At 40.4% G+C, this 229,922-nt stretch overlaps 1 protein-coding gene across 2 annotated transcripts; it reads right to left on the reverse strand.

Annotated features, from left to right (window-relative positions):
- Window positions 1–26,144: 26,144 nt before the first annotated feature.
- On the reverse strand, window positions 26,145–153,459 carry Stim2 (stromal interaction molecule 2). Of its 2 annotated transcripts, XM_041671467.1 has the most exons (13): window positions 152,842–153,459; window positions 103,250–103,380; window positions 80,329–80,443; window positions 50,330–50,441; window positions 49,243–49,358; window positions 44,760–44,937; window positions 43,942–44,119; window positions 37,634–37,801; window positions 37,370–37,393; window positions 36,867–36,967; window positions 36,389–36,627; window positions 32,391–32,664; window positions 26,145–27,991 (listed from the first exon to the last, which is right to left on the reverse strand). In XM_041671467.1, exons 1-13 carry the CDS (start codon window positions 153,188–153,190, stop codon window positions 27,514–27,516), a joined length of 2,463 nt encoding a protein of 820 aa, XP_041527401.1. In that variant the 5' UTR covers window positions 153,191–153,459; the 3' UTR covers window positions 26,145–27,513. The 2 variants fall into 2 exon arrangements, with proteins under 2 accessions (XP_041527401.1, XP_041527403.1); XM_041671469.1 differs by lacking the exon at window positions 37,370–37,393 and having other exon boundaries at window positions 26,146–27,991; window positions 152,842–153,458.
- Window positions 153,460–229,922: the final 76,463 nt, after the last annotated feature.

Here is a 229,922-nt window from a genome sequence, read left to right on the forward strand (position 1 = left end):
CCAGAAGCGAATCTCCAAGCAGCCTCCGACTGTGAGCCCTGCTCAGCTCAGCGGTGCGTCTATCATCCCATGCTCTCAGGCAAGAACTGTGCCTTCCTCTGCATTTTATTTTGAGCCAAATACACTTCAAGCAATCCTGAAAAGAGGGGATTATTAACTGTTCCCACCCCAACGATGCCTTGTGGCTTAATTAAGGACAATGGTGGCTCTGGGGGTGCTGAAAATATGTTGGGACACCAAGCCAGTCGTCACAGAACAGATCCCCTGCTCCACGCAGAAATCAGGGAAAAACGAAGAGAAAACAAGACAAGCCAGAAGGTCACCAAACCGTGCCAAAGGTGCCTGCTCTCTAGTTCTAAAAAGTTCTTGCAGAGAAAGCAAGAGTGAGCAGCTGCTCACCTACAGAGCTGTGTGTACACATGGCAAAGGAAACAGACACACGCTACTCACACGTCAGCCACAGGATCAGCAGGATGGACCCAAATCATGTTATGTGTGTAAAATAGTTAAACTTCACACAGGTGCACACACTCACACACAGCACACACATACATATGTTCACACACACATGTGCATGCATACAAAACACACACATAAACACATGCACACACAGGCAGGCACACACGCGCGCGCGCACACACATAAACACATTCACACACACATGAAGACACACACATATTCACACACACGTGCACCCAACACATAAATACATAAACACATGCACACACACACAGGCGCACACACACATACACATGCACACTCACCCACACACATCACAAAGATTTTGTTGAGAGGGATGTCCAGGAATAGAGAGATAAGTCTCTTGCCAGCAAACTCACAGCCCTCTGACCCCATGCACTGAAGGCGTCTAGAGCTAATCTGAGCGAACACAATCAAGCCCTGTCAGGTTACAATGTGTGCCAGCTGCCTTGGGCAGACTTTCTGCTCTCCACTGATAAACAGTTACACGCAGCCACTTCACTTAGCATGCCGAGCGTCAGAATCCCCAGGGTCCTCAAAATTCCCCTCGCCATCTATCACGGATCCCACCATAGTAAAGCGAACATAATAGGTCTGATTCACATCAACTGCACAATTGGGAGACAGTTTTAAATTTTATTCCATAATGAGGGTGGCTTTATTGTTGCAGGCGCTGGAGGAATACAAATCAGGAGATTTTTCCGTCCATAAAAAGGCCAGTGTTTAGAGTCTGGAGGAATCTGAAGTTGAGAAGAGGGATTCTTCCCGAGATTTATGTGTAAATAAAATGAGAGCTTACAAAGCGAGGGAAGACGACTCTTTAATGTGGCTTCTCCTCTAGAAATATTTATACAGGCCTGTGAGCCAAGCCCAATAATTCAGTCGATGTGGGAGGTGTTCACAAAAACATATCAAATATTAAAACTCCCATTTTGCAGGAAAATGCTTCATGTGTTATATAGGCAGAGTAGAATTTAGGCAAGCTTCCCTTTGTTTTCCACCAAGACAGATCTGAGCTCTGCTCCTCCACTACACACACACACACCTTTACACAGTCTAGGAAGAAACACGTTGTCCTTTGTTGGAGAAAAGAACCCTCTATAGGACCTCCGCAACTACAAAGTGACTGAGCTCCAGCCTGGCCTTCAACAGACACAGAGATGCGGAGTGTCCAACAGTCCTGTAGAGGTGGCCGAGGCAGAGGCTAGGGTGCAGCTCAATGGTAGAGGGCGTCCCTAGCACATGTGAAGCCCCCAGGCCAATCCTGAGCACAGACCAAAAGGGAAAGGGAAGGAGTGAGGGAATGGAGGGAGGAGACTGAGGGAGAGGAAGGAGAAAGAAGGTGAAAGAGGAGAAAAGAGAGGCAGGGAGGGAGGGAGGAAGAGAGGATGGGGGAGAGCAGCCGTTGCCACAGGTACTGAGATCAGGAGCGTGCTGCAGAGGTGGCTGACAGTCTGGAAGCAAAGTCATCACTAGGTGGGTGGCTGCTGGGCTCGCCACACCTGTGCACATGCTCTATCCTCTGCTGAGAATGCTAATCTCTCTTTCCTCAGCTCAGAAAACATCTGTGCCGCCCTCACAGATCTCCAAGTCTGTACTCAGGCGTTCTCCTACCCCACTTACCTCTCAGCCTGGATCCCTCTTCCTGTTCCAAGTCACACAGCCTCTGCTAATGCTGCCCACGACAGCACAGGTGTTTGACCGGGGAGCTGGGTTTGACACAAGACTTCTAGACTTGAGCAGAGGCACAATTGTCCTAAGGTGGAAATACGTATCTGCTGCTTCTCCTAACAAGATCTCTCAGCCAAAGGTGACAGAATTGACAATATACACCGTGTATAAAAAAAAGTCTTGAAATTTTTCGTGAAACTAGAAAGATTGTCAAACTAAAGAGCTCCAAGTAGGTGGATATTTATTTGCTCTCACATTCCATTTAGGGCAGCAGCAGCAGCAGAGACTCTGGAAACGTGGCAAATGCATAGGTCCCTCTCCTGTTAGGGGGTCATTTTAATTACCTCCAAGGGGGTGAAGCTCAATTCTGGAAGACTTTGGGTTGGGAAAAAACAAAAAAAAAAAACAAAAAAAACCTCTGTTAAGATAAAGGTGACCCAGAAAGACCTTAGCAAAGATCCCTAGGAGACAACAGGAAGAGAATGCTGGAAAGGAGGTGAAAAGGTCAGATGCACGGTCAGGAACATTGTGTCCCCAGGCAGGGGGGTGAAGGTGGGCTGCCCTTCTGCCTCTGAGAGGTATGATCCTGCTCACGCTGCCAGGGGGGTGTGAGAGAGCAGAAGGCAGAGCTCACACAACCAAGGTTCACTTTGAACCAGAGCTACCTACCTTCCCAGCAGGCTGAGGTGAGCAACAAGGGGACAATGGTTCTGAGATTCAGGGCAGAGGAGTTAAGACCCCAGATGAGCAAAGATGCCTTTCTCGCAATCCAAGAGCAAAATAGAAGGACCCTTCTGTGGGTTATTTGGTGTAGACTCACAGGAGTGTCTTCTTTGTACCATTATTGACATCTGGGGACTTGTGGAGGAAAATCTCAAACCCCCACTCCCCACAGGAGACCTCAAGCTGCACAGCCCCGCCCACCTGCCTGCCTGTCTTTTGTGTTGTTTGTTTGCCTTCACTCATTGTGAGGGAAAACCCGCATCAGGAGGCCATCATCATGTTGACACAATGTCACACATATCATTCCCATCCCTGACCAAGTTCCTGTAGGACCAGAGAACAGCCTGTAGGGACACCGAAAGGCAGAGACCTCTAACTAGCAAGGACATAAGGATCTAAACACACAAAAGGCTCAAGTCCGCTTTAGACATCCAAGTTGTGACTTGAGATCTGCAGAGTCCTGTCCCACCCTCAACTGTCAAGCAGAGTAACCAGGACAGAAGGAGACCAGCCCAAACCACCAGAACTGAGGAATTAAATCTCTAAAATATTAGTGAGTTATGCTTGACGATAAAATTGAATACTTGATATTTGTCTGTTGCCTACCAAAACAAATTGCACAAAATAACTCAAAATGAAATATTCAATTAGCTCCTCTGAAACGGATTTGTTTTCAAGTCATTAATCTAATTAACACAGCCAGCTTCCCCGTGCAGTACTGGCCTTGTTCATATGAAGCCGGCATAGAGCTCATCTTTGTCTACTCATGTACATGGCTATCTCTAAGGGCCTCCCCCTTGTTGCGCAGACTATTTTCTGCTCCCTTGCTTCCTGTATTTGTGGGTAGCATTCATTATGAACAAAACAAAATAAAGAAACTGCTCTAAATGAGAAGCATTTGATGTTTCGAACTGTACAAGGAACGGGCTATTTATCCAATGTGCAGCACAGATGCGGCAGCTGGATGCACGCGCACATGCAAACCAAATGATCAGCCCGCATAATCGTGACAATTATACGTTGCAATATGCTCCCTTTTCACTATTAACTCCGGAAGCTCCAAGGAAGAAGGGGGTGGGGGGAATAACCCTCATTTTGTTCTTTTAAATTTTGCAGATTTGTGGACTCTACCTGCTTACCAATAAATTTAGGAGTATTGAAAATATGCTGTAATAAATTTACGAGCAAAAATTATTCCCACTGAAAAATTATATAATGAACAATTTGGAGGCATCTAGAGTAGAGAATAACTGAGAAGAAAATGCCGGTGCAATATTGCCCTCTACAGGAAATAGTGAAGAACTACACAAAGGTTCATTTTTTTTTATTATTATTATTATTATTATTTTTCCGGTTTGGTTTCCACCAAGAGAGTAAAGAAAGCATCACAGCGAGGTGCAGTGTGTATATTATATGAATAGAGAAAGTAGACTCTGGATTTTTAAATGATCCAAACTCAAAACCACAGATATTCTAATTTTTCTTCACTTCTCTGGACCCTGAAGAGTTGGAGAGATTGAGCAAGGCATGCTGACCAGGAGGAAAATTAGAACTGAGGAATTCCGACCTCAGCTTCCGCTCCAGAAGGACTGTGCAGCCCTAGCCTTTGAATGGTCTTTCTGTAGGCTCCCAATCCAGCTTGTTTGGGTATGGTCTGAATGTCAAATCCAAACAGGCTTGAATGATCTGCTTGGTACCCAGCTGGTGGCACTGTAAGAGAAAGGGATGGAGAGTTTGGGAAGTGGGGTCCGGCTAGAGGACGTAAGTTCACTGGGGGCGTACACTTGACCTAGATCTGCTATCCTGTCCACCCCTGAGCCCCTTGTTTATCGTGAGACGAAACAGCCCTTCTATGACATAACTTCTGCTTCTGTGAAGTTCTGCCCAATTGCCTGGGTCAACCACCCATGGGCTGAAGTCTTTAACACAGGTAGAATAAACCTTTCATTCTCAAACTGGGCATTGGCCACAGAGACAGAAACGTAACCAATAAAAGTTATTTAAAAAAGCAGAAATATTGCACATGTGTGTGAAATCTCCAGATATCTTACCCTGTGGTCTGAACAAAGCACGTTCGAGGCTTTGGCTCAGAACAACAACTATCCTGTGACATTTGGGGTCTATTACATAGGTGGACGTTTATCAAGTGAGATCTTGTGCCATGCGCTGAAACGCCAGCCTAGTCAGATAAAAGATCTTCCTTCTCTAATCCAGAAAGCTCTGTGGTGCAGGCCTTCATGAAAAGGTACACAACTTACTAGATGCAAATGCACTAAGCTACCCCCCCCCCAGTCTCACCACATACTCTAAGTCTACACCTGAAAATTGCCCAACATGAATTGTGAATGGCACAATGGAAGAGAATGGAACGGGGGGAAAGCAAGAACCAAAAAGCGAGAAAAATGAAACAAATAATCCTAGATTAGAAACTGTCCCATAGGAAAAGGGGGAGGTTGTTGTAATTCTGATTTCAGGATCGTCATCAAGAACAAGGAAAAATATCAAAACTAACAACGCCTATAACTCTAAATAACCAAGAGAAGTTAAGAAAAAGCTACACAGAAAGCTGCAACGTTCTCCATGTGTCTATTAACCAAATACACTGTTTCAGATAACAAAATACCAGGCCATCTGACACGGACCAATTACTTCCTGACTAGACAGCTGCAGATTCATATTATCACAGAACAGAGGGATCGAGAGCGCACATATTAGAATTCATTGTGCTGACTCATGCATGCTTCTTAGTTGTTTCCTCAAATTCATTTTTAAAACATTTTTAATTAAAATACATCATTCTCCATTTGCATGTTTTGTTTCCTCCAATTAATTTTTTAAAAAAAATTTTGAAGATGGATGGTGGTGGCGCACGCCTTTAATCCCAGCACTCGGGAGCCAGTGGCAGGCGGATCTCTATGAGTTCGAGGATAGTTTGATCTACAAGAGCTGGTTCCAGGACAGGCCTCAAAGCTACAGAGAAACCCTGTCTCAAAACAAAGCAAAATTTGAAATTAAAATACATCATTCTGTTCCGTTTTCTCCTTCCAAGTTTGCTATGTACCCCTATCTTCCTCTCTAGATTAAATTCATAGTTTATAGCCTCTTTTTCTTCAACTAATGTTACACATACTCTCTCTCTCTCTCTCTCTCTCTCTTTCTCTCTCTCTCTAACACACACACACACACACACACACACACACTCACTCCAACATATAAATACAACCTGCTTGGTCTGTGTGTTATTTGTATTATACGGGTTCAAGGCTGACCTATTTGGTATTGGTTAACCAAGTGGAGGGTTTGTCCTTGGATAAAACCATCTTCTCCAGCTCTCGGCTTTCTTCAGTTGCCTGCAGTGCTTTGTCTACGGATGAGGTTCTATGAGTTTCCTTCTTCCATATTAGCTGGTCTATTGGTGTCATCCTTGGTTAGGTCTTGTTTAGGCAGCCATGATGTTGAGACTTCTTGGGTAGAGCCTCCCTGACACTTCTAAAAGATGTGACTTCACAGAAGACATGCAGTTTCTTCTCTTACTTCTTATAATCTTGCTGACCCCTCTTCTATCAAGGTTTATGTTGGGGTTAAGCCGCACTAAACCTCTCAGGATTCAGAAGGATCGCTATAGCAGGTGAAAACCTGACTAATAAGGTCTGAGGGTAAATGAAATAAACTATCTCACGCAAGTCTTTTTTATCATGTCTAATTTATGCCTTCCATGTTCTCTCTAATGCTCTCTTGATGTAACCCTTTCAATGTCCCTCACTGTTTTCCCCACCCCACAAGGATTCCAGTTTATATAACCACATAGACATAGTTAACTGTTTTCTGTTAAATAACAATAATACAAAGCAAGCATTTCTTAGGGATAACGGGATGGATAAAAGACTGAGGAGGTGGGTACCTTATGTCTCAGAAGGGACATGGCTGTGAAGCTCCCAGGCAGATACCGGGAGGATTAGGATGGTGATTGGCCCCCAGGGTGCTATATCCACTGGCACCCATGTGAGAAGGAATTTCTTTCTCTGGGACTGATTTAGCAACTCAAGCTCTTTTCTGATATATTTTAGGGGTAAAGATACAAACAGTTAATATCCTAGACTCAGACCTTGTGTCAAATGAAAGGTGAAGTTAATTACAGAATATTATAGTTTGTTAGGTTAGAGCAAAAGCCAGTAGGTTATGCTCTCCTGAATTGGCTGTTAGGAAATTCAGGGCCACCCAAACCTGTTTGTCAGTAGGAGCAAACATACTGTCTCTCCTGTTTAGGGCCTCTTGCTCAAGGCTCCTTTCTTGTCAATGATTCCTGTCAATAAGGATACTTGTTGGGGATTAGCTTTAAGTATATTTGACTATGAGAACAAAGGTTTGGCTGAGGGAATGTTTTCACACCAGGGCCCCAAGATATGGGTGGGGTCATTCAGTTGCCTGTACAGGAAGAAGTGACCTCAATGAATGATTTATACACTGCTGGGTTATTTCGGGAGAAATCCCATTATGGAAGGGAGAAGAGCCATGGTTTCACAAAATTTCTATGGAATTGACAGCGACTATTCAGAAGACAGGTGTTCCCAAAGCTCTGCAAATCGGGCTCCTCACTGGATGGAATGCACTCCATGAGTTTGTCTAGTGATCTGTCAGCTGTACTTTTACTGTATAATGCTTGTGACTCACAGCACTCTTCCACAATGCTCCCTGAACCTTGAGTGCAGAAGTTATGTTGTCAGTTGGAGTTGGCAATCAGGTTCTCTGCATTTTGTTTGGTTGTGGGGTGGTTTTGTTTGTTTGTTTGTTTGCTTGTTTTGTTTTTGTGATAACCATCTGTTGCAAAGAGGAATTTGTTGAGGGGCGACAACTACACTTATCTGTGGGTAAAGGGAAATTTAGAATGCAGTTAAAACTATAATGGTGGGCTGTGGAATAATCCCCTTATACACTGTGAAGATTTGTTGCTGTGGTTGGGTTAATATAGAAGCTGATTGGCTAATAGCTGAAGAGGATTAAAGTTAGAAGAGAACCAAACTGAGAATGCTGGGAGAAAGAAGAATGGAGTCTGAGGAGTTGCTAGCAGAAGCAGGAGAAGCAAGATGGGCATGCCTTACTGAGAAAAGATACCAAGCCAAATGGCAAAGCAGAGATAAGAAATATGAGTTAGTTTAAATGCAAGAGTTAGCTATTAATAAGCCTGAGCTATTGATCAAGCATTTAAAATTACTGTTAAGACTCTGAATGGTTATTTGGGAGCAGGCAGGCAGAACAGAAACTTCTACCTACACTGGTGTAATAAAATGGCAGTTTTAGGTTCTCCCTCAAGATCCATGACCTCACTAGCTCCAGGTTGTTGGTGAGGTTTCTAGTACCAAGCATGATTTTCCTCTTGTTGAATTGGCATTAAATCCAGTTAGAAAGCTTTTAGTTACTGACAAGGCATGAGTGCCAATACCCTTGGGGATTACCTTGTGTTTCTTATAAGAAGAATAATAAAGGACATTTCAAATTACATATGGAATAGAGGTAAATCGAGACCACTTGTTCATTTCCTGACTGCTCAGACCCAAATAATGACACAAAAAAAACTGTTAATTACAACACTGCTTGGCTAATGGCTTAAGTGTCTTTCTAGCTAGCTCTTACATCTTACATTAACCCATTTCTATTAATCTGTGTATTACCACGAGGCTGTGGCCTATTGGTAAGTTTCCAGGATCCTTTTGCTTCAGCAGCTACATGGTATCTCCCTGATTCTGCCTACTCTGATTTCCCTCCTGGCTTTGTTCTGCTAAGCCTTTGACCCTAACAGCTTTATTCATCAACCAACACATATACAGAATGACATCCCACATTAGAGAGACTCAGGTCACAATCGTCAGTTTCATTTTTTGTCTTATTGGTCTTTTGCCTGTTTGTTTTGATTTTCACTTTTATGTTTTTGTGGTGTTTGTTTTGTCTATTGCTTTTTGTTTGCTTGCTTATTTCTTGTTGTTTTGAGATGGGGGGAGAGGGAGAAAAAGAGAAAGAACATAAATCTGGGTGGGTAGAGGGGGGAAGATCTGGGAGGAGATAGAAGAGAGGAAATATGATTAAAATACATTTTACGAAAATATAGTAAACAGAAAACCAGTAGGCCACTAGGGACAGACATTTGATCCCTGACTCAACGCTGCACTATCTCCTTTCTGACCCACACCATCTAAACAGCTGCTGACCCTTGTGCTTCTGCTGCCATGGACAGAGCCACTCTGCCATCATAGCTGCAATAAATGCACTTTCTTCCAGTAAATTCTTTCTGTCGGAGATTTAGTCACAGAAACACGAAAGTAACTAGCATATAAAACTGGCTCGTGGAGTTAGGTTACTGCCATAACTAAAACTGCCTGTGTAGGTCTTCAGCTTAGGAACTGGTTTGTAGGAAGAACGTAGATTCGAGTGCCACCTAGTAGCTGATTCTAGCAAGTCTAGGAGACCAGAGAGTGGATAGTAGAGGGAGCTTGCGCCACACGGCTCCGGAAGGCAGCAGGAACTTCACTGGGAATTAGGCTAGCGGACTTACTTACCTGTTACCTCCTAGAAAGACTCTGGTTCTGAATATCTGGGTGAGGCTGAACTAACTTACTTGACAGGAAATTTCCAGCCAGCAAGAAATTCAGGATGCGGCATCATTATTGTTTGCTGCTGTTAACTTGTTAGCACTTGGGTGCTAAATGGAATAGAGGGAGTGGTGACCTCAGGGCAAGACTCTACCCAGCTAAGCTTCTAACCTGTGAAAAGGAATTAAAGGAAAGCTTAAGCAGTGAAGGAACCAACAACAGAAAGCTGATGTAAATCTAATTTGAAGAGTGGGCTGAAAAAAGCAAGTAGTTTTGGGCCAAGAATATAAGAATATAATCTGGCTTTAGAGTCAAGAATGTAAGAAAGGGGTTGTGGAATCTCCCTCCATGACCAAGAAAAGCCATTGAGGCCAAAAGTTCATAATGGCTATTGCATGAAGCTATTAAGGAGAAACCTAGGTTATGTTGGAGACCCCCAAGAAGCTGAAGATGCTGGAGTTGCGGGACACCTGCCAAAGAAAGCTGTAGACTGCATTTGGGACGAGCCCAGGAAAGAGAAGTAAGTTGCAGTCAACAAAGCTAAAAGAAATTGGAGATCTGAAAAGTGCTTTGACATCAGACAAGGAGATGCAAAAGTCTGAGTTACCCTGCTGGGTTTTGAACTTGCTTTGGTCCAGTTTCCCCACTAAGCTCCCTTTCTTCTCTTTTGGAATGGTAATGTATATTCTGTACACTGTATGTTAGAAGGATGGGATCTGCTTTTTAATTTTGATTTTACAGGAGTTTATAATTAAAAATTGTCATGAGTCTCAGAAACTTTAAACTTTCTTATTTATTTATATTTATTTATATTTTATATGCATTGGCTTTTTGCCTGCATGTTATATGCATTGGGTTTTTTTTTTGTTTTGTTTTGCTTTTGTTTTTGCCTGCACATATGTCTGTATGATGGTACCAGACTCCCTGAAACTATAGAGTGTCAGATAGAGTGTAAATGGACATGCGGATGCTGGGAATTGAACCAGGGTCCTCAGAAAGAACAGCCAGTGTTCTTACCATCCAAGCTATCTCTCCCACCCCAGAACTTTGGACTTTTTAAAATATTGAGACTGTGGTAGACAATGGGAATTTCTGAAGTTGGACTGAATACATCTTTTGCAGTATGGTATTACTACAAACCAATGGGAGCCAGACAGTGGAATGTAGTTGTTTAGATAAGAATGGCCCCCATAAGTTCATATATTTGAATGCTTAGTTACCAGTGAGTGGAACTTGTTGATAGGATTAGAAGGATTAGAAAGTGTGGCATTGTTGGCAGAAGTGTATGGCTGGGGTTGGGTGGGCTTTGAGGTTTTCAAAAGCCCTCACACAGTCCAATGTTCTATCTCCCTCCCTCCCTCCCTCCCTCCCTATCTATCTATCTATCTATCTATCTATCTATGGATCAGGATGTAACTCTCAGCTACTCCTCCAGCATCATGCATACCACCGTGCTCCCCACAACAATGATGGACTAAACCTCTGAAACCGTAAGCAAGTCCCCAGTTAAATGCTTTCTTTTTATGAGTTGCCTTGGTCTCTTCACAGCAATGAAATAGTTACTAAGACACCACCAAGAGTGCTTATTAAAAGTATCTGGGACCAGTCTTACTCTTTTTTTTAAATTTACTTATTTATTATGTATACACCAGAAAGTGGCACTGGAATGCATTATAGATGGTTAGCCATCATGTGGGTGCTGGGAATTGAACTCATAACCTCTGGAAGAGCAGCCAATGCTCTTAACCTCTGAGCCATCTCTCCAGCCCCGAGCAGTGGTACTCCTAAATGAATTCTTTATATTCAATTCACCTTAAGTAGTGAATATGACTGATGTCATTTCTCTCTCTTTTTTCTTTGGGGGGGGGATCTGGAACAGTCTGCTTCATGGGGTGTTTCTTACCCCCTCCTCCCATACTTGTTGGCTTTTTAAGTTAATAAAATTTTCAGAATTTCATGTCTTCCACTGAGGTCTTACCTGTATATTATTTTTGCAGTGGTTCCTAACACCACACCTGGAGTTAATATTGTACTACATATCAATGAAAGGTGTTTGCAAAAAATGCACTATATATCTCCTATGCTTAACATTGACATTTATTTCATTCTACACATTATAAATTCTGACATAGTTGCTATCTGTAGTGGCTTTTATGAGGCTCCATGGATCTGAATTTCTGACAGGATCCCTTACACTAGAACAACTTACAGCATTTCTTATAGCACACGTCTCCTAACAACAAACTATTCTACCTTTCATCTAAAGAAGTCTTTGTCCAGCGTAATTTTGGCAGTTGGGCGCCCCTCCAGCATCGCTGGGGTGTCCTAGGTTGTTTTCTGTTGTTTCCCCTCAGAAGTCGGTTGGCATATGCATCGCTGCTTTCACACAGACCCTGAGTGCTTTTGTTTGTTTTCTGTTTTTCTCATGGCTTGCTTTCAAGATTTTATCTTTATCTCCCGTTAGGATGGTATTTGTTGTACACTGGTATTCTTTGTAATGTTCCATTTTCATATGCGCATTTACTGAAATTCTTTCTCTTCTTTTTTGACCTATCTTTTACTTATACTTAGTGATCATTAAACTATAGTCTAGGGCTTCATCAAGGTCACTATGAGATAGATCTAGCTGTTAGCAAGCAAACTCCAGGAATGCCCAATATTTTCATAATGCCTATGTTTGCTTTCGGGATATAAATGGCAGATGTGAACACATTTTGCACCAGAGATCCATGGTCTTTTGCAAGAAAAGCTTGCTAACCCATTTTAGAAAGTTCTTTTGCAAAAGTGAAATCATATATCAGTGATACTTTGTTCTCACTGACCCTTCAAATTCAGGAACAAATACTTTTTAAACTAAGTCTCTTAGACATTAAACATGATTATCTTTTTTATTGTTATGTCTATGGATGCTTTGCCTGCACATATGTCTGTGTACCACGTGTGCAGTTCCTGTAGATACTAGAACATAGAATAGCCCTGAGACTGGAGTCATGGATGGTGTCTTGCTGGAGATAGTGCAGTGTTCTGTTTATGTCCCCCACTTCTCAATGCACTTAAGACCCTGAGTGTACAAAGTGTGAAAGCTCAGGAACATGGAATAACTTGCTCAGCTTACAGGCCACAAAAGCAGGTGTAGTCACTAAAATTTCTAGGATATTCCATTAAAATACAACCAGAAATTCTAAAATACTAGCAAAATAATATGGCACTTGATTGGCCTGAGTTCTGCACCAACATAGAATGGTAAGGAGGGCAAGAAGTTCCAACTTCAGCTGCCCCAGCATATACACCATCTACCCAGCAGACACCAACTTCAGAGCGCCCAGACCAAGTAGACCAATTGCTACTCTAGCAATTCACATTTGGATCAGTTTGTATCTTTCGCGTCCTGTTTTTCCTCTTAGTTTTAGTATTTAGACTATTTTTTTTAATTTATTTATTTATTAAAGATTTCTGTCTCTTCCCCGCCACCGCCTCCCATTTCCCTCTCCCTCCCCCAATTAAGTCCCCCCCCCCTCAGCCCGAAGAGCAATCAGGGTTCCTGCCCTGTGGGAAGTCCAAGGAACCCCCACCTCCATCCAGGTCTAGTAAGTTGAGCATCCAAACTGCCTAGGCTCCCACAAAGCCAGTACGTGCAGTAGGATCAGAAACCCAAATCAAGACAACTTTAAGATACCATCTTACACCTGCCAGAATGGCTAAAATAAAAAACACCAATGATAGCCTTTGCTGGAGAGGTTGTGGAGAAAGGGGTACACTCATCCATTGCTGGGGGGAATGCAAACTTGTGCAACCACTTTGGAAAGCAGTGTGGCGGTTTCTCAGGAAATTTGGGATCAACTTACCCCTGAACCCAGCAATACCACTCTGGGGAATATACCCAAGAGAGGCCTTATCATACAACAAAAGTATATGCTCTACGATGTTCATAGCAGCATTGTTTGTAATAGCCAGAACCTGGAAACAACCTAGATGCCCTTCAATGGAAGAATGGATGAAGAAAGTATTTAGACTATTTTTTAAAGTTTTCATTTATTCATTTCACATTTATATAATTTCATTTATGCATTGTATTGTGACATTTTATCTCTTATCTTTTTCTCATCTAAACATTCTTTTCCATTTGTTTCTAGTCTTTTTTAATTTTATATCTTGGTTTCCCTTCCTGTTCCTGCAATAAAACACTCTAGCAAAAGTGGCTTTAAGAAAGGGGTTTTATTTGGCTCACAGTCCCAGTTTTAGAGTCCATCACTGCAGAGAAGCCAAGGCAGCAGGAATCTGAAGTAGCTGGTCACATTCATAGTCAAGAGCAGAGAGGACAAATGTGTTTTCTCTCTTTTATAGTCAGGACCCAAACCCAGGGAATGCTCTTGTCCTCTTTAATGGCAGGTTTTCCCACATCAATGGGTGTAACCAAAACAACCCCAACAGACCTGCCCACAACCAACCTAATCCAGACCATTCCTATTTAAATCTCCCTTCCAGAGTAATTCTATTTTGTCCTGACAATTAAAACTAACAGCATCACTTTGTTTCTCCTTTCCCTTTCCCACATCCATTTTCTTTCTTTCTTTTCTCTCTTTCTTTCTTTTTTTCTTTTTCTTTTGCTTTTATATTAATTTTTGTCATTTTCTGCTTTGTTATCATTGATGATATTATTAGTCCACTTTAACATAATTTCGAGGGTATTTTTATATCTTTTTTTTTGGTTTGTTTATGTTTCTGCTAGAGAAATTTGGTTTTGTACCAGGCAGTAGTAGTGCATGACTTATCCTAGTACTCAGAAGGCAGAGGCAGGCAGATCTCTGTGAGTTCAATGTCAACTGAGCTACAGAGCAAGTTCCAGGACAGTTAGGACTGTAACACAGAGAAACCCTGTCTCAACACAAAGCAAAACAAAAATTAAAAGAATGATTTCTACTATTTGTGTGGTACTGAGGATTAGGCTTTAAAAACTGGGCTGCTCATTAAGAAAACCCTGAAATAAAACTGAAGGAAATATTCAAACCAACAAATGCATAAGTCCTAAAAGACACAGAAGAAATGTGAAAAAGGCAGCACAATGTCCTCAATGACCACAAATCTTCAATTCCAAAATTAAAGACTTTGAAGTGGTTACCATGGCAGACAATTCAAGAGTCTACTTATAAAAATGATAATGACCTGGGCACTGATGACACACGCCTTTATTCCCAGCACTTGGGAGACAGAATCAAGCAAATCTCTGAGTTGAAGCCAACCCGCTCTACAGAGCTAGTTCCAGGACAGCCAGGGCCACATAGAGAAATACTGCCTCAAGTTTAACTTTGGTCAAAGAAAGTTCTTTTTGTAGTGAGCAGTGATTAATGCAAGACTCTAAAACCATATAACTGACAATGAGTGTTCAGATAGAAGAACAAATGAAAGAAAGGGAAGGAAAAGGGGAAAAGGGGAAGAACAAGAAGAAGAGGAAGAAGGAAAGAAGAGACAGCAGGAAGGGGGAACACCAAGTGAACAAACCATTAAAATAAGTGAAAATGATAGAAATCAGAAAATCTCTGTCAGTAATTACTCTAAATATAAATGGTCTTGCTTCTTCAATTAAAAGATGAGGGCAAGCTGACTGAATTTAGAACAAGCACCATTAATTATCTAATAGGAACACATTTCACTGGCAAAACCATATATAGACCAAAGTTAAGTGAATACATAAACATAAAGCAGAGAAGGAACTACCACTAAATTGAAGCACACTGCAAACCAAAATTGGTTTGCAGCCATAAGGAGAATCACCAAATTAATATAAGGTGATCACCAAATTAATAAGGTGTCATCTACTAAGATGACAGAATAATCATAAATATATATACATCTAACATTGATACATCCAATTTCATAACCATTACTGAACATAAAGGGACAGACAGTCCAAATATATTAATAATGAATAACTTTAATTCCCCACTCTCATTAACAGATCTATCATCCAGCCTCCCCAATAAAAAGATCAAAGAAACTTCAGAGTTAAATTCATCCACAGAGTAAATGAATTTAATATCTACAGAGTATTCTATCCTATAGATGTGTAAATTTTTCTTTTAAATGATCATACTTTAGGACATATATTTAGGCAACTCTGTTTGAAATAATATTTAAAACAGTAATTTTTTGTATCTTATTAGACTATAGATGGAGCAGAACTGGAAGTCAAGAGCAAATGAAACAACAAAAACTACTCAAATACATGTAGATAGAATAGTATACTCTTGATTGATCAATGAATCACTGAAGAAACCAAAAAGCAAAAAATTTTAGAATCAATTAAAAATAAAAAGTGAAAAAAATCAGAATATTTGGGGCACAGCAAAGGCAGTTCTAAAAGGAAAGTTTACATTTATGAGTGTTTAAGTTTAGAAAAATAATCACAAATATCTCAAATAAATAATTTAATTGTGCACACTTCAAGGTCTTAGAAAAACAAAACCCTAGATAAATAGAAAAAAATAATAATAAGTAGAGTATAAATTAATTAAATGGATACTAAAAGGAACAATAAAATCACTGAAACAAAGAGTTGTTCTTTGAAAAGACAGATACAATAAACAAACCCTCAGCCAAACTAAACAAAGGAAACTTTAGTTAATAAAGTTAGAGCTGAAAGGGCAGCTTACAATACACACCATAAAAACAGAGGACCACTAGAGAATACTTTGAAATTTTCCCAAAGATGGGTATTTAGAAGGAATCGATAAGTTCCTAGATACAATGACCTACCAAATTGAAATTAAGAAGTTACGCACAGCTTAAACAAATATCCTAGCAAAGAAAAGCGTAGGACTGATGGACTCATTATAAGTTCCACAAGACTGTAAAGAACAACCTCCAGGAAAAAAAAAGAGGGAACACTTCCAAATTCATATGAAGCCAGCATTACCCTGAAACTAAAACCAGATAAACATATAATAAAAGTAGAAAACTATGCAACCTCAGCAGCTCTCTGAGATACAAACTGTGACTGCACAGAGCAGACCAAGAAAAAAAATAAATTGAGGAAATAATTAAATTTAGGGCTGAAATCAGTAAAATAGAAACAAAGAAAACAATACAAAGAATTAATGAAACAAAGAGCTGGTTATTTGAGAAAATCAACAGGATAGATAAACCCTTATCTAAACTAACCAAAAGGCAGAAAGAGAATATCCCAATTAACAAAATCAGAAATGAAGGGGGGACATAGCCACGGACACCAAGGAAATCCAGAGAATCATTAGGTCATACTTTAAAAGGCTGGACTCAAAATTAGAAAATCTAAAAGAAATGGTTCTGGATAGGTATAACATACCAAAATTAAATCAAGAACTGATGAAAATTGAAATAGACCTTCTAAGGAAATAGAAGCAGTCATCAAAAGTCTCCCAAACAAAAAAGCCCTTGACCAGATGGTTTCAGCACAGAATTCTACCAGAACTTCAAACAAGAGCTAATACCTATACTTCTCAAAATGTTCCACACAAAGGAAACAGAAGAAACATTGCCACTCTTTTTACGAGGCTACAGTTACCCTGATACCCAAACCACACAAAGACTCAACTAAGAAAAAGAATTACAGACCAGTCTCCCTCATGAATATTGATGCAAAACTACCAATAAAATACTGGCAAACTGAACCCAAAGACACATTAAAAAAAATCAGGAAGTAGAGGCAAGTCAAGGAGAACAGGAGAATTCTGGGAAGAGGACACAGTCCAACCCAGTCACAGAAGCACGATGTGACTGCCTTGCTGAATAAGGTACCGAGCCAATAAAAATAATGGGCTAATATAAGTTATAAGAGTTAATAAGAAGCTTGAGCTAATGAGCTAATCAGTTTATAGTTAATGTAGACTTCTGTGTGATTTCTTTGGGAGTTAACGACTATGGGAACCTAGCAGGACAGAAAACTCACACTACAGAATGGCGTGCCAACATGGGGCTGACCAAATCTACATAAAAGCCTGAGAGAGCTTGGAAAGTTATTATATATAAAGTTAAACATGGCTTCTTAATAGCAGCATTTTCTCAGGTGGTCTCTGCTTGCTAGAGGTAAATGTATCTCATTTAAGAGAAGCTTCCTGACTCAGCTTTTGCTGCAAAACCTTGCAGCTCTTTTAAGAGGTCCTGCCACAAAGCACTTAAATGGTGTTGATGAAGAGCTGACCACATGCTTTTTGGTTTTCAGCTGTAGCAGGAAAAAAGTTGTGCCATTTTAAAATGCTGGCTTTCTAGGCCATCCTGCCAATGCAAACTCTGACTCTTTCAGGTAGGATGTCTGGCTACAGAGCATTTGAATGTGGTTTGTGAGCAGACTGCTGCAGCTTGCTTGCTGGGAGGGACCTTGAAATGCCATAGAGTTGTGGCAATAAACATGGCTACATCCAGTACCTCCACCATGAGGCTGGAAACTCAGAAAGCTAAGGAATGGACTGGATCTAGCCGTCAAAGCCATGGCTTTAATCCTACCCATATTGCTTAGCAAATTAAAGACTCATGAGAACAGAGTGATATATATTAAGATAGATTCAAAGATGGAAAAAATACCTCTAAATAGTTTACTGTGTGTTCAAAAATATATGTAGACCTGGGAGAAAAGAAAAAAGAAAAAAGAGAGTAGTTGGGTGTGGTGGCACACGCCTTTAATCCCAACTCTTAGGAGACAGAGGTAGACAGACCTCTGTGAGTTCAAGGTATGGTGGGATATACCTTTAATCCCAGCACTTGGGAGGCAGAGATAGGTGGATCTCTGTTTGTTCAAGGACAGCCAGGTCTATAGAAGGAGTTCCAGGACAGCCGAAGATACACAGAGAACCTGTCTCAAAAAGCCAAAAATTAAAAGTAAAAATAAAAGAAGTAGAGGTTAAAACAAAGCCACGTAAAGATGAAAAATACATAGAGTCTGGATACTGTATGTTATTATGTTCTCTTTGAATTGTTTGAATGCTGATGAAGGAGCAACAGCTGCTAATAGATATTTGTTTATAAATGCTGCTGAATTAATTCAAGATAGGTATTTTGAAAATACCTTGACTTCAAAATTGAAGTGGAAAGGTATGTTACTTTGGAGAAGAGGTTTTGCTTTTGTTTCCACAGAAAATGAGAGGCTATGGATTTATTTTGAGTTAAGAAAAATCAGGTTTGATCAAGGAAGACCACCTGAGAAATCTCTGGTAGAAACAGATGGCCCAGATGTCTGAGTTCTACATCCAGAACAGATTCAAGACTGCTGCCTGAGATGATCAAGCCTCACAGGATACTCCAGTCAGTAAGAACTTGATAATAATTCTAAATTTTCTTTAGGTCCCCATAAGGTTATCAGTGCCCCAAACCAGCAGGAAGTAGCCTGGGAAACTACACCCAAATCCCCCCAAATTGGACTTTGGATAATGGTCAAAAGAAAAGCTAAACAAAGGATATTAGATTCAGAGTTCTTGTTTTTTGTTTTTTTAAAGAGGGGGAAGTGGTGTGGGAAAATGATCTGTATTCTGTCAATTATATTTTAAATAAACACTGCTTGGCCAGTAGCCAGGCAGGAAGTATAGGCGAGACAACCAGACAGGAAGTAGAGGCAGGTCAAGGAGAACAGGAGAATTCTGGGAAGAGTATACAGTCCGATCCAGCCACTGAAGAAGCAAGATGTGACCACCTCGCTGAATAAGGTACCAAGCCACGTGGCTAACATAGACAAAAATAATGGGATAATATAAATTATAAGAGTAAATAAGAAGCCTGAGCTAATGGGCTGATCAGTTTATAGTAAAAAAAAAAAATCATCCACCATGATCAAGTAGGCTTCATCCCAGAGATACAAGGATGGTTCAACATATGAAAATCTGTCAATGTAATCCACCATATAAATAAACTGAAAGGAAAAAATATATGACAAAATCCAGCATCCCTTCATGATAAAGGTCTTGGAGAGAGCAGGAATACAAGGAACACATCTAAACATAATAAAAAGCAATATACAGCAATCTGACAGCCAATATCAAATTAAATGGAGAGAAACTCAAAGTGATTCCACTAAGACAAGAGAAGACTGCCCACTCTTTCCATATATATTCAACATAGTGCTTGAAGTTCTAGCTAGACTAATCAGACAACAAAAGGAGATCAAGGGAATACAAATTAAAAAGGGAGAAGTTAAACTTTCACTATTCACAGATGATATGATAGTTTACATAAGTGACCCCAAGAATTCTACCAGGGAACTCCAACAGCAGATAAACACCTTCAGTAATGTGGCGGAATACAAGACCAACTCCAACAAAGCAGTAGCCCTCCAATAGCTGAGAAAGAAATCAGAGAAACATCACCATTCACAATAACCACAAAAAAATATAAAATATAAAATATCTTGGGGTAACACTAATCAAACAAGTGAAAGATCTGTTCAACAAGAACTTTAAGTCTTTGAAGAAAGAAATGAAGAAGATAACAGAAAATCAAAAGACCTCCATTCTCTTGGATAGGTAGGATCAACATAAAAAAAATGGCAATCCTACGAAATGTAATCTATAGATTCAATGCAATGCCCATCAAAATCCCAATACGATTCTTCACAGACCTTGAAAAGAACAATACTCAACTTCATACGGAAAAGCAAAAACCCAGGAGAGCCAAAACAATCCTGTGTAGATGGTTTTGATTCAGTAAAAACTTCACTAGGGTGCTTCAAAATCCAGCAGCAAGGATTATGTAACTCTGAAGAGGATGCTTGGGATTGACCACAATCTGGTCATACAAAGAAAGCAGTATCTAAAATGAGGTTGCTTTACAATGTTGCATCTGAGTTTGCAGTGGATATGATCTTCTAGAGGCTTCTTAGAACTTAGAGAGAACTCCAGGAAAGCCCAATCTTAGGACAAAGATGAAATTCTTAATCTTGGTCTGAAGTCCAATGGACCCTAATTCATTCACAATCAGCTTACACCTACTCAGGTATCTCTCAAGGCTGGTGTCTTTCAGCATTCTAGCCCATAATGGCTGGTGGGGGAAACAGCTTTTATTCAGTACCATACTGTGTTTTGGACAATTCACCCTCATTGCTGTTAAATGTTTTGCTGGAATTCAGTAAATACAAGCTCATTTGCTGCAGAAGTCACACTAATGAGAGAGCTAAAACTAACTTGCCCTTGGTTCTATGGTAGCACCATAGCCAATCCTTCCATGTCTTTGACAAAGAGTACCACTGAATTATTTTTAATTTATTGAAGCTATGAAATACATACTTGCTCTCTCCATGAGTCTCTACCTCCTCAACAGTCACTATATAGTTCTAGCACATGAAGTTTTTCGTCTTATCTCCTATTACATATTAGGTTCCTTTACAGCAAGCACCTGCAATATCAGTGTTCACATGTTTGGGGCTTCTCACAATGTGTAGTGTAAGGTAAACCATTAAATGTTAGTTGAAGGAATTAAGATGACCCTAGGGGCTAAGGAGATGGTTCACTGGGTAAAATGTTTTCTGTGCAAGCATGAATTTGAGTTCAGCCTCCCAGCATCCATGTAAAACATTGGAAGCAGCAGTGCAAGCCTGTAATTCCAGTGCATGGGGGCCAGAGACAGCAGATTCCTGGTGCTCAGTGACCAGACTGCTAAACCTGTATACTTCAGGTTCAATGGTAAAGTCTGTCTCAAAAAATAAGGTAGAACATGATGTATGAAGACACCTGACAATAATTTCTGCCTCCTGCATATATGTTGTGCACATGAAGGAGCACCCAACACCCCGCCCCTATTTCAACAGAGTGGCACCCAACGCGGGGCTAAATCCACTTAAAAACCTGAGAGAGCTTAATTTTAAACAGAGAAAAAACAGAGTTTAACACAGAGTTTTGCTCTTTGTTGGTGGCATGCCGTAGAGAGATTTCCTGATTCAGCAACAGCAGCAGAAAAAAAGCTGCGTCATTTTAAAGCGTGAACTCTGGCTTTAAAGCATTTCAATGGCTTTTATGGGACTGGATGTTTGTGTTCCCGCTTGGGATAGGAAGGAGAGTGCTCTGAGACCATGCTGATGGCTCAGCGCTCCCTGCTTGCACCTGGGCAGAAGGCCAAATCAGGCTTAGGCAGGCGGAAGGGCATGGTGTGTTTTCAGAATGTGCAGTGCTCTGCATGTCAGATTTGGCTGTAACTTGGATGAAAAGAATTTCTGTGCTGCATGCTCAGTCTCAGAAATAAACTGCTGAGTGCCGCTCCTACCTGGTGGCCCCAGAGCTAGCACAAAACGGTACGTCCTCCATTCTGAAATTTTCCTGACTCAGCAGCAGGAAAAAACTGGCTGTTTTAAAATGCCGGCTTTCTAGGCTGTCCCACCATCGCGATCTCTGTCTGGATCCTGCAGGAGACAGAGCTTTTGAATGGAGCATTTGAAGTAATGTGCTACAATTTGTTTGATGGCAACTAGACTGCTGTGTGCCTAAAAGGGGGACATTGCATGACGCAGCTCAGAGGCACAAGCAGCTCCGCCATGCTAGTGGTGCAATGTGCAAGGATCAGAGGCACAAGCAGCTCCGCCATGTTGGACTGGGCGGGGCCAGCAGGCAGTACCTGTTTTTGACCTAGGAATGTCACAGCTTAGATTCTTAAGTGCCTAGTGATTTAAAGGTGCAAATCAAAAGTTCTTCTGGATAGTAAAAAATTGCAGATTCACAATAGGACAGATTCAGACCACTAAATGAGTCACACTGTTGGATGAATGTACATAGGCTTGGGAGAGAAAAGAAAAAGAATATAGAGAATAAAGTTAATGGTTAAAAAAAAGGTAAAGTCTTTAAAAGAGACAGAGTACAGACAGTTAAGAGATTAAAAGAAATAAAGAAAAATAAGCCACGTAAAAATGGAATATTCACAGAGAGTCTGAATTATATACATTGTGTTTTCTTTAAAATTTTTGACTGTGAAGGAGCTAAGTACAGAGAGACATTTCATTACATGAGCTGCCAAGCTAAACCAGAATGGATATAAGGGTATTATGATTTCAAAATTTGGGTCTAAGGATATGATGCTTTGGAGAGGGTCTTCTTTTGTTTTCACAGAGGACCAGACCCTGTGGATTGCATCTATCCCAATATGGTATGATAGACCACAACCTCCCGAAAAGTTCCTGTGAACACCCTCAAAAAATTACTTCACTCAACTGCCAACTGAGATAAACCTGGCACACAGGTTACACCCTAAATGACCTGATTAACAGTGCCCCCATTCAGCAGGAAGCAGTTTGGAGAGAAAAAAACTGCGCCCATGTTCCCAAATATGGTTTATAAACGTTCTTTAACATTTAAAGGGGGATATGATATAGATATGAATAATTTGTATTAGTATAGATTTTGCTTTATTGATAGAGATTTAAGGTCAATTTTGTTATATGTATATGCATATTTCTGCTATTGATTAAGATTTTGTGATTGTGTAGTTCATTAAAAAATGTAATGTATAATTAAGAAATAGGTTAATGGATAATCATTAGTAATGGTCAAGCTTGTAGTCATGTTAATTAGATTTTCTAGATATATAGAGATACATTTCAGTTAGATAGACATTCTTCATATCTTTCAAAGACTGCAGAATATGGCATTTAATGTTTTAATAACTTAGGGTTTTTCATGACAATGAGACACTCTGCTCCTGGCAGCACCAATCTACTTCAAGAAGAAGATGGGCATCGAAGAGGATCCTTATGGAGTTTGATAGCCATTTGGGCAAGAAACTGTTCTTGCCTGGACTGTTGCATAAACTGGACAAAGAGAACCCGCAGAGACAAGACTGCTGAACTTGCCTAAAGGTGAGATGGTCTTTCGGGGTTCCTGATTCTTGAAAGCGTCTGCGAGACATTCTGCAGGACACAGCAGAAAGTGACTGAACTGTCTTTGGAATTTCCTGCTTGATGAAAATGTCTGCTGGATACTATGGGCCTGAAGGCTGAAGATGGATGCCCCAACGGTACAAAAGAACTTTGGGTGACTGTACAGGCAGCAAGATGTCTCTGTCATTTCTAGAGTTTTCTTATTTCTTGTTTACTTAGGTAGTATTATATCCTTCTGGAGTCTTTGATGGAGTTGAAGAATGAATAGATAGTTATAGTTTTCCTTAGTTATGATAAATGATAAAATAGATATAAATATTGTAACTGTAATTCTTGCTTGATAACTGTTTTGCTATATGTAATTTGGCTATGTTAAAGTTAAAGCCTTCCTTTTTTTGTTTAAACAGAAAAAGGGGAAGTGATGTGGGAGTGTCATATATCAATCTGTTGATTTCATTGGTTAAGCAATAAAGAAACTGCTTGGCCTTCATAGGTTAAAACATAGGTGGGAGGAGTAAACAGAACAGAATGCTGGGAGAAAGAAGCTGAGTTGAGGAGTCGCCATGATTCTCCCACTCCAGGCAGATGTAGGTTAAGATCTTTCCTGGTAAGCCAGCTCTTGGGCTACATAGATTATTAGAAATGGGCTAGTCCAGGTGCAAGAGTTAGCCAAGAAAAGGCTAGATATAATGGGCCAAGCGGTGTTTAAAAGAATACAGTTTCCGTGTAATTATTTCAGGTAAAGCTAGCCGTGCGGGCAGTGGGGTGCTGGGGACGCAGCCCTGCTGCTCCTATTTCAACAATTGTTGTCTTCATATTCTTGTTTGCTTATAGCACTGAGGGGAAAATCCACCTCGGCTATAGAAACCAAGTTAAGATTCTAAAGAGAAGATCAGCCAGACTAAAACTTAAACTTGCTTTTTTTCTTTCACGTACTTTTAAAATAACAATATATCTACATTAAACAAAAACTTAGCTCTATTGTTAAACAAAACAATAGCTGTGATAACCATGTTTGGAGGACTCAGTGCAGAAGATTTAGAAAAACACTAGATCCTTAAGAACTTAATGAGGAAAGAAGGCATGAACAGCAATTCACTAACATAAAAAACACAGGCTAACAAACCAGTAAAAACTGCTCTCTCTAGACATTCTTTTCCTACAAAATTAGTGAAGCTTTAACAAAATAGCAATTCAGAAATCAATGTAGTCAAAGGGTACTCACACTCAGTATCTTGGGGAGAAGATGTGAACATGGCTCTAGGGCAAAGAAACCTTAAAAAGGTTACCCCCCAAATACATGTGAGACAAGTCTACATATGCACATGTATGTAGATGTAAACTAAAATATCTTCACGTTTTTCCTTTACACGTCCTTAAAGTACACTATATGAAATCTGTATTGATGAGAATTTACACAGTATTATTTAGACATTAAGAGCAGTACTCTCTACCACTAACTGCATGTCCTTAACAACCCACTAATGTTCTGGGCTTTCCAGTCTTTGGGAAACCGTGACTAAATGCTGCTGCTGCTAATGTAGTTATTTTACAGGTTGGTATAAAAATTAGACCATGTACTACAGTTTAAAACAGTGCCTGGTATAGAGAAAACTCAACAAGTGTTTTAAATGTTTTACAGGTAATAAATTTGGCAGCAGTCTAATGTTTACTGGCAGGCTGTTTTAATGATAAAATATATTATGTTAAATGACAGATCAGTGTTTTAAATAATAATATATTATATATTATAGTACTAAATGACAGGATTTCTTAAAAGATAGTAAATCCATACAATGCCATACTATTAGTCATTAGAATGTTATTTGCAAATAATTTTTAATATTGGAGAAATGTTTGAGCTAAAATTGAAAAGGCATGATATAAAAATGATTTCAACTATGTAAAATATATAACTATTTTTAAAAAGTATCTAGCAGAAGGCACCTCAAATACTAAGAGCAATTCAGATAGCAGAATTTAACCTGCATGCTGTGGTTTTCTTCTTCATCCTTCTCTACCAGTAATCTTTTTCTTTTTCCCAAAAGGAAAAACCAGGAAAACATCATAATTTTGAAAGGCTAAAGGGACAAATGTATATAAAATTTATAGAAATGCCCAACATTTTATGTGTGATGTAATACAGAAATGTCTGTGGTTTTCCAAAACTAAATTCTTTTCTGTGGAATTTCCAAATACTGTTATTAGTGCAATAAATATCTCAACATCCATCAGTGAATATCCCTTGGTCGGATCTGTTTATAAATGTGTAATCCAGTGTGCACGATGTACTCTTTTCCTAAAACCGCTGACATTCTCAGGCCAATCTCCCCAAGTCTCTACCAGGTTCTGGCCTAGAACGTCCTATCAGCAATATTGCAGGACAAGCCTTCTAACAACACACCATGCTCCAGTAGCTTTGACCTTTTCTATCCAACAAACCAAAAAGCTCTTATCTCTGCTGCAATTATCAACGAGAACTTCTTCTGTCCAGTCAAGAGAAAGACAAAGCAATCCTATTCACTCCGAGAGCTTCCAGAACTTTCTAATTCTTTGAGCCCTTTCAGTAGAGCTCCAGAGCTGTTTCTGAACTCCATCTTTCATATCACCTTGCCTTATCTGCACAAAGTATCTTCATTGCAGACAGCCAACTTCTGTTCCTAGGAGCAGATATGTAACCATGTAAGCATCAGCCTCTGTGGATACCATCTAAGACCCTGACAATGTTACCAACAGGACCAATGGAAATAATCACAAGCCACGGGAGATCATGATATTCAGCTTCTTAACAAAGCATTCCTCAAAAGAACACCTCACTTATCTACCAACATCCCCATATATACAGCACTGAGTTAGGTATTATATTAGCCACCGCCAAAAACATTCTAGTTAACACGTATCAGATTTCACCCAAGCACACATCCTCATTGCATTTCCAGATAATTCTGAGTGAGGTTCTAAGAGCTGAGAAAGAGGAAACTGAAGATGTTCACGTGCGGTTGTTCGATGTGACACTGCTCTCAGGCTGGTCTTTCACACTTTACAAACTGATACAACGCAATCTAAATGCACCATAAATATATATTTGTTAATCTTGATATTAGAACATTTAAACATTTCAAACTACATAAAAATATGACAAACAATATAAAACAAAGAAATTTGTTGACAACTTAATTCCAAAACATCACTATTATACTGCAATTAAGCAACAGGACAGCTTACATAGCTATTCAAAGAACAGTGTTTTTACTGGAGTGTTATCAACAAAAATCAGCACAATCCCACATAATAATGTCTCCAATTTATTATCGTTTCCACAGTATAAATTTTTCAAACCATAAATCCTTTGCATTTATTCAAAGTCTGTAAACAAGTGCCTGACTCCCCACCCTTGCCTCAGTTTAAGCATGTGAATGTTTTAAGTCCTTCGATCAAGTTTTAACTCTTCCACTTGTATAAGGAATCAAGAGCCTTCTCCTTTACATTATTTATATTTTATCATACAGCCTGCAGTGCAGTAAATCACAGTGAAAGCCCTGGGGAAAACAAAACAACATGATCTTTACAGCAGGACTTGAAACTTTATAATAATAAATGCATTTGAAGAAGCGTCCCATAACAAAAGTGTGGGTTTTCATTTCCAGAAAGCAAGTCAATTAGAAACTCTAGTTTCTACTTAAAAACCCATTTTGATCTAAAAGTGAAAACAGTCCCCTATCCACAGTCATTTTATAAACTCTATACAGTTTTACTTGCAGAGATTTTTTTTTTCCAGTCTGGAAAACAGTAGTGCAATTAGTTTTACTTCTTTTAAGTTATTTAGTCCATGATGGAAACAGCTCTGTGGAAAGATAAGAAGATATTCTGGTAAACAAGAAATTTTTGCAAGCCCATGCTGGCTTACAGTCCATTAAAGCTTGTAAGTCCATAGCGGCTTTCAACAGAATGCTGTGTATACATCACTAACATCAATGCAGAAATAAATAGGTGGAAATAACTGTAAACTGTCTCCTCTTGATGACTCTTCAGTAATGTCTGACTTGATGAATTGATGGTATAGTTTGTTAAATCAGCAGACAGTAGACAGTTGCCCTTACGGACATTTCCACTATAGTATCAACTCTGGAAAGCCCCAATGGAATTACATTCCTAAAATTAAAATAAAAACGGAGTGGAGGGTGGGAGATAGAGTTCACAGATGCCACTTGAATGGAATTCCATCAAGTCATTGAGTCACTTAGACTTCTTCTTGAAAAGGCTTTTGATTTTTGATGGCTTTTTGCTTTTCTCGCCATTGTGACAAAGGTCATGTGGGATGCTGCTGATTCTGGAAACATTCGAGACTTCCTGAACTGGCTTGCTGTCATTGCCAGCTGAGGAACATGATGTGTGTCGAGGTTTAGGCACCGGGATGCCACTAGAAAGTTGGTTCATGCTACAGGATTTCTCCAAGATGCCATTGTACACTTTGCTGGCAGGACTGAAGATCATGCTCTTGGTTTCTGTCAGACCCACACACTCAGGGGAGCCCCGGGAGACATCTGCTGTTACTGGCGAATCTCCCCTGGAGGAATCCTCCAGGGAAAGCTCATCTCTTGATACCTTTCGAGAAGACAATGTTTGGTATATCTCAAGGCTTGAAGGGGGAGACTGTTTCCTCCCAATGGAGGAGTTTAAGGAGTCACACTCTGAAGCTGTGTCCTGTACTTCCCTGAAGAAGACAAAGGGAGAACACTTAGATCAAGATGTTCATAAGAGTAACAGTGAACATTCTAGTCAAGTCAACTTCCATTCACTAAAATCCAATTACTAAAGGAGATATGCTATAATTATATGTAGAGATAAAATTGAAAAGTTTTCTTGTACTATAGCATATTATTTCCATGTGCATATGTGTGTGTAACAAAGAGAAACAGAGAAAGAGAGAGGAGACACACACACACACACACACACACATATATGTATTTGTGTCGATATCTGCATGTGTGCATGTGTGCATGTGTGGACTACAGACCAACATGGACTATCTTTCTTGACTGCCATCATGTTATTTTTTGAGACAAGATCTCTCACCAAATCTGGAACTCATTAATTCAGGTGGGCTGACTGGCGAATAGACTAGAGATCTGCTTGCTCCCATCTCTATCCTGCTGGAGTTAGACAAAGTGTGGCATGTACCTTACATTTACACAGGTTACAGGGACCCAAACTCGGCTTCTAATGCTCATTAGCAGACACTGCATGCATTGACTGATCCTCTCCCTAGCCCCAAACTTGTTTAGTTTTGAGATAAATTATAACAATCAAACAACATAATTTAATTAAATTATGCCTTCTAACATGTGAATTTTGAGTTTTCCTAAGCCCTTCTGACTTTTGCTTTCCTTCAATACTCTTTTTCCTTCTGAATCATAGAACTGAAGTATATGTTTGAAAGATGGAGTTTTAATCACTATTTTAGTGTTTAGTTATGAACTTGAGGAAATATAACTTTCTGAGGAAGTAAAACATGAACACAGCACTAAAATAAAAGCTCTACCAAGTTTCGTGGAGACAATCTGCTAAGGTACACTGGAACGGATAGGAGATAAAAGGCAAACATATGATGCTATTTTCCAAGAAGGGACATTGAGTAAGTTTTTACAGAATAATCTGTGAATGTTTCCCCACTTTGTCTATAGTAAAAAAGAAGATAAATAAAACAGAACACTAAAGTTCCTAAGAGTCACCATCAAGACGACTAGCCTCCTCTGAAATATCACAAAGCCATGTTCCTTGTTAGAACCACCACAAACTTGCCCTAAATGACTCCATGACTTCCTCATTAGCTTCTCGGCTTCTATTCTGGTGTCTCCCTTTCAGCAACTTTTCTATACAGCCACTGAAGTAACCCTAAAAGCTCAGTCACCACATCACTCACTTGCTCATGACTTTCCACTGTGCTCCCTCAGATATAATCCAAAGGCCCTGCACATCTATCGAGCCCCTGGCTATCTCTCCAACCATACTCCCTCCCTCTGTTCCAGAACACCCTTCCTGTTCCTTCACCACACCAACCTGCAGACTTCCTCAGGACTCTGCACTGTTTCTTCTGCTCGAATATAACCCTCCCATTGCTCTGACTGGCTTCTTCCTATACTTTAGATAACTACTACCCACCCAGAGAGGCCTTCCCTAACTATCCTATATAAAATTATAAAATGACATTTCCTTTGCTTATCATCTATCATGGCCTAGTAGCAAAAATGGTATTTTCTACTAACTTCAAAAGAAAAAACCCTATTAAGTCTAGGAGATCTTATTAATAATTGTATTCTCTGCATTGTAATTCATGGCAACCCCACAGTGAGATCACTAAACATGTACTGAATGAAGAATGAATGAAATCCTGAAGAAGAGGAACTATTTCTAATTGGTTTCTGCATGCACTTAGTAGAACTCCATTAAAGAGTTCTTTAAGAATAAAAGGAAAAGTCAAGGTAAAATTGAGGAAACAAAATCAGAAAAAAACAGGGCTAAAGACAGAACAGCAAAGTAAAACCTCACAGGATAATGATCTTCCAGCTGGAGCTAGCCTAGGGTCATCTTACTTGCCTTGGGAGCTCAAGGTATCAAGTATACAAGACACAGCAAGGACTAAACTCATTATTTATAGAATTAAACAATCTCTTACAGTGACTGGTCTATGACTACTACCATTTTCATATTTATACTTGCTTACTTCTGACAATTATTCAATTGTCAGAATTATTTCAATTATTTTAGATATACATTGGATTGCTGAACTTACATACTTTTTATTTTACTCATACTATATATGTAAAGGGTATATTGTATGTATGTACATTTATTTATTTTATATATACATATATCCATGGCTCAAATGTGGAGGTCAGAGAACAGCTTACAGGACTTGTTTTTTTATAAACAGTGTGGATCCTGGGAAGTGAATCAAGGCAACCAGGCTAGGCAGCAAGTGCCTTTACCTTCTGAACTATCTTACTAACCTTAAAGATTTTCTTCATACAACCTTCCATAAGAAACATTATCTCCTAGCCTCATAAAGGTGTAATGTGAAAAGAACCACCAATCTCAGGAGACGTGGCTCCTCCCTCCTCCCCTAGTCCTGTTGTTTTCAGTTGTCAACTTCACACAAATCATCTATTTTCTCTAGGTCTCAGTTTTCTTATATGCTAAAGTAAGAGATTTTAATTTATCTTTAATGTTCTATCTACTTCTATCATTCTAATTCAAAAATGAGCACTAATCAAATATACTGCTTCTTCCACACAACTGATCAGATCTGCACCCAGGTACTGCACAAATTAAAAATAATGTATTTTTAAATGCATATTCTTTGTAGCACATGTTTCCTTTGGAATTGAACTTAACCTATATACCATTTACATGAATTTTTAAAATAATTTTCCCTGTGGTAACATGTAAGCAAACACATGTATGTTTTATGAAAAGATATATGTTTAAAAAGAAAAAAAAGACATCCGTGGGTGAGGGCTAGCTGGGTGTGCATGTGTATACTGTGTAGAAGGCTGGCTTCACAGCAGACAGCCATCATGAATAAAGCAGCCCAGGTGTTCTGACGTCAGATTCCTCTCATACTTAGGAGGCAGCTGTGAAGTTTTGACATGGCATGTGAAACAAGAGCCTAGCATTCCCAAGGTGGAAAGGTTCTGTGGGGCAGGACAGCTCCCCACACTTTCCAGAAGCCACAGAAAAATCTGAGAGTGAAGTCACACTGTTTGTGACTGTGCTTATACTAAAGACACATAAAATGCTAATTATAACAGGCTCCTCAGGGAAAGGAGCACTGAATTCTCTACTGGAAACTTCTAACCCTAATTATTTCCTTAGGAACAAGCTTCAGAGATTATCTACTAATTAAAAAATAACTTTTACTAGGCAGCGAAATGATGATGAGTGACAAGTGATCTGACGGTAATATCACCATGTGATAGCTAGGAACCACCCTGACCACCATGATCGGTGCTGACATATGGCAAAATCAGCAGTTTTTCTGTCACAAGCAGTACTGCTTGTGAAGAGGAATACAGATTAGAAGTGAGCTCCCCACAGTAACAGACCTCATGGCATGCTGGTGCCCTTAAGACAGAATGGAATGCATGCAGCTATACTCACTGTGGCAGAGAAATTAAGTAATGAATTTAATTTACTTTTATCATTCTCTCCATTAAGTTCTCAACATCTTTCTGAGCACTGAGATTACGATACTGCCTACATGCTAGTAAGCAACAAATTATTTTGAAATTTCAATCATATTGATGTCTCTTTATATGCAGGTTTACTCAAGTCCAAGATGTCATATTTTACATACATATTTTCACTTGACAAGTCTATGGTTGGAGACCCGAGCCGACTGCATTTGTTAGCATCAATGCAGTTACACCTCAAAAAGCTCCGGCAGCCCAGTGACAAGAGAGCATCTCCACTGAGTTCTGGAACTTCACAGGTCACCCAGGGGTCCGAAGATGAAACACATACTAAGGCACCAGAGTCACTAATATTCATAAAGATTATTATTCAGGCAAGCAGCTCAGCAAAGGCAGGAAATACACAAGGCAAGTGTCTGCTACCAGCATTAAATATTAGGTCACCCAATAAGGACAGGTGGGTGGTCTTTAGAAACTGAAAGCAACCAGATCCTGTGCTTAGAACAACACAGAAACAAGACCTTAGCAAGATACCCACAAACTGAATTCTGCCACAAACACATGAGATTCAAAGGGCACTCCAGATTCCACATGAGAAAGAACTTAGGCCAGCCAGCACCTTGACTTTAGCCTCTGATAGCCCGAGCAGGAAACCAGTCAGCCTAGACGTGCACTTCAGATGTACAGAACTGGAGTGTCCATAAATAGGTGTCATGTGAAGCCACTGAGTCTGTGAAAGCTTGCGTAACACAGGATACACTGCAGCACTGCTGCCATTACCATACGCTTAGCCCCACCCTCCGCAGTTATTAACAGCCAATACCATTATCATACGCTTAGCCCCATCCTCCGCAGTTATTAACAGCCAATACCACTATCATACGCTTAGCCCCATCCTCCGCAGTTATTAACAGCCAATACCATTGCTTTTCAGCAGTGAAGTAGATGGCCTCCTCCTCCTCTTCGTTCCGATACAGAGCAGGGCAACTTGACACGGACAGGATGTCTGGATCTGGGGAAGGTAATGAGTGCTGGGGATGCTGGGCATGGTGAGGAAGCCGAGGGTGGGATACCAGCGGAGCATGGGGAGGAAGCTGAGCTCGCTGGGACTGTGGGGAGGATGGCACAACGCTGCGACGAGAGCGGCATAAACTACTGCTTCGGGCTAAAGACCCAGCAGGTTTAGACACGGTCCCTGAAAAACATAAGCAAATGGAAACACTCATAACCACCAATGTCCCTTGCCCCTTAACTGTCTTCTTACAAATATGTACACAAGAACTAATACAGTAAAATATCAGATTTAATGTTTATTCATGTAACTATATAACAACTGCCATTCTCTACCACCTATGGAAAAATTAAACAACAAAAAAATTAATGCAAATATAATAAAAATGATAACAGGTAAAACTAAAATAAAATGCACATTAATGTAGTCTTACTGTAAAAATCTGATACTACTAAAAACAAAGACTTAAAAAACTTTATTCAAAATAACATTTAAATTTAAAATCAACATAGCCTCTTTATAAGGAATGATAAACTATTTGTGAACACTATACTGAAGCAGAAGGAAAAAATAGTATAAAGTATCAATGGATAGTCTTTGACATATCACATGTTTGACCTTTAAGAAGGTTTAAATAAAGATTGTACAGACAGTCTCTCAGCTGAAACCAAAGCTTGCTTCCTAAACACAGATCCTCAAGGACTAAGTCTCTGTCTTAGATCTCCCTGCGTTTACCGCAAGCTAGACCCTTGCATGTGGAGCAAACAGATTCGTTCCGTTTCTTTCCCTATGCTAAAGCTGCCCAAGAACACCTTTGTGCACATTACATTCCTCAGTGACAGCAGCAGGACAGAAGGTGCTGGCTGGCATACTTTATGCCTGCACCCTTTATAAAATGGGTTCTTTCTGAAGCTCATGCTATTAGACAATCGAATCCTCAGACTGCATGCCAATGCTTTCTTCCCTGTCAGTCATTCTTGCTCTAGCCAAACCACCCACTCATCATCAATGTGAATCATTTCACTTCTAAGACTCATCTGCCCCTTGACCAATCAAGAGTTTTGACCTCTTCTTTGCCTTCCTGTATATTCTGATATCTTGACTTGCCAATCATATTATGGTAAGCCACAGAACAAGAAATGAAATAATTCTCCTAGTATCAGAAATTATATATTATCTAAACAGAAACTCTTACAATTTGATTGAGGACAAACTTCTCACCAACAACCTCAAAGCACAATGGAGAAAATAAGGAATCAAACTGTTATCTAGTTAAACTATTATTTCCCAGGAAACGTTCAGACACTTTCTGCCAAAGACAGAATTTCTCACTTCTAATTTGCTTAACAAAATACTAATCAATACTATGCTTTCAAGAAAGAGCAAAAAGGAGAAAAGAAAAATAAAAAAAAATGATAAACAGAGACGTATATTTAAATTAAGGCCAAAAAGATAACAAAAGTGAAGATTCTGACAGTTTGCACTTCAGAGGGCACCAGAGAGCACTAACATGCAAATGACGAGTCACTGAAGTTCAAGTTATGGGGCACCCTGGTTGTCCAGAGGGAGAGAGAAGGGGGAGGGGAGAGGAGAAGAGTGTAAAAACAAAGCACAATTAAGAGTCCTGGGATAAAATAGATCAACAGGCAGGTTCAATATCTGCACTAAATATCCCCAAAATATAAAGGAAATAATACCACACAATTCCCAAATTTACTTCTGAAGGAGGAGGAGTAATTCTATTCTCTATTCTTCTACTCACAATAAATGTATCAACTAACAGTTTCTGAATTTTCCTCAGAATTACAAAGATTCACGTATTAGAATCTTTTACTTTGCTCTTTTCATACAACAAGCATACTTCCAGAAATAATAATTTCAAACACAACTAACACAAAATAGAGACCACCAAAGAGGTATCTAAAGGAAGCACCTTCATCCTACCTTAGACGCCATTCTTATGGCATCTAATAAACACAGCCTTTGTTTTTACAAGGTCCAGAATTTAGGAGCTTTTAACAAAGCAAAATGGAGTTCCACTGTGTGGCCACTAGGTGGAGGCACAGCTCTCTAAACCTATCAGCAATCAGATTAATTTCTAAAACTTTCTGTTAAATTTCAAACCAGCTCTCGTACGTTTTCATATTTATAATTATAAATGTCCACGTATAATATCACATTATTTAAAACATATGCAAATTATTCACACTTAGTATAAGTATTTTCTTTTAATGAAACAAAAAGTTTTGCCACGTCAAAACTCTTAAGTGTTTCTAAAACAGGCAATAACAACAACAAAAATTATAATAATTAATAGTGGATCATCATCAAGTACAATATTATTCATAAAAATTACATATTTTAAAGAAAAGCTATTTTAATAGGTTTAGTATTTAAATAAATACATATATTATTTATGAATCAGTGTTATATTAGGGCATATATACATACAAATAAACAAATAAATAGAATAAACTAATTCAAATCACAAGTCCGATGCAGCTGCAGCTATCAACACCTCGCAGCCCAACTGTTCCTCTCACCCGCTCTGCTCTAATCATGACTACTGCTTCCTCACTTCACTGCACCATAAACAGGATTAAAGGCAGAGAAATGACAGAAGCATGGTCAATGGCTGAGAGTTAGCTGGCAAATCAAAGTTTGGTTTGGTAGAAAGTGTTTTACTCAATCAGAACTATTCCAGCAGTTTCAGGAAAGCTGTAACAGTTAAACAGAAAAAGTCAAAACTAAACTTACGTAGGCACGATGACTCGATTGCTCTCAAAACGTAAAATTTTAAGTTTTCAGTTAAGCAAGGACTAAACTAATACACTTGTCCATTTTTCAAAACTTTGTTCTATTGACACTGTAAAAAGTCACAAATACTGGGAAAATGGACCAGGCAAGAAGTAATAAGAATAAAGAATTTAACAAATAATTTCTAATATAAAAATTGCAAATTAAAAACATCTGTAGCTTTGCAGAAAAGTCAAAAGTTAAAGCATTCAAATTTTATCTTACCAAAATGTTTTTTCATAAAGTAAAACTCAAAAACATAACATACAACTAAGCAATCTAATACAAACAAAAGCTTCCTTTGGAAAGAGCTACATTCTAGCAAAGAAACATGCTTGCACACATATATAATCCTAATACTCAGAGGGGTAGAGCTCGAGGCCACCCTGAGTCATCTTAAAACAACTAGAAAACGTCTTACTTATTTATATGTATATACAATGTCTTATATAAATGTATATACATATCACATCTAAGTTTTATAAACAAGCACAGTTTTTGTTAAAGGCAAATAAATTCAGTACTTCATGATATAAACAGAGCAGGGTAACACTACTAATAAAAGAACACATTGAAAAGCAAAACAAAAATACTTACAAAAAAAGTCTTGGGAATGGAACAAATCATAAGCTGACCAAAGAGTCAAGAGCTGACTATAGCAGAGTTAGCACTCAAACCCAGGCTTCCAAAACCTTGCCTTACTCTTTCTTTCTACTGTAGTTTTCTATCCAAGTTCAGCATTTCATTTACATAACCACTGGCAGTCATTGTTGTATCCAATCCTTTTTATGTAATTCTCCCATTTCAATTTAATGATTAGTAATGGTTTAAAAGCAAAATCCTACAATGAGTTCTATATGACAACTGCTGAAATAAAAATATGTGCTAAAATATGCAAATTAATCAACTAGTCATGCTTCTTGATAATGTGTATTTCTAAAATAGAATACATACCACATATATAACGAATACATATGAGAATATATAGTATTCTCAAAGAGTAAAATAAATATTAAAAAGAAGTAAAAAAGAGTACATTTCCCCCATAGACTTCAAAGTACATCATTCCTAAAAAAAGCATGTTAGTAACTTCTTTGCTGAACTCACATACCTGGGAACTGTGACACTATTGGGGGTGTGTCTTCATCTAAGTCATCCACGCCTCCAGCAATAGGGTAGGGTGGAATGGAGACTCTAGGCATCACCACCCAGCTGTGGTCAGAGTACAGAGAGGAGGTGAGACTGGGGAGCCCAGAGTTGTGAGCTATCTGAAAGCCACAGATCTTCTCAATCTGCTGCCAACGAAAAAGCCGCTCTCGCAAACACGTTGTCAGCTCAGAGAGTGCTTTCCTGAAAGGTCAATAGATAAATTACTTATTGCACTGAAGTCTTGAATATGACATTGAAATAAAGGCAATGACAGGAAGAAACCCATGGAAATTGGCTGATCTCAAGAAAAAATCATCCAGTTTCAGAATTAGTCTAAGTTATGCCACTGTGTCTGCTTCTCTAATTAAATATACATTATCTACACAGTACACAGCTCAACACTGTAGACGGACAGACAGACTGGTAAAGAGCATTCTCACTTGGCTTCCAGAATCTTGTGGTCTACTTCATCCAGGGAGGAGCTATGTGCAACATGCAGGGTCCCAAAGACTGTGCTTCTCTTCTTTTTAATTTTTTCTGCCTGAAAACCCAAAAGGATAAAAATGAAGCTAGGTTTAGGAAAATTACTATTTACAAACTAATAAAGTTGATTTTGGTTTTGACTGTATTAATAATCATAAAACCAGTAGAAAGTTATTAGCCAAGATACAGACATATTTTCAAAATAAGAAAACAGATGAGAAAGAAAGCATGCTTTCCTAAGTCAAAGACATTTAAAGCTTTGTTCTAGAGTACTGTTTCTCTTATTTCTATAGCTGAGAAAAAACAGAATCTTCTATTAGAACTAATAAAGAACATTAACCAAACCCTATTGCAATGAAGGTTAGTGAGAACTATGCACTTTTCCAGAATTCAGATTAAGGCTTACTCTTATTCCACACAATTTAATAACAGCAAACACGAGTGTCTAGGAACTACTAACCTGCATCAGATAGGAGGCAGCAACCTGGAGGAGAAAAGCTCTGTATAAAACGTTTACAATAGTGACAGCAATGACAATTTCTCAAGGACACTAAGATAATTTTGCAAGCTATCCATGCACTTCTCTAGAGAGAATAATTTTACTTTAAATTATTTAATTACAAGAATTTATTTATATGGCAAACTCTAATTTTAAAAAAAGAACCTTCAAGAAGGCTTCTACTGAAGTTTTAGTATTCCAATTAATCATGAAATCAGATAATACCTCATCCTTAGCAATGGCTAGCTGCATCTCAGCATTCTGTCTCTTAATATTGTAGTACTGTACTTCAACTTCATGTGTTAGCTGAAGCCATTTCTGAAGCGCATCGGGAACAGACCAGCTGCTTCTCATCTCAAACTCCTTTTCAGCCTTTTTTAGAGCCATGCGGACCTGGAAGGACAAAGGGAAAAAAGCCACAAAGGAAGAAAAGACTGAAATAAATGTTGATACCAAAACAAAAAGAAAAACCAATTCAATTATGGATTTTACAAAAACCTTTTAAAGTCACTGAATCTAAATGTACTTTTTATATCAAAACTGTAACTGGCTTTAATGGCATTCTAAATTTACTAAGCAAAGCTAAAAAGTCACAAGTTAGATAAGGGCAGGAGTCCACACACATATAAAAAGTTGAAATATTTAGTTTTTGTATTTTATAGCTGTCAAGTTAAAAGAAATAAGGCACAGAGGAAAAAAATCTAGGGATTATACAAATTACTGATCACACTTTCCTCACAACGCATTTTTTTTTTTTTTTGTTACCTAGGATAGGAAGCAATGCCTGGAACCCAGTGGACTTCCTACTTCTCATTTCCTGATACTGTCTGTTATCTCTCGCGCTTCTCCTACTGTGGTTTGCTCCACCCTTTCTATCTCCACCACTGTCCCCAGACAGCAAGCAGAGGTTGACATGAATAGACTGTGAAAACGTCAAGAGAATCAGTTCTGGTCAAGAATATACTTGATTTTCCCTATGAGAAATTATGTATTGCCTACCCTGTAAGTATGAAGTATTTCTCCCACATGCCATTTAAGGGGGCCAGCCAATTAAACAACAATGACAATAAACATAATAAGATGTCTGAGGTATTAAGTATAATAAAAGCTAAGGAAGAAGTATCTAAAGAAAAGCCTCACTAACAAAGTGACACAGAAGGAAGAGAATCTGTTCTTAGAACTTACTTGTAAATCTAGACAGTGTACAAACTAGAAGATGTGAGGTGACCTATGGTGGGACTGGTGTGTGTAACTGAAAGCAGTCCCACAAAGCCGTGGGTGCACTGTGGAGCACGGGGCTTCTGGTACCCGACCCATAGCTGCAGGGCAAATGCTCTCACAAGCTAACTAAGGTAACTGAAGCTCCAATTCCTAAACTAAAGTGCAGAGGAATGTTTGATCTGAACAAACCCAACTTATTTAAATAAACTTTTCTGTTTGCCAGAATAAACTAAGAAGAGGACTACACAAACTTTTGATAAAGAAATAGAACAGCTGTTCAGCAGTGTGGAAAAATATTTTAAAACTCCAAAATTAAAAAGAAATCACAACATGACACAAGTCTATAAGTAAAAAAAAAAATTAAAATTAAAAAAACTGAAAGAGTTGTAATGTAGGACTTTAAAAAAAGGCTTTTTCAGTAGGAGCAACTTCTAAGGCAACACTCGCCTGGCGTGATTCATTGTGTAACATATATGGGACAATGTGAACTTAGTAAGAAGGTCGGCTAAGCTGTGTGGCGTCCCTGCTAATCTCTCAGGAAGAAAGAACTCAAGGCCAGGCCCTGCAACACGTGATCCTGCAAAACACCATAAGCAGACTGCAGCAGGTCTTTCCTCTCACAAGACTTTGAAACTAAAAATCCAGTGTAATTTAAATGTTCAGGATATTAAACACAGAATTTTTCTTCATGATATTCTATATAATACTATATTTCTCATAAGTTTATTTCTCTTATTTTAGCTCCATGATTTTGCACCGAAACTATGTATTTTGGGCATAAATTGAGGCTGAGCAATGCTCAAATTAACTGTTAATGTCTCAGTGAAATTTATGACCATCCAATATTAGCAACTGTTCAACAGCTATTATTCATAACTTTGTTATTTGATTGAAATCTTAACCTTCAGTTTGAGTTACATTGTTAGCCATGAGGATGGTCAAAGTCAAATTAGCTAAGAGCGTTTACAAATGAATCACAGATCTGAAAACTCTGCAATTCTGGCACATTAGAAACTAAAGAGCAGGAAGTAGAAACATGTCAGAAATAAACAGCCCATACACTTCAAACCTGGCTTCTAGACCGGATTTGACTGTATAAGTCTATGAAGCTTTGGCAAGATTCACACTTCTGAGGCTCACTCACTGTCTGCGACTTAGCCTGATAACATGAGATTTTTAGGAGCAAAAAAAAACCACGATGTGGAAACTATTTTAATCACATAAAATATAAAGTGGTAATATTAGTTAATCAAAAGTCTTCATTTAGAAAAATAATAGCATATGATCACTTTTGAAAGTATCTTCATTAGGAAAAAAATATGTTTCAAACTATATGGGATTGTAGGGTAACATATGTAATGTATATACATACATTAATTTCCCACTTTAATTACCTCAGTAAATGAAGCACTGAACAGCAGTATAGGAAAATACAGACTTGGAATAGGACACACAAAATCTTGCCTTTGCTGAATAACAGCTGTGTGACATAAGCTACTTAACCTCCCTAATATAAACTTCTCTATGCAGCACAACACAAGGGTTAATGCTCAGATAGCATTAACTGCTAAAAGTTAAAGCCACTGATAGCATAACCAAGAGCTTCTATACACTGAATACTCATAAGGTGGTATTTCTTATCAATAAAATCATGTTGGGCAGAGTTCTTCCTCAAAGACCTACTGCTTTCCTTGAAGGCATCTTTGACTCAGGATGACATGAGGATTATGTTTATACAAGCACAACTGGTACATCAAATTGCAGTGACCTTAGGGTATACAAAAAGCATGAAAAGCTCCCTGTATCCAAACCAGAGATAAAATGAAAGGCAGTTACTTATCAAACACTATTATTAAGGCAGTTAATGTTCATTTAGGGAAGAAAAGACATTTTCTTTAGTCTTTTGACATTTCTTTAGCGGCCACTGCTAAGTCCATGCTTCTGTAAATACTCCCCCATCAAGGACTCTATAAAGGAGTGGAATACAACTCATGGATCATTAAAATAAATAAGTGAAAAGACATGAAAGCAGAAGGACTAGATGGGAAGAAGGGATCAGTAGGAGAGGAACAGAAGTGGGGAGGAATGTGACAAAGGGGAAATAGACAAGATGACCTGAGAAAATTGGGAGCATTGGGGGGGGGGCAGAAGGGAAGGGGGAGCGGAAAAGGGGAGTGGGGAGGAAAACATGAGAGAACTGGATGATCAAGATGGGGAAAGGATAAAGAGGGGAAGCAAGGAAAGAGATATCTTCACTGAGGGAGCCATTATGGGGCTAGCGTAAAACAAGGCACTAGGGAAATTGCCAGGAATCCACAAGGATGACCCCAGCTAAGACCCTAAGCAATAGTGAAGAAGGTGCCTTAACTGGCCTTCCCCTGTAATCAGATTGATGACTACCTTAACTGTCATCATAGAACCTTCATCCAGCAACTGATGGAAGCAGATGCAGAGATTCACAGCTAAGCACTGGGCCGAGCTTCCGGAGACCAGTCCAAGAGAGGGTGGAGGCATAATACAAGCAAAGGGGTCAAGACCATGATGGTGACACCCACAGAAACAGCTGACCTGAGCTAGTAGGAGATCACTGACTCTGGACTGACAGCAGGGGAACCTGCATAGGACCAAACTAGGCTCTCTAAATGTGGGTGACAGATGTGTGGTTGGGGCAGTCTTTGCAGCTACTGGCAATGGGACCAGGATTTATCCCTAGTGATTGAACGGGCTTTCTGGAGCCCATTCTTTTTGGAGGGATACTGATGTGGGAGTGTCATATATCAAGCTGTTGATTTCATTGGTTAAGCAATAAAGAAACTGCTTGGCCCTCATAGGTTAAAACATAGGTGGGTGGAGTAAACAGAACAGAATGCTGGGAGAAAGAAGCCGAGTCAGTGAGTCGCCATGATTCTCCCACTCCTGGCAGACGCAGGTTAAGATCATTCCTGGTAAGCCAGCTCGTGGGCTACACAGATTATAAGAAATGGGCTAGTCCAGGTGCAAGAGTTAGCCAAGAAAAGGCTAGATATAATGGGCCAAGCGGTGTTTAAAAGAATACAGTTTCCGTGTAATTATTTCGGGGCATAAGCTAGAGCTAGCCATGTGGGCAGCTGGGTGCCGGGGACGCAGCCCCGCCGCTCCTATTACAACAGGATACCTTGCTCAGCCTAAATATAGAGGGGAGGGGCTTGGGCCTGCCTCAAAAGGATGTGTCAGATTTTGTTGACTTCCCATGGGAAGCCTTCCTTACCCTGAGGAGTGGATGGGGGATGGGTAGGTGGAAGAAGGGGAGCAGGAGGAGGGGAGAGAGTGGGACTGGGATAGGTATATAAAATGAGAAAAAGATTGTTTCAAAAAAATGATTTAAAATAAAAATATGTTATATCTGTATGAGAATGCCATAATGAAATCTACTGTTGAGAGTAATTAATATAAGCTAATAAAAAGAAAAATTATTATTATTTGTTTTTTTTTTTTTGGATTAGTTATTTCTTACAGGCAAAGTTAGATAATTAGCTAATAAGTTTTCGGTCATCCTAGAACAAGCCGAAAGTCAGATATCTTGGTGGGGTCAGGCCAGGAGTTCTCAAAAGAAACTGAAGGGCATACCCAGTTCTTGGACACACTATAATTTTGTTTAGGCCTTTACTGTTAACTTCTTGACTCTTTCCTATATCCTGTACAGAAAAGATTTGCCAGGAAGCTGGACATAACTACAAAGTATGTCTACGAGTCAATTTTAGCAGTTTTAAAGTATATTTTAATAAATTTTATTATATAAAAACTTACAAATAAAAAAATCATATACCAAAATTAACCAGACCCAAACTTAATGAACTTAAGTCAAAGAGAATTAAAATGTTTTTTCAAGAGAGAAGTATAATCAATGGCAGAAAAAAGTTCAGTCAAATTCTCCAAGAGAAGAAAACAGTGATATTCAATGTACACTTACTTAGCCATAGATTGATTAAGACTTATCATATGATTCTGATCTTTTACTTGACAATTGAATGAGAGAAAGCAGCACACATGGTATGCAAAGTGAGAGGTAGAATACTTAGGTTCATGTCCCTGCTTTGTAATTGAATAATTCTAAACAAGTCTCCCAATCCTCATTTTGTTTCTTAGTTTTTCAATCAATAAATGGCCAAGTCAGAAAAATGATATGGCATTATAGACATAGAGGTTAGCAGAATGTGTTCTCAAGGTGAAGGAAGGGCCACAGAACAAGAAATTCATGGCCTCTAGAATGGAAAAGGAAAAGAAACAGATCCTCCATACCGGCTCCACTAGAATAAGGCTTCAGACATTGTAGAGTAATAATAAATCTACATTTCATTATGCCACCAAGCTTGTAGTAATTTATCTCTGCGTGTCTTAGATAGAGTTTCTATTGCTGTGAAGAGACACCAAGACCATAGCAACTCTTATAAAGGAAAACATTTCATTGGGGCTGGCTTACAGCTTCAGAGGTTCAGTCCATTATCAACACAGCAGGACATGGTGGCATGCAGGCAGACATAAAGCTGGAGAAGGAGCTAAGAATTCTACATCTTGACCCATTGGCAACAGGAAGTGAGCTGTCTCACTGTGCATAGCTTGAGAACAGGAGACCTCCAACTCCACTGCCACAGTGACACACTCTCTAACAAAGTCACACCTCCTAATAGTGCCACTCACTATAAGCTTATGGGGATCAATTACATTCAAACTACCATACTGCAGGAAGAGGAAACTGATACACATGCATGCCATGAGATTTTTCTACAACCCTCTCTTCTCCAAAGAACTGTGAAATGTCTGAAAGCCTACTCTATCCTATTTTGAGTACCTGAGTGGAGGAAGCAGACATCATAAAGGACACCTTGGTAGATAAATTTGAAAATTTTTAGTAGATTGTATTCTAACAATCTACTAAGCCATCTAACAGGTTTCAAAGGAATGACTAATTGAAATCCTTAACATCTGCAGTCCTTGACTTTACAGAAGCCCAAAACTAGATGTCCTGTCTCTTACTGGGTGATATTAGAAACTCAGACTTACTATGGATATTAAATAAACACCTCAAGTAAACTCTAGGCAACAAACCTAACATGACCTTATGTTGTATGGAAAAAGAAACATGCTGGCATCTTCACTTTTCAGTTACCATTTTGTTATTTTTAAAATATGAATTCACCAATGCTGAAAAAAAATATTAGCTGAGGAAGTATACAATGAAAATAAATGCAGATACAGAAGATGGGACAAAAGAAAAAGAAAATGTTGGCCCTACACCTCGAGTAGCAATAGAAACCCTTTCTCAAGAACAGTACCTGCTCCAGCTCCTGTTCTGCATACTGGCGTCTGCTCAGCTCACACTCTGCGCCTTCCCTCAGCTCTCTCAGCCGACAGGCCTCCTCCTTGGCATAGTTGATTTCATCCATCATTTTTCGCTCTAGATTTTGCTTTTCTACAGCAACAGTTCTGTTTTCTTCCTGTGCCTTTTCAAGTCTTAGAGAACAATAACTTTTTTTTAAAAAATGCCTCATATAAGTACCCCAAATTTCACTTTTATGAAAAAAGAAACATTGCTTCAAAAAATATCATATTTTTAAAAATCAGAATTTTTAATAGTATTTCTATTGATCTTAAATTAGGGTATATATCAGGATATTTTCTGTTATTTTGGGCTCGAAGGACAAAGATTGCAGAAAACAGTTTCTGCAAAGATAATGTCCAAAAACATAAATATTTAAATATCTTTGAAAGTAAAATTCAACTACATTCTACCTATATCTGATTTACGTCTCTGATCTTCTACACATTTATTCCCAAACTGTAATTCTCTGAAAATACAAAATGCAATGAGCATTTATACCTAATATGAATGCTAATCTAAAATAAGTGGTTACATATACACTCAGGTAACATTTTTATAAGACATTTGTTTATGTGTATAACAAGAATTAAGACTGGTTTTAGTAATAAATTTTGTCTTACTTGGTTTTTTTGAGACAAGTTCTTAAGTAGCACAAGCTGACCTTGAAGTCACTAGCTATACAGTCAAAGATGCTCCTGAGAGGATCATCTTAGCGCTCCCTCTGAAGTGCTAGGATTCTCACACCCAGGCTGAGTGAGATGGTTTAGTTACCTCTCTTGTAAGTCCATGAGACTTTGCTCTGCAGTTTGTAAACTCTCTAGGTCTTTCATCATTTTTGCAATATGTTCCTTTGATGTCTTATTTTGTGTGTAAGCAAACCAACACCCTCCAACACCAATTACTATGGAAATAGTGAGAATAAAATCCTTCATCCAGTTATGAGGTGGGCCTACAAAAACAAAAGCAGATAGTTAACTTTTGAGTGTAACATAATATAAATATACAGAAAAGTAGATATCCAAAGTAAACAAAACTAAATATCTCCTTTCCCCAGATACAAATTCTAGCTTAATGAAATGAAAACTCTCCTTCAAAAATCAGTAGGCTTACCTTCCAACAATCAGTATACTAACTAGTATATGGGACCTGCAAAAAGGCAGTGAAAGTGGACATGGCCATATCAGCTCATTTTCTAATGCCCTGCGGGGAGAAGTCCCCACAGAGTAAAGAGAGCCCATGACTTGCTTCCATTTCCTTCAGTCAGGTCAGGTCACTACCATTGAGACACAAATTGGATAACCAATCATTCACCAAAAGGCACTTCCCCAAGCATGCAGTTATACAATAAATTACACTCATCAGCAGTCCGTTACCTTGGGGGATATACTACCCACCAAGCAGACATGACAATATTTTGTTAACCCACAGGGAAGTTACTTGCACCTCAAGAGTAGAGATCAGGAATATCCGAGCACCCATCAACTGGCAGAAAGCCTCTTCTCCCATACCCTCTACTAGTAACAAAGATTATCCACTACTCCACCATGTACACAGCTGAGAAGTCCTGCGTGTACATAGTTAGTGATGTGGGTCAAGTGGCCATTTGTTTGAAATACAGGGGTTAGGATAAGGGAAAGTGCAGGACCTTATTCCCTAGCCTACCAAAGAATAATGTCAACCCAGCACTGCAATATAAGGCAAAAGGCACCAGGGCTGTCTTCAGGAATATATAAAAGAAAAACCTCTAGTCAAATACCATTTTAACCTCGCCCTGACTGTCAATGCACACTAACTTTATAGGGACTAATCAGAAGAGAGATAGAGAGGGCTGGAGAGATGGCTCAGAGCCTTAGAGCACTGGCAACTCTTCCAGAGGTCCTGAGTTCAGTTCCCAGCAACCACGTAGTGGCTCACAACCATCTGTAATGAGATCTGGTGCCTCTTCTGGCATGGAGCTGTACAAGCAGGAGGAACATTGTATGCATAACAAATAAATAATCTTAAAAAAAGAGAGATAGATATATGATTTCTAATAAAATATAATGTAGTGTTTCAATGTTCCAAAGAAATACAATTTATAGTGGTAAATTGCCTGTCCTGGCTAGTTTTATGTCATCTTGACACAAGTTAAGTCATCTGAAAGGAAGGAACCTCAATTAAGAAAATTCCTTCATAAGATCAGGCTATAAACAAGTCTGTATGGCATTTACTTAATTAGCAATTAATTGATTTGGGGTCATCCCTGGGCTGGTTATCCTGTGTTCCATAAGAAAGCAAGATGAGCAAGCCATGAAAAGCAAGCCATGAAGAGCAAGCCAGGAGCAGCACTCCTCCATAGCCTGTTTGTCAGCTCATAGCTCCAGGTTCCTGCCCTGCTTGAGCTCCTGTCCTGACTTCCTTCAGTGATGAACAGTGATATGGAAGCATAAGCTGAATAAACACTGTCCTCCCCAGTTGCTTTGGTCATAGTGTTTCATCACAGCAATAATAACTAACGAAGTCATTGCCTAAACACTTAGTGCTCCTGCCACAAGACATTCTGCATGCTTCCTATGGAGAAACATAACAGAAACCTCAAGTTGCTAGCAAATCCATGGTTCATTCATGCCTGTCTCTATGCTAGAAAGTCTCAGTGCTTCATATTTCCAAAGCACACACCCTCACCTGCAATGCAAAACATGCACTGCAGGAAGCTACAGTCTCAAAAGGGATTGCTTGTAGTTCTGCTTCCAATTGGGAGGTTCAGCTCAGGTTTCATTTCAACCATAGCCCTATTCTGACTCTGTCTGAAATATAATCTCCAGGAATAACAATACGCAGATTGACCAGTCCCAAATTCCAAAGCATTACACACTGGAAAGGAGTTAAGTGAAAACTTCTTTAAAATGTATATTTTCATTTGACAACATGAATTATTATACAAAATCTAGCTTGGGCATTACACTATGGTACTTGCTCAGTCAAATGATAATTCCAGAACAAAAAAAATATTTAAAAGATAATACATCATTAATTTCTTAGCTGGTTTGCTTATTAAAGTGCACATTTAACAATATTTTAAAAACAATTTGATAATACCATATTCTCTGGATTATGAAGTAGCCTGTTCCTATGTAGACAAAAATCTCTACCTTTAATTCCTGTTTTTACTAATCAGCTCCTAGGAAAAAGACAAAATTTCACACAAAACAATCATGTAGTGGATTCAGTCAAGGACTTAGGGCAAGGAGCAAAGTTCAGGGATCCTGGGCATTTTTAGCAGGGCTCTCTACTTCCTCTTTTGTAATGCCCACCAGCTCACAAAGGAATTCTGGTTGTTTTAACAACTGCTCACTTAGCTCCAGCCAAAACAGAATCATGATCAGTCAGGTGATCACTGAACCATTCCCTTCAGCCTTCAGTATAAGAGCCCATCTCAATCAGTGTTAACAGGTACACTCCAGGATCCAGGGAGAAATAACGTTAGTTTCCTAATCTGTATTCTGTAAAATGCCATACTCTTGTATTAATTTTGTTATTCCTTTTAGGATTCTGAAACAATAAAACAGAATTCTTCTAAAATATATACTGTTCAAACACTTCCTCCAAACATTTTTAGAAAATTTTTATTAAATAAACATATTAAACTTCCCTTCTGGGAAAAAAATATTCCTGTCCAACTTAAAATTTTTAAATAAAAATATGTCATAACAGTTTCCTACACATTCCTTTTCAGATCAATCAAATAACAGTGTCCACCTGGTGTTCCTACTAGACTTGTGTTCCTTCTACAGCTTCAAGGGATCTCTGCGTCTCATCTACATCTTCAAAATTCTTTTCCTGGTGGCTAGTGACACTGTTAGGACTTACTACTGGTGTCATCAGAATAGTTAAACTGCCATATTCTTAAGGGTGAACATCCAGCTGAATTAACTTCAACAGTCACAATACTCCAACATTTTTAATATAGAAATCTAAATTATCACCTAGCCAGTTTCACAGATTTTTCCATTAGTAACTACTTTTTTATATTCTATTATCATTTTATTTCAAATTAACAGGGTATAAAGTTCCAACATTTTCTTCTCTTAGAGAAGTTGATAAAGTAAATAATGTTAAAGTCAAGTTAGATATGCAATTAGTTCCTGATTGATTTCTTTCCATGTAATTATCTGGAGTGGGAGATCCAGAACATTTACCAAATAATAAAATGCTCACTAAGTTGAATGAATTATAAAATTAAAGAGAATACAATCTGATTCCAAAGCATCACAAATTTATTATACAAATGTCTTGAACATTCCGCTAAAGAGGAAAGCACAGTCAGAAGGCCCAGGGAGAGCCCCAGGTGATACTGTTGCTCACAATCTAAGATCACACTTGAAGAACAAGTACAGTCTACCCGTTACAGGCCTTCCATGAGCTCCCAAGGTCCAAATGAAGAGCAGAAGGAGGGAGAACATGAACAAGGAAGTCAGGATCACGAGGGGTGCATCCACCCACAGAGACCGTGGGACTGATCTAATGGGAGCTCACCAAGGCCAGCTGGACTGGGACTGATGGAGCATGTGATCAAACCGGACTCTCTGAACATGGCAGACAATGAGGGCTGATGAGAAACCAAGGACAATGGGACTGGGTTTTGATCCTACTGCATGTACTGACTTTGTGGGAGCCTAGCCAGTTTGGATGTTCATCTTCCTAGACCTGGATGGAGGGGGGAGGACCTTGGACTTCCCACAGGGCAGGGAACCCTGACTGCTCTTAGGACTAGAGAGGGAGAAGTAGGGGGTGTTGGGGGAGGGGGAAGTAAATGGAGGAGGGAGAGGAGGAAGAAATTTTTAATAAATAAAATTTAAAAAAAAAAAGAACCAAGAACTTCATATCCCAAAAAAAGATAGGCATGACCCTCTTTTGGTGTTTAGCAGTAAACACAAGTCCACAAAGCAAGCTAATAATGAAATTAGCATTTGTATAAAAGATCCATCATCATTGCTAGCTCAGCTGTGATGTTTCCTAAAGGCCTTCTGCACACTGCTTTCTTGGAAAGAACATGTATAACTACTGAGAAAATTTTAAAATTACTTTTACTTAGTAACTACTTTTGAAAATTCATGTTTTTATGGCAGAAAAGCTCATCCTATGAGCCATATTTCCTTCACAGTCAGCAAGTGGCTCTTCTTGTTGATCTGCGCTTCTCCATTCTGTTTTCTTCCTCAACACAGGGATAGGCAGACTACACTACTGGATCACACTGAATGAAAGAGATACTAACGTGTCAAAGGCCCGAACAAAACCACATCTAGTGCTTTGAGTTGAAGTTTCTGTCGGTGACTCCGGTCGCTGATTTTCAACTGGGAAATCATAAATGAAGTTTCATGAACTGCTATCCTGTACACAGAAAAAAGTTCATGTAATAAACAAAGTATTTCTAATATACAAATTTCAATACACAAGCAACAATATTTACTACTTCACAGCCTGGTGATCACTGTTGAGAGTTCATCTGAATCAAGAGTTCATCTGTATGAAGCACACCACACTTCAGAAACCCTTTCATAAAACTTAGCTACTGGAAGCCTTCCTTGGGGTGATAATTGGGTTGCTATAATGATGAGCTGCTCTTTTCTAAAGTTACTTTCTATTATAACTTACTGCAATTGAGAAATTTATGAAATGCAGTATTTCATAATAATTACCTAATGGTGGCATTTTCACAAAGAAAAATAAAATAGTTATGGGACTTATTAAACATTTTTAGCAGATGTTAAACAGTTCTTACTTTAAGAGCTTTTAGTTAGCAGTAGTTGAAAAAGCTCCCGCTATACTCTTAGTGCTTAACTTCTTAAGATGAAAACCTAAATGGAAGATAAGAAGCCTTCTTGGGTAGGTTGAGGGGTGGAGGGATTCATGCAATATGCAATCCTTCAGTGAGTTAGGAGGAACAGGCAAGAGACACTTGAACTTAGAAATAAAGAAGGTGGAGAAGGAAAAGTTTAAGTCATGTATACTCAGAAGCTTGGGAGCCAGCTAACCTGATATGCACAAACACTGATAACAAAGAGGCCCTGTCTTAAACAAGGTCAAGTTACAGAACACCATCTAAGGTCGTTCTCTAACTTCTACACACATGTGCCATCTACATGTACCCACACTCATGCCCCAAATACACATACATATATATGAATGCACAAAGAATAAAACTATAACAAGAAAATAGATAAAATACTTAAAACAGATATATTTATAGTATTTCTTTTATGCCATCAGCCCCAGAATTATCTGCAGGTTCAGAACTGAAAATTGGCGTCATCTAAAATATACTTCTCAATGTGTGAAAAAGCAATCTGGGTACCACTGACCTGGGAAGTGTTGTTCCCTTCACATTATTATCCCTAAAATTCTTCTCATATTGCGGAAGTTCAACAAATTCTACCAACCACTGCAGGGTATCCTCAACTGTCCAATTATGAACTGCAAGACAGAAAGGAGGTATATTTTAAAGCACACTGTTCTCAAAATTAAAAGCTGTACACATCTATATAACTTTAGGGGAAGCAACGATGGAATATTAAATTTTCAATTAAATTCAATAAACAGTACTAAAATAATATCTAGCACTCTATGGTAAACTCAAAATAATGAGACCTCTACTTGTTTTCCTAAAAACAGAATCTAAAACAGAATAAAAACATATAAAACATATAAAAACAATTAAGGCAAATAGCAGTAAAACTAGTTCTAAAATAAGTATCAATACAGAGCTTTTTTTTTATATTTATTTATTTATTATGTATACAATATTCTGTCTGTGTGTATGCCTGCAGGCCAGAAGAGGGCACCAGACCTCATTACAGATGGTTGTGAGCCACCATGAGGTTGCTGGGAGTTGAACTCAGGACCTTTGGAAGAGCAGGCAATGCTCTTAACCACTGAGCCATCTCTCCAGCCCCAATACAGAGCTTTTAAAGGATGAAATAATCCATTTTTCTGGGTATAGATAACTTAACAGATACAGATTTGACTGACACGTCACCTAGCCCATTAATGCATACAATACTATGAAATGCCCTCAAAAAACCAGGTCCAACCTAAGCATCACAGCATATGGTTGTGAACAAGATGTGGGAAACCTTTGCCCCTGTGGAAGCTAAAATCCAAAGACTCCGGTAGGACAACTTAGAAATAAAGGATGGGGAGGAAAAGTTTAAATTATGTTAGTCATTAAGGAAAATGGGGAAGGGAGAAATCTCATGTGCATACACACAGAAAAAGGGTGGAGTGATAAGCCCTCGGAGTTGACTATATCAACTAAAACCTAAAATAAAAACTCATAGAAATTCTGAAGATCTGAAAGAAAAATACCCCAACCAGAGAGAAATGCTAACATCAAAGTCCTGCTGGGTTTTTTTTTTTTGTTTTGCTTTGCTTTTTTTTTTTTTTGGTTTTTGTTTTTTTGGGGGGTGTTTGTTTTGTTGTATTGTGTTTTTTTGAGAAATAGGCAGGAAGTCAGAACACATTAGGAAAGGCTGGATTTGAACACAGACGAACTAACCATAAACTCTGTACTTCATTGAAAATAACAACTAAGAGCAAAGATATAAAGAAGTCAAAAGCCCTAAGAATCAAGTCAGAGGCTTTTGTCTGCTTGCAGTGTGTAATGGGCTACAATGAGTTTATTATCCAAGGGAAGGCTGTGAGTGTGCTTGAGAAATGGAGAGTTGCATATTATGTGCATTTAATCTGAGGATTTGGTGTTTACAGACCACACAGGAGGGCAAATGGGGCTGAAGGCAACAAGGAAGCACTGAGCACAGCGCTGTGAATCCATCTGTGCACAAACGGATCTAGGAAAAGAGCATTCTCATAAATTACAGAAAATTCTGAATTCATATTTGCATGCAATTTTTTTTCACAGTATGCCTTTTACAATGTGTTCTTTAAAGAAAAAACCTGAACGAATCATAATTAACAATAAAAACTTTATTTTAAAACTGTATTGCTAAGTGGCGATTTTATACTGAGACACAGCTGTTTCTCATGTTCTCCTCTTGATAGAGCTCTGTCATAATGCCTGTATATGGGCCTGAGGCTGCTGGATCCATGGAGCCAAACAAAGGAGGCTACCAGCCAAGGAGCTCAGGCCTGGATGCCTCCTGCTGAATCTAATCCAGTCAAAGTAGGCTTTTTACACGAAGGCTTCTTCCTTCTGGGATGACTACATGGAGAACTGCCCCATCTGACTGCCAAGAAACCCACAGCACAGCTGCACTGCACACACCCACACAAACTCAAAGCCAGGAAAACAAGAGAAGATTCTCTTTGACTTTTAATTTTTCAATAGGAAAAGTCCTGATCAAGCGATCCAGCATATCAAATACTGCCACAATTTCCATGGAGGCCAGATTCAAAGGAAGAAAATCAAATAAAGAAGGGACGAAATCGCTACTACTCTACTTGAGTAGACAGTTGTGCTGATTCTAAAGTAGCTTTGTTTGTAGAACTAGTTTTCTTTTGAACGTATCTTTAAAATAAGACAAAATTACTCGAGGAGAAAACTTACTTTGCCACTTGCTCTCTGGGTTCCTTGAAGATGCCTCGCAAATACCCTTTCATTTCTTCTCATGACCAGGACTTGGGTCTTGTATTAGTTTACTCTGCTCCAAAGACTCATTCTTACCCATTTTATCCTATCATCGCCTGTATTTTGTTGAACCTTCCTTTCTTAGCTAAAACTTCACCTCTTCATAAATCATTCTGGACTTCTTTTCTCACAGAACTTAATAAGTTACAATTATCTATAAGAAAAGGAATTCTTTCAGTATCTGCTTATCCCACTAAAAAACAGGTAGGTCCCTTGCTGAGCACTCTATGCTAAGCATGCATGCAGCAATTATTGTAAATTTAGTGCTATGTAAACGGAAGCAGATCAGACTTAAAGGGTAAGTACTACAAAATCTATTCACATTTCAATGAGGAAACTAACAAAAGTTTGTTTGCATAAGAAATCCTCAATGTTAAAGAGCTCTCTGAGGCTACCCTGTCCCTTCTGCCCACCTGTAACTGAGCTTCTTCAAGCTACGCGGCTGACGTGTACCTACACCAGAGGGCAAGCAGTGAAAGGCACATTTTTAAAAATGCACTTAGCAATTTATTCAGAGTTTGGAACTGCTAACAAAATATTTTTGCTCTAAATTGTGGCAAGTGCTATAGATTGTTGTTTCAGTGATGTCTGCAACTAGTTCCAACACTAATGAGGAGAACTCTGGGATGGGAAGAGACGTATCAGGCTGCACTGTACAGCCAGTCACAGCACCATTACAGATGAACTCTTTAATTCAGGTTCACTTTTTAAATAAGCACACCAACAAATTGATCTATGCTAGCTTTAAAACCCTGTCTTTACAACTCCATTATAAAAAAAGAGGGCTGCTATCTGAAGCACCACAAATTAAATAGTCAACCAAGAACACTTCATTACAGAATGCTGACAGGGAAAATCAAATTCTAAAAGCAGCCAGGACACCAATAAAAACTGCTGCTAACATTAACTATCTACTACATCCCAGATTTATGAATGTTATTTCACACAGACACTGAAGCAACTCTGTAGTGAGCACTTTTATTCCCACGCTGAGCCTATGCTTGTCTCAAAGTAAATAAAGCTCTTAATTAGGTATAACAAATTAGTAAATGGCCACAGTAGGTTCCGGACTAAGCTGTTTCAAGCACTGCTGACCACTGTGCAGCAGCATCCCCTATGGCCCTCACGATCTGCAGCTTTTTAAATGTGCTGTGTCCTCTATCTCCTGCCACTCTTCAACTCAGAACAGCTTTCCTTTCTTCCGTCGTCCTTAACTCTTAATGGCTCAAATTAGGAAATCCTTCCTGCAGACATTTTGCCTACCACCCACTCCAATATTATAGCTATCGTCCTTTGTGTTCTTTCGTCATCTATACACGCGTCTACCAGGAGACTAACCAAACGCACATGCGATTGTCCTCAACCAACTTGCTCTCTGGATGAGGAGTGCTAAGAGACTAGGAACTTACTCTTTTTTAAAAAAAGTGTTTGTACTATTTACTGTATGTGTGTGTACACGTGTGCAAATAAGTGTGCATGTGTGTGTGTGTGTTTTAGATGTGGAGGTAAAGAACAATTTTCAAGAGTCAGTTACCTCCTTCTACCTGTGGGTTTCAGGAATAAAAGTCAGACTTGGCAGCAATTCCCTTTACGCGCTTTGCCAACTTGTCAGCCTAGAAACTTATTCTTTTATTAAAATGCCATTCCTTTGATTAAGGAATTTTTGTTTAATATGCACCTACTCATCCATTTTTACTTGTACCCTATAATGACAGTGAAATGTAGCTGTCTCTAGATTCCGTAACAAGACACCTGGCCAAGCAATCACACATATGGTCACACAAGTCTATCAACTGACACGTGTGAAACATGCTCATAACTGTTGTACAATATTATTCAACTATGCAAAGGAGTGCTACATTTGTTTATGATGCAGAATATAACTGTGCAAAGTTGTATTACTTTTGTTTATGCTGCATTTGTTTAATTGTGAAAAGATGTGCTGTATTTGTTTCACCTTGCCTGCCTAAGGCACCTGAGAGGTCAAATAAAGAGCTAAATGGCCAAAAGCTAGGCAGAGAAAGGATAGGTGGGACTACAGGCAGGGAGAATAAATAGAAGGAGAAAACTAGGCTCAAAAAAGAAGAACCAGGAAGAAGAAGAAAAGGAGAGAATAAGGGAGATGCCCAGAGCAAGAAGCCAGGCAAAGGTCAGCCAGACACAGAGAAGCAGTGAAAGGACAATATACCGAAGAAACATAGGAAAGCCCAAGGCTAAAGGTAGATAAAGAAATACAGGTTAATTTAAAAGAGCTAGCCAGAAATGTCCCTAAGCTAGGCTGAGCATTCAAAACTAATAATGGGAGCTGGTTGGTGACCAAAAAGAAAAATCCTGGTACTACCAACATGAGATATTTTTTTCTTAGAAATTTAGGATTAATAGCATACAAGCACAGAATGTTATCAACAAGTAATCTACTACAAGTGGTTGCCTCAGTGGACTTGTGGCTCTCTATGAGACGTCAATTATACATGGGGCTACTGAAGTTGGAGGGAGCAATAGTGATGTGAATTTTTCATGATAGAAAATATGACTGTGCATGGGAAGAAACACTCTAACAACCTGAAAATAATATTTCAAAGAGCCAATACATTTTATACATTTTCTTCCCTTTTTTTCTTGGTGACACCGTGTTTCTCTTCCAGAACTTACTAGTAGAACACGTTGGCCTCATACTCACAGAGATCCGCCTGCCTCTGCCTCCTGAGTACTGGGATTAAAGGTGTGCACCACACTTGGTGAGGGTTCTGAAGTGCAAGAATGGTAGGAAAAAGGATGCTGAGTAGAATCAGAACTTCAGGAAAGATGAGGCTCTAGTATAAGATGTGGAAGGCCAGACAACTGGAAATTAAAAAACAACTCTTTTTTGCTAACAGGACAATTTCTATAGTTCCTCAGCTTGAAAAAAGAAAAGAACTTTGTTGCTGCAGTCCCCTTCTACTCTACTTGCCAATCCTACCATACAAAGCTTTTTTTAGAACAGCTCATGATAAAGATGAAAACCAGGCCTAAAAGCAAAAGCTTTCTCAAAGTGCAAGGTTCAAGAAATGAGAATTAAGAGATAGGAAGTGGTAGATACATTCACCAACAGAGGCCATATTGCCCCGACTGAAACAGCCTTCTAAGAAAGACATGAACAATACATAGGGACACAGGCAGGTTACAACTAGGTTAGAACTGGATGAAATGCTCTAGCTGGCAGAGATCTCTACCCCTGAATTTCTATGGTATTTATTGTTTCTACAAAATGGCATAGCATATGAGCTGCCTTATTTTGCTAACTTCCTGCTAACATCTCATGTCATACTATATTGAGCTTCCATACCACACAAGATACTATTATATTCCTACATAAAATTACCATTTAAGTATTTAATGAGTGTGTAACATCCTTCCTTTAAAAGGAATCAGTTTTAGTTTGAATTATATACTTGTGACCCAGGAGTGGTAATAAAAATAAACAATACTGCTCTCAGAGTATCTCATCTCTGATGAAAGCAGCACTACAGAATCCTTGGTTCTAGAAAAGATCCCACCTAGAACATAATGGGGCACAAATGTACAGTTGTTGGTTGAAAGGAGTATAAGAAAAGGCTTTTGTGCTTTTGGTCCATTTCCTAGCTTAAGTACACCTGATATACCAATCAGTATGCTGTGAAATCAAAACTACAAGAATGAACTATATAAATAATTTGTTCCTTTCATCCACAAAAGACAATCTTATAAAGCCAACACAGTCAGTACTCTTAGTCACACTTACATTACATTACAGTCCTAAAAAAGTTTATAGTTTATTGAATATAAATATTAAGTTAAAATTTCCATTCATGCTAGTTCTCTAAATCTTAAAGATGTTCATAAAATCACCAAAATACTAATAAAAATATCATCTAACCATAAAGCATATCTGTGTCTAAAGATATGTTGGTAATTGCCAATATGTTAACCTAAAAGATTCCCATGACTTAATTCATGAAATTAAACAATACTAAGACATAATATTATAGTATATATGATGTGGGAGTGTCATATATCAATCTGTTGATTTCATTGCTTAATCAATAAAGAAACTGCCTTCCCTGACAGGTTAGAACATAGGTGGGTGGAGTAAACAGAACAGAATGCTGGGAGGAAGAGGAAGTGAGCTCAGATGCCATGCTCCCCTCTCCCGGGCAGACGCGATGAAGCTCCAACCCAGGATGGACGTAGGCTAGAATCTTCCTGGTAAGCGCACCTCGGTGCTACACACATTAATAGAAATGGGCCAGGCAGTGTTTAAATAAATACAGTTTGTGTGTTGTTATTTTGGGGTATAAGCTAGCCAGGCGGCCAGGAGCCGGGCTGTGGGAAGAGGCCCGCAGCTCATACTACATATATATATATATATATATATATATATATATATATATATATATATATATATACTCAGAGGTAATACTATAATTTTTGGTTTTTAGATCAGGAAGCTGTAGATCAGAGAGTTTATAAACAATTCCCAAATTAATACTCCAAATAGGTAGTGTATAAATACCAAAATTACTGTAGGCTTCAAAGCTCAAACTATTACCATCATGTTCTTCCTCCTCTCCATATCTTTCTTCATTCTCAGAAAATTTCAAACCACAGTCTTATTCAGGGCTGGCTGTGCTAGAGCTTCATCAGAACAGGTTTATAATTCTGCATTTAACTTTTACTAGCTCTTAGCTGCTGTACCATACATGACCTTAGAGTTAAGGTGCTCTTGGTGTTAAGAAGCAACTGATAGAAGAGTTATTTGGACAGACCCACTTCTGATGGGTCCGTGCTATGTAGGCCCATATTTCTACATGGTGTGACAGCCAGGCTCTCAGGCCATAGTTAGTACCTGAGGTGGTTACGTACACTTCCAGATAGGCTGTCGCTACCCTAACAAAGGGTCAGGATGTTGTTTTGCTCCTTCTTTGTAATTTGGAGGATGCCTAAAAAGAAGTGTCAGCCTATGTGACAGCAAGCATAGGTAGATGTGGACATGACTGAAGGCCATTCACCTGGTTACCTAGGAAACAGAATGCTAATAAATTTACCCCTCAGTTTACATTTTGGTATAAAGGCTGTTTGGAGAATAAACTAGAGGAATTTTCAGGATGTGAACTCAGGATTTCATGAGGGACCACTGAGAATGTCCCTCCCGATAAAGCCATGTGAGTTGCGTCTTTAATCCCGTGCCTCCATGCCGGTCCACAGAAATAATTTATGGTCCAGGCTGCTACCAGACAACGACAGTGCTGGAAAACTAAATACAGTATTTTCGATTATTTCATGAAAACATGATGTGGGAGTGTCATATATCAATCTGTTGATTTCATTGGTTAAGCAATAAAGAAACTGCTTGGCCCTCATAGGTTAAAACATAGGTGGGTGGAGTAAACAGGACAGAATGCTGGGAGGAAGAGGAAGTGAGCTCAGAGAGACTCGACAGCTCTGCTCTCTGGAGCAGAGACACCATGCCCCGCTCCCGGGCAGACACACGCGATGAAGCTCCAACCCAGGATGAACGTAAGCTAGAATCTTCCCGGTAAGACCGGTGCTCACTAAGACCGGTGCTCACAGATTATTAGAGATGGGTTGATCGGGATATCAGAATTAGCCAATAAGGGCTAGAGCTAAAGGGCCAAGCAGTGTTTAAAAGAATACAGTTTCCGTGTAATTATTTCAGGGCATAAGCTAGCCGTGCAGGCGGCCCGGGTGCTGGGGACACAGCCCCGCCGCTCATATTTCAACAAAAACAACCTTATAAAATACCAAAAGGTTTGTAAGAGCACTAGGGAAGAGAAATCACAAAAGAAATGATATTTTACGTTGTCCATTAGAAAATGTTTTGACATTTCTATAAAATTCCAAAGACATGATGGCTTGAAAAATGTTTGAAACCATTAACATATTTACAAAAATATTCTAAAAGGATGTATTTAGACAGAAGTTATCAAAATTAAATTCAATTTCAAATGAAGACTTTCACGTTACCACGCCTCAAGAGTTCTCTTTACATAACTTCTCACAGGAAGCTTCAACTAACCTAAGCTGTAAAAAGGCAGGGCTCCGATAATAAAATTTTAATTAAACACGATATAAACATGAGAGAAAGCAACCTCTTATGAAGGGTAGAAAAGCTGCAGGCCTACTGCATCTTTCCTCAGTTGGTTTCATGGACTATGTACAGTAGTCACCTGTGAGTGACACTCCTGACAGCCAGTTGCCCGGAGAAAGGTTTGTGTTTAGAACAGAGCCAGAATATAAATTCCTAGTTGCATGTCAACCAGTAGGACATGTCTCTGGCATGGATTAAATCCCTGCATCATGCTATATTTGGACACGTAGAGTCACGCCCTGCACCTGGGAGGTTCAGAGAGTAGTAGTTGTGTGAATACTTCTATATATTTGCTTTGCATCATGTAAGAACTGTGTAGGACTTTTTAAAACATAAAATGACATTAGCAAATTTCTGGATATTCAAAACTTAAAAACTATAGGGATATCCTGTTCCCAATAGTAATTACAGCTATACAGGGTTTTGTAACCTTTTTCTACCATAAACCAAAACAATTATTTAAACTATGTATATTACCAGTGGTTACTCCTATAAAGACAGTGAGAGGTAACAAAAACATAACAAAGAAATGAACTCAGAGAAATACTGAGTCCCTAAACCTGTAACAAAATGTAGAAATGATTCATTCAAATATACTATCTGAACATTACTAGGTTTATATTTTAAATCACAAATGCAGGAAATAAAACACTGAATATGCAAATTCTTGAGTGTTTTCTCTAGAAATGACTCAACAACAGCAACATGCTCAATGGCTGTAAGAAAAAACATGCTTAATCCAGTTTTCTTAAACATCTTTGTGTGTCATAGAACAAATTTATTACCTCAGGAACAGAGTAGCTAAATGTTTATGCATTTTACCCTTCATATTCAGATTTCTTCTTTTAATAATGAACTGAGATAATGGCAAGACGGCTTACATTTAAGAACAGTTGTTACTCTTTCAGGGGACCAGAGTTCAGTACCCTCCACCCATATCAGGTGAGTTAACAACTGCCAGTCACTCCAACTCCTGGAGGTCTGCTGCCCTCTTCTGGCCTCCACAGGCACTGACAAGGTAAGTCTTTCTAGCTTTGTGTGTGTGTGTGGGGGGGGGGGTGTATTTTGAGACAGGGTTTCTCTGTAGCTTTGGAGCCTGTCCTGGAACTAGCTCTTGTAGACCAGGCTGGCCGCGAACTCACAAAGATCCTCCTGCCTCTGCCTCCCAAGTGCTGGGATTAAAGGCGTGCGCCACCACCACTCAGCTTCTTTTTCTTTTTTTAAAATACTGTTTCATATCAAATGAAATACTCTTTCAAGATCGGCATTGTTTCCTTTACCTGGATATTCTCGACATATCAACAACTGTGAAGTACTTAATAAATGAATTGTGGGTACATGAATATGACACAAATGATTCTATTAAACAAACATGGCAAACAGGAAGAAGTTAATTTTGACTGATTTCTCTTAATGGTATTTCTAGATAAAGCAACAAATTTCTTCTAAAGTGTGGCTATGTCATAAAGTGATGAATATGCTATTTTCTAAAAAATATATCAAGCAAAAATTATATTTTTAAGTACTAGCTTTAGAAATGCTTGCTTTCATTTTGTGTCACTTTCTTTCCTCTTCTTTTTTTAAGTCTTAAAAAAATGGCTTCTTTGTGAAAATAGCAGGTGATACTGGTGTAGCACGAGGTCCCAGAGGACCTGGAGGCCAACAAAGTTTCCTCAGATTTAGCTCTTGGAGGGAGGGCCAAAGATAATGAGTAGATCCCATATCAACAAACTGTGCCACCTGGTGATATGAAGATCAAGTTCCTGGAGGAGACATACCTGTTCTCCCTGCCCATTATGGATTATGAGATTATTGACTTTTCCCTGAGAGTATTTCCAAAAGACCAGGTTCAAGGATTTGTCACTATTGGGGTGTGGTGATTTGAATGGAAATGGTCCCCATGGGCCATAGGGAATGGCACTATTAGGAGGTGTGGCCTTGTTGAAGGAAGTATGTCACTGGGGTTGGGCTGTGAGGTTTCAAATGCTCAAGCCAGTGTCACTTTCTCTTCCTGCTACCTGCAGATGCAGAACTCTTAGCCACGTCTCCAGCACCATGTCTGCCAGCATACCTCCATGCTTCCTGCCATAATAATGAACTAAACCTTGAACTGTAAGTTAGTCCCAATTAAATGATTTTCCTTTATAAGTTACTATGGTCATGGTGTCTCTTCACAGCAATAGAAACCCTAACTAAGATATGAAAATTACAATGGTCGTGCTGGTCTTGACGTTAAAAGCTTCAATAAGGCAGCCACTGCCATCCAAAGGGCCATCATCTTGGCCAAGCTTTCCATCATTCCTGTGGGGACAGGCTACTGAGGAACAAGACTGGTCAGCCCCACACTGTTCTATGGAAGATGATAGGCAGTGGTGGCTCTGTCCTAGTGCATCTCATCCCTGGCCCTGGCATCATCTCTGCTATTGTGCTCAGGAAGCTGCTGCTGATGGCCGGTACTGATGACTGCCACACATCAGCTAGGGGCTACAATGCCACCTTGAACAATTTTGCCAAGGCCACCTTTGATGCCATCTCTAAGCTATCTGACACCCCCCACCGCAAACCTCTGGAAAGAGACTGTGTTCACCAGGACTTCTTATCAAGAATTCACTGACTATCTTGTGAAACCTGCACCAGAGTCTCTGTTCTGAAGACCCGGGCTCCAGTTGCGGCCACCACATAAGGCACAAGAAAAACAAAGTCAATTAAGTATGTTAAAAAAGAATCTTTATACAGTCCACTTACTATTTCTTCATACAGCAAATATTTACCAGGCACATGGTAATTAATATTAGGTGCTGGATAAATAAAATACTGGGATCCAAAAATTATCAGGACTATCACAGAACATGATATAACAAAATACATTCATTTTTGAGGGAGTCAAACACCCCCCCAACTCAAAAAAAAAGGAAAAAAATTCTAAGAAATCCTTCTTTTAAAGGCCAGTGAACTAAAGAGGTACAAACAGAGCTTTCACTGCTCACTATCACATCAAACATTTACAACCTGAAAGTCCTGTTTTCCTTAAAAATTGAAAATCCCACCAATTCCAATGGCAGAGTCTTGCTAATTTTACTCACAAAATTTTGTCTGATCTCCAACTACATGAGACTTTTCCTAGTACATTTTGCATTTTAAAATCTAGTGGTTCATAAATATTATTAGCTATATTTACTTGGTATGGAATGTTTTAGGTTTTGTTTAGAATATATAGTCATGGTTTAATGTTATTGTGGCAAAAACAACTTTTAGGAAAAGTTCCCTCAATTCTGAGCAGTGGCACAATGGTTAAAATGCTAAGTTACTAAACAAGCTCATTTACAGAGGACCTTTGTTTGTCAGCAGCTCAGCAGTTAGTTACATAAGACGTGCAAACTAGGAATAAAGTGCTCCAGTAAACAAATCCACACTGACAGACTCACTTACCCAAAGACGTGAACAGTGCCCTCTAAGGCTTCCTCCAACTTTTCTCCAAATCTCAACATCTTTCTATTGCTCAGAAGTAGCCAAGTTCCGCATATGGATGAAAAGAAAGTTACTGCTGACCAGCACCTATGCAATGGGATAACAGCCCTATCATGGCAGCAGCCCACACAAGGCAGGGTCTGGAGTGAGGCAGCAGCAGCAGTCTGATGGGGTCAGCAAAAGGACTGTAAACAGGGGGAAGGAGGAAGTAAACATGCTGGGGATAACAGCCTATCCACTTTATTGTCAATGAAGGGAGATACAAACAGTGAAGCGTTAAGTTAAAATCACTCAATAGTGTTGGACTGAAATTAGAGGTATAAATAATCACATTGAGCCCATGGGTTTTTTTTTTTTAACTATTTTTTCTTATTTTACATACCAATCCCACTTCCACTCTTTCCCCTCCTCCCGAGTCCTCCACCTTCACCCCCTTTATCCTCCCCTCAACCACTACTCAGAGAGAATAAGGCTTCCCATGAAAAGTGAATAAAATCTACCACATAGCTTTGAGGCAACATTAAGGTCCTCCCCACTGTATCTAGGCTGAGCAAGAAATCCCTCCAAAGAGAATGGGCCAGTACAGTAGGGATTTTTAATTAAGAAATATAAATGAGCTGTAATGCTTAAGTTTGACCACTGAGAAATCTAAGACTAATATCCTAGGAGCAACATTCTTTCTAGAATCTTAATTTCTAAATAAGCATCTACTAAAATAATCAGTGTTTCCAAGACTGGCACTGAGAATCAACATGATGCATCTATAATACCTTCTCGGGTCAAAAAGGAAGGGATCAAGAACAGAGGGGATCATTTAAGGTTTACTAAAGGCAGCATAGAAGACCACTTGCCAACACTGGGCATTTGAGCATCAAAGTAAGACTTGCAAAATGAAAATCCACAGAATAAAAGAGAAAAGTTGGCATCAATGGCAGTATGAGCGAATGCATGCAGACATGAGTCTTCAAGAGCCAGTGAGACACTGTGGTTGCTCTTTCCCAGGGGCTACTTCCAAGACATGTCTATTATCAACCAGCATCCTCACAGGACAAGATTTTAATAATGAACTCTACTTAAATCTCTTGCGGTCGGATGCCAACTAATAAACAGAAGAATGATGGCATCTGAAAAGCTGCCATTTGGCAGTTATCAATATAACAGTTAATCCAAGAAAAAATCTAAAGGACACTAAAACAGTGGGAGAAAATTATATGAGGAATATGATATTTTTACACAGTTTTCAACTGATAGCCTCAGAAAAAGGGGCTGGGGCACAGCTCAGTGGGCAGAGTTCTTAGGCAGTACACACAAAGCCCTGAGTTCAACACCCAGCACTGTACAAAACTGAGTGTGGCTATACACCTGAACTACACAGCCAGTGTGATGCAGGCATGGATTACATGAAACCCTGTGTCAAGCAAAAACAAAAATGTCATAAAAAAGAGATCAAAGTCCACTTCCAGAAATGCAGCAGACACTACCTTCAGTAATTCTGACACATATGCCACAAAAAAAGCAATGAAAAAACCATTTTGTAGCAGTTTTTGTTCCTAAATTAGGAACACACTGGGCATCATACATAATCCCACACTTTTCAGCTATAAGTCATTATTAGGACAAATGTCAAAACTGGGATGGGCAATGGGGTTATCTGGACAAACAGCAAAAGGAATTTTTTCTGGTTCTGGCAATTTCTCTAAATTTGATTTATTTCAATTATGAAACAAAATTTAAAAACAAAAATTTTCTTATGTAGATTTTAAAAAGTCTATTAATTGTGCAATTAGTGATTTTCATGAAGCCAGTACATTAACTAGTCTTTGTTTTTATTTGTTTAGCTGTTCTGGAACTCCCTATATAGAACAAGCTGGCCTATAATGCATAGAGATCTGTCTGCTCTAGTTTCTGAAGTGCTGGGATTAAGGCATATGCCACCACGCCCAGCCAGCACTTTAACACTGACAATGAGAATAACAAACACAGGGCTCTGATTAGCACGCAAATAATGTTCTCACTGGCCCTCAGTTCAGCTGTCTAGGTGAACGATTGCGTTTTACATATGGGAACAAAGAGAACCCAGTAATTAATTTAATCACCCTAAATCACAGTTCTAGAGAACATTATATGGAGATCTGAATACAAGAAGCAAACCCAAGGCTCTCCTCACTTTGGGATATTGATCTTGTCTATTTAGGAAAGGAGGAACATCTATAATTAGTAATGAAAAGGTGAAAAGTCTCAAAACCTACAGTAAGTCTAACATTAGCATTCATTTAGAAGTAAGTTGAGAAGATGTAAGATGAAAATACATAATACTGGAAATCTTGTACTATAGGTTTATGGTATTTATATAAAAACAATAATTACTATAAAAGCAGCTGAGAGTTTTAACTGCAGTTTAAAGAAAGGCTGATTCATGACTTTGCAGTGAGGAATTATCTGTAATTTAAAAAGTCTTTTTAGGAACATAGTGATTACATGCGGTTAAAATTACTAAAACATCTCGTATTTACTTTCAACTTTATGCATTAGAGCTGAAAACAATCTTTCTGCCTATTTCATACTGTTCTAATTGGTTGCTCACTGATTCCCAATCTATACTGTACTGCTTAGTCGTCTTGTGACTAGCTCTAGAAATTTTATTTTCTCTTTTTTTGCAGACCTCTGGCTGTGCCAATGGAGAAGAAAGCAATCTGCTCTCGTTGTTGAAAGTGTTGGAGATGAATTAATATGATCTAATGAAATATAATTCAAAGTCCTATTTAATTATAAACTAGTCCTTCTTGTATTCAACAGTTCATGCAAGTAAAACACTTTATTATCTAGGAATTACTTCTTGCAATGGAACTATCAGCAAACTAAAATTTATCTCTACGTCCTACCTAACAGATTTACTTGTAAAATAAATTTTTATAATCTAGACAAAGGCCTATGTTTTATGCATTCAGCCTGAACAAAAACTACTACTTTAAATACTGCATAATACCATTTTTTTCAGAGAATGCTGATCCTTGCTTCCTATTAATATAAAAAATGACTTTTTTATAATGGTGTTGAACTGGTTTTTGAAAAAATACTAACCAGATCTCTCACTAGACTATACCAAGTGAAGAAAGCCAATTAAAAACTATGCGAACTATTATTTCATAGTAACATGGAACAGAAAAGTATTGCTTCCCCTTGATGTGATAGATGTTACCTTTGGATATTTTATGAACACTAGATGGCTCAACGGTTAAGAGTACTGCCTGCTCTTCCAAAGGTCCTGAGTTCAATTCCCCCACATGGTGACTCACAACCCTCTGTAATGAGATCTGGTGCCCTCTTGAGGAAAAGACCTGGTCAGTCATCCTCATCAACTTAGACCCGGAAACCCAATGTGGACAAGTTCAGCAGAACATATATGGGCTGCCCATGCATGCTTTAGCATTGCCAGAGCATAAATTTCATTCAGTTCATTTCATTCTAGACAACCCTTTGGATGGCTTTGTAAATTTCAGGTGTATTCACTGACTAGTGTCCACTGTCTATCCTGAAGGAGCCTCACTGGGAAAATTCAACAGTAACCCAGCCAGATCCAATTCTCATACAAATAAAGACATGACACTATAAAAATCCTAACAGTCTTGGCATCTTGGTAATGATTGAAGTGTGATAAATAACAACTGGTATTCTATGAATGTTTAGGTGTTATGAAAAAATCTATCCTTCCAATGTACAAATATTGGGAGGCACCTCTCTGTCAAGATTTCCAAACTAAATCAGTGTACACAGTGTCCCTAAATTTTATGCCATCTCCATTGTACATTTTCCCTTCTGCAGTGATACTAAGGGAAGTGGCATATGCCTGTAAATCTGATGCAGGAAGCTATGACAAGGAAAGCCCGACTATCTCGCAGTAAAACCTCTTCTCTCTCAAAAGAAAGTTTTTCATTATTTAAACACGTCCAGTGAACTTAAGCAAACTCAGTCAATTTTGATCTGTTACAGTACAAAGTACCAGACAGTACCTAGGAAAACTATTGGTAGGTAGGCTTTGTTTGTTTGTTTTTCAGTTTACGGAACTACATTAGCCCATTTTGAAAAAATGAAATTTAATAAAATATTACATTATTTACTTGTTTGTTTATTGTTATATCATATGATTTATGGTGCCAGATCCCACCCTCCAGTCACCCTCAAGAAGCCTCTAAGACTGTCCTTGTCTGCTCTTCTCAGTCTAGCTGCTCTTGTTAACTGGGCTGCACGGTCTGGGTGCTGCTAGGTACTCCATTTTCTCCTTCTGATCAGCTGAGAGAATGAAAGAAGGGAGAAGTAACCATAAGACCTACCATGGATGTAACCATGATAGGTTTGGATTTGACTTCCTGGCATTTTCTAATTAGCACAGGCAAGGAAGATGCCTTCTTCCCTTTGGTCATCATCCTTGAAAAAGCAAGCCTACAGAGCCCAAGAACTACACTCTAGGAAACAGCAAATCAAATCCTGACTCATCAGACAGTGAAACCACAACTTTAATCCCAACACTCAGGAGGCAGGGGTAAGCGGATCTCCGAGTTTCAGGTCAGCCTGGTCTACAGAGTGAGTTCTAGAACAGCCAGGGCTACACAGAGAAACCTTATCTCAAGTGGGGAGGGAAATAGTGAGACCAACATGAGAAGTCTAATTATATGCTTGCACTTTCCAGCTCTGTAAGGGTCGCTTTTCAATTGTGATAGTTCAGTCTTCCTCCATATCAATTACTGCTGAAAACACTAGAAACTTCATATCCTTTAAAATACAGTAACTTTTTAAAAAGCTTTTTCTTTACGGGAATGTGTGAGTCTGAGCATGCGAGTGTGAATCGCAGAGGCTAGAAGGGGGCTGGATTCCTTGGAGCTGGAGTTACAGGTGTTGTGACACATCCAGCTAGGTCATTTCAAGCCCACAAAATAACTTTCTTCATCTCGTGTCTGCCTTCTGGTATCAGAGACTCATTTGTATGCCTCCCTCAGGAAGTCAACAGTATTGACTGCCTTCGCTTTCTGTTTAATCCACCCCATGTTTACTTGGCCACCAGCATGAAACCTGTGTCTATAAAGAGCACTAATGAGCTCTACGTCAGTCTAACCTTAAGAAGCCTGCTGTCCTGTGGCTTGAACTCCTCTCTGGATTCTGTACTCATTCTTAAGGCATGTTCTTCCAGAGGTTTCTAGACCCTCACATTCTGTGGCTTTCTTTCTCTTTAGACACTTCTCAGTGTTCTCTCTCAAATCTTACTGTTTCTTGACCTCATAGCCCTTAGTCCTCCATCTCATTGCATCATTAAAAACCACTCAATCAGTATTTTTCCTAATCATTCAAATCCTCCCAAATTGTAACACCACAGAAACACAAAACCTTTATTCTCATTCTCATTCTGCATCAATTATCCAGAATCTGACTCCACAGTAAATACTGCCAGTCATTCTTCTATATTTGAAAAACAACTGACCTCCCTGACACCTTGTCCTCACCAGATCATCCACCTCTGCTTAAGAGCCTCAATAGAAGCTCTCAAGTTTTGCTTTTGACTCCATATCCACACAGGAACTATAATAATCTTTCCAAAAGAATGACGAAAATACTTTGTCCAAACTTCTAGACAAGACTGGAAAGATGGCTTAGCATTAAAGCACTTGCTTTGTAAGTAAGAGAACCCCAGAACCCAAGGAAAAGCCGGGGGAAGTGCGTCTACCTCCCTGTAATTTCAGCCTCAGAAGGCCAAGAGCAAGCCAGCTAGCAAGACTACAGACATCAGCTAGCTTCACCTCTGATTCAGAGACCATGCCTCAAAGAATAAAGTGGAAGAACAAGTGGAAAAGATTTCCACCATCAACCTTAAGCTTTTATGTGCATGGGCAGTCCACACACACACACACACACACACACACACACACACACACACACAGCCTAGATTATTTAATAAATAATAGCTATATTATTTAAACAGCTCTTGTCCTCCCTGATCACTGGCTACTTTGTTACCCTGTCAGTTTTATCACGTAACTGTACCAGCAGTTGTATGATTGTAAATGTACCTATACGCACATGGATATTCAAATGTGTTCATTCTCTCCCTGAAATTATTGATTCCATGAGGGTAGCATATCTACTTTATTGAATGTCTAGAATAATGCATGCCTCACAGAAATAACTAGGTAATTATTGGTAACTGACTGAAGGAAGGAAGGAAGGAAGTGAATCTCTCCTTTGACCCTTGCAATGAAGGAAACTGTTAATGATCTATTTCCTTACTAAAAAGTATTCATTACATTAAGTCTACATGTGAAAACAGAAAAAAGAAAGAAAATAAGAAAAAGAAAGGAAAGAAAGGGGAGGAGGAGGAGGAAGAAGAGAAGAAACAAACTTACTAAAATAAAGTGTTCAGAGTTTAAAGTTCTACAGCAAAAAGAGAAAAGAAGGAAAATATATTATACTGCAATTTCAAACCAGTCAATGAAGTGTTATAATTTAGAAAAAAGTGTTGCACAAGAGAAAGACGCCATGAAACTTTGGGGGAAGTGAATGGGAAAAGGGGGAAGAGAAGAGGGGAGATTGGTCTCTGGGGATAGGAGTAACAGAAGATAAGAGAGGAGGAGAAGGGAGGGGAGAAAAGGAAAGGAAGAGAAAGAGACAGAAATACAGACAGACGGAGACAGAGAAAGAGAGATTGATGGGAGGTGGGCAGGGCCTTTTTAAAAGAGAATGTGTACAGGAGGAGCTCTTAGTGGCTACAGCTAAGGGTGTACACCCCAAAGTCAGGCCAGTCTAGATGCCTGAATACTACCATGAAGCATGGCTAACAATCAGTTATGCACAGGAATTAGCATTTAGTTCTGTGATGAAATCAGCCTCCAGTGTCAAACATTATACAAATTTTCTTAGAAGCTAGAGAGATTACATTGGGGGGGGGATATTTCTAAAAATTATTCAAAGAATCTAGACCTAGCCTTAAAATAGACTAACTTAACCTACTCTCTTTCAAAGTTTTCACTTATACTTCAAAAAAAGAATTTAGTCTAATGTCATAGTCAAATCCATGCAATTAAGCATGCCTCTTAAAAACAGACTATATGAATTCAGACAACTACCAAAGCAGATAAATCTTCAACTATCTCACACTCCAATGTGGAATGAGCTTACCTTTGCTAAGGCCACAGGCTCTAGATCAGTGGAATACAGCTGGTACAATATACAGAAACCTATTATTATTCACCGTGGGAGAGCTAGAGTAGCACTACCATTAAATTCGGCCACAAAATATTTGGTATTGGTTAAAACATGTAAAAGAATGATGTTAGCATTTTATAAGCTTACAATATATAATTGAGAAACTAAACAAATACATAAGGCAATTTATAGAGTAAAGAATTTCTTGGACCTTTTTCCTCCTCACCTCTTTTCTCCTATTATCTCCAATGTCTTCCAAAAAGTTAAGGTCATTGCTTAACAAGGATTGTTGTTCTAATCTCCAACGAGCAATGAATTCGAAGAAAGATTTGAAAATGGTGATCAGGCCTGGAGTCACTTTTTTTTCCTTTTTGATTTTTCAAGGCAGGGTTTCTTTGTGTAACAATCCTGACTGTCCTGTAACTCATTTTGTAGATCAGGTGGCCTCAAACTCACAGAGATCTGCCTGCCTCTGCCTCTTGAGCTGGGATTAAAGGTGTGTACCACCACCACCTTTTTTTTTTTTTTTTTTTTTTGAGACAGGGTTTGTACAGTTCTGGGTGTCCTGAAACTCAATCTGTAAACCAGGTTGACCTTGAACTCTGTGCCACCACCACCCAGCTCAAACTCAGAATACAATTATTCCTAAAAGAAATAGATACGGTTGTTAAATGTGAAGATAGAGGTAGACAACCTCTCATACATGGCTATTCAAAAATGACTAGCTGTGATGAATTTTTTTTGTGCTTCTGTCAAGTGCTTCCCTGTTTTAAATACAATCATATCTACTTGTTCCCAAGAAAAACCTTTTTGCTTAATCATACTGCCCATTTGCAACTACCATTTAATTCCCTTTCATATCAACTACTTCTACCCTCTCCTTTATTTTTTTCTTGATTTGTTTCTTTGTTTTTCAAGACAGGGACTCACTCTGCAGACCAGGCTGGCCTCGAACTCACAGAGATCTGCCTGCCTCTGCCTCCCATGTGCTGGGATTAAAGGCGTGTGCCACCAAAGCCCAGTGACTATCTCTTTAATAAGGTGTTAATCACCATTCCTACTTATCTCACTCTCTTTGATGGTTTTTTCTTATGACAAAATACGTAACATAGAATTTACTATCTTTACCCTTTTTACGAGAATAATCAAGCAAAGTTAAGTCCATTTTATTGTGCTGCTATCACCAAAATCCAATTTTAGAAACCTTTCATCCTGTGAAACTGAAATTAGTATGTATCAATTATGTAATAATTCCCTACTCTCACTTCTACCAATTCTTCTATCATTGTGATTTTTGACCAAGCATTTCACATCTTCAAAATTATATAATATTTATTTGCATTGTTAGGCATATTTATTTCACTTAGAATTGTATCATCAAGAATCATCCATATTGAACGTATTGTCAGAATTTTCTTCCTTTAAAGCTTGAATAAATAATTCACTGAATTATATTCCATGCTTTATCCACTCATGTATCAATTATTACATTTGAATCTTCTCTTGCAGGTTTGCATGCATATGTGGCTCCACTTACCATACCAATGCCTAAATCAATTCCTTCAAAGTTAATGATCTGCTCCTTACCAAATCTAAGATTTTGGTTTGGATTTTTTTATACAGTATTTCTTTACATCCAACTATAATACTAACCACTTTTTTGGTCTTTCTCTATCTCCCACTATAGGGAGAGAGAGAGGAGAAAAGAAATTTTTCACAAAGATTCATGCAGTATAAAGAAAATAAAAGATGTATGTTATCACTGAGCCAGAAATCAAAAGGAAGCTGAGTTAAGAACATGTGAAAATACACGAGATCCTTAATGATAGCTAATACAAGTAAACAAAAACATAATTAGTCACAAGGCTTACGTGATAAACACAAAATCCATGCTGGAGTAACATCATGCTTTTTATTAAGAACAAGGGGGCAGATTTTTCACTGGGACTCTTAACGAGAACTTTGTAGCATGGTAGACTATCCTGCCAACGTCTACAGCTACTTCCTGAAAACATTCCCCTCTCTAAATATGGATGGCACCATCCTTTCTGTACTTTTGGTTGTAGGCCATATCCTTTGTGGGCTAAGCCATGTTTCCAGCCCACCTTCCCTTTCTGATTTGCCTTGTGTCCCTCTTAAGGCCACTACTCATTTCATTAGTCAGACCTTGCATTCCCGCCAGTATTCCCTAAGGCTGTCTCTTCTTCCCTTTCTTTCAATGAACTGCCAATTCCTATGTCACCCTCAAACCCTAACCCCCCCAACACACACACACACACAAAATGGTTCTAGGGATTACTAAGGGCATTCCACATGAGATCAGATGCTTTACCACTGAAATATCCAGCTTCTTTGTGCTTTTCATTTTGAGATCTGGTATTGGTAAACTGAATGTATTCTGTGGCCCACACAGACCTTGAATTTGTGATCCTCCAGCCTGAGCCTTTGTGTGCTGGCATAAATAGAAGTACACTTCCATTTCTGTTAAGTGATAAGTCTATTATGTTGAGCACTTAAAAGCAATAAGATAACATTTAACTTACTGCATAAAAACAAAAAAGAGTTGATGGTGGAAGTAAAAACTGAACTTCTTTCAAGAGGTATTGACAATTCTTCATTTTGTCAAACTAATCCAGATTCTTAATTGCATACTGATAATTGCAGTGAATATCTAACTGAAGAAGAGACTTGAAATCTAAAATATCTAATGCTCCATTAGTTTTAATATTGTATTAGTCATGATGCAGCAAAGAGAAAGAAATGCCTACTTAATGGTCTTTTGGCCAGTAAAACTTGATCTTTATGACATGGAACTAAATGAAAAAGATAGACAACGTGTGTGTGTGTGTGTGTGTGTGTGTGTGTGTGTACTATGTAATTTACCCCATTTTCAGAAATGAGACAATGAGATCACGTATAAGTTGAAAACCTTGGCTAATATTCTCAAATTTTTCATTACATTTCCAATTTATATTGTGTTTATTCTAGTTGATTTTAAAGATAATAATAGTCAGCTGAATTGGGAGAGGACTCAAGCGTAAGACCTCCTTGGAAAGAAAATGCTTTCTTAAGTGTATTTGATGAGAACACTATTGTTTTATATTGTCTATTTAAAAATAATAATATTTATTCCATGTAAAGTAGAATTTAATATAGCGAATTTCTGTCAATAACACATATCTGAACATCAGAACTATATTCACAGTCTCAGCCAGGCATGGTGACACACACCTTTAATCCCAGCACTTGAAAGGCAGAGGCAGGCGGATCTCTGTGAGTTCAAGACCAGTCCAGTCAACAGAGCTAGTTTCAGGACAGGCTCAAAAACTACAGCGAAAGGTTTCTCAGGGAGGGAGGGAGGGAGGGAGGGAGGGGGAGAGAGAGAAAACAAAGCAAAACAAGAAAAGATTATACTCACAGTCCCTCCTACCTATCCCCTTTCCAAACCAAGGACTGATGAGACAAAATTCAACACATATCCATATGCAACTGATTCCCAACTGCTGGGGAAATGGTAAAAAGAAAGCAAACAAAAATATGATGCTCAAAAACTGCTGTTTTCTAAGTAATCCATCACCAACAGTGAAATGGACAATCCTCATTTTTACCTTCTTCAAAGGGTTCTCTTTCTGTTCTGCAAGCCTCGCATTTATGAATGCAGAAAAATGTAGGCCCACTCAAGCATAAAGAACTAGAGAAAGGACAAGTCACAAACAATCAGAAAATAACACTTCTTGACTGCATAAGTCTTCATGCAATGAAGACCCTCCCCCCTGTCTTTGGTGTTTCATTTTTTGTTTTGTTTTGTGTTTTGAGACAGGGTTTCTCTGTGTAACAGTTCTGGCTGTCCTGGAACTTGTTTTGTAGACCAGGCTGGCCTTGAACTCACTGAGATCTGCCTGCCTCTGCCTCCCGAGTGCTGGGATTAAGAGCATGCACCACCACCTGGCCTTCATTCTATGAATTTTATACCAGAAAACTTGTTAAGTTTCATAAGAAGTATGAGCCTCAAAACACATTTACTTCATGTACTACAAAAAATAAAAAAAAAAATGGTCAACTTTCAGGAGTAGAGATGTGACAGTAGGTCTCTTACCTTCTGAGCGGGGTCTCTATAACTTATTAGAGACTATAATTGCATCAAAGTTATGTATATTTTACAAGTTAAAAAGGTATTTAGTCTGGCAAGTGTCCCAAACTCCAATGCCACGAAGTAAAAGAAGGCATGTCAAGAGAAATAGGAAATATGAAAAATAATAAATCAGAACAAGCCTGACAGAAAGTTCTGGAATGAAGAAACACAAGAACTAATGCTAACATAGGATGGTGATCAAGGCAAATCAAAGTTAGGCATGGTGTCACACACCTGTAATCCCAGTGCTTGGGAGGTGCACCAGGGGAACTGAAAACCCAAGGCCAGCCTGGGCTACATAGTGACAGCTTGTCTAAATAAAGAAATATAAGAAACTTATTGTTGAGAGTTCTCTGAATTCAGGATTTTATGATAAAAAGAAAATTATGATTATAAAAGAATAAAGGATACATGTTACATGATGTATAAGGTTTTGTATTATTTGTTTTGCTTGTTTTGGTTTGATGTTAATCTAAACTCTCAGTCATAATCCAACCCTGGAAGCTGTGATCCTCTGACCCAGTCCTCTGAGACCTGGCTCCCCATATTCAGCACACACAAATGTTCGCCTGGTATGTAGAGTGATTATGAAATACTTTTCTACTAAAACCTATATTGATCCCCCTAAATGTTGGTTGACAGAGTGAACCAGAATATCTTTGTGTCACCTTTCTTTACACAGAAGCAGCTTTGAATATTAAGAACCTTTTGTTAGCAGTACAAATAAATGATGGCATTATCAATCCTGAAACTAGACTCCATCTCAGGGAACAGGGCTTCCTTGTCTAAGGTGCTTTCGGTGAGCAATGAAAACCCAAACTTATATTGAAGCTGACAACAGCTTCTAAAACTAACAGCATTGCACACAGGATCAAAAATATTAAACCTTGAACTGTTAAGCAGTATTAGCTAGAAAGCTTACTAAGAACTGTATTTCCTTAAATATGCTGTATTAATTACTAATAAGCTCAGAACTATTCATGCAGCAGAAACGTCCAGTTAAGGGTGACAAGGTAAATGTCACCCTACTCACCTTACTTAACCTCTGCTGGCAGGCCTCTTCCTATCTATCACACAGCTCTCAACAGGCGACTGCAGAACATCCCTTAAGTACCTGTCAGTAGGTCTTTCTCCTCTAACAGGCCACAGATAGGTGTAAGTCAAGAAGAAGCACTCTTCATCAGAGTATCTTAGTCTGGGACAATGCCTTGCTCCTAATAAGCACTTACAAAATACTTCCACTGTGTGAGCTAGTTTAATGGACTCAAAGCCAGTATGTTTAATCATGAGAAACAAGCAAGCAAGCAAGCAAGCAAGCAAACAAACAGAAAACCCTCCAAATACCCTCTAAACACGGGGGCAAAGTTTCCAAGTCCTCCTGTAATAACGTTTGTAGAACCCATGATGATCCACTCTTCCCAATCAAACCCACATTTTATCCACACAATGGTAATAATCTTCTTGTCTGGATGACTCTTTCTATAAATTCTTGTCTATTACAAGGCTTTCTTGGGAGCTTCAATAATGTCTAATATTTAGAGGTGATAACAAAAATGTTACATGAACTGCTGTATATAACATACACAGTAAACCCTGCTACTCTTAACTGTGATGCCATCCTCCAGAATACCTTTATCTTTGCTACTGGACCACATACAAACAACAGCTTCCTTCCGACAATAACTTTTGGGTTCATTGGCACTGGTATAAATAAGGGCAGAATCTTAGTGTGACACTCCATTGTTTAACTTACTATGGTCACATTTTCCTCACAGAAACAATAACAGAAACACATCTAATGAGCATTTGTTTGGAGCTCAGCACTGCTTGAAGCACTTTAACTCTGATTTTGAACAACCTTCTGCCTTCTAGATGTAATTGACAGTATTCACCTGTACTACAGAACTAAGATACAGAAATATTTGGTGACCTATCACATACAGTAAAAGAAATTATATCTCTGGCTAATAAATGATGCTTATTCAAAGAATTTAAAACTAAATGCAGCATTTTAAAAGACTTGTTTACTCATGTTAAATGTGCTAACATGTATATCCCTGCCTTTCTTACGTCTAAGAAAATGTATACCTTCCACAATATTGATTCATCCCCTAGAATAAATCCATCCATATTACTAAACTCCTATTTCACCACCATTAAAGTAGTATATAACCAAGCATTCTTACATCGCTATCTAGCTTTTCATCTGTGTTTATGAAAAATGATAACACTCCTTGAAGAAATGGCTTGACACTTCCTTGGATCCTACTAGTAACTGCCTTGCATACTGCAAATAGACAAAGTATTCTGTTGCTGGATACCACAAAAATGCTACTGGATCTCCAAGTTTTATGTTTTGAGTAGCTCTGACAATAATGCCAAACAGTATTTACTCAGTCCATCTATGTTTTCCAATTCAGTCTCTACGTAAAAATCAACAGTGAAGAACTAGAAAAGGCTAGTAGCTTTTTATCAGTATTTAGAAATTCACCCACACTAACACACCCAGAAGAAAAACCTTTGCATAAAAAGGTTCAATGCAGAATAATAATTTATAATGAGTCTTATTTTTAAGAATTCAAGGTCCATGGCCAAGAATTTTTTACTTTTATGTAATGCTTACAAAAAAATTGCTGTCGTAAACTGAAAGAAAATACCCAAGATCATTTTTGTGTTTAAGTTTATTTACACTAGAAAATAACAATTATAGGGGCTGGAAAGATGACTCAGAGGTTAAGAGCACTGCCTGCTCTTCCAAAGGTCCCGAGTTCAATTCCCAGCAACCACATGGTGGCTCACAACCACCTGTAATGGGGTCTGGTGCCCTCTTCTGGCCTGCAGGCATACACACAGACAGAATATTGTATACATAATAAACAAACAAACAAACAAATAAATAAATATTTAAAAAAAAGAAAGAAAATAACAATTATAAATGCCCAAATCTCTCCACTTTCAGAATTAAGGATAATTTAAGTTGCTTTAAGCTAAACTTTTCTAAATTTTTACATATCTTTTCAACTTATTAAAAACCTTTAAGCCAGGTGGTGGTGCAGGCCTTTAATTGCAGCACTCAGGAGACAGAGGCAGGTGGATCTCTGTGAAGTCAAGGCCAGCCTGGTCTACAGAGCAAGTTCCATGACAGGCTCCAAAGCTAAACAGAGAAACCCTTCTCAAAAAAAAAAAAAAAAAAAAAAAAAAGCATAGCTCAACATTTGAGTTTATACAGAAATATTACAGAGACAGCACTTGCTAAGAGACCATCTGGTGTGTCAGAAAACATTTACATTATAGAAGATTCACAGTCTATAAGAGAGCCACTTTTATTGCTTTTATTAAAAAATTTTTTAATTTTATATGTACAGGTGTTTGGCCTGCATGAATGTCTGTGCATTAGATGTGTTTCCGAGGTATTTTCAGAGGCCAGAAAAAGGTACTGGATCCCCAAGAACTAGAATTATGGATCGTTGTAAGCTGTGGGCACTGGGAATCAAACCTGTGACCTCTGGAAGCGCAGCCAGTAAATGCTCTTAACTACTGAGCCATCTCTCTAGCCCTGTGAGTCATCTCTTAAATTATATGACCTGGAAGCCCATATACTTTCAGTAGCATGCTACCTTTAGTTCTAATTTTAAAAAATATTCAAGTATAATTAAGGATGGAACCATTTGTGGTATACTTTATAATTTTCCTTTTATTTTTAGTTTTGTTTTTCACTTTTTTATTCTTTGTCAATTTCATATGTACACAGAATATCTTGATCCTATCCACCCCCAACTGCCCTTCTCACATAACCTGCCTTCCTTTCTAAGACCTACTAGTCAATTTCCAAGGTCTATTCTAAAGATCACCTCTGCAAATAATCCTACTAATGAGCTAGTCACTCCTGTCTATGAACCAGCTCCATCCATACTCTAGCCTTAATTGTACTGTTGGACCTATCACCTTATACTATAATTTCAATCTATCCCCCCCCCCCGCACTCAGTAATTTGCTTGGGACATCCTGGACCCATGTCTGATTTAACTTTAATCCCCAGAATATCCGGTATTATGCCTGCTTGGCACAAAATATATGATAACCCATGTAACATGCATTATCTTATGTATGACTGGTAATTAGAGATGTGTCAATACATTATGCCATGAGGTACTTTCAAACAAGTTAACATTTCATTTGTAGTAGCAAAATATACAAAACATATCCATTCCCCAACAACACACCAAGTTGTGATCCTCTTTCTCTTTGCTCACCTGGCCACTACCACATCTGACATGGATGTCTTTCAGCTCTCATCTTTGTGATTTGCCTTTCTCTTTCATTTTAGGCAACCTCAACCCAACTTAACAAGGTAGTCCCTTTCACCAAGTTGTATTCACTTATTATTTCTAATGTACAACGCCCGGCTCTACCTGACTCTTTGATAACTGTGAGTAGAGAGACTCAACCCTACCTCTGTAAACTTTTTAGTGAGGTCATATTGCCTGCATCCTCCACATACCATTTCCTTTCTCCTTCCTTCTGGGCATGTGTGCTAGCAGGAACTTGACAAGCACTCTTAGGCCTTTACCCCTAAGCAAATGAGGTGAGAGGTCAGGAAAGCAATTTGGACTTAACAGTAAACCATCCTTCTATCACATATAAAATAAGGAGATAAGGGCAGAAGTGAAAGCATAAGAGAAAAAGAAGATTAATGGCCTATTAACCTTGGAAAAGTCTTAAACTACAAGAAAACAAACCAGAAACATTCTCACAGATCATAAAAGATCTACTCAAAACAAAGTCACTAGATGAGCAGCAAGAAGACTTTTGAGGACAGAGTCTCCCTCATGGAGAGATTTATTAATAAACACAACAGACTCTTCTCTCTAAGCCTTATCTTGTGGGTAAGGAACAGGTGTCATGAATAAGTAATTCTGAAATACTTGAGAACATAGTAAGTGACGGGAAAAACACGATATGAAGGATCATGTGTATCAGGAAACCAAAAAGGAAAAACTAGCCCTTAATAAGGACTTTAAGGAAGGAGATACTGGAGCTAGGTATCTGCACACTGAGAAGGGAAATGGCCAATCTCGTGAGGATGGAGTGGGAAATGAAGGAGACAGACAACAGAAAAGCACAAAGAGGGACCGTGACTGGAGCTTGGGTTGAGTGCAGACCATGGCTTACAGTACTTTGTGAAGATTCTTGTTGCTTTTTTTCTCTGAGTCACTTAATGGTGTTGATTTATATTTTAAGTAAGTTACTCTGCTAGGTGAACAGTTGGCAAAGGACACAGCTATAATGAAATTCCCACCACAAAATCTTTCCTTTGGCCTATTTTGTATTGTAGACCTCTAATAGGAAGGCTTTCAAGGCTGTCTGTTTGTAAAAACCAAGGCTACAAGCCTACAACAATCTGCATAAGTAAAATAAGTAAGAAATACAGACAAAGGCGTTTTTGACATCTCCTTTATGCCTTGAAAATATTTTCCCCCAAGAAAAAAGGTTCCCTATGTGATGACTGGCCATGGAGAGTGTGTGACCTGGCAGACTCCATCTGAGTGAGATAGCCCTTCCTCCAGAGAGTCCCTAGCCGGTTCTCCAGTTACACGCCCTCTTTTGTATTTTGCCTTTTCTAGATGTTATAACTGACAATCAACTACTAATTTATTTATTTATGTTTTTATAAAAGTCTGTTCAGCTTCTTAGTTTCAATATTCAAACTTTTAGAGAAAAATATGTGCCATACACAACTGTTTAGCATTTGTAAAATAGGAATACTAGAAAAGGAATAGTTTGGTTAACTGACACTGAAAAACAAAATAAACTGAATGAATTGAAATTGCTTAAATTTTAGCACCTTCCTAGCATAGTGTCTCAGTCGAGGAACTTTAGCTTTCTGTGCTATTCAAAATTATTGTCCACAAAGTAGCTAGACAACTTAGAAACAGAAAAGGAACAAAATTCAAATTACTCAATTTTATCCTGCAACTTTAGGAATCTTTCATCTATAGTTTCACTTCTTTGTAGCTTCAGTTACCAACATTTCATTTCAGTGAGAAAAATACTGATGGAAAAGTCCAGAAACCAACAACCCATTAAGTGTTAAATTAGTGTTCTAAGTAGTATAAAAAATATTGAACTTTTCTGTCAGGAACATTAATTATTCCTTTGTCTAGAGTATCCGCACAGTATATGTTACCTGCTCTGCGACAGCTAAAAAGGGCCACATCAAGAACTTTTATTTATAATACATTGTTATTTATTACAATACATTGTTCTACTGTGTTGCTTATTGTTGCTGTTAATCTCTTACTGTGCCTAACTTATGAATTATACTTCACTGAAGAAGTGTTTCTTCACTGAAGAAACAGCATGCATAGGATGTTTCCTCTGGAGGTATGGGAGCACAGCCTTAATGTACAAGGTAAACTACAGCATTAGCAGGGTTCACAGAGGACTTCAGGAAAAGCTTAAAATTCCTGGGCTCCTGAAAAATTAAGGCATTATTCACAACTAAAAAGAAAACTTTAGTATCCTTTTTTCTTTCATTTGATAAAACATTTATAATACCATTTAAGACCTCACACAATGAGCTCAAACAGACATTATCTTGCTCAATCCAGGGTAGGATATCAAATTATCTAAAAATAGCCTGTAACCTAATAGATCTAAGAAAAGTTTTAATGTAAATATTCTCATAGAAATATGATCTTATGGTATTTTATTAAAATATATGCAATTAGTAGGGCTACCAGTGCCAAGTAGGGCAGAAACAGACAAGCTAAGACTTCAGACCACTGCACAGTCTTACCTTCTGAAGTTTTCCACTGTTTCCACAAATCCTCAACAGTTATGTGCTTATCTTCTCTGTGAAGATGACTATGTTTATTTGTAGCATCTTTATATTTCATATCTTCTCTGATAAACTATAAAAGAGAAAACAGTTAAGTTAAACATATATAAAAGCCTTTACTCCTGAGAAACTAGAAACAAAACAACAAAAATAAGTGTGATTTTTTCAGATACCAACCATGACACTGTTGATATTTTATTTTTTAAGATTTATTTATCAATTCTGTATACAGTGTTCTGCCAGCATGTATGCCTGCAGGCCAGAAGAGAGCACCAGATCTCATTATGGATGGTTATGAGCCACCATGTGGTTGCTGGGAATTGAACTCAGGACCTCTCAAAGAGCAACCGGTGATCTTAACCTCTGAGTCATCTCTCCAGCCCCTGTTGGTATTTTAAAGCCATTTTCTCATTGTTGTTAAACACATTTTATAAAATGTCTTCTAATCATGAGAACAGAGGCAACATATGTCTTTATTTAAAGCTCATTACTCAGTAGATATTAGTCCACATTTCTACTGAGAAGGATTATATATGCACACACAGAGACACAGAAAGCTATATAGATAACTGTTTCTAAACTTCATGATGGTCTTGGAAGGAAAGCACTGTTTTAATTCTATTTTATTAATGGGAAGTCAATGCCGACGGAGGTTAAGTAACATGCCCAAGGTTAAAACATGAACAAGTATTGAGAGTCCAACCAGAGCCATGGCTACAGTCAAACACACAGTTTAGTTACCATCTCAGAATTACATTCTGACACATAAACAGTGACGAGGTATTTCCAACCACAACTAACACTAATCTCAGTCACTTTATCATAGTCCTGTGTTTTTCTACCATCTAAGTCATCACTGAAAGGAAAGCTGGCTACGATGTCACAACTAGCATATTTTATAAACCCATGTATATAGCCTTATAAATTATACCTTAAAATATTTTAAAACCATCAAAATTAATCTCTGCTAAAAATTAGCCAGCTCTGTAATATTTCTTTCCTACTGTCCAAAAAACAGAAAGCAGGGACTATTACACCTATAAACCATTCATCAACGCTCTGACCATTTTTCAGGTTTTAGCTCCCCAAGCTTCCTCCAAATTACCCATTTCTAATTATATAAAAAAAATTAACTACTTTAAAATTTTATCATTTTTCACTGTTGTACATTTCTTTTTTCCTTGTTTTGATATCTTACTTTTATATGTATTGATTTTTTTCTTGATTCTAAAGGTAGATCATAGCTGTTTCAGAAATCCAAAATATAGAAAATCTAAGTCCCCAGGGACTTCAACCCCAAAAGTAAAGTTCTTATTTTTATACATTATTAGTAATATTCTTCTCAGACATGACAAAATTTTGGTTTGAATAGAATAAGCCTATACTAAACTACTTAAGTTATTAATATTAAGCAAATCATGTACTTTTCCAAGCTTCAATGCTCAGCTTTTAGGATCAACACCATTATTCAAAGTGACCTCAACAGACTAGTTAGAGACATTTTACTCATGCTGCTCTACTATAGGTACAGGGACTGGGAGTGGCTACTTAGCAGCCTTTGTAGAAGTAATCAGATAATGCTTTCAAAGCATCTGAGCAAAACATGTGACAAATGTGTTAGCTGTATAAACTGTTATTAAGAGACTGGAAATTAAAAATCGGGTGCTACATCAATTGCTTGAAAAGCACTGATTTAAAAGATTCACCTTAGATTATTTTTATTCTGTTGTTACAACTAGTGTCTTATTTTACAAATTTCTTTTTGTAAAGTACAGTATAGTTAAAGTAGCTTTTCTAGCTATCCTCATGTCACCCTTACTGATATCTTTAGAATCTAGTAAAATCCTTGGGGGAAGTGGGATCACTACACCTAAGATGCTTAGAAACTGCTCATCTTGGAAGAGGTCCAAGAGCTAAAGAGAAAATTGAGGCTGAAAACTATGATGATACACTGAGCAGAGGAAGTCAGTCTTGGAAACAGTCCAGTCAGCTGGAACAAAGAGCAACTGTTCCATTTATGGGATAACATCAAAAAGAATGTCCCAGGAAATTCTCTTCACTGTGTGAGTGCTAATAACTGAAAAGGAAAGTTCTATGGCTTCAGAAATAAACTAATTTCCATATAGATGAGATGTGATAGTTAATATTGAGAAAATGTAGATGAATTTAGGGATATATATTAAACATGTGCTTAATAAACCAAAGGGAGATGGGGTGATAGAACACTGATGATATAGAGGGAAAGGGGCAAACAATGGATAGGAAGGTTTAATGGCAAAGTGGGACAAAGGGTAAGACATGGAGGAGGCAGGGAGAATGATGACAACACTGAGAAAGTTTGAAGTCATATGGAAACCTACTATTTTATAAACTTCATATGTATTTTTTCACATAGAGAGTTCAACTGGAGTTCCCCTAAATAAGATAAAAATATTCTTCCAAAAAGCCATAGGTTGCCAAAAAAATCTTAGTTCCAAGTGTAAAATACCTCTCCTAGAGTTGTTTGTGGTGTGCCAGAAACTCCCAAAACAATAAAATAAACATTTTTAAGAAAGCTAAGCAAGGCTGGGTGGTGGTGGCTCACACCTTTAATTTCAGTACTCCAGAGGCACAGGCAAGCAGACTTCTGAGTTGGAGGCCAGCCTGGTCTACAGAGATAATTCCAGGACAGCCAGGGCTACACAGAGAAACCCTGTCTCAAAACAAACAAACAAACAAACAAACAGCCAAGTAAAACCTAAATACATAAAAATGGACTTTTCCTAGAATTATCTAAAAATAGTGTTCATTAAAAAAACAATAATCCACCCTGCAGCAGGGGCAATGCCTAGGTGCCCTGTGCTGCCACTGGGGCCACGGTGTCAGCTGGGCCTGAGATGTGGCCATGGATCACGTCTGGGGTTGAGGTCCATGGCTCACGTTGCCAGCAAAGGCCACAAGAATCTCGGGGTTCCGGAATGCCACCTGTGACCATGTTGGGGCCTGAGGGATAAGCTGCTGCTAGAGTTATGCAAATCTGAGTGGTCTGCACTATAACCTGGGGCTATGGTGACTTCCCTGCCAAGTTGCTGCTGAGGATCATGTCTGGGTCCGTGGTCCTACCAAAGCCAACATCTGCATCAATGCCTATGACTTCCCACTGAAGCCTGGGCATATACCCAGGGTCTGGGCCACCACATGAGACCAGGATGGTGTCCAAGGGTCATGCTGCTGCCAGAGCCATACAGATTGGGGTGGCCTGCACTACCACCTGGAGGTCATGGTGATGTACAGGTTGTGACCAGGGGCCATGTCTGGGTCCGTGGTTCTAATGCAGCCAGAATCAGTGTTGATATTCATGGTTCCTGCTACCATCAGGGGTCATGCAACCTGCATCCCCCACTCCCGAGTCTGGGCTACCACCTGGGCCTACACTGGAGCCCAGAGATCACACTGCTGTTGGGCCCATGTCAATCTGAGAGGCCTATGCTTCTACCCAGGGCAATGGTGCCATCTTCGCCAAAGCTGCTGCTGCTGGTAACATCTAGGTCCATGGTCCTGCTGCAGCTTGGGTCCGTGTTGATGTCTGTTGCCCATGTTACCACAGGGACCTATAAACCATGAATTGAACCATGGGTGGAAGTACTAGGGCCTGGCTGAGCTGGTCCTACGTCTCACTGGCCTGAGAAGAGACACCCCCATCTCAAAGAACAGCTGACCCACCCCTTGCCCTGGAATAAACAGCCTGGCACTAGAGAGCTCCCCCTCCATCTGGAAAAGCTGGCCCCACCTCTTCATCTGAGGGCGGTGGTCCAGTGGCTCTGACTGACCAACTCAGCTACAACCCAGGCACGCATTCAGGGCTCTGAGTTGGCATCTCCACAACATCTACTCCATCTATAACCTGCTGGAGCTTGTGAAGGGAAAGGTCCTGTGAAACATAGCTGCAGGATCTCCATGACTCAGAGCGAAAACAGAATATTCAAGAGGAGTTTTGGTGAGGGTTTAGTACTGATGGTGTACCAGAAGTCAGAGGTCTTGAACCTGACCAATAACATATTACACAATGAGCATTTGGAAGTAAAGCTGTGTGGACAAAAGGGTATATTGTGTGATACACCAAAGCTCCCAGTGCCACTAAGACCAATAGAGGCGATATAGAGGCAGGAAAGATGGAGGAGTGACCTGGTTTTGTTTCTTTAATTAAAAGTCTTATTTATTTTTATTATTTCTTTTTAAGTATTCCTTTGGGAGGGAGACACTACAAGGGTGAAGGGCAGATAAGGAAGGACTGGGAAATGAGTGGGATGGGGTGTATAGTGTGAAATTGTCAAAAAAGTCAATTAAAAAAGTGAGAAAAATGACCACAGGATAATAAAACTTGTAACAAATAACTCAAAAGCACCCTACACCTTACAGATGTTTGTCACTCTTACCAGAACATGAGTAGAAAACTTTCAGAACCAAAAAGAGGACATGACTAAAGTACATGAAGCTCACAGAACACCCAATAGACATGACCAAAAAAAGTCCCATTGCCACTAAAGGTACTGAATAAAGAAAGAATATTAAGAGCTGCAAAAGATATAAAGATATAAAGGCAAACCTATCAGAATTACACCAGAGTTCTCAACGGAAACTCTGAAACGCAGAAGGTACTAGGTAGACATTCTGCAGACACTAAGAGAACACAGATGTGAGCACAATCAAAGAGAAAACAAGATACTTCGTGGCAAAAGAAAATTTAATCAATACTTATCCACAAATCCAGTCCTACAAAAAGTACTAGAAGAAAAACTCCAACCCAAGAAGTTAGCTACACCCATAAAAACACAGACAATAGACAATCCCACACCAGGAAAACCCAAAGAAGGGAAATACACACACAATACCAACAACAACAACAACAAAACCAAAAATAACAAGAACTAATAATCACTAGTCATTAATATCTCTTACTATCAATGGTCTCAATTCACCTATAAAAAAACACAGGCTAAAAGAATGGATATGAAAACAGGATCCATCCTTCTGCTGCATACAAGAAACACACCTCAACTCCAAAGACAGACATTACCTCAGAGTAAGGGGCTGGAAAAAGATTTTCCAAATAAATGGACCTAAGAAACAAGCTGGTGTAGCTATTCTAATACCTAACAAAATAGACTTCAAATTAAAAATAATCAAAAGAGATTAAGAAGGACATTTCATATTTATCACAGAAAAAAATCATCAGGATGAAGTCTCAATTCTGAGATCTATGCCCCAAATATAAGAGTACCCAAATTTGTAAAAGAAACATTACTAAAGCTTAGATCAAACATCAAACTCCACACAGTAGTAGTAGGAGACTTCAATACCCTACTCCCACCACTAGACAGGACTTCCAGACACAAGCTTAATAGAGAAATAAAGCAAGTAACAGATGTTATGACTCAAAGAGGTTTAACAGACATCTCTAGAACATTCCACCCAAAGACAAAAGAATATACCTTCTTGGCTCGGCATGGAACCTTCTCTAAAACCAACTACATACCCAGTAACAAAGCAAACCTCAATAAATACAAAAAATTGGGATAACCTCTGTATTTTATAGGATCATCATGGCTTCAAGTAGAATTTAACAAAAGCACTAATTTGAGAGCCCACAAACTCATGGAAATTGAAAATTGCTTAACTGAATCACCCCTGGGTCAAAAAGAAATAAAAGAATTCAATGAAAACTAATGCACAGCATACCCAAACTTTTGTTTTGTTTTCTGTTTTTCGAGACAGGGTTTGTCTGTATACCACAATGGCCTCAAATCACAGAGATCCCCCTGCCTCTGCCTCCCAAGTGCTGAAACTAAAGGTGTACACCACCACTATCTGGTCAACATACCCAAACTTAAGGGACATTTTGAAAGCAGTGCTAAGAGAAAAGATCATAGCACTAAGTGCCTATATAAAGAACCTGGAGAAATTTCACCCTAGCGACATAGCAGCACATCTGAAAGCATTAGAATAAAAAGAAGCAAACTCACCCAGAATGAATAGATGCCAGGAAATAATCAAATTGAGGGCTGAAACCAATAAAATAGAAACAAAGAAAACAATACAAAGAATCAACGAGACAAAGAGTTGGTTCTTTGAGAAAAATCAACAAGATAGACAAACCCTATCCAAACTAACAAAAGGGCAGAGAGAGAGAGAATATCCAAATTAACAGAATCAGAAAGGAAAAGGGGGACATAATGAGTAACACTGAGGAAATCCAGAGAATCATCAGATCATTCTTCAAAAACCTGTACTTCACAAAATTGGAAATTTTAAAGTAAAAGGGCAATTTTCTGGATAGGTAACACATACAAAAATTAAATCAAGACCAGATAAGCAAATTAAATAGACCTATAATCCCTAAAGAAATAGAAGCAGTCACCAAAAGTCTCCCAACCAAAAAATTAAAAAAAGTCCAAGGCCAGATGATTTAAGCACAGAATTCTACCAGAATTGCAAAGAAGTGCTAATATCAATACTCCTCAAATTGTTCCACACAAAAGAAAAAGAACAGACTTTGCCAAATGCTTTTTACAAGGATATAGTCATCCTGATACCCAAACCACACAAAAGACGCAACTAAGAAAAAGAATTACAGGCCAATTCCCTCATGAACATTGATGCAAAAATAGTCCAGAAAATACTGGCAAACCGAATCTAAGAACACATCAAAGAAATCATCCACCATGATCAAGTAGGCTCCATCCCAGAGATGCAGCAATGGTTCAACATACGAAAACCTGTCAATGTAATCCACCATATAAACCAAATGAAAGAAAAAACACATGTGATCAGCTCATTAGATATTGAAAACATCTTTGAGAAAATTCAACACCTACTCATGATAAAGGACTTGGAGAGACAAGTGATACCATGACCACAAACTCCCAACCAAAAAAAGCCCAGGACCAGATGGTTTTAATGCAGAACTTTCAAGAAGAGCTGATACCTATACTCCTTAATGTGTTTCACATAATAGAAATAGAAGAGTCATTGCCAAACTCTTTTCATGAAGCTACAGTTACCCTGATACCAAAACCACACAACCAAGACTCAAGCAAAAAAGAGAATTACAGACCAATCTAGCTCAAGAACATAGATGCAAAAATTCTCAATAAAATACTGGCAAACCAAATCTAAGAACACATCAAAAAAATAATCCATTATGATCAAGTAGGCTTCATCCCAGAGATGCAGGGCTGGTTCAACATATGAAAATCTATCAATGTAATCCATCATATGAATAAACTGAAAGAAAAAAAAATCATATGATCATTTTATTAAATGCTGAAAAAGCATTTGACAAAATTCAACATCCCTTTATGATAAAGGTCTTGAAGAGATTAGGGATACAAGGATCATACCTAAAAATAATAAAAACAATATACAGCAAGCCAACAGCTAACATCAAATTAACTGGAGAAAACTCAAAGTCATTCCACTAAAATCAGGAACAAGACAAGGCTGTCCACTCTCTCCATATCTCTTCAACATAGTTCTTGAAGTTCTAGCAATAGCAATAAGACAACAAAAGGAGATCAGGGGGATTCGAATTGGAAAGGAAGAAGTCAAACTTTCATTATTTGCAGATGATATGATAGTATACATCAGTGACCCCAAAAACACTACCAAAGAACTCCTACAGCTGATAAATACTTTCAGTGATGTGGCAGGTTACAAGATGAACTCAAAAAAATCAGTAGCTTGGCCGGGCGGTGGTGGCGCACGCCTTTAATCCCAGCACTCGGGAGGCAGAGGCAGGCGGATCTCTGTGAGTTCGAGACCAGCCTGGTCTACAAGAGCTAGTTCCAGGACAGGCTCCAAAGCCACAGAGAAACCCTGTCTCGAAAAACAAACAAACAAAAAAAAAATCAGTAGCCCTCCTATACACAAAGGATAAAGAAGCAGAGAGGGAAATCACAGAAACTTCACCTTTCACAATAGCCACAAATAGCATAAAGTATCTTGGGGTAACACTAACCAAGGAAGTCAAAGATCTATTTGACAAGAACTTTAAGGCTTTGAAGAAAGAAATTGAACAGGACACCAGAAAATGGAAGGATCTCCCATGCTCTTGGATTGGAAGGATCAACATAATAAAAATGGCAATTCTACCAAAGGCAATCTATAAATTCAATGCAATCCCCATCAAAATCCCAACAAAATTCTTCACAGACCTTGAGAGAACAATAATCAACTTTATATGGAAAAACAAAAAACCCAGGATAGCCAAAACAATCCTATACAATAAAGGGACTTCCGGAAGCATTACCAACCCTGCTCTATTACAGAGCTACAGTAATGAAAACAGTTTCCCAGCATTCTGTTCTTTTTACTCCACCCACCTATATTCTGACTTATCAGGCCAAGCAGTTTCTTTATTAATTAACTAATGAAAGCAACAGATAGACAAATGACCTTCCCACATCATTTCCCCTTTTTCTGTTTAAACAAAAAGGAAAGGCTTTCACTTTAACATAGTAAAATTACATATAGCAAAACAGTTATCAAGCAAGAATTACAGTTACAATTCTACTTTATCTTTTATCATAACAATGGAAAACTATAACTATCTATCCTTCAACTCCATCAAAGACTCCAGAAGGATACAATATTACCTAAGCAAACAAGAAATAAGCAACTTCCAAATGCTAGAAATGACAGAGACATCTCGTTGCCAGGACAGTCACCCAAGGTTCCTCTGTACGACTGGAGCATCCATCTTCGGCCTACAGGCTCATAGTATCCAGTAGACTGTACAGAGTATCCACGCCGTATACAGTACTTACCCATTACTCAGAAGCCATCTCAGTAATCAAATCTACTCTTTGGTATCACTATGGTACCCCTTGTGTGAAAAATACTGAGATGTATGGCTGACTACGGCAAACAGAAGCATAGCAAAGCTGTAGAGAACATCTTATATGAACAGTTATCAGAAACCTACACTAGCCAATGATCCGTGCCTGCTAAAAACAGAAAGTCTTAAAGGAAACCACAGGTGAGAGAGGCATGCTCAGAGAAAGGAGATAAAGACAGCAGGTGTTTCAACAGACACAATGTAATGCAGAAAACACATGAACAACATGTATAGCATCAAATAAAAAAAATGCCAATCTAAAAATCTTATAAAAAAAAACACTGCCAAAATAAAAATGCAACAGAATTTCAGAAATCAAACACTAATAGAATTCAGCATCAGGAGTACTGGACTACAAGAATGTTTTGTTTTTACCCAACTATAGGCAAACAGAGAGGGGCATAGATGGAATTCTCCATCTTCCTAAAGGATTAAAACTTATAGCTAAGTTAACTATGTAGGGAAATACATGTAATTTATCCTAAGTCAATGATATTTTAACAATGTTGCAAAAAGTAGTGAAAAACTACACATTCATACATCTACGAGAATACAACTCACAGGGCCTTTTTAGAAAGCAGCTTTAGTTATAAGGATCAAAAAATGTTAACTCATGATTGCCTTTTATCAAGCTCTTTAATGTCTTCGAACTGATCAAACAGCAATGGTCACACAACTATATAACAAGTTCAAGTTTCTACTGTAACATTACAAAAGTAAAAAGCTGTGACTATGCCAACTGCCCCCGAGAAGACTAATTAGGATTAATGTAAAATTAAAAATAACATATCTTTACCTTTAATTTTAAAAAAGCAGAAACTTTCAACAGTTAAGTGACATAAAATTATATCAATATAATATAACTAATAACTTTAGGGCATTTTTAATGCAGGGTCTAGATAATTATCATATACAAAATGTTTTTTTAAAATAGAATAACAAATTTATCAGAGCCCCATGATACACATTTTCATACTCTCTTAATTTCTAATAGGTATTACCTGGGCCCACTAGAAACTTCTTGATAACCCCAAGAATACCATAGACTACATCAGGTACTGCCTGAGGTCTCCAAGGAACAGACAAGAGCCTCCATCCAATGAACAGTTTGTTTTAGTTCATTTTCTATTACTGTATCCAAGTATCCAAGAATAATACTTTGAATATTTTCTATAATGATGAGGATAAATAGTTTTTCTCATATTTCTAGAAGCTAAGTACTCTTAAGATGAATCTCATGAGGACCTTTACACTGCATCCCAAGTCCTTTTGCTTGCCCACATTAATACACGTAGGAGAGCAGAGTCCTTGTACTGAAATTAACACTCATTATGCATGGCCTCCCAAAATTTCCATAGCAGGTTAAATTCCTGGCACACAGAGTTGGGGAGAAGCTAGGGAGATGGCTCAGTAAATAAAATGCTTGGAGTGTAAGTATAAGGCCCTAAGTAGTATAAGGCCCTACCTAGCATAAGTATAAGTTAGCATAAGGACCTACCTAGCACACACCTAAAGCCATGTACTCCAACAGGCATTTGTAATCCAGCACTGAGTACAAGACAGAGAGGTGCATTCAGGGTACTCAATTAGTTATCCAGTCTAGCTGAAACTGAGCTCCACATTCAATGACAGCCTCTTTCCTTCCATCACCAGATCTGAGCTCTTGGAGACCTGAGCCTCACCCTAAGCCAGTGGAGCACATCAGCGATAAGCTAGAGAAGTCATAACCAGGCATCTGCCAGTCACTGCCTCAAATGCAGGCAAATTCGGACCTCAAGGCATGGCTTCAAGGACTAACCATCAGGTACCTAAGGAAAGCACAGTTGGTGGTGATCTTAAAGCTGTCATAATTTCTATACCAGTTCCTCAACTGAAATGTTTCCAGAAAATCCAAAGCTAACTATTCATGAATTGGAGAAAAGTTCAGCGAGCGGCATGTACTTATTATTCCTCAGAGGAGAATTCTGCTTACACCAACTCAAAACAGCAAATAAAAAGTATTTGGGGGCTGGCGGGGACAAAGACACAACTTGGACAGGAGGAGCACAAGAGTAGAACATCTTCTGGTAGGTATAAGAAGCTCATGCGCAAGGGTGTAAATTCTCAATTCCCAAGTTTCAACTGTATACATAAATGACTAAAATAAGTATCTTTCACACAGAAGACATAAGACATTGAGCTGTTTGTACACATACACAAGCAAGCCCACCTGCACCACACACAATACACCACACTCACATGCACATGTGAAAAGTTGCCCATCAGGGATCGGGAGCACGGGGATGGGGGTAGAGTGGGGATAAGGGGATATGGGGAGAGAAAAGGGAGAAGGGGAGGACGGGGAAAGCTTGAGGGAATGGGATGGTTGGGATGGAGGAAGGGTGGATGATGGAGCAGGGAAGTAGATATCTTAATTAAGGGAGCCATTTTAAGGTTGGCAAGAGACTTGACTCTGGAGGGGTTCCCAGGTGTCCAAGATGTCCCCAGCTTGTTCCTTGGGCAGCAGAAGAGAGGGTGCCTAAACTGGCCTTATCCTATAGCCACACTGATGAATATCTTGCATATCATCATAGAACCTTCATCTGGCGATGGATGAAGATAGAGACCCACACTGGAGCACTGGACTGAGCTCCCAAGGTCCATATGAAGAGCAGAAGGAGGGAGAACATGAGCATGGAAGTCAGGACCGTGAGGGGTGCATCCACCCACTGAGACGGTGGGACTGATCTAATGGGAGATCACCAAGGCCAGGTGGACTGGAACTGATGGAGTATGTGATCAAACTGGACTCTTTGAATGTGGCTGATGGTGGAGGCTGACGGAGAAGCCAAGGACAATGGCGCTGGGTTTTGATTCCACTGCATGGACGAGCTTTGTGGGAGCCTAGTCTGGATGCTCACCTTCCTGGACCTGGGGGAAGCAGGGAGGACCTTGGACTTCCCATAGGGTAGGGAACCCTGACTGCTCCTTGAACTGGAGGGGGGGGGAGGGGGAGTGGAGGAAGCGGAGGGAAGTGGGAAGAGGGGAGGAGGTGGAAATTTTCAATAATAATATAAAAAAAACATATTTAATTAAATCATACCATTTCTTCTAAATTTAAGCTGATGGCTTAAATGAAAATTAACATTTCTAACTTGAAATGCATTTTGTAAACTGAACTACAGTTAGATGGTTTTATAGATGAGAAGACCGGTAAGATATTTAGTTAAGAAATTTTTTAATTTCTATGGAATTAGATTTGTTTCATGTCATAAATAGGTGGACTATAATCAGTACAAAAGCTTCAATACAAAATGACTAATACTGCTTCACTTTGATCCTGGGACTCTTAAGTTGTAGAGAGCCAGGGGTAGAAATAGATCACATTCTGTCTTTGAACAAGCAAGGTCCTACAAGTTACTGCTAATTCTTGTCACTGAGAAAGCAGCGTGCATTATAAGAAACAAGGTCAACAAAGGAGAAGGCTAATGAAGCAGAAAATTAGGACACAATTTTAAACAGTTATGGTTTTAAAAAAAAAGACTATTATGTATCCGGATGGAAATATTGCTTCAAGTGGACACATAAATCTCACGTTCAGGATGCCTATATGTAGAGGGAAGATAAAAAGCCTTGAAGCTAGGAAAGATATCCAAGGGGTGATATAAAAAGGCAAAGAAATATAGGAACAAGGAAATAATAAAGAAATCGGCAAAGAAACTGAAAAGAAGTAGCCAATATAATGAATAACAGACATTAAATTGAGAGAACCAAGTGAAAACAAAGTGCTTTAATTTAAATGAACGCATTTTGGACATGATGCTGAAATGTGAAGATGAGAATTAGCCCCTGCAAAGCAACACCAACAAACATCAGGAGAAGGGGATGCACTGAGTAACAACGGCAAAAGTCTAGGTGGATTCATAACAAAACACAAGAAAAAAAATATATCTGTCCTCCTGGAGAGATTTTGTTATACTCAAAAGAGGCAGAGATAGGCCAAAGAACAAAAGGGAAAATTTGATTCAACACTTTTTATTTTGTATGTTTGCAAAAAAGGAAAAGTAATGGAAGTTTTAAGGCACATGAAAAGGTTTCAGGAGAAAATGGGAAATACAACTATTGGAGAGACAAGATGTTCTAAAGAGCTGTCCTAGAAGAGGGAAATAGGAGACAAGAATAGGAGGAGAGGCACTGCTTTGCAAAGAACACTGCACAATACACAGAAAGAAGACAGTTTATGGACACAAATGCCATCCATGTATTTTTAATATCTATATGGCCTCTGGCAATGAGACAGTCCTAACATCTTTAGTCAGGATCAGATCACTGGCAGGTTTTAAACACATCACAAAGTGTGGTAAATAAGATCTGAATGCACAGTTAGAGAAAAATTACCACCCAATGATGCATAATCAATTACATAACAAAGTTTGAGACCACTGGAATATGGAGATCTGACAGAAGTTAGTTTTTGTTTTTTACATTTCTTATTGATATTTATTGAGCTCTACATTTTTCTCTGCTCCCCTCCCTCTTTCCATCCTCCCCCAAGGTCCCCATGCTCCCAATTTACTCAGGAGATCTTGTCTTTTTCTATTTTCTACTTCCCATGTTGACTAGATCTATGTAAGTCTTAATGTCCTCATTGTTGTCTAAGTTCTCTGGGATTGTGGTTTGTAGGCTGGCTTTCTTTGTTTTATGTTTAAAAACCACCTGTGAGTGAGTACATGTGATAATTGTCTTTCTGTGACTGGGTTACCTCACTCAAAATAATGTTTTCTAGCTCCATCCATTTTCCTGCAAAATTCAAGCTGTAGTTATTTTTTTCTGCTGTGTAGTACTCCATTGTGTAAATGTACCACATTTTCCTTATCCATTCTTCGGTCGAGGGGCATTTAGGTTGTTTCCAGGTTCTGGCTATGACAAACAAAGCTGCTATGAACATAGTTGAGCACATGTCCTTGTGGCACGATTGAGCATCTTTCGGATATATACCCAAAAGTGGTATTACAGGATCTTGAGGGCAGTTGTTCCCTAATTTTCTGAGAAATCACCACACTGACATCCAAAGGGGTCTGACAGAAGTTTTTAAACAGGAGGGAAAAGAACAATGTATAATGCTCTAAAATGTTTTTACCAAGCAGTAAGAGTCAGGATGGATTTAAAAGGAAGGATTTAAAAGGGCACCTATAAATGAAATAATAATAAACTTAGTAGCTCAGATAATTTAGAAGGCAAAGATGAGACTACAACATGAGAGGAAACCTAAGTAAGCTGATAAAGCAGATGAGAAAACTGCCCTTTTAAAAGAGAACAAGAAACGTTTTCTGGTTTTTGGTTTTTCAAGACAGGGTTTCTCTGTGTAGCCCTAGCTGTCCTGGAAATCACGCTGTAGACCGGGCTGGCTAGAGAGATGGCTCAGCAGTTAAAGATTAGTCTCACAACCAAAACTATAAGAAATATTTTATTTCAGCTATTAACTGAGTCAGCCTAAGACTTTCTAAAAGAGAAAATGACAGAAATTAAGGTGCTTTGCTAGCATCTAAAACAGGAGCTGGAAATACTACAAGATCAAATGTGAGCAGAATATTCTAGAGTAGTGGTTCTCAACCTATGGGTTATGACCACTTGGGAAAGGGTCAAATGACCCTTTCACAGGAGTTGCCTATCAGATATCTTGTATATTTACATTATGATTCATAACAGTAGCAAAATTACCTGTATGAAGAAGCAATGAAAATAACTTTATGGTTGGGGATTGCCACAACATGAGGAACTGCATTAAAGGGTCATAGCTTTAGAAAGGCTGAAAGTCACTGTTTTAGAGAGAAGTCAAAATTTAATACAAATGAAGGAATAATAAGATCTATAAGCCTGCATTAAACTTCTAAAACCTAGAAAGGGAAAGAAAAGAACCCTAATAACAAAAATCCTACAGAGTACATGCACTGGAGGTGTCAACAACTAGAGAAGCAGATGGGAAACTGGAGAGGTAACATCCTGCTCTCTGCAGCTCTGATCTCACAATCTAACACTCCTGACACACTACACCCTTTCCCTAGGAAAACCTGGCACATCGCTCTCCCTCTACCACTATATCCTGATTCCACATCACAAAACGTCCTACATCTCAGCCAAGTCTGTGAACACTACAGCCATTAATTTCTCAAGGTCTAACATAGGGTCCATAGAAAGCCTTGTTTCACACTCCCTAAACAGATATTAACTCCCCTAAAACAGGACATTTCCAAGGTTGATTCAACTTCCTAGTATGTAATTTGCCAGAATGTACCTTTTATTATACAGTTACGACAGCATGTGATCAACTAGAAGGTCAGTTCACTGATATTTATACCTATTTCCACATTTTTCTATACTTAACATAGTACTACATTTAAATAGGAACATCAAAATATTAAATGTATTATGTTTAACCGAATGATCAAGTATCAATCACATTTATTAAACTCTTCTGGGACCAGGGAAAGGAAAGTTAAAAAAATAGCATAAAACAAAAATCAAAAAATTAAAAAAATCACTATACCTTTCTAAATAGTATTTTAATGAAATGTTAGGACATATTTATAAGGTGCATCAAATCATTCTGCATATTTGTGTGTGTATAAACATAAATATACCAAATTAGACCTCAATGAAGATGAGACAATTTTAGAAAGAAAAAATTAATTTGGGGAATCTAAGAAAGTACAAATTATAAAATCAACAAAAGAGTTAATGAGTAGTGTTTTACTCTAGAAAACATTATGCAGCTTTATTACTTCTAAATATCTAAAAATAACAACTTTTAGAAGGGAAAAAGCATGTAAACTTCCTGAGGTATGAGAAGCACAAGTACCTGAGTTCAGTCTCCAGAACCCACATAACGAAGCTACACACACATGGTAGCCTGCAACTGTGAAAGTCCTGATGCTGGGCAGGAGGAAATAAGCATCTCTCTGGTGCCAGCCTAGCCTAATTGATGAGCTCTAGGTCAATGAGACATATTGTTTCAAAACAAAAACAAAGAGGATGGCTCCTGAGAAACGATATCCAAGGTTATCCTGCAAACATACAGTCACACAGACGGATGTGCACCTGCACACATGCACAGATAAGCCGCCACACACAATTAACTTTATATGCCGGTCTTTCATGTTACTAAAGAAAACTGAACCACATGAAAAGGGTCTGCGTAATCATATAAATTCAAATAGTAAAGAGCTTGACTTAATATTCAGACTAATTTATAATAACAATAAAGAAACAAACACTGAAAAATTAAGTATAAAAGAAAGCAGAATTACGATTAGCCGTATAGTGAATAAAATAACATGGCCCTAGCCTGGGGAAGGCTCTCTTTAGACCTGAAGTCTTACTATAATTAATAGTATTGTTTTTCACTCTTAAAAATATCCTTGTCTGACTGAAAATCTATATGGCCACTATTAGTGATAATATTACACTAAGACAACACTGCATTTCATTCATAGAATATGTTCTGTATACACTCAAATTCAGACATCTTCTAGAAAATGAAACAATATGTGAAAGTGTGCTAAACTTTCCAGAAATATGTTCTGTAAATGCAGTGCCATGCTGTGGTTCTGAGCATCCTCAGAGGGGGAGGAGAGGAACAGGACCAGCAGTACAGACAGGCTGCAACTGTCATGGCCAGATGCACAGCCCTGATTCACTCCCACACCTCTATCCCTGCGAGTCTGTAACATTATTGAGTGGGAAATTCTTGTTGAAGGAAATTAAAAATTAATAAAACAGGAATGTCAAATTATTTTTTAAATGAAAATGTATAATTAGCATGTATTTTAAGTAAAATTGAAAGAACCTGAAAGGCAGCAATACAATATTTCCTAGTTAGAGCAAGGTTGTGGTCATGCCTAGCAAGGCACATGTACTGAGCTGAGTGTTTTACTGTTCTCTGATGCCATACTATGACTGTGCAAGTTCTTGATTCTTTGGCAGATCTCAGATTTACTCTTTCTGAGTTTGAATATACCACTTTAAGCTTATTGTTCCATAAAAACTATACATACAATGGTGTTTATGTTCCTAGTTTACCAGAAGGGCCAACTTAGTCTACATGTAAGTGTTATTAACTATTAAACACTAAAGGGATTTCTTAAATGGCCTATAATAAATACGGTCTCAAGACAGAGTCTACTATGATAAATCAGAATTGTATGGAAGAGGTGAAGATAGCATAAACAGAAACAAATGGTAGGGTTACAAGGAATCTTTTCACTACTACAGTGATGCTTTGAAGGACACATAGATACACAGTAATAAATGCTTTGGGAAATCAGTTCTCTCTCTTTTTTTAATATGTAGTTTGAGAATGTCATTCATATGTATAAGATGCTTGATCTAATCCACCCCCAATTCTTTCCCCCTCCAACTCCATCCAAATACTTTTTCTACCACTTTTCTCTCCCAGCTTCATGTAGTCTTTTTGAAAGCCACTGGATCCACCCATCTGCTACCAGCATGTGTGTGGGCGAGGGCCATCCACTGAAGCACGGGCACACTCTAGAAGCTGCATCCCTAAAGAAAACTGACAGAGCATCAGTTCTTTGTCATTTGCTGAAAAGTAGATGGTAAATGAGCTGGAATCCCAAAGATAAGAAAGCTCAGTAAACGAGTTCTACAGCTATCACAGTAACACATAAGAGGCTGGGTACTCAACTAAATGCTGGAACAGAGTAGGAATTTCACAGATTAAATTAAAATGTCTAGATATAACTATAAAATACCAGAACATTTTATTAAGACCTGAGTCATTTACTTACACAATGGTTCTTAATCATCTAGGTTATAACCATCTTTCTTCAAAAATAACAAAGGATTTTCTCCAGAAAATATAAACTTATCTCTTTTCTATATTAATTGTATGTCCATATTTTCTTATGGAAAATACAAAGAAAAACTGAAGGTGGAATTTGACAAAAACAAAATCACCAAGTACAAGGGGGACATGGCGTCTTCTGTCAGACCTTCACAGTAGTCAGACCTAAGCACTGCTTAAGACAGCAGAGCATGTTCCAGAAATACAAGCAGGAGACCGAGTCCTAAACTGTTTTTTCAGAGATTCAATAAAGAAAAAGTAAGATATGTAAATATATTGTGTTAGCACCAATTTAAGTGTTTCTTTATCTTTTATTCATGTTATAAAATGACCCTCAAACTTCATCATCATCAAAGGACTTGGTACAAATCATTTAGTTCCACCCCAGACTTCTGACTCAGCAGGGCTGGGCACTGCTCAAGAACTCTTGTTATCAAGCTAATGTTGGTTTTCTAGAAAGCAGTCTTTGTTCTGTTGTTTCTCCCCACTGTGCCAATTCCCTTTTCATCTATTTTTTAGAAATTAATGATACACATAGAGAAAAACAACACAAACTATGAGCCAAGAACATGAGTTATGATTCAGGTTGAACTTAAAAACCTCGTTCTATGACTTCTAAGCCAGTGACCATGCCATATGGCCCAACCTCTCCAATATATCCGAGTCAGATAATAACAGCATATTCTTTGCTCATAGTGTTCCTATAACACTTTAGTACTAAGTACTTATACTGTAAAACAAATAGTAAATGTTAAATGTTATTCCACATATAACTTCATATGTCTAGTCCCACAGTTAAGAAAAAAAGAACCCAGAATAACTATCAATAATTTTATTAAACAAGCAGCAAAATATCTTTTACCTACTTTCTTCACCTCGCTTTTGACCGGCCTTTCCTTTTAGAAGAATGCCAGATGATCTCCATTCAAACAAATTATACTAATACACTCGTAAATGTAATTTAGAGTCACCACTCATTACAAAACACTACTCGTAACCTTTAATCACACATCACGCCTTAAAAAGTTTGATTTCATGCCTTGAATGCACTTCAAGAGTCTCAGAATTGTCTGTTCTTATAAAGTGCAGAGTGAACCATGAAGCATATAGCATGAACTTGTTTTTAGAATTTGTTAGTGCAAAGACCTCCAAATTGAGCTGTTCAAATCACACAGAGGGGTATGCAATCTAATGCAGCTAGAAAGAAAGGAGTTTAATTGTGTCTCATTTTTAAGTTTCACACTTGTAAATGGTTCATATACACCTATTTATTATCTAATACATATTATTTAAATACAGGTATTATTCACTGAAGTTTCTTACTATAATGACAGAGCAGCAGCAAGAAAACAGAGTACAGGTAGGCAGAACTACTGTCAACTTCCTCATAGTTCTTTACTTTCACTCCTATCGGATCACTGAGTGATTTACCAATATTATTTCTAAGTTCTCTTAATATTTATATTCAATAAGACATCTTTGTTTTAAGAACAAATGTGAACTAACATAATTTTACTACTTCAATGTTTTCTAATCCTGTGAATAAACTTCCTACTGAACAATTCTAGTTAGCAGAATACAGAACAAGTTGTGGTTAGCAGCATCTAAGGTGGCCCTGATAGTCCAGAAATCTTCCCATTCATTTTCCTGAACACCACCCCAGAGTATCAGTTGGACAATATCTAAGTTCCAACAAACAGGCTAGAAGAAAGAAATGAACAATCACTTTAAATACAGAAACGGTGACCTTCAGGCTGAAGAGATGGATCAGCAGTTCGAGCACTTGCTTTTCTTGCAGAGGAACCTGAGTTCAATCCCCAGCACCCACATGGCAGCTTACAACCAACTTTGACTCTAATTTCAGGGTACCTAGTGCCCTCTTCCTGCCTCTATGGGCACCAGACACTCGAACACACAGCGTACATATGACATACAGGACACACACACATTAAAAAATAAAAAGCCTGTGAGACTCTGTGTTACTGATCCTTCTCTTGGTAATTTGAATAGGTACGTCCCCCACAGACTCATGTATATGAATGCTTGGTCTATAGGAAAGACACTATTAGGAAGTGTGGGCTTGTTGGAGGAAGTGTGTCACTGTGGGAGAGAGCTTTGAGGTCTCATGTGCTCAAACTACACCCAGTGTGGGACTCAGTTCACTTCCTGTTACTTGCAGAACAAAATGTAGGACTCTCAGCTCTTTCTACTGCACCATGTCTGCCTCCACTATGCTATCTCATTAAACTCATTAACTATGGCTAATTGAGGCCCTATTATAGAATTATTTACATTTTAACGAGATACTTTAAATTTTAAAAACAAAATAATAAAATTGAACTAGTACAAGAACTTCAGAATTAACAAGTCATTCTTTAAGGCCCTCTAAAACTAGTGCAGTCAGAACAAAACGGATCTATACATTTATGTAGTGAGAATTCTAATTGGTATTTTTAATAAAAACCCGGAGTCCAATATTAGGGAGTGAAAGCTGAAAGATCAGAGAAGCAGAGTAGCCAGTCACTAGTTCTTACCTCTACAAAATCCTCAGACCAAATGATGTAGCCTATCTCTCCAAGTCCTCAGACTGAATGCCTTGAGCTCCTCCCACCTTATAGTCCTTTCTCCAGCCAGCCCTATTGCTCCTGTCTCCTCCTCCCTAGTGCTGGGATTAAAGGCGTGTGATCCCAAGTGCTGGAATCACCTTTGTGTGAGCTCTGTTTCTCTCCTAGACAGATTCGATCTTGTGTACTCCAGGGCGGCCTTGAATTTAAAGAGATCTATCTGCCCCTGCCTCCCAAATGCTGGGATTAAAGTTGTATGCCACCACTGCCCAGCCTCTATGGTTAACTAGTGGGTAGCTCTACACTCTGATCCTCGGGTAAGCTTTATTTGTTATAGCACAGACAAAAAATATCACCACACTGTAGTAAGGAGGCTACTTGTTCGTTTCCCGGTACCCAGACTCCTGAAATAATCACACAAAAACTGTATTAATTAAATCGCTGCTTGGGCAATTACTTAACCATATTGCTAGCCAGCTCTTACATCTAGACTTAGCCCATTATTTTATATTTTACCACGAGGCTCATGGCTTACTGGTAAGGTTTCAGCATGTCTGTTTCTGGCTGCAGCTCCATGGCGTCTCCCCTGACTCAGCCTTCCTTCCACCTTCCTTCTCCCAGCATTCAGATTAGTGTCCCCCACCCCACCTAGCTCTGTTCTACCCTATCAGGCCAAGCGAGTTTCTTTATTAACCAATGGTATTCACAGCATACAGAGGGGAATCCCATATCACCACACATTTAAATTTTGTAAAAGTCACATTAAACAAAAATAAGTTAACTGCAAAACTGCATTTGATGTCACTAGTCTGTCCAAAACACTATCACCTTACACATGTCATTAATATTTTGTGTGTATATGCACATATTTGTGTGCAATATATGGATGAAGGCCAGAGCTCAGTAGTGTCAGGTACCTTGTTCAATCAGTCACCAACTTATTGTTTGAGACAGGCTATATCACTGAATCTGGAATTCACCAATTCAGCTAGACAGGCTGGACAGCAAGCTCCCAAATCAAGCTGCCTCTACCCCAGCACTGAGAGTACAAGCATGCCCCACATGCTCAGCTTTTTTATATACTGGGCACCTGAACTTAGGTCCTTCATGTTTGTACAACAAACATTTTATGAACTAAGCATTCTCCCAAGCCTCCAATACTTAAAAATTTATACTTTATTTTCCTTACATATTCATATTTTTACATGTATTTTACAGTTAATAGTGTACCTCAATCTCAAAATTCAAAAACTAAATGTGTCTAGTGGCTACCATACTGCACAGGGAACATCTAAATTTTTTTTAAGTAATAGTAAAGTAGAAAGGCATACTGCATTCGTATTTAAACATCAGTATTAGAAACAAAAAACAGAAGATATTACTTTCTATAAACTTTATACTGACAAAATCCTAAGCTCTATTTTTTAAACATAGGCTTTTATGAACTGGGGTACCCTAAAGAGTTGACAATGATACTCCCAGAAGGCATCATTAATTATCAAAATTCTCAATGACGGGTATGAGGTAACTTCCTTACAAGTAGTTTGTCAGGGAGGTCACACAGGCCCCCAAAACAACACACGACGCTGGTTTTACTCTTGGTTGCCCACCATAAATAGGCCCTACTACTTAAGACTTCACAAGAGAGGACACAGAAAAATCACCCTGGAACTAACCTGGAAACTTCCTCTCCACTAGCTAGTGTTCATGGTTTAAGTGCTGTGCAAGCCTCTGGGAGAGGAAAGTCTTACCTGTGGTAGTTTTACCCAACTGTGGTAGATACTACATGCTATAAATCTGCTCTTCCAGGCACGATGTCACCGTGAAGCAGCAATAATCCTTTCCCACTTAGACTGTGCTAAGTGACATGACTTGCCTCTACCAATCTGACCAGCAAATTCTGGCAACTAGAGTCATGATAAGCATTCATACACAGGAACTTCCTGGAATTCTACCACTCAGAAGTCAGCTGCCAGGCAGTAATAAACCCTCATCTAGACTCCTGGATGACAGACATACAGAAAGAGAAAACATGACAGGTAAGACACCATCAGAGCAGCTCACAAATATATGCCAACTGCCACAGTGACCACCCATACCGACAGTAGAAAAACACTGCCCAGTTAACCCACAGAATTTGCAATAAACTGTCATTAACACACCATTTCAGAGCAGTCTTCATAGCAGTACTGGGTAGTGACACAGTCAGAAAAGGATATGTGTTTGATAAACCTATGGCTATGAGATGTTTATGTAACTAGGAAGCAGAGGGAGGGGCAATGTGAGTGTCTAAAAACACTGCTTGAACCTAGGATTTGAGGCTAGCCTGAGTAATATTTCACACTGGCATCTCAAACTACCAATCTGTGAAATCACAATTACATTGGAAAGGAGAGGGAAAGGAGGAAGAGGGTTGGCGAGAAACACAAGTAGCAAAGAAATTCAGAAAGGTCATATAAATACAATAAGCAAAATTATAGCTTAAAAAAAGAGAAAAGTCAAAGGCATTGAAAACTAGTGAAAAATGGGCTGAGTCCTGAAGGAATCAGAGGAAAACTGGAGATTGAAAGAGAAGTCAGGAAGAGGAGTTCCACCTACTTCATCACTCTCGTCCACTTCTATCCCACCGTCTTTGTCATCATCCATTTGTTTATGGATTGTCTGAAGCGCTTCCAGACTAAATCTGTCTTCTTCAGTGAAGCACGGTGGGCTCAGTGATATACAGGGATCTAAAACAGAGCAGAAGACAATTACTAACTTGCCATACTAGGATGCAGGCTACAGATAGATGAAATCAAGAAGGAAAACAAACAAAAAAATCAGACTTCAGACTAAAGCCAAGATCTTTTGTCTTACCAAAATAAATTCTAATATAAAAAATATAATAAACAAAGTTGAGTAGAAAAAATATAACTAACAATAGGCAACAACATCTCAATTTATCTAACACTTATCTTTCAAGATTTCAGTTTATCCAATATTTCTAAAGAAAAAGAGATTTCCTCATAATAAGAAGAAAAAATTATCAGGGAATAGATGGTGTTACTTTTGTACAACCCAGCTGAATTAAAGTGGAAGGTTAGGGAAGCATTCAAAACAAGTAAGGAAGGAAACTGTAGAACAGCTTTCAATTCATGATAATCCAAGAGTCTATCTAACTTTTCAAATGTGCATATTTTAAGGTCTACAAGATTTTTAAAGGAAATTTTCTTCAAATCTTATTTCTCATGTATTCCTTAATATCTTTTTGTTAGATACACACCTCCCAATGGAAGACAAACTGAAAAATCATATTAAAGTTGTTCAAAAATTAAAAGACTAAAGCTAAAGCCAGGCATTCACGAGCTATTGTGTTTCATCCCACAACTAAAAAGGAATAGACTAACACAATAAAAAATGAAGAACTACTAAGAAGGCAAATGTCATGTGAGGGTCTTCAAAGACTTAAGGCCAGGTGGATGAAAGGTCCCTTCTGATGCTATGACAACAAAAGCCTACACGCCTTAATGGGATAGCACTGAGCTTTTTTACTCACATCCTCTATGGCTGACTGGTAGACTGTAAAGTTGGCAAACTTACTGTCATTATTTTACTAAATCATTAAAACAGTATCATTTAAAATTATAGTATCAGCAGAACCAGATGCATTCCTAGTTGCAGTGCCATTAAGGTTTAATATAATTTATTTATTAAACAGATACTGCCACAGAGTGATTATCACACCAACACTTCTGGTCCTGCTGTGAATTGTCAACTGTGAACAAAACACAATGGTCTCAGTTATCTCACTAATCTCTAAAATAAAGCAAAGAGGACAGATGCTTTCTAAAGTCTACTGTAGTAATAAAAGAACATCTAATTTGGTATTTATAAAAAATAATTACAGCAAAGTACCTGAGAATCATAAGGTATTTTACTTTCTAAAAGATAATTCACACCCAAACATCTACATGTTCCAGTTTACAATCTGAAAAATATCCAGAAAATTTAACATTTTAATATTTTTTATTTAAAACTAATTTTAATGTATTTAGTGCTGAAAGAAAATAGAAGAGAAAAGGAAACTATAGAAGGTGGGAAATGCAATTTCATGTCACATGTAGCTCAGTGGTTAAGACCATTTGTTGTTCTTCCAGAGAACCTGGGTTCAAGTCTCACCACTCTCATGGCAGTTCACAAGCATCTGTAACACCAGTTCCTGAGCTTCTGATGCCTTCATCTAACCAATGCAGGAAACAAACATTCAAGTAATGGACAGGGAAACATGCAGGCAAAACACCTATACACATTTTTAAAAACAATACAAAAAGAGATTAGAAAAAAACAATACATGCTTAAACCAGTTGTGGTGGCACATATCTTTAATCCCAGCACTCGGGAGGCAGAGACAGGTGGATCTCTGTGACTTGGAGGCCAGCCTGGTCTATATAATAAACTCCAGCGAGACAGAACTACACAGTGAGACCCCCGTCAAAAAACACTCAGGGGTGAAGAGACAATTCAGTCATTAAAGAAAAGGACTCACAACCAAAATGTCAAATAGTCAAAATACTAAGATTTGCTAAAACCTAAAAATTTGGGGGGAAGTAATAATGTTCAATTATGATTTCAATTCATGAGGCGACTAGAACATTCATATGTCTTTGAGTCCAAATTCATATGTAGTTTATGGGCAAGCTCAAAGGTAAGCTTTCACACTCCAAAACAACAATTAGAATCTGTTGCGGGAGGTCCTTCCGCTCCTCCAGCCAATAGCCGCTGAGATACCAGCCCATTGGGGCGTGGTCTCTCTCCCTTTAAAAAAAGCAGCTACTTCCCTTTTCACTCTCTTTGCTTCCTGCTCCGGTTCAGGCGACTAGACTCCTTCCTGACTGCACAGAGGCTGTTGTCTGGGACAGTGATCTGTAAGTTTTTTCCCCTTTAAATAAATACCACCCTATTAATCATAATTCCAAACTGGTGTGGCATTGTTTGTGACTTACGCCTTCAAGAATCAAGATCTACATGATGTGTAATCAGCTCCAACAGACTGACTTTATATGCATATAGTTTGCTCATATAGGGTGACAGAATTTGTTACAAGTGATATAGAATAGACCAATATATATATATATATATATATATATATATATATATATATAGACCAATACTGCTCACTCTGATTACACGGGTTTTATAGTTAAATTGCCTAAGAGACATTAACAGTAAGAACTGTCCAGGCTTTAGAAAGTCTCAGGATGATAAAATTAAGAGAACATGGAAAACGCATAAACTGATAAAATTGGACCAGGCATGACCATACATGCCTATAATCCCAATACTCCAGAGGCATAGACAGGAGGAGTGCCACATGTCTGGGTTACACAGCTAATGACAGGACAACCAGTGTTCAGAGGAAAAAAGGAAAGACTAGCTTATAGAAAGGTCTACAGACTATTCTGAATAAAAGAAAAAACAAATAATTTCTCACTGGCAAGGAAGCCCATGTTTGCAGTTCCCTTTGCTGGCAACATGATTTCTCCCTATTATAACCACAGGGGATGGTCTCCCTTCATCCCAAGGCCCAGATTCCTCCCCAGTCCCTATCTCAAACAGCCTCCCCTGCAATCTCTTCTCCACAGCCTTTTATCACAGTGGACGCAATATGTACATCTTTATTTCTTACTACTCCCACACTGAGAGGCCACCACAAAAATCACAGGCTTTGTTTTGATTATTCCTCTCCACACTGCCTAGAACAGTCAGAAACATTCAAAAATAATTGTTTACTGAATTACTTTTTAATTGGCTTCTTTGGGTGTTTTTTCTGGGGGGGGGGGGGGCTTTTTTTTTTTTTTTTTTGCTGTTTTCCAAGATAGTGTTTCTCTGTGCAGCTCTAGCTGTCCTGGAACTTGCTCTGTAGACCAGGCTGGCCTCAAACTCAGAGGTCCACCTGCCTCTGCCTCCTAAGTGCTGGGATTAAAGGTGTGCACCACCACTGCTCGGTTTATTAAACAGCTTTTAAAAATAAATGTTTGGAGAAGCCTTTTAAGAAATTATTCATGGCATTAGAAATCCAAGCTGGATCAATTGATAAATTCCTCATTCCTTTATGGTTAAGGTTAAATCTAAGTAGGCAGTACAAATTTAGTAATACTGTACTTCTACTCAACTATTTCATGTTCATCTAAGGGTTAATATGATGTTCACTCACTGTCAGATATTACTATTTACTTATTGAACACAATAAACAGCATACTAAGCAAAAACAGCCAAGCAAAACTTTTAATGTTTAACACAGCCTTCACAAGATCCCTGCAGTAGAGAAAGGAACTGTGATGAAATTACATGAGGTCGAGAACTAAGGCTGTTATGACTCTACCAATACTATCCATACCCTACCTACAGTATTAATCTAGTATGTCTAAAAAACAATGTGCCGCCGGGCGGTGGTGGCACATGCCTTTAATCCCAGCACTCAAGAGGCAGAGGCAGTGGGACTGCCTCCCAAAATCCTGTGTCCTACCTGTTCATCCCTCATTCCCAACCCCTGGTACCTGCTGATGTTTTTAGTTTTGTCTTTTCTCATAGTTTAGATCCTTATGATACAGCCTTCACAGTATGACTTCTTTTGACTAGCAAAATGCACTGAAGATTCCACTCTGGGGACTCAGAGATGTCTCAGTCAATATTGTGTGTGCTACATAAAAATGGACTAAGCACCCACGCTTTAAAAAAGAAGGAAGGAGGAGGGGGGGAGGGGAGGAGGAGAAGAGGAGAGGAAGAGAAAGAAAAGGAGAAGAGGGGGACGAGGAGGGGGAGGAGAAGGTAGAGGAGGAGGAGGAGGAGAAGAGGAGGAGAAGGAAGAGGAGAAGAGGAGGAGAAGGAAGAAGGGGACGAAGGAGAAGAAGGGGACGAAGGGGACAAAGAGGATGAAGAGGAACAAGAGGAAGAAAAGGAAGAAGAGGAAGAAGAAGTAGCCTCTGGGTGCACCTATGATCCCAACTAGTGAGACAGATTCAGGAAGACCCTGGAGCTTGTTGCCCAGCAAGTACAGTGGCACCTGTAAGCTCCAGGTTCATGAGAGACCTAGTCTCAAAATGACTGAGAAAGATACTGACATCTACCTCAGGCCCCTGTACACACTCACATTAAATCATGTACATAATGTATACACACAGAGAGACACAGACACACAGAGAGAGAAAGAGACACACACTCATGCACACAATCTCAGATTTGTGTTTTTTAGCACTGGCTCATTTCCTTTTAGGCTAAATATTTCACTGTCTGGATGAACCACAGTTTATCTATCCATTTCCTACTGGAAGACATCTTGGCTGCTAAGCTTTGCCATCATGAACGAAGCTGCTACAAACAATTCTGTGTAGGTTTTTGTATAAATGATTTTCCAACTCTTCTGGATAAATACCAACAGATGTAATCACCAGACTTCATGGGAGACTGATAGCTTTGTAAGAAACTGCCAAATCGCTTTCTAATAGTATTTACACTACTGTCCACTCGACCAGCACTGTATGAGTTCCTGGTGCTCCACACTTCATCAAGAGCTGGTACTGTCAATGCCCAGGGTCTGCCAAACTTTAAGGGGTATGACATATCTCACTGTTCTAACTGGCATTTCCAATTAGCATAATGTGGACTATGTTTTCATATGCTTATCTGAATCTCCCTGATAAGATATGTTGGCTTTAATCTAGAGATACATACATATTTGCCACCCAAGAATAACTGTCACAACACTCTAGACAGTAAATCACAGAAGATAAACTACAGGGCTAGGGGTGTGAATCACTAATGCAGTTCTTCCTAGCAGCTAGCACAAAACCCTAGGTTCTATTCTCAGCACAAGAAAACAAAAAAACAAAGAACATAAACTGTAATAAAAAGTTAAAGAAAAGGTCACATACTGAAATGACAAGGGACTCTCATGAGGGAAAGGAAACAGGCAAGGCTGACATTTCAGGATTAAAAGTCATCTAGACAAGATACATTTCTCCTCTGTTTGGCTAAGCCAGGCCATACAAAGCTTCTGAACTGCACCAAATGTAATGACAGTGAGCTTCCACTGGAAAAAACATATATACCATACTATCTATTTTGTCATCACAGTTTATTGACATACATAGAGAATAGTTTAGAAATCTACTAAGAGATGGGGGAGCATTGAAACAATAAATGCAATCGTTAGCTTCCCTCTTATAAGTTGAGTCGGTAAACTTCAAGCAGAAATGAATAAGAAGTAGAGCCAGAAGACTCTTAACCATAAGTCAGTGGCTGTGGCCCACTAACCACGTGTAGTATCACACCCTGCCAAGAGCTCAGCTTATCATCTTGGTGACTACTTAAGAGTCGCATGATTAGGATTTGCTTAATTACTACCACTGAAAGAAAAATAAAACAGTTTGTATTTATTTCATCCATGAACAGTCCAAACATTTATCAAATCAAATATTTCAATCTGAATACTTTCAGAACAAATTTTAACATCATCAGGGATAATTCTCTAGCATCACTTTCTAACATACCAAATACAGGATTCAAACTCACAAAGAATGAATGATGTAATACCCTCTCTAGGTCAACAGCACTCTTGCATTCCAGTATTCTCTTACTCTCCCTACATCAAGCATGAGACACCCAGCATGTAGTAGAATTAATAGGCAGTTCTCAAAGATTTTTTTAAAAAGTGTAAAGTATTCAATTATAAAACATACTATATTATCTGGTGACCAACAGGCCTCTAAAAGATCCTATCATTTACTAAGGCACATTACACAGCAGACGACGAAGGAGAACAAGAGCCTATTACATCAGACGTGCGCTATACTACAGTGCGATCAAGACACAAATGAAGAACTCTAGATTCCCTAACACCTAAGACTTTCTGCTGATCAAGAAGACAGATCTTGCAAACAAAAGGCCTAGAAGCCCCATGCAGCTACATCTAATCACAGCGATGTGTTATTCTAAAGAAAACTAAGAGCCTTTTGTAAGCAGCCCCTTCTAACTGACTGCCTCTTGGAGCTCTGGATCCTCTGTAATATAATAGGTGCCGATTAATTTACCCTGACCCTAGCAATAACAAAGTGGTTTCTCTTCACTTTAAGTTAAAAGATCTCCTACCAATATGTTATTTTTTGTGATTTTAAATGAATTATGAGATATAAACTCAGTGCTTCCCACTTTCGTGGCATTTTTAAAATTAGAATTTATCTGATTACTTCACTCTCATTTATTCCCATCTACCCAAAGCTATTTCTTAGATCTCTGAAACTCTTTTCAGTAGGTGCTAGAATTACTGCTTTTACCTCAAAAGTCTTAATGTGAATATGATTCATTTCCTAACACAGTCCTCTATACAACATAATTCTTGGTTAACATGCTCCTTCAATGTATGTTAATTATGGAGTTCTTTATATAGCCATATTTGGTTCTTCACACACAGCTACCCCTTTTTTTCACATTTTCTCTTATGCTATAAGTCTTCCCAGAATGTAATAATGCATTTGTCTGCAGCACTGTAGCATCTGTTAAATTGGAAAATATTGTTGACTAGGTGTAAAAGAAAAAAGAAAGCAAACAGGTGTACATACTTATTGACTTATGGTTTCCCGGGATGTTATAAAATTTTAACAAAAAATATTTTGAACACAGAGAAGCAATTTCTAACTCCTCTCCAAAAATAAGGAAATTTCATTGGCTGAATGCAACATGATGGAGATAACTGAGAAGTAGGACCCCAAGCAGCACTTGCTCTTCTTAGACTATCTCTAAGATGAGAGCTATTTGAGATCCTACTGCACAAGGGCGCACACACACACACACACACACACACACACACACACACACTAATAATAGTAACTGAAAGAGGCACTATGAAAACAAGCTACAATGAACAATAGTCACTAATACTATCCCACCTAAGTCCACACTAGGGAAATAAAGAGAACCTTGTTCTTACTGTCAAGTTATAATCCAAGAACAATTCATTGTTTTATTTCTCTATCAATGTAAGGACTTAAAATCATATAAAACTAAATTAGTGTCAATATTACAGATGAAAGTTGAATGCTCTAGGAGAAAAAAATTCGATTTGTTTTCAATTTTTAACTAAATAAGAAAAATTGTTTAGCCTCTATTCCTTAATTTCTTCAACCATAGAATGGAAATAATACCAAATTTTACAAAGTTCGTAAGAACTAAATTATACATATATATTATATATAGGAACATGCATTCATTTGATACTCTGTAGATATTTATTACTACCAAGAATGGTAAGGTGCCCACTGTGATTAGTTAGCTACTCAATGTCACAGAAGAAATCTACTAACTCTCCAGCAGTCCGATTCTTCTGTTAAACTACTGTCAAGGAAAATCATCAAAACAAAATTTTAAGTAGATTTAACTCAAATAACTTCTGATCTCCCCCAACCCAAACAGACTCGGAACTACAATGAGACATAACAGAAACAAAGTGAATGCAACACTCACTGTGGCTGTAACACACATGGTGTTCTACTTGATTAATTCAGATGTTCTCATGACAAATAAACCAAGGCTTTCACAGCGTTCTCCAAAGGCAAAAGGTTAGGTAGTTGCAGAGTTGTATGTAGTTTAGTCCAAGTCTGTTCTAACCTAGAGCACTTCTTTCCCTCCTCCTCCTAAGATGTTTAAAGAGTCAGGTTTCCTAATCTTAACACTACCAACAAAGAATAATCTGCAGAAAAAGATCCATTCATTTGAATTCATTTATCCACTTGTTTTATGTGATACTGGCACTCATTTTCTAGGCAAGTGCCCTACCTCTAAACTATATTCCCATTCCCCAAAGGACTATTCTGAAAGCAAGTTTAAAATCAGGAATCCTAATTTTTTAAATTTTTGAATTTAGTTTCCTTCAAAATACCACTGAGAGGAAGTACAAAACTTCAAAAGACATTGCTTTGGAAAGGAAGATGCTCATTTAGCTAGCTAGCTACTTGACTTCAGGGGAACACTATGCTATGACAACATAGTTTTGCTTGTTTTTTTCTTCAATCAATTGTTTTAGGAAATTATTAATGTTTTGTAATAAAACATAGTTTTCCAATTGGAAAAGAGTCCATTACCACAGCAATAAGGTCTCAGCAATTGAAGCAGGAATTTCCTTCCCTACTCTTCTGTAACAAAACTCTCCTACTGTCATAAGCAAAGAGGGAGGAACGGGTATGTGTACCACAGCAGGAGAATGCAGTCACAGAACTTAGAAGCATCCGCAGATCTATGTTGAAACTCCACCACTATCTATATAGGAAACCAGCCAGAACACGTGTGCACACAAACACGGTATTTTTGTGATGGCAGTTCATAATTATCACTGAAGATTCCTCACATATGGCACACTAGTCCATTGCCAGTAATGTAAACTCAAATATCCCCAAAATATCTTTATTTTTTCTCTCAAGAAGTGTTTTTATTCCTTTTCATGGTTTCTTCATATTCAATCATTCTCACCCAGCCCTGTAGGTTTCGTGGAAGACAGCAATTAAAGGTTATAAAATGATACACTCAGAGTCAAGTGCAGTATAATCCCTTTAGGATTTAGGAGGCAGAAGCAGGATTTGGAGTGGAAGGACAACCTCAGCTGCACAGTGAGTTTGAGGCCAGACAGGATTACATGAGACTTTGACTCATAAGAGAGGCAGGAGAGAAAAAGGAGTGAAAGGGAAGAGAAGGAAGAAGGGAGGAAGGAAAGGGATAGTCAGCCACTACCTAAAACTCATGACACTCACGCACTATCCTCCACTCTTTACAAGAGTGTAACGTCTGCCACTAAGGTGCCCTAAGCTCTGTTCCATCAGTCTGCACAGCACCGTTTCTAGTCCAAAAGGGAAATAGGTTCCAGTGAAGAAGAAAGGTATTTTCACATGTAGATGGTAAAATATAAACTCGAGTTCATCAGCTCTTAAACTTACTTTTGTTTAATAACTTTTGGAGTATACCATTACGTTTTTTATACATAATGTAATTTTCTGGGCAAGCATCAAAAATATGAAAAGTATACAATCAACTGAACCAGCTCCCAGGAGCTAAGTATACACACAATACAGTTTAAGATACTGTGATCCATTTATTTCATGCATTATCCATATTAGTTTCTCAATATTAACTAAGCCAAGTGCAAATTATTTAGGTGTCTTGTTCAGTGTAAAGCTTCCATTGCCTTGAAAACTACCTAAATCAGTGTGAAATTCAGGGTTCATTATTCGGTGTTTATTTATAAGGAAGGAGGGAGAGAGGTAGGGAGGAAGGAAAGAAGGAGGGAGTCAAGCACTTACCTGACTTTCCCCCCTTTTTTCTATTTTTTAAACAGTCTCACAGTGCAGCCCTGGCTGCCCTGGGACTTGCCTTGTAGACTAGACTAGCCTTGAATGCACAGAGATCCTCTTGTCTCTGCATGCACACCTAGCAATATTTGCCTGAGATTCATTAACATTTGGTTTGCTTAATTTTACTATTTTTTTCTTTTTTCTGTGCTATAACCAACAAAGTGTAACTAAGTCACAGAACACAAACAATGAAATATTTGAGTTCACAGGAACTCTCTTTTACAACTGCTAGGCAAAAAAACTCCAAAGTCATTCCTCTTCTCTGACACACTGTCCAACACTAGGAAATCTGGAAGCTCTCCCTTCAAAACATTACCAAGAACCACCGTCATCTCTTGCACAGATGTTCCTTACCTTTTATGTCTTCCCTCTCCCTTCACAGCCTGATCGATGTTCAAATCACTTCCCTGCAGTCAGCTTCAGCCTCCTTGCCTGTTTCTCATTACATCATGTGCAGTTAGTAAAGTCATAATCCTGGCTAAGAACAATTCTCCACCAACTCTCTTTACACCGTGCATCTGAATGTGGCTAATCTTACCTTAAATTCATGCATAACCAGAGACCTTCACCTGCATCCTTAATGCTGCCAGGGCAAACATAAGAAACTCCCACGTACATCCAAACCCCTACTCTATTTCACACCTCCATCCTCACCTCAACCTCAAACCACCTCCTTGTCCTTACTCAGAGCAAGGACTTTGCTTTCCGTGCTTCACTGAAAGCAAAAGAAGTGAAGCTATGTAAAAAAGACTTCTATAAATGCCCATGGCCAGAGCAGTACCTCCCTGAGTCTACATCCTCATGTAACTATTGTCACCAGTTAGGCATCCAAGGTTTTATAAAAGTCAATCTATACATTTGTGAACTAAATCTCATCCCATTTAGTACTGCATCACTTCAGAAATTCATAGGGAACATTTTGCCCTCAAAGAACTGCTGTTGCTGGCTTATCAACAAGCTAGTTTCTCTTTCACTTAACAAAAGATGCTCAACCCTATTTCACTGCCACTGTTTCTTTTCTCTCCTTGCAGAAAAATATCTAGAAACATTTCTACTACTCTCCAGGTTCTCTCCATTTCTCTTTAATACTCCAAATCTGCAGGCTGTAGATCTCAGGTAACCTCCACATCACTAAATCTAACGAGCTGCCTCATTCCTAGATGTATTTTGCCACAGCTGCCCATTTTCTTCACATTGCTTCCAGAACAACAACACCCTCATTCTCCTCAATGACTGTTCTTCAGACTCCTCTTACAGACAGCAGGTTTTAGTAATGAGCAGATTTGAGGCTTGTGGCAGTATTAATTAACAATATATATGTTATATATAAATAATTTAGGATTAATTAACTATATATATATATGTTTTATATATAAACACCTGCCAAGTTCCACACTTTGAAGAATGAATCCTTTATTGATTATGAGTTACATGTCAAAGAATTTTTTTTAAGAAATGTGTCAGTCTTTCACATCATCCAGTCACAAGACTGTTCAGAAACCAGGAACACTGAGATAAACATTAAACTTCTTTTTTTTTTTAACCTAGGATGGGGGCAGTAATCTGAGCCACTAAGAATAGTTAGTTCCTTTCTCATTTAATTCTCTCTCAATAACTTGGATCTACTATTTTTAATTAAACAATTACTTTCTTAATAAAAAAAAACAGATCAAATGGATGAGACGGAGTTTGATGTTCTTGGCATGCATTATCGTTACAGTTTCATAAATAAACTGCTGCCTTCCTGGGTTTTTCTCCAAGAATAATATTTTTGAAAATGTCTTTTATTATTCTTAGTGCTCTTTAGAAGTCTCAGTAGAGCTAAGTCTTTACTGTCGCAAAGCTATGGGTCAAGATCTGTGCCCCTTTCTTACTATAAGTTGGGTCCTATCTTTTAATAACTTTAGACAATCTCAACTAATACTCATTTGCATCAGGTATTTCAATAAATACAATTCAGTAACATACTTCTGAAACATACAGGAAGAATTAGTTCATTTTGATAGTTTATAAAAAATTAAACATGTAAGGGCTGGAAATTACTCAGCATTTAAGAACACTGGTTGCTCTTCCAGAGGTCCTAAGTTCAATTCCCAGCAACCACATGGTGGTCAACCATCTATAATGAGATCTGGTTCCCTCTTCTGGCATAAAGTCATACATAAAGATAGAGCACTCATATACATAAAATAAATAAATCTTTTTTAAAAAATTAAACATGTAGTGTGTTTGTGAATACAAAATCATTGAGAGACTTGATAGGAATCAGATGAGCAGGGAGCCTATTTCTGTCTGCTTATGCCACAACGCTAAGCTCTTAACAAAGAACATGAGCAATGGGAAGATCATGGACGCAAGAGCGGACAGTGCTGTGCTTGGTTCTTGCACAGAATACTCAGAAAGTTACAGGATGTGATATGCTAGACAAGTTGTCTAGCATCATGAAAATAAAAGTTAAGACAGTGTAATGATGAGAGAAAAAAAATTACAAATAAAATTTTACTAATTTACACACCTCTCACTATTTCCACTCAGGTACACTACCTCCATAATAGAAGCATCTCACCAAACAGGAAAAGACTTCATTCATAAAGGTACATAAAGTAAAGTTTATGTTTTAATTGCAAAACCTTTATTATTAAAACACTAGCAAATAAAAAATCCTAAGTAAAATGTTAAATAATCATCTACTATACTTTACTAAATTCATTGTATCATAGACTTATTTCTGGACCTCTTAACAACAGGAAGACCACACTTAATAGAAAATTCAAGAAAACACTACCTACCACATGACACATTGAAACAGTGCAACAGCTCCCGTCCAACAGGATAAAAGGAGACGGCAAAGATGCAAAATGACATTAAATAGGTAGAACTTGCCTGGGAAGACATGTTCTCAAAAAGGCTGACAATTACTGCATTATTCTTGCCTGGAAAACTCAATCAGAGATTTCTATGAAGTGGTTTCAAATGATCTAGAATGAAAGGAGTCATTCATAACAGTGTTGATCATTAGGAGGTAATATTTGTGTTGCTCTTCAGACTGCTCCTATTTAGGTATTACACCATAAGGCTCACTTTTTAATACCATAATCCAGACACTTAGCATTTATCTAATGCAAAGAGCTTTGTTGCTAAGAAATGTGTTTTATGTCCTTCTTAGCAGTTAAAAGCAGCATTCTTTCCATATCAACTATCAAAGGATGACTAACAGCTCCAGGCTAGCCTGGTCAATGAGTTCAGGTCAGGCAGGGGTACTAGCAGATGCTGTCTGGCTCATTCAGCACTGAAGCATAATTACTAGATTTACAACTTATCACCTCAACATCAGTTTCTCAAAGGGATAGAGGAATTTCACAAAAAGACCCTCAATTCATGAGTTAGAACTGTTCTCAAATCTCAAGTTCACTGTTTACTAGAATGTCATTTCCATCAAATCTCTAAAGATTCTTAACATCCTCAAACACAAAATTAGTACACAATATTTACCCTGAGGGGTCCCTATGGACAGCAACAAAGGGGATATAAATAAATAATAAGTAGTTCTAGAAAATGTATTAAACTGTACAGTCCCTAACAACATCCATAACACCTGAAAAAGACTATTCAATTCAAAACAGACTGGCTCGCCCTTTTGGTAGCATAAGCTGTCCTTTGTAGTGACACCTTGCAATGAATGTCTTCTAAAGAAAATGCTCATATTTTCATAGGGAACCTATACAACATAAGCTAGCATCCACCTGTCCCTCAACATCTGAATCAATAAAACAATGTTAAATGCTTACCAAATCCTCATAGAAATCAATACTGAAAGAGAAACTTTTCACTCAAAACTATTCACGAATAGCATATGATGGTACCTCTTTAAAGGAATGTGTAAGCAATAGGACTAAGGAAAACTTCTCAGACTTATTTTAAAATACTATTTATATTTTAAAGTTTCCTCAATAAATCTTTTAACGTGCTTTTAGAAATCTTATCATTACATAAGCACCAAGTTTCCTGGAAGGAGAATTTAGAAAATAAATTCTTATATGAAATTAGACAAAAGAATTCCAAAAGAGAAAGTTTGGGAGGGGTTTCTGGCTAGCTAAGAAGCCATCACTGTACAATACATTCAAAAGCTCAAATAATAAGAAACTTTTCCCTTAGTAGTATCAAACTGAAAAATTTAAAAGAAAGATAAATTATCTGTGTGCATATATTTAGAGAAACTAAGGAATTAACTAGAAAAAAACAGAACTGCCTTTAATAAACACAATTAATTTCACTTTTCCATAACAATAATAAGACTTCACTAAAACTATACTGGAGTGATGATTTTTCAAGTAAAATTTCAGCTAAATCCCCAGTGCATTTTGGTGCAATCACACATGACTTTATTCCTCACTATATTAGGTGAATTTTAATCTCCAAATACTGTAACAAGGCTTTCTTTGTGTAGATTGACTTGGGGAGATTCAGTAACTACTTTGACTACAATTTTAATTACTGGTAACTTAAGAAACTAAAGTCTTACAATTCCTTTCTCCTTTTGATGTCACATGTACTCTTTCTAAGCTTTTAAGAAAGATACACTCAACTAGGAGCTAAAGAGCCAAAGCTTCTCTCAATGGCCCAATTCTTCATGAGAAGGAAGGCAAACAGGTAATTCCAATGTTCTGAGCAGCAGAAAATCAAGGCTGTCCTTGATTTTCTCACTCACAGAGAAGCTTGGGTCTCTCTTTATGTACCTTGGCCTCAGCCTTCTACAAACTAGGGGGATGTAGACTCAAAGGTTCATCTCACTCTGACTTCATTTGAATGTTTTGTGTTTTTTTCATTAATTATAAAACCTTCATTTTTACAAAGCACTTCTCAATCTACTTTCTTGGGTACTACATGAAGTAGATATTCTATTACAAATGAAGTATTGAAGACCAGAAAGAGATACTGTCAGAGTCCCCGAAAAAGAAAAGAGCCTAGCCAAAGAAAAACATATAGGCATCCTCCTGAATATTAACCTTCAGCAAGCGAGGAAAGGAGACAGAGACAGAGACCCACATTGGAGCACAGGACTGAAATCTCAAGGTCCAAATCAGGAGCAGAAGGAGAGAGAGCACGAGCAAGGAACTCAGGACCGCGAGGGGTGCACCCACACACTGAGACAATGGGGATGTTCTATCGGGAACTCACCAAGGCCAGCTGGCCTGGGTCTGAAAAGGCCTGGGATAAAACCGGACTCTCTGAACATAGCGGACAATGAGGACTACTGAGAACTCAAGAACAATGGCAATGGGTTTCTGATCCTACTGCACGCACTGGCTTTGTGGGAGCCTAGGCAGTTTGGATGCTCACCTTACTAGACCTGGATGGAGGTTCCTTGGACTTCCCACAGGACAGGGAACCCTGATTGCTTTTCGGGCTGACGGGGGGGGGGGGGGGGGGCTTAATTGGGGGAGGGGGAGGGAAATGGGAGGTGGTGGCAGGGAAGAGACAGAAATATTTAATAAATAAATAAATTTAAAAGTAGGAGCGTAGAAGACTCAAAAAAAAGCCTCTCAAAGATGCAAGAAAGAGTCTTGTTTAGAATTCATACAAATTTAAATAGTTTAAAAATATAAACAAAAAAGCAGCAATAAAATAGTATATTCTACAACTTACTTTTAAAAGTAGCTGTATTCAAAAGAAATTCTTTGAATCAGATTTCATACATCCCAGGGTGGCTTTGAACTGCTTATATAGTTGAGGATAATGTTGAATCTCTGATCCTCCTCCCTCTACTTCTCACTTGTAGGAGAATACAGTGGTTCCTCACCCACCAGGCCAGGTTTTATGTAATGCTGAAACTCAAACTCAGAGCTTCATTCATGCTATGCAAACACTCTACAAACTGAATTACAACCCCAGTCGAGTATCCATTTCAAACAAAGTAGCATGTACCAGAGAGAGAGAGAGCAAGCACAGATGAACACGGGTTATTCTATAATGAAAAAAAGTATTAACCAGATGAATATCTCTTGTGTATGATTATGTCAGCCTAGCCATTTTTTAAAATACACACTTGAAAAAAGAGAAAATGTAAATTCATAATGTACATAAGTAATACTAGTTTAGCCATCCCAGGAAGATTCTTTTACTTTATATTCTTTAAAGAAAAAAAGAAAAAATTAAAAACTAACCCATTTGAGAATTAACCTCCAAAGTCCACAGGGAATTGTTCCAGACCAGATAGTTTCATTAGTGAGTTCCAGCAATGACCAAATGGCCAAAAGAGAAAGACTTCAACCTTGACAAGCTTTTCCAGCAAAACAGAAAGGAGAAATAGCCTCACTCATGATCAAGAAATACAGAATTCTAAAAATTATTAGCAAATTAAATCCAACCATGAAAAGGATAGAACTTTAAGACAAAACTAGGTTCACTGCAAAAATGAAAAACTAACACTAGAAAATCAATTGGCATAATTTAACACTAAGAGAATAAAAGTAGAAAACTCACATGTTTGTGGGAACAAATGTAAAAAGTGTCCCATAACAAACTAAGTATTAAGACAAAATATACAAGAAGGATAGAGGAGCACTCTGACAGCACATGAAGCCTTCAGAAACTACCTATATCTTTACCAGTGAGGAATGAGAAAGGGGATGCAGAAGACTGTAAGGACCATCAGGGCCTGGAGCTACAATAGTAAAGAAAAAAGGAAACAATGGAGACTGTGAAATCTTCCTGAGGAAAATATTCCCTTCAAAGATGAAAGTAAAAATAAGGAGAATTCAGAAAGAGTGCTTTATTTGAAATACGCACACACACACACACAATTCAACTGGACTCGAAGATATAAAACAAAATTTCAAGAAAATGTCCTAATAAAAGCATCAAGTGGTCTCTAAAATTCACAAATTCAAAATGATAATAAAGAAAATGAGAGAAAAAAAAAACACCTCAGCAGTGTCAAGCAAATTACCAAATCCTAATCTGAAACTTGACAAGAGAAGGGAAAACAAGCATTTTCTCTTATATTATAAAAATATAAGGACTATATTTTAGGAAAACTAAAGAAATTATTAAAATTATTGACAGCCCACTTAACAAATGCTGAATGACTAAAGTGAAAAAAATAGTTTGTAATTTCAATTAACAGATGCAAGCAACAATCACCAATACTTAGGATTAGGGGAATGAATAACCGTGAATCATCTCCATTAGGTTAAAAACTTTGACTTTTTAAATGCAGGGACAGGACAGGGCTGAGGATAAATCCACTGATCCAATTGAAAAGTGGGAAGTGGAACAACAAAACAGCTAGACATGTGACTCATGGGGATGCAGTGACTCAGGTGGGTGCCCCAGAACCACATGGCACCTCCTGGGAGCATTCATAACTCAAAATTTAAGATAAAAGTGCTAACAATATGGAGGAACAATTAGAACCAGTTAAATGAAACTATATGGAAGAAAATCAGCCAAATCCAAATTAGTCCAGGAGACATTTGACCCAGTTTCTCTGACAATTCAATTGCCCGTGGGGAAAGAAGGTCTGTCACAAAGCAGGCACAGTACAACTTAGTGGTAGAGTACTTGCCCAGCATACTGGAACCTGGACTCAATCCTCACCACGGGGGGGGGGGGGGGGGGGAGTGCAGACATAACTACGCAATAGCTCTTATGCACATACACCATTGTATACATCTTTGAGAAAAAATCTAAATCTATAATATGAATAAGATTTCACTAAAAACTATGTATTATGCTAGTACATTCAAAGTTCTATTTCAAAAGCACTTTAGTGACATACTTGCTTTTATAACTTTTTCTCTTTCCTATTCTCACTCCTCTTTTCTTCACCTTTGTGGAGTTGTTTTTGTTGTTGTTGTTGTTGTTGTTTTCTTTAAAAGACTGGGTCTCATGTATCCTGGACTTCAAAACCTCCTTTTCAAAGGAGCAATAAAACAGCAATATTTTCAATAATTTCAATTTATCATGATAAATATGGTTGTTGATCTTGATTATCAAGATGGGATTCAAATCACCTAGGAGTCAACCCTCAGGCATGTCTGTAAAAGTACTTCCTGAGAGTTTTGGCTAAAAAGATGAACCACCCTGAGTGTGGGCAACACCATTCTATAAGCAAGTCACTTCAAAATTGTTTCATTTTAGAGGAATGGAGAGGTGGACTGACAGTTAAGAGTGCATGCTGTTCTTGCAGAGGAACTGAGCTCAGTTCCTAGTTCCCATATTATGCAACTCACGACTGCCCATGTGTTCCATTCCAGAGGATCAGATGCCATCCTTGGCCTTTGTGGAAATCTGTACTCATGTGAATATATCCACACACAGACACTCAGATGTGTGTATGTATATATGTACATACATACACGCACACACACATATAAATATATTCTAAAATATGTATATTTCATCCTAAAACAATACAGGTATACATACTTAGTGAATAAAATCTACTTAATATTTATTAAAGGAGATAATGTCTAGAATGAAGTTAATTAATGAGCAAGCTTATTACAAAATACATACATGTATATAAACATTTTAAATGATTTACCTAGAAATTAAGTGAAGAGATAATTGCTGTCAATGATGGTAGATGTCATATACCAACTTGGTTAGGCACAATACCTAAGTAGTCAACCATGTACAACTGAAGGGCTACTGAGAAGGTCACTTTGCACAAAACATGCAAAGTGGTATGGGTAAGCCTGATCCAATCTTGGTAGTGTGGGTAGGCCCAATCCAATTATCTGGAAGACATTAAAAATAAAACGGGCTTCCCTGAGAAAACAAATCCTGCCCCAAAAATACAGACTCAGTTTCAGACAAAAAGTTTCTAAGCTTTGATACCTGTCCTTCAAACTAAACTTCACAATCGCATAAGCCAATTTCTTAAGTTATTTCATATTTGTATCCATTCATTCTGGTGTTTATTTTTCTCTAACAGAAACTGATTGGAATACTAAGAGTGGTTCTGGAGGGAAGAAATTTTTTAATGAATTTTCTTAATTAGTTCTCTACTCTTATTGGATTTATGCAACAAAAGACTATTTCTATTGACAAAGAGAATCAGACGCCCATAGCACATCAATAAAAATAAACAATAATAATTGGATATTCCTAATGAATATTACTAAGTCAAGGTTCTGCATAAGTAATGTATTTGATAGCTTAGAGCATCTTTCAAACAAGTATAATGAGATTAGCTGGTGGCTGGCTCCTTACTACTAAAGTAAAACACAAGGCTTCACATGCCTAACTCAAGCATTGCATAAATGACCTACAAACTTCTATGTCCAAGAGTAGAAACTGCATCCACTGTCACTACAGGGCCAATTTCTGAGCACCACAACCAGAATACCATCCTGAGTAGCTTTATGACAAAACAAAATGAATTCTCAGCTTCACAGTGTATTAAATCAAAAGCACTGATTTGGAACTAATGAGATTCTGAGAACTGGAATGAGGACTATGCAGTCTGTGAAGCTGTGTACATCAAACATCTAACTGAGCTGGGACTTTGGTAGTGGCAGCATACTTTCTTCCACCTGAGGTGAACTTTGCTGCTATGATTTGAGCACAGTCCCAAAGGGTTTGTACATTCAAGGTTTGTTCCTCAGGGGCACAGTGTGAGAAATGATGGCACCTATAAGAGACAGAGCCTAGGAAGAAATCAACACTGCTCTTGTGCAATTCCAGTTACTGTAAGAAAGCAAGACTGGTCTCTCCCTGCTGTCTACTGTGCCTCACCTACTGCTCCCTTTCAAGATACTGTCATGAACCAATCTACCATGAAGTGCTCATGAAAGCTAAAACGATATAGAAGCATGATGACCTTAAACCTCAAAAACTAACATAAACAAGCACCTTTTCTTTACACAGGCATTTTGCTAACAGAAAACAGACTAATTTCTGTGTCTAAATTCATGTAGACTATACTATAATGGCTTCTTTGCCAGAAATAGCAGATTCTCCTCCGGACTAACCCCTACTCTTTAAATATTACCAAATTCCAGTTCCAGCAAACATCAAAGTACAACCCATGGAGAAGCATGCAGTTTATATGATAGAAAACTGTCAAGTCTGTGTGGTAATTAGTGTTAAGAGTGCAGGATAATGTAGACAAAAGTTCAAGTTTGACCAGACCAAATTTATTTGTAAGAACCATTAAACAGAAAGCCTATGTAATGCACTGAGTCTGGCAGTGTAGCTGGTTAGTTGTTAAATATCAGTCAAAATGAGGCCTATACCAAACGAAGTTCCAGAGCCAAAACTACTAGGGCATATACCACCAAAGGCTTAGGTCAGCGACAACGTCATAGTGGTTTATCACATAAAATCTGTTTACCCAATTCAGGAGTATCAAAATTATTCAGCTTTAACCATAATTACAAGAAATAAATCTTGAGAGTTTTGGCATAGTTAAAGAACTCTAAAGTAGCTGTCTAAGTCACAAATTACCACGAGACTCTCCATCACTGATTATGGGGTCCTTAAATCAATGAGAATAATTGAATACTAGGAAAGCAGGGGCCAGGTAGCAGTGCTTGACAACCAAACAAAGGTGAACACAGTTACTACCTATGGGACAGCAAAATGCAAACAGTAATCATACTACTCTGGTACACAGAGACCAAAAGTGTTGGGAGTCACCCATAGTACACTTAGGAAAAACTTCTGACTTGATCTGGATGGCCAAATCAACTGAACCGAAGACATTCTGAATAATTAAAACAAAATGTCAAGCTCCTCAATAAATTCTACTGTACCAGATATGATGCCTCTGCTTGTACACTAAGTCATCTCTTGGTACCTGGTATGTAAATACTGATCTGAAATATATTCATTTTTTTAATCTGTTAATGAAGACAATCAGGTGCAGTTGTTTTCTGCAAACAAAGCTGTATTTGAAATACTTTCAGTGTCTTTTACCTCGGAGTTGTATCACCTTTCTTGACCTAAGCTCTGAATGTTGCCCACAACAACAAAGCGCTCTACAAAAAGCTGGACTGCCATGAAAGATTTTCTGCAACTTGAGCCACATGATCCAGGAGATGCTTGAAGTGGCAATGGCAGATATACTGTCTGAATCCTTTGGCAAGCCCCTGCATAGATAGATCAGGGTACAGATCCCTGGGATCTTGGGCCAGAGCCCTGCCATCCTCCATGGAAAGTTAACTTTCCTTCTGAGAAACAGAAGTTGGTTTGTCCCTGGTATTATTGGGAACTGAATAAAGAGTTCCCATGTGATCTGATCTCCAACATAAACTGAACCACCTGAACACATGAACCACCAAATTCATGATACTGGGTGTATACTGCAGTTCTGCCAACAAATGTAAGCACTTTATACACGAAGACAACCAAGTGCACTATGAAGGTACAATAGTTTATGAACAAGTAGCCCTGATGCCCACGATTCCCGTTTCTGCTACATTAATTTTTCTCTTCTAGCTCACACCTAAGGCCTCATGGGATTGAATACTCAGAGTTGACTATAGAAGAAAAAGGTTTGGCCTCTTTTACAGATGATTATACAAAATATGAATATACCACTAGGAAAATCAATGGGTGTGGTACCTTCTGAAACATTCCTTTAGTGGCGAAAATGAATCCACGCAGTGAACAATGAGTTTAGTTCTTCTATTTCTAAATACCAGTAAAGAGATGCTGGTGCATTTATCAACTCACAGAATATGCCCTATAGTTTAGCTAGAAGTCACTGACTTAAAAGGACATGATCAAGAAACAGCTATGAAGGAAATCTAAATAAAGAAGGCATACTGACAGATGTTTCTGAACAGGGGTGAAGGGAAGTGAAGATATATGCCCAACATGAATGTTCACCAAATGGTGGGATCAGTAAAGTATTTTAAGAATAAAGTAGGTAACATAACCCATTCTGGAAATACCAGTAAGATTCTTTCCCTAGCCACCCCTATCATTACTTGATGGCTTATGAGCCAAAAGGCCATGGGAGGGAAGAATACTGTGCACGAGTTCAGTAATATCAACTTTTACTAAACCACAGCAGAGCTAACTTGAGCCACTAATCTGCCCACATTGAGCTCCTAATATGGTACCAATTCACAAGACGATTAGCCAGCTACCTGGTGGCAAGTTAAATATATGAACCATTTCCATCATAGAAAGGGTAATTTTGTTCTTATTTAAAAAACACTCTGGCTAAGGATTTGCGTTACCTACATACAATGTTTTTGCCAAACCTACCATTCATGGACTTACCGAATGCCTTATCTACCATCCAGTTATTTCACACAGCATTGCTTCTGATAGCAAATTCACCTAAAAGCACATGGAGGATAACAATAAACCCAGGCTCACGATGTTCATTGGTCTTAGCAAGTTCCCCTCTCACCATGATGCAGCTAGCTTGACAGAATGGTGGGGAAATGGATTTTTGAAAGCTGTTATAATACCGAATAGGTGGCAAAATACTTTGCAGGTCTGGAGTAATGATGCCCACAAGGTTGTGTATGCTCTAAATTAGTGTCCAACAAAGTACTATTTCTCCCATTGCCAAGCCTGAGAATGGGTGAAAACAGCATTGCCACCACTCTCTAAACATTATCAACCATACAGCCTTATGGTCTGGCTGGGCTGCAGGTCTTACTTATGAAGTAAAACGTTTCCACTGGAATTTACAACTGCACTGAAACAAAGCAAAGATTCCCTCTGACACTTGGACTCTTCATGCCTCTTAGTCAACAAGCAAAAAGGAAACATCTACAAGTCCAGATTGGGCTACATTACAAAACTGTGAGCTTTCTGTGAAAAGGAAGCCCTCTTCCTTGAGAGACAATAACATCATCCGTGGTCCAAGGTCCTAGTCTGCCAACTATTCTTAGACTTCTAGGCTGACTAGTTTCTACAATCACCTGAACCAATTCTCTGAAAGAAATTTCTTTAGACCTATACAAGTCAATATAGAGATGAGTATGACATAATTAATTACTTAAATTACAAGTTCAAATACTTAAAAGATGATTAAATTAATGATTAGTGTAATTATAATCATACATGTTATGGTGGTTTGAAAGAGAAATGCCCCACATAAGCTCAGGTGTTTAAACACCATTCTTCAACTGATAAAACTTTGGAGAGGTTCAGGAGGTGTGGAAATGTCACTAGAGAGAAACTTTCAGAGGGTTAAAAACTCTGCCATTTCTAGCTTTCTCTCTGTTTCATGCTTGAGTTTGAAGATAAAGCTTCCTTCTTTAGCTGCCATACTTCCCTGCTTCCATGTGGTGGTGCTTATCTGGAATGATGAGCCCAAATAAACTCTTCTAAGTTGCCTTGGTCTTAATCTTTTATCAGAGCAACAGAAAAGCATGGGATAAAACCGGACTCACTGAACATAGTGGACAATGAGGACTGCTGAGAACTCAAGAACAATGGCAATGGGTTTTTGATCGTACTACACGTACTGGCTTTGTGGGAGCCTAGGCAGTTTAGATGCTCACCTTACTAGACCTGGATGGAGGTGGGTGGTCCTTGAACTTCCCACAGGGCAGGGAACCCTGATTGCTCTTTGGGCTGATGAGGGAGGGGGACTTGATGGGGGGAAGGGGAGGGAAATGGGAGGCGGTGGCGGGGAGGAGGCAGAAATCTTTAATAAATAAATTAAAAAATTAGAAAAAAAGAAAAAAGAAAACTAATATATATACATGTAGCATTTTTAATGATATTAATTTATTTTGCCTTGCCAGACTCTTGCACATGCTAAGAATGCTAATTTACATTTGTTTGGGGAAAAACATTATTAACAGAGACCTTTAAAAATACTAAGAAGTAAGGACAATCCGGACAAAAAAAGTAAGAGGAAGACCCGGACAAAAAAAGTAAGAGGAAGACCAAGAAGAAGAAACAAAAGCGGTTTAACCATACAGTAAGGAGAAACTAAAATCAGCCCTATGTGTTAAGGAATCAGGAACACAACAGAAGGCAAAACAAAGTTTTTCTGCTTTCTTTATGCTATTCTACAGTAATTTTAATCGTATACTTCTTATGGTTTTATATAACAAAGAACTTGATTTCCAGGGCAATAGAGCAGAAAGGTTTCCACTTCCCACTGGATCTAGTGCCTGTGCAGGGTCACCTGTGCCACTTTGACAACCTCACAATCAACAAGGGAGCATTATCCTCTCCCTACTCTGAGAGGCGCCCTGTCTTCAGCAGCCTGTACAAAGTGGTCCCTTTTCAAATACAGATAATGTCACACCTTTTCTCTAAAATCCTGCAGTTGCTCCCATCTCATTCCCCAATGTTCTCACGCTAATTAAAAAGAAAAAGCTCTCTCTGACCTAGTCTACTCTTACCAATGCTTACTATGTGCCAGCCCCAGAGTCTACTGAACATTTCTGACAAGTTCAACCATGCCACCTTCCCCACCTAAAGAGAAAAGGAAGGCATCATTCCTGTCCCTTCTTGTTTCTTTATTGTCTTTGTTTTGTTTTGTCTGAGACAGGGTTTCTCTGTGTAGTCTTGGCTGTCCTGGAACTGCTTCGTGGTTTTTGTTTTATTTTGTTTCGTTTATTTTGTTTTGTTTTGTTTTGTTTGAGACAGGGCTTCTCTATGTAGTCTTGGCTGTCCTGGAACTGGATCTGTAGATCATAGAGACCCGCCTGTCACTGCCTCCAGGGTGTTAGGAATAAACACCACCACCAGGCTCTTCATGTTTCTTGTCAAATGTTTCCTAAGACACCTGTCTTTGAGACTAGCAAATGTGAATGCACACACATACTGTCCCTGATAGTCCATCTCTTATCTGTTTTTCATCTGCTAGCATCTATCACTTCCAGACATGCATGTCTACTAGCCCTGTACCAACTTCCCACGTCAGTGTGTGATCACTGCTTTGTTTCACTCACTACTCTAGGACCAGAACATGTGCCCAATAAGCATAAATTGAAATAATACACTGACCTTACATTAAATGTTAAGCAATCTTTTTATATTGTGACTATGCAAGATACTGTCATTTGTTCAGTGTGCTGTCTCCATTCCCCTTACTGATTTTGTTCTATAGCAAATATGAAGATAGTGAATGTCGTACCTGCCATAGTCCCGTTCTTTTCTACTTAAGCACACTTGAGATCCAGTCCCAACTTCCTCATTCACCAAATAAGAGGAATTGGTCAGGTAATCAGCTTGCTAAAAATCTACTCTTTAAGACTTAAATGTGAGACAATGTTTATATAAAACTTTCAGTTAGCCATCATGGTATTTCCTAAGATAAATCAGCACTGTAAAAGTAAACATATGCACATACAAAGCCTATATTTAAACTTAGGTACTTAGTCTCACAATGCAAATAGCAGTGGACTCCATGTTAAGCTTCACTGATCCTATTCTTTGGTGTAATAACCACCATTCATATAAATTACATTCTGACATTACTCAAAAGACAGAAAATAACTCAAAAACAGAAACTTGTCACATATATCATACATTAAAACCTAACACTCTTACTCAAGGGAGAATCTTATTTACAGCTCAAACCATGATACCTATCTTCCACCTTAGCATATACTGAAACATAAACTATACAACTTTACAATAAAAAATTGACATAATCATATGCTCGTGATTCCATATAAATTATAATAAAAATAAGAACATGAATCCAAGGTCCACCTTGAGTAGAGGCAGTGACGACAAAAGAACGTGTGGAGTAAAGACCACGCATTTACTGATGTAAGTGCTGACTAGCAACTGAACACTTGCTTTGAGAAAAGCAGATAAGCTACATACTGATGACTGTGGAAACTCTAGAGAAAGCAAGTATCAAGTAGTTTAAGCCCATGAAACACAATGCTAAACCAATCAACAGAAATCAGTTAAGATATTTGTACTTTTACATACATGCTAACAGTAGCCTTATGCTTGTTTACTATAAAGTACAGTCTAACTAAGGAAATAGTAAAATTTAGAAATTATTGGTTTCTAAAGTGAAACAAGTTATAACTCAAAGGTGTTAATATTCAGTAGGCAAAATATAGTAATTTAAGGTGAACCCTGTAGCTGGCAGCCCTGTGAACCTGCACTTAGCTTCTCTAAGTCTCTGTTACCTCTCCTATAAAATGAGTCTGCGCCTCAGTCTGCTGTGAGTCATTTCACACAAAGCACTGAAAGTAATGCCAGTGCACAGTAAGCGCTGAATAAATGCTGGGGTTTGCTCATGTGTTGCTACACAAACAGTGTTTCTAGGCTAGCTGTTGGAGATGAGTACTGAAATGGAACATGTCCCCCTCTTGAAATACTTGTGCTTCCCCTACATACAAAGAAGTACCATTAACTGTTAAGTTTTCTTTGGGTTTAAGTTTGCCAATGCAGTTGCTATAGTAGCAATCAATCACACTCCAATCTCATTCTGACTTTTAAGCTTTTATTACAACATACACCCAAAGCACTTCTAAAAATTAAATAAACATTTAGAGCACTGCATCAGCATAAAGCAATGGCATGCTTTGAAGCCGTTACTACATGCCGAACACTGTATTCAACATTTTTCTGTATTCACAACAGTCCTATTAAACAGACGTATTTATTATGCTGATTAAAATGGCATAAATCCATTTTAATAGAGAATACATCCTATGTCCTTCATTCCTTCACTTCAGTTAGCAAATGTTGTAAGGAAGCCACTTGTTGGTTCCTGGCTGCTTAGCCCGGAAATAATCACACAGAAACTACATTATTTAAATCACTGCTTGACCCATTAGCTCTAGCTTCTTCTTTGCCAGCTTTATATCTTAATTTAACCCAATTCTGTTGTTGTATATTTTACTACAAGGCTCGTGGCCTGCTGGCAAGGTTCCAACATCGGTCTCCAGCAGGGCTACTACTACAAGGCTTCGCTCTGACTTTGCCTCCTTTCTCCCAGCTTAGTTTAGTTTTAGTTTAGTTTTCCCCCACCTACCTCTATTCCCTGCGCAGGCCCAAGACAGTTTCTTTATTCATTAATGGTAATCATACATTAATGGTAATGCAGAGGGGAATCCCACATCAAGCAGATAGTAAGGGTCTCAGGACTGTCTGCAAAACCCAGATCATAAGGAAGAGAAGCTCTCCAGCCCAACTTCTGTTCCACTGCATTTTATAGCAGGCATCATCTCTGCCAGAGGACATGAAGAACTCAAGCACCTAATCCCATTATTTCAATCCTGCTTGAGATAATGTTCTTGGTTTACTGAGAGGCTTATTCATTTGTCAGGTGTTAATTCAGGTGACAATTTGGTAAGACTACTGTTAACAAAAAAGTTTTCAGAAAATATGGTGCTCCAGATCCATTTGATGTTCATATAATGAAATTAAGTACATTATACTGAAATTATCAGTGGCATACTAAAACATACAGCCTTAAAGATTTATGTGAACCACTTAATAGCACAGAAACATATTTGGACACCTTTACATTCTTTTCCCTGTCAACTTCTTACTAAAACTAAATTATTTTAGCCAGGCAGTGGTGGCACATGCCTTTAATCCCAGCACCCGGGAGGCAGAGGCAGGAAGATCTTTGAGTTTGAGGCCAGCCTGATCTACAATCTACAAGAGTGAGTTCCAGAGCAGGTAACAAAGCAACACAGAGAAAACCTGTCTAAAAAAAAAAAAAAAAAAAAAAAAAAAGCCTGAATTATTTACTATAACACTGTCTCCTTCAAATAAATTTATCAGAAAGTTTTCATTTTAAATTTGTCAGTCTTTTCCATACCCTATCCATACCCTATTTTCACTGTACAATTCTACTTCTTATTGTCACTTTGTTATAGAAAATTAATTTATTAAAATACTTTGTCCTACAGGGTATAAGAAGCACAAGATCCCTTGAGTAAAGGATAATACAGAGTAATGAAAATGCAGAGTTATGGGCTGAGGATGTGGCTCAATGGCTAGTAGTTAACCCTAAATTCAATTCTCAATACTAAAAATCAGCAAATGAATGAATGAATAGTTATGTGACTCTGAAGACTAGTTTGTTCCATTATTCCTTTCTGTATTTCCCTCCCAACTCTCCTCTACACATGTGTCCCGTGAGCAATAGTTCTTATGGTAGAAGAGAAATATAGATAATTCCTGTACTTACTTTTTAAAGTCATTAAAATGTTAATGACAAACTGTAGAACAATGTGCAATTATTTAAAATGAACTAGCATGTATAAAAAAGGGCCACAACAAGAGGAACTGACAACAGTAAGGATGAAACTGTTACACTGCAGTATCTGACAGATAACTGAGAAATCCAAGTTGTTAAGAAATTCAAAGGCTGTGGATGTTGCCTGCTAAGCACTCTACTACGTAGGAGGAAGGAAAGGGGAAGGGAGGGGAAAAGAGAAGGTCTTAACCCTTTTAATGAACTCTCATTTTTTCAATAACCACAGAATTAACAGAATGCCATGGAAGAGCCAGTCTTGACCATCTCTCATTGTTAATAATTTTCTACCAGTGTGGTATTGCACACCTGCAATCCCCATATTCTAAATCAGAAACAGTAGGATTGCCTTAAGTTCAGACCAGCCTAGATGGGTCACATATTAAGTACCAGGACAGCCAAGACAATATAGTAAGATCTTGTCTCAAAACAACTATAGCAAAAATAATAATACACAAAAAATAAGATATTCAAAACCTTTAATAGTCAAAGAAATAAAAACATATTTCTGGAGAGATGATTCAGCAGTCAAAAGCACCAGCAGCTCTTCAAAAGTATCCAGGTTCGATTCCCAGTACCCACAGACCTGTAAGTATCTCCATTTCCAGAAGACCTAATACTCTACTAGGACCTCTGCAGGCATGCTCATAATACACAGATATACACGCAGGCAAATACCCATCCACATAAAGAAATAATAATTTTTAAATTTAAAAATATATATAGTCCACCAAAAATAGCAATTATTTTTCAGTAAAATACCATGAACACCCAAAAACTACATTTTTCCAAAAGTCAAGTAAGTAATAAAGAGATATAAAGAAATGTACATATAAACCTTAAAATATTTGTATCTTTTAACATCATAGTATACTTCTGAGAATATGCTCTAACCCTAGAGAAAAATGTATCACTGCTATTTTCCTCAATCAATATAGTTTCTAACTGTATCTAAACACATCTCTATACCCACAAATATGTGTAGCTCTCACCCCTCATGAAAACAGCTTCATTCTGCAGCAGACGGAAGCTATGAAAGAGATCCAGAGCTGGTCAAGATGCAGAGAACAGTGACTGTGGTGCCTAGCATGGTACATACACTACACAACCCCTACTACACAGAAGGTTCTGGGAATATCACAAATAGGGTGAGGAGACTCTTCAAAAGATAAGGACACCTCCATAGTGTCTTCTAGACAGGACAGGGATGTTGCACCCATGAAATCTCAACAATATGGTACCTAAAGAAGATCTGCATATCAGTCAACATGCTACCAGAGATGAGAGAAATTCTCCAAGTCCCCACCCCTAGATGACAACAGTCAACTGGTCTTGAGGGAGGGAAAAATCAGTTTTCCACAGGCACAAGTACCCCATATGTTAGTCAATTCCAAACAGTCAGTGCTAAACACATGTATATAAATGCAACATTAAATGGACTCAGTAGTGTGGTGGGAGGGGGGGAGGCATGTGTGCACACGCACATGCGCAACAATAAGAAAGGTCAGGAATACCAGAAGGAGTGAGGTCAGGGGAAACAGGAAGTGTTGGAGGTGAAGGAAGACTAAAATTATATAAATACAGTGTACTCCTATATGAAAGTCCCAAAAAATAATTTTTAAAGCCTATAACTCCAAAAAGAATAAGTTTGTTCATATCAGTTTTATAAAAGAAAAACTGAAGAAAATTTATGCAATAGAAACATAAACAACAATAATAAATAAATAATCTGTATCTTCTATTTCATTTAATGATTAAGGAAAAGCTCAAGATATGCTAGATTTCAGAAAGCAAGATGCAAAATAGCATCTATGATAATTCCTATTTTGTCTTCAGACATTATAACAACAAATCTTAGACTGAGTTGTTTCCCAACAGAAATCACTACTCACAATCTTAGGGGCTAAAATCATCAAGATCTGCAACCAGCTATGGTAGGGAACTGCCTTCCAAGTCCTCACATGACAGAAGAGCAAAGGGATGTAATCAGTCCTCAAAAGCCTCTTTTATAAAGTACTTATCCCATGCATGAGGGGATTTTATCTGTCCTGGTCACCTCACAAAGGAGTAACACTCACCACATCACCTGAGAAGCTATAGGGGTCACATACGTAAGTTGGGGAAAGGGATTTATTCAGACACCATAACACATCTACATAAAACAATTCCTGCTGTACCTAAAAATAATTCTAAAATGCTCATACTGAACAGCATTTGTTTTACTGTTTGTAATACATTTTTTCTAAGTTCAGAGTAAGAAAGACTATGATAAAAAATGAAAATTGGAGCATAGCACTTATTTTAAAAATCTTAAGATATACTTAAAATAGGTTGAAATGTTTAAAACACATGGCTAAAATATATTATTCTTTTACTTCAACATTCATGAAAATCAGAGGAAAAAATAAGGCACAGTAAATATTTTATGCACATATTGTGTGAATTAAGACAGGTATTATCCAAAAAGTTTTAGGAAAAGTATAATAAAGAGTGGCACCACCTCCATACTACATGATCAATGCCCAGTCCAAAGTTTTAGGAAAAGTATAATAAAGAGTGGCACCACCTCCATACTACATGATCAATGCCCAGTCCTTTCACAGCTCAAATTTATGTGGGTGGTGCAGACAACACATCACAAATGAGTTAAAACATGATTTCTGGTTCTAAACATTAAGAAAATAAATGATTTCTGTGGTTACTGAAGCAAACAGGAAGGAGACTGTTCCCACAGGAAATCATCAAAGAAAAAAAGAGTCCTGACAAAAATATAAAACCAAAAGTCAAATCAAGAGTATGATGTTTCTATTCCATAATCAGGAAAACAAGCCACTGAAGCAGGAAGAGGCACAGAGAAGCCTATGTAGTCTTATAGTATAGGACTCTGAGAGACTAGGCTATCAAAGGCAAAGAAGTAACAAAAAGGAAGTTGTTACAAGAACCCCTGAAGGAAGAGGCAAAAGTGGCCTGGACTAGAGAACAGCAAAGACAAGAGGAGAAACTTAAGTATAGACAGTGGTTAGAAGCCATAGTGTTTATAGATATGGTTAGGATATGAGCTATGAGGACCAAAATAATCACACACAGTTCTTGGGATCCTTGATGAATCAGTTTACAAAGCTGAACCTTAAAATGTTCTTATAGTGATGGAAGACTGGGCAAGTGTACTAGGAAGTTCTACCCAGTGGAATGCTAGCGAGTTTAGGCAAGGTTTACTTCTGTCGCTATCTACGAGATAAGGAGGATTATACTAAACTAAAGGTGTAAGCTTTCAGTTTCCTCAGTATCTCTTGTTGTCATAGAATTTTAGGGAAGAGCAAAGGTGATTCTTTAAAAACTGCTAAATATAGCCAGTGTGTTCAAAAATAAATTAAAGCTACCATAAGTAACCATGTACTATGTTGGCATTCAGAACAGTTAAAGCTCTAAATAAGTATTCTGTGGATAAGTCAACAAATAAAAAATAAAATGATAAAATAGCTTAGGCCTTCTTATTTGAGTTCACAATCTTTCATAATCCTTCCACAAAATTATGCACTCTTCCCAAGAAAAGGAAAGGTGAGAGAGCACCCTTACATTATGAAATCAACTCAAGAGAACTATGGAATACTAATACGCTTTTAGGATAAAAGTAGATGTCATAATCCAAGGTCTTGAGGGTTCAGCATTTAAGAGTTAAGTTCATTAACTAAAATAATACATAGTTTATAAATCATGAAAATAACTGAGAAAGCTCAGACCTGTTCAGGTTGAATTGCAATGTGAAGAAAGCATATGTCTTAGAAATGAGTTATGGGCATGGGATGTGAGCAAGCATTAGAAAAAGTGGACAGAATCTGAGCCTGTAAGCAACACACAAGAAGACATTATCAAAATGCAGAAATCGTCAGCCTACCAGAGAACAGAACACTGAAGTAGACATCCATTTCTGATAAATAGGCAGGGAATTCTTGCAATACAATTACAATGCCAAAAGATGTAACCCCAAACACCATAGTCATAAATGTTGAAATCTAATCAGATTTACTTAGTTTTTATTTAGCATATAAAGCAATGACTTTCACTGAGGCATTTTCATATATGCAAATGATACTCTTTCCTCTATGTATTTTTCTTTCCTTCTTACTCCATGGCTAGCTGAGAAGCTGGCACCTGGCTTCCTCCATTCCGTCTCCTTTTCTGACTTCTTGCTCACTTTTTTTAAGCCTAGAGTTCTCTTCCTATTTATTCTTTCTGCCTGGCAGCCTATTCCTCTCCTGCCTAGTTATTGGCTGTCCAGCTATTTATTAGACCAATCAGGTCTTTTAGGCAGGCAAAGTAACACAGCTTTACAGAATTAAGCAAATACAACACAACAAAATGCAACAAATCTTTGCATCATTAAACAAATATTCCACAGCATAAGCAAATCTAACACATTTTCAACTAATATTCCACAACAATATAGTTACTTCAAGCTGTACAGTCAAAGTCAGCTTCTTCTCATTGTATAACAATATACCTGAGACAATTAAGATGTAAGAATTAGCCAATAAGAAATTAGAGCTAATGGGCCGGGTAGTGTTTAAATGAATACAGTTTCTGTGTGATTATTTCAGGTGTAAGCTAGCCAAGCGGCCGGGACCAAAAGCAGCCCCTCTCACACAACATTTTGGAATTGGCATTTAAGTAAAAACAGCTGTTACTCATCTAGAACTGGAAGACAGATTGAATGCTTATTTCTTACCTGCTATTTCCTGAACAGAGTCCATTTTCATATTGTCACATTATAAATTAGACATCCTAGGACAGCCTTAATATCTTTCATTCCTTTACAAACTTAGAATATGAAGAAAAATAATCCTAGATTTTAGACTATTAATATTCAAGATAGATGATGAATCTATTATAAGTATCAGTTACCTATCTGAAAATCAACTATAAAAGACTTAAAATGTATAGCTAAACTTACAAAGCTACCAGATAATTTTATAAGTATATAAACATATATATTCATATTATGAAACTGAAAAAACCAACTTATTTGCGTGTTTATACAAGATTTTAAGATGCATCCTATTATGCCCACAGGAACACATAGACATGGTATTGCATGCTTGCAAATCTCAGCATTCAGCAAACTAAGGTAAAAGAATCACCATTTCAAGGCCAGCCTGGACTCCACAGAGAGGCCCTGTTTCAAAAATAATAAATAACCAAATTGTAGCAGCCATTGTCTATAGTTCCAACCACTCAGGATGTTCAGGCAAAGGGATTATCTGGGCCCCAGTATCTAAGGACAACCTAGACAACCCAACAAGATCCCATCTCAAATAAACAGAGCATGGCAACAATCTGAACACCAAAGTTAACAGATCTGGATTCTAGTTCTGGTTTATGTAGGACCTTAAAGTTGACCCTACTGTAAAGCACAAGTATATGCTTTTTACAAAACTCAAGAAATTAATCACTGTAACCTGCATAACTAATATTATAAATAAGTAAAAATATTAGTAAATAAATAGTATGCTGCTTGGCTTTAGTTAAAGGAGTCGAGACACTGAACCCTGAGAAACTGGCAATCATAAGTGAGCCAATTTGTTCTGAGTACATGATTTAATAAAGCTACAGTTGCACGACAATCAGAATATTAAAGATGAAACCAAGAGAGGAGAGATTCTTACTTTAGTTTTATAGCAGTGTTCTAGAAGTTAAAAAGGCTAGTGTTGTTTCTCATACTCTCAAACTCAGAAGAAAAATATAACTTTATAGATGCTCAATAGTGAGCTTATAACTACTAAATTCATGTTAACTAGCACTTTTCATAAGTAACAGAAGCATAATACTCTTTTATTTTTATGTGCATGTGTGTTCTTGGGTAAGTTTATGGACAACAGGTGCTTATACGTTCCTGAGGAAGCCAGAGGACATCAAATCCTCTGGAAATGGAGTTATAGGCAGCTGTGGGCCACCTGACATGGGTGAAGGGAACTAACCCTATGTACTCTGAAAGAGCAGTAAGTGCTCTTAACTGTGGAGCCATCTCTGCAGCCACTTAACCAGCACTTAATAAAATGTCTTTTAATGTCTGTAGCACTACAAGTTGAAAAAAATTCCAGGCTTTTAAATAATCACATTAATGTAATTACCCTAGACTCTTATTTTAAAAGATAGGAGATTATCCAAGTTCATGACTTAAGACAAATGAGTAATATATTAGTCACAGGCACTCAGTTTATATAAGTGAAAACTGAAAGTAGATCCCCTAACATTTCTCTACTAGAAGCTAGCAGTCACAAATAAAGATGAGTTACACAGTTCTTCCTCAAAGTATGTCACCCCAAAACTTTCAGGTACAACTAGGGATAGATTAAGTAAGAGCAGATGCCAATAACTAAATCATACTACATTCCAGACTACCAGACTACCTGTTTTTAAAAACTGGACAATGGCAAAGAAATAGATAAACCATTAATCGTGATAGAGATTAAAAGTATCGAGAGCCACAGCAGACTTCAGAAACAAACTTCAGGTCATAAGTATTTATGAGCTAAGGGACAACTTTTAAAAAGCACTCTAATAAATACCTGAGCAGGCAAGGAGTCACATGTCACTGAGGATAATTTGTAAGACTTTATAAAAGAAAAACACAGACAAGTAGGATCTATATCAAATGTTGCCCATTGCTGTATTTTCAATTTTCTTTTTCGTTTTTTTGTTGTTGTTGTTGTTGCTGTTGTTGTTGTTGTTGTTTTGTTGTTTGGTTTCTCTCTAGCTTTGGAGCCTGTCCTGGAACTCGCTCTTGTAGACCAAGCTGGTCTCAAACTCAGAGATCCACCTGCCTCTGCCTCCTGGTGCTGGGATTAAAGATGTGCGCCACCACTACCCAGCTATCTTCAACTTTGAAAGCAGTGCACTGAACACAAAATGTTCTCAACAAATATTCACCAATTGAATGACAAATATTTGTAATGGTCTTTGAAAGACATGACGATCTGAGATGACAAAAACATAAAGCAAAGGAATAAAGGAAAAAGGAGAGCCCAATTTTCCAGACATATACTTGAGATATACAGATCAACAGTTTGTCTCCCCCAGGCACCTCATGTCAAATTTAGATCTAACTAGTGACATCTGGAAAAATTAAGGTATTTTTGGTGTTTCAAGACAGGGTTTCTCTGTGGCTTTGAAGCCTGTCCTGGAACTAGGTCTTGTAGACCAGGCTGACCTCGAACTCACAGAGATCCACCTGCCTTTGCCTCCCGAGTGCTGGGATTAAAGGCATGCACTACCACCGCCCAGCCGAAAAATTAAGTTTTACTAACAAGCATGACATAGAAAAGTGTCAATTACAAGACTATTGTTTCATCTAGCCCAGATGACTGAGTTTAAAACAAATATGGTAGGAAAGAAGATGAAAAGAGGTGAGGAAAGGGTCAAGTGTAACCCCAAGGATTTGTTCAACCTTTAAGAGCACTTGCTGCTCTTGCAGAAGGTTAGGTCTCAGCATCCACTGTAGCTAACAATCATGTGTAACTCCAGTTTCAGCAGATCAGACACCCTCTTCTGACCTCTATGGGCACTAGGCACATATATAATACACAGATATACATGCAGGCAAAGCACCCATACACACAAAATAAAAATAAATAAATCTTTAGAAAAACAGAGACAGATTTTGTGTTTGTTAAGACAAACAATGGTATCATTATTCAAAGAAATAAGGTATCTCCCTCACACACACACCACACCACACACACACACACACACAGACATTATAGTTGAAAGGATGAGTCAAGTAAAAATGATGCTAACTGATCGTTCCTTGATAATGTAAAACACTTTTAAATAATATTTACAACAGCCCTAAAAGGTAACTAAACTACTTTAAATACTACCCCACTCCAAAAAAAAAAAATCACAATACTTTTCTAAAGTTCATAAAACTAATATGTCATTTCCTCAAAGAATCAGATAAGCGACAACATGCTTGGTAAAGTAAGCCCCTTCTCCCAGCTGTAGGAAGGGACATGGTTTGTCCTAAACAAGTAAATTATTTCCTTTTGGTGATAAACCAGCCTGACCAAAGAGTCATGAGAAGAAATATGCTGGTGTCCACTAGGAATATTGTATGCCAGAATGGTGAGCACCATGCAAGGCTTCAGAAACTTTAAACAATACAATCTAAGAACAGTCTCTGTTTCCTCTGTTACCACCACAGTAGTGTCCCAATCCACACACAAGCCAAATCAATTCTAACTTCAAACTAAATTCTTCCTTTTCCCTTAAATTCTACAACACTCCCAAATGGACAGGGTATCCACCTGCCTAGACAATCTCCCTGTGACCAGGCTTCCCATCAATTTCCATCACCTACAAACAGCAGACAACAGAGCTTAAAGAGAACTCATGCAAAGCGTGGTACCCTGCACACTTTTCAAGGTCAGGCTGTAAATGATGCTACCACTTAGAAAATAGCATGAAGAGTCAAGAAAATGAAGAGTAAATGCAATACATATCCAGCAATCCCACTTCTGGGTATCTAGTAAAAAGAAGAACCAAAGCAGGTGTCAGAGAGAAATCAGCACATACATGTTACTAACATTACTTACATCAGACAAAATGTGATCAGAGAGGGAGGGAGAGAAAAAGGGAGGAGGGGAGGGGGGAGGGAGGGAGGGAGAGAGAGAGGGAGGGAGGGAGGGAGGGAAGGAGAAAATGCAGTCTGCATATAAAATAAAGTATCTGCCTTGGGAAATTCTGTTTAATGTTACAGAGGACAATCGGTCAAGTAACAAATGAGTATCAATTTGACAGATACTGTAGGATTCTATTTACATCAAGCACCTAATGTAATCAAATTCACAGAAACAAACATTTAAAATGACACTTACCAGCAGCTGGGGAAACAGAATTAACAGGTATAGTTTCAGTTTTATAAGAAAAAAAGTTCTGACAATCAACAACTTAAAACTACCTAATAGCACTAAAAGCATACACTTAAAACTACTTCTATTTTAATAGTTTATTTTTTATATATTTATTTTATTATTTATATATTTGCTGCTCTTGCAGAGGGTTAGGGTCTCAGCATCTACTGTAGCTATATTATATACTTTTTTCTATCATAGCCTAAAAAGACTGTGCAGGCCAAATAACAATAAAAAACAGTCCTATCATTTCACTCCCTCCTTAAAACGTTTCACTGCTTCTCTCAGCCTCTGAAAAAGCCCAACATGAGGAAAGATCTACAAAGTTCTGTACCATCTGGCCCTACTCTCTTCAGCAGCCAGATCTCATGCTGATCTTCCCCCCCTCTAAATATGTTTAAAGCAGTGTTCTCTCTCGCTCTCTCGCTCCCCCCACCCCGTGTGGGGGGGTGGTAGCACATTCATGCAGGTATGTGCACATACACATATGGGGCTGTGCACACATGCCCCTGACACATAAAGTCTACAGGTTGACACTGGGTATCTTCCTCAACTGCTTATCCACCTGATTTTTTTTTTTTTTTTTTGAGACACTGTCTCTCACTAAACCAGGAGCCCATGGATTCAGCTAGTCTAGCTTCCAATGAATCCCAGCGGATCTGCCAATCTTCACCTCCCCAGATCTAGTATTACACTCACGTTGCCATGCCCAGTTTTTTATACTGGTGATCTTGAACCATCTCTCCTACCCAAAATGGAATTTTTGTAATTCAAATTTTACTAAGATACTATTACCTCTATATGTGGTATTCTATCTCCCAACTCTGCAATGACCTGTCCTTCAAATACTATATTAAAAATATGGCCTTAAGTCAGGCATAATGGTGCAAGCCTTTAATTCCAACACCCCTGAAGCAGAGGCAGGCAGATCACTGTGAGTTCAAGTACAAGACCAGCCTGGTCTACATAGTGAGTTCCAGGGCAGTCAGAGCTACATAGTAAGACCCTGTATCAAAAACACAATACACACACACACACACACACACACACACACACACACAATCTTCAGGGAACAGGAAAGTTGAATCAGCAGTTATAGAGCACAAACTTGCAGAGACTTTGTGCTTAGTCCCCTCATTGAAGAGCTCACAGTGTGAGGAACTCCAGTTCTAGGATGCCCTTTTCTGGCCTCCATGGGCATTGCACCCACATGCACAAATTTACACACACACACACACACACACACACACACACACATACACACACTAAAATATTTAAAAAGCCAATTGAAATATTGTACTAAAAACATGACTTTCTGGCTAGTGAGATACCAGCAGGTAAAGGTTCTTGCTGCCAAGCCTGACAATTTCAGTTCAATCCCTGCAATGGGGAGGAGGGAGGGAGGCTTGGAGAATAGAGAGAAGGAAAGAGAGGGAAAATGTCATTTTTTAATATGAATTTCTTAGAAGCTTCCCCCATTAGCCCACTCACCTAAATTAAGAGGTGTCCCCACAACATCTCATCCACATTATTTTCTATTTTATGTATTTTCTTTTGTTCCTTAATAGGCACATCTCATAATTTTAAAATATTATTTTCCCAACTTAAATATTACTATAAGCTCTATGAGAACAAGAGCCTTATAATCTTACTCATCAATGTTCTCAAAACACTTCTCATAAGCCTATATAATACACTTGATATCTAAGTATTCATTAATTTCATATTTCAAATTACTCTAAGTACATGCTTAGCACGGAAAGACCCTTGAGACCAATCTCCTACTCCAAAAATACAATTTTTAAATCACTCCCTGAGGTTATTAGTAAATACATATAAAATAAACATATTTTAAGAGTGTAAAAAAAAATGCCTGAAGAGGCACTGCCAGTTGTTAAGTAAATGTGTGTTCTAGTTTAATCTTCCTTATTTGTTAGATTTTCTGTAATAAACTTTTAGGTTCAGAAATTGAGTTTTTATTGCTGACATTTCAACTATAAAATACTGTAAAGTCTTTGGTTAGCTAGAACAACAAAGGTAAACTGGGGAGGTTGCTCAGTGATAGAGAGCTTTGCCCATATGGGAAGGCCCTCAGCACCACAAACAATAAAATAAAATACATACACAATAACTTAGCTAAAGAGTCATTAACTTCTTTATAAACTATCGTAGTACTGACTTCACTGCCTATAAATAGTGTCATTTTTCTACTACCTTGTAACCTATTCTTTGAGAATTTCATACATGTATACAATGCATTATGATCATTTCCACCAACTTCCCCCAGACTTTGCCCAAAAAGGTCTTCCTCCCAACTTCATGCTTCTTCGTTATAATGTTTTTAATAACCCACAGCATTCAATTTGTGATACCCACATTCTCATGGGGTATCCACTGATGTGGGGGGCATATTATAGTTGCCCCATTGAAAATTGGCTGTCCTTCCCATCCACCATCTGCCAATAGCTCTTCAGCTAGGGTGGGCTTCAAGAACCCCTCCCTGATCCATGCTGTTAATTCTGAATGGCTTAATCTTGTACAGACTCTGCCTAAAGTCATGGCAAGAGTCAATTTCAGATCACTAATGATCTGATTATTTAGATCACAGAAGTGTCATAAATGATACTGTCATTTATTCTGTGTGTGTGCTTATGCATGTATGCAAACACACATGTATGCATGCACACAGGTCAGAAGTTAGTCTTGGCTATTGTACCATAGGCTCCATCTACCTACTTTTTTTGAGATAGTATCTGTCTCTGAACTAGTGCTTACTAAGTAGCTTAGGCTGGTAAGCCAGCTAACCCCAGGGATCCTCAAAAGTCTCTACCCCCTAGTGCTGGAATAACAAGTACATGCCACCAAAACCAGGGATTTTACACCAGTTCTAGTGATGGAACACTCAGGGACAAATGTTTAAAGCAGTTTCCTTATAGACTGAGCTATTATCCCAGCCTCATGTTTGTTTATTTTTAATGCCACAAAAAGGGCTGGGAATGCAGTTCTGTAGTAGCATGCAAGACTATATGTCCAATTCCCAGGACTGCACAGATGAATACATAAAAGAAACACAGAAGTACCTTACCAATACTCAGCAAGCCTCAGCACATTTCTACGACTATCCCTCATAGTATCTATGGACGAAGGTGGAAACAGCTTTAGCAATAACTGGGCACTTACACTGGCCAGGCTCTACGTTAAGCAGACATTAACTCATTTGTTCTTTAAACACTATTCTAAAGATATAGAAATTTAGAACATAACACATTAGGTCACCCATCTATAATCATAAACCATTATCAGACTGGGATTCAAACTAATAAAACCTGCTACAGTCTACAGGCTGTAGTCTTAATCAAATCACATTATATAAAAGAACAAACTTTTACCCCAAATAAAAACTGTATGAATCTTAAAACCGCATTCCATCACATGAAGAATATTCACAAAAAGACAGAGCACAAACACCAACTCCCACTTACTGGGGATGCTGACTTTTTACAGAACACTGCAGGTATATTACTGGGCTCCAGACTGTATATTACATGGAAATGATCTTTAAAACTTGAGGATACTTCACAGCAGATTCTGATTAGTAACAAAGAAAATGAAGATGTAATTCAAAGGCCAATGGATAATAAAGACCTAGTTTCACACCACCCAGATATCTAATTCTGTTGTTTCTCAGCTTGATTCAAGTTCAACTATACTCTCTACTTTAATCTAAAGATCCTTGGCGCTGGAAGATATTTTAATTATTTATTTGTATTTTATGTGCATTGGTGTTTTGCTTGCATGTGTATCTGTGTGAGGGTGTCAGAAGCCCTGGAACTGGAGTTACACACAGTAGTGAGCTGCCATGTGGTGCTGAGAACTGAACCCTGGTCCTCTGGAAGAGCAGCCAGTGCTCCTAACCACTCTCCGGTCCAATAATTTATTTGTTCGTTTGTTTGTTTTTATGCACATTGGTGTACTGGCATGGGTGTCAGGTCCTCTGGAACTGGAGTTACAGACAGTTGTGAGCTGTCATATGGGTGCTGGGAAATGAACCCAGGTCCTTTGGAAGAGCAGTTAGTGCTATTAACCACTGAGGCATCTCTCCAGCCCCGGTACTGAAAGATTTTAAGGTACAAACTAAATTGCCATTATATGTAACACTGACTATAGGAAATAGCAATAATAACCTCACAAAAAAAAATCTCTAAGGATTAAATGAACTAAGAAATGCAAAATTACTACCAAAACTCTGAGTTCCACATGTAAATCTGAATGTTGGCGCACTGTACACAGGCTCAGCACTGACTGTCACATCATCCTGGATATCTGCTATCCACAATCACATCTAGCATTCTCATGTGACAATGTATCCCTTCTCAGCTTCCTACTCTCACACTGTGTGTCCTCTCCTATCTGACAATGCTCTATTCCACTGTGGAAAACAGAACTTCTCCAAAGAACATCTATTTAAGTCATATCCCCATGCCTTTACACACTTATCATCAGCCTTTAAGTGGGTACAGCTCTAGCAGACTTCAGGACAGGGTACCTTACTGATCTTGAAAGGCCAGACATCTTGCTGAATCTGAAGTTTGTGTTTACTTACATCACATCTTATTCCAAAGGGGAAGGGAGCTGAAGTGTAGCTCCTTGGTAAAAAGCTTACTTAGCATCGGCAAGGTCCTGGCTAGATCCCAGCTTCCAAAATTGGGGTGGAGACCACACACAATTTGTCATTAGTACTGGAAATGCACAACAAAAACTAAAACCTTGTACTAAACACATTTTTTATTTTAATGAGGCACACTTGACAACTGAAGTGTATATAGCTATATCAGGTGTACTATTTGATTTGCTAAGGGTATAACTGTGAAACAGTCATCATCATCATCAATTCATATCTTTACCTTTACTTTTGGTATAAGACTATTTATAATGTACTCTCTTACAAAATCTAAGGAAACCTGGAAACCTCTATTCTACTACATTTGACATTTTTAGATTACACACAAGAGAGACCATGAGGTATATATTGTTCTGTGTGTTTTATTTACTTCTTTATTTGTTTTATTTAGCAGAAGGCTTTCCAGATTCATCTATACTACCACAAATAGCAAGATTTCCCTCTTTTAACGGCCAGATAAATCTCACTCTGTGTGTTTGTGTGTGTGTGTGTGTGTGTGTGTCTGTGTATCACACTTTCTTTATCCAGAGTTCCATCAACAAACATTAATATCCCACTATCTGTGTGTACATGTATGTCATAATATTTTCTTATCTATTCTTCATCAACAGACATTTAAGTTGTTTCCACATCTTGGCTATTCTGAAAAAGAACATGAAAGTACAGATAACTCTAGTGTATTTCTAGTAAACACAGCAATGCAAATAGATAAGCTACAAAAACTAACGCTTTCTTACACTGTGCAAATGCATTCCCAGGCAAGTTTCAAGTTTACTGTTCTTGCAATAATTTTTAAAAGCAAACTGTAGCATCTTTATAACCCAAGTTCCTCAAATCATGGCTACCACACAACAGTAGTTAACTAATGTGTAAAATTATATGCAAATACACATACCCACTAAAAACTGGCTTTTTCCTTTAATCTCCTCAGTACTTCCTCAGACCCATTCTCACAACCATAAGGCCTGACTGCACATCAAACAGCAAACTCACAAATGCAAATTCCAAAAATATGAGGCACCCATCACTGAAATTTTTGAAACACAAAAATATTTTAATTAGTAACAAGAAGAAAGTAACAAAGATTAGCACAATGAATACATGTGATAAAGCAGAAGAGTTCACAGATGACCAGAATGAGGAGACAGAGAAACTTACACTCATCTTTAATGGAGAAGTCAGGCATTGGTGGAAAACAAGAACAAAGAAGGCAGATCAAGATCATCTAGGACTCAGCAGATTTTTTTTTTTTAAAAGGAAAGAGAAACAGGAGAGGGAAGAAAACACAGATCTGTAAAATGTACAATGTTGAACAGTAGATGATAACTTCAAAGGAGGGGTGAACATGATCACACTCTGTAAAACCAGCACGGGGAAGGTGGAAGCATCTGGAGTTTAAGACTAGCCCAAAGGAAATGAAGAGAGACTAGATTAAGCTACATAAAAGGGCCCTGTCCAATAAGAAAGAACAGAAATTCGGAGCATTGAAAATCTGTTTTCACTTCCTGAGAAACACTTGACAAATACAAATCACTGTCATTATTCCAAGGATTTTTTTTAACAAGATTGTTTAATACTCAGAAATCATGTAAATAAGATTCACTGCCAGTATTTTTAAAATTTAAAAACCCAGCACTTAATTCAGTAAGAGTTTTTGAAGTGTTTCATTTACATAATGGCAAGTTCAAGAAGATCAGAGAGAGACAGAGAAAGTGAAAATAACTGGAGGCACAAAGTTGCAGAGGCCAAGATCTGCAGCACACATAAACATCAACTCAGAGCAAGCACTCAGAGCAGGCCCATCCCAGTAAACTTCTTGTTGGGCTTGGGAGACTCCTGGACCTGTGGGGAAAGCTAGAACGGGGAGAACTGGTTACCCCTATCTTAAAGAACACTCAATCCTCACTATTGACATCTTGCAACTCCCTTTATCCTTTATCCAAAGTTAGTTCCCTGAAAATTAAAAGATTGACAAAGCCTAGCTGAAAGCAAATCATTCTGGGGATGGTAGCCATGATGGCTGTGCAGTAGCACCGCATGAAAAAAGGCCAAAAGTCCAAGCAACCATTGGCCTGGGGTTCCCTACCCTAGTAGAACTTTCCTAGTAATGAAGTTCTCTGAGGAGGAAATAAATGTTCAGCTGGAAGAACACAAGATTGAGAACTGTGATTTAGGAGAGAATCATCCTTAAAATAAGCAACAAAGACTCCAGTCAAGGAAAGTGGTTACTGAAAGTCAGACTAGAAAGTGTCAGGAAAGACTGAGAATTAAAAAGCTTCAGACACTAAGATCAAAATGGAAAAGGCAAAAACAACCTACTTAGGTTTGGTGTTACAGATCACCACCTACAAAGCAGGCTTGAACCTCAGACAGGAAATTCAACAGTTAATTTTGAAACGAATAATTAGCCAGTACTCAGAAGACTGTTGCTCAGAGACTGGAGAATCTAGATGGGAGCGTACATGCTACTATATGGCACAAGCTCCACCTGGACATAGGCATTCTTTAAAAGAGAATAAAAAGTATACTGAAATATAGAACAAAAGGCTTTATGCAAACATACAAATATATTATCTTTAGCTATCAGTGTTCTTGTTTGTCAGAGTAATCAGCAAGTATACTTGTGATTGTTTTGTTAACAACTTTGCGAATCATCACAGAAGCCAAATCATGCACACAAACACCTAATTTTGAAATAAATAGGCATACTTGAAGTGAAAAAGACACCACGTTTCTTCTGGGACTTTTCAAAGGTTAGTATTAATTTAAGTCATTCTAGAAACTCTGAGATTAAAAGGTAAGAAACAGCCAGGCTCCTGTCTAACACAAGAATTAAAACTTTCTAAAGCTCCTTGCAAGTATTGTCAGAGCCACTATGTAACTGAAGCCCTCAAGTCCTCTCCCCCTGCACTGCCTCCTGACTACCTTCTTACCTTCGTCTGCCCACTTCCACCCACCAGAACTCACTTTCTCAAACACAAGCCATTCTCGTGCTCAAATACCACAGCTCCTCTCCCTCTTGATGACAGGCTAAAAGACTTGGAAGTCTAAAGAGTTTATGAACTAAACTCCTGGACTATTCAAAATGTCTTCTGATTTGTCCTAAAACATTAAAGTAACTTTACATTCTCCAGAGGATGTACACATTTAGTATTTTTAAATGTTTTAAATTGCAAATTTTCATGTCAGTATTCCAAGTTAACTAGCAAAATTAATGTGCCAAAACATTTTTCTGATTGCTCCCCATATTCCCTAGTACAAGGCTGAGAAACTCAATTTTAGATATGCTGACATCTCCCTACACACTAAACACAGTGTGGAGCACATGATGACCTGGGCCCAGCCTCTTCTCCTTTCCTCCACAAACATTCTAGGCATATCTCTGAGCAGTTAATCCTCCTTATTCTTCCATTTGCCTCCTCTTGGTCTACATGAGGTATACATACCTGGGGCTACCTCAAGTTCTACAGAAGCCTCTCCCTTCCCCACCAGCTTGCACTCCACTATTATGCTAATCAAAGCTGGTCTCACGTTGTTCAGGTCTGTAAGTGTATATTACATATTGGCATAAAGCATCCATTTTCTTGTGTTTTCTATGAAAGTAATACTCTGACAGTTTTGGTCTCAGATCTAAATATACTGATGCATAGGAAGCAGCCAGCACACTAAGGACACCTAGTAAAGTCTAGTTAATGCACCTGTTACTCCCCAGCCTGGGCTAGCCTGAGTGACCAATGAGCAAACTTAGAGTCTGATCTTGTGCATATTCCTTCATATTCCTAGTTTGCTGCCTTTTGCATGTATTCAATAATGGTTTGGTTGTTAAAACTTATTTAATTAAAAATAATCTCCTAGTAAGTTCCTAACTTGGTCCAAACTCTAATGAATATCAAAAGTAGCATGTTGATGATTTTTAGTTGGTAATTTTAATTAATCAGTCTATACTTTATGTATAAATATGTATCTCCAAGTATAACTCCGAAAGTATTCACATAGTAACAATCAGTACCTCAATATCCAAAATGGTTGATACAGTTACTCATGATTCTAAATTAACCTAAAAACATTAGCATTAACCCCATCCACAAATTAAGTCACCAGCAAATTATCTCTGTTTATCCTTCTTTTTGTATAAAAGAAAGTAAGCTTTGGGGGGGGAGGAGTTTTTTGTTTTTGTGGTTTTGATTTTTCAAGACAGGGTTTCTCCATATAGCCCTGGCCTTCCTGGAACTTGCTCTGTAGACCAGGCTGGACTCAACTCAAAGATTCGCTTGCCTCTGCCTCCCAAGTGCTAGGATTAAAAGCTTGTGCCACCACCATTTAGCCCAAGTATAAGCTAAATCTTAAACCCTTATTTCCAATTGGTACTTATGAGATCTTCAACAGTGACCAACAGGATTCCTGAGTCTTAAACAAGGAATGGGATGTTTCTAAACAAATTTATAACTAATTTTAAACATGAAGAATAGATGGCACTCAGATAGAAGCAGGTCTTGTGGTTACAATGTAAGCACAGCAATGGTTAAAGATCGGAAAAAAGAAACAGCAGGAGGGCACCAAAAGAAAGCTTACAGCAAACACACTCTGTGTCACAATGTAAACACAAGCACAGGCCAACCTAGTGAAGAGCATGACTCAACGTGGCATACATACAGCACACCCCAGTCAACCAGTCACTCAAATATGGCATTAATAAGGTAGTGGCTACTGGATAAGTCTTCTTAGGAATGCAAGGTGACAATTAAAAACTTGGATTAATATTTTACCAGTCATAACCTGAAAAATTCCCAGTATATTAGTGAAAGTCCCGTAGCATAGGTGTTTTTAACACTTCTGGATAAAGTGGCCCTTTGAAATGGTTTAATACTTTGAACTAAGAACATTTTAAGATTTTGTTGAGATTTTAATACATCTAAAAGACATACCTTAAAGTTTTTATTTTATACTACTAAAAATATGCCAAATCCATGAAGTGATAAAAATCTTTATAGGCCCTAAAGAATGTTACTTTCATTCATTAAAAAATTATAGAGCACTTTAAAGTTAATGTTGGTTGCTTTAAAATTCTGAAACAATTAGCTGTGTGTGTGTATGTGTGTGTGTGTGTGTGTGTGTGAAAAACAGTGTTAAATTATTCTACATATTCTCCCAAATTGTGTTTTGTGTACATATACATACATATATATGCAGAGAGACAGAGCTTACTTTTGCCCTTCCAAGAGTTCTCAGAAACCATTACTTCAATTTTGATGAGTTCAACCACTCCCCACTATTGATGCTGTATGTGTTAAACAAAAAGATTTTCAAAAGTACTGACTTATAATATAATTTTTCAGCTTCCAGTCAATCTTTAATCTCAATTAGATTTCAATCATTTAAATTACTTTTTAAACTAAATATATATATGTGTGTGTGTGTGTGTGTGTGGTATGTATGTAAACATACAATTTAAAATTTTATGTGATATTATAAATATTGGTTCTACATTATTAAAACATTTCAGACAATGGCTCTGTTTATTTTGATGGTATCACTGCTTATCTCCACAAGAACACTTTTCTTGCTCCAAACTAAGATCAAGTCAGATATAAAAAACAATTTAATCTTAATATACACTAACATAAATCCTTGGGAGGTAAGCTTCAATGAAAAGGTATCTTTTAGATTGTATTAATGAGGCAAATTCCTAAGAAGTTCCTAACGGTTAAGTATTAAAAATACTAATCTGGAGAAAACAGAAAGTGGTGTGGCTGTCAATTTACAAAGCTATTAAAAGTACCAACAGTGAAATGACAGATTTAACGGGGCACCACTGAGAAAAGTTCTCTCACAATTCTTTCAAAACTTTTAAAATTTCAAAATTAAAACAAAATGTATTTATCTTACAAATGATGCTCATGTCTTTATCCATCCATTAACACAGTCTAGAACATAAACCTTGGGTCTGTCTGTGGCTCCACCTCCTAAAGCATAAAATATCACCATCAATTTATGTTCCAGGCTTAATATAACAAGAGGAGCCATAAAAGAGAACTACACTCAAAACGACGATAAAATGAGAAAGGGCCCTACAGAGTCCATAGAAGTCAAAGCAATTTTCAATATATTCTAATTTTACAAGTGACTTTCAATATACATTTCCCCAAATGCCAGCTTTACTGACTATATTAACAGAAACTTATTAAAATTACTACGATTCAACTTGGATACCGCACAGTCTTAAAAGCTGAAACTTTAAATGGAAATGTTTAACTTTTTAAAATTAATACTCGAACAAAAGAAAAAAAAACTTGAGATCAACAGAAGTAATTCCAAAGTTAACATTATTTCAGTAAACTTAGTTAAAAGCACTACAATACAAATTCATTTTGTGTGATACGTCTGATTTTTCTCACTAAGAATCACCTTGTCTTTTCCACTAGGCCATAAAGAAATACAGAAAAATTAAAAAGGTTTCACCTTATTAAAATTCCATCTGCACTTATTTTCTTGATATAGTGGTCTCGATATAACATACTTGCTAAAATAGTCAATAAACATCTAAATTCTAGTTCACTGCCTTTCTGCCAACTACATTCAATAAGGCATTATGCAATCATCTACTAATCAAACATTTCGTAAAAAAAAAAAAAACTACACTCCTATAGTGTAAAAGTCAAAGTGATTCTGTTCCGTTCCCACGGGAGGCAATAAGCTCTCAGCCTACAGTCCTACTTAACTAGCTTATCCCTGTTCCCTTCTACACTTGCCACATTTCTATTAGAAAATAACGATTTGAGCAGGAAACCATCCAATCTGTCCCTCCCCCACGGTATTATGTACGTAGAGATGGTTATTCTATAATCGTTTATACAAGGCAAGCAGTGATGTGTTCCCTGTGTCAGCTGAACAGGATCTGCTAAGTTTTTGAGTACCTTAAATAAGCTGATCAGTATGTTCTATACCCTACAACTCCCACACTGCCTGACAACGTTTACCAACAACATCCTTCTCTCTACAACAGGAAATAGCCTGTCACAGAACTCAAAGGAAAGCTGCTTCCATCTAAAGACTCCTGAACACTTCCCAGAGCAGCTGTTAGTGACTCCCAGGCGCCTCTTGGGCTATCGCTGTAGTTAAATTAATAGTGGGTCATCTTCTTCCTCTTAAACCTTGGTATTCCTCCAGAAAAACTTGAAAATTTACCTTAAAAATAAAGACAGCAGGAAGGAAAATAAGTTACTCTAACCCCACCACTTTGCCCCAGGAAATCATTTCAGGACCTTTACATCATTGCTTAAACCACACCAGATCAGTTATATAAGACAACGAAGGCTTTTAAAGCATACAATTTTCTACTTAACCTTACCAAACACATTGGCGAGTTTTCAGTAAGTGCCAAAACGTTCTGTATTTAAAAGATGCTGGTGCACTCCATCACAACTATGCTGCCCAAATCCACGTCACAAACACCCTGCACTTGGTGAATTTTAGGAGTGTTTCTGGTTACCTGCTGAACCTTCTGCACCCTTTGTCACCCAGTGATGCTCTCAAACAGCATATACTTTCCATCCCTGACAACGGTCTCGTACCCCACAGAAACACACCAGACTTTGACGTTTCTTCATAACCACTAATGCCACTAGGTGCTGTGGCTCTTAAAGAATCTCCTCAGCAGCTTCCCCTGGGACAAGGCGCTCAGCCGGGCTCACAATCGCTAAGACGCTGCCAGCTGCCTTTGCAAAGGCAGCAGAGGCGACTCCATACCGCATTGCTGCTGCTGCTGCCGCCTACTTTCTCCCGCAGTTTTAGGAAGAGGGGAAATGAGCCCATTCTCCTGCAGACCCCAGTGGCCCCTTCGGCCGCACGAAAGAGAAACCACTGCATTGCTCTGCTGGGAAGCTCGCAGAAACCCACTAAAGGGCGGAGAAGCCGCAATCAAGCGCCAGTCGGGTGGACTAGGAAGGCGTCCGAAGTGCGACGGTCGGCGCCGAGGCAACCATGGGGCGCCCCCCCTCGGGGATGGGGGTCCGGCCCGGGGGTCCCGCCAACCCTGCCCGCCGCGGCGCGGGCCTCACCTGTCAGCAGCGCCTGGCGCTCGCCCGCAGCCGCAGCCGAAGGAGACGCAGCCGCTCCGGCCGACCCCGACGAGCGCCGCCCGCGGAGGTGCCGGGGCACCAGGTCGCATCCGTCCGCCGCGCCGGCCACCAACAGCCCGAAGAGCAGCAGGGAAGCCCAGCGCCGCCGGAGAGGGCAGCCCGAGGCCCGACCCGGTGCCGCGGCGGGAGGAGCGCTCCCACGAGCCGCCGGCCACTCGCTCGCCGCCAGCTGCCCCGGGCCCCGCCGCCTCGGAAACGGACTCCCGCCGGGCGCTAGCCAGCTCCCTTCACCGGCAGCCCGCGGAGCTCGGCTCCCCGCCGCGTTCATTGGTTCCGGTTATTCAAAAAAAAAAAAAAAAAGTGGGGGAGCGCTGTGGCACGGCGTCTTCCGACCCGGCGCGACACCCGCGCAGCTGCCGCGACGACACCGGGATCCGCTGCTCTGGCGCGGCCAAGCCCCAGCCCAGCGCCCGCGCCCGCGCCGCCACCGCGGCGCATCCCCCCGCCCCCTCCGGCCCGCGCCCGCCGTAGTACCACGCTCGGCCGGGACACCTCCCTCCCCTCACACACTCGCTCGCATACCAAGCCCCCGCCTCCCTCAGCCCGGCCACGGCGCAGGCGCGACGCGGGGATAGTGCGCGTGCGCGGCGCCCCGGCCCCGCCCCCAGGGGCGTTCCCAGGCTGGTGGGCGGGGTCCGGAGCAGCCGGCCCGCCGGTGTGGGGTGAAGCCAAGGAACCTGAGCGGGAGGTAGGCGTGCGTGTCGCCCACGCGGAGATCGGGTGATGGGCAGCCTGGGGACCTGGAGAAAGCGTGTGACGTCGCAGATCCACCAAATGCTCTACCGCGTGGGTCAGAAAAATCTTGCAGTAGGATACATCGTCCTCCCCCTAACTTGGATGTAGGTGGGGCTTACCGGTTACCAGCTGTGTAGAGGTGGAGGGTAACCCAGCCTAATGTTGTATTTATTTAACAAACATTTGGCAGAGCGCTTGCTCTGTGCCAACGTGCTAGGAATTTCTCTAAGCAATTTACAGCGGCATAGTGTAACGCATCCTTCTCATCGCCATTTTACAAGCGACGAAATCAGAGACCTGAAATGTTAAAATAACTTAACCCACCGGCCCACAGCTAATAAATGAACACGGCCAGATTTAGCAACGACTGGATGAAAATGTTCAAATAATTTGCTCTAGCTTTTTACTGTTCTCCGTGCTGACATTACCTGTAGACCTGGCCACACGGTTCCTGTCCCACCCCCTCCTATAGACTCTGCCAGCTGAACAGGTTGCCACAACTACAATATAGGCTTGCCCATTTTGCTTCTCTGCAAGAAGGCAAAGTTTTGTACTTTCACGATGTTCATTTTATTATAAATTGTGCCCGGGACATATTTGTCTTAAAGGTGGAAATAACTAGAATCTGTTTCATGGAAGTAATTGCCATCACTGGGTTGGAACGATGTCGTTTTTCATTTGTTTTATTTTGTTTTAATTGTGGGTGGGAGTGCTCGGGATGTGACCCCTGTGAATGGCGTTTAACCGCGAGCTACATAAGGCAGATACCCAAACCAAGGCATTTCTTCAGGAACCCTTTGAATTGTAAAAGGAGGTGTACACACACAATTATTTAAGATCTTGTAGCTAGGATTGTTAGGAACATAGGTCTGTCAACTGTTGGTTTTTGCTCCTGGCTTGGACTAGATTATTTTATTTCAGTCGTCAAAATAGCTTCCAGACTAATTTCTTAGGTAGCTTGACCAAAAAGAGCCTCAGATATCCCTCATTGTGGAAGAGGCAGAAATGCGCCGCAAGGCTATTTCTTGAAATACTTGTTGGGGGCATTGTGTTTGTGGGGGAGTGGGCAATTCCTTACAGGGCAACAGTAAGGATCTGTTTTGTTTGTTGAACGGAACAGCAGTGAAGTCATGTGTTTGCTGAGTAGACAGTGCTGCTGGGGCACCAAGAAACCAGGAAGTAAACAAGTTGGTTTCCTACTCTCCGGGAGGCATCATCGAATTCATCCATAGTTACTGAACACATAATATATACGCCAAGCAAAGTATTATATGGTGGAGATTCAACAGACTAAGAAACACTTGCAAAAGTCAAATAAGACAGCACTTGAAGCTATGAGATTGTTAGCAGTCCTTTCCTGGGAGACTTTACCACCTTGCACATAAAATAAAATGTATGTCTATTAAGAAATTATAGGTTATGACAAGGTAGGAATCAGTTACTAAAGTGGGTAGTGTGAACGGTGTTATAGAAATAACAATATAAAACCAGGAAAAAATAACAAATCACTAGGCCCAAGCTTCTTTAAACAAAGAGAACGGATTATTTCTTTCAAAGACAGGGTGCCCGCACTGAAAAGATACAGGGTCATAAATATTTATGTCTCTCAAGTGGGCCACAGGTAAGGAACCAGCCTTCACTATGGAGGTCTCTCACAGATGGGCATGGGTTAAAATAAATCCTCTACCTCATCTTGTTCGTGGGCACCAGCGTTTCTGACTGTTAAAATGAGCAGTCTTGTTGCAAGTTGTCACTCAGAGGGGTCTACTCTCCCTATATATAGCATAGGCCTGAGTAACAGGCAAGAGCAAGCCCATTCCTTTACAAGAAAACCCCATCTGTAGAAGTAATTACCCATGCTTTCAATTACAAGCCACACATCACAGGGTGTGAGGGGTGGCAATCAGATTGTCTTCCATGGTTCCCTTTCCTTTCCCAAGTAATCTAGAGCGTCCTGCCCGCCCTTTCCTTTGCCAAATCCCATTCCAAAACTACCTGAAACCCCTTTGTCTTGATGACTTCCCTCCTCCTTCATCCCAGCCTCCTCCTCTTAAAGTCCAGACCTCACAACTGTACCATGTGTTTCCAGAACGTGTTCATTGTCTTTTCACAGTCATGACTTCAGGCATCTGATTTGAACTTTCTTATCAGACCAACCTCGTAGAAACCTCTACTCCATCTTTTCCGTGTGACAAGAAGGCAAGTTAATTAGGAACCCAATTATACCTGCACCACAGTTATTGGTGGTTACAGTGGTGTGGAAAAAATAGTAACAAAGAAAGCCTTCCCTGGGTGCCTGGCACCCAGGTACTTTGTACTTGGTGACTCTGGCCTTAGGCTCTAGGCGTGTACTCTAAACGTGTCCTGTTAGATTTAAACGTATCGCTCTTTGCCTAGGCTGCTCGATTTCATCTTCCTACAGATGAACTGCAGTACAACTCTCCGTGCACGCCCAATGCAGAAGTATTGCACGGCTCCTCCCCATCCACAACCCCTACTCCCCCTACAGACTACACAGCCTGAGCCGGGCTCCAACTTGGAGAACCGGATCTTGGCTGGCAGCTTAGCTGGGCACCTCGCGTGCGCGGCTCCAGCACAGAGCGCGCCAGGGTTCCGTGGGCGGGCCATCCGCGCACGCCCGACACCCGGGTGGTGACGTCACCGCGTGGGCGGGCGCGGCGGCTCTAGGAGAGAACGCTGTGGGCGTGGGGCGGGATGGAAGTATCACCCAGGGGAATTCCGGCTGAGGTCGGGCCTGCCCACAGCTTCCCCGGCCTGACTGTGACCCCCAAGGAGTGGGGGTTCCTGCGACATCAGAGTAGTGGATCACCATGAAGTCCTCTTTGCTAGCCCTTCTTAGATAGCTCCTTGGAAAACGCAAGAAAAACCGTCCTCTTTGTAGAAACCTGTGAACTGGGCCACTTTTCTAGCTTCCTCGAATATTAAGGTCCTGAGAACTTGGAAATCGTCAAAATGATAATAGCTAATACGGTTTCAAATTTGAAGCAAGTACATTAAAACACTAAAAGGGGGTGGGGAAGTAGTAAAAACTGTTCGCTAGCAAGCCCCAGTTTAGTGAAGGTGGAAAATCTGTACATCTTTCTCGGGTAGTGGAGGAAGAAAGCTTTTAAAAAGCCACTCCAGAAAACAAAAGAAAGTCAAATTTACCCACCAAAGGCAAGTGGATAGGTGGTTTGGTGGCATAATTTGTTGCTAATCAAAATAAGTTTGCTTTGTTACTGTTTAATTCGAAGTGTTAGGTGAGAGTTGTTCAATTCATGATTTCTCTGATCAGTGCTGGTGCCCTGTGGGAGGAGCAGTATTGACGTTGCCTGTACGAGTGGAACTCGATGAAGAGAAAAGGAAAACCATCACAGCTGAAAATGACTGGAGATTGGAATGGTGGTGCAGGCTGGAATACCAGCCCTTCAGAAGGCAGGCGGGGGCACTTACACAAAAGGTACTACATGGCATACACGGACATGTGTGTATGTGATAGCACTTGAAACTGGAACGGTAACTCATGAGATGGAAAAATATTTTAGCAAAATGCAAGAAAGTGTGCTTCTGAGTGCACACCAGGCACCCAGCATCTGAGTGGGAGGAGCCGGAGATTGAGGAAGTCAAAGCCAGTGGAGGGTCTAGGTACCAGCCCTGTTCTAGAGCGAAGGCTGGAGAGTTACTCGGTGGTAGAGTGTGTGCTTCTCATGCACAGGTTCCGGGTTCGATCCCCATAACATACACATACACACACACACACACACACACACACCGAGAGAGAGTTCATAACCCACCAAAAATTGTAAGAAAGAAAGAAAAGAATCAGAAAGAGAAACCAAAATTAAAGCAACAACAAGCTATTGGCATAATAAGTTAGGGAAACATCCCCATTTTGATGGCACTAAAAATTAAAAAGGATACTTAAGAGTAAAAAGGCTGTGAAAGACCTCTACGATGAAAAAAGTGGATAACGCTTCCTAAAGAAAACGAGTGAGGACACTGTTAAGTGGAAATACAGCCCGTACGATGCGAGAGTTAAAATACTGCTTCTCCCCAAAGAGAGCTACAGATTTAGGAGAATTCTAACCAACGTTCCAATATTTTTTTTTCTCAGAAACAGAAAAACAATTCTAAAATTTGTGTTGAACCAAGGAAGATGTCAAATGGCTAAAGCAATCTTGTACAAAAAGAACAAAGCTAAAGGCATAGCATTACCTGATTTCAATATTTGTTTGAAAAGTACTATAATCAAAATACATGGTGCTGCCATCAAAAAGAGACACATTGACCAGTGAAACAGACAGAAAGCTAAAAATAAATCCAAGTCTTTATTATCAGTGAATCTTCAACAAGTATCAGGAACACACAAATAGGAGGAAATGATCTGTTTAATCAATGGTGTTGAAAAGTCTGGATAGCCACATGCAGAAGAATGAAAGTAGACCCTTACCTTACATCATAATAAAATTCACCTCCAAGTGAATAAAGGCAGGCTGAAGAGGTGGCTTAGTGGTTAACATACTCTTGCAGGATCTGGTTCCCAGCGCCCACATGGCAGCAACCATGTGCAACATGTAACTCCAGTTTTGGGGGATCTGACTGTTCTCTCTGTCCTCTGCAGGCTCCTTCCTGTACATAGGTGGTATACAGGAATTCATACAAGTATACGCACATACATATCAAATAATAAATAAAAATGTAATGGCTTAAAGACTCAAAATGAAAATAAAGGAAACATAAGACTGAAAAGAGATGGAAAACCGAGGAGACAGGCCACAGAGCTAGCCACAACTTTGCACCAAAGACTGTTGGCTGCTGGGTCTCTCTGGTGTCCCAAGAGAGTACTTTGGAGTCTGCTGTGTTTTGGAACAACACAAGAGAATGGGAGAAAAATGCAGTTCCCAGCGCCCATCATCTAAAGGCTCCTAAAGGAGACATGAACTCCCCCACACTTTCCGATTCCTGCCACCTTTTTCTCCTGGCATCAGGGAAAGCAGATCCCAGCCCAGCCCAGCAGAGGCAGCAACATTAGCTATGCATGAGCTGAGCCAGAGAGTGAATGAAAGCCAACTCCTCCCCAGCTGTCCACCTGCAGCCTGCAGCTTGCCAGTAGAGCCAAACACTTTTGCAACAAAAAATATCTCTCAGGGGAAAATGACTAGCAATCTAAAACATGAAGAAAGGTATCATTAGGACATGTCCCAAAGAAATATGGTGAACCTGGAACATGAGGAATATCACAACGTTCTGGCCACAGTCACCAAGGAGGCCCGAGAGTTCAACAAGCCCTGCTCCAAACACAACATAAGCATTGATGTCTGTGTTCTGATCTAGCATTCGCAAGTGTTAATAGTGTTATCAAATAGAAAACTATGACCCAGCAAATCAAGAGAGGCACCAAAACTTAATTCAACATACTGATAATAGAATAAGCATGAACTTAAAAGTGCAACTTATAGGAGGAGCTATTTGGGCCATGATTCCAGAGGTTACTGTCCAAGGTGCGCTGTCTCCATGTTTTCTGGGCTTGTGGTGAGGCAGGGTGTCATAGCCAAAGGATGTGATGGAGTCAAGTCCAAGGATGTACCCTCTCCCCTAGTGACATACTTTCCCCAGCCAAGCTTCACCTCCTACAGCTTCTAGGACTTCACAAAATAGTTGGGGACCAAGACTTCATCACATGGGCTGGGAGAAAACATTTCATGTTTAGGCCATAATATTGCTGGGGCATAATGTTGACTATAATATTGCTGTAGCACACCTTTATTCGCATTACTTAGGAGGTAGAGGCAGGCAGAACTTTATGATTTCCAAGCCAGGCCAGGCAGAGCTATCTAGTAAAATTTTGTCTTGAAAAAAAAAAAAAACAGATAATTTAGACAGATTGTATAGGATGAATTATTGTGGAAATACGTGCTAAATGAAGCTAAGCTGGTGACTTTTAAAGCAAAAAGCTGTGCAAAATGAGATAGTTGCATAAATAATCATGAAGGGAGGATTTCTACTAAGGAAAGGTCTTAGGAGAAAGGTACACAGGCCATGTTCCGACACACCAAGGAGGAAGAGCATTTGAGGAAAGGAAGAGTGGGTGCTCCAGGAGAAGGACTAGAGACCAGAAGGCTCAGAGTCTTCCAGGGGTAAGAACTACAGCTGCTTCTTCCAATGAAGTAACTTGGAAATCATTGGGCGGAGTGATGCGACAGGCGTTTTCCTATAGTCGGAACTCTCAGGGCAGGAAGTAGGAACGGCCATGAGGCTACCAACCGTGCAGTCGGGCGACAGCAGTCGGCATAGATTCACGGCAGGAGGAATGAGGACAAATGGGAGACGAGCTGGTAAAGGCTGAAGGTTAAGTCAATCAGATCTGGGGATCAACTGGGTGTAATGTGTGACAGAGGGGAAGTAAGAAGCGAATGTGAACTGTGGTCTTGAGGGGCTAGAAGAATAGTTTTCATCAGCTGGGGAAGGAAAGACCGTACGAAAAGCAAGTTGAAAGCCTGGGCAGGTGGTGGAAGAGCTCTGGTCACGCGGTTGGAGAGGCGTGCACTTTGAGATGTCCAAAAGAAATCACACGGACACTCAGACGCTCAGGCCTAGAACTCAGAGGGAAAGCCCAGGCTGGAGAGTTAAACTTAGCAGTCCATTAGCATACCGACTGTGTTTAAAGCCATGTGATTATTCATGCTTGTCACAAACATGCTCTTCCTGTCTTGGTCTCTGTACACTAAACAGGTGCAAATGAAACAAACAGTACTTAGCCCAGCCAGGAACAAATTTATAGGCTTCACTATTCATAGAAGTATCATTAGATAAATATTTAAGTAACAGGAAAGACAGGCTTAGTTAACTTAAAACAATCCAGAGTAAGTTTATTAAGGGAAATCCAGTAGCTTGTACGACGTGTGAGATGTTGAAGGGAACATCTAATAATAAGTAGGAAAGTTTGGAATACGTTAACCTTAGAATTAGTCCATTTTCCACCACCGGTCATAAATTAAATGTCTAATAGTGGTCTGCTAGAACTGTGAACTATTCGGAAAGAAAGAACTGTGACAGAGTAAATAGGTGATAGGTAGGTAGGTACATACATACATAGACAGTCAGACAGACAGAACTGAAAGCAATTCGCTTCCACGGTGATAGAGGCCAAAAGGTCCTATGACTGTCCATTTGCAAACTAGAGACCCAGGGAAACCTTCAGTGTCTGTCTTAGGGTTTCTATTGCTGTGAAGAGACACCACGACCATGCCAACTCTTATAAAAGGAAACATTTAATTGAGGTGGCAACTTACCATTCAAAGGTTCAGTCCATTATCATCATGGCAGGGAGTAATGTGGCATGCAGGCAGATGTGGTACTAGAGAAGTAGCCAAGAGTCCTACATCATGCAGGCAACAGACACTGAGCAGTATCCTGAGCATAGAAAACCTCCAAACCCACCCCCACAGTGACACACTTCCTCCAACAAGGCCACACCCACTCCAACAAAGCCACAACTCCTAATCGTGCTACCCCTTGAGATAATGGAGTGCCAGTTACATTAAAACTACCACAGTGTAGCTCAGTTCGACTAGGAGGGCCTCTGGATCTGATGAACTGATGGTGTATCTCTCAGCTTGAAGCCTGAGAACCTGGGGACTATGCAAGCCAGTCCCAGAGTCCCAGAGTTGGGTTTAAGAATTCTGATGTTGGAAGTTGCAGATTCCAAGAAGGATTCAGCAGATTAGCTCTCTGCCATTTCAGCTGTGCCTGCCTCTATTTGGTGGCTCTTCCCTCATAGCAGACTGAGGTTAGCTGCCAGACTCGCAGAAACACCCACACAGACACACCTGGAACTTCAGCAGATTTTACTAGCTACCTAAGGATCTCTTATTCCAACCAAATGGGCCCTGAGAAATAACTTCCATAGGCTGCTATAGAAGTGCCACATGCCGAGTGGCTTAAAAGACAGAAGCTCACTATCAAATACTACTGGAGACTGCAGGTTCGGAATCTGGAGGTGGTGAGTTCAAAATCAAAAAGTCAGCAGCATCGCTTCCTTCTGAGGGCTGAGGGAGAAGCTCTGTGCTAGACCTCTGCTCAGATTGTAGGTAAACTTCTTCCTTTTTTTTTTATCTCTTCACATCACAGGCCCTACTTTTCTTTCTCTATGTATGATGTATTTATGTATGCAAGTACATATCTGCGCATGTGTGCAGAGGTGTCCTTCCTCAGTGGGCAACCAAATACTCACACCATCATGCCCAGAGTTATGCCATGGCCTCTGAGGATTCAGACTCAGCTCTGGTGCTTGCAAGGCAAACGCTTCACCTATTAAGCCATTTCCCCAAGCCCAGAATCTTTCCTCCAGACATCTCTCTCTAAATTTTCCCCTTTTGTACAGACATCATAGTATAGTGAATTATAGATGCACCTAATGACTTCAATCTAACAGCCTAGTTAACAATTCGACCATAAATGTGTGTTTTATTTACTTTATTATTTGCACACGCATGCATGCACATGTACATGTATGTATACATGTTAGAGAAAAGCTTTTGAGGATAGGTTCATCTCCTTCAACCACTGAATGCTGAGATTGAACTCAGGTCATTCATCTTGGTGGGCAAACCTCTTCACCTGCTGAGCCATCTCTCCTGTCCCCTTTTTTATCTTTTCTTTTTTATTTATTTATTGTTGTTAAGTGGAAAGGAGAGTAACAACCATCAAATATGGTTACATTCTGAGACAAGGTTAGGACTTTCACATATGGGTTTGGAGGAGACACAATTAAACCCATCACAGCATCTGTAGGGGTAGAGGGAGATGCATACATGTATGCATTTAGCAGTAGCTGGAAAAAGCAGGCAGTCAAACTATAGACTGATAAAGAGCATGGCTTGGTGAGACAGCAATTGACACATGGTCCCAAGAAAACCTCCCACTGACATTAATGAGCTATAAAAATAATGAGTATGTCCCTCTCCTTAAGGCCTACCAAATGTTGCAGATTTTCGATGGCCCTAAATTTAACCTGGAAAGTACTTTAGAATTTAAAGTGACATAAAACGAACTTAGAGGTCCACCAGAGAGTTAGAGAGCCTTAATTTAGCTGAGGGATACCTAATCTCCTTCTTTCACAAAAGGCATTAATACACACAGGTGTATCAGCATTACTAAGTACAGTCATTTTGCTGCCTGCTAACATCTGAGGTCTAAAGGAATGATCACACGCACCCACATTAAAAAAAAAAAAACAACTTTCCATTTAACGATGGAGACAGATTAACAAGTATTTATACATAATTTTAGTAACCTAACAGTGACGAAATACTATGCCACAAAACCACCTTCCAGCTGGGGCTCTGAGGAAGACTTAGAAGACCAGCTGAGGAAGCTGTTGCTAAGTGAAACATTAACTAGGCAAAGAGGAAGTGAAGACATTTTAATAATAAGCAAAACCATGGGCCCTTGCAGGAACGAAGCCTCAGGCTTCAAAGTAATACTGTTGATCGGTTTCGATCATGCAGCGCACACTTACAGGAGCAGAAACGAGCAGGACAAGGTCTTTGTAAAGTTAAGGCGGCATCAGTGGCAGCAAGGCTTCTCAGAACCTAGGAAAGAAAGTTCATTCTTGGGCTGGCAGGGAGCTCAAAGCTGAGTTTACTGGCTAACGGCCACGTAGGAGCGTAAATCTGTATGTACTGACTAATTCTATGTCACTGTGACTCAAGCTAGAGTCATCAGAAAAGAGGGAGCCTCCACTTAAAAAATGCCTCCATGAGATCAGGCTGGATAGGCCTGTAGGTCGCTATCCACAGGCTGAGAGCCACTGCTATAGGCATTTCCTTGATCAGTGATTGGTCGGGAAGGGCTCAGCCCATTGTGAGTGGTACTACCCCTGGGCTGGTGGTCCTGGGTGGTGTAAGAAAGCTGAATTAGCAAGCCATGGTGAACAAACCAGTAAGCAGCACCCTTCCAGCCTCTGCATCAGTTCCTGCCTCTGGGTGCTTGCCCTGTTTGGGTTCCTGTCCTGATTTCTTTCTTTGATGAACAGTGCTGTGGAAATGTAAGCCAAATAAATACTGTCCTCCCAAGTTGGTTTTGGTCATGATGCTTCATCATAGCAGTAGTAACCCTTTAACAGCTTATTCTGTTTTAATTTTTATTTATTTAGTCTATCAAAATGATAGTTTAATGTATATGTAGTGAATAAAAGAGGTAACTGAACTTAAGGCATATTTAGTTTACCTTTTGAATGGCCAGGTATTAAGGTATAGAAATACGTAATGGAGTGCCTAGAATTCAGGGTGTGTAAATTCACCCATTCCTGTGGCTTTAAATGTCACCTGTGTTCATCAGGATTCTTCAGAGAAGCAGAACCAATAAAGTGTGTGTGTGTGTGTGTGTGTGTGTGTGTGTGTGCGTGCTATTATTTGTCATTTGAGATTATCTACCATCCATCTTTTGATCAACTCATCCATTTACCTCTGTAAATGAAGTCAAGTGAAGAAAAGAGATATTTAGTCTAAGGATGTAGCTCACAAAATTTTAGAGGCCAAACAGTCCTGTGATTTGCATCAACCAGCCAGAGATCCAGGAGAGCCCGTGATACATGTCTAATCTGTGAAGAAGAGAATCCCAGTGTGACTGCTCAAGCAGTCATGACAAGAGTGAGATTTCAATTTTTTCCAACTTTCTCCTCTATTTCAGCCTCTTGACAGATGGGATAATGCCTGTGTACACTGGGGAAGCAGTTCACTTCACTCAGACTGGCAATTCAAATACAGAAGTTACCCAGATGCACCCTCATGGACACATGCAGAACTGCTTCACTAAAGTTTAGACACCCTATGACTCAAGCGTATTGACACATACAGTTAAGTATCGCATTGTCATTCTTACTGACTCCCAGGTTATTCCTCCAGCTTAGAGCAGTTATGTGAACTGTAGGCTCATGCCGGTAACTTTAATGTCAAACCAGCCTCTGCAAGCTTTGGATCTCAAAGGACTTGTTCTAAAGGAGTTGTTTTAAAGGATTCAGTCACAGAGTATTACTCTTGAGCAGTGGTGGACCTTTAGGAAGTAGAGTCTATTGGGAAATCCTAGATCACTGGGAGTGTACCTTAAAGGTAGAGTGAAGAACCCCAGACTTTTTCTCTTTTGCTTCTTAGCTACAAGATAAAAAGATTTGGCCCTACTATTGCTCTTGTGATAGTATCATGCCTGACCACATACACAGAGCAATGAGCCGTCCCGTGATGGACTCGATACTTCAAAACTGTGAATTTATGTATACCTTCTTTCTTTTTAAGCTTATCTTCATAAGCATGTGCTGTAGTAACAGAGAGCTAACACAGCTTCTCAAATTCCCATATTTGACCACTGTGTTCCCATTATTCTTCCCAGAGCTGCCTTCTCTCTAGAGTTTGCGGATCAGTCAACAATCAGGTCACCCTTCCTCACATTTCCACGGCTGAGCACTTAACAAGATCTGTAGGTTCTACCTTCAAAACAGAAAAGAAACCTTTTTTTTTTTTTTTGCCAATTCACCAATACAAGCACCCATTGTCTTCTAATAGGTTTATCTAAATTTCCTCTGAACACGTTCTCATGTTTTGCCCAGTGTCAACTCTTGACGTATCTACTTTGTCCCCTCCAACTAAGTAGGGTGACATGTTGCTACAATCTCAATGCTAAAGAGGCTGAGACAGAGGATTTGCAACGCTGAGGTTCATCTGCATAGAAAGTTTCAGGCCAACTAGGGCAATGCAGTGAGATCCTGGCTAAAACAAGACAACATAAAGCAAAACAAAAACATCTCCGCCCCTTCAACTGAAATAAAATGTTTCACAGGATCCTCTATGATCCGGCCCTACCTGCCATTCTGATTTCATTTCCTGCTGCTTTCCTGCTCCTTCCGTTGCTGGAAGTACAGTGAAGAAACCTGAAGATCAGAAAACAATGGAAAAAGGAAGCAGGAGAGAGTTAGCAATCAAAAGGTTAAATGAAAACCAACCAAAAGAAAAAAGAACAGACAGTAGGCGTGTGTTTGTGGGTTATACATCCACAGACTCAACCAAACACAAACCACAAGATATAGAAGCAAACACTGAATATGGTCTGAACGTATACAGACTTCTTTTTCTTTCATGACTCCCAAAACAATATCGTATAGTAGCTATTTATACAGTATTCAGTAATTGCAAGTACCCAGAGGTATGTAAAGCATATGGTGTGCATAAGCAAAGTTCAAATACTACGCCATGTTATATTAGCAACTTCAGCATCCATGAATTTTCAGTATCCAAAGGAGTCCAAGAATCAATTTCCTATAGATACTGAGAACAACCATACTTTGAAACAGACTGGATTTAGGATATATGGTGTAAGATTACCTTTAAAAGGAATGGAATACTGCTGCATGCTATATCATGGATGAACTTAACATTATAATAAAGGAGATAACCCCAATACAGAAGGACAAATACTGTATTATTCCACCTGAGCAAGTTATCGACAACAGCCAAATCTGTACAGGAAGAAGGTAGAGTGCTAACTTTCAGCGTCCAGGAGAGGGAGGAATGGGGTGTTCTCGTTAAGTAAGCGGGACTTCAGCGTCAGATGATGAACATGTTCTGTAGTGGTGACGGTTGCACAGCATGGTGACTATACCTATACCAGTGTGCTTAATTAGAGACTTCAACAAAGTGAAAATGTCAGCGTTACATGGTGTAGGTTATATTATGTCAGAACAGGAAAAGATCCTGACAACTAATAAGATCTTGAAAGTGACCCAGAAATTCAACTTTTAGAAATTACTCTTGTGAAAAATGAACCAGAATTTAGGCAAAGATTTTTATCAAAAATATGATAGGTAACTGCTGAATAACTCCTGCAAACAAAATAAATAAACAAAAGATTGTGGAACACTCCCACTAACCTGGCAGCCACAGGACGGCAGGGACCTTGTCCCTTCTTGCTCTATATTCTATCCCTGCCTCCTCCCTCTGATTGGAACCCAGAAAGCGCTCAATAGATATTGTTGAACTAATTAACGCGGCGAAACGACAGGTACAAGGGTTCTGTAAAGGACTAACGACAGAGGAAAATGGCTTGATAACAGTAAGCGAAAAATGCAGGCTAAAACTTGCGTGTCGTTTCACTTCAACTGTGTAAAACAAGGGTTCTCATTAAGCAAATCAATGAATTCTCTTATTGTTCAAGCCAATCTTGAGCTGTGGCTTATTACATCTGAAAGCTTCCTGGCTAATCCTCCCACCCACGCAAGAACTTCGCTCATAAAGGGCTCTTCATGCTTTCCCAAAGCTGACTAAAGAGAAAAGCAGAAAGCTTAAAACAAACAAACAAACGAACGGGTGGGGATCATTAATAAAAATTACCTGACAGCAAAGGAGGAAAGTAAGACAATTATTTAATCATGGCACAAAACAATGATCACCCGTAAAGTACAGCTGCATGAAGCAGTTTGGTGTAGGATCTGCCAGCTTTACAGAGAGCAACCTTTGAAGCTATTCTTATAATGATAGGTATTTGCAATAATGATTCTGCATCACCAACAGAAAGTTCAACTTGTGCAATGTATTTTGTGTGAGAAGATGGTGCCTTATGTAACATAGTTCACAAGGCTTTTCAGTAAAATGTTAAAATATTTAACATTAAACAAGGCAAGCTTAAGTTCTGATAACTTCACTCAACTAGAGCTCCTCTTTCTCCAATGCTGCTAAAAGCAAATGAAAGGAAAAAAGACTATTTAGTTGGTTAGTCTAAAAGTCTTGAATTTATGTTGGAAATCGGGTTTTCTGCGCTTTGGGATGTATGGTGGATGTCCTGGGATGCATGGTGGATGATGTCCCTGGGATGCATGGTGGATGATGTCCTGGGATGCATGGTGGATGATGTCCCTGGGATGCATGGTGGATGTCCCTGAGATTCATGGTGAATGATGTCCCTGGAATGCATGGTGGATGATGTCCCTGGGATGCATGGTGGATGATGTCCCTGGGATGCATGGTGGATGATGTCCCTGGGATGCATGGTGGATGACGTCCCTGGGATGCATGGTGGATGATGTCCCTGGGATGCATGGTGGATGACGTCCCTGGGATGCATGGTGGATGATGTCCTGGGATGCATGGTGGATGATGTCCCTGGGATGCATGGTGGATGTCCCTGAGATTCATGGTGAATGATGTCCCTGGAATGCATGGTGGATGATGTCCCTGGGATGCATGGTGGATGATGTCCCTGGGATGCATGGTGGATGACGTCCCTGGGATGCATGGTGGATAATGTCCCCGGGATGCATGGTGGATGATGTCCCTGGGATGCATGGTGGATAATGTCCCTGGGATGCATGGTGGATGATGTCCCTGGGATGCATGGTGGATAATGTCCCCGGGATGCATGGTGGATGTCCCTGAGATTCATGGTGAATGATGTCCCTGGGATGCATGGTGGATGACGTCCCTGGGATGCATGGTGGATGATGTCCCTGGGATGCATGGTAGATGATGTCCCTGGAATGCATGGTGGATGATGTCCTGGGATGCATGGTGGATGATGTCCCCGGGATGCATGGTGGATAATGTCCCCGGGATGCATGGTGGATGACGTCCCCGGGATGCATGGTGGATGATGTCCCTGGGATGCATGGTGGATGATGTCCCTGGGATGCATGGTGGATAATGTCCCCGGGATGCATGGTGGATGATGTCCCCGGGATGCATGGTGGATGATGTCCCTGGGATGCATGGTGGATGATGTCCCTGGGATGCATGGTGGATGACATCCCTGGGATGCATGGTGGATGACATCCCTGGGATGCATGGTGGATGATGTCCTGGGATGCATGGTGGATGATGTCCCTGGGATGCATGGTGGATAATGTCCCCGGGATGCATGGTGGATGTCCCTGAGATTCATGGTGAATGATGTCCCTGGGATGCATGGTGGATGACGTCCCTGGAATGCATGGTGGATGATGTCCCTGGGATGCATGGTAGATGATGTCCCTGGGATGCATGGTGGATGACATCCCTGGAATGCATGGCGGATGATGTCCCTGGGATGCATGGTGGATGATGTCCCTGGGATGCATGGTGGATGACATCCCTGGAATGCATGGCGGATGATGTCCCTGGGATGCATGGTGGATGATGTCCCTGGGATGCATGGTGGATGATGTCCCTGGAATGCATGGTGGATGATGTCCCTGGAATGCATGGTGGATGATGTCCCTGGAATGCATGGCGGATGATGTCCCTGGGATGCATGGTAGATGATGTCCCTGGAATGCATGGTGGATGATGTCCCTGGAATGCATGGTGGATGATGTCCCTGGGATGCATGGTGGATGAGGTCCCTGGGATGCATGGTGAATGATATCCCTGGGATGCATGATGGATGATGTCCCTGGAGTACATGGTAGATGTCCTGAGATGGAGCAGAGTGCTTACTTGAAATGCAGCTCCCTCCTCTCTTCCTTCAAAATTTTGATGGATCTGAGATGGAGCTCACAGACTGTTGTTGTCAACAGATGCCCAAGTGCCTGAAAAGTAGTGGTCTAGATGTTCTTGATGTTCTTAAAGTAGTTGGGGATCCTATCTGTTCTAACTCTATCAAGATTTTGGGAGCCTGCATTCAACTTTAAATTCTGTTCTGATATTATTAAAATCCAAAACAAAGTTGGAATTAACACTTCTACCTCAGGTTTCTATTTAATATTGATTAAAAATAATAGAGTATATACTGTTAGTGGTAGCTTGTGACAGCATGATACTCCGTGAGTGCTGGGAGCTTTGATACCAGTTTCCTTCTCTTTGGCTCTTTGAGAGACTGAATCCCTGCATGTGGCACCTAAATGGAAGGCGGTTTGTTTGTAAGATACTTAGAAGATTATTAAGCAAATATAGAATGCATATTGGGAACATTTTGTTGTCCTGACCAAATAACCAACAAGAAGCAACTTAGGGATAAGGGGCTTATTTTGACTCAAGGTTTGAGGATAAAGTCTATCATGGTGGGGACGGCATGGCAAGCAGGAGCAGCTTGTGCTGGCAGAAGGGACATAGGCTCCCTGCTCCCATGTCAGCAGAATAAAATACGGAAGGGAATGATAGTGCCTATAGCAAGCCCACCCACTTTGGATTCAGTCTACGACCCTAGCCCATATAGCCAGTAGGTTTCAGTATGCCTCTCCTCCTTCGTAATTCCTCTCTGGAAAAGCCCACACAAACCTATCCAAAAATATGGCTGATTAACACTCTAGGTATTCCTTAATCCAGTCAAACCGTATGTGTGACATGAGAAAGCTTAGGAAGTAGGTCTGAGTGGACCTTTAAGAAACAGCCGTGAAACTTTAGCAAATGCCATGTTAACATAGCCCATTAAAAATTCTAACTATAGGAATGATTTCACCGCTTATCAATTTCCACTCTACCATGCTTTTATAACTCAGAGTCCCCCTGCCCCGTGACCTGCTTCTGTTTTCCTGTTAAACTTCCTGACATCTGTGCTGAGAACAAACCGCTAGCCCGCTAGAAACTCCTAGAAATATACTACATTTGGTGCCTCAAATATCTATTCATTCTTCAAAACTCAGTGCATATACAGCCTCTTCCCAGAAGCCTTTTCACGGTTGCCCAGGCAGAATTAGTCATCCTTTGTTCTGTGATCTTACAGCTTGCTATTACCACAGCTATCATGCTCATTTGTTTGTCTACTTCTCCAGGCAGACGGTAAATGAGTCAAAGGCAAGACCCGTATCTGGGTGACAAGAGACTCATTTTGAACTTGGGACTATGAGAGAGAGCAGAAGTGTTAGGATATGGGGCATGATTCCATTCATTCATTCATTCATTCATTCAACAACATAGCAGCTAGTCTATCATAAGAGAATATTTAGAAGATATTTAATTAGAGAAAGAGGAAAAACAAGGCAAGAAGTCAGCATGGGGATAAGATCAAATGAACAGGCTTTATCAAGATTACCTACAACCCTCCCTCTGGGTAGCCTTGCAAAGCACACCCTCTGACATGGGTCTAGTAAGGAAGAGCTGGGTCCAGTCTATTGATAGAGAAGAAACTTCAGCCAACGAAGACCTAGGAAGAGTCACTACACAGTGGGTAGGGCCTGGTGAACAATGAAACTGAGGCCCCTTGAAAGCAGGGGCGAGCGCCATTCAAGTTGCTAAAGGCCTAGAATACTAAGCATCGAGTATTTCCATTCTTTCATGGTCTGACTTTCAGCACATTAAGGTGTTTCTTCAATCAGCTATTTAATGTTTTAAGTAGGAAATGTATTATTGGCATTAATTTTATTATTGGCATTAAATGTCATTTTTGTATTGTGTAGTAGAACTGTCAAATATAAATACCAGGATAGTCCATTTCCTGTGTAGAACTACCAGAATCACACAACTCATCCTTCATGGCCTAAGCCAGAGGGTGCCTCAGTCTGATCAAAACTTATTAACACAAGGTAGACTGGGAGAAATCAGGAAAGGGTCATCAAGCATGGGTTGACTTGAAGGATCTCAGGACACTCTCAGGGCTCAAGGACCAACTGGGGACTCAGAAGGTCTATGTGAACTCAGGCTTAGTAGATTATGCACACTGTCCCTCCCACAAACCATGTACCACCACCTCTCAACAAGGGACAAAAAAAGGCCCCTTCTATGACTCAGTCTAACTGATGACAGTTGGTTGGGTGTCCCTAAAAGGTGTTGGAACATCTGCATCAGAATATTCTGCTATTTAGATTCTGATTGTTGCAATGAGGGTCCTGCCAGATGCCCCCAATAAATTGTGTAACTCCACCTAAGGTGGGAATAGCCACTGGTGCCATACCTTTCTTCCAAAATATCATTGAGTCCAGGTACATTGACCCCAATCCTCTTGTCCCTGAACTTCGATCCCTACCAGGGTGGAGGGAAATAGCATACTCTGGGTGATGGGCAGAAGCAAGGGGCAGGCAGGAGCCAAGATAGAAAGGGAGGAGGAACAGGTGGCCAGAAGCCTTCCTAGGGAGGAGATGGCTCACACTCTCAGCAGAAATGCCAGGCTCCGGCACATGCGCTGCTGTCCCATGGAACCTCTCTCGAGGTTGAGACAGTATTATAAGAATTTCAGGACAGCAGCTGCAGAGCATTAAGCCGGGCACAGAGCCTTCTCTGTGTGGGGCCCTGAACAACTGCATTGGTTGGTGGAAAGCCCAGAAAGCTTGCCCTGTTCTTTGCCATGGCCCAAGAGGAGTAGAAAATAGAAGAGGACCAAGGAGAAATGCTGGGGAGCCACCGTCTGGGGGTGAAGGGTGCCATAAAAGACTGAAATGAGTAGGCCAATGGGAGAGAGAACCAGCCCAGAAACCGCAAGGATCCGGGAGCCATCAACATCAGAGGTCTTTCGTCAGAGGTCTAGAGATATGTGTATTGTCCCATGAGCACTTTTAAAAATGTCGAGCTCATGTTTAGAAACTGGAAACATTCCCATAAGAAGCAGCTTCTTACAACAACAACGAAAATAAATCAAAAGACGTAACAATATCCACATTGCCCCATGACCAACATGAAACATAGAGGAAACGGCAGCTGCTTCTGTGCAAAGGACAGACACATGCCCACTCCAGCATCGGACTGTTTATGAATCACGAGTGTCTGCCATTATGACGATTACAGCCAAATAGCACGTTCGTTTGGAACTTGGGCCTCTACCCATATCCAGTGCTACAGAAAGTTCACCTAAGAGGGGACCTAAAAATAGGTCCGGGGATTGGGGATGTTGGGAAACAGCAGCAGTCTCAATGGGATGTGGGGATGGGAGCCAGATGGTGGTGGGTTGAGAAGTGAATGGGAGGTGATGAAGTTGAAGCAGAAAGGGTACAGATTAATTTTTCAAGGGTTTTTTTTTTTTTTGTCATAAAAGAGAGTGAAGGCAAAGTAGATTGAACCCACCCAGCTCTCCCTGTTCCTCCCTCATGCTCCTTCCCACACACCCTCTCTGACTAAATAAAGAAGGGAAACGCCATGAAGTGAAGCAAGATCTCTGTTTGAAATTTGACACTTCAGAAAAATACCAATTCCGGACCCAAAGTGGAAATTAACTAGGATTTTAACTGGTCCCTGTGAAGTGTCAAATCTCTCGACTATTCAGGTCCCTTACATAAAGCTCTGCAGTATTCCCACAGAAGGTACTCGCATCTTCTCAAGTTCTTTACATTATCTTTAACTTACTCTCACTATCCAATGAAATGCAAACGCTATGCAAATTAGTTGTTATTCCATATTGTTTCTGGAATGTGAACCAAAGTCTATATGTGTTTTGTTTTTTTTCCCCAAGCATTTTTAAGCCTCAGTTGAATCTGTGGCTGAAATGATAATAAAGAGACAGAAGGTTGACTGTATTTGTTGCTGCTGTTGTTAGTGGTTAGAAAAATAAAGTTAGGTTGAGACTAATTCAGAGGTTTTTATTTTATCTTTTGACAATGGAATTTTCGTATGGGAAGTTTTAGGACAAGCCTGCTTATACTGCAGAAACAAAACAGAGTTTCACGATCTGGGAGGTACTCTAAAATCTCAGCAGGCAATGTGACAGTTCAAGTTTATTTTCTGAAATAAAACTACTCGGATCCTAAGACACTGTGTCCAACAGGCAACATCCCCCCATTTCGATTGTTGAATAAACTAATCTTTAAATAAACGCTGGCATCTGTTTCCACCTACTGCATCAATGTTTGCATGTTTTACAGACTTGTTTGTTCATAAGAATGAAATTGGAATGGCTGATAGCTTATTATGAACATGTTTAGATTTGGATTTATCAGTCTCTGTCTTTTATGAAGAGTTTGTCTTGATTAAGCAGATGCTAGACCTGAAGTGGACCTCAGCAGAAATGTGCAAGCTCTTCGTGCCTCTTTCTGGAAGCTATAGGGAATGCTCTGATTTGTGGCAGGATCCTGAGAGGTGATTTAGGTCGGAGCAGACTTGACTCTGCTTCAGCAAGTCTGCCAATGAGGAAGCCCTGTCCAAGAGAGGGCCGCGGTCTGCAGCATTTGCTGTGGTCTTTGAGATACTCGGTGCCCAGTACTTATTGGTGATCTTGTCAGTGTGAGTTTGCAGCTTCCTGTGGATGTAAAACACACAGCGCAAACTTATACCTATGAGGAAAAACAGAGTGGGACTCTAGCACTGTTTTGCTCTGGGGTTTGTTCTGTTCAGAAGTCAGGCAGCCTTCCCTTAGGAAATGCTAGAATTCCTTCTAAACTTGAAGCTAGCATCTGGCACTGAGGACACCAGTCTTTGATCTTAATCCCGATCTCAGCACACCCGATAAACTGAAATCAGTCACATGGGCTCTGTGGCGACTGATGTTCAAGCTTAGAAGTTACGAAGCCAGCTTCATCTAAACAAGACCAGCAACTGGCCTGGACTAGACATAAATCAGGTGGTGTTGTGTAATGTGGAAGGGTGGTGGGCAAGGGAAAGAATCCTACAGGGAGAGGAGAGAGGCCATCCTCATTGCTCTCCTTCCTCCTTGGCTGCTTTTCAGCCCTAAGAAATGTGGACAGTGTCTCCACTAAATCACTGGGATAACTACTGGCAACCCTACTAGTCTTTTTCCTCCAACATCAATCTTCCTAACATCCTGTAGGACACGGCAATGTTGGCCATTGTTTTTCATGATCTCTCTCCCCTTCCTTAAACAGCACAATGCTGTCTTGGCCTTTATGCCAATGGTCTTTCTGCTAACCAGCCTTTCTAACAGACCCTTTTCTTGCCTCCAACACTTCTTTTCTCCCCTTGTTTCCCCCCCCCCCCCCCCGTGTCATGCATCCTTTTAGGTCTGACTTTTCCATTATCACCCTTGATGATCTCATCTATTCGTACATCTTGGCTCCTCTCTGCATATGGTTATCAGATTGTGGTATGTGGAGTTAACCTCTTTGCCAACTAGTGGAAAGAGCTGAGAAATTGGAATTCAAATCAAATGAGATCACACAAGTGGAGTCTCAAAGTGCTGACTTCAAATGCCTTGTTCTGCCTTCCACAGCTCCCCAGTCATTTCCACTTAGTCCTGCTGACGTCACTGAATGACCCCACCTTCCAGTTAAATGGGAGAGATTGTGGTGTCCTCTTGGATTTTTTTCTTATACTCATTACAACCGACACAGCGACATCGCATCTGAATACCACTTTTCTGACAGCCTTTTGTATCCCTTTTTTCCCCTTTCCTGGCAGTTAGCCACAATCCGAAATGACGCTGCGTGCCCACTTCCAATCTTAATGCTCAATTCAAGACCTGGGTGAATCTCCGGCGTTAGTCAAAACCAGCACAGACTTTACTGCCAGGAGTTTGACCCTTTCTACAGCACAGACTTTACCGCCAGGAGTTTGACCCTTTCTACAGCACAGACTTTACTGCCAGGAGTTTGACTCTTCCTACAGCACAGACTTTTTTTTTTTCTTCTGTAGCTTTTTGTTACACTTCTCCTCAGTTACCATTCTCTGGCCAAACTGGAAGATTTTCTACTCCCCACACCCCTTTCCAAACTCTTACACCTGTGGAGATTTGTTCCTGGTGGTCTAACCCATAGATGCCTTTCCCTCTCTGCCTTTACCCCGCCTCAGCTTCTGATGGGTATATCAGTCTGGATCTAGGCAGGAGCATAGAAACTGCTGTAAGAATTTCAAACTAAATAAATTTTAAATAGATAGGCAATTGGGTTCTAGAATGGCTGAATGAAGGAACTGCGGGGGCTGAGGAATAAAAAAAAAAAAGAGGCTGTGCCTAAGCATTCATAGGAGGGAGGCCCTAAATTTACACCTACTGCTTGTCAGTTCTAGATGTAACTGAGAGATGCTGTCTGGAGTGGCCCTTTCTGGGCGGCCACAGTCCAGAGGCCGCACCCCTGAGCCTCTCCAGCATCCGCCAGCACTCTGCTTCAAAGCCAGAGTTCTTTCTGGACACAGCTGACAAGGAAGTACAGAAAGCACGGTTTTCAGACACCCAGCCCTACCTATCCTAGCAGACGGATAGGTGGGGTGCAAAGCAATCAGAGACTCAATGGAGGAAGGCCAATACAAATACCACATGCTTCCTAAAGTCTCTCCTGATGCCTCGCCTCTTCCTGCTCTCTCCAACACTGCCAACTAAAAGAAGTCCCCTCCCTCTTTCCCCTCTCTCCTGAATTCTGAACCTAGGCATCTTTGACAGAATTTTATATTTTTTATATTTGTTGAGAAACTGCTCCACTTCAGGTATTGTCATCTGGGCTGAAAATGTAACTGTAGGGCAAGCTTGCTTGGTTTCCATTCCTCTGAAGTTCCATGGATATGGAGGTGTGGCTGGAGAAGGCACAGTTTAACGTGTGATCACAAGGTAGTGTTTGCTAAACACTCAAATAGAAAAGATGAAAGCCTCTGACCACACACTGGGAAGGTCGAGAAGAACTTCCAGAGAAGGCCAAAATCAAAGCCAAATAGAGAGAGACTGGGGAAAATACTTTTGATGGACAGAAAATTATATGCAAAGGTCACATGACAGAAAGAGAGCCCTCCTCTATTCAGGAAGCAGTATGTATACGGTATGGGAAAAAGAGAAACAGGTGGATGGGAACAAGAAGCCTTGAGAAAACAGCAGGTACCAGATAGAATACAAGGTCTGGCTTGCAAGCCAATAAAGGCATTTGGGGAAAAAAAGGGAAGCTCTTGACTGTAAGGAGGAGCATGACATGATCTGATATTCAAGTTTAGGATGTCTGTGTTGACTCTGAGGATGAGAACACACTGAAGGGAGAGAGGGGACCAATAGGAGGCTTTCAGGGAAAACAAGAATAGTGGCCAAGAAGAGGCTATAGCATTGGAAATAAATGAGTAGCCATCAAGAGGTGTCTAGAAAACAGAGTTGAGATGAGTATGTAGGAGGTAGGGGGTCAAGGACAGATCTTCTTGCCTTAAAATTTTTCTTGGACAGAAATAGCACCCCTATGATGGAAAAATACAAGAGAATGATATTTGGAGATTGTTTTTCTGCTTTGACAAATAACCACAAACTTTGGAATTCATAATCATACAAATTTACTACTATTATAGGTCCTGATGTCAGAAGTCTGTGTCTCACTCAATTGAACTATAATACCATGTGGGTTGTACTTCTTCTGGAGCCTCTAGCACAGAGGCCATTTCTTTGTCTTCTCCAGCTTTTACAGGCTACCAGAACGCCTTTGCTCCTGGTCCCCCTCCTCCACCTTCAAAGCCACCTTTCAATCCTTCTCTCTGATTCTGCGTACCTCTTGTAAGGCCCCCGTGATTGTACTGGGTCCACCCAAATAACCCAGGAGCATCTTTTCATTTCCAGATCCTTGGCTCACATCTGCAAAGTCCCTTTTGACAGCCACAAGAAAGTAGTCACAGGTCTCCGGGGCCTCTAGTTCTGCCCACCACAGAGAACAAAGGCACACATATGAGTTCAGTTTTGCAAGTGTAGAGTTGATAACTATGGAACATCCAAGAGATGAGAGTCAACTAAAATAGAGCATGGAGCTTAGTGTCTAGAGGGGGCTGGGAAAGTGCCTGCCTGGCCGCCAACAGACAACAGCGTGATTGACAGCATTATAGAAATAACACACCTACATAACTCCCATTATCTATGGCACTTTAAAATAACTCTGCCAGCTGCACCATCTGCTTTAAGATGCTGTAGAGACATTTGATCTCTAAAAGCTCTTCTTCTTGGAGGTTAGAGTCTTACTTCTTTGGCTACTTTGTATGATTATGGCTATTGAGCATTCATTCTGGAAAAGTAAAAACTAGAAGAATAGCAGTTGCTAGGGCTGTGAGTGGTCAGAGCAGCCAACTGAAAGGGGGCATGAGGGAAATAGGATTTTATAACCTTGTCGAAACTTGTATGACTATCCGCTGAAAAGGGTGATTTCTGTCTGTATACTATCTTGATGAACCTGACTCTTGGGAAATAATAAAGGAGGCGGGGAAGTACCAAATTCCTTTCCTGCTGACTCGTGCCACGACTGAAGGCCAGGTCCTTTGACTTTGGCCCCATATAATCAGATCACTCAGGTCCATGTGAATATATCTGGTTCCCAGAAAGACAACGTCTCCTCTTGCCTTGCTTACATTTGTTTGCTTTTCCGAGGGTGACTCTCAGCACTTGCTAATTCTGAGGAGTTTGTGTCAATCCAAAAGATCATTTTATTTTTAAATAACTTTTCTTAGGTTTTGGCTTGTCTGGTGCCAGTCCTTTTTCTTTTCCCCATTTCCCCTTAAAAGAAGAGAAGAGAGAATAAAGAGAAATACACCCCTTACTTCTGCTTATTTTGTCAATATGAATGATCTCACCAGACAGCATGCAAAGGTAAATATTAAACAATAAGGTAAGATATCTACTTATTTCAAATGTGGAGGGAGGTGATGAAGAACAGAGTCCCCACTGGTTGGCCTTAAGGAGGAAAGAAATGAACTTCAACGGAGTCGTCATCATTCTCTCTCTCTCTCTCTCTCTCTCTCTCTCTCTCTCTCTCTCATTGGACAAGCACCAGCTTGAGCCTGGCAGGCAGCCTTTGTAGTGCCAGAGCCTGTGATTCTGAAGATATCAGGTTTCTAGAAAAGGCAGAACCCTACCTGTGTAGGATCAGGGAGGGGTTTCCCACATGGAGCAAGGCCTTAGGGTGAGAAGATTGTCTTACCCCAGACACTTGCCAACAATCTGATTTCCTTGCAGAAAGATAAGTCACAGCTTAAAGAACCCAGGGTTTTATTTGCCTTATGCCTTGAGAGGATCTAGTCTGTGGAGTTCTTGTTTTTTACTGTTATGTGTTAATATTATTCTGACCACGTCCAGGAAGTAGAAATCTTTGTGGAAATTTGCCTACAAGCACCATCAACAATACAGACCAAGCACTTTGTGTTTCTGAAGTTGCTAGAAGTCGGTACATGCTATAGATGTGGCAGATATGTGAGCCTTATTCTCATTCAGTCGCTCCTTTAAACTTTAAAAGCAGAGTTCAGCAACTAATGCAAGGGAAAAATTGGTTCTTCCACATCTGCTCTTGTAAATAAAGTTTTATTGAAAAGCCTCCAGCTCTACATATTATCTAAAGCTGCTCTTTCACTGCAAGGATAGACCTGTTTAGTTTCAAAGTGTACTTTTCACTTTGCAAAGTTGAGACTCTTCATCATCTGACTCTTATCCCAGAAAGGACAATACCTCCTGTTCTAAGAAATCACCACTTCCAGAATCTGTTTCAGATGGTCCACCAGGCCTGCACTCTGATATCCTTATTTTTGAAGATAAGAATGAAAAAATAGCATCTGAGATGTGGTAGTCTCTCATCGGAATTATTTTTGCTCTCAAAAGAATCTTAGGTAAATTTTCCCATTGCCATTTTTGTGACATATGGCATTTTTGTCTCTGTGCCTTAGTAACAGGTCATTAAAATAACTACAAAATAAGCTATACTTAAATTATGATGGGTTGTAGACCCTTTGGTACCTGCATAGATAAAATAATCCCTTCTTCGGGACTAAAAATGGGCATTTGAACGTGTCGTGTTCACAGAGGCGTAAGCTAACCTGTTTGTGCAGGTAAATTACTCTTTTTCTGGAAGAAGAGTCTCTATGGACTAAACCCTGAGTGCAGCTGGAAATGTAGCTTAGTTGTAGAACACTTTTCTAGCATGCACAAAGCCCTGAGTTCCATCCCAGCACCACAAGCGCCATGAACAAGTGCAAACAAACAAGCCAGTTTGAGGAGGGAATCATAATTTAAATCACTAAATTTAGATCAGAGTATCTCCAGCATCTATGCGAAAGTACTTCATAAGTGATCACTTTGCTTTATAAACCTGACTTCTTAAAATGGTTTTAAGAATGAAAGGTCTTGGGGTTCCTATTCTGTGTGATCTTAAGCACAAAATGAAAACATTTGAGACCTAGTAAACTGAAGAAGCTACAGTGGGGGATTCAGGAATGGCCAGTTGTAGAAGATGAAGGCAGAGGTCACAGTTGATTAACAACCCAGATTTATGCAAACCCCGGACAACTTGAGAGTTCCGTGAGGACCACACATAGCTACACCATGTGTGGAAGTCAGTTTGAGAGGAATGTCTGGTCCGCAGAAGTAGAATGTCACACACATTTAAAGTTGCTAACATCCCCATGTTGGATTGCGTCACCCAGCTGAATACGGGGTGCGGGGGGCGGGGGATCTTGGTCTTTGGCAGCATGATATGCCATGATTCCCATAGGAGGCCTGCCCCTTTCTGAGTGAATGAAGAGGAGGAGTGGACTGGAGAGGGCAGAGAAAAGAGGAAAGGGAGTGGGAAGAGAGGAAGGAGGGGAGACTGTGGTTGGGTCATAAAATAAATAAATGAATTAAATTTAAAAAGAAAAAAATAGGGGGCTGGAGAGATGGCTTCGCCTGCTCTTCCAAAGGTCCTGAGTCCAATTCCCAGCAACCACATGGTGGCTCACAACCATCTGTAATGGGGTCTGGTGCCCTCTTCTGGCTTGCAGGCATAGACACAGACAGAATATTGTATACATAATAAATAAATAAATAAATATTTTTTTAAAAAGAAAGAAAATATAAAGTGAACAAACATACTGCACAGATCACCTAATGAAGCTCAAGGGCGGAAGTGACTGAGGTGTGGCAGGGCAGGACTGTAATCTTAGCACTGAGGAGGGTGAGGTAGGCAGATTTTAAGGTCAGTCCATACCAAATAGCAAGTTCTAGGCCAGCCTGAGCCAGTTCCTAAGACCCTGTCTAAAATAAACACAATTACAATAAAGGCTGGGGTGTAGCTTATTGGTAGGGTGCTGGCCTAGGGCGTGCAAAGCCTAGATTCAGTCTCCTTGCTGTTAAAGTAAATAAACCAAGAAACAAAAGTAAAAAGTGCTGCGATCTGGGGATTGCTGGTTAAAGTTTTGCTGAGGTGTGGAGCACACTGTCCCAGAGTCCTGGTCAAACAAGGACATTTGTATTTGTCAATGCGCTTGTTTGTTCAGAGATGAAACAGAGAGGTGATTTGCAAAGATTTATCGAGTAAGCAGTTATGTAACTTCCCCCTCCAGATTCAAATACGGCAGAGAGCACTGCTCTCTGGAGGCCTGATTTCATATAGAGATCTACTGGCTGATTGGTTGCTGCAGCTCCATACGCTAGAACAGAATGGGAGCCCATCCCTTGGATCATATTCTGGGTGGTGTTTTACCATCTTGCAGGTATGGACAGGGTGTTAAGGAAAAGCCACAGCCCCGTCTCTGTGGAGACATGCTGAACTACCCTTTAATTGGATTGTGTTACTGAAGTCATTCTAGAGTGCCCCCCCCACACACACATATATACACACTGCCCCAGAGAGCCAACAGTGAACAGGACTCTATCTACATATGTCACAGAGTGCTGCCAGGACCCAACACAGCAGCAAGATCCAGTCCTAATGAAATAAAAATAAAGGAAAAAATAACTTCCGGAGCTGCTAATAACCTCAGCCCTGGATAGTTGATGACAGCTTGCTCAGCCTCAGACTTGCTATGATTAATAATTGTATCGTTCATCTGTGATCAGATTATCCTTTTCTTCTATGTATGTGTGTCAGGAAAAAGAGAAAATCCCACATCTGCTTGTGGCAGATTCCTCCCCCACCTCCCCATTCCTCCTTTTGTCCCCCCTCCCCCATGATCCAAAGACAAGTTACAGAAAGGGCTGACCAGGACAGAAGCAAGATTAGGAGGCGATGCACCCCAAAGCTCATGGCTATCCACCATTGTTCTTGGTCAGGCATACACTTGGGAAGCAACATCACAATGCAGTTTTTAAAAACATCATTTCATCAAGAATTTACCATCTATGCAATAGGCTAGTCCAAAGATGATTTGAAAATGGCTAGCTGATTTGATAATCTTTCAGTACAAAAGCACCAAAGGTCAAGCTAGAGTTTAAAGGTCAGCTGGCCTCCATTTAAGGTATCTGAGGCTAGATTCCAGGAGGCCAAAATTAATGTCCCTAACTGACGTACATTGTCTGCCCAGCAGCAGTAATCAGAATGGGCGGCACTCGTACACACAGCCCTTTGGTCCTCTGCCAAGCCTGTTTCGTAAAGGAGGAAACGGAGGTGCAGGGTAGCTGATGCCTCTCCTGGGGACTACATGCCTAAAGGGAACCAGGACCAGGACCAGTGCTGCGGAATTCCAACCTGCCTCTTGGACACTTTCCAATCCCCCTTTATCACCACATCTGCCCATCACAATCACAGAGAAGCCGTCTCCTCTGCTACTCTCAAAGTTCTATCCAGAAAGCACTTGCATGACTTACAGCAGGTGAATCCCAGCCCAAGTTTTAGCCTCTGGGCTGATGGGGTTGGTGATTCAGGTGAGATCCTTGAGGTAAAAGGATATTTACAGATGAGTATTTAAATTTAGGGAAAGTAGAAATAAGTTCTCTCTATCTTTGTGAATACCTTGTCGTTTGAATCTGTGATGGGCACTAAAAGTCAACTGTGAAATCTGGTGCTTTGGAGCACCAGAAAGCGTCAGGGGGAAGGCCAATCTATTGTCGTTAAAAGTTAAAAATTAGTTACCTTTCCCCATGATACAAATGAACGAGCACATCCATAATTCATAAAAAGAAGTTGTGAAACCTCATCAAGAAAAAAAATATTATGCAACCTATTTAGAGGAGAGCCTGCCACCTCCCTCATCTTAGCAGGGGGTTGGGTTACTCGGCTGGGAGGTTCCTTCCTGTGTTGTAATGATTATTATTTCCCAGGAAAGGTTTATCTTTTATTGCTAATTATAATTTACTCTCCTCCATTCCCTCAATCTACGTCACTGCCCAACCCAGAGCCACTGCAAACATCCATCTATCCAGCATGGGCCACTAACTTTCATGAAGAGAAAGTGATAGCCTTGTCTGCCTATCAACAGGGTTGTAAATGTTGAAACATCATTCATTAGGTCAGACCTCACTGGCTGTACTGTTAGGGCTGCTGACTCTGTAGCTAAATCCCATCGGACAAGGGTCACGTCAATATCACCTGTGACGATGACACAAATGGAGAAATCTGAAAGAGCCATTGAAAGAAGATGAGAAGTGTTTATGATTGTAACCACTCCAGTTTCCTCATACGGAGAGTTTCTTTGGAATTCAAAGCAGCGTTGCTAGTAGCACTGTGGGTTTCTTTCTCCTGAATAATAAGCTCTTGAAGACCGTATGGGACACTGAGAGCTGAAGAAGAAATGGATGCTCCTATTGACTGCACCACAGTAAATACTCAAAGACGCTGGGTATTGTTGTATACATTCATTCATTACTAATAGCTAATGCCTGTACCACATCCCGCCATGGGGCTTTATTCCTTGGTATCACAACAACCATACGAAGTGGGTACTTGTGCTAGTCACTGTCCTCATTTGTTACTAAGACAGAACACCTGATAGAAACAACTGAAGGAAAGAGGACTTGTTTTGGCTTGGGATTTTAGAAGGTAGGATCCACTGTCCTGGGGAAGGTATGGTAGTGTTCATTACAGGGGACTTGTATGTCTGGGACTCCTCGCATCTCAGCAAACTAGGAAGTGGAGAGAACTCTGGAAGAAGCTGGCCAAGCTGCAACTCATAAGGCCAGTCCTCCAGTGACTGACTTCCCCCAGTGAGGCCCCACCTCCCCAAAATTCCACAACTTCCCAAACAGTCCCAGCTGTGGGACCAAGCATTCAAATCATGAACAGGGATCTGTCACATTCAAACCACAACATTTCTATTATTTCCACCTTATCAATGAGAACAACAAGGCACAAAGCTTTGTTTTGAAGGAGTGTATACAGCTGACATACAGCTGTTAAATAGTTGCACCGGGATTTGAGCCCACAAAGTCTGAACCAACCCTCTTTTATTAGCTATTGTAATGATACAATAACACTTCTCCAACCATTCTGTTTAATTTATGACAGGTCAGGTCTGTGTTAGAGAAAATTGGCAGCAAAAAACTCAAAATATTCACCAAATGTTTCTGAGCAATGCCAACAGGAAACAAACAGAAATGAATAGCCATGCCCTGATATGCTTAGTTCCTCCTACAAGAAAATTAAAAGATTTTTAGTGATGAAAAGGCAAACCGATAACAGGACAATAAAAACATGTTCATCTTAACTTGAACAGAAATATCCAGGGATCATAGATGAGTCACCAAGGTAGACATGCAAGTTGCCTACTGCACAGTAATTTTGCAAGGTATCAGAAGCCTCAACAGGCATTGCCTCTACCCAGCAATTCTACTTCTAAAAGTTTATCGCCAAAAAAAATGTATAAACATGCTCACTTAAAGATTTAAAAAAAAAAACAGTGGGCAAAAGAGAACTCTGGTATATATGTGGGTGTGTAAGCCATTGTGAAGAATGACCGTGTCTGTGTGTGAAGATTTGTTATCACAGATGTTCATGGTGGTAACTAGTGAACGACAGGGATGGGGCATGAAGGAAAGAAGAACGGGAGGGAGAGAGAAGGAAAACAATGACATCAGTTCTTAGACAGAGGTTATTGGTTAACTAAACTGTAGTGCAGGCATATACCATGGATACAATGTAGAAACTCACAAATACTGCATGGAAAAAGATACATACCAAGATATCAGTAGCCATAAATTCAGACTTGTTGGGCTCGAAGTAAATTTTGCTTTCTCTTCTTTGTGTTTTTTTTGTTTCTCAAATTTTCTGCATTAAACATTCATTAATTTTAGACTAGTGAGTCAAGCGTATTATAATAGATACAAATAAATGTTTGTTAATCTGAGAAAATTCTTATGTATAATAGTCAAGTTTCTATGGTACAAATGATAGAAAACCCATCTCAAGCTGTCTTAGTAATTGGGAAGCTACTGCTTCGCCTACTTCAGATGTGGCCAGACCCAGGCATCATACAACGCTGTTGGGACTTTGTCTTTTCTCAACATGCCTGCATCTCGTCTTTCTTTCCTCTACACTGCTGCCTTTCCAGGGATGCTCTTCATGTATCCCTTCAGCAAACCCAGCCAGTTGCTTTTCAATAGGAATTAGCATAAATGGCCCCAGTCTTATTTTCATAGACTATCATGAGAGCATCTACCTTCACCCGATCTATTCAAATGGTCCCTTAAAGGCATTGTCCTCTTTGTGCTTGGGCCATGTGCCCATCTCTGAAGCAAGGAGTTGGGGTCAACTAATATGTCAAGGAGTCAGGTGCCCAAAGGGCAAGCTGCCTAAGCTTGCTGGGTGTGTGCTCTATAGAAAAAAAGAGAGGGAGAAATGCTAGAAGGTGATAGAAAGCAAGAAAGAAAAACACTCTGACCACAAGAGTACCTTTAGATCAACAGTTCTCAACCCTTTCACAGGGGTGGCCCGAGACTACCAGAAAACACAGATATTTACATTATGATTCATAACAGTAGTCAAATCACAGCTATGAAGTAGCAATGAAAATAATTTTATGGCTGGGGGTCACCACAGCATGAGGAAGTGTATTTAAAGGGTCACAGCATTAGGAAGGTCGAGAACCACAGCATGAGATGTTGACATGGCTAAGAAGAGGATTCATAGCCTTAAATCATTTAGTTACAAGTGATAGAGGGGAATTTATTTGCTCAAATAACTAGAAGTCTAGTGATAGAGCTGGCCCGAGTGAGTCCAAGTCACACAGGATTTGGCATCTCTTATCTCCGAAGTGGCAAACGTCCTGAACTCTTACCATACAAGAGAAAACTGCCCTGGAGACTCCACAGCTCACCAGATTTGATCACCAAGAACCTGTGATCACCGCCTCTCTTACTAGCCCAAAGGGGATGACTGGTTCAACCCGACTCATCAATGTGGCTTAAGAAAGATGTATTGACTGCCTTGAGCTGGATGAAGTCTACTCCTGAGTGGGGCCAGTCTCATTCAGATAATCAGTGAGAATGGAAGAGGGTTGTCTTCCCAAGGAAAAGGAGAGGGGGACAGAGAAGGGAAGAGGAAATGCAGACATCGGTCATAACACCAGAGGAATGTGGCATGTTTAAAATTCTATCAACTGCTCTTTTATCACCGGCAAATATCTACTAAAACTACTGCCAGCAACTAGACGGTTGCTGACAGATGGGAATAAATGGTCCAACACTTCTCAGTTTTCTCTCTCCAGGGCACCACTGTTATTAAAGTGGAGACAGCACACCCTGCAAGGGTCCTCACTGAGCCCACAGATAGCCTCTCTTCTCTGGGTTTTAATAACCTGAAAGCAGGTTGGGGGGGGGGTGTTTGTTTTATCTGTTATTTGTTTGTTCTTTAATGGTCTTACTCTGTAACTCAGGCTGACCCCAAACTCTCAAGTCTCCTGCTTCTATTGAGTACTGATGAGATTATAGAAGTATGTAACAATGCCAAACTCTTAAAAACAGGTTTTTTGTTTTTTTTTTTAAATAAATATATCTTCATGAAATTTTGTTTAGGTAAACATGTGCGGTTTGGGAATGTGAGCACCCTGGGAGGAAGTCAGAAGTGTAGAGTTGTGTGCTCCTGTCTCTTTTATTTACAGTGTGGGTTCAAAGTCATGCTAGGTTAGCAAGAAAAACAAACAAAATGATCCAGTGGCTCTGGGTGACATCTGTCCACTAGGACAGTTACTAACTTTCAGTTTTGGAAGGGTTTCTGTAAACAACACTGACTAGGAATGACACATGTTCCCTCTGAATTCAGAAGGAGGCTTGGCAGGACCCATTCCAAGTGAGCCTTCTTGGTGGTCGATAAACCAGCCTGTGCCAGAATGCAAGAAGAAAACCTCAGCAGCTGACAGCTTACGTGGAGGACAAACCACCGAGGCTAATGTCATTCCAAACGAGGGACAGCTTTGAGGGTGCATGATTAAAACTCACTCTGCAGTCAACAGCGGGCTCTGGCATATGATGTGACTAACTGATCTGTTTTCCCATGCGGCCTCTGCTACAGAACACTTCCCCCTCTCCCCTCACATGAGTCAACAGAATTCAGACGTGCCATGAAATGCCAGGAGCACATATCTGCCATCAGGGCCCAGGGGGTGATGGTGGTAGAAGAGGAGCGAGGAGGTTCACCAAGGGGATGGTTCACATGGTGACCAATACCCAGGAACTTAGGTTGGCTGTGCAGGAGGAGAGGGGAGGGATTTTGGCTCCTGCATCCCTGTGGTGAGGATGCCTTGACTTTGGGACTTCTCCCCACAGCCACAGAATACCACAGCAATTCTTCCACAAACCCAGGACCCGCATTCGTACTCAGTTAAGTGAGTCTTCATATTTCTGGCTCCCACCAGGGAATTTGAACCAGTAGATGTAATGGGTTCAAGACCAAGGCCTGATGCAAAGGCAGCAGCCCATATACATGGACAGATCTCAAAAGAAAGCAATGGCTGCTTTAAATTACACATGGAACAGTAAAGTTTAAGTTCACAGGTGTTTAATTTGATGGACGAATATCATAGAACAAATTAATTGATTGCTCATAAAAATTTAACTACATTTGAGACAATTTTTGGTTTAGATTCTAGTTCACTTACAAAGAATTGATGACTGCAGAGAGTCAGAGCCAATGTAAATGAAATGAGTCATTCTGCACGCTGCCAAGTGATTTCAAAGCAGAGCTGCTATATTTTTTTGAAAAAGGCTTCAGCCAAAATTATGCTTCATGTGGAAGGTAAACATTCAAGTATCTTTGCTAAGACATAGGTGGGCCCTTCAGAAAGGAAGAATGGCCAGGACACAAAACCCATCCCACCTGAGATGGAGGCTTATGCATATTTTTTCAAACTAAGTGAAATTATTTCAGGTTTTCATTTCTGTACTTTTCAATTTTTTTTCTCTGTGTGTATGCACACTTGTGTGGGTGTGAATGTGCATTTGTATGTGCATGTGTGTGAGGTGTGTGTGCACTTGTGTGTGCAATGTTCAGAGGCCAGAGGAGGAGTGTTGTGGGGATTCTTTCAGTCAATAGCTTTTGGGGTCCCAGGCCCTTTGGGTGTGGTCTGAGGTACTATGTATGGACTGATAAGCACAAGAGAAGAAGCTTGCTTGCTTGCTCTCTGGGGAGGTTGGAGCAGAAGCAGGCTGGTTCACATCTCCCCAGGGCAGAGCATGACATTGCGGTTTCCACCCGTGCAGTGTTCAGTGAGTGTGTGCTCCCTTTGAATCCCATTGCTCCTGTGTCCCTATAACAGAGGCAGTTTTGTAACTCTCTCAATTCCTCTTGCATTGGAGGAAGTTGGTTATCTTTGTCAGTCCTCTCCTTACTCCTTGGAGACAGGTCTCTCCATGGACCTATGGCTGGGCTGGCAGCCAGTAAGCCTGGATAGCCTTCCTGACATGCACGCACACACACACACACACACACAGCCCTTGGGGTTACAGAAGCATGGGCCATGTCCACATACTTACTGAGCAAACACTCTTCCCTGCTTGGCTGTATCCCCAGACAAGCTTTAAAACATTTGAATTAACACTTTATTTTATATTTATATATTCCACATATATAAATATATGGAATTTTAAATTTGCACACTTGTGATTATGGATTGTGATTATGAATTTTGAAGTTTGCGTACAAACGAATGGGCTTTGGTGTGACATTTCATGCATAAATGCCATCACACTTTTTTCTAGCTTTTGTCCTTCTCCCAGTCTGCACCCATGTTCCCTGTGTCTTTCTGGTTGGTTCTGTTCCTCCCCCCAGACGATCCCCACTTCTACTATCATGTCACATGTATTCCACCATCCTCCCTCCCATCCCTTTAAGATCTCTTCCTCCCTTCTCATGATCCCTGTTCTAGTTATTGATACACATCACCTAAACATACACACTCACACACTCATACACACACACAATTTTCCTATGTGAGATAAAGCATGGAGTCTTTGTCTTTCTTAGTACTTTGCTAGTTTCTTCTATTTTCTTACAAATGTCACACTTTCGTTATTCTTTATAGCCAAATAAAATTCCAAAGTGTACATGTACCACATTTTCTTCATTGATTCATCTGTTGATGGACAGGTAGGGTGGTTCCATTTCCTGGATGAAGTCCTTTCTTCATGTACCACATTGAGACTCCATGCATTTCTACACAGACGCAGTGCAGAGACAGGACTACCAGAAACTCTAGTAGAATGATGCTAGTTTATGTACAGTAAATAGAGATTTACATGTCTGCTCAGTTCAGGAGTTCCTCTGGACACTGAAAATATAGCTGTAAAAACATATTGATCCCAGAACTGACGGTGCTTACGATTCAATGGGGCAAACACTATCCCCAATTAAGTTAGACACTCACTATGCCAGGTGGAATCAGGATGGAGGTGAAAGCAAAGCCAAGAAGGGAAATGTTGAGGGTTGACATGTTTGACCACAGCAGCCTCATTGTGCAAAGAATTACAGTTGAAGAGGAATGTCACGTGAGGGGGGAAGCGAGGAAACGGAAGACACGGAGTGTCTGAGTCATGACAGATTTGGTAGTCTGAGGAGCAGCAAGAGAGTGGGGCAGGGGAGTTATAGCAGAGTGATCAAGGCTGAGAGGAGTATCTGATAAACATTAGAGAAGCTGGGGAGCAGAGTAGGCAAAGACGTCACATACAGTGAAGAAAGCAAGCTGCTCACAAACACAAGGAGGAAGCTCAGCTAGCTCCCCTGCTGTCTGTCTTAGGATCCAGCTAGTTACTGCAGATCCCCATGGCCTTGTTGCTAGTGGCTCTCTGAGGAGGCCATGCCCTGATTCTGTCTGTCCAGAGTCTGTTTGCACTCACATCTTCCAGTCGCCACAACTCCCTGAATTATATACAGGTGAGCTAAGCCTGGAGCCTCACCCTGTGTGTGTCTGATGTCCAGGAGAGGAATATTTTCCTGCAGGACGTAGCCTGAAGGTACTTACTTACCTTCTAGCTTGCTTTTCTAAACAATGGGGATGATTTTTAAAAACCTTAACACGTGTTGAGGCACCATTCCTGCTGTCTACTTGATGTAGCATGATTTATGGGTATTTCAAGATTCTAGGTGCTCAGGGGTCCTTGATATTAAATATTCATTTAATTATTTTTATTTTATTGCCAATTATTGTTATTATTCCACTTTTACCAAGTGGTTTTATGCACTGTAAAGTTTAAAGGACTTTGCCCTTGACCTCTCGTTAATGCAAAACGGTGTGTATGCATTTACTTGTGCACACACTTTTATGGAAATTAAACATGACGCAGGCACAGAGGAATTCAGAGAGCACAGACCCAGTGGAACTTGGCTGTTTTGACTCAACAGTATATCATTGATAACCCTGCCTCAGTCTCTGAAACAGTTCCTTGATATGCACCTGTAGAGAAGTCCATGCTGTCTCACTGTCCCCAGTGGTGGCCATTTGTGGTGTCTTCAATTCTTTGGAGCTGTTTTGAGGTCTCACTCTGCTCACTCTGCAGCTGTGTACCCTCGGCCAACTGATGTAACTTCCTTGTGACTTCTTCTTCCCCCTCTTCTCTTCAAGGAGGTTATTAACAGGCTCTACACGGTGGTAGGAGTGAAAACCAAGTGTTTTTCTCCCGAGAGACAGTGGCCAACATACAATCAGTGGTTAACTAATAGTTGATTGCCAATTATATTCTGACTTTGAGGTCTAAAAATATGGTACCCTGAACCATCGCTCTCTCATTTGAGCTTGGATGATGCAGTGGTGTGGCTGGAAGGGTGGAGGATGTGCGGTGTCTGAGCAATGCTTCCCGTTGCAGGGATGAAGTTCAATGTGGCTCTTTTTGTGGCTGCATACTGCCATGATGCAAAAAGCACATTTTTGTCAACTTTGAAGGACATTTCTTGAGATAGTATTGAACTCTCACCCTTCCTGTTTTTAATTTTAGTGTGTTTTCAAATATGGAAGAGCTACAGAAATAATATGGATAGTTTACTATGTATCAAGTGTTAACATTTACTAAATTTGTTTTGTACCCATGTGCAGACACATATCACATACCTTGGTTCTCAACCTTTAGAGAGTTCATTGCCATTTGTGGGACCAAGTCCTCAAAATTCCTGTATCAGGAAGCTTTGCTGTCCCAAGCAAGCTAAGTAGATTAGTCACTTTGGTGGTGGTATGCCTGTGCTGAAAACAAGAACCTATATGGATCATGGTCAAAATCTGGACTTTGACTTTGATACAAAATGTTTTTCAAGCTATATCTATTTTAGATTTTGCCAATTTTCCCACGAGTGTCCTTTACAAACATAGAATCTATATATCCATACAGGGAGCACGTTTTGTACCCTGTTTTTTTCACATTCTGGCCCGGTCTCCTTATTTTCATAGCGCTGGTACTTGCAGAGAGTATGGGTTAACATTGTCTATGGTGTCCCCAGTCTGTATTCACTTGGTGGTTTTCATGACTGCATGCAGATTACTTAGCTTTAGTAGGGATGTCGCGGGAGCTCATGGACTGGCATCCATGTATCTCAGCATCAGGTAAACAGCTTTGATCACTTGCTTGAGAGGGGTTCAGCCCTAGGAAGTACTCCTGTAAATCACTTTCTTCTCTGCATTAGTAAGTGTGTGATGGAGGTTATTAGTATCTGCAGATTATGTAACTATTCCATTTCTCATTCGGTTCCTTCGCTGGTATCACTATTCACTAATGACTCTTGACTAAATCAGTTATTTTTCTGATCATTCAGAGGTTGGACTTCCTTTTTTTGAAAATGATTGACAGAGGAGTCTTTACTAGAAGAACCTCAAGAATTTATGGAGAAGACAAACAGCTTGAAGCTAACTATAGCACAATGCATCGATTGCTCTATTAAAACAAAGAGGCCATGGGCTTCTGGATAGATCTACACAACACCTGCCTTTGTAGATGAAGTTTTACTAGAACACAGTCATGCCCAGGTGCTGACTTCCCTATTGCCCGTGACTGACAGCCTTTGTACCGTGGAGTTTGTCGGGAAGCGACAACTAAAGGACATGGCACATGACAACCGACATGACGGCTCCTTAGCCTTTGCAAACCTGTGAGCTGGGCCTGGGTAAAAGGCCCATGGCCAGAGTCCTTATTACAGGAACTTCAGCTCCATTTAATTCACATGGAGAGGCCTTTGGAAAACAGTACTATACCAGGTCCAGTATGTTGAGCTAGAGTCTAACAATGGATTATTGTATACACTAAAGAGAGTCATATCCTCTCTTACTTAAGGGCTATAAATTCCTTGGAAAGATGAGGCAGAAGGACTGTCTTACATTTGCTGCTGGGAAGTACCATTGTAAGTACCAGGCCAGCCAGGAACACACAGGGAGACTTCGTCATGAAAGCAAACAAACAAATAAAACCACATCAAACCAACAAAGAAAGAGATTAATTCTTTTTTTATAAAAGATGTAACTACACATTATCAAGAATAAAGAAAATTATACCAAGTTACAATAACTCAAAACAAGTCTTATAATTAGCCTGACCAAAATTTGTATTTCAGAATAATGCCAAAGCATTGTAAAACATCACTTTTAGTTCTGACACACATTCAGTATAATAAAACTCCAGGAATGAAAAGGATCTGAACAACTCTCCAAGTTCACGTAGCATAAACACAAAAATCTGTCTTGACATCAGGTTTGGTGAACGCAAACAGTAAGGGTTACTGGGAGGCTAAATGCATTAATTATTCATTTACATATGAAAGCCTTCGTATTTCCAGAATGAGTCTGGTTTCTTAAAGCACCCCACCCCCACCCTTGTAGCATTAGATTACGCTGAATGAGTTGCTCAGAAAGCTGTATTTTGTGATAGGAAGAGGGAGTTCTGGAAAATCAATTAGGAACTCAAAGTAACTTAATCTTGTTGATTGTTCTCTTGTCTGAGACACACCCACTTGCTGCTTGGAGCCTCCCTGGGAAAAGACCTGACTTGAGGGCCAGGCTTACACATTCAAGTAGAGGGGAGTGTTAAATGTCTGGTGAACTCTGGCCACTGAATGTTGATCTCAATTTTTTAAAAATCAAAGTAGCAATTGCTTCTTGGTAGACGCCACCTGTAAGGCATGCTTGCTTAAACATAGCGCTGACACGAGGAGCACGTGGAAGATATTTGACAGGGGCAGGGTGCTTACTGGAAAGCCCGGCTTCCTGAATTTAGGAAGTCTGTGACGTTAAAGCAGACAGTGCAGTCGAAACAGACAAGAGTGGGGAGGAGAAGCAAATTCAGATGATAACATGCCATGAGGGATGCAAAAGCTAAAAGCACAAAAGCTTATGTTTCAGACACACCCAAGAGGATGATGATAGAAATTACATACAAGCATTGGAGGACCACAGCATCCCAAAGTAGACAAACACAAAGGAAAGAAGCCCTCCTGGGCTTTTCCAGTCATCCGATTTCCTGCCTGGGTCTCTTTGTGCTAAGTCAGAGAAGGTTATCCGTCGGTTTTCTTTAAAGCTTTGGCATTGCTTTCTAGTTCCCAGGGCATCCTCATACACACTGGTTTCATCAGCACAGCTTGCTCCGAGAAAGGCAAGACTGGCCTCTTCTTCCAGTACAAAAACTACGGACTAGAAGACTAAGTGACTCAAGCAAAGGCAGTCAATCTTCAAAGGTGGGTCTCTTGATCTGAGCCCAGTGCATTTTAAGTGCATTCCGGGCCTGGATTCATCAGCTCCTGTTGAGAGCAAAGCAATGGAGTATGGATCCAAAAGAACTGGAGAGAGGGCTGGTCAGTCAGAAATGGTAGTGGCTACCACACTCCAAATTTCACAAAAATGTCTAAATCTAAAATTAATTTGAACATACTTTATATAGGCTCACCCCATAATCGGTTATGTGCCCTCTGAGTCCAATGTGTTCCAGAATTCTCATTGTTTTTTATTCTAGAACAACACAAACAATGTTTAACAGTGTACTTAAGCTTCCCATTATGTAATGCTTCTCACCAGAGTACAGGGTAGAACTCTGTAATAAAACACATCGGTATTTCAGTGACCTTAAAAAAAAGTATAAATAATTACTTGGAGATAAATACTTACTTTCCATTAGTTCAGGTCAGCATATGCTACCACATGTATTTTAATGCTAACATTATCCCCTAAATTTGGACTTCAAAGCTTTTAGGGTGTTGGGATTGTGGCTAAGGAATTATTAAGCAGTATTTTAGCTTTCTAGGACCTTGTGGTCACCATCATGAATGTGGGCTATTCTAAAAGCTTCTCTTACTTCTAATTTTTACATGTATCCATCTATTTCTGGATTCTATAAAAATGGGAATTTTTATAAAAAACTTTTTCAAAGTTTTCAAAATGATTCAGTTGAAAGATTAAAGATCAGGGCAATTCACTTTACAAAGGACTCTGTCCTGGAAATGAGTCATCAAGGGACCTAGCCAGCATCCTGGTGGTGACAGCTTGGCTTTGTCAACAGAAAAGTGGAGTTGTCCTTTTCCTGAGTAGCTGTGAAAGTGTAGAGGACGCCTCCCAGTCAGTCTCCAGCCTCTGAAGAGTCGGCCCTCTCTGAAACACCCAAGCACTGCAGAGCGGGTCAAGGCTTCTTGGAAATCAGTGGGGACCTTTGGTAGCAGTTTCGCTGGCAAGCATTCTTATTCTCTAAAGCTCTGAAAACTCCAGTTCTCAGAACGACTTAACAGGAAGCCTCACCCAGCAGCAGAGGAAGCTGAGGAAGGAAGGAAAGATGGCAGTGCTGGGGGAGGGGAGGCAGATTAAACAATGAATGAAGTCACAGCTTTGGGATTCTACGTGGTCAAGGACACACCCCATGAACATGCCCCGCTGGTCCAGAAGCTCGACTCAGTATCCTCTCTCTTGGTGGTCTGGATTACTCCTTTCCCAGGTTGGCTCAGAAATATCCTTAGGGCCCCTGTCTCTGGAGGCTTCCTCTCCCAACTCCTCATCACCTTCAGTCTTTCTACTTAGCTTTCACCTCTTCCATGACCTACAAAATCAATGCTCATCTTATCCCAAAGAAGTAAGTGCTGCCATTTTCCCACTCTATCAGACCACAAAGTGGTTTACAATTTTCTCGGAATAGGCTCTGCATTTTATTCCATAAGAGGAATCTATGTATTCCTGTCTGCAAAATGAAATGTTTTACTCAGTTACTAATGCTTTTATCTATTAATCAAACACTTATTCAGAAACCTACTCTGTGTTGGGAATTTGAGGATAAAGAAGAGAGCTCCTGCCTCCTGGAGTTCATAGTCTAGTAAGAGAAAACAGGCACTATCAAAACAGTGCCCACAGTTCTCGGTTTTGGTGTCTGCTGGTTGAAGGCGCAGGGAAGACAGAAACCTTAAAGACAAGTGAGAGGCAGGTGATTGAACGGATGGGGGTGAAGGCTGTTCCCAGCAGAGAGAACAGCATGGCAGAGGACCAGAAAACTTGAGCAGACGGTGTTCCAAGCACAGCCTATAATTGAGCGTGGCTGGTGGCTAGAAAGAAGTCAAGCAAAGGAGTGTTCTGGAGAAGAGGAGGAGGAAATGGGCAGGGAGCAGAGGCCTGATGATCAAGGGTTTTTTCGACCTTGCTACAGAATTCAGACAGTTCACGGTGCCTATGTGGTCCGTTTCGATGGGCCGTCATTTATGGCCCAGATGTTTGGGTTTGAGTTCTCAAGATGCAGAGTCCGAGACAGAGTTTCAAAGGTAGGGGCTTTTATTAGGAAATGATCCCATGAAGAGTCAAGACACTGTGTGTATGGTTTGGGTGTATGTCTTCCATAAGCAAAGTTTATACTGTCCCTGAGAGGTGTGGGTCTTTAAGAAGTTGAGCCTGGTGGGAGGTCCTTAAGCCAATGGAAACAAGGACTGTGAAATCTCATTCTTTTCCTTTCTGTCACTGAGATTATGCTGTCAAGCTCTCCTGATATTGGCAGCTGCAAACTTCAGCAGAGGCTCAAAAACAATCAGGCCGCTCAACCTTGGACTTGAACCTCAAAATCTCTGAGCTAAACAAGGCTTCTTTTCTTCATAAGTAGGACGTGTTAGGTATTTGCTGTACTAATACAGACATGGCTAATGTAGTGGGGAGGTAAGACAGGAAGTGGTTCAGGACCAGGAGGGCTGGCAACTCAAGATACGCCAATGAATTTCTGTTGCTGTGAGCAGTTCAAGTCGTTCCTCTAGAAAACTGTACAAGTGTATGGTAGCCATCCAACCCAAGGACCCAAAAGGCCCAAGAATCATTCACCAGTCTCTCAACCTTCCATTTAGAGCTGTTCATATGGCCTGCTCTGTGTGAGGCACTCAGGAGAAAACCCTTCAGACAGACAGCCGTAGAAGACACCTTGGCTGGTGACAGGCATGTGGGTGGGATGCAAGCAGCTACTACATCCGGTTCTACAGACAGAAACGTGAAGGAAAACATGGAGAGATTTGAACCTTCACTCTTGTAAAGAGACAGGGCAGGAAAGACAGGATGGCAGAAGAGAATGTGATGAGGGACTATTCACCAAGGTATGGGTGGCTGAGGGAGCCGCAGGGAACAGGGGCTGCCCGGTAAATTAACAGAGTGTGAGGTCGGTTAGAATTAGCTCTGCTGCCATGCCGCCACATTTGAAGAGGTAGGAGCCCCACCCTCTCTCTGCTCAGGTCGGGTAACTCTGAGGCTCATTCTGTTTCCCAGAGCTCTGAGCCTGGCGGCTCATCCATTCTCATTCACGCCGATCTGTGTGCCTGTGATGCTGCCCTCCTTCACCGGACCCATTTCCCTAATCCCCTACGCCACACTTCGCAGCCTCACCTCCCAGTTCACCTGCTTGGTGGATGCAGGTAAGGACTGGAGTCAAAAGAAAGAGGTTGCTCAATAGGGGTGTCACAAAGATAGAAGACCGCAGCCCTGCCAAGTTACAGCTTCTGTGGCAGGAAGCTGAAGGCAAAAACACTATGTGCCTTTTCTTGTCCAGTTCCTCAGCTGTGGGTACTAACAGCCAGAGGACAAGGAAGCCCCAGGACATTCATGGTCCAAGAGAAGTATCTCCTGGGGCATGAGGCATGGGGCAGGAGGGATGTGGAGAGGACACTTGGCAACACCCTCCTTTCACACTTAGAGTGTGTCTTTGTATTCTTCCCTGTCCAGACATGTATCAGAAAACTCACAACTCCATGAAAGCACCGAGTTTCCCAACAGCATCTCGTGTGGGTTTTTAACCATTTTGTCTCCATTGGCTTCAACAAACTTGGAACGATCATCTGGGCTGAGAAAGTGATCATAGCCATTCTCTACCGAGCCAGGGCCCAAGCCTATCTCTCTTTGCAATCAAAGTCAACTGTTCACTTCAGTACATCACGTCTTCCTAATAAATAGGAAGTGTTACTGCTTGGCAAGCAGTGATTTATTCAGTTCACCCTAATATCTTTATAATAGTTCAGTTGGCCTTGGAGCCAGAACTCAAATGCCTGATTTCCACAGATAACGTTTAGCTTTGACTTTCTTAATTTGACAATGACTTAAGTTAATGTGTACCTCTAGACAGGACCTACGGGGAGACTGTCCTACCTCATTAGCCAGAACTTCATAGGAGTCTCCATAGGCAGAAGAGTCTGATGGAAATAAAATTGTTTAGTCCCGACTACACCTCTGCTAGCATTTCCGTCAGACAGATCAGTGTCCAGAGATGGGGGTATCTTATGAAAGCTTACCCAGCTAGCTGTAGGGTGGATCCAGGAAGGTCATATATATTTCAATGACTCCAATGTCTCCATATTCTGTTTCAATATAGGTTTCTGATAGAGTATTACTCAGAAAAATCACAGTGTTTGTTTCTAGAAACAACGAAAAAAGGGTGAATGTGCTCAGAATCATCATTTCAGAGTCTTCAGTGACGAGAGTGTGAGGATGCTTCTTACAGTGGTAGGACTTCTGCTCAACTGTCACCAGTGTGCTCTTGGGCCCTGCCACCTGGCATCAACTGCTGGCTTGTGAGCCCTTGTTCACTGCATAACCTGGGAAAACTGATCAATCCTCCATGACTTGGTGTCCCCATCACCAAAGCGGAATGGATGGCCATTCTTGGGGTATATTAAACACTAAATGAAGTTAATGGTGCCTGAAAGGAGAAGATGCTTATAAAACCTAATGTGATCGTTTCTATTAGTTGGCACTGCCCTAGTCACCTGATAATTCTGTAGAGAAATGCCTTCAACCCATAGTTTGCCATAGAGAATACAGGGGTTCACCTGGAAAGGCTAAGAAATATGGGAAAGGGAGAGAAAGAGAGGGGACAGGGGGAATTATTAGAGTGGCTGGGTGCTGTTATGCCTTGGTTGATAGAACAAAAAGAACTGGCCAAGTCAGTGGCACATTGAGGGGAGAAGATTTTTGCCAGAAATATAATTTCCTCTGTGGTTTCTCTGAGCTATTTTTGTCTTTGCCAAATGACCCCCTTGGGAAATAGAGCTCTCTCTCTCCCTCTCCTTCCCTCCTTCCCTCCCTTCCTCCCTTCCTCCCTCCCCCTCCTATCTATCTATCTATCATCTATCTATCTATCTATCTATCTATCTATCTATCTATCTATATTATATATGTGTGTGTACACACGTGTGCGTGTGTTTCTGTGTGTGTATACTCACACCTCTAAGGTTTGAGAAGAGAAGTGATAGGTTTCTTTAGAGAGGCCAGAGCAGGAGCAGAGAAGCCAGGGCACACAGTATGAGCCCAGCACCGGACACTGACAAGCACTTGGGATTTTCCAGACAATGGAAGGCTTTAAGTGACTTAGTATGTGAAAGAAACCCCCACCCTCCTGGGCAGAGGACAATGTCTTGGCAGGTTGTGGCTCTGGCATCTTGGGTCATGTTGAACTGAGCTGGTCTGAGACAAGGTGGCTGCCTCCTCATCTCTACATTGATGGTGGGGAGAGCTGTCCCTCTTGTGAGGGCCCTGCAAACCCAGAGGAGGAAGATGCTCACCCTGTCCTGGGGTTTAGAGCGCTGGGAGAGGGGTCTGGTTACTTCTTTGTTCATTCTCTCCACTTGCTCAGGAAGCCATTCTTTCACAGTAACCCCTACTGCTGAGAGAGCTGGCCGCTCTCTGCAGGCTCCCAGGACAACTCCTCCACTGCTCTCCCTGGCTTCTGGCTTCACAGACAATCTCTGTGGTTCCTTGGCTCAGAGTTGCAGAACTTAGCCTCGGCCTCTCGCATCACGGGCCTCTTTCCTCTGGGACCGTGTCTGTAGAGTGTCTCCCCACAGTCTTCTACACGGTTGCAGTTCTGATCTGGCTCCATGTGAGTTCACCTAGCTGCATCCGCAAAGACCATTTCCAAGTAAGGGCTCATGTTGGCAACCTATGAGGCATGCACTTGGTGGGAGGGGTGCGACTGTGCTCGGTACAGGTGACTTCTTCATGCCAGGCACGCTGCCAGTTGGCCTTCGAACACCCGTGAGTAAGACCCCTACTGTCTCAGAGTTTCCTAAGGAGACAGACACGTGACTAAATCGCCATGATTCCACAGGATAAATATGGGCTCACATCATACATTGATTTGGCACACACCACATGCCTGGCACTATTTAAGGAAATGTACATATAATCCTCTTAGCAGTCCTGGACACTCTTGTGCCCCACTCAGCTCTGGAGAGAGAGAGCACAAGTCACCCTTTGGGTGATGCGGGTGGGGTCCCAGAGTTCCATCTTTGGCAGCAGACATTGTGTCTGTCTCTCTGGGGAGCTGGTGTTCAGGGAGAGGATGGCAACTGTGTAGAGACTGGGGCCATGCGGGGTGAAGACAGGGTTCCAGGCAGAAGCAAAGGCCTATGCCAATGCTGAGTCAGCCGAAAAGCTGCCCACACTTTAAAAGGGTGAAGTCTCTGAGCTCAGGGAGGGCTGACGGGGGCCAGATAAGGTCAGGGAGGGAGGGCCCTTAGGCCCATGCTGAGGAACAGGAATCTATTACTTCTAAATGTCTCAGCTTTGTAATCATGGGACCTGGGGTTTGAGGCCTTCCTTCCAGGGTATCTTTGGCTGTGGATGGAGGATGAGGTGAAGTATGAACAGCAGTGGCTTTGGTCAGAGGTGGGGAGGACAGGTTGGGCTTCGGGTGTGCTGGTGGCACTTGTCAATGAATATAAAGAAGTAGTAGAAGAAGAAAGGACAACCACTTTGTGACTGAGGGCCAGATGGAGGATGAATATGCCTTGGGATATGTAGAACGTGGCATGGGTAGAATGGTGGCAGGAGAGAGGGATGGGCATCGTGTGTTGGGCACCCAGTGGTTTCATAAGCCATAGTCTGAATCCTCCCAAGACAGCCTAGGGTGAGAGCTCCAGTCAGTGTTGCATGGGAGTACAGGATCCTAGTTCCAGACCTGCTGCTCAGCCATAGCCCTACACAGCATGCTCACAATCACACAGTCCTGGGCTGTGTCTAGAAAGGCTCATTTTTCATAAGGGATATCTATTAGCCTATTGTTTTAGTAGGGCTTCTACAGAGTAGTAATAGCTCACATGTCCGAAGCAATTCCTATGCCAGCACTTTGCCTCGGTTTCTCAAGCTCTCTTAAAAATTCTGTGAAGTTGGTACACCCCCAATGACAGGTAAAGCTACTAAGACCCAGAGGACTCCAGGGGTTTGTCTGTCTGGTAGACAGTGCTGACCTCTGCAAGAACAGAACATGGCCTGCAGTTGGAAGCCACAAATGGATGCCACTGTGTCCCTGGGCCATGCGACAACTTCTGCCTCCTTCCAGCCTAGGATTTGTTTCCTTACTGTGGAGGCCTAGCTTCAGGAAGGAGACTTTCTGCTTCTCACCTCCATCTAGGTTTCTTGGTTTCAGCATCATCAGTCCATCGTCTCATTGCCTAAGTATTTCAGCATCAGTCCATCGTCTCAATGCCTAAGTATTTAGATCAACTTTACATTTTTCTCTTCAACCTTTCTAAATAAAAATAAACCTTGCCTTCTGGGCTGTGTCTGCAGCTTCCCACACATTTGAGAGCTCTGTGTAAGGTGCCCAGGATGCGTGTGGGCAACGTGGGGCTGACAGATCACTGATGTCTGATGGAGGAAGACGGGAACCCCTCCCCCCAAACCTGGATGCCTCTTCCACAGCCACTGGGCCACTCGGCCTGGGCTCTGCAGCCTTGTCACCCTTGCCATAGCAAAGGCACCTGCACAGAAACCAAATCCTAGCTGCTTACTGTTTGTGTCCTGTGACTGAGGCCTCCATGAATCCCTCAGATCAGGGGGTGGTGTGCCACCCTCCTGATTGACTTCCAGATGCCAGTCTAGTATATCACAGGCAATGGGCCTTTAATAATGACCAAAACAGCCAGCTACTTACTTCGAAAGAGTTAGTACTATTCCGCACTTCAGACTTAGGTGTCAGACCCGTACACCCTCAGAGATAGGTTCAGAGACCAAGGGACTGAAAATGCTGGAATAGCTTGTCCACTTCGTTCCCAGGGAAGTCTGTCTTTCCCATCGTATTTCCCCCTCCCCTGTTCCCCTTGCTTATAATTTAAGTAGCTCTTCACACACACCCCAACAGGAGCATTCAAATGATTGTGAAATCCTACATTCTCCTTACTCTTTTCCTCAGCCATTCTCTCTTCCCCCCTCTTCTGCCAGAGCCTGCCAGATTGCCAGAGCCACCCAGGAACAGACTTCCTCTCTAATCTGTTGCATCTGTTCACCCATCCCACTCCACACTAATCCTCCGAGCGCACTGTTTGCCACAAATGGGCAGGAGACACCTGGGGTGAGACCACAGGGCGGGTGCGTGACTTCAGCCACCCACGTGTTCTTTCCTTCTCCTGGGCAGCAAGGGAGCCACCTTCACCCCACCAGCAGAGCGACACTTAAGAGCCCTGTAGTCACAGGCTCAGTTCCAGATTCCCCGTGCACACAGCCAAGCCTTTGTCATTTATCCATTTGAGCACATCAATTTTACGCCCGTGACACAGTTATATTTATCTGGGAATGGTTCAGAGTCAAGCCATGGGAAAGTCAGGAGGCTTGCACGATATTTATGGTTCAGTAATTGCGGTACTGTGAAGCCCAGACAGGCTCAGGAATCTGTGAAACAGGGAGGAATCTTCATGGGTACACGGGATGCTCATCAAATGTGTTGGAACCTCCTAAGCATTGATTTATTTCTTCTCCCCTCTAGAAGGCCCCTCTACATGGCCTTGATACCCTAGGAACATTTGAGAACTTAGCACTAGTCTACTGTAATCTAAATGTTCAAATACCCACCCAACCCCAGCCCAGAAATTGAAGCACTAGGCCCCAAAGAGGTGGTATTCAAACCTGCTCCCTCTGCCAGGTGATTAGCTCAGGAGGGTGGAGCCCTAGTGAGTGGGCTGCCTGTCCTTCTGTGGAGGGAAGAGACCCCAGGTCAGCTGCTGCCACCATGTGAGGACCCTGAGAAAGGCTGACTTCTGCCTCCTAGGGAGAAACTTCAAAACCAAGCCAGCCATCAACTTCCAACCTATAGTTCTGTGTGAAATCAGCCACCCTGTTTAGGGTAGCTCAAACTGACTAAACTCTGTCCCTTGATGCTGTTTTTCTCTGAATTCATATGATTATCAGCACCGACAGCCATCAATACATAAGAGATGAGAGAGAGAGAGAGAGAGAGAGAGAGAGAGAGAGAGAGAAAGAGAGAGAGAGAGAACTTAGTACCTAACGGGCTCTTAATTGACTCTCTTCAGCGGCTGAATGTAGCATGGTCCAGCAGCTATGTGACATAGTTAACCGGTCCCCAGGCTGGCATTGTTTCTAGCTTTCTGCCACTGTTATAAAACAATACACACACTCTGCTTCTTCTAGGAGACAGTGGGACCTTCGGGTCAAACCTTTGTGTACTTTAATCATAACAGATGTAGCCAAATCACTTTCCAGAAGGACCATGTTAGTATAGATTTCCAATCAAAAATGAACTAAAATCCCTTTTATTTTATTTTTTCCTTTAGCAACAGGAATTATGAGACTCTTTGCTGTTTCCCACCAGAGTAAATCCGAGTGAAGCGATGTATCGTTGCCACTTTAAGTGGTACCTTCCTGACTGCATATGAAGTGACTCTCTCCCTGCATGTGTTGACCCTGTGGCACACCAGCAACCATCTGTCCTGGCATTTGGTTTTTAGGTCCTTAGCTGGGCTTTCTGCCCAGGTGTTTATTGTTCTGTTATTTGTTTTGCAAAAGTTTCACACGTGCGAGCCATTTGCTCTTTCTGTTCTTTGGCTTCTGTTCTTATTCTGTTCATTTAGTGTCTTAGTCTGTCCCAGAGGCTGTAACAAAAGACCCTTAACTGGCAGTTTATACGTAATTGAAATTTACTGGAGGCTGGGAAGAGCAAGAGCAAAGCGAGAACAAATTCAGTATCCAGTGAGGGTCTGTTCCTCAGCTACTACTTCTGTATGCTTACAACGTAGAAGGTATGAATTAGCTCCCTTGGGCCCCTTACACAAACACTAACCCCAGCCACGAGGACCTCACCCTCATGATATGACCATTTCCTAAATGCCCCATCTCTTAATGTCATTTCCCTGGGTAAAGTTAGGTTTCAACATACGCACTTGGTAGCAGAAACAAGTATTCAGAGCATAGGACTTAATTTTTCATAAAGGATTTTTCCTTTTTATTATTTCACCATGTTTATCTGTCATTCCGTAGCTTTCAAATCAGAATGCACTCACTCATTCACCTTCGATTCTGCATGCGTGTCCTAGTATTGCTGCTGCGTGACTGTTTACATGTTTGTCTTCAGCTCTCCTACAGTTGACTTAAACAGTCAACTTATGGAATAAGCTTTTAAACGATGCTCAAATGAATGGACACAGAATGCATAATATAAGAAAGGCCACGCAGTCTGATAAAGAAGAAACCTGTGAGTTCTGCGCTCCCATGCAGATCCTGGCCTATAATACATATGAAGACACTACATACTCTCTATGTATATATGAAAACAGTTACACACGTGGGTACGGTATAACGTGTGGGAAGAAGAACGAGAAGGGATGATTATTAGGTGATGAGGAAGGACTGAATGCAGGTAGTGGACACCTGAGTTATGAAAGAGGTTATAAAGCTCATTGTCCTTCTAGTTTTAACTCTGACATGGATTTTTCATTTTTGGGTGGTGATAAATGCACAGAAATATATTTGATAGTGACAGTATAAACTCCAGTGTGAAGCTCCCCAGCTTCAGATGGCTATTCTACTGTACAGAACTTCATTGAGATGTACATACAGGGTCTGGTTAACTTCATTCAATGTGCGATGTTTTTTACTGGCACGTTACTTATACTAAAGTTTGAATACATTTTAAAAAATAAGGAAGACATTCAATGTTACTCCAAATGGGAAAAATTACAAAGAAAATGTATGCAGAGAAAGAGTTTGTGCCTCTTGACTTGGCAGTAGTCTAAAAGCTTTGCAATATACAACAGCAATGAAGTGTCTAGCAAAGACATTTTTATTCATTGCTGGTAAGACCATGACCTCTTGGAATGACCCCCAGGGAGGACAATCTGGCAAAAGTCCAAATGCATATTCCCAGAAGTTGTGTGTTTGGGAAATTATTCTACAAATATATTTGCCAGGGAAAAACGTATATATTTTGGGACACAACTTGTATTGACAGAATATTTAAAGCAACCGCAATATTCAACAATAGGGGACCAAGTCTATGTAACTTGATCAGAAGAGCAGCCACACAGTAGGTGACAAGAGAGATCTTTGTCACTTACAAATATCTTATAGACTTAAGCAGAAGTATGACTGAGCGTGTGAACATTCTACTGTTTGTACAAAACACCACAGAAAAAATCAAGATACTTATATAAAAATACTTGATATAAAATACAAGATACTTGATATAAAAAAATTTCTGGAAGCATCTATCTGGTAAGACATGAGAGTGAATTGAGCAGATGTGAGATACAGACGTGAGAAAAGTTTGCACTATCTGCTTTCCTTAGGTTTTATATTAACCTTTCATCTATTTGAAAACTTTCCCCTACTTATTCTTCGGTCCTCATCCTTCCGTACATTTTGAGATAATTTAATATAATACAGATGGTTGGGAGCTTCTACACAGGTACTGGGAACTGAACCTGGGTCCTCTTTGGAAGAGCAGTCAATGCTCTTAACTACTGAGCCATCTCTGCAGCCCCAAACCATATTATTTCCAAAGCATACAACCACATTGTCAACATAAACGTGTTATTTCAATATGTATAAGTTATTTCACGTTCAATTCTTAATTAATTTGTTAAATTCCAATAACATTAATAATTATAACTTCATTTTCAGGTTTTTGGTTTTAACGAAGGTGGTCCTAATATTTTTTTTTATTTAGATTAATGTTAGGCTGAGCAGAGTGTTGTGGAAGAATTGAACATTGGTGTTTCATTTGATTCAGTATAAGTGTTTGGTTTTGGCTTCCTCGTCTAGTTTATGTATTTATTTGAAATTGCTTTGACACTGTATCAAATGTATGGTTCTCTGATTGTGGCAGACTGTTACCTAGAACGACTGTCCTAGCATGCATATCCTGCCTCTGTGCCCTTCTTTCCCACATGATTTGACACGTGCATGTGGCCCCAGCCAACTGGACATGGGCAGGCATGATGCAATCAGAACAGGATAAGCAATTGCACAATAGAATCAGTGCTCTTGGAAGAGGCCCACACTTAGTCTCCTGTACTGTCCTGAGTTAAAGAAGGGGCTAGCCTATGAATGCTAAGAAGCTGTTTGGTCCCTTTCAAAGACAGTTATGTAAGTCACACAGTAGCACCACGTGGAACAGAATTACTCACCCGAGTCCAGCCAAACCATAGACTCACAAAAGGTAATATGTTGTTATTAGCTTTAATTGAAATCAGCTATTCTCAATTCACAGGGGTCGAATACCAGATATCCTACATATCAGATATTTACGTTATGATTCATAACAGTAGCAAAATTACAGTTATTAGGTAGAAACCAAAATAATTTGATGATTGGTGGTTATCACACAAGAGGAACTGTATTAAAGGTCACAGCATTAGGAAGGTTGAGAACCACTGATTTAAATTAGGTGATTTATCTTTTTTTTTGGTAATTTATCTTTTATAATAAAAAATATCACTGGGAGATTGTTGTAATAATGTACCATGGTAACAGAGTTTTCTCCTCTGTGAAACTCTTGAGTTTTGAAATAACCCCTAATTTGCATAATTGTTATTTACCTTTTAGTTACTATTTTTAACTAAGTGCTGTATTCTTCTTGGTTGATTTGTTTTTTTTTTCATTTATTTTTTTAATTGATTTTCTCTTCTAATATTGAGTCACAGAAAAACTTAGGTTTCTTTATGTCCTAGAATTATTCAGGTTATATTTTAACCATCTATGTTGAACAATTAAAATTCAACTGTGAAACTCTTAGGTCATAGAGCATTGTATGGTTGGTGTCACCTTTTCCATATCCTCCAGAGAAACTCATGTTTATATTCACTAGATGTTGCTATTTTACATATTGTTTACATATGTATATTTTATATATCCATGTTTAGGACTTTTTTATCCTTATGTGACTTGTGATTGCTTCCGTGTATATGATTATGCCTCTCTTTATTTCTTATATGCTTTACTGTTTTTTTCCAATACTTTTTTGGTGTTGGAAGTTGAATCTAGGGGCCTCATACATTCTAGTCAAGTGAGCCACTGGCCTATATCCTTAGCCCTGTGATTTCTTTTATCCTCCATGAAGGTTTTATAATCTATTATTAGGTTTTTCAAATAGTTAAAGTTTGGATCAATTTACCTTTTGTCATATTCTCTTTTAATTTTTTGTCTTTATTCATTTAATCTCCCTAGTTTCTTTTGGTTTATTTTCTTTTTTAAAGTTCAGTTTTAGAATTGACAGCAGTACCGAGGGAGGGTGCTGCCCGTGCTCCTCCAGTCTTTTCACTCCGTCCTCCTCCCTGGGGGTCCTTTAAGAGCAGTAATAATCCTGTACTAAACTAAGAACCTTTCCTTTATGAGAAAATGGGCCTCCCTAGTGGAGCCACACACCAAATCCCAGTTGCTCCTGCAGCGTGCTTCTCCTGTCTCTTTGGCAAGTGAGTACTAATTCCTCTTTAGGGCACCTGCTTCCCTGTGATCTCATCTCCATCTAAGGACAGGCCATGACTCAGGCCTAGCTAATTAGAATTCTCTACCTACTTGGCCAGTGATCGACTCGAGAACAGACACATGACTCAAAACGGGCCAATCGAACCTCCTCCTCCGGCTTAATTAGAGCTGTTAGGAAAGAGGCTGCTTCTGCCCTTGGATTTCAGATGCTATGACATAAGACTACCAAGAGCTGCCAGAGCTCGCTAGCCTTTCTTGCCTCTAGAAAGCCATCTAAGAATGACGACAATGCACAGCAAGAGAGAGAAGAGATAGGTTCTTAGTGACATCAGTTGTACCAGGGATCAGCATTCCTGGAGGTGACTCATTCTGTTCGAGCATTTTTGTCTTGTGAGTAAATCTTCACTTTCGTGTGGTGAATCTGAGTGCCCTACATCATAGGTTGAATTCTGATAGACATAGAAAACATGGTGTCTTAGTTAGGGTTTCCATTGCTGTGAAGGGACGATGGGACCACAGCAACTCTTATGAAGGGAAACATTTCATTGAGGTGGCAGCTTCCAGTTCAGAGGTTCAGTCCGTATTCGTCATGACGGGAAGCATGGCTGCACACAGGCAAACATGATGCTGGAGAGGTAGCTGACAGTTCTACATCTGAATTGGCAGGCAGCAGGAAGAGGGGGACATTGAGCCTGGCTTGAGCTTTTGAAACCTCAAAGCCCGCCTCCAGTGACACACTTCCTCTAACAAGGCCACCCCTCCCAATGGTGCCACTCCTATGGGTCTACGGAGGCCATTTTCATTCAAACCACCACACAAGGTGTCAGGGAAGGCGTGTATCTGCCTAAGAGAGTCAGATCGCCCCACACAGTTGAGATTTCCCTATGCTGTCCCTCCCGTTTGTATCCCTCGCTGTTCTTGGCTCACTTGAATGCGGCACCGCTCCAACTTCTACATCACTTGGTTGCTCAAATCTTTTGATTGTTAGATGCTGGTGTTAAAGACAACAGAAAAAAATCAATCCAAATAAAACCTGCATCTGAAAACCTGCTTATAGTGATATTTTGCTTATGATCTAAAAAATAAAGATTGCCTGAGGATCGGAGCACCGAGCTAGCTATACTAGCCACACAGAGGCCAGGCAGTGGTGGCACACACCTTTAATCCCAGTACTCAGGAGACAGAAGCAGATGGATGTCTGTGAGTTCAAGGGCACCCTGGACTACATGAAACTGATCTAAAAGAGAAAGAGCTCACACAAAGGTGATCCCAGCACTTGGGATCACAGGGCTTTAATTCCAGTACTAGGGAGGTGGAGACAGGAGTGATAGGGCTGGGTGGAGAGAAGAATATAAGGCGGGAGGAGACAGGAGCTCAGGGCAGCCTGAGGATGCAGTCAGTCTGAAGATGGAGTCTGAGGACAGGATCACCCTTCTGGTTAGAGCATTGGTAGATTTCAGAACTCTCTAGTGGCTGGCCTCTGCGTCTCTGATCTTCAGCATCAATCCCTATATCTGACTCTGTGTTTGTATTATTAATACCAATTAGAATTCGTGCTAGGCCTGCTAGAGTTTGAACTTCCAAAGGGAGAAATATAAGATTGTTTATTACTGCTGGGATAGAATTGCCTTGTTAGTGTGTCTATTTTCCTGGAAAGGCGGGAGGCTAAGAAATCCAGTCAGGCCTGACCTGTGTTGAGATCAAGGGAAGGAGCAGCAACATAGCAGCTATACTGGGGGGTGGAAGCCAGGAAGGAGGAGGAGGCTCCATCTAAACTCAGCTTCTCAGACAACAGCCTACATGTCCTGTCCAGTGTTTCAGGGAAATGGAACAAGAATGGCAATTCTTTGTGTAGATTAATTTTACTAAAAGATTTGCAGAAATTAAAACGATCTTCAGAACAAAAGGGAATATTTACACTTACAGAAAACTTCCTATCATGTCTGGTCACTTTGGGCAAATGTGTCTAATCATGATGCAGTTTCTTCTGCCTGAAGGAACCCCCTGTTGGCCTGGTGCTCCCCTCCATCCATGTCTTGGTTAATCGCTTCTGTTACAGTACCACTCAGTGAACAGGGTGTGACTGAGTTTTCTGTCTCCACTTCTCCCTGTCCTGATCTTTTTTCATCCCACTCCTATAAGTCTTTGGCTCCTATTTTGCTCTTGTTGGGTCTCTAGAAGATTTCATGTGGCTAATTCGAGGGGTCCATTTTCAGGTCTCAGTTTGTTGACCTCTGTGGTAGTTTATCTGCCTCTTCGGGAAGTACTTTCTTCACTTGGCTCCCAGAACCCTGCATTCTGCCAGGTGTCCCTCCCAGTAGGCATCTTTTCTCCAGTTAGTCACTTTTGTGGTCCCTTCTCAGCTTCCAAACCCCTTACTGGGGGCGGGGCTATGCTTCTTTGATGTCTACTCTATCCATGTGTTTGACCTATGGTCCCAGCCATCTCCCCAGCTTTAAATTCCATCTATATGCTGACAACTTCCAAATTTATTTCTCTGCCTGGACCTTTCCCCTGAATTCCTCCCGCATGCTTGCCATGCCCACTTGGATGGGGAATATGCATCTCAGACTTAACACGCCACCCAGAAAGGAAACCCATCCTCCCTCAGTAAGCCTGCCCCTGCTCCGTCTCATTACATGGCATGGCTTTCATGTTTTTAGACTTCAAACTATGGAGTCATTTTTGATTCCTCTTTTATGCTTAAACTCCCACCTCCAATCAGCCGGAAAATCGCCTGGCTCTATCCTCAAATAGATGTAGAATTTCTGCTCATACCATCCTCATGCTGGCCCAAGTCACCGTACTCTATCATCTCTTGCCAAGATTCCTGTCCTGGTCTTCTGGCTTTGTGCTTTGCCTGTGCTTAGCTATCCTCCGTTTAGCAACCTGCATGATCCTTCCAGTACCTATATCCGGTCCTGCCATCATCTGCCTGCAACCCAACATGACCTCCTCCTTGCTCAAAGCCAAAGATACCCTCTGTATGAATCTCCGGGAGGCCTCACTTCTTCCCACGCGTTCCTCCTACCGTCTCACGTGCCCACCATCACTTTCTCTAGCCTTGGCATAAATGCTTTACTTTCCCGTGAGTCTTTATTGCCTGGCTTAAGCGGCATCTTCTAATTGCATTCTGGAATTATCACGCTCCCTTCACTTGTTTTCTGTTTACGTTTATGGTGTGTAATTTGTCACAATTTCACATATTTATTCTCCAGCTTCTTTCATACAAGTGAAAGCTCCAGAGAGACTTCTCACCTATTTTATTCACTACCTTAGCTCATAGTTCATAGCAAGTACCCTACCCCCCCAAAAAAGCATGCCATTTTGGGTCCTTCTCTAGGGAAGCCTGTGATTCTCCATGAGAGGCAGGATCTGGGGCCTGGGGAAACTGGTGGTAAAGGAGGATTTGTGAATGTCCTAAGGGGTGAGAAGTACATGGTGGAAGGTTGGCTGCATCTTCTTGGTGATGAAGAGGAGACTTGAGATGGACTTGACTTGGGGGCTCCGCTTTGTTCACAGGGACATAAAGGCAACACTGTAAGGGGAACCCCAGTGGATTCCTGGGATGGAGAGCATCCCAGAAAGTCCAGCTTCTCTTGCACACTCATCTCCCACATAGGCAACCATGTCAATGATTATTTAGGAGAAAAATAGAAATTATTTTTGCATAAACACTATATTTGGCTGAGCATGAATCTTCTAATTGTTGCTGTGTTTAAAAATCTATCTGAAGGAACTTGTTTTTCAGTAAGGACCATAATATACTAATAAATAATAACAACTAATAAATAACTCAACATACTTTTCTATAATTTCATCTTTTGTCACCAAAATGTAAACTTTACAGCTGTACGCACACACACACACAAACAAGACTGTGGTCAACTGCCTTGGCAAACTCTCTCTGTTTTGTTTCATTATCTAGTCTTCCATCACAAAGGAACTCATGTATGCAGATTTATATGTCCCAGAAATTCTTCTAGAGACTTTTTTGTGTTAATTTATTTAAGTCTGCCAACAACCTTGTGAGGCAGGATACCCTTTATAAAAACTCACCCCAAATTCTAAGTCTTTTAGCTTAATGAATTTTTGTTTTGAATGAATTTTTTTTTAATTAAGTATTCAGTGAAAATGTGTGGCAATCAGTCTTTCACGTGGTAACTCGGGGCCTAGGCTCCTTCCACACGGTAGCTCCATCACTCCCCAAGGCCCTTGGGTCTGACACACCCTCGACCAGCAGGTGGTGAAGAGAGAGAGTGGAGGATCATGTTCCATTGGCAAGAGAATCTAACTACACAGCAACAGCACCCTAACTGCAAGGAAAGCTGGACTGGGAAGACCAGTCTGGCAGTGGGGCAGGAATGTCTCAACTGTCACATGCCAGTCTCTGCCGATGGCAGATTTCTAGTAGTCTCACAGAGGAAAACCAAAGTGCAGAAGGACAAGAAACTTGCCTAAAAGTTAGTCAGCAATGCATACCAGAGCCGGGTCTTCATCCCACGCTGCCAGTCTCCATGCGGGCTTTTTGTCATTACAGCTAGGGTGAGAATTCAGCCAACTGTTTGAAGATGACAACTGGCCATCCAAACGAGTGAGAGGAAAAGAACAAGAGGCAACAGCCCACCCCAAACTCTTGTTCCGGTTTATTTTCCATCTGCTCTGAGTGAGTAGCCACCTGGGCCGGACTTTGCCAACTTGACCTCTTTGACAGTGCTGGGTAGTTAAGAACCAGCTTCAGCAATCGTGCATAGCACCAAAGAGGCGTCACCTTGACCTGAAGCTAGTCTGGGGTGGAGGCCATGCAGAGGGAGGCTAGCTAGGAGGGTGGGGTTCGCGGTATGAAGGCTTTCTAAGTAGTCTTTCACGTGTCTGATTTCTTTAGAGAAGCCACGGCTAGAATGTCACAGAAGGCTGCTTATTTTAGGCTCTCATGGGGTCAGGGGGGTGGACCAGTCACTGCTATGAGTATACTTGTGGGCAAAATGAGGAGGTGAGACTGTGCCAATTGATACTGATAACCAAGGTTCTTAAAGAAAGATGTGTCTGATTGAAAGGGAAGGTCCTGCTTGGGCATAGTGGCATAAGCCTTTTATTCCCAGCACTTGGGAGGCAGAGGCAGATAGATAGCTCTTTGAGTTGGAGGCCAGCCGGGTCTACATACAGAGTGAGTTCCAGGACAGGCTCAAAAGCTGCACAGAGAAACACCACAAGAAAGAAAGAGAAAGAAAGAAAGAAAGAAAGAAAGAAAGAAAAGAAAAGAGAGAGAGGAACAGAGGGAGGGATGGAAACAGGGAAGGAGGAAGTGCAGGTACTCTTTTCACAAAATGAACTCACTAGCCTAAATCTATAGGGTTCCTGGACCCCTGCAGGGTATCCACGGATGGCCCCTCAGACCAGGTGAATACTTTCATTTCTCAGTCTCTTGCTTCCCAAAGGCAGCCATCACAGCCCTGAACTTGGCTGCCTCCTCCAGAGGGGAACTTCCAGGCATGCAGGCATGCTCTAGGCTCTTGGGCCAGCCTCCCTCCAGTCGGTGTGGCTAGAGATACAATCCCTCCCTAGAATCATTGGCCCTGAGGAGCCTCCAAGCACCTGGAACTCTGCCCCCAGATCGGTATCCACAGACTGTTCTGGAGCCTTGTTCAAGAGAGTAAGTCAGGGCACAGCCAGATGCTCTTTTGATTGAAATGAGGTTGAAGGCTTTGCCTCCCTCAGTACCATTCAATCTTCAAAACTCATTGGCACCAGGTGTGGTGGCATAGGCCTATAAGCCCAGCATGTGAGGGGCTAAGGCATGAGGGTGGTCAGTAGTTCGAGGTCAGTCTTAGACTACATGGGGAAACCCAGGCTAGTCTGGGTCATGTGAGTAGCCCCTGCCTTTAAAAACAAAAATCAAATCCAAACAAAGCAAAAACCTCCAGCTCCATTTACTTCCTGCCATCTGAGAGTTTCTGTCTGCCGCAACCTTGGAGTTGCTCCCTGGGGATGGAAGAGAGCTCATGGCCAGGATCCTGCAGCTGTTGCGGACGCAGGAAGTCATGGTTACTTGTAAAGGTAAAGAGAACTATAAATACTCCTCAAAACAGAACTTCCCAGTCCAGAGGAAGTCCGGATGTTGTCAAAGTCAGGCCGTGGAAGAAAGGGGCCCCTGGGAGCCTTCCCAGTTCCCTCTGAACCTTCCAGAAGTCTCTGCTGATATCCAGGGAAGCTCCTTAGCATGGCTTAGTCTTCAGGCTCCGGTTTGCCTTTCCAGCCCCATGACTCTGTAGCAGCCCCCAGCGACCCATCGGCCTCTGAAGTTCCAGGCACAGGTTCTCGTGCTTCCGAAACGGCCTTGCTCTTCCTTCCCATCCATCTTAGTCCCACTCTTTTCGTGAACCCGGCTCAAACCCCAGGAGTACCTGTAAGATTTTCTAGACACCCATGTGAACAAAAAGCTGTTCTCTTTGCTGAGGGCCTGTCAGCTGCTGGCGCTCTATAGGCCTCACTATTGATTCCGTAACAAATATGCCAGGCAAATAGTGTCACCCTATTTTAGAGGTGGAGAAGTTAGTTTTGGAGCAGTATTTAAATATTCTGATGTCACATTGCTAAGAAATTGTAGAATAGCAAATCTTGTCTAGACTCAAAGCCATTTTGCTATACTCATATACAAGTTACTACCTCTTTACCCATCAGCCCACCCTGCCATCACTCAACAATCTACCCATTTCTGTGTCCTTTCCCCAAATGAAGCCCGGTTCAACTTCTAAAACTTTCAACACTGCTGTCAAGAAACCCTGCCACATAAACATGAAAAGTTGCCCTTGAGATCGCAATCACAGGAAATGGAGTGTCAGCTTCCTTAGTAGACATAATTCATTTTCTTTCCATCCTGCTGGCTGCCTGGTTGTATGACAATGAGGTCTCTGATGCCTGGGATGCAAATTCAGAACACTGTTGGCAGCATCCTAGTCCTGAGTGTTATCTTTAGAAAGCCCTCGGAGACCCTGGAGCTGGGTAGCACGAACAAACGGAAGCGGTGAGACCATGAGCTGTCTGAACCCAAGCCTGTGCTGGCCCCAGAGACAGCAGTGGTACCAAGAGTCATGTGTGCACATGTACACAGTCTGGTGTGGGAAAACTTTTGTCCCCACTACACCCCGCCACAGTCTAGGCATCTCCTGTCCCTGGTGCTGGCCAAAGGGACATCTGCATCTCTCTCACTGTCATGTGATGATGCCACTGTTTCCTTCAGAAGACAGATATGGAGAGACGGAATTTACTGTTATCCTGGGGGGGTGGCGATCACTTTTCCCTGGCAAGTGCCACCGATGCTCTGTGGTCTACTCTATGGCCACAACTGGATTAATCTGTCCGTACAATCCTGAGGCAAATGCTCCTCCAATTCCCAAGGGCTGGGTTATGTTTTAAAGACTGTCACATATTTAGTGAGGCACTTATTGCTGTAGACTAGTTTTGAGTGATTTGTCAGAAATATTAGGCCAGCTTGTTTTCTCCTTTTAGCACATAAGAACTTGTGTGTCTGAAAAAAAAAAAGAACTATTCTAGCTGGTCACCAATTCTAGGCCAAAGAATAGCAATAGATGATGAGAAGCTGAAAGGAAGCTGGCCAGGAGTTTTAAATGGCCTCTAATAGGATGTGTGAACACGGGTAAACCTTGACACTCTGAGCCTCAGCTTTACTGCGTGCTTAGGGGAGTGACAACTCTTTTATCTTCCAGGTATTGGGAGCACCGCAGAGGATAAGGGTGCAGTACTCAGGAGGGCATGCAGCACGAAGCAGTGTTCAGTAAGTCAGAGATATTGTTACAATTATCTTCACAGTCCACGCTCAAGACTAGCAAGTAATGCAGCCTAGAGCTTCATCTGAATTTACATCAAGGCATTTTCAGTTCTCTAAACAGAGTTCCCCAATCTTCTCCAACGCAGAGACTGCCTCTCCTCTCACAAATACCAGCTGGTGGGTACTAGAACACAAACTTGCTATATAAGATAGATCAAAAGATCCCAAAAACATTTTGTGGTCGAAAGTTAAGGTCTTCTATGTTTTGAGAAGATTCACCAGTCTCATGTTCAGGGGTTAGCCACAGAAACTGCTGTTTCGGATCTGGAGAGAACCCTGTCCCACAGAGCCTGGTTTTAGGCAGCTGGAAACCTTACCTGCAGATAGATAGAGGGAAGCAAGTGTGAGTGGCGAGCTCCCAGAGATGTCCCCTGAGGATGGCAAAGAGCAGGTTGTTTGGGGGACACACACCATGAAGATGACCCCTTGTGGTTTTGATTGCTTTCTCATGTTGTAATAGAAGCAGCGGGGCTGCGTCCCCAGCACCCCGGCCGCCTGCTAGCTTATGCCCCGAAATAATTACATGGAACACTGTATTCTTTTAAACACTGCTTGGCCCATTAACTCTAGCCCTAACTGGCTAATTCTCATATCCCGATCAACCCATCTCTAATAATCTGTGTAGCACCAGTCTTACTGGGAAAGATTCAGCATGTCTGACCTGGCGGCTTGCTTCATTGCTTCTGCCCGGGAGAGGGGAGCATGGCCTCTGAGCTCACTTCCTCTTCCTCCCAGCATTCTGTTCTGCCTACTCCACCCACCTAAGGGATGGCCTATCAAAATGGGCCAAGGCAGTTTGTTTATTACCAATGACCTTCCTCTATCATTCTCAGGTACCTTTCCTGTTTCTACCATCAAATCCCTGGCGAAAGCTTCTTAAGGGAGAAAGGGTTTGTTAGGGCTCACCATTGTATCAAGGGAATACAACTCACTACGGTTGGGAAAGCATAGCAGCAACAGCTTGGAGCAGGTGGTCACATTCTGTCTGCAGTCAAGAGGTGCAGAGACAAATGCTGGTGCTCCGAGCTTGTTTTCTGCTGCCACTGCCAATCTGCTGTGTCAATAAAGCCACCTTGAATCAAGGACAGAGTCAGTGACTGGCGGCCGACCGGGATTAGCCAAAGAGATGTTGGAGGAGTGAGGAAGTCTGATAGAAAGAGACAGGAAGAGAGAAGGGGGTGGGGAGGTGAGAGAGATTTCCTGCACCTTTGGAGAACAGTGCCAGCCATTCACTCCTTTGCTGTTGCTTGGGTTTATAGGAATTTTTAATCTTAATTTCTGACTCCTGAATTTTTATTAATACTAGTACAATTTAGGTAAACGTCACAGCTTTCTCCTTTGTATTCAGTCTGGGACCATAGTCCCTAGGATGCTGCTGTCCATGTTTAAAATGGGTCTCCCCACCTCAATTGATGCAGTCTGGAAACTCCTACACAGACACAGGGTCTCCCAGGTTATTTTAGGCCTTGTCAAGTTGGAATTAAATATTAGGTACCGCACTGGCTTTTGATAGCTTGCTAGTCATCTGGCTGCTTAGATTTTGCCAGTAGTTAAGAGCAGTGAGCTACTGATGTTGCCTATGGCCCGAGACTTGAGGCTGCACTCAGAGGGTCATCAAAGGCTTAGAAAATGATCTTTACTCTACCATTGCCTTCCCCAGTATTGAGTTTATAGAACATAAACATGGTTGTAAAGACAGTCTCCATGAATCTCTAGACAGCCCACTGTGGAAAACCCAAAGGAATCCTCTGGGTTTCTTGGTGACCTTGCTCCCATGCTGTTGGTCACCAAAGCTGAGACAGAAGAGAAAGGACAGCCCTTCTTTCTACCTGCCCCTTAGTGCGCAGGCGCCATCTGACTGCTTTCCCTGGCCCTCCCTCAGTTTAGTGTATATGCACAGTCCGGTTGCTTTCTGAACTCAGTTAAGAAGCTAATGAGTTGGAGAGACTGTTTAGAGCCAAAAGTCATTATGGTTAAAAGTCTCTGCAGGCATGGTATAGAGGACCCTGGAGAGAAGGAGTGTGAACTCTGCTCTGATTGGTTCCTGGCAGCCCGAGAGTAGCTCTGTGGAGATGTCCTGCAAGAGCATGTCTGACATGGCCATTGTACCAGACAGCATGTGGAAGCAAGAACAGACCACATCTCTAAAGCCAAATGAGGAGCCACCTTCTCAGTTTGTGACCCTGCCCTGACCTCCTGTGGGCAGCTTCCCCACCCCGAGGTTATTTTGACGTTGCATTGCTGATCTTAATACTTCAGAAAGCATACCCGCTCAGTTTATCAAAGATGACACGCTCTGTACAAAGGGAAATGTGGCTGGAGTGTCTCCATACATGGCGCTTCTCTTGATAGCGCTGTTTTAACTTGGTGTAAGACAAGCCAAGTTGTTCAGACCCTCCCCACCTATGTAAAACATTTTCCAGGTCTTTATTTCTGAAACCAAATGTTTTCCCTTGGTTCCATAGAAAGTGCTTCCGCCGCCAACCCTGATAGTTGACCGAGAGTGATCTGCATCTAAGAGCAATCACTCCTCATGCCTTAATTAGATCTCCAAACAGAAAGTTGCATAGTGAAATTCTCTGCTCAAAATACCAAGAGAAAACATAAGCAGGCTTCATTCCTTCTTGTAGCCGTGCCAGTTTTCCATGATCTGACCTGCAGTTGACATCAGTAGACCAAGACCTTTCTTCAAAGGCGTGTATATATTTTTATAACCTAGATGCACGAGACGATGACAGAGGATTATCTTCGGTCATTAAAGATGTTGGAACATTCTTTCGTACGGATGGAAAAACTAGCCCTGTGGTTACTTCGGAGCCATGTGTGAAGCTGACTTATCTTTTGCTATCACATGGCAGGGACTCCAACTGTAGGATCAGAGGCACCTGCGCTGTTCAGGATGGATATTTAAAAGCATAGAGGTTACGCGGCTCACACATGCTACAGTCAATCCTATTCTGTATTACATTTGAAAGTCATGAGTGATAGTAATATATATCTACAAAAAAATGATCTGAACTCTCTCTCCACAGGGCAAGCTGGCTTTTAGGATGCACTGTGTTTTATTGTTCTGTGACCTTTTCATTGTTTTGTGGGAAAATCAGAACCAAACCTCAATGATGTGATGTTTTTAATGCACGCCTTCTATTCTTACATAATATAAGTAAATAAATGTTATGTTGTAAGAAACACTGCCAGAATACTACACTGCAGAAAAAAAAAGTGACAACATTTTGAAATTTGTAGGCAAATGGATGGAGCTAGAAAACATCATTTTGAGTGAGGTAACCCAGACCCAGGAAGACAATTATCATATGTACTCACTCATAAGTAGTTTTTAAACATAAAGCAAAGAAAACCAGCCCACAAATCACAATCCCAGAAAACCTAGACAACAATGAGGACTCTAAGAGAGACATACATGGAGCTAATCTATATGGGAAGTAGAAAAAGACAAGATCTCCTGAGTAAATTGGGAGTATGGGGACCTTGGGAGAGGGTAGAAGGGGAGAGGAGCAGAGAAAAACTTAGAGCTAAATAAAAATAAAAAATAAAAAAAGAAACACTGCCATAACCACAAGATACCAGTGTCAAAGGAAGTTTAGCTTCACAATAAAGCTTTGGGTTTATGCTTCTCCCCTTACATAGACTGTACAATGAGAAAAACTCAAAGAGACAGATTCAAAAGTACAGGCGTCCATGAAAGGAGGGTAGAACCCTAGTTTTGATGTTTTTGTCCCTTTCTCACAGGTGCACCTAGTTCACGGGGCAGAAGGCCTGTCTGTGTAGCAGGGTGTCTCCAGGCCTGTCTGTGTAGCAGGGTGTCTCCGGTCAACATCGTCTCTGACCACAAGCATTTCTGACACTATTTACTTTCTCTACAATCTCAAGGCAACTTTATTTTCTTTTCCTGATTGGTTTCTACTCTGATTTCTGCAGAAAGTCTCAGTCATAGCAAACAATTCAATACCCCCTTCTGCAAACATGCTAAGTACGTGTGTGCATGTGTGTGATGTTGTCAGTTTGAGGATCTGAATAAAACTTGGGGGGGTCATGGCAGCATCACCATTAATTTTTACAAGTCTCTGTACACATAACATTTTACATCTCAGCAGGAAAAAGGCACAAAGAAATAACTAAAACAGCTATTTCCTTTGAGTGAAAGGAGAGCGTTTATTTTTCTTCACGTTTCCTTATATTTTCAAAAATTCCTGTTAAAAGTGTCTATTTTTATAACAGATAGCCACACAGTTGTACAATCCAGTGAAAATTCTCTCTATGACAAGGTAAAGTAAATACTCAAATAATTTTGGTTAGTTTTGTTAGGTTGTTAGGTTTAATCCTTAATTACAAATTTAAAACAAAAGTATCACTTGATCTGTTCTTTCTCTCTTAAAAAAAAAAACCAAAATAACAAAAGACACCCCCCCCCCCAAAGTATAAGGACAGGAAGCTAAGTTTCGCTTTTAAAGAGTTTTAATTTAATCTTTGAAACTATTTGGATAAAAGCATTGGAAAACATATTTCTGCTTAAAAAAAATAAATCCTTATCCTCAGGACTCAGCGGCTAAGCTGAATTACTCAGACCCAGAAACAGTTTAAAAAGTTAATTAAAAACGCATTAAAGGCAGCATTGTGAGCATGGATGTGGCCATCTGCTATCTTGAGCGTTTGTCCTAGGGATGTTAGGTTTTGCAGACTTCCTTTTAGGTAGATTGGGGTAAGGAAGAGGCGTGTGTGTGTGTGTGTGTGTGTGTGTGTGTGTGTGTGTTTGTGTGTTTTGTTTTGTTTTGGGTGGTTCTTTTTGGCAGTACTGGGAATTGACTCCATGGCCAAGCAAGCTCTCTGTTCTCGTCCACCGAGTTACACCTCCTATAAGTTCATCTAAATGGACCCATCAAGAAGAGGTCCCCTACAGTCTTTGTAGCTGTTGTTTTGAGACAGAACCTCAGTAAGTACCCAGGCCAAGCTTGAGCTCATACCACAGCCCAGGATGGCCTTGACCTTGTGATTCTCCTCAACCCAAGTAGCTGTGTTTTCAGGCCCGTGATACCTGGCTCAGTGAGACGAACTGGGAAATGTCTGATGCTCACGACCTCCCTGAAGAGGAGTTGTGTCTGCCCCATCTTAGAGTCAAGGAAACCCATGAACCGGATTGCGTATCAGGTCTCAAGGCCATGGTTAGCTGAATTTGAGACCCACTCTGTGACCTTTACCCCCTGACCTCTGGTGGATCCCCAGTCTCACCCAAAGGGGCTTAAAAGCATTTCATTAAAGCAGCAGCCTTCCAACACGAGCCTCTGCCAGAATCATGTGGACAGCCTGTTGAGCATAGTTTGCGGAATCCTCTCCCAGACATTGGGTCTGAGTCAGCAGCCTGGGTTTCCAGGTGACGCTGCTGCCGCTTCCTGGAGACTACACTGAGAAACAGTGGGTGAGAGCAAGACTCTTAACTGTGGGACAGATAAGGCAGTTGAGGCCTGGATCTAGAGGCCTCCCCATACGTTGGCCTAATTAATAGGATGCTTAAAGCTGCAGGGCCGCCCTGGCGTTGCTCCACCCCTAGTGCTCAGAGACAGCCTGTCTGCACCCAGTGGGTTTCTCAATCCTCAGAGACTTCCCTCCAACCTTGCTTGTTTTCCATTGGCTAATTAGCTCCCCCTAAAGTGCGTTTTCATTAGGCTAATTACTCACTTATGGGCCAGGATATTTCTCCTCTTATTTCATCTTCAAAAACCCACAACTAAATAGCAGCCCCAAAGGGAGGTGGTGGTAGGCTTGGGGAGGGAGGAGGAGAACACAAACCTGTTTTGGCCAGTCCCGGGCAACCAGAGACCTCTCCCCAGAGGCTGACCCTGTATTGCGGGTACTGGATCATTTGCCAGCTAGGGCGGTGGTCTCCCTACGTTGAAACACAATGTGTGGGAAATGAAGCCTTTCCGCGGCTGTCCTTTGGAGAATAGTTAGGATTAACTTCTCTTGGTATTGGTTGTAAAGTCGGGGCTATGTGAAAATTTTCAGGTCTTGGGGCAGCTTTTCCTGAACGATTTAATGCTGGCAACATGTTCGGGGCTGTAGAATTGGGGGCAGGAACTTCGGAGTCCTGTTTGGCCTCCTTCCCATTGAACAGTTTCTGCCCTTAGTTCTCCTTTCTCCTAGAAAGAATGGATTAGTTTGTTCTGTGCTAAGGTTACCTTTGACCCTGTGGAATTCTGGAGAAGTATTCTACCATCTCAGGTGCAGTCAGCTCTAGTCAATGGGAATGGGGATTTCTTGGACTTGGCACCCCCAGAAAGGAGGACCTATGCACTCTTTGCTTCAGGATCAATCATCTCCACCGTACCCCACAGGCCAGGGGAGGTGGGGCATAGCTCTGGGCTCTCGCTGAGCCCAACACAGACCTGCCTCATGTGAGGTAAGTCCCTCACAGTCTGCTGACGGCAGTCGCTCAGGTCTTGCCAGAGAGAAAAGTATGTAAATTATAAGCTGGAGTGAGGAGTGTGCGTGTTAAATCCTGCCACACTGCAGTCGCCAGACCAAATGCTGCCTGTCATGAATGGAGTCAGGCTGGAAAGCTGATCAAGTTCTGTCACGCCACTTCTCCTCGGCATTCGTCACCACGGCTCCTTTCCTCTCCTGGCTCAATTTTCTTAGTTTGATGGCTAAGATTAAAGTTTTAAATTCAGTTCAAACTAAGGAAGTCTGAACACGGGAAGCCAGGAAAAGCAAGAGAAGCATAGGCAGGGATTAAAACAACCTAGATGGATGGTAAGGACACTGGCAGGGAGAAAGGAGTTGGGATTGCCCCAGCTGTTGCCCTGGGCGCCAGGGAGTGGCTGGATACTGTGCCTGGCCCACTGAGCCCTTGGAATCACAGCCCGCCCCACAAGCACCAGGCCCAGTACGTGCTAGGTATGAAGTAGCTGATGGCCCCTCAAGAGCCTGGAGCACCTCCCCCTTCTGCCAGAATCTGTTAATTTAGTTCAGAGTTAACACGCCGGGACCATAATGCCTGAGCAGGGTTTGCCTCCATTCGGTTTGTTCTTCCTGACAGCGTTGAAGGAAGCCTGGGGCAGTTTCATTTCACTTTAGAAACACCTTAGGCCACTGGGGGTCTTGTTAGCAGGGCCAAATCTTGGGTTCCATGGAACCAGCACTAGGGAGCGAACTGTAAGGGAGCCAATGCTTACATGTGGGCTAGTGAACTTGATTGTACCTGGGAACATTGAAAGTCACTCCGAGACACTCGCGACCCAACTGGTAGAGTTTCTGGTCTGGCAACTGGGATTTTACATGCTTCCAGGGGAATATAATATGAAGAGAATTGATAACCACAGCCTAAGCTGCCTTCTCTCTCTCCTGTTACTGCTTCCTCACAGGCAAAGAAGCTTACTGGCATTTTCTAAAACTTAAGACTCCCAACATGCCGGCCCAGGCAGTTGGCACTAGGTGTACCTATGTGTCCTCAAGTTATGCCAGGGCCAATGGCCCATGCGGAAGCAGGGCACCAAGGCGTGTGAGACTGGCTGTGTGAAGGAACACAGGCTGCAAGCATCGGAGGACTCCGTGCCAGGCTTGGACCAAGTGGCAGGGGCGTGGAGCCAAGACCCCAGGGTTCAGAGTTGGTCAGAGCTGTGTTCTAATCTTACCCCAACTGTGAGACCTTGCACAGATTCAATAATCAGTGTTCTCAGTTTAAAAATGGAGACCTGTGGGGCAGGCAGGGTCACACATGACCATACTCCCAGCACTTGGGAGGGGAAGCAGGAGCATAGCAAACCCTAGACCCGCTTGGGCTACATAACAAAACTCTGCCCCCTCCAACTCCAGAGAAAAATATAATAATGACATAAAGTGACCCCACTGTCCCTTCTAGAAGAGGAAAACCAATGTGGCCAAACAGAATACATGGTAAAAATAAACCACAATTCAAGAAGATTTTCTTGAACTTTAGAAAGGGGGTTAAAATTATGTATTGAAAAAGAATAGCCAAAACCTTAGAATATGAAAACAAGAACCGAACACCAAGACATTCTTCCCATTACTTACGTTAAAGAAAAGGACACACATCTAGGATAGCTATACAAAAACACTGAGTGGCTTCGAAAGGAAGAAAGTCAGAGTAGCGCTAAAAGAAAATAAGAATAACACGTTCAAGTTTCTCAAGGAAAACACAACCAGGAATTTTATACCCAACTAAACTTACTTTTAAGTAAACAAGATCCATGGAGCTTCACGCTCTCCTGCAGCCTGCTGAGGGGTCCACTGGAAAACAAGGGTCACACAACCCTAATGACTAGGCAAGCCACTGGCCATGTGGAAGCGAGACTGGGAAGGATGAAGGGCGAGTATGAGCTGCCTGCTGCTGATGGAGGTGTGCTGAAGGCTGAAACAGCCATGCTAGAATGAGGGAAACATGTTCCAACTTTAGTGTTGCCTTGCAACTATTATATGTGGGTCACTGGGGGAAGCAGACGAATGAACATAGATACTTTGCCCATCATTACGCCTGTCTTTGAGGTCTGTGATTTAGTGTGGGGGTGGGGGGTACCACCTTAAGTGCAAACAGTCTGTATTGGAACTGGGAGTGACTGCAGGTGGCTGAAAAGACCTGTAACAACAACCAAGCTTGTTCCAGTGAATTAACACTGTCAGACACAATTGGGACTTTTTGGGTAATTGACCGATTTGGGTTTAGGGAATGTACAAAATGAACTTGGGACATCTTGTCATACCAGACAACAAACACACTTTGAGCAAGCAATGTCAAAAGGACTCCATGGAGTCCAAAGATTGGCCACTTGAGCTCCACTGGAATAAAAGTAGCAACGTCTTGAAATTTGTCAGTCATTCATGATGTGTTTAAGTTAATGGTTTCACAATGGTTAAAAAAAAATAAAAATAAAAACAAAACCCCCCACCATTTAGAATAAGGAACCATTTCAGTATATTGATAATCAATAAACAAAGAGAAAGAATCATGTATTCTAGCAGCCTTATATATTCTTATACTAGTCGGTTTGTGTTGCTGTGTCGGAATTTAGGGCCCAGAAGTTATAAAGAGCAAATTTATTGGCTCACAGTTCTGCATGGAGACTGGGAAATCCATTATTAAGGCAATGGCATCTACACAGAATGGGACTTCTTGCTGTTCCCTCTGACATGGAAGGACAAAGAGAAAACGGCTGCTTCTGAAAGTCCTTTAATTAAGGGGTGGGCCCACCTGCCAGGGTGGCGCGCTCATGGCTTAACCCGGCATTAAAGGACCACCTACTAAAGCAATGTTGTTAATACTGGCACCTTAATTCCAAAAAAAATTTGGAAAGGAGAGAATCCAACCATAGCAGCATAGCGCTACGTGGATCAAGATAATCACTGATCTGTCTTGTTCCACTAAAAGAGAGAAACCATGTGATTATATTAGTACATACAGAAGAGGCAGTTTTACAAAATTCAACATTAGTTTCTAATTAAAATTAAACTCAGCAAAATTAGGAGTAATTTCTTGAATGTGACAAAAGGTGCCTGTAAAAAATTGGTCGCTTCGATGTCGAGGTAATTTCAGTACTCGGAAAGTTGACACAGAAAGTTCAAAGCCAGCCCATTCTGAACTACACGGTACCCAAACTCTCATCACTACGAGCAGCAAAAGTCTGGCTTTTCACATGATCTTAACAAATGGAGAGTGCTTCTGTCTTTAGTTTCAGGACATACAGGATGTTCACTCAAATTCTCAACATGTTATGGGAAGTTCAGCCAATGGAAAAAGACTAAGAAAAAAGTCATCCAGATTGCAAAGAAGGAAATAAAACTGCCTTTATTTACAGACCACATTGTCATTTGCCACTAAGCTATAAAATGTACAATTTACCACAAATCTCCTAAAGCAAATATATGTCTTATCCAATGTTTGGTATAGAAGACCAATGTACAAAAATCTATTATTTTCATATATCAGAAATCAGTCAGAGATCAGAATTAAACAATAGCATTTGCTATAACATTGAAAAATGTGAATCAGGTTTGGGTCTGGCTCAGTGACAGAGTGCTAGTCTAGCCTGTGGAAGGCCCTGCTTTAATTCCTTGTTTGTGAATCTTCGCCGAGCATGGTCACACATGTCTGTAGTCCTGTCCAGCAAAGAGGCTGAGGCAGGCAGAACACTTACACTCTGGAGTTTTAGGCCAGCTTGAGCAAAAAGATAACTATGTCTTCGAGGAAACATCCGGGGAAAGTTGTGTAAGGCCTGTAGTAGTTCCCCAGGCAACAAATGCAGAGACAGACTGTGGCATTACTGAATGAAACTTAAAAGGACCATATAATTGGTTATCAGCCAAACTGATCCATGGATTCAGTTTGAAATCCTAAGCAAAATCCCAGAAGCCTTTTCTTTTTTGAGAAGTTGACATGTGATTCTGGAATTCATAACGTCAAGAGTCAAGATAGCCTGGCATCAGAGTGGCTAGTTGGTGAAGGCAGCAAACCTAGGTGAAAGTAACCATTTACTAGGATAGGATAAGAAGAGAATGACCTAGAAAAGAGGGCTACCCACCCATGAGTCTGTTCATTTCCCCCCAAGAAACCATTCCGGCTGACAGCTAGGTAGATCAGGACAGGTGTGGAGAACTGTCTCAATGCCAAGGCACCCTGATAGGATACAGTCTGGAGCTGGGAATCTGGAGGAGCGAGGAGAAGGGTTATGGGTGGGAAGTGTTGGATGTTGAGACAGTGGGGAGGAAAGTGCCTTCAGTATATGTTTCTTTCCCAGAGAGGAGCTAGAGGCTCCAAGGAAGGCTGCACATGCAGGCACCCGAGCTGGGAACAAAGCTCAGGACTACAGACAAGGCACTGCGCCTGTTGGGACCTCTTCTGGTGTAGGAATGCCAGCTTCTTCCCTGGAAGAAGAATGTCATGTACTTGGGTCATTAAAGTCACACAGAGCTTGGTAGTCTGTTTGCATTGTAAAGATGGTAGAGTGTTTCCTAATAGTTGAGTCTGGCTCCGGGCCACAGAACACGCAGATGGAGAGAACCCAGGACAGCCAAAACAGGGTGAGACCAAAGTCAGAAGGCTAACCCTGCCTGCTGCCAAAGGCATAGACATAAAGTTTTTCGTGCATATATCATGCCTGTTGTTTCTGATGTCAGCTCATACAGTGGTTTATTTATGATTCTGATCTTATCAAAGAACCATCTTTTTATTTTGATAATTTCTGGGTTTGTCTGTTTCATAAATTTTTGCTGTGATCTTTATTATTTCCTTTGTCCTACTTAGTTTTGGTTTAATTTTCTTGTGTTTATTTTTCATAGCACTTGAAAAATGTAAAAACATTGAACACAAAATCAATCCTGTCAAGAGAAATTTTCAGTGTACAATCCGGCGCTGTTTCCTGTCAGCACACTTTAGTACAGCAGATCCCCGGAACCTGCTTATCCTGAATGGCTGAAATGTTATCCCTTGTACAGTAGCTCATTTCCCACTATCCTGCCTCGAGCAACCAGAACTCTGGCTTCTGTTTGGTCTCTTTCACATACACTTTTTATCCTTTTGCAACTAGCTCATTTTACCTAGCATAATGTGTGGTGCGTTTATACCACATTTTGTTTATCTATTTATTCACAAAATAAATTGTGTGTGTTGTTTCCGTGTCTTGGCTCTTAAAATCAATGCTGTAACAAACACAGGAGTTCAAACAAATCTTTGAGAGTGTAATTTCATTTTTCCTGCAGAAATACTGAGAAGGATTGTTGCGTGTTATCAGACTTCCCCTTTTAGACTTTTTGAGGAAGCCTCATGTTGTTTTTCAATGCAGCAGCATCATTTATATTCCTGGACACTGAATAAGAGTTCGCGTCTCTGCTGCACATCCTTGCCTCCCCACCTCCTCCCTAATTGGTTATCTGTTCTCTGTTTCATTCTGGGGTGCTCCTGTTGTGGGGTCCTCAGGATTCACTACAACATTTTCTTCCTGCCGGTTTAAACTGCTTTTAAAGCACCTTATTCACATGCTTGACGTTGCATTTCCTCTAGAGTATTGGAGGTTGACGAAGTATCATTCATGGGGCTGAAGGAGGCCTCCGCAGTTAAGAGCCTTTGCTCTTGGCGAGGCCTGAATTTGGTTCCCAGCATTCATATGGTGGATCTGACTCCCTGCCATGGCCCCACAGGTACCTACATGCACAGGATGCATATAAATACAGATATACACTCAGGCACATACACACATGGTTAAATTAACAATGCCTCCCAAAACTCCCTTACGGCAACCGGTTTCTTCTCTGCCTTTGTTGCCAAACAGGAAATATTTATAAGTACTTTTGTTGTTGTTGTTAGTGTTGTTTTGTCCACTCTGTCATCAGTGTCAACTTCGGTTTATTAATTTTGTCCTTATTGAGTCGAACGTTCCTACTTCTTGATGTCTGGCAACCTTTTAAATGAAGTGCTCAGTGTTACACATTTTACCTTACTGGTGCTGGTTACATTTGTATTCTTATAAGAAATCTTAAGTTTTGTTCTAGGGTAAGTTACCTAGGAATCATTGAATCCTCTCGAGTCTTTTAAATGTCTGCAGGAAGTGATCAGAATAGAACTTGGTCTGGGATTAATGTTGCCCTTTAATGGGTCAACGTCCTTCTGAGCAAACTACCTAATGCTCCAGGTATTAGGAAGTTCTTCATTCTGGCTGGTGAGGACGGCTGCTATTCTGGGCCCCACGTGAGCTTGAGGCCCGTTCCTTCTAATCCTTTGGAGCAGCTCTCTCTTGACCTTGGGTAGTTTTCCTTACGCGAGGAAAGCTCTTGCTGTAGACTTGAGGGATCTTTAAGATCCTTCATTTTTAGCCGGGCGGTGGTGGCGCACGCCTTTAATCCCAGCACTCGGGAGGCAGAGGCAGGCGGATATCTGTGAGTTCGAGATCAGCCTGGTCTATAAGAGCTAGTTCCAGGACAGGCTCCAAAACCACAGAGAAACCCTGTCTCGAAAAAAGAAAAAAAAAAAAAAAAAAAAAAAAAAAAGATCCTTCATTTTTCTCTCTTGGTGCATCTTTCTCCTTTCTGCTTATCTGTCCTTTCTTCAAACTCCTGTTGCTTTGCCCCTGTACTCACAGCCTTCTCCCCCTCACTCAGGGAAATCTCTGACTTCTCCGGGGAACCCCGTCTTAGATTGCATATCAGAATCATCCTACAGGCAGCAAGTTGGGGCTCGGAGCTCTTGGTGTTTGGTTTTAACTTGAGATCGGTTGTTTCTTCTGGTAAATATGCTTCTACCGCATCTGTTATCTTAGACTGCTATAATAATGGATTATTATAGATTAGGTGAATTAAACAACTGATATTCATTTTTTTTATAGTTCTGGAGGCCAGAACATCCATAGTGCCAGCAAGATAGTATTCATTCTGAGACCTCTTCTGCTGCCTTGTGGGTGGTCACCATCTTACCATGTGTTTAAGTGGCCAGTATGTGAACACTTAGAAGGGAACATCAGTCTCTTCCTTTTATTATAAGGATATTAACTCCACCTTGGGTACTCTAATTTTATGCTCTTTTAAGCACAATTACCTCCCGAAGAACCTGCTTTCTAATCTCACCACATTGGGTGTTGGGGTTCATCATATGATTTTAGAGAGGCACATTCGGTCCTTAATCTCCATCTTGTTCAGAAGTGAGAATCCTTTCAGACTGTGTTTTGAGGAAGCCTAACCTTCAAGATGTATAATATCAAGGCTCTGGAACAGCTAATCAGGTAATGTCACTGCAATAATTCTCAGTCTCTAATGGCCTTGTATGTAGTGTGAATTCCCATGAGGCATATATAGTATGAAACAGCTCCAAATTCATTACTAGAAAACTCTAAAGGGAGGAAGAAGCATTTTTGATGGAGCCTGCTGTTCTGATGTCACTTTTTTTGCATGACTATCTACCTGTTAATTGTAAAATCCAGCCAATGAGTGATGTCTCTCCTTCTGATAGTTCAACTTTCCAGTGTTAACTGTTTTATATGCTTCTTTCATATCCAGAGGACCAGTGTAGGAACACAGTCCAAGAAGGGAGTTGTATGAGACATCTGAGTGCTTATGAGAAATCTCCAGGATAACAGACGAGAGTCTTGTGACCTCTGTTTCTTAAAAACATGGGATTGCTCTTGGAATGTGTTTTTGTGCCCTTCCCAGGTATAGCAGATAGGAATGGGTTTACTCAAGATTGTTCATTACAATTGGTTATTGTTGTTTACATAGAAAAACATGTTTTTCCTGTGTGCTGCTTGTCTGTCATATGAAGCTTGCCCTTGGGATTGAACACTTTAGTCATGTGACTCCTCTTAACTCTTGAGTATAAATTGTCCAATCTTTTGAATAAAGTTGGCTATTGCATGAGACTTCAGTCTGTCTCATTTATTGGCTCCATTCTCCCAGGCCCCATTTCCTCTAGAACAGTAAACACACCAAGCCCTATTTATTTGACATTTGTTTGCATATTAGAGATGAAGAACAAAAGCTTATGTTAGGCAACATACTTAGCAATGGTGGAGGTAGAATTTAAGTCCATTTTTGACAGACTGCAAACAAAAATGGGGAAATATTTGTGAGGATATGTGAGAATATGTTTGTAACTGTCACGTCTGTTTTCTTTGTCTCCAGATTGGGGTGACTAATATGCAAAAACTATATGTACAGGAAATGTTCCCTTCCCTCTCAGCTACCTCCCTCACTTGGGCTGGGCGTCCTGGTGGTATGGCAGAAGTGAAGGGAGACCTGACGTAATCCTAGGAGGCATCTTCATACAACCAAGTATTTATACTGGTAAGAAGACTCTGGAATGGCATGAGGGTTGCTGGTGCCTTTCTCTAGCTGAGCCCGCCGGCTCTGTTTTAGGGCGAACATGCTTGGTTGGCTTTCTGTTGAGGAAAGTTGAGTTCCTTGTCACTGGTAGAGTGCCTTACCACATTTCTGTGCTTGAACCAGCCTGGCATCATCCAGAGCTGACAGAGCTGGGGACTAAGATGGCGTCTAGTCAGCTGTGCTCCTACACAAAGCATCTGTCTTTATACACACTCAGTTCTTTTCATTGTCTTTCACTTCTTACACAGAAAATGCTCATTCACTTCTCTTCTGGAGGAAGAAGCCCTTTAGCATGTACAGTAGCTTAGTCCCTTTCCATCTGTCTCCTTTCTTCCCTCCCTCTCTCTGCCCCGTGTTAGTCCATCCATCTTTCATGTCATTGGTGTCAAGCTTTGTGTATTACGTGTACAGGGCAATGTGCATATTAGAGGTAATTTATGCTTTCTAGTTCAAGGGAGCTTCCTAGTGAAAAAGGAAGATTGATAAAGGAAGAAGCCTGGTGCAGTCTAAGT

Source organism: Microtus oregoni, unplaced genomic scaffold (genome assembly GCF_018167655.1).
Source record: "Microtus oregoni isolate MIOR12 unplaced genomic scaffold, Mior012 000021F_ref0000039, whole genome shotgun sequence".
Classification (NCBI taxonomy): Eukaryota; Metazoa; Chordata; class Mammalia; order Rodentia; family Cricetidae; genus Microtus; species Microtus oregoni.

Bases quoted from the DNA above. Each gene is read 5' to 3' on its own strand.
- Stim2 (XM_041671467.1), bottom strand. From the start codon at position 153,190: ATGAACGCGGCGGGGAGCCGAGCTCCGCGGGCTGCCGGTGAAGGGAGC. The intron at 103,381-152,841 runs GTGAGGCCCGCG...GCTCTGTTTTAG, and splicing joins GCGCCAGGCGCTGCTGACAG to ATCCCTGTATATCACTGAGC. The intron at 27,992-32,390 runs GTATTGGCTGTT...TGTCTTCTTCAG, and splicing joins TTCACTGCTGAAAAGCAATG to GGAAGTACAGGACACAGCTT.